This window comes from Anarhichas minor, unplaced genomic scaffold, assembly GCF_050575085.1.
Source record: "Anarhichas minor isolate MPS153535 unplaced genomic scaffold, ASM5057508v1 ptg000040l, whole genome shotgun sequence".
NCBI lineage: Eukaryota > Metazoa > Chordata > Actinopteri > Perciformes > Anarhichadidae > Anarhichas > Anarhichas minor.
In genome coordinates this window covers 12,888,486-13,176,081 of record NW_027466486.1, presented here as the reverse complement: position 1 = coordinate 13,176,081, position 287,596 = coordinate 12,888,486, and the positions used below count along the sequence as shown (strand labels likewise).

Genomic DNA, 287,596 nt, shown 5'->3' with positions numbered 1-287,596 from the left:
AAGATACGTCTGACCTCCTTTTTGGAGGCGATGCGCCGACATACACGCCTCTTAAAGCTTCCGCTTTGTCCCGACCCATCATGCAGTAGATGGTGATGATGATGAGGAGGAGGAGAAAGTATAGGCTCCCTGTCTGCGTGTGATTGGATAAATAGGTCTGTCGGGGCTCCAGTGAAAACTACTCCACTGTGAGGGAGTCCGCTTTGATGAAGAGACGTCCTCACCGCTAGCGTGAGAGGATTCGGCAAGGGAACACCTTGGTACCGCGCTGTAACAAGCACTAAACGGAAGTACCCCGCAGTTCACAATGTGCCGGTGTTGTTCCTCTAGCCTGGGGCGGCACAGTCAGCATCGTATGCATTTGTTAACATAACATTTTCCTTCAGAATCTAAGCCTGTGAACATACACCAATGTGTATTCACTTTAAATACACTGTAATGTATTCCTTTTGGAGAAAGAGGCAAATCAGATAAGTTGGAGGCAATTAAGTAATGGATTGTGCAAAAACTCTGCAAAGCAGTAAAGACTAGTGTGGCTGATGTTTTTCTAAATTCACTTTTGTTTGAAACATCTGCTATCAGCCGATCAAAATGGACCTTTGGCTGTCACAGCTTCACCAAAGTATTTTCCGATCCATAGAAGAGAAACGGCGGCTGCAGAATATGTTCACAAGCAGAAGCCAAAATGTCTGAGGGTGAAAGTGAAAAGCATATTTCAAGGCTGAAGTTCGGTGGCATCGGAGCGGACCGAGATTAATAGCATTTCAAGAGGGAACAAATGGTGCATTTTATGTGTTCCGATGAATATGTTACTGACATGAAGAGAAGATAAAGTGTCGACCGTCTCCTTCGAAAAACAAGATATTGAAGGAGGAGATCTCAGGACAGACAAAATATGTCTAAATTCAACATTGAATGCGATAGTGGGCGGCCAGATTTTGAAGCACCGCTTTCACTCTATTTGTGTTGACAAACGGAGCGCCTGATTTACAGAGTTAGCAGGTAATTAGACCGTCAGCTGCTGGAACTGCCTCCTATAGGTGCATTCTGTAAGTGAAGGAGTGAAGTTATAAAAGGTGCAGCTCTGTAGATTTACAGCATCTGCAATCAGCAAGCTCAGAAAAGAAACGGACATTTCCATGTTGAGGTCATTTGATTCAAAAACATTTACCGAGTCGCAATAAAACTTTCATCAAGGAAACTATTTTGGAGGCTTTTCGTATAAAAGTTTATATAGAAACTTTTAATGACACAATCCTTAATTCTGGAAGGTTTGGTAAGTAGGAGTCATCAAACAAACATTTATGAAAATAAAGAGATGGCATTACAGACTAGCAAAGAAAACAATTACTGTGATTATGGCAATCAGCTCGTTATTGCATGCGTGACATATCTGTCTGATGGATATGAAGATAACCTGCACCAGTTAGCTTAGCTTAGCACAAAGACTGGAAACAGCTAGCCGTGCTCCTCTCAAAGGAAACAAAATTCACCAGAACCTCATCACCAACATGTTATATCTCGTTAGGTTAATCCACACGAAATCCAAACTGTAAAGACGACAATTAGCTGTTTTACTGGGGTTTTCGGAACCGGTGGGAAGCTTCTAGTCATGGCCCGGTAGGAGAAGCAATGAAACCCCTCGTAAATCAAAGCACATTATCTTCTCATTATGACAGAAAGAAACCAAGTGGTGTTGAAATATTCCTTTAAATTTGTCGGGAACAGACTACATGCACACGCAAACACAGACTTCCAAACCTTGGGGTGTATAAAAAGGTCATAGCCATTTTATACGAGGTGACTTATCCACAGATGATGTCCCCCACTGATTTGAAAATTAATGGTTTAATGGAGGGAAGCTGGATTTGATCAAGATTGAACTTGTAGTTCCCCTTCGGATGAGCTCAGGAGGTCTGCATGGAAACATGTGATATGTTATCTTTTTATTAGCCTCGTTACTATTTATCTATTAATCCTCACTAATTTATCACATCACGTGTCCCCCCTCCCCCCCACTAGAGGAAAATCTTTGGCCGTCCTCCATTTTGGGGCCTAATCTTAATTAGAAACCGCTGTAGGGGAGGTTGGGATATGAGAGAAATAGAGAGGGGCGGGGGGTGAAAGAGAAAAGAGACAGACACAGGGATGACAACATAATAGATCAAAATATGAGAATATCCATTGAAACCAGACAAGCAGCAAATCACTCACACTCCGCTTCTCTCTATTCTCAATCACTCTGTTCTTCAGCAGCGCAGCCGCGTCCTGGACTGCATAACACATTTTATAGGCGGAGGCGCGTTAGTGTACGTGTGTAAAAGGACAAGGCGAAAGGTCATCCAGTCACTAAAGGTCATGGAGGAAAGCCACGCTTCACGATACGATGGGGGCTTGCGCCGGGGCGAACCCGATTAGCTGCTGAATGCTCGGGACAGACAGCAACGTAAACAGATATTAGAGCGGGTGGAGGGACCCCCAGCACGTCAGCATCACACCAAGGGGAAGGGTGGTGGCCCCCGACACCACGACGGCTACAGAGGCCTGGAATGTCAGTATGTGGTTTGGGCTGACATCGGTCCTACAGCCGAACCAGCATTCATTTGACTCTTGATGACATCACACACCAGCAGTAAATTCCTAACACAGACAAAAAACGTAAATATTTGTTGACAACCTTGCCACAAAAACACACCGGCCAGCATGCTAACGTTACGGTAAACATTTTTTAAGGGCTGTGCATGTAAGCAACAAAGCAACATTGGCAATTTGGAAAAAGAATCCGGCGCTCTGTGAACGGTGAGGGTGGATCAAAGTTATGTGGCCAGAAAACCCAAACTATGAGCTGAAAGACATTGAAAGGCTCCAAAGATCTGAAGGGTACTTCAGAGTCGAGTGAATATTCTTTGTCGGCACACAAGTGACATCTTTCACATATATTATATATATATGTCAATATAGAGAAATGAGAAAGATAACTTAATACAATGTTTTAGCTGCTCTAATCAAGAAGGGGAATCGGATTTTAGTCTGAATGAGTCTGCAGGAACGACAACAACATTAAGAGTGACTGGTATAAATAAGTCAACTATCTTTCCAATGAATGAGAACACCACTTACAATCATTGTAACTGAACACATCAAAGACGGAGACAGCAGTAGCCTCAGAGAGCTTAGAAGACTTATGATGTATGATATGATTCAATCACCAGCTTCAGGGCTTCTAAATCTGTAATACGTGCAATGACACCTGCTTCACCTTGAGGTGCTCCTAACCCAAACCTTATCATTTTATTAGGATGGCTTTCACTGGTTTTAGTACCGCTGAGATTTCTCCACCCTGAGGACAATAAATTAATTCAGGAATTTGGCACGACACCCTGTGTCCACTTACTGTTTAATGACATGTGTGTCACATACAGTTCCCGAGAGAAAGGCAGCTTTAGAGCAAACATCAGACACATAGAAACGAGCCGTTTAGTATCGCGCAGCCTCAACGTGACTGTGAGTGTAATAATGTGTGTCTGTGTGTGTGTGTGTGTGTGTTAAGTAGGGTTCTCCTCAATCTTCTGTTTCATATTACCCCCGGACCTTTATGAGATCACGCCTGAGCCGCGCCACATTTACGATCGTGACGGACAGACTCTGTTGGGCGAGAAAGAAAACAGCATTTTAAGATCCGTGTTTTGAAATCAAACTATTATTCCAGCATACGAGCTACAGCTCAGCTTAACGGCCACCGACGTTCTACCCCGCTCCTTTAATGGAGGAGAATTCCCGGGCTGGCTAACGGCGGACCCCGCCTTGGCCCCCGGCGAACGCGCGTCCGCGCCAGCTTGTGTCGGCCGCCATCTGCTTTGAATCGTGAGCAGTTTGAGGCAGGGCCCGTGGTCAGTGGGGAGAGACTTGGGTCTCATCTGGAATTAATAGGTGCTAAGAGGAAACTGAGCCGTCCTGAAAAGTGCCTGAGGGCCAGAAATGGTCAGTGAGGGGGAGGGCGGAGCGGAAACGGAGGGGTCACTTTTATAACTCTGATATTACTGTATGAGGTATTAAAAGGGAATTCCTCTTGAGTCTGCATCGCAAGTATTGGTAATCAACTGTATTGTCAGCTTAGATAACTTCTCTCTGTATGTGCATTATTGCCCTCCGCTCGTCTCATTAACAAAGAGCTCACTGCAGGAAAAACAATATCGCTGCTACGATGGAGTGAATGCCCCCCCCCCGAAATTAATTTGCAGTCTGGTTTGTAAAATAGATTCACAGTTTAATAGCTGGAATAAACACTCTCCTCTTCCACTCAACAGCAACTTATCTACAGCTCTGTGCCAACTAAATGTACTCTTTAATGGCCATTGCTTGGGAAATAAACAAATAAGCATCGGGGGACGGGGACGGCCTCGTCAGAGGGGTACAGCATTCATCAGTCGTGAAAAAGTTCTTCTCCATTAGTCAGCATTACCCCCGACGCCTCAGCTGAGTCCACAGAGTAATGGCCCGTAGATACAGCCCATTCGCAGTCATTAACAAAGGCAGCTCACGCAGGACCGTAGGCACAGCACCTCACTCGGTGGCTGGTGGTGTGCCACGGAGACAGGCTAGGCTCCTCGTCACGTCGTATGAGAGGCTTCCATTCACCCTTTGTGTGGCACGGGCCCAGACTTATGTGATCAGATTGTGGATTTAAAACAGTGGACATGAAAGTGTGTACACACCACACATCCACCCACGTAGATGGATGGGTGCTGCAGGAGGAGGTCACTGTTGTTTCAGAGGCTCCACTCCATCGGGCAGGGAGCTCCGCCGCTACCGCGGCTGCTGCTGGGACAGAGGAAGTAAACATTCCTGACAGGTCAAAGGGCAAACGCCTCGCTTCCTGCATGACGGGGATTGGAGGAAGGTTGAAGGGGAAGGCGGTCGGTGGGGTGGAGGGGTATTTGGCACAGCTGCGACCGTGTCCCCGTCTTTCTTCCGCTCTTCTCCACCCATCCTGCCTTCCTCCCTCGTCTTCCTCCTGCCCGGAAAAATGAGCTGGGCTGACCCGAAGGGTTTCGGGTACTGTGAGTATCCTCTTTCTGCCTTCCGATCAATCAATCATTTTTTCTCCGGCTCGTTCTCCAGGACTGCGGGTCCCCCTCGTCGAACTCCCAGGCCCTGGGAGTCCGACTGCGTTGCGGTTTCTCACAGGGCCTCCCGGTGCCGTCCAATCCCCGGTGAGCTGCTGCGGATGGAGGTGATTTACTGGCGGCCCCTGTGTTTGTTTTCCCTTCCCCTGCTGTTGGTTCTGCTAAGCACCCTGCTTAGCTACTTAGCTGCCTAGGGGTGCCTTTGTGTGTGTGTGTGTGTGTGTGTGTGTGTGTGTGTGTGTGTGTGTGTGTGTGTGTGTGTGTGTGAGAATGTGTATACGTTTCAAAGGTCTCCCACCCATGAGAGAGCCCGTGGGTATATACGCCTTATTCGCAATAAACCTAAGCGTTGGCGTTTCCAAAGTGGTCAAAGTGGGAGGCATTCACGTTTTTATTGAAATGGCCTGTTCTAATAGAGGACCCATGAAGCGTGACTGATTTGATTTCGGTGACAAAGCTGGCTCGCAAACTCCAACGGCAGACCCGAGGCTGCGGCACACTGTCAGCCACAGAGCGCCAGTGGTCTATCAGGAGTGCTAATGTCATCATTTGACACACGCTGCACTAAAAAGGCTTCCTGAGCAGGTGGCGAGGGCTTGGCCTCCATCGAGGGGAGCGTATACACACACACACACACACACACACACATACACACACAGACATTGGCATGACTGTAAGCGCTCTATCTATCACACGGAGAGAAACAAAGCCACCGCTGTCATTACCCAGTGTTCATCTAATTGGCCACGTAGCCGGAGGAGAGGGGCCGCGAGGTCACGCCGACTCTCTCTCAGGACGGCCATTACTCGCTCAGTTAAGCCTGGCGCCGCGTGGAGTGGCCCGGGAAGGTTGCGGATACACTTGTCACCGAGACAGCCTAATTAGAATCAGCCGTCCAGCGCATGACCCCCCCCCCCGACACCACCTGAGAGGCAGAGCTCAGGCCCGCCTGTTCCCTCCGGACGCCTCATCGGGAATTAACCGTCCTTAAAAGGATCTGCCGTCTCTCGCTCTGCCTTATTGATGTTCAGTGCTGTTGAAATGTGATTAAAGGATTCTTAATGATGCAGCACTGACATATTTGGTATCCCTTTTTAATAAGTCATCACCGACAGGTCATTATTGAGTGTGACGGACAGGAAGTGAGGATTTTTCTGTCCTACACTGGACTGTTGGGTCAGACGAATCACGACATTTGAAGACTAACCGTTCTTTGACATTTTGCAGAGGAAACGATTCATCAATAAATCCAAAAGATTAAACCCAGATTAATGAATAATAATAACAATAGGTCCAGTTCTAACGGGTCCTTTCTTTTCTCGCTTCATAAGCCATCGGACACACAGTTCAAATGTTAATCAATCAGTAATAAGGGATTCTTTCCACTGCGATGATCAATCAGATCTGCAGTTTAATTAATAATTAATTAAACAGAAATGTAAATAATACTAACATTAATGGTAATTACATTTAAATTGAGATTGAAGGTTCTATTTCCATTAAATTTGACCTGTTTTGTCAACATGGAGAAGTCCTTAAAATGTTCAGAAAAATGGGAATTCTAACCGGGCCATCTGCTAATGAAGATCATGTAATGTGACCAAAAGCTCCAGAACAGCTACTAATGGACAAAGTGGTGAGATTGTTTAGCCAATTCATTAAAGCATTCCTCTGAGGAAAAGGCCCATCTTATCGTCATAAGCCTGGATGTCCTCTTTTTTGGATATCAGAATATCCTAACATGGCATAAGTGTAATCTTTTCCTGGTTTGTAAGTGATGTAATTTTCTGAACTTTTTTTGCCTTTACCCACTTGGTCATTTTATCCACAATATATCCATGCCACTCTACAATATTGTTGCATACCGATATCGAGGCATTTGGTGGATGAGTCACAGGAAGTAGGGGCCGGGCCCTGGCACCCGGTCATCTTTGTGTAAACGACAACAACGTGCACTTACATGCCAGCATGTTCAGATGTGTAAATATCAGTGTATATGTTACTGGTTAAGAGTAAATGAAGATGGCACACATCTCAAATTGAAAAGTTTCAGGTTCACCTGAAAAAAAGCAGTTTTATTGTTATTATTTCTTTGGAATGATGCAGTGGCAAGTCTAAATCCTCTCCCAAATCATAGCACAATATGTGAAAAGTCTCTGTGCAAAGTATGACTTTGATAAAGTGAAGCAGAACAAAATTAGAGAGGTTTTAGTACAGAGAGGTCAGGCGAGGTCACCAAAACGGTCATTTTGGAACCAGCTGTTCCATTGTAATTTTATATACTATATAACTATATATTTCACTTGTTTTATTACTAATAGTGTTCAATCTATCCAAATACAGCAGTTTGGCATCATTTTGAGAGCTAGAATCCTCTATGAGCCCATTTTGTGTCTGTGATCCATGGAGCTGCCTCGTCTGCCTGCAGTTTCTCTGTGTCCATGTAGACCTAACTCAGCAGCCCATTGGTCGATTTCAGTCAATGAACCCTCCTTTATTATTGATAAAGCGGTTTGTGGTTCTGGTGCTTGTTTGCTCATAGCTCTGTAATGGTTTCACGGAGAGACATTTTGAAGATATCTCTGGAATCTGTGTCGAATTATCTTGCTTTCTGATATATTGGTTGTCCGTGTTAGCTTTTAGCTTTGTGTTGTTAGCTCAGACCGGAGTGCGTAGACGGCGGGCTCATGGCGAAAAATACGTGATATTGTGGTAAATCTTCTAGTTGAAATATTAGAAGTAGAATTGTGTTTGGAGCATGTAAAAATGGCTTGCAGGATATTGTTGCCCAGACTGTTTTCTTTAACTGAGTATATAACATGTGTGTAACATTCATTTTATTTGTTCCTGAGAAGTGAATTGTACGACACTTGTACGCTAAACTTTTTCGATGGAACCCCAAATGGTCTTTGCTCGGGTTTAAGAAGTTTTAAGACCTGCACTGTAATTGTTTTTCATGCTTCCTCATTCATTTGTCACCAATTTACATCCACAGTGGAAAAAACCAAAACACTCTGCGACTTCATGGGGACATTCAAGGTCTCACCTCCTCCGCAGTCATCATCACTGGCCTCTTCTAAAGAGAGGAAGCACAGGTGGCGGACACACAGAAACGTGTCACTTAGTTTGTGTTCTACCCACGAAACAGATACTCGCACTGAATTCGACGCAGAGGTCAAAAGGTCCGCTGTGCCGCGCAGAGACAAACATCGAGGTAAACATGGGAAAAGACGAAGAGGAGAGTCGTTCCTGCTCTCCTCTGCTTCCCACCCCTCTGATTCTGTTGCTGCGTATCTGGGGGGGGGGGTTGCTCTCTTCTTTTTTTTGCTTTTTGCGCCTGTCTGCTCCACAGATGCTGCTCTGCTTGATGTGACGTGACTTTTAGCACCGAAGAAGAGGGGGAAAAAAGAAGAGAAAGGCTTTAAGACGATTATTATGATTATTAGATTGAAATATGTGGATGAAGGGGGGGGGAGACATTTAATTCTTAAACATAAAGAGCTGTGGGCTGAAGCTGGAGGTGCGTTTAATTAATCTCCCCTTCTGTTATTGATGAGCCTGTCAAGGCCACTCTTCATCAGGCTGTGAGGCAAGAGGCGGGAGGGATCGAGGGGAGAAAAGGATGGCGGGGTGAGGTGAGGCGACGGGTTCGACTCCAGGTCTTTCCGAGCCTTAGAGCGGTTTCCACCCAAATAGAGACGAGACGGGACAGAGGAGTGAAAGCCAGACTGAGAGCCAGACGAAGAAGATGGAGGGAGAGGAGGAGCGAGATTAAAATGAGAAAATAATAATCGCGTTGAGGGATTTTGAAAATAACGGAAAGATCTGATGTGGCAGCCACCGCTCAGCCCCGGGCATCTCAAGCGTGTAATACTTTATGGATTTCTTTCAACACGTGCCATTTCTTCTTATGTGCAAAAGTCATTCAGACGCACCTCCACAAGCTGGGGATCCTGGGCTTACATCCCTCCGATTTGCTGCCGTCTGGAGGTTCACATTCAAGCCAAGTGTGTGACTCCACCGCAGCTCGCCACAGAAAACTGACTCATCCCTCCAGCCAGTTGGCTCGTCCTGGATGACCGAGAGGAGCGGCGGTCCGGCAATCTGCCTGTCGGATTCAAACATGACCGTGATTATTTCTCCCCAGCGCAATCCAATTCTGTGGCGTGCGAATGGGAAATATGTGACCTATTTTTTGCTTTTTTTGCTTTTGTTTTACCCCCCCCCCCCCCCCCCCCCCAGATACATCTCTCTCCTCCCTGCCCTCTCTCCATCTTCTTTAGCTTGATATTTAGGTCACGCGGGGACAGGGTTTTCCAAGCAGAGGCCAGAGAGCTTACTGTCCACTTGCTCCCCAGCCCCCGATATGTAATTGAAAACATACAAATGGATTAGCTGGAGAGAGTTCAATTCTGGGGGGGGGGGGTTAGGGTTAGCGGCCGGTTGATTCGGACCCTCTAATACCCGAGGGGGGAAGGAAGGGCGGGGGGTGGGATGATGGAGAGATCCAGGGATTTAGGTTCTTGTGGGACCAGAATTAAAAATCAACAGGCCCACAGAGGAAGACATGCAAACACGCATACCTGCTAATATATTATGATCCGTACACGCGCGCGCGCGCCCGCCCGCCCGCACGCACGCACGCACACACACACACACACACACACACACACACACACACACACACACACACACACACACACACACACACACACACACACACACACACGCCTCTGCTGATGTGTTGCTCAGTGCGCCACAGTTGGCTTGGAGATGGTTGTAAAAGCACTGACAACATGACCTTCTCCCTGACTGATGATGGTCAAGAGGGTCATTACTATGAGCTATCGGCTCGGCTGTCTGCGGGCGTTAAACTGTGGTTATGCGTGGATGCAGGCGCTTTTTAGGATTTCCTGATTTCCTGAGATCGATGGCGATAGTGTCTCAAGGAAAAAAAAACAAAGGCCCGACAACGTGTGTGTTTTATTGAAGTTGCACTCCGGAAAAAAGGGAACAAAAATATGCCAATAGGAGTGAAAAACACAAGGTGCAGGAGAGGATGGCGCTGTGGGGAGATGAGAGGGCAGAAGATGAGAGGAGGGAAGGAGGAGAGGAATACAAATGAGAGGAGAGGAAGAGGGGGGTGAAGAGGGGAGAGAGAGAGAGAGAGGAGACGAGGGGGTGGAGGAAAGAGGGAGAGGAGACGACAAAGAGGAGAATACATAGTGAAAGAGAGAGAGAGAGAGCGGCGTACTCAGCGAAGCAGCAGTCTCTGTGACTTGCCAGCGCATCCGTGACCTAGATTCTCTGCTTCTCCCTGGACCCCTCTCCCTCATCAATGTTTGATTACGCCTCCATCAATAGCAGTATTTAAACCAAACGCTTTTTACATTACAATTTGGATGCAGAGAGGAAAACAAAAAGAGAAGAAAAAAAAATCCCATCCATTTGAGGTGGAGGGAAAATAGAGGAGAAATTGATTTGACAATTCTCACCTCAGTGGAGAGGCAATTCTCTTAAGACCAGACGGCGCTGATTGGTGAAAAGTTGAGCTGTCACACACACACACACACACACACACACACACACACACACACACACACACACACACGCACACACAGAAATGAGCTCGTCTCACACGCAGCCAGAGAAAGACAACGCTTCACCTCCACTCACGCGTGCGCATGTCCCCACTGCTGTTAATAAATAAAATATAATAAACAAATAAAAGAAACCACCAGCAGAACAGACTGGTGAACTGGAAGGAAAATCAATTAAAAGAGTTTAAAATGTTCAACTTGGATATCGTCTCACGCACCGTTCAACCATCTTCCTCATCAAGGTGTGGCTACCATCACCAGCCCCCCCCCCCTCCCCCCATCTCCCAACACCCCTGCATCCACAGAAGACCAAGACACATCTCGGTGCATCAGCCGTCGCCATGGCCACTGATAAACCTCTGTCAGTGTTGCTATGGTAACCATTCTGGGAAGTTAAGCTGACTGCCACGAGAAAGATAGAGAAGAGCCGCAGACACCAGACAACAAAATGGCGGCAAGATTAAAAAACGGACGACTCTGGACTGAGCCACATTTATCAGGCCACACAACAAAGGATGCTGGGAAAGCACAAACACACAAGTTATTTCTCTCTCTTTAACTCGCCCGCCTACTTTTTTTTTTTCACACATGGATATGTGCATGGATACATAAACATGCACACCACACACACACACACACACACACACACACACACACACACACACACACACACACACACACACACACACACACACACACACATACATACATGCAGCAGCAGTTAATCCCATTCCAGTAACCAGAGAGAACTGGTTCAGATTCAGTAATCTCCAAAAAGCCCAGTTTTTGGAAGCTGTGCGACATCCGGCTTCAAGTAGAACAAGCCAGACTGCCAGATCGTCGGCCATCACGGCCCTGTTTTTTAAAATCGCCTGTTCAAAAAGAGGAGGAAGAGCAGCAACACAGTTTTACAAAAGCAAACAGAACCCGGACAAAATCAAAAGTGAGACGAGGTACTCAAAGATACGTGTTCATGAGGTGAGTTAATAACTTTGCAGACACATTTTCCGTGTGGCTCGTTTACTCACTTGTCCTTTAATCATTATTAAAATGCCCAGTTGGGATCCAATCCACGTTTTTGGACCTTGAAAAAAAAAGAATTCTTACATCAAAACAGTTTACAAAGCCTTTCCCTAGTGCCCCCCCCCCCCCTCCCTTCCCCCTCCAGCTCTCTGGTGGAGGCCTCGTCCCCTCATCACCATAGTCTGGCTCGCTCCGACCAAATCATTCCATCTACCCCCTGCACCACAGTTGCCACGGAAACGCTGTGTGAGTGTGTTTGTCTATGTGTGTGTGTGTGTGTATGCGGTACTGCTGGGGGATTGGTTGCCGGGGGCTAGATGCTTTCCAATCAAACCTGTTACTGGGGGTGTGGGAGCCCCCCTCCATGAGAAACAGGGCGAGAGTGGAGGAGAGAGGGTGCTGCCTGCTGGGGGCCGACTGTGTCATCGTGTTACCGTGATGTTTGGACAGCGCGGTGCACAGCATTAGGACGGGTAGAACCACTTTCATGGGGGAAAGTGCATCTTTGTTTTATCAGAGATAATTCAAATGGGAGATTTGTTTTTGGTTTTGTTCTGTGTTACCCAGCATGCAGCATTGATCCAGTTCGCAGGCTGGCACAGGTGTTGTGCATATCACTACAAGATTTACCGCATTGTATCAAAGCCGAAATGTGAGATTCACAAATAGATTAGGGTTAGGTATCATTCATAATTTCATCAGTATCATCACAGTGTCAGTCAGTTTAATAACGCGGTACCGTGATGCTGCTACAAGCCGAATACAGACATTAAATAATTGAGTTTCTTTGCATGTGCGCACCACTTCAGCTTCAGTCACAGCACGACATGACAGCACGTCTGATGTTTGATGTTGTCACGACCACAGCAGACGATCCACCGGTGTGTCCGCTGCTCGACAGTCCGACAGCTTCCTGTCTCTGCCTCCAACGACGACCTCGGAGGCAAGCGGTGCCGAGCTGCGACGGGACACGGCCTGGCAGAACCGTTCTCCAGCTGTTCTCCAACTGTTCCTGTGTCCCGGCTGTCAGAGACACACAGGGCCCAACGAGAGGACAAGCAGAGCGAGCCGCTTCAAGCTGCGCAGATTGAGGTTTTGCGGTGGTTGCCCGCTGGCAAAACGAATGCACCTGAACAATCCCGATGAGTGCATTGTGACGATTTAACAGGGAAGTCATTCATACCTGTAGCCTGGTAATTAGACCGAACTTCCATTTTGTTTCACGTCATTATTCATTTAGAAGCTGTGTCATCATAACCAAAAAGTAGAGTTAAAGACGCTTGTCCTCCCCAAGTTATAACAAAACATTTGCAGTTAAAGTGACTGTGAGGAACTTTCAACTGGTTATGAGACAGTATAAAGTTAATACTGATGCCTCTGTATGACCGACAAAAGTAAGCGAGACCACCAGCGAGTAGATTAGCTCATTCTATACAGTTGCAGAGTTTAGCGCCCGGCAGCAGCGTCTCCTCCTCAGGCCAGGAGCTGAGCCGACTCCACGCTGCTGGAGGCCCGGGCCGTATCGCTGGGCCCCCTGGAGGGAAGGAAGGCAGAAGGAGAACCAGAACCAGGACTGTCGGACCCTGCTGCAGTAAAATGAGAGGTTTTCTAAAAGAGACTCTGGTGCCCGGAAACACTACCACTTGCGTCCACAGGGGCCCGCCGAAATCTACACAAAATGAAAGTTTCTCGTAGTAGCTTTAAGTGCAGTACTTGAGTAAACGTACTTCAACCACTACGAGTAATAACGGCTTGTTTACTTCCACCTGTTCGTCTGTAAGTCAACTAACAACAACCCGCACAGCTGTTTTGATCCCATTTGTGCTTTCTGCCATATTGTATTCTATTCATTTTTAATGAAGCTTGCAGAGGATGACTTGCCCATTCTTAATACGGTCTACAAAGCTCGGATTGGTCGGACAAAGGAAACTTCAGACATATTTAGATCACTTAAAAGAACGTACTGGAGAAGAAGAAGGGAATCGTGTCACAACAACTGATGCCCACATGAGCGCTTTCTTTTCATAGCCCATGACCTGGTGGTGGCTCCGTGTCTTGTCCTCCCATTACGTCTGCCATCCCAGTTCCTTGAATTCAGCTATTTCTGGCAGTTTATTTCTTATCTGGGATGTCCGTTATCATCATATGATGTGTGGTGCTTTTTTTTTTTACGGCTATAACGCGTGCATCCTGTGTGACAATGTGGAGCTTGTGATGTTGGCCCTGGGGCCGAGCATCGGAAGGGCCCTGCAGGAGAAACTGTATGATGTCTGATTAACAGAGAGTCTTTAAGACTAAGAGGAACTGAGCGGCTCTGGTCTAACTTTGTCCCCGTGGGCCATTAACTAAGACTGAATCCATCGATGTCTGTCTCTTTCTCTTAGTGTACCTCTTCCTTCCTTATCTGATCCAGTCACTGTACCAGGAGATCTGCAGCCATCAATCCCCGCCTGTCTCCGTTTCCGTCTTCCCCCTTCTCTCTTTGTCTCTCGACTCGCAGTCTCCGTCAGGCCTGCTGCCTTCAGATACCATATCTTCTCTTAATCTACTCCTGAATTACAGCAGAGCCAGCGTCCCAGAGGAGCGCTTTAGATTGCTTGCAGAGGAGAACGGGATAAAGAGAGAGAAATTGAGAGAACGAGGTTCAGATAAAGATGCCACTTGCAACAAAAGATGTCTTAATGAGATGATTTATGTCTCGCAGAAGAACAAAAAAGGACTTCATTGATCCTCGAGTCAGCGAGGGGAAAATTCACTAAATTACCAAATGGCCCAGGAGAGATTTGTGAGGAGAAAAAGAAAGCGAGAGATTGATAAACGCATCGCATTTCCACTTTGGATTCATGTGCAAACCTGAAAGCCGCCCGTGATCCAACTGATCGATGCACGACATACAACGCACGACTAACACATTTCAATCTCCATCGTCGCCAGTGCGAGATGACGCATGAGATAATTGCATTGTTTCCAGGCATGTAGTCGGTTCGCTCCGTCATGATCAGACACCCGGCACCGTCTCTCGCTCTCCTGACATTCAGGAAAACAATGATGTTGCCAGGAGCAACCAGAGGGAGGACGGCAGTGACGCTCGGTGGCACCTCAACTTGTTATCCCCGGAATCAAACGTGTCTATATTTACAACACCCACTCTGGCATGGAGGACTCTTCAGTCAGCTCTGGTGCATCAGAGAGCGATGATAGAAAATACAAAAAAAATCAACAACCACTTCACCGATCTTCATAGTAAAAACAAAAACCAAACAGTGGGTTGATGGAATAAAAAAAAACAGTCTATTTGCCGCTAAGCGAAGTCCAATAGTGCTAATCGAAGTGCTTTGACAGCTGAGTTTTGGGGAAGCAGAGACACCAGCGTGTCACTACCTTTTTCCCTCAGGACCTGAGGTCAGGGTGTCAAGTGTCTGTCCGCTACGTGCGAGTCGCGGCGTGTTGAAACGGAGGCAGCGCTTGTCATAGCAGGGCGCCCACGCCAATAACCGCGGCTATACGGGTGGCACATTGGCGAGCTTTAAATCCCTGGGCGGCGACAAGTGCAATAAGTTGGACCCCAGGGAAGTGGCAGCAGTGATACATGTCCATCACAAATGTCGCCGTCGTGGCAGGAGAAGAGGCCGGGACGTTCCTCAAGTGTTGTTGATGTTGTCGCGGGGCCACTGAACGAGGGCTGCGTGTTGGCAGGAATCTGGCGATATACGTGTGATGATACATGGGTTACGACTCAATATACTGCGATATAATGAGATATATGAACGTAAAGTAGTGGTTCCCGACCGTGTTTTCCTTTTGAATGTGATCAGAACAGTGGGATCTGCATACATCACACTCCCTGCTACATGCAACCCCGTAGCACTGCTTTTTGTGCAATCTGAGCCCCTGTCTGCCACAAATCTGTGCATGTGAAATTAGAAACCGATGGTGATTTTGAGAGTCAATACAGTATAGAGTGTTACAGTCATTCCTCCGTTCTTCAATATACTTCAGCTCTGGCTTGGCGCTGTGTCTCTCAGGGCCCACAGTGGCCAGCAAGCGCCATATGGCCCTTTGCTCTGAGCCAGGGAGTCAAGGAACACCAAATAAATTCTACGCACTGAAGGATTTAATCACAGGGCCTCTATCGCACTAAAGCCGGCGAAAAAAATGTGCCGCTTTCTTACAGTTTCCCAGGCCCAGACAGCTGTCTCTGCTCCACACACGTGGACACTTCACATACTGTTTATGTTAAATATATATACACCCAAATGTCCAGAGGGTTACACGAGACTAGACAAATGTCTTTATATGTCTAATAGCAATATATTCCAATGCACTCTCAACGCAAAGCTGTTGCTCAAAAATGTATTCTAACGTACAGGGAAATACTGCAATAGCATAATATTTGTTTTGTGCTTGGACATTTGTTCGGCTCCTGTTTGTGCACCCAGGAGGTTTTGTGACTTTCGTCATCTGAACCACTTTATCCGCTGGCAGTGTGCATACACACTGTGAGTGAAACCAGCGGTGTCTACGAACACACAAAAAAGGAGTATGGAGAGGAGGAACCAATACACGGTCTGCCAGTAGACTCATCAATCACTCTCAGGTAATATTATATAAGGACTAACTCATTTATGACACAGCGAGCTCCTGTCTGGGCGGTGTTAGTCAGTTTAAATGCAAATACCAACATGATCAGTACATGCATGTTTTACGAGGTGGATAGAGTACTAGAATATTGTACTCAAGTAAAACTAAGTAAAAGTTTAAAAAAATGTACTTAAGTAAAAGTAAAAAGCTGGGTGGGCTTGATACTCTTAAATTAAAGAGGCTACAAAATAGACTGCATTAAATGTCAACATCAAGAGTACTCTACAGTCAGTGAGCTAATTATCAATTATATCAGTGTAGCCTCTCATGAATAAACCAGACAAGAGACAGAACTTTACAAGTCAACAACAATGATTGGCAACTAACCAAACGAGCTGTGGACACCACGGCGCCTGAAACTTCCGGAATCAACAGTAGAATAAACACCACCAAAGCAAACAGCGTGGACATGTCAACAACATGAACTCCACAGCGGCTGCAGCCGCGGATAACACAAATATTACGGCAAAGGAGAGGCTGCGCTGTTTTTACACCCCGCAACACACGCATACGCAATTAGCTATGTAACATTGCTTTAACAATGCCGAGGTACACTAATGTTTATTAGAACCACAGCCCACGTGAGGATTCATTTGATTGTGCTTGAAATGTCAGCCCTCTTATTACATCCATGTGCAAACCAACAAAAAAAATACTTTTTTACAGTCGGCGAACGAGAGTAAATTCATTACCCCTGGTTTGACCTCATGTTTGCCAGTGAAACACACATGTGCACTAACAAACATCTGATGATGCAACTTTTGTGTAGATGTGGTGTTTAATTAAAGGTGGTATTGTGTAAAAGTCAAAAAGGTAGAAAAGCGGGCCCTATGTGTAGCAAAGTGAAAAGTTCGGGGAAGGAGCCGGATGGGTGTGTAGTAAGTGTAAAACGAAATCTTATTAGTGTGGACGTAGCCTCGGACTTTCACACAAGATACCATCCGGTCAAAGACCTGGTATGTGACTGGTCCTACACCTTTTAATTAACCCTAACCATCATCTTTCCCTGACCTTAACACTAACCATACCTCAACCAGAATTCGTTTGCCATGCACAACCGTTTCCTGACCTTTTTCATACCTAATAAATATTCACATATTTGGAATATAAATATTCCAAAAGGAGAGAATGTTAAAAACATTGACACTGTGCATAAAAACACGTAATTCTGGGTTTCGCAGAATTACGCCCCCCCCTTCCATAACATAACATGACATAACATCGATCGTTTCCCACTTAGACCATGATTTGCAACTTGTGTCAGATCACAGGGGAGCTGTGCTGGAAGGTGCAGATGGTATTCCTTCTCCTCTGGCAGGCAGAACAGGCCAGAAATTGAATAAGAAATTCTGACAGAGTTGGGTCAGAGCACGTCCAGCGTAATCCAACCCAGTGTTGTTTTTTTTATTGCATCACGTAATTACTCCCATCCTCCCTAAAGAGAGCTGGGGCCAAGGCAGCTGTGGCTTGGAGGATGGATAGATGGATAGATACATGGATGGATACATGGATACTGTAGATAGATAGATCCAGACTCATAGGGTAACAGTTGGTCAGGGGCCATTGTTTAGAGATCTGGGACCGAGGGAGTTGGACGAGTGGAGTATGGAGAGATTGAAGGTGGGGTTAATCGGCAGTCTTCCTGAGCACATCGGAGAGGACCTATTACTCACAGTTGATAAAGCCGTCCAAGCCGCCGTCTGCACTCTCTCCGTGGACCGTCCCACCCGCTCATCCCAGCTGCGCAAATCAGCCCACGAGCCAAGAGAGGACCCGGGGTGCGGTGGGCCTGTTGAGAATACAGTAACACTAACGATATGAGACGGTTTAGCTCGAGTCTCCCCGATACGTTATTATTCTTTCCGTTTCGTCGAAACAGCCCCGGGTACAAATCACGTTAACTAAACGATACTTGGTCTGATGCTTGTGGATGTGCGGGGCCAACACCGATCAACTGGTTTGTAAAGAGGAAAATCGTGCATCCCAGGGCTCACGAATATGACCAGTGGACATCACACACATTGTCTCTCTCCTCAGCACCCGGAAAAAACAAACCAAAGGTCATCGGAGCTAATCAGCTGCACCATTCCAGACACCTTCGTTCAGTAATGAGATCATGGAGATTCCTGGTGAAGAATGCCACGCTCAGTCAAGGCTGTTGTGAGGCGGGCTGAACGTGGTCCGTGGGCGGAGGAACACAGGTTGAACTAGAGACATGTGGACAGCTGGCTAATGTAATGGCAGCCCAAGTGACTGCGAGCCTGGACTCCTTTATTCACCCAGCTCGAGGCTGGTAGCATGGATAAGTACAGGGTCGCTCCCCACACCACATCAAACACAATAAGGACAGCTCTTTTCATTCAGAGACAGAGAGATAAGAGTCCTCTTTTCATCATCTGTTTCTGCGGAGGGAAGGGATGATGGAGAGACAAAGGAGGAGGAGGAGGGATATGAAAAGTGATGGAAAAGGCAAATGCAGATACATTTCTCAGGGTTGTCGTCACGATGGTCACGGATGAGCACATGCCAGGTGGCGAGCAGTGAAAGTGGAAATAGGGGAGAACAGAAATTCAAATGCAGAACAAATGGGAACTTTTCCTTTACGAGCACATCATTCCATTTTTTTTTTTTGGTGTAGCTTTATCCAAGATCCCACATTTCGATCCTGTGGCCTCGAGTGGCTCAGACCCTCCGCTGCATGTAAACACTTCCATGTGTGTAAAGCATGTCAAGCAGTGGACCCCATACGCAACCACAATTCTCTAATGCGTGAACGTCCAACAAAACATCTGTGATGATTCACAATCCGAGTCATTTGTGCGCGCAGCATTGCACACATGGGGATGGATGGTTTGTAAGTGAGGAGATAGAGAAAGAGAGCGGTGGAGCAAAGGGGAGGGGGGGTGGGGTGGTGGGGGGGGTACGTGTTGGAATGAAAACTGTCTTGTCGACAAAAGTGAAATATCTGAGGCTTGGCCAGGGACCAGAGTTCGGGGGTGGGGGAGGTTTATTGTGATACTCTGCATTGGAGCTCCGGCGCTCCCTCTTTACTCTGGAGCGTCGCATGGTCGGGGATGTGAGGCCTCGGCAATTTAAAGGCTTCACTAAAGAACACTTTGATTCTCGACTGGTGGAAGTGACGCTGAGGAAGGGAGCGAGGAGGAAGGATGCAGTTTGATCCGGTGGGAAGGCCGCTCATGAGCAGGCGGTAGCCTTGAGTGACAGGTTGGTGAACGGGACCTGGGAACATTCAGGGCCCTCATGATAACAGCTCATTTAGACTGCATTCGCAACAAGAATACCCCAAAAATACGGTCTTCAGAGTGGATTATCATCGCCTCTAATCCTCTTTGTTATCACTTATTTTACAGTAAATGTCATTGCAGCGGATTTACACAATAGAGGTATTGCCATTAACCTGTATTCTTGTTTTTTGTAAGACAACGTAACGATCATAAAAACAGTGAATTTGGTTAAATACGGTAAAGAGGATCGTTGAGAGCAAGAGCGGACAGAAAGGAGGTTTGACCTGGTGACACAGAAGACAAAAAAATGATTGTAATGTTTTCCGATTAGGGGTTTTAGTGTGGGCAAACATCTTTGTTAGTGCAGACACATGCGTTTTCTGACTCTGGGTCTGCCACAGTACATCTTTGTTGGGCATGTTACGGGGCCCTTGTTTATCCATGCGGCCCCAAAGAATCTTCTCCCCGTTCAGTGCCTCCTTGCTGCGTGATGGATTGAGACCGTCGTAAATAATCAACTCATTTTCAGTTCATCTTCAAGAAAATACGTTGTGCTTTAAAGAGAGTTCTGAATTGACTTCAAAGCTCAGATTTGGGTTGTTAGCTATTAATACCAGTCCATGATAATTTGAGCAAAAAGAGATAGAGTCTGAGTAGAACTGGTGGTGTGAGAGGCTGAGATACCAGTCAAAAAAAACAAACAGATCCATGAGCATGTCTCCATGTAGAACTTGTAAATGGAACACAGAATCAGAGAGTTGGGCTTTTGACATCGATGCGTATACTTTCTGTGGGAGTCAGCAGTCGTTTAGAGGAACTGCACCTTTAAGCACTTCTCAACTGGCTGCAGTATTGTAACGTTTGATTGGTGTGAATACGATTGCACTTCACTTGTTTATCATTTATTAAACTCACCGATGAAACACTCATGAATCCCCGAGGCGAGGTGAAAAAAAATGTGCACTTCAAGCAAAGAGGTGGAAAAATCAGAACGCAGACATATTTCATGAGAGTGATTGATGGTCCGTGTTTTTTGTGTGTGAACATGTGTATGTGTGTGAGTGCCCATGTGGGAGGACTGATAATGAGTCTGTCGTGTGTGTGTGTGTGTGTGTGTGTGTGTGTGTGTGATGGTTTTGGTATGTGAGGTGTTTGTAGGGAGGAGAGTTCACAAGCTCCTGGCTCCCACCACTCTTTGTTTTTCTCCCTGACTTTATCTGCCTCCATGAAATCTCATGGAGATTTGAGGGGAACGTGGAGAAATTCCATCCTCGTCGGCGAAATACGACACAAAAATATTACGGTTCATGTGCACATCCGGAACGCAAGGGTGCGTTCAATACCCGCCTCACCTAAATCTCCAATGCAGCAAGTAAGTAACACTTAAAGCATGATTGCACAGTCCATCTGGGATGTAATGTGGTTTCACTCGGAGCAGAGATTCCCAACCAGGTGTACTGGTTCCCCAGGAGGATGTGTTGGTGTAAATAACCACACTGGAGACAGCAGCAGGTGTAGTTCCTTATAAATGTCTTCTGCAGTTGCCAGGGGGTTCGCATGAGATTGTGGAGTAGCTCTAATAATTAAAAAAAAATAGAAATGATGACTTGATTTAAAGTATATATAAACAGTGAGTCATCAATAACACCTGAACACACACACACACACACACACACATGTCCTGCAAGTTTGTGAACATAGTTGAAACAGATTCAAATAATCAGTACTGTAGAAAATAGTTAGCTAAAGGAATTGATAAAAAGTTAAAATTGTTAGCTAAAGTAATGGATAGTTAGCTAAAAGATTGGATATATGGTTGAGATAATTGGCTAAAGTAACAGATAAATTGTTCAAATAGTTAGTAATGTTTAAGTGGTTAAAATAGGTAGAATATTGGATTAATGGTTGAAATAGTTTGCTGAAAAGGAATGCATAAATGATTAGTAGTATGAATGCAAACTTAACCACAACAAGTACTGTATGAAAAAGAGATTTTCACAACTATATTAACATGAGTCCAATAATAAGCTATCCCGTTAAAATGAATTGGAACGAACACATTTGTAACATGACTGATTGGGTCAATACGGGGTAGCATACTTGAGCTGTGGGGAATATCTGAGAACCTACGACCCTCCCACCATATCAAATCCCCCGTCTCCACCCTACACGCATATATATGAACATGCGAACAATACACTCACGCCAGAACGTACTCGTAGCAGATATTTACTTTCCTCCGGTCCACCGCTTTTTGTTTCTTGGTGGAACATTTCCACAATTCAATCAGACATGCAGGTGGGCTGCAAGGGGGTGGAGAAAGAGAGTGACAGGAAAATGCAAAAAGAAAGGTTGTGTTTCACGCCGCCATCCATCATTTTTACTGTTGGGGTTGCAGACTTTGGGTTTTGCACGTTTTGGCAGCGTGCGGTGGTGTGTGTGTGTGTGTGTGTGTGTCACAGTGTGTGCTAGGGGAGTGTGCACTTTTAAGACAAACTGGTCCGATGAAAGAGGAGCCCTCGGCCTTGCAGTGGCCCCCATCATCCATCTGGTGATGTCACTTGCGAGTGTGTGCGTCGGTGAGAGCGTGTGTGTGTGTATGCGTGTGTGCCTGCGTCTGTCTGTTGGTGTGTGGAGTCTCAGCCAAGTGACCCCGCAGTAAGTCCTTTGGGAAGTAATGGAGGGGGGGGGGGGGGGGTGAATATGGGTTGTCAGGTGGAAGGATGAGGCTGCAGCTCTCTTCGGTCGTCCGTGCACCTCTTAAGTGTGTGAATATTGTAGTATGGAGCACTTGTCAAAGCCAGACCCGACCCATGCTCAGCGGGGAACCAGAAACCTCTCGGTACATGGCAGCAAGAAAGGAGAGCGAAGAAAAAGAGTGGAGGAGACATTCAGGGGCCCAGAGTGCCAGAGGTATCATTACCTTTCCATTTCACTTGATGAAACCCATTTGGCTGGATTAGTTTCACACTCTCAATGGGACCCCGAGGTGAAGGCAGCCTCCTATCAGGACTAGCGGGTTGCAGACAGCCTGGTGATGAAGAGGAAGAAGAACCTCTGTGCACTGGCTCCGCCTTTCTCCACAACAAAGAGAAACGCAGCTTGTTTCTGCAGATTAACAGAGGCGGGGCTTCATGCTTGGCAGGCGACAGGCGCGCGCACGCGTGTGTGTGTGTGTGTGTTCATGTTTTGACGAGAGAAAGTGTATCTGGACAGAGAGTCAGCCAAGTTGCCAGTCTGAATGAGAATGAAGGACGGTGATTGGACGGTGATTAGTTGTTTTTTTTAGCACTGAGTGAGCGGGAGATTGCACGCGCACGTGAGTGCACGTACGAATGTGTGTGACTGCATGTGTTTGTGTTCACACCTGTGGGCCCTGTCTTCTTTGCTCCTGATTATCTGCAGCATAAATCAACGGTGGGTGCGTTGCCATGGCAGCCAGTGGTGGGCCCGGGTGCTGGCGATGGTAGCGGGAGAGCGCCAGAGCTCTTTCATTAACCTTTAAAGGACTATTTATTTTAGTAGCAGCGCTATGAATATAGATTTGTCAATTTGTAAAAGGAAATGAGCAGGTAATAAAAAGTCTGAGGGCCCTGCTCAGGTCTCTCTCTGTCGCTCTGCCCGGTCTTTAGCCACACTAGCCTCTCGGCTCTCGGCATTGACGGTCTGTTGGATAGTTGGCCGTTCCACCACTTTGGTCCAGAGTGGAATCTCTCAACAACTATTGGATGCATTACCATGAAATTTGATACAGACGTCCATGGTCCCCCTCAGGATTAATTCTAACAACTTTGGTGATGCACTGACTTTTTTGCCTGGCACCATCATCAGCTCAAATTTTGAATTGTGCCAATACTTCGGCTTATGACTAGATATCTACAAAATTATTCTTCCCATCAGATTTGGCTGTACTTTGTGTTTCGTGCCAATCTAAGAAATATTAAAGCACCACTGTGCTTATGTACCGCCTCATACTGCTGCTGGCATGGCTGCAGACTCTCAGTCGTGTACTGAAACCATCCGCTGCTTGTTCAGTGTTCCCTCAGTAAGCTGATGGCAAAGACTTTGGGGACGAGTACTACAAATCTTCTGACCATCCTACAACCTGCCTGGTCACAAACAGGTTGAGAGACTTGTCTTATGAGGTGCTTGGTTACATACAGCTGCATGTGAAATCTTTACATGTAGAATTCCTTCAGACTGAACATCTGCTCAGCCATGGACAGAGGCCAGTTAACCACCACTGCATAATGTGCTGTCAAGGAGAAAAATCGTAGGGAAAAAACAGCCCTATAAAACACACCTGAGGTTCATCATTGAACCTGTAAAACTGGTCAAATGGATTACCGTAAAACTAATAGTAGACATAACATATGCCCTGGGCTGCTTGCAGAGTTTATTTTCTTATACGCACGTATACGATTCTCCTGTCTGGGAAGGACGTCACCGGGAACGGACAAGAAGTCGACGTTTGGAGCAGCAGCAGCAGCAGCAGCAGCAGCAGCAGCAGAACCCTTTGGCTGCCATTGGCTGGTCAAAAAGCAGTAAGTGAAGCCTCTGTAACCACTGGTAATTCAATTGTGCCACATGACTTCTTGGTGAGTAATCCACAAATGGGCACTCAGTGAAAGCAGCATGGCATCCAGGCCTAATGAGCCGGAGGCAGAGGGGAGGAGTCGGGAGATAGGGGCATGAGAGGGGTGGGGGGGGGGGGGGGGTGATGTGTGGAGAGCACAGAGAGGGGGCAAATGAGGGACTGTGATGCAGTACAGGCTGCAAGTGCAGAAAAGAATGTGAAGGAGGGATGAGAAGTAAGAAAAAAAAAAGACAGATGATTCACATGTGGCCTGTGGAAGGAACGGCTTCAGCGGCCAGAGTACAAAAGCGAGACAAAGAACTAAATAAAACACTTTCATGATGAAACTCTGGTGCTGTTTTTAATGGGTGTGATGCAACAAATTGCCGTTGAAACTCCGAGCAAATGAGACTCACCCGGCATGAGACGATAACTGACGAAAAGCCCCCGCACGCACACACACGGCCGCAGCCATGTGTGGGGGCTGTAAATCTCTGAGTGCGATGGTCACGGCTGTGTAGATCTGGATTGTTTCAAGCTAAGTTAAGAAAGTCCCGGCCAAGAGATGAAACTCCCTCCTTCGTGGTTCCTCTCTCCAGGCACATTGAGACCTAGACAATGAATGAAAGTTTCAATGAATGTTCTTAATTGTTTTTAAATCTCCTTTTCTTTTGCCTTATTTTTTGATGCTTTTAATGGTTTTATGTGAAGCACTTTGAATTACCTTGTTGTTGAAATGTGCTATACAAATAAACTTGCCTTGCCTTGCCTAGACTACTCTCATTCATACAGCGTAGAGCGGAAACACAGATATGGGTCGTGGAGCACCGTGGGTTGATGTTGTTGACTACTTCATATTGGCTCAATATTATTGATTCTGAAACTCATCAAAGGAGACAGAGACAAGTGACGGCAGTAACTTTAACATTGACGGGATTTTCCCAGTGACGGTTCTCGCAAATCTCATTTTTTGATTGCTCCAGGGCTGTAAGAAGCAATATACAGGAGGGCAGGGAGGGCTAATTTGTACCCACTGTTACACGAAAATGTGAGACTCCAGGAGGAGAGGAAAGAAAGGCACAGTTTCCATAGTAACGGTTTTCAGACTAAGTGGTTATCTTCGCTCGCTCTCAGTTTTTCTGTTGATTTGCTCTCTCTCTCTTTTTTCCGTTTCTCTCACAGTTTCCTCTCTTCTTCTTCTTCTTTTTTTTTTTTTTTTTTGGGAATAAATCAACCGCCAGCGAGTTTAGTAAATAAGCAGCGCGAAGGACGGAGCTGGGCTGCATTCATTAAGAGATAAAGAGAGGACATGAGAGGAGGATCAGGATTCACACAAATACGCGCAAAAGACAAAAATCAACGGAATCAACACAAACAGAGATGCACAAAAATCACGGAATTAAACAAATGAATAAAATTCCTAATCCAGACACACACCTGGAAATATGCTTTCAGTGGCACAAATACAGAGGTGCGACACGGCACAACTCGATCTAGACACGTAGCGGCACAACTATTCCTGCCCTATATTTCATATTTAATCTGCCGTGCTGGAGGATTTCTTGGCCCAGTGCGCAGCGTAATCTTGTCGAGGGGCAGATGGCACACTCGCAGTGTCAATCGGATCCTCTGGATTGGGACGGTGGAGGTGAAGAGTTCTCCAGGGGCCGCCGTGCAGGCCCGCCACGCCAGGGTCAGTAGGTTCGGCTGACCATCGGAAGCATCGGAAGCAGACAGTCACCTTTTTCTTCCCCAGACGCCCAGACCTGCTAATGCCTTTGAGCAGAGGGGTCGACATTGGACACAATTTCAGGCTAGGATTAGGATTAGCCCAGGAGCCGATGTAACAGGCCTGTCTTGTTCCCTTTTCCTTAAACATACACACACACCTCATGGATTCTCCCTATCTCTTTTACACACATTTACGCTGCTGTTTATGCAACTCGCTGGCAGCCCGAGGATGCAGTTTCCACTCCAGACAAAAAAGGAGGTGAAGTCTTGGTTGCCACTTGCCAACATCGTGTGCCAACTGAGGAGTCCTTGTCATGAGAAAGGACACATGCACATGCTAAATGCTAAAAATCAGCATGTTCACACGCCAATGTCTAGTGTGTGTAACGTTCAACCATCTTGGTTTAGCAATGCTAACATTTGCTTCTTGGCACTGAACACAAAGTTCAGCTGAGGCTAATGGGAATGCCGTAGACATTTGGTCATAAACAAAAGTGATGAATGCTTTGAAATTTTGGCAACCAGCGGCGGACTACAGGAGATTTACTGGTCCCAAGTCAGGGATAGTCAAGTAGATCACACAAATGAGCTACGACACGGACCAACCGAACGACACGGCCATCCCCGGCAAAACGGAGCGTGTAGAGGAGTAGAGAATGGTAACTTTAAAATATTGAAAATGGGCAGAGAAATCACAACCCTGGTCGATAAACTACTACGCTTAGCGCGACAGAGTTCCGCACCAGACCCTTCGCCTCTTCTCTCCTCTGCAGAATGCTGCAGTTTACAAGGCAGATTTATTAAACAGGCCAGCCAGTGCAGTGACAGGCTCATTTGCATGGCCGCAGACAAGTTCAACTTGGCTCAGCCTCGCCTCTCCTCCTCCACCACCACCAAAAACAATCTCACCTTCAATTACCAGACATCAGATGAGATGAGGGAGTGTGCGATCCTCCTGATAGACCATGGGAGGGAGGGAGAGAGACATGCGGAGAGAGATGAATGGCTCCGCCGGCGTCCCGGAGCACTGGAGAAGAATGAGAATAAATGAATGAATGGGACTGTAATGAAAAGAGGGGGGGGCGGTGGCGGGGCGAAGGGGGAACAGGACATTCAGAGTGGTCGGTCTAGCTGTTAAAAGAATTGGAAAAGAGGACAAAATGAGCAAAAGCTGAGTCCCAGGCTGAGGCCCGTACAACACTGTGTGTCTGTTGGGCTCAACGAGGGGGTTTTGAAGAATTCTGAGAACTTTTAGAGGAGTTTTTAAAGTCCTACCCCGCTGTGAAATAACTCGCACATCGAGCCAAGGAATGTGCTGAAGAATTTAAAAGCAAATCTGAAGGTGATATGGAAGCAGGTTTAAAGACCACGTCAATAACTGCTGTTTGCTGAAGCAGGGGACACGCGAGAGGACATTATGACGAATCCAATCTGTAAAGATTGGAAAGGACACACTTCAGTTCCTGCTGCGTGATTTTATTCAGCGGCTTGGCTCCGTCCAACCGTTGCAAAGTTCCCCTACCAGCGCCTCGCACTACATCTCGATTGTTTAAAAGTTGTGTTGTGAGGCAGTGTTCCACGGCCCCGGCAGCAGGGACTTCCGTAAGCCTTTGAACAGATCCAGGCTAGCTGGTTCTGTTTCCGGGCCCTTATGCTAAGCTAACAGGCTGCGGCTTCATATTGACCGTACAAATGCGAGGCTGCTGTCAATCTTCTCATCTAACTCTGAGGCCAGGAAGCTAAAGAGCCTACATCCCAAAGTATCAAATCATTAATGGAAGTCTCAGCACGACCAACCCATAATCAGGTTTAAAACGCAAAACCACATGCTAACGTCGCTCCTGTTCAGACTGAACACAAATGTTAGTGTGTGAAAGCTTCACAGAAGAACAGATACTCACTTTTCCATATGATTGCACAGAAAGAAAGAGACAGAATCGAGGGAGAGACAGAGGGGGACGTACAGAATAGAGAGGGTTTGCTCGGCTAAACATTTGCTTTGGCAGGCCCAGAAGTGGAGGGGCGGCGTTCTGCTAGTCCCCTGACAAGCATCCAGAGGAGCCCCTCTGTCTTGACCATAAATCTGAAAGGAGTGGGAGTTATCATACTTTCCCCCTCCCCGGCTAAACCCCGCATTCCTCCCAGACACCGCTTCGTACAAACAAAGTGGCCTGTTCCCACCGCTCGACATTGGGAAAGGCGATGGTTTGTCATGGAAAAATCCCGAGGCATCTCAAGAGTCCTTCAGAAGTTGTTTTCTTTCTTTTTTTTTTTGCTCTCTCCCCCCCTCACAAGGCTCAGCAATGGATCAGCACTCTCTCTCTATGTGGCAGGGAGGAAACTAAGTTGGACATGTAGTTCACACATAGATGTCAGTCCGGATCAGACAAAGAGTAAAACTAAACGTCTAAATGCACTGTGAAGAGAAGTGAGAGAAATACACAGAGCTAATTCAGACAGAGAATTCACACCCGGCAGAAAAGCCCAAAGATGCAGGGATGCGCACACACACAGACACACATATATATATGAAATGAGTGTGCATTGGGGGGGCAAGTCGTTATAGAAAACCCTGGTAACACATTGCAGGAGTCTGCTTCCTCCCTCAAAGGGAGCCTTTTGTCATGACTGAAAGGCAGAGGGGTTACAGGGTTTCTCCCTTCAGGGTGCCGACAATAATGCTCGCTCTCAGGACAATGACCTCATTCTGACTCTCTCTGTGTGCACGCATACGTATGTATGTGCGTTTGGGAGACACTGGGACAGGACGCTGTACGTATGCATGATGGAGCGTGGATGGTGAAGAGAGAGAAAGTCAAGAGAAGCAGAAAGAGAAGCAGGAAGTGGTCGGTCGAGGATGGATTATGAGGGAATGGGGGGGGGGGGGGGGGGGGAATAGATCCTCAGGAGGAAAGTATCCCCCCCTTCTCCCCATTGTCTGTCCAAGGTGGAATGATCTGTCGATGACATTGGTAAGAGCCGGAGGTAATGTAAAGCGCACACACGCAGCCAGGCCCAGGGAGCGGTGGGCTCCAACCGGAAATTCCTTTACAGCCTTTCTGCTGACTAAGGCCTCCGAGTGGGAACAGAGTAAGAAAGAATGTAATGTATACGGTGTGCGTGTGTGTGTGTGTGTGTGTGTGTTATTAGGGGTCCAGTTGGGCCGGCATATGCATAAGCCATTACCACAGAGGTGTGAGGGGTGTCGTTTTCAGAATAAAAGAGCGGTAACATCATTCAACAAATAAGCAGGTAAAGTGTCATTGCAGCCACAAACACACAGCTGAAGAGTCAAAATATTTATGGCCCAAAGATGATGAATTTCATTCGCCCACGTTGCCAATTAATCCTTTTTTTCTCTAGAAATATAACCACTAGCATACTTGAAGGAGCTCAAAGGTTCAAGGTTCTGTTTATTTGTGAGACATTGTGAGAGGGAGATTGGCGCCTCATTTGAGTTCTCCTCCGTCCTGGTGCTATGTTGGTCTTGACATTGGTGCGGGAGACTGATGCTCACGCGTCCCCTTGTCTGTTTCATCATACTCATCAAACCCCCCACTACGACCACACCCACTCGGTATCATCATGTGTGTACAACAGTGAGGGGGGTGGGGAAAGAGAGAGAGAAGCCATCTTTACAGGCAGCATCCATGTTGCAGAGCCAGCGCGCTGCACAGGTGTCCCTCCACAGTGACCTACATCAGCCCATCTGAGGACACCACGGACGTTTCATGGACCGCCTCGCTGCTTCTCCTCAGGCATCCAGAGGAGAAGCAGTTTAGAGAGAGAGATTCTGTGCTAAAAAAAAAAATGTTTTTAATTGCAGCGATGATATGATTAATGCGGCTGGTGATGAACATAGTGGTATGTCAGAACATGTGAACACGTCTGCTGCGGCTGAGAGAAAAGGAGTGGCAGGCTGTGACTGGGGCGGGTCGATATGGAGCGACAGCGCCATCAAGTGAATCTCTTCTTGTACTGCAGGTACACAGGTTTCATATTGGAACATGCACAGACACTGCTTCCATTTTTATACCGTCCCAAAACTTGAGATTGAAAATCTTGCATTTGAAATTTATTTAAACCTATTAAAAGATACCGACTATGTCAAGCGGACTTTTGGAGAAGCGTGTCTAAAAGGATGCACAAGACATCTAGAAATATGTCCGTTTAATGGAACCATGTTGGGTTTGAATATTTCCCTCAAAGTAAACGATCCCTCAGTGGATGGACCGCTATACAACCTGATGCAGGGTACTGTACACATGAGGGGAAATAGCTTTGCAGTGAAAGCGTTACAATGACTTACATTGTATCTGGTCACCCAACGCACTACTCAAAGTGCAAAAGAACACAGAGGGACAAAATTCTAAAACTAATAATTCTATAATTTAAATTCCTTGTATTAATGAAAGTAAAGTCCCCCCCCCCCCCACAGAGAGCTATATGATTCATGATGGGGGTCACAGACAGCAATAAAACTCCTCTGTAGCATCACCTTAGGGTAAATAAAGGTACCGCTTCAGTGATCCTTTATTGAAGTTTTGACCAAACCGAGCTGTGAGGAACCTTTACTTTTTATTGTGAAATTCCACTTTTTGAGTGTGATAGAGCTGCTCTTTCTACGCATTAGCTCAGCGGTTAGTTGGTGTAAACAGCAAATAGTTTTGGTGTGAGTGGTGATTTCCTGTAATTGAAGATCCTCAGCACCACTAATTATGTTTTCGTAGCCCAGTCTGGTTTAAACAGACCCGTCTGGTTTTTCCTGCTTTAGCAGCAACAAGGTCATAAACACAACAATACACGACACTACGCCCACTAGCCATGAATCCTTTAATGACAATGATCATTTGAAAAAAATTATAGTGAAATACTCGACTTGAAAAAAAAGAAAGAAAGACCTCGACAGCAGATTTGAAAACAGATGAGTGCAGAACAGCTGTGGTGAGTCCAACGAGTGAATCAGAAGGAAACACACAGCCGAGAATCATAGACATGCAACACAAGAACCTGAAGAACAGCCAATGTCTTTACCAGAAAACATACAACTCAACAGCAACCATCTGCACAATGTTCTGCATGGTGTTGCACAGACATGCAATCCGAAGCACATTATACAATAATTAAGCGTGTATTTTAGTATAAATATTACATCTCTAGGATTATTTTTGTCTCGCCTTACGTTACAGATGATGGAGAGGGAAATGCGGAGAAGCATGGAGCGTGCTCTCGTCGCTCCTCGGCCTACTGGAACCGCCTGCTGAGCCACTTTGTTCCAAAACACGGTGCCGACAGAGCAACTTTCAGATTTGTCGCATTTTCCTAAATCACATGCTGGCGTCCACGTCAAGCCAAAGAATCCGGCACCGCGACACCGGGAGCGCTTTGAATTCTCCTCGTTTAGCGCACGTACGCCCTCTCTCTCTCTCTTTACCAAGTCAGAACTAATGAATTCCCACGACCCAAATAAGACAAACAACTCATTCGAAAAGTGACACCGGAGTTACAGCCTGCAAGAAGCTCATATATTCAAACGACTCACATGACATGACAGAGAGAGGGGAGAGAACCAACAACGACATGTTAGCTGGTTGTGCAACTGACTTGTAACAAACAAAAAAAACATTTGGATAACTATCACACTGCGGCGTGTTTTACAAGGCCATACATCTAGAGTTGGGAGTGAATCCAAAATGAAAAGTGCTCTGTGAACGAAGGCCAAAATATACATATATATATTTGTTTTTTTCATTTTGAAGATTCTCTTGCATAATAAAGATGAGCAAGAAAGAGCGGGGGCACAGGTAGAATTAAATCAATCGATCATCATCGTTCAAAAAAAAAAAAAAAATCATTTGGGAAGTCCATCTCAGGAAGATGACAAGCAGCGTTATACAGTAGTTTCTGGCTATTCTGCAGCTCGCCGTTACGTCATCGCCCAACTAGCAATGCACTTGCGACATACGTTATGTATATAATGGCATAAAGAAAAAGGGGAACCAGCTCCTCCCCCGCTGCAGTGATACCTTTCACATTCTGACTTGTCACTGTGTGTCCTTAAGGTTTACAAAAAAAGAAAAAAAAAAGGTAGTGACTAGTGTCGTATGCTCTCTAAGTCAGAAGTTACTCCAAGAAATAGCCAAGAGCCGTTACCCTCGCTAGAGGCCTATCTGCGCTAAACTGACAGAGCAGGGTAATTCTTATTGCCGTGGTCTTCCAGTTGCTCTTTTCAACAGGTTCGCCAATATGGTCCAAACCCGCCGGAAAATCCCCTACTGACGATCATGACATGGTGACAGTGTGGACAAAGAGTTTAAAACACGTTAAGCATGGCCCGTCTGCCGAGAACTAGCTTTAATGGCGGAACAGAGTTCATGTTGCGGTGGCTCTCATTCCCAGTTCTCCCAGTCTTCGTCCATCTGGTAAAAAAAAAATAAAAGATTTGGGTTAGGGTTAGTAAAACGTTCTCAATTATTCATATATTAAAGTGGAAACCCCGCTTATAGTGATCGCGCTTACAGTGATCAACCACTTATATGGACAGATCATTGCTAAACAAATGCCGTTTGAACTATTTGCTGATAGTAATCAAGTGGTCAAGGCACGATGAGCGGTTTCCACTGTAACGGTAGTAAATGTGACGGCACTAACCTCTCCAGAAGCTTCTATTTTAGAGAGTGCCATTTGGACTTCTTCTTCCGTCATGTCCAGGTCAAAGTCTTTCTCCCAGTCCTCACTCACATCGGTGCTGGACCCTGGAGGAGACGGAAGGACACATTTGGAACTCTGTGTGACCTCGACGCTAAGCCTGTTTAGTGGCAACCTCACAACCACATCACTGAACGTAATCCTGTCTGGATTTATGCTTCCTCACTGGAACAGTAGGAATCTCACTGCCAACTGTAAAAAAAAACTCAAGTCATCTCACCTTTCTTGCCATTGTTAGAGGGCGTAGACTTCCCGCTGTCGGAGTTGAGCTCGAACACTCTCAGGTCCTGCGGCCCCTCCTCCTTCGCCGCTTCTGGTTTAATGGTAGGGGGGGCAGAAGGCCGCACTGACGCCCCGTCAACAGTGACCTCTGGCTGGGTTACAGCTTTCACCTGCGCTCCGAGAGGCGAGTCACTCTTTCGGGGCCTCTGCTCCTCTCGCGTCTTGTCCACGGCGTCTTCCAAGCTGGCTTCTGTCAGTTTCTCGGCGAGCTCCCCGGCGACGGGCTCCCGCCGCGCCGACACCTGCGTCGGCAGGCTGCCGCTGTCGCTGCTGACTGAGAGGGCGGCGTCACGCTCTTCGGCGGGAGACAGGACGGGGCTCAGTAGAGCCGTTCCTAAGGGGGCGGTCGGGTTGGCGGGAAGCCGGGTTGAGCCGCTGAGTCGAGATGATGACGTAGCGCCGAGGAAATCATCTGACAGGAGCAGCATGAACACCAGAGAGGCAGTGTGAGTGACAGGTGTTTTAAAAGTGAATCTGACTATTTGAAATGTTAAAACTGAAGACAGCATACCTTCCTCCTCCTCCTCCTCCCAGCCAAGGGTCTCCGTGTGCGTCGTCTGTTCTGCCCTCTGCTTCAGTGCCACTCTCCGTGCCTCCTCCTAGAAAACACAATCAGAGGGAAATTTTTATGTTTGTTCTTAAATTCTGTGCCACCTCTATGTTGTCGACTACAAGAAGATAAGTTAATTCTCCTTGTTAACACCTTGTTGTTACGTTGCTGTGGTACTAGATTGCGGATACAAATGTATTGCAATACTGATTGCCCAGGCACAGCGGGCATGTGGAGCCACCAGCAGTGACTCAGGACTTCCAGCATGTTTCAGCCAGCAGGTGGCGCCCAAGACAATCATTTAAAGCTGATGGAAAAAGACACTTTCTGCAGTTCAGAACGCACCACAAAAAATAGCACAATTACCTGGTCCAACTGGAAGACTCGGTAGAAATACCTCTGCCAGAATTCTGAATGTGCTACAGCTGCCGGCACCTGTGAATAAAACAAGACAAAATCTTGTTCACTGCACCGCCAATTCCTGATGACATCTCGTTCTTTTTGCGTTTGACAGCACTCACTGTAGGTCAGGTTGGATAAAAGACGTAAGGTAATGCAGTGGTTCCAAACAAAACTGGAGTCTGTGCTCCTTAATAGTAAGTGAAGAGAGAATACGCACCATTTTGGTGTAAAGGGATCGTATAGAGGGAGTGTTGACCAAAAGCTCGGAGACTTCTCCCTTCTTGTCTTCCAAACTGAATCTGGACAGCCAGTTGTCAAACTGCTCCGGGGGACCTGGACAAAAATAACTTCTCATTAAAATATATTCAAGAGATACTAAAGGCTAAATATTATTATCTTATCCATCTTACAGCTAGCCCACCTTGCAATCATCACATTATGAATGAAATTGTGGGTCACCACACAAATCTAGCAAACTAACGATGGTGAAAATAAAATGTGTACATATATGTGTCACAGCAGCAAAATCAAGTACAAAATCAGATGCATAGTACAGAGAGTAAGAACTCTAAAGAACCAGCATAGAAACACGACAAAATTAAATAGCTTCCTTTAAACACAATATAACTAAACACCAGTCTGACATGCTGGTGGAGATCTTGTCTACCTCACTGTGTGCTGTCTTACCATCAGGCTCATTGCAGTATGTAGCAGGGTCAGCTTGCAAACTGTAGAGACGGGCCTGCAGGACAAACAAATGCTTAGTCGTGGTTGTTTCGTCTCAGCATGCACATCATGTGTTTTCACAGTCCTGCAGCCTCTTATGACAAAACATAAGACAACTAAATCTGTCCTGAATCAACACTTTGTTCAAGGAGATTAACCACGTTTTCCATTTGGTTATTTACAAGAGCCCCCTGCACAGAGATCTAGTTATCTCTGCTGTTTCATCATTCAGAAACTCCATGTTTGTGACACAGTGAACTTATTAACAGGTGACTCTCAAGTCAGTTTTTCAGCTAAAAACAAAAGGACAAGTAGACCCACCTTACAACTGTCGTAGATTTCTGTCGTTCCCGACGCCGTTGCCACCAATGTGATTACATCACAGTCGATGGTTTTATCGGGCGGTGGAGCAAGCGTGTCTGTTATCACCCCTAAGAAACTAGAGAGGCTCTTCTTCACCTTTTCTGAGGTCTCAGAGGAGCCTTCCACCTGGAAAGCAGCATAAATACGGTATTTAGCGTCGAAAAACCTCATTCACACAGGAGACATGCATATGTCTATAACAAGGTGAAGGCTGCAACTTACCGCAAGCTTATTCCGGACAGCCGTGGCCGTAGCCACAATCGAGCAGGTTGTGTCATGTTGCACCACAGTGGAGAACTCCGTCAGGTCTCGCTTGATGAATTCGAAGGCCTCAGTCGACTGCAGAAGAGAGTAAAATGATCAACTTTATCATATCGATTAACAAATACTTATGTGTATGTACATGAAAACATAACATTCAAATAACACAAAGAGTTCAACGCCGCTCACGCCAGGAATACACAGAAAACATACGACATAAATATAAAAACTTGAAGAGAAGCAGTAAACATTACTGTTTATCAAAGAGGTACGATTAACATCAGGTGTGTCAGCAGAACAACAACCTTCAGGCTCTGTGAATGAGTCATCCCACATGTTTTAAAATGTCTTACAGGAACATCAAAGCTCAAATCTCTTAGAACAAGAGATGCTCCTGAGAACAGCTGTAACTCTCTTGATTGTCTGTTTATGCTAACATATAGTTAGCTAGCACAATTTAAATATAGTATTTTAGCAACCTTAATAAAAGGGTGCAACCAGGTTTTATTTACAGTAGGTAAAGTTCAAATAAATAAAGAAATGAAGTAAACCACTGCAGTTTGACTTTGTCATTTATAATGGTGCATCGATATCTAACCTTTCATGACAACTATGTGGTTAATGTGTGTTGTTCACTAAAGACTGACTGTTGTCTTGTGAATCTACTGAAGAAGTGGTTACTGTTGAACTATTCCTCAGAGCAACATCAGACAAATGACACAGCAACACGTACTACTTTCAATGCTGTGGATGACTGTGTTTACGTTGATTACCTTATCTTTGACGGCCTGGAAGCTCTCCTGAAGCCAGCCTCCCCACCAGCCTTCTCTGTGAACACACAGACGTTCAGTAACCAAAACAGCAGCGAAAACATTTCCATATTAACAACCCTTCAACGGCACGACCGTTGTACATTTACCAAATGCTCAAAACGGTTCATCAATAAAGTGACTTCACAGTTATAGACAGCTGGCTGCTGCCTTTCTCTAACATTAATGTTAGCTATGTCTGGCTAACGTACACAAACATAGCCTAGCAAGCTAAACAAGTTAGCTACTGTCAGCTAGCAGCGCCGTGCAAAAAGAATGTGTCGAAGTAAGTCACGAGTGTGATTAATAAGGCTGAACATAAATGCCAGCTGTGAAAACAGATATAATATATATATACAGTCCACTCTTTGCTACTGCGTAATTTCAGCTGCTCCGCACTGGCTAACAGCTAACCAGGCTATGCTAACGCTAGCCAGGCTATGTTTTGGTAAACAAATGCACTTCCTGAACCGATTCCGTGAGTTGTAAAGCACAGCGTTGAAACAAACCAACGACACACACTCATATTCGATACATAACACAATAACGAACACAATGTGTACACGATGACGGTGCTCTCTGCTATATTATATTTAAAACCCTAAAGTAATTTGCGAGTTCACTCTCACCCTTCAGCCATCTTCACACGATGACATCACCAGTATTTACTGAACTCTAACCCCGGTTGCATGGCTTTGAAAAAAGGACACACGTGATACAATATGACTTCCCATCTACGATGCACAGACAATCATATTCACATATACAGAGATAAATCGAAAGAAATCGCTGTTTTAAATTGTCGTCTTTTACAGTTTGTAGCCAGCAAAATGTTTTACAGTATTTGCGCTATCTATGGTGGCTGCAGAGGACCAGATTAGACGGCAACGCCAAAGACTGAGTGGCAAAGGATACTGTAGTTTGGGAAGCACTGTGTGGGCTACATGGACTTAAAATAATAAGATGACTTTCAGTTGTTCTCTATTGTTTTCATGTATTGTTCGAAGCAAGAGGTAACCAACCTTTGCATGTGACTTCATACTGTTTACGTGGTCAGAAGTTTTGTACCTCTGCATAATAAACCAGAAACATATTTGCTTACAGGAACAAGATTAATCTGCACTCAGTGTAGGCACTACACTCAGAAAACTTTGCTCTTCTTGTAATAGTTGTGTGTAAAGAACTGTGTGAAAGGTCATCATAGGTTAAGTAAATGCATCTGGAACCACCATCGCCCGGTTGGCAGAAGTGCATCGGAACAAAGAAGGACAACCATCAGCACAATGCCTCCACGAGGGAGGCTAACAATTTAAGCAAATTCAAGTTATTTTCTTTTAATCAAACCTCATTTAACCAATAAACTGCATACGAAACCAAAGAAATGAATCCAGACCAAACCTCTCCTTCTCGAGCCATTACTTTGGCTAATCAGTGTTTAGCTATTCCAACATGAATCCCCTCATCAATCTCTCTGCTCTCAGTATGTGCATGTGGATGTGCATATTGCATATGCGTGGGTCGACCTCTAGCGTCTGTGCTTTCCCCTCATCAGTATTCTGGGTGAAAAGGGGGCTGTAGGCTTTTCCCGAGCACAAGATGAGAAAGAACAGGCAACAAGCCCCTGGAAGTGTGTTCTCCCTTAATTGAAGTCCCCCCTCATCCAGACGCTGCACAATGTGTGCGTATGTCCCTCAATATGTCTCCCCTGTGCAGCCCCTCAATCCTCTTAATTGGGTCTTTCAGTCCTCTAATTAACTCTGTCAATGCAGGTTGTGCTGAGCCAAGTTGGGACAAGTACTCCTCTATTGATCAGTATCTGAAGCAGTTAACTTACCCAGCTGTCTACATGGCTGTGGTGTGTGTGTGTGTGTGTGTGTGTGTGTGTGTGTGTGTGTGTGTGTGTGTGTGTGTGTGTGTGTGTGTGTGTGTGGTGTTTGCATGACATTTAATGCACATAAGGGTAAATGTGTAGTATCATCCCTCGTGTTGTTAAAAACTTCTGTGTATATCGTTATGGAAATTCCTCTTCTTCAGCTGATCAGCAGTTATGTAGATTTAGCTTGTCCAATTCATATGAGATTTTAGATTCGTTAATATGACATGTTCGTGAAGAAAATGTACTCTTTGTACTATTTTTTAGTTGTCCTTTATTCAGGTAATCTCATTGAGCTTCGGGGTCTCATTCTCAAGAGAGACCTGGTTATGGTTGGTTATGAACTGTAACTCTTCTGTGTCCTGTAAGTATTAATTTAATTCCTTCCATTTATTATGGTTAACATGGAACACTAAATGCAGAGGTGGAAAGAAAAGCATTGTTCCTAAACACAGTTTAAGACATTTGCTTCCATTTTATTCAACTTTATACTTGTACTTCATTTTATTTTAGTGGCAGAAAATATGCGTTTTTCTCATAAAAAGTAAAAAAAAACCTGCCAGCATATTTCCAATGCAAATGATCTTATTTGCATTTTCTACAATCATTTCTGTTTCATAATTGTAGTGCCATAACCTGCCTTTTTCTCTCTTGTTTCAAGAAAATAAGTTAATAAGAAGCAGGTTGAAATATTGTTGCTGCACTGCAAAATAAGTTTTTAATTATCGACACAAATGCAGATGTTAAACTGGCCAACATTTAATAAAGTAGTGAAAACCTCCACTCCGCTCTACTTTTACTTAGATAAAGGATGTGAATGCTGCTAAAAGTACAATTGTCTGTATTGCTTCGTTTAATTCTCAGAGGTAATTGTGCACAACATTATGACACTAACCAGAGCTGCCAATGCTGGTTAGCGTATGCTAAAGAGCACCACGATGACAGCAGTGGCCGACCATAATGGCACACAGAGGACCTGTCCATATTGTATGATTTAAGAAGCATATCCATTACACACCACACACATCACACCCACACCCACACACATGCTCCAGACCGCTGATGCCACACCGTGGGTTAACACCATCTGGTGCTGATCAGGAAACACCAGCTTTGCACAAGTCAGTGTCTCTAATTATCTACCTAGAGCAAAGGGAGGCCGATCCCCACTAATCTCCACAATGTGTTCTGCTTCCCATTCCCACCTGTGCCCAAGTAAAAGAGGTGGGGGTGGGGGGGGCCTTGTGGGAGGACCCGGGGTCACTGTGTCAAGGGACCGGGGACCAGGTGACGCCGCGACGCCCGGTCCCCACGACAGAAGCTCCGCTGCTTGGTTTGGCTGGCAGCTGCCTCCCCCCACTGAGACGTCCCACAGCTGACAATCCCCAAGTACTGACAGGGGCTCTTTTCAGTGTCAATAGCCTCATATATTAGAGCTAACCGCCTTTGTGGCGAGTGAGAGTGTCAGGCCTTTTGGCCCGACAGCGCTTGTTACCATGATGAAATGTAGATTGAATGGAGGGGGTCTGTGTCTCAGGCACGAGAGCTTGGACTCTCCCGGCCTTTGTGTCCCACGCATGGCCATTGTTCAAACCCATTCAGTGGCTCTCAGGGAGGAGGTGGTGGGGTGGGAGGGAGGTGGGTGAGAATGAGTTACATCTCTTCATCTCTCCCCTGATCTCCAACTCATCTGTCAGCCGTGGGAGGATAAGCATGTATTTTACACGCTTGATTTGTTGCTAAGTGAGGGCCGGCCATTGTCGGGTTGTTTGACTGAATCATGTTCATGGCAATCAATGTGTATAATACTTGTGTTTGTGGTTCAGCGGATTCATCATTGTTATGAATCAGCTACTTGATTTTTAAGACAAACGCAGCATTGTTTGATTGTACATGCCTGTTGATAGTATGTGGAAATATTTGCTACAAGTTAAAGAAGAAAATCCTCTGTGCTTTTATAGAAACTTTTTTTTTTTTTTTTAGACTGACCTCATTATGTCCTCAACTTTAAATTTGCCTTTTGTGTAGCCTATATCCATGTTCTTATGAGACAGAGACAAATCGCTGGCCTAGAGTAAAGGACATGGCTATGTCCCTCGCCAGCGTCAGACAAAAGTGACGCGCCTTCCTGGCGCCTGTGTCGTCCTTTCATCTCCTACTCCCTGTTGAGGTGAAGATGGATGGTCCCCTGGCTCAAGAACACCACATTCAGCCTCTGTGCTGGCACATTGTCTCGTCCTTCTGTCCCCCTTTAGCTCTTTAGAGGTTAGTCTGTCCAAAGCTGGTTAGCAACCACTGACACCCTTTCCTAAATATCCATTTTTCCACTGCCCTCCTGTTCTCTCAAGCACCAATAAAAACCCCTTCTGTTTAGTTAAAGAAGATGCGGCTGTATTGTTCTGATAAAGGTGCTTTGTTTTTGTCAGTGTGTGTCGAAAACCCTTCCAGGGAAGTATCCGCCTTGTAAAAAAGAAATAGTACCTGGCAGACATTGTTTGTTTTTTACAAGTATTCAGCCAAAACTAACAACAAAAAAAAAAAATTGCAGTCAGGGGAAAAAAAATTACACATTCACGAAAAGAAGAAGGCAAACAAGAGTTCTTATTATGACAACATTTTAATTTAGGAAAATAGAAATCCTGCAATACAATAGGACACACCAGTTCCATTTCTGACAACGTTTCATCACCACAGATATCAGATAAATTACAGTATTTGCTACTCTGGTAAAAATCCTGTGTGTATTTAGAATATGTCTGTATAAACAATGCGGAAAAAATAGCAGCAGTTTGCATGGCAGAAGATATATATACACAATATATACAAGCTCTGGCACCAGCCATCGTTTTAGCAGTTCCTTTAAACAATCTTCTGTGAGCTGCTTGGCTCATTGCGTCGATCCAAACAGCAGAGGTCCGTTTTTTAGAGAGTCCTGCTCACTTGATCATAGACAGGCTGTGTAATGTGGAGTTGGTGGTGGGCAAAGGCTGGCAGAGCGAGCAGGGACAGGGCATGCCGGGGAAGTGCCTGTAGGTGCTGGCCAGGTGGAGCGGGTCCTTCAGAAGGCCCTGGACCGACGCGTGAAACCCCAGGAAGGCGGCGGACGGAGGGGAGTGCAGGGCTTGTGCTGCGGCGGGACAAGGTGCGTGATGCTGCAGGCCTGAGGGCGTGCTGGCCACCAGCGAGTGCAGAGACTGCGCCAGGGGATGCAGAGGGAGGTGGGCAGCAGGGGCTGCAGGGGTAATAGCGGGGTGGGCAGCGGTGCGGCTCTGGATGGCTGCGCCGCCTCCGTAGATGTCCCCCACCAACTTTTTCATCTCCTCCAAGGAGCTGGACAGCATGAGGATGTAGTTGCGAGCCAACATCAGGGTGGAGATCTTGGACAGCTTGCGGACGGACGGCCCTTGAGCGTAGGGCATGACCTCTCTCAGGCTGTCCATGGCCTGGTTCAGATCGTGCATCCTTTTCCTCTCCCGACTGTTGACTTTCAGCCGCAGGTCTTGTCCCTCGTTGTTGTTGACCTCTGACCTGCTCTTGGTCTTACCGCCCCCACTGCAGCGCTCCGTCCTGCCCTGGCCGGCCTCGTCGTCGTCATCTGCTCTGTTTTCTTGGCAGTACGTCTGGAACATCTTGTTGGAGAAGAAGCTCCCGGCGGAGTCGTCCACCACCAGGTCTGGGGATGAGGAGCGGCTGCAAATGGAGCCAGAGTCGGAATCCATCTCGGTTGAAGCGGGGTAATGTGGGGGCCACAAATGGTCCAAAAATACTGCCCTGAATGCTGGGAGCTTGAGTTTAAAATTCTACAGATGCTTCCCAGTTCTTTGCTTACCAAGCTGTTCTAGTTCCCTGTAGTGTCACCACAGTCTCACTCCTCTCAGAGTTTGTGCTGATCAGTGTGTCCACAGGAGTGAGTCCGTCTAAACTGTCACCCTCTGGGCCCACTGGGGTGTATTTATACCGCCGGCTTAACAAAGGAACAATAAAGCTGCATAATGAGACACTTAGAGCCACAGCCAATTGCAGAAGGGACACACTTTCACCCCCCCCCCCCCCCCCCCCCCCCCCCCCCCCTCCACCCTCACACCTCCTTCCTGCAGCCCCCACTTCACCTTCCCACACCCACGTTTAACTCCCCAAACCCTGACGAACCCCCTACACATTAACCAAAACAGTTGGATGTTAAGTTGTACACCCGGGAGTTAACCGCTATGTTAAAACATCCATTAAAGACAGCGGTGCATGTTGTACAGTGCTTCAAATTGGATCAAAAGTTCAATTCAGCGAGTAGGCAGAGTATTCATTGTATTTCTTGTTATTATAATAATACAGACAAGGTTAATGTAATCATCCTGATCCGGAATGAATAGAAATGTGTTCCCCTAAGCTGCAATAACAATAATAATTTACCAAGACAGACATTCAAAGTGACGCAAAAGCGAGAGTGTGAGTGTGATACTGAAGAGTGAAAAAGGACCACATTTCTGTTGCCCTGTTCCATAACACCAGATGTATGATGCCTTCAAGGCCTTATTTACATATGGTATCCACGAGACACCACGGGGAAAGGTATGAAGCACCATATGAGGCGCTTAAACATGTAAAGAGCAGCGTTAATGGCAGACTAGGTACAATTCAACCAGGAGCTCAAGACAAAAGAGGTCAGATAAATTTGACTTGGCTCCCCAAACAGTCTGCGAAATCACATCACTATCACTGGAAGGGGGTCCTTCAGATGGGGAGGAGGTAGTTAAAAAGATACTAAAGAGTGGGCCCGGCATTGTCTTGCCCTAATTCAACCGTAAAGCCACTAGCACTTTCTCAGGTTTGGGCAACACTTGCTCTTTCTTTCTCTTGTTGAAACAAACAGCGGCTGTCAGGAAAACCAGACAAACTTTAAAGGAACTGCATCTCAGATGGAGATATATGTACGTTCATGACATATAAATTCCTAGCGGGCTTGAAGTCTAGCATGCATCTGTTGTCTGATCTTGTGGCTGCATCAAGCTGACTGTTCAGCAGCTCTCTTTCTGTGGTGTTTTCACCGCTCGGGCTCAGGAATTTCCTGCCGCCGTCTGCCAAGAAAAGCCTCCAGTCAGGCAGCGTTAGAGGGCCAAATACAATAATACTCATGTGTTTCACCATCCGTGGTTGCAAAAGAGATTTGCAAAACGACATTCCACCTCGGATGCAGCATTGATTCTTGCCTGGAGCATAATCACGGCAGAGCGAACAGCAAGGTTGTGTTCAGTTCAAATGGCAGGAACATTTTGGAGGCGTCATAAGTGTTTCCATCGTCTCTCGGCTCATCTGAGGAACTATTTGCTTTCGCCTTTCTTGGTGCACAGTAGGACGCCCTGGTTTATATTTACCCAACAGCAGTAGATGTCCTCCTCCAGCTTCATCAGTTGTTCTGTGGAGTAGATTTCAAGTTTCCATTGACTCACACGTATGCGTTTCCATACTCAAAACCACCATACACATTTTGCCTTCATCAGGGTCATGTGATTGATAAATCACCATAGATACCATGTATACAAAACAACATGATCAACGCTTTCTTTAAAGAAATAGGAGCAAAAATACACACTTTTCAATATAAGAACACAAATTCTGTGTTTTGTTTCGAAACACAATATACTCAAATCCCTTCCATCACTTCATGTATATAAAGAAAAACCCAAAATAACTTCAAAGTCAGTCTGCGTTTGACCATAACACGTCCATCCATGATATATATTTCCAATTGTTCTCAATCAAATTCTGTTATCCGAGCACAAATGTATTCAAAAGAGCAGTTTGTTCCTACATGCGACTGCCACAACGAGGTCTGTGGATTATCCTGAGTGACCGAGTTAATGATTTCTGGAAACAGACATTGCTGTTGAGTTTTTCAAATGTTTTTACAAGCCAAGTGCCAAATAGTCCCATCATATTGGAGAGAAAGCAAACATGCCTATGGCAGAAATCTCCAAAACTAGGCTACTCACACCAAAACAAACTAGATTTATTTAAAAAAAAGCACTACAGGCAAGACAAAGAATATGGATTTTGGATTTTGGGGAAAAGTGTCCTCTCAACGTGTCCAGTTTAGAAATCCAGATTGCCTCCCTCACAAGGAACAATCTCTTTAAATCTTCCTGTTTGACAAGCATATATTCTCAATTCTCATATATCTAAGGGAAGATACTTGATGATTCATGAAATCTATTTATTTATTTTTTACTTTCTTTGATGAACTTGCATTGAAGCTCACACTGGTCTGCCCCTTGATGTGTGGGCACTCTCAAAGTAAGCTCAAACACCGACACACACAGACCCAAAGAAAGTTAGGAGTGTGGATCAAGAGGGCCCTCAGGACCCCCCACCACTGCTCCATCGGGGGGCCCTGCAGGGTGCTTTGGCTCAGCCAACATTCAGTGATACTATAATTGGGGAACCTTGAGAACCAACTTGGGCCATTTATATGGAGCATATGGATTTTCCCATCGTTAGGCTCCGAGCCAACATGGCTGCTGGACTCTCCTCTGCTAATTGGGTCAGGTCCTAATTAACTGCGTTGGACACAAAGAGTCCAGATTTCATTCTTTCCCAGTTCCTTTCAGAGCTTTTAGTGGCTGGTTCTGTGCCACAGCCTTCATTATGCTCTCCACACTCCAAAGACGAGAAAACAATCAATAATGTTTATTTAATGTTCCTAATGAATTATCTATGAATTCAGGAAAAATGGGCCAAGGCTGCTCATTGACTGTGCACAAAGTTAGATTAGTGAGATTGTCACTCATATGGACTGATGGGGATACAGAACATCAATGAGAAATAGCTAAGGCCAGTTGTGTGTTAGTAAAAGAACAATCTCTATGAACACACATATGGACCAGCGTTAGGGGCTCCAGCTGAGTGAAGGGAGTGTACTCAGTCCTTCTCCTGCTCCATTACTATATGCATACGCCAGATAAATCCCATTCTCCTGCTCATTCTTATTCTTATTCATGTGTTTACAGAGGCAACGGGCCACACAGAGAGACACAAGGATCTCAGAGCTTTTCATTCTACAAATGAAAGCGTAGCCACCCTCCATGTTTCCACATAATCCTTCAATTTTTAACCCTGCATCAGAGTGTTTGACTTTCTTCTCGGGATGCCACCTTTCAGGACCCTTCATCCAATTCAAGAGCCTTCTTTTTTCTTTTTTTTTGTTTAGGGATTTAGAGACCCCCTTTCTGCTGCCTCACTGGGTGCACTCCAATGAAAGCGCTCAGGTGACCAGAAAATGAGGGCATTATCACAGTCGTATGCTTGTAGTGACAGAGGATCAGGCCAGATTAGGGCCTATCATGGCTCAATAAAGCGCTAGGCTGAAGAGCAAACCTGTGCTGTGTACCGTGCAGCTTTCCATCTCTCTCTGCTGGTCATTGTTTAACGGGATCAGTGGCTAGATATTCAGTACACACACTGGGCTTTAATCCGGACATGTGGTCGGGAGCAGACCCCATAGGGGACGCGTAGCAGCCTTTGTTTACCACCATTTTTCCTCAATGTCGCTCTGATATCGAGGCTCTGAGATCAAGATCATAGCAGGAGGAGTAATGAGCTAGAGCAGACATGTGGAATCGGTTTGGTTTTGCGTCATCTGTGGATCTAAACGTTTCCCTTGTGAGTGCGGTATCTGGGGGAGAGCGATATAAAATTGTTTCACAAAGTGTCCGAACGGGCCGACAAGTGTTTCTGAGAACAGGGAGTGCTGCCCTTTGTTATCTCTCACCGCTTGGACAAACTAGCTCGGTGATTTATACATTTACACTGCCTGAAACAATTGCATTATCTCGGCCACAACACAAAAAAAAGGGCACAAAGGCGCGATGAAAATCCCCTAGGATGTTTATGAGTCACTAAAGAGTCCAATAACTTTCCCCTTCATCTTTAAGCGGCCGCGGAGGGTCGCATGCTGTGTAGGGCCGCAGGGCGAGGGGAGTCATGAGGGGGATGCAGGCCCGGGGAAGAGATGCTGATTATGGCTAGGATAAAAGGAATCCAGGCCTTCTCCTCTGGAGCTGAATGGGGCTCGGTCAGCAGGCTGTCCCATACACTGGCCTGCTCCATGCTGCTAGAACTTCATAAATTACCCCACAATTACCCCGGGGGGACACCGAGGGAGGAAAGACAGGCGAGAGGGGGAGAGAGAGTGAAAGGGGAAAAAGCAGAACCGGTTGCCGAGCAGACCGTCATCAGGAGGTGCAGGGCCCGGGTCCAGATGTTGGCCTTCAGGTTGCCGGGATCCAAGTGATGGTAGCCTCCTGAAGACTGTCACTACTAAATGGGAAAGATTGAAACACTATCTATAACATGGTCTTCCTCTGAGAACGGTACCCAATAAAATGTCTCGTATTGAGAACATTGCTTTTTACTTCAGCTGACATTATTCATGATAATACTGTAAAACAGACATTACATTAATTAGAATGCTGACTTTCTGTTCTTCTTTAACACAACATGCATCATGTGTTTAGCAAAGGTGAACATATGGTGGATCCATTTACACACTCAGAATTCGGACACAATCAAACAGAATAAATACATTTAATGCACTATTTGGTAAATAGGCAGTGATTTCAGACACAGCCAGGCACAGGTCTGGTTTTCTTAATGATAAATAATTATTAGGAAGTAAGTGGTTACTGTGTGATGAGTGTCAACAACTGACTTAAAGAAAAGAAAAAGTATATTTATGACGACTTGAAAGTATTTTACATCCCGCATACAAGTACCGGCTGCTTTAAAAGTTTGATCCACCCGAATCCAGCAAAAACAGTTCCATCCACGCATGTAGTTTTGGTTTTATTTGTCCAAGTTTTGACATTTTTCCCTGCTCCTCTATACAATGAAGGTAAATGGAATTTCTTTCTAGAAACAATGTTGTGTGTTACATGTACATAACTGTTATTTACCATATTCACAATGACTGCTTGAAGATAGGTCTGTGAGATGTCCAGAGAACTGGGGGCACAGTTTCTGGAAAGATAAGTGGCTGCTGAACTTTCTTTATGTTCTTTTTTTTTTTTTTTGAGAAGACATCATCGAGAAAAAAAATGTCTATTCACCTCTATTACATTGAGGTTTGTGTCAAATGAAACCAAGCCCATCTGCATGGATAGATACCACTAGAGGCAAGTAAGAAAATAATGTTTTCTTTTGGGTGAACTGTCCCTTTAAACTGATGCCATCTAGCTTGTTTAACAAATCAACAGCACAATGATATGGATTTGGTGAATTACAAGAAAGGGCAATTGAACATGCGTAAGGATGAGTGTAGGAATCTGTATAGCTGTGGTAGATTAAGAAAAGGATGAAAACAGTTACTTGGCAAAACCCAATTAATCAAAAAGTCACACACAAAGATGCACACACTTACACACACAACACAAACACACACACACAAAGTGTATCTGTTCAGCATTGTGCCGGTCACACTTTTGAACAGTTGGCCGCTCACTGGTGCGTGGGGGCGGCTTTGTGTCGGCGGCCTGCCGACTTCTGCCGCTCTGCTCGCCCCCCACCCCCCCACCCCGTCTCCTCCATCCCCCCCGTCTCCGTGTCATCCAGCCTGATAAAACAGGGGACCTGCTCGCCCAATAATCTCCCTCCCTGAAACACAGGCACGACTCCTGCCTTTCATCAGCACCATTGTTTCAGTCTGTTACCTCCACATGTGCTCCTTCGCCACGGCAACACATGCACACACACACACACCATCCCCCCCCCCGCCCAACTCCCCCCCTCCCTCGTCTCCGTCCCATCTGTGGATAGGCCTGCCATGTGTCCATTCATGAGGGCGCCGGCGGCAACGCCACTGTATGTGGATAGTACATGATGCCGTCGTCTATTGTGTGGGGCTCAGTCCTCAGCTACTTGCCGCTGACCCCGGGGGTCACCGCGCACAATAACCTGAGTGTTGGTGGCCACTGGCTATCCTCATTGGCCCGTGATTGACGAGCTGATCGATGGTCGGTGAGAGTGTGTGCGCGCCCACGTGTGTTTGGGCTGTATACAGCCACTGAATCAAGCGTGTCTGTTTTTTAAGTAACGGTCTTTTGAAGGCACCAGACTTGTTAGTGACACACAATTGACTTCTTTGTCTTTTGGCTTGATGTAGTGAAATGAATAAGTGCAATTTAGCTCAATGGGCACACTCCTTGTTGTGGACGTTGAAACCGTGACAGTGGGGTTTATTGCTGGGATATTCAGTTTTTTACTCTTATCTCTGTGTAGCCATGTGTATCTTATTCGACTGAAGTCTAAGTGCAAAAACTGAATTTGAGAACATCCACTTTGAATTCTACCATATCCCTTCAGTCATTTTCATCTCATCATCTTTCTGTCCCCGTCTTGCTCTTTTGCTATCTTTCCCCCTGCCTCTTTCTTTCTTTCTTTCTTTCTTTCATGGCACCAACATACACACACACACACACACACACACACACACACACACACACACACCCTCCACCAGTCTGGGGCTCAGGTGGGCGATTATGGACGCACATTAAACCTTAATTGACATATGGCTGGATCTGAATACTGATGAGGAGATCTGCTCCTGTGGCACATCATCACCATCATCCAGCGGTCGACATGGCTGAAACATGCACAGCACGGCTACTGCCGATGTGGGACTGTGTCCCGTAGAAGGAGACGCACAAAAGGAAAACACTCACAAAAATACGAAGCACAAACTCCGAAATGGCTGCTTTGCTAATACAAATCAGGCCATGACCCTGTGGTTTATAGACCTGTTCTTTAACTATGTGGAAGGAAGAAGGGGGACAGTGTTCTTGACCTGATACTGATGTCGTTGTCTAAAGATGTTTCATATTCATATTCCAAGTGTCCTAAAACAGTATACTCACATGCCCATGTAGAGGTATTGGTCGCTGTAATGGTTCCTTATCAGGACATGCTTCCCACAGACATCCAACATCCACTTCCTGTGAAATAATACATTTCAGAGTTTATTCAAAAAGACTCCAGCAATCGGATTTAGTCTCATCAACAAGATATGCTCAAAAGTTGCTGTGTTTCTTTTTTGTGCAATATTCTCTCTTTGTGTTGCGATATGAAACATGTAGCGAAACAAGAGGGCACAAGTCTCATTTTAGCTTTTGAATACAATCCTTTCTCCCATGTCCCCCATTGGAATACCATTAGAAAGGGATCTGTGTGAACAGGAGGAACAATTACAGTCTCTCAACACATCTGTACTGTTTTAAGACGATCATGGAAAAATTGGAACCTATCATTTAAAACAAATACAGTGAGTCTCTACATTTAATAAACAATTAAAAATGCAAACATACCTTTACCTTAGTCACAATCATTTAATATACTTTACCATCTTGGAGTTTTGTATTATTAGTGCTGCTTGTTCTATTAACTTTCCCACATTGTAGTTACACTGTTTGTTATTTATGTGTTTGCTGACGCTCTGTAAAGCACTTTGTAACCCTTTTTTTTCGGAGCACCTATGTAGTTATAAAGTGTAGTTGTATAACTGCCATCATTACCCTTTTGTTATTTTACTCTGCATGTCCTAAGAGAACTGTGGTGACTCCTAGGTTGCTAATATGAAATGTTATGCAATGGTGTTGCATAATGTTATAAATGACTGGGCCAATCATTTGTGTAGCACTTTTTTCAAACACAGAGGTTATTCAGAGGGATTTGTATGAAGCAAGGAAGTGCATGAGAACAGTTTCAAAAAGAATACAAATATAAATAAATCGAAATGCTTTCTTAACATTTCGACAAATAAATACAAATGGACACAAATAATGAATTACCAGTAAAAGTAATATTTAATATTATTCTCTTCATAACAAATAAACTTAGTGATGGTTTTACTTCACTCCTTTAGTGCATCACAACATCTGAATGAGATCTGACTGCTGACACTCTCAATACTGATGCACTGACAGGGAAAACCCAGCAGCGATCAGCAGTCCTCATCAGCACCTACTGACATATGGACTTATTACCAGTTCTTCATGAAAAGCGAGAGCAAGCCACTCGACTGTGAAAGGGAAAGTGCACTGCCTCAGAGCAAAGAACAACAACCCCGTCTCTCAGATGCCACTGCAGTCCGCCGTCATATGTCTGCGTGGCCTCTCAGTGGCATCAGAGCTGAATGTAGGTTTAGAGCACCTTTGTCATTGACATCATTCTTTGTCTCACTTTTCCTGTCTCGGAGAGACTGACCCTGCCCTGCTGAGCGCAGCATTAAATATCAATACATGTTTACGGGGGCCCGTAAATACTCGGCACAGGGAAGAAGCGGTGAAAGAGGGAACCATGTGCGTGAAGACGGAAAATGGGGCGGCGGAAGAAAAGGAGGAAGAGAAAAGGCTGCGAAAACAGCTGTTGCAGCTGTTGTTAATTGGGATTCTGTCTGACAACTTAGACCATGTTAAGTTTCAGAACCTATTATGGAGCACATCTTTAATTTTCAGCGAGCGTTAATGAATGCAGTTATTTATGTTTGCCAATGTGCACCGGCGCTAAAGAGTACAAAGCATCCTTTCTAAGTTTTCACTCTGCTTCATTTTCCAAGTAATCTATTATTCATGATGCGTTGATTCCTAAAAAGATTTAAGGATCCCAGGGTAATGAAGCGCTGTGGACTTAAAGGCAGGGTACGCATCGTTTCAACAAAAGCTCCCGTAAAAGTACAGCTCTAGTGACTGCTCGGCAGTATATTTGGGGGTGGGGGGACAGTGGGCAGGAGGGGGTGCGCCCCAGCTCCGGCCTTTAAAAGATTAACCCCGAGCCCACAAAAGGCACAGGGGGCTACGGGGCCAGGCAGGGACCGTGAGTGGGCCGCTCACTGGTTAAACATTGGCCGTCTTGGGATCTCCCGTCATTGTCTAGTTAGCACTCCTACCCGGGCCCCCGTTAGCATCGCAGACGCATATCTTGGCAGCAGGAGCGAGCCGATACAAAAGGCTGTCGGTGCCCGAAAGGCAGAGATGGAGATGTATGGGTTCAGGGTGGGGTACACGCCACGTGGGGCCCGTGGTCGTAAAGCCCTAAGCGGGACAGATTGGACAGCAGAGCCCCCCCTCCCTCCTTTTAGGCCTCCTCTCTCTGTGTGTTTCTGTGCTCCGACAGTGATAAACGGGACACACGGCCTTCCAGAACAACAAACTGACTCTGCCTCATTTACCCAATGTGGGCGAGGGCAGGCATAAAGGAGGTGCCATCCCATTAGAGCCTGGGCTCAATGCTGCCGGGGCTGAGGCATAGAGCAAGGGGGGCGGGGTCATTTCACTAGTGCAGAGGGCCACTCGACCAGGGGGGCCCCCACCCCAACCAGGAGGGGACCGCTCTGCTGTTTTGTTTTCTCAAAAAAGTGTCATAAAAAACTCTCCTTAATTGGTGCTCCATAAAATTAGCATCTCCAAGCTGATTAGATTTCCTCTCTCCTCAGTTACCATTGTGCCTCTCAGTGACCCCATCCCTGCCATTCAACTTCAGTCCTTTCACAACTTTATTGGGCATCAGAGAAAGAGGAAACTCATGTAAGATTTTGCCCTTTGCCCTTCACTTCTCCTCCTCCTATTCCAGTTAACCAAGTCTATCGTCCTTCTGAAACAATCGCCCTCTGCTCGGAAGAGCAAACTCATGATAATACATTGAATGTTGTTCTGCTAAACTGGCCAGAAGGGATGCCTTCAGTGTCATTTCACCTTCTGGCTTGGAATCCGTGCCTCACTTTCAGTGGGAACTATTTTTTTTTTTTTGTTTATTTACGGTGCGAGACACATTCCTTTTTGTCTTCCCCCTAAACCTAACTTCAGCAGCAACTATTTGAATAACCATGGGGGCTAGAGTGACCGATTTAAAACACGTCTAAATAGATTAACCACACTTCCTGAATGTAGAGCCATTGTGTCTTGAGAAACGTAGCAAAAAAAGTTTTCCCCCTCAGCAAAACCCTGTTTATAGACATGTCTGAGCGGCACAGACTGAAATATAATCCCATTAACTTTGAATGGCAAGTCTCTCACTCCGTTGCATAATGTGTCTCGCACGGCATGGATAATCACCATCTCAGTGGAAATGGCGGTGAGATAAAGGGATTTGTGATGCCTTGACATCTTTATGGATGGTGTAATATAGTTGGTGGGACCATAAGCTCCCCCAGAACAGTTTGGGCCGATCTGAAATGTCACCCTGCGTGAGTGATGCATGACGAGATAACCTCATCACGGATCGTTATCTCCGTTTACCGGCTGCATCGGCGTTGTGCGTTTTGCTTGATATGGAGACAAAGTTGGTCTTAAAGAGGTAAGTTTAGGAACAATAATCAGCAGTCAGCATATTTCGTATTGAAGGATTAACACACTAGAACAAAAAAAAACGTCTAGTTTTCAGAAAAATTATAGAAGAGAATATTCAAATCAGATGGATTATTTCACTGTGCGCTCACTCGCAGTAAAGTGGGTTGATTTCTGACATCATCATTATCCAAACACAGTTTTTTGACAGTAATATTAACTAATTTCAGATCTAAACCAAGCTGACACACATTCTATAATAAATGCACTCTCATTCATCAGAGGCCCTCTAGCAAGGGCAGATTTTCTCACCATAAAGAACTGTACAACGAGAGTCAGGTAGCTCAGAGTGTGAGCTGTATGTCAGGCAGCAGTGGGAGGGACACATGATGTTGTTAGGGAGGTGGTGGTGGCGGTGGTGGGGGGGGGGGTCATTGATATACGCATACCACGGGGAAAGTGAGGGTTAAAGAGTGGGAACGTACCACGACATTGTGATGCAAAGGGCACGGGAGGGTTAAACCAGGTTCTACTCGGCCCCCCGACCCGGGATCCCTTTGATGCCACGGCCTCCAGGACGTGGGCCTCCGAGGGGGCTCAGTGTGGCGCGGCCCTGGGACCAGACCACTGCCACGGAGTCAGCGGGATTCGGGGACGGGCCTTTGTCCCACAAAGAAAATGTACGTGGCTTTGGGCGGGGCCGGGGCAAAGGTCACACACAGGGAGCATGGGGAGAGAGGGGTGGGATCAAAACAAACACATCATATCACTTTCTCAGCAACCGGTTGGTTACATGACGCATTGACGCCCCGACTCTCTGGTCTTTGTTTATTTTTTACACACAAAAGAATAACAAAAAAACTGTTTCGCTTGTGGAAGCTGTTACTCCACTGCACATGCTGTGGCATCGCAGCAGTGAAGTCCTTCTGGGAAGAGAAGACCCTCTGCAGGTAGACTTAAGAGGAATCTCCCCGTGTGTCCTGATGGATGTCGGTTGGAGTCGAGAGAGTTCACAGAGAATTACTGCACACCTACAAGTTCCCTTTATTTGAATTGGCGTTTGGTGTTAGTCTTCACCCTCCACATATTTTTACATTTATGTCCTTAAATACAGAGTTCTGCTGCTATCTGTGCTCAGTGTATTGCTGTGTCCACCTGATCGCAGACCAACTATCCGCTAATTAAATTTGGCTTCTAAGAGAACTGGGGTATTTCTCACCAGATGACAGGCTGTCTTAAAGTTGGCAGGAAGTTATCAATTTTAATGATAATCACAAGAGCAGCGAGAGAGATATATGAGAGATCAGGTTAAAAACCTGTATCCCAACAGTAACCAAACCTACATCTGTACTTTGCTTTGTATGATTTTGTGACCACATTTGTTGCTACTACATAAAAATGTAGCTTCTTGAGTGCCATATTTTACTGTTCCCGCCCCTTCCACTTTTGTACTGTGTGCACATCGGTGTTATTCTCAGCTAACTAAAACATATGTCTTTGACTTTCAGTGGCAATCACAGTGATTAACCCCTCAGACAGGATTGCAGGAACACATTTGTAGGAGTTAATGCGCCCACTAGTGGTTGCACTCATACAAGTCACCGTTTTGCCAGCCAGAGAGCGAGACACAGGACAGGACACTCCAGCCCTAATTTAACTCTTTAATGAACCAGCAAGTGAAACAACACAGTGAGGGTGGGTGAGAAAATATGATATTTCATTCACAGGGTCATATTATTGACAAGCTTATCAAGATCTCACATCTAATGCAAATCTTAATTAGAATTATGTACACATACGTCATTTTCTAATACATGATAACAACAGAGAATCAGCCTATGATTTCATTTTCTTTTCTTTTTTATCAGCTGCAATAAATTATGTTCACTTTTCAATTTCCGGATTTGACCACGCACACACACACACACACACACACACACACACACACACACACACACACACACACACACACACACACACAAAAGCCCTCTCTGTGCTATGCCAAAGGCGAAGGCGTTCATTTTACATGTGCGTATTTGAACCACTCATTTCCACTGTTGCCATGAATAATGCAGTGGAGACGGCTGATGAGGCACATTTGGTTGTCAAGTTGAGAGGCAGGCGCACGGTTACATAAGAGCCCCGTGGCTGAGGATGCCTGACAAGCCCGCCTTTGAAGAAAGCACCCCCGCCCACCTCCACCTCCCGCTGGGCTTCACCGTGATCCTCGGAGGGCCTGCACTCACCGCCTTGGCCGGGCCGTGCAGGAACGTTGAGAGAAAGTGTTCAATTCAGTATCATTCTGATGCTAAATGATCCCAGAGAGCTTCGTTTCATTTACAAGCTTGAAACTTTTGCCTGGGTGGTGCTTTGATTGTTTCTGCTTTTAAATGAAGCCCAGTTTTCAATTCAACTAAATGATCACATGGTTGTTTAGAGGATGATGAAACATTACAAGACGCAGGCTCTTTCTCTCTCTGAGAATTCACTCATTTGAGATTCACATTACCTCTCTCCACTCATATCCGCACAGTGAATATATGCCTTTCTTTATATTTAACAGCATCGGTGTGTTTCGAGGAGTGGCCCAGACCGAGGTCGACACGTGCCTCTTCAATCATTTATAGGAGTTAATGGAGAGAGCGAGGGAACGCAGCAAAAGCCTGCTCCCGCGAGAGACCCGCAGGCACTAGGAAATTACAAATCAGCAGCACTATCAACCATGCTGCCAGAAGGGAAGAGCGGTGAACTTCGCTGGCCGTACGACCTGCTTCCCATACGATCAAAGGAAAAAAAACAAAAGGCCGAACCTCCTGTTTGTGCACCAACAGGCCCGCAGCAGCACTTTTCAGGTGCTAAACTCTCATTTCTGATGAAGGAGCACTGGCAGAAAAGTCTTCCCTCGGGGTTATCCGTCTGTCCTCACAGAGCGAACGTTATGCAATTGCAAACTTTCTGCCACTTTTAGTTTTAGAATGTAGGTGACATTTCAAAAAGTCCTTCAGAAAGGACACAGAGATCATCTACTGAGCTTCAGGTAATTCCCATCCTCTTTCATTTTCCTTCCACTAAAATATCACTTGGTTCAAAAAAAAAGAAAACAAGGCCTTAATATGACCATTAAGTGTGGCACATCCCCGAGGAAATCCATCCCATTCTTCCCGATGAGAGCAGAAGAGGATTATGGAATCCCACTCATATTTGGCAGATAAATTGTCATATTATCACCTCCCATTGCTCTCTAAATCTACCGCTCTAAAGCTACTCAACTTTGAGGAGAGGAAAGGAGACGGCAGCGGCATCATGGGGGCAGGGGAAGCGTCTTTCTCGTAATTTAATTCTGCTGCTACTTTATCCTGTGAATAAAAGAGATGAAGAGGAGGAGAGGAAGCGCTCGAGGGGCTCACGGTTGTGTTAACTTTGTCCTTCCTTTTACCGCCTTTCATGCTAAATGACGAAAGCTCGGAGTCAACAAGGATGTCAGGATCACAGCTATGGTAGCTGTGATACACAGGAATGTAGATCTGACTTAGATCATGGGCAAGGCATATTATCAAAATGTTGACCATTTCGTTTACGCAAGCACTTAAAAAAAGCCATTCAAATCCTCACACACACACACACACACACAGACAGAAGATACATCGCTTTATCCAAATTTCACCTGCGTCTGATGAAATTATAAAGTATATGAGGTTCAAACAAGGACGAGGAAGGTAGAACAGAGACTTTTTCACTTTTAGTATCAGTCATCACGCCCTGACCTTAACCAATCTGGGTCCTGGCAACAAACAGCCTGACAGAAAAGGTAAGCTCCTGATTAATGATATTTCTCAGCGATCTCGTGCCTCCATCGGCTCCCTCGCCCCCGGCTCAGCAATGTCACCGTGACTTTGCAGAAGCTCTCTCCTACTCCGGCACCATCTATTTTATGGTGCGTTTACGGGCAAACAAACATTACGCGCCGTTTTCAGTGACCTCAGGGGTGCTGGAGGGAGGGAGAGAGCGAGAGCGAGAGAGAGAGAGAGAGAGAGCGAGAGGTTGGAGGTTAAGTATAGCGCCTGAGTGAGTTAATTGGACTTCACAAGAGTAATTTCATCTTGTGTGTGTGTGTGTGCATGTTTCGTTAACATACAGGCTTGTTCAGGGCTAATGGCGTGCAATAAACCACATGTCAAATATCTATCTTGTACTGACCCCAGTTACTGACAGGGGGAGCTGTGGACCTCCTTCCCAGAACGAGAGGAAGAGGTTGGCTGTCCATACCAAGCATCTCACTGTGGGTGGGGGGGGTTAAATCTCCTTAAACACCCAGCAGTGCCGGAAAGCGGTTTGTGTGTGTGTGTGTGTGTGTGTGTGTGTGTGTGGGGGGGGGGGGGGGGGGGCATCCCTCGAGGCTATTTCACCTCTGCAGTGTGTCACAGAGGGAGAGGAGATGGAGTTGTCAGCATCCCCGTGAGAACCAAAGACATGGCACAGTATGTGGAGAACACAGAAATAAGAAAAAAATGATAAGAAAAAAATGTTTTCAGTAACCATAACGATGTGGCCGGCTGTGTTTCTCAACAGGATTAGGATGGACAAGCGGGAAAATAAAAACATTCCCACAATTATATTTATGTCTTCTTTTCTAATCTTCCTAGGCTATTCACGTTTCGTATCGGCCACCGTGGTTCTCCTACACGCTTGGTGAACGGGAGACGTTTTAGTTGGTTGCAATCTGCAACCTCATTGCTGGATGCCACCTAATCCTACACACTGCACCTTTAATTGGGGCATGTTAGCCTAGCTTAGCATTAAGGCTGTAAGCAGGGGGAAACACCGAGCATAACTCTTGGCAAGAAAGCCAATAAGGTTACTCGTACTTCCCAAAATGTTGAGCTATTGCTTGAAGTAGAATCAACGCCTCTCTGAAACAGTTTCAACAACAAGTGAACATAAAAAACCCTCATGAAGGTAGGGTTAACTGTAGTGCTGTAGTATTAGGCGTCATTAGTTTGTGCCAGAAGCTTTTCAACCTGCATAGCTATTAGTGAAGGCTAAGTTGAGCTTCATTGGCTTCATATGAGCCTGAATTCCTGCACAGAAAAGCTTTAAAAGTGGGTTCAGCCTCCCTGGTGTGAGGTACTCGCAGTGCCTGCGATGCCTCTTGGCATTGTCACGTACGTTTCCTGGCTTAACACCGGGCCATACAATCTCATAAAAATCCACCTCACGTTCACTCCACCGTAACGCTCCTAACTGCCAAACAGTGGCGGGCCGTGTATTTTATACCTGGGTCTTCAGTGCTGTCCTACTACAGTTGAACCACCTCCTAATAACCTCATTATGACGCCACAGCTACGGGTTATTATTTGTTTCGTGTAAAAACCGCACATATGTTATATTCACATAACACTGCAACATTTGACAAGTGAAATAAAATGTTACCTGAAGCTCAACACCTATGAGGGCTACAAATACACAAACTGCAGAGTGCAGATACATGAATACACACAAAACTATAAAGGATGCAGGTCTGTCACTATGACGCAGCATGACGGGATGCTTCGTCATTAACGGGCAATGCATACAGTCAAAATCAATGTAATTAACACAATGACAAGAACAAACTCACAAGAACCAGTCACATATGTTTATATGACAACAAAGCAGGTAGAATAACACAAAACCCAAATAACACAATTCAACAGGCCTCTGCACATTCCAGCAAAACTGCAGCACTAAAACATGCATTCCGCCACACATTCAAGAGCACCATTCAAATGTTATTCACATCAGAGGGAACAATATTAACCATATCATAAAAACGACACCATAGGAACATTAACACAGTAGTAAGGCTACTGCAGATGTAAAACTAAAGCAGTTCACTTACCAAAGCTGCTGTTCACTATTTAAAGACAAAACCCATCCTCCTTTCTTTGATTACAAAGAGTTCAATGACACGGTTGTACAGTTCATCCGATTCATGGACGCCAGTGTTGACAGTCGAGCCTCCCCAGTTGTACTCCTTGAATATGTTTTAATGCGTTTGAGGGCTGAAAATGTCAGCTCGACAGAGGCAGTAGATAGTGGGATTGTCACCGCCAAACATGCGAAAACGCTAAAAATGTAATACAGTAAGACAGTAGCTATGCAATGAGAAAATAAGCTAATGGGAAAAAATATTTAGAATATATGTAGTTTATTTATGAAAAATAATAAAATTATAAAATAGCTATAACTTTGTGATTCTGTCTAGGCCAGCAAAGGCTCTGACGGCCCACCACTGCGACACAGTAACTGAAAGGACGACAGAGAGAACATTTTGGGTAGAACTGATTTAAATCCAATAAATTTCACTGAAATATTGATCATTTCAGGGTGAAAGTAGCAATCGGGAGGAGTGGAGGAAATCAGAAGAGAGTTTTTTAGATTCACCAGAGAAAAGAGTGGAGATGGAGCAGTCGTAATGTCGGGTGTCAGCTTGAGTTAGGGCGGTCATGTGCCGATTCCAGTGGCCTCGAGCCAGCAGGCAGAAAAAGAAACACTCTGTTCTTCTTTCATCTTCTGCTGTTTTGGCTCAGTAACTGTGGAAACCCTTAACTGTAAATCATGGTCTTTTTGACCGTTTATTCTACCCTTTAACTGTCGAAATGCCCATTATTTACACTCTATGTCTTACAGTAGGTCACATGAGAACATCTTTTTTGATTAATGTTAAAAAAAAGGCATGGGATCAGATCACACACCAGTGAATGAGCTCCAGGCTTTGAATACAACTGAGCTGCTACTGCTCACATCAAAGCTATACGGCCTCTGGGTGTACTGTGATGTATGATCTAAACGTGTTGGTGTCAGATAGCTGGGAGCTATTGTGCATATATAACACACTCTCAATGCACTCTCAATGCATGATACCGACTCCTCCAGGGAGCAGAGACTCAGTGGGGAGCAGAAACAGAAAGCATCAGTTCACCTTATATAGGAGCACATCTTTGTTTCTGATGTACAGCTACGAGTGCGTCTTACATATGGGTCTTTTTTATATAAGTGTTTTTTCTCCTTTTTTCCTTTGCTAAGATAAGATGGAGCTAAGGAGATTTTTTTGTACGTCAAAGAGCTTTCTTTGCATAGTAAAATTAGTAAATACATACATTTAATATACCAATTAATATATAGCTAAACCTAACAGACAAATACATAAAAATGCATGAAATGAGAGTAAAATATATTTAAAAAACACTATTTATTTATTAATTATTCCTATCTTACAGTGTATATACCTGTATATTCAATGTAGAAATAGGAATAGAAGCAGTACGTTGAGTATGAGGTATATGATGATTTGGGCTGTTACTCAAAGAGACAAAAACATTACTTGGTCTATAAGCTTTAGAAAATGAAATAAATCTCGTGTGCACGTTAGATCAACACGTCAGTATGTGTAACTTCGACTGTGTCACTGTCGGCAAACCGCAGCTCTGTTGTAGAGCAGCTTAACTCTCTCAACAGCACTGTCAAGACTGTGATATTGCTCAACGTTCAGGTGAAAGTCCACAAAAGTTTAACTTAATAAACTAACTCTATGCAGAATACTCGCACAAATTTATTTTGCCTCCTCGAGCGAATCCTCCGATTGTGCCGATTCCATTGGAGTGACTGGATTTTGCCAATTTGCCGATTTTGATTTGCATTTTTTAATCCTGGAGCTCCCAGAGAAAAACCTGAACAAAACACTGACCATCACCGAATGATAAAACACCTGCAGCATGAGACCGCATGACCAGAGCCTCCTCAGGAAGTGTTTGCGACTCAGCAAGCATTTACTGTATGACAAATACAACATACGAAATAGCTGAAGGCCAAATTAAATCCAGACCTCCCACATGAACGCCATGAACGTGAGCTAAAACATCATTGCACAGGTTCGATTAAGAAGGGTAATAGTCCTCTGGGGCGGAGCTCCTGAGCTTTGTAATGTGTCCCAGGAGGAAGTCTGCTTGAATGTGTCAGGATGTGCAGTGCATATGATATGTCGCGGCAGAGTGTTCAGATTCAAGGCTGCGGTGCTGAAATAGTCTGTGATAGAAGATTACTGGGGATTACTGAGAAATACTAGGATTTGTTGAACAACACTGAGCTTGCGGGCTGCCAAAGGAATACTTCATGGTCTTTGCAGATTTAACAGAATAGGTTTTATTTCTTCTAATGCGGGAAATGAATCTCCTCGAGGCAGCTAACTGTTTGGTTCAGATGGGAGGCAGTCCAAACCGCTTCAAAGGGTTTCTGGCACAGAAACCCACTTAATATACATTACACACATTACTGTTGAATATAAGGGCCACAGCGGTGTTACTGCGGAGAAATCTACGAAGGTATAGGCAGAGGTGTAGAAGAGTGGGAGGAGGTGAGAAACCCTGTGGAGAAATCACACAGAGCTAAACAGCAGAATATTACGAGAGAGATTGAATTAATTCGATAAATCAGCGTTGCAGGCGGTGTTGACGTCTAGGATGACAAAGAAACCTTGACGGTTTGTTTCTGCAAAGGAGGTGACACATCCCAACCAAGCCTCAGACAAGAAATCTGAACATTTCGCGAGGGGGAAATATTCCCTTTTCTTTATATTTCTCTTCTACAACACACACCAGATGAAAATGGGGAAAAGTTACAGCACCGGTGTTGAAAATATAGTAAAAAACAAGTTTCAAAGCTGAATTTATCACAGCTGTATGAGAGACATCGCAAATAGGATGCTAATTAGATGGTTGTTAACCCCTAATTGTTTGTTTTCCCAAATTAAGTGCATCTGGATTAGGAACGCTGAACCTGGGAATCATTGAAGTCTTTTGTCAGTCCGGGGACATTCTAAGGAATGACAACCAGCTAACCGGGCTCTGTAAGCGGAGGTGATAACGGACACGTTATCGGTGGACTCGTGCTATGGGCCAATGTCTGCTGGGTGCAAACGTCTCGCTGGGGTGATGAGAGGGAGAGCGGAGGTATCCACGGGAGAAGGTGGGCGTGATGGGTTCCCCGGGGAGCGCTGTGGAGGAGGCGAAGTTGAGCTTAATGTCTCCACTGTGAGAGAGAGCGAGATTCAAAAACCCACCGAGAAAAAGGATCAGGGGAAATACAAGCGGTGCAGAAGACACACATTACTCCCTGCTTAACATTTTAATAACTTAAATGCTAAACATAAAAAGATAATTCTATGCTTCACTGGTCTTTGCAGGATAAAAATAGTCACTAACACCGTGAGACACTAAAACCATTAAGTGCTGACATGAATGCATAGTTATAGGCAGCCAGGTTGAGACAGGTATAATTGCTGTCCTGAAGCTAAATATCTTAATACATTTGTGTTAACACATTTTTTTTTTTTTTCAGGCTCCAAGCGACAATTTCTTGGATTCGTTAAAGTTGCTGTGTTAATTAACCTCCGCCGTGGAGGTTATATTCTCAGTTTGGATTGTCGGTGTGTTTGTCCGTTTGTCAGCAGAATTGCGGAAAAAGGGTGTAGCATGGGCCACAGAAGGACCCATTCAATTTTAGATCGCGGATCTGAATCACGGGGCGGACACAGGCATTATCTTTCACATATGGAATCGTAAATACGCACACATTTTGATGTAATTTGAATAGTTTTGGAAATAAATCCAGCCATATATAGGGGTTGTGCTTGCAGATTTTCACATGTTGGAAGACTGGAATATTGGTCTCGGCCGAAGATTTAGCTGGGAAATAGTTCACCATGTTCAGAAGCTAGCCGCTAACTTTATCTGTCTGCCATTTTGCTGCCCGGCAGTTAGCCTGGGATTTATCAGGGCCTTCTTGCTGCAACCAAAAAAAAGTTGCAGGCCGTACAACCAAAACAGTAAGCTAAAAGATGTTAAAGCGAGCTGAGTGCAACTCCAATCCCAGTGGATTCATCACTATGACGACTTTTACATGAAACACAGCTGTTTGATTGTTAATCTAACATTATTGACTAGTGCAGCTTTAAATAAACACTGCGTGGGGGGGGGGGGTCCGCTATATTAAGTGCCATCCCAAACCAATTAGCAGAGCGTGGAAGTGAGATGCAGACTTAACCATCTGCCCTTTCTAAACCTGTGCAATGCCGTTTTGTGTTGGTCATGGAACACGCTCAGTACAAATGTAGTTCCGTGTGACTCCCCATACAAGCATTTGCTTAACTGCTCAAACTGGGATAGACATTCAATACTGTCATACAGACATTAACAACTTAAAGTAAATGCATTGTATTTAGGTAAAGTGTGTATATTTAAGGACTGTTGCAAGAACCAAGCAGCTCATAACCAGAGTTAAAAACGAAGGTGTAGGGGGCGGGACACGGTCAGCAGTCTCCTGGGTGAAAGTCCCCCACACACACACACACTGCCCTTTTGTTATCTCCTGTGTCTCGGGTCCGGGTCGGGTCTAATTGGCTGCTGTGTGTGTGGCTGCCAACGTTCTCTGGAGCCCAGAGAGGTCAGCCAAGTCTGGGTTTATTAATGCCAGAGCCACCGCCACACTCCCTCAAGGATCTGTTCACTCTCCTTCCATCTACAGCTCGCTCTGTCTTTCTTTGTCTTTCTTTCTTTCTGTCCCTGACTGGACATGCAGGCAGAGAGATAAGCACCAAGCAGCCATTCTTAACAGCATGCAATTGTCACGCATACAATCTGAAACAAACAACAAGCATGTGTCCTATACTCGGAGTAGTTCCAGTGTGATGTTTGGATCCTGATCCTTTGACCTACCTCATTAAACCACATCTAAGCAAACGACATGTCCGATACGACACGATACGACACGATACGACATGTCCTATTATTACTCTTCTCATTTTTAGAGATGGCTTTGGAGGGAGTCCCAGAGGCTCCACACTTTTCCCACCATCTCTCACCGATGGGCTTCTGGTGATGGATGAGGTGAGCCCGATTCAAAGGCAGAGAAAACAAAGCTTTCATTAGACAACGTAACCATCTCCAGAGTCCCTCTTTCTCAGACTAACTACACCCAACCACCAGCGCCTTTTAGATGCAATCAATGCTCTGCAGCCACCTCTGCACTTTCACACACCGAACATCGAGTCAATTTCCAGGACTCGTCTGCGAGGAGGAAAGGAAGGAGACTCTTTAAGCTTCAGTAGCTGCTCACCCGTTCCGTTCCTACGACCGGCTATTCTTGGCATCAATAGTGTAAAAGAAATGCAGCGGAGAGAGGGGGAGACGGGGGTGATGTGAAACCTAACCTAAGCTACATTGCCAGTGATTATTGATTGACAAGATGTCCCCTTGGGGATGCCATCAAGATATCAGAGAGGAAGGGAGGGATTTAACTGCAAAGCAAACATAACTGCCTGTAAATCTGAGGTGGGCGAGGGGTGCCCTCGAGTGCTTATACTGTACTGCTGTAAAGGGCAGGCTTGTGCGTGTGACCGAGGTTATGTCGTTAAATTATGGTGGTTGTGACAGATGCATTGAGGCTCTTTTTACTGGTCAGACCCATTGCTGGCAACGCATTTAATCAGTGACACATTCACAACCAAGGACTCCGTCTGTCCACACGGGGCTCCGTGTAATGACCTGATCATAGACGAGACACCTCGCAGCACAATTACACACTTGACACACGGCAATAACTCAGAAGCATGGCGTCTTTAGCCCCAGAGCCGTAAACAATGTCCAATAAACTTCAGAGATACACACACCGGGACGATCAAAGTGTTGTAAAAAAAAAACACACCCGTTCGACTGCCACAATGAAGAGCAATGCACGGCTGCTGTTTGATGAAATGTGAGGCATCGCGTTTAGCGATAATAAAATAAATCTTTGCAGTGCATTTACAAACATCTGCAGCCATTGGGGTTGTACAGCATGTTTATGTGATAAAGTGTGTCGTAGAACAGAATATAGGTCACCCCTGTGGACACACATAAATGTGTCCATTTCAGTACTTGCTTGAGAAAAGAGATGTATACTTGTGTTGTACTAAAATACTGGACACTTTAAACAAACGCGTAGTAAATCAATAGATTGCTGCACTGTAGATGCACATGGATATGCCGGTTTGCAGAAACAAACATATGTTCCATGAATATGTTTCACATCAGCCTCACATAACACTTGAATAGCATTGTGAATTTTGTTTTTCCTCAATGTCACAAATGTAAAGTCACGGGACGCGAACGGCGGCCTCCTGAGTGAAAGTCCAGTGCTTGCTGACCCATTCACCATCGCTCCCACCCACCCTGATTGGACTTCCTCGTTTGGTACTCATGATTGTACCTCTTAACATTCAATAACGGTCGCTTGTTGTACTTGTACTTGCTCTGACGGATGAAAAAACGTCAACATTTGACGTATCTGTAGTTTGCAGAAAGGTACATTGACAACATTCATTCCTTTACCACTTGGTTGCACCAGCTGGTCCTCAATCTATTTCAAAGTTTGTGAAATGACTTTGTTAAAAAATGTTAAAGGGGCCACTTGTACTGATAAACCTACAAATAATTATCAGCTGGATCTGAAACATTCATCAGGTGGACATAAGCCTGACTCCAAATGAGTAACGATGCTCTGTAACTGCTGGATATTACATCATTTACTCTTCAATCTAAATGGGCCATGTAGTTACAGTAGCTGACAGTTGCACCTGGTAGTTACGGAGTGCGACCCTTTTTTATTTAGTGATGTAAATCTACTTTCCGTAACTTATCTTCTTGTAGGCGGAGTTTGACAAGCTGGTGCAACTGGTTCCTGGTTCCCAGGAGATGGTTTCAAATTCTCTGTGTGGGCATAATTTAAGAAAAGCGTTCTCTCAACTATTTAGTTGCACTTTTCATACTGCAATATGTTTCACAGCTCTCCCTTTTTTTTCTGGTGCATGAACTCTTGTGGTTGTTGGATGTGAGCAGCTGGTAGAGCGTTAGACTGATGAAAGAGGGATGACAGCGGGCGGGATGGGAGATGGAGGCGAAGTGGAGAGCAGGAGAGGGGGGGGGGTATCAAACGCTAGTCTAATGAGCCATCTGTAGTGGCAGCCCTGTGGAGGCTACTCTGACCTGCTTACTTCAAAAATTGCAAGATGACACCCACCACCATGTATCCCATTCTTGGGTTTCTTACATGGTACAGTGCATTATGTCGGGACAATAATGTTGTTCTATTATAGACAACAACAGAAATATCAGTTCCTTCATGCGGTGAATGTTATTAGCTGGTATGAGCCATTAACATAAAATAATAATTTGTCTCAGCTGGGAGCTTTGGTGATACACAAAAGGAATATGAGTCTGTGAATTAAATACTGCGGGTCTTTAGAGAGTCCATCTAACTTAGACATTTTCTTCAATTAAACGAACAGTGTGTACAGGAGATCTACTGGCTGAAATGTAATATAATATTAATAAGTATGTTTTCTTTAGTTTATAATCACCTGAAAAGAAGAATTGTTGCGTTGTCGTTATCTTAGCCAGCCGCCAAGTTTCTACAGTAACTCAGAACGGACAAAAACAATTTCCAAAAACACACGAGGGACGTCGTTGTTTTTGGTCACCGGGGTCAGAAAACAAAACGTGGGGAAACCTCTGTTGGTCTCGAGGAGCTGCAGCACTTATTTCTGCACAAACTGCAACCAGTCGGCCACCGCAGTTCTCCAACAAGCTTGGCACACCGGAGAAATTGCAATCTGCCACCTCACCACACAGGATCTTCAAGGCAATTACGTCTCTTCTATTCGATTAAGAACTTCCTGTTGCCAAAATTTTGAGAAATAAAAAAATCTTTCTCAAGGTATGTGGGTAGGTAATAGCGGGTAATCTGGTGTTTGGACGTACCTTAAATGAATGCAAATAAAAAAGGGCTCATCGTTGTTTCTGAATGGGTCCATCGCTGTAAAAACTGCCATTCCACTCCCTCACATAGGCCTTCATAGTACATCCATCAGCGTAAGTGAGACAGACTTACAACCCACTGCCAAAGAATCATTCCTCCATTACGGTCTTAGAATCACCGTTGAGGATACAGAACTGACAGAACGTGATATAGACGGACAGACAATTGATTCTAAGTACACCTAGGGGGCCCAGAGTTGTAGGCAATCATGACGGTGTGAGCTTCAGGGACTGACATGTAGGTCACTGACTCCATGCGCATGAGGGCAGCGGGTTCACGTTAAATGGTCCAATTTGATCCCTAAGCGCCAGTCCAGAGATTGTGGTTAAAGATAAGTGTAATTTTACTGCATTGCACAATAGCACTTTACCGATGAACCGATGAAGAAGAACCACCGATTCATCTCTTTAAATATCGACTCAGTCAGCCCCACTTTCATGGAAACATGGTCGTCAGCCATGCCTGCTGTGCATGTAGGCTATGGAGGCAGAAGTAAGCGCCTTCTCACAGCGAGGTGTGACGAATAGAACGAAGCTGAGGAGGCAAACGTCGGCCTCTGCGCTGATGCAGAGCTGAACACTCAATGGAATCATCGTGCTTGACGTCCACCAAGAGCAGCCAGCAAGTCACATTATCAATGCTGAGGTTGAACAATCCGGTGCTATTGTCCATCCAAAGGCTGAATACCATTTGGAAATGGAGGGGATTGCTTAATGGAGGGGAGTCTTTTCTCCTTTCCTTTTTTGGCCAGCGACAGAAAGAGAGAGGGAGGAGCGGGTGAGCTGGAGGCTAAGGAGTCGATTTGTCAATCGGAGTGCTGAATGGACGCCTCATCGATTGTGGAATTGTGATGATTACAGGGTCCGATTTAGACCCTGTCTCCTTAATCACGGACGTCCATACAGCTCAAATGGCTGGGAATTTATCCAACATGACTCTGTCGCACATTAATAAACAGGGAAGCGCACACGCATCCCCTGGAGGGAATGTGCGCGAGGAGGGGATGCACTCTGTCCTGCCGAGTGCCGACGTTGCTTCTTGCATCCGAAAAGGCAATCCAAGCCCGTAGCGCTGAATGACAGCAGACAATGAGGGACATTTAAAGCTGGCTAAAAGGCAATCGTGTATGTTTTTAATCAGGCCATGTCTGAACGTCCACTGTGCTGTGCGGCTGTCGTGGCCCTGGCAGCGCATCATCGGGGTCAGTAGGACCTCTGAGTTGGTTTAAGATTAAGATGATTGACGGGTCAGAGCACCCAAACCCTCTCACACTTTTAACACAGGCCTCACGGTTAAACACACGTTCATTTTTTAAACAGCCTCCACACAAATGAATTACCTCGACCGTCAAACACTTCCTGAAAAGAGATGAAGGAGGTACCAAAGTGGAGTGCGTTGAAAAAACGCATTGCTATTCATAGTTTTTGTCCCGTCCAGTAATTACGCTCCAGAGCGCTCCTCGAAAAAAAACGAGCCTGTGTAAAGAGCTTCTCCATGTTTCAAACAAAGAAAAAAAAGCAAACAGCGTTGATTCACCACGGGCCACAAAGTAATTAAGGCTCAAACATTAATAACTCTGGCGAGAGGGAGAAATTAAATGCAACACAGAGAGGATTTATTTCCCCATTCCAACTTCTATGGCGAATCTTATTTAATCTTTTTCACGCCGGTGTCTATTTTGAAAACTGCTCTCTTTCTCTCACTCTCTCTGTGTTTCTCATTTCCTCCCTCATTCAGTATGAAAAGCCCCAAACATTCCTGATCGATAACGTGCCAGCGGAAAAAAACAAATTGTTTTCCACTTCAACCTGCAGTTCCTTCGCTCAGATCGATGGATTTCAATTCCAGCAGCAAAGCATCTTTGTCCGAGGCTGTACCGCTCCCACAGTGGGGGCAACGGCGCTAGAATATGATCTTCATCTAGATAAATGGCCACAAACATGATATACAGCTCCACACTGTACTCCCCTGTGTTAGAGGAATGCCTGAGGGTAAATGAACCGGCCATCCACGCAAACGTCCCTTCCTCACCGTTCCAGCTGAAGCACCTTTATTACTGCTGCTGGTGTGTGAGTGTCTTTTAGGAATAACGCCGGTGGCTGAGCTCCATTGTTGCTCCACACAGAACGTGGGAGTCGGTTTATTATTTTGGGGAGCCTTGAACTTGGAGTCCTTCCAACACAGGGTACCGTTAGTGTTTCCTGTGCCGAGGCTGGCAGCGATCAGAGGCGGGGTGAGAGGCTGGCTGGGGGAAATGGAGGGGTGGCTCGGAGAGGTAATGGGTGCTGACTTACAGAAAATGATGAAGGAAGGACAACATTAGCTGGCAGAAGGTTCTGGGACTGGGGCCAGCTTGATCGGATCAGACACGCTTTCACACCAACATAGGGCTGGTGCAGGTGAACCTGTGGACGTTTCGTGCACGATTTACATCCAGTGTTAATGTTCAGAGCCAATGCAGGGAGTAGCATGATGCATACCAAGGCGTCTCTTTCCTTTTTATTAACTGTGATTCCCTCACTTTAACTAAGTGTTTTAGTTACCGCCCCAATATTTTACCTGCCATAACAATCTTTCCCTAACCTTAACCGTGGGCTGATATTGAACAAAGGGCATATTTTAAAAAACGGTGGCATTGGACATGATCCGGTTTTGCAGAATCATCTGATATCAGCCTTCTTGTCTGGCAATTGGGCTGCATTCACAGGCCGGCACTAGTTTTCTGGAGGTGTCTCAAAATATAGCTTGCGAGCTGCTGCACTGACGCCTTGTTAGTGCTGTGTGTGAGCCAATTTCAAAATATGGATAAACAAGAGCAGGCTTCTAATTTTAAAGATAATATTCACTGTTCTGTTTTTTTTTTGCTTACTTTGATTTCTTTGTGTCTAGATGCTTGTACTGTGATGAATTTAATGCTGCTATAATCAATGTTAACAGTGGATCAAATGACTGTATGTCGGTTCTCCAGCTTGCAGTTTCATGGTTTTGATTCAGTCTCACCACCAAAAGACAGACATACATATATAAGTTAAACTTTACAACATAAAAGTCCACGTTCACACACATGCAGACACGCATGTATTTATGAGTGTGTCAATCAAACAAGAGCTATAGTCACATTTAAGTGTGCACATGCTCATCCTGACGGAGTTGTACTTTACTGAGGTAACATGGTGAAAGGTACACTACGGAAAACACATACAGTACACAGCAGCACATTTATCAACAACAGACAAATGTCATCAAATTTGCCCACTGGTTCATTGGTTCCTAAATTTGCAGCGATGATCACATACTAAAGTTTAAATCCCGTTTAAGGTCCTGCGAGGTGCCAAGTAGGCCACACAGAACCGTTTGCTGACTGTAGCTTCACATTGAACAAACAGATATTTTGTCCCAAACTTCCCAAACTGTTGATCTCGTCCTTTAGGCTTCAGCTCTTCTGTGAGCTATAGCAGATCTAGTTGAAGCTATAACATATTATCTTGCGGTCAAAATGACTGCAGCCACTGCAACTGCAAAGCTGCACAAAACTCTGAGAATCTTGTGCTGGAGGATGAAATACTTTTTTATTACAGTTCCACAGTTTAGTTTGAATAAAGACATTTCACAGCAAGAAGAGCAGCTAGGTGGAAGATTTAAGAAATTCAAGAAATTCAATTGCAATTGAATTATCTTTGAAACATGCCGACATCTCTGTGTGACTTCCATCCGCAGCAGCATTTTCCTTCGGGCAGTGGCCACACCACACCACGACCTTCCTCTGGACTGCAATTAAATAAAGCTGGGCAGATCCATGAGCCCTGATGAAATCATTAAACCTGCTCTCCTCTAATTGCTGATACGTCATTAGGCTTTGCCAGCTAAATGCTGCAGACATTACAGCTGGCTGGTGTGAGCAGGCGAGAGGAAAGCCAGCGATGGTTAGGAGCAGGCCGGTGAATGTCCGTGACAATCCACGCCTCACGGATATCCATTCATAATAGCTAACCCCGTGGGTGCCATTTTGATTTGTAGTCAAAGCCATTCCAAATTCACAAGTGAAGTTATTATTCCTCTCCATCGACCCATTCCCCCCGGTGTGTGGCACCCATCAATAAGGGACCACCCGTCAGGTCTCCATCTGGCCCGGTGGCCTTTAGACGTGGTGAGGAGGAGGCTCGTCCATCAGTGACAAAACGCCTCACTGTCACCTGCCACTCCTCAGCTGGGGACTCAGGTGGGGCCGGTTAAGTGGCATTTCCATAGTAAAACACTCACAGGAATTCAAGTGTATTTACCCACCATCTCAAGTGTCCTCATGTGTCTTAGAGTAAGATTGGGAAAAGGAGTTGCAACTCAGAGAGACTACTCTCTCAAAGAAATGACACAGGAGGGAGCTTCCAGTCTTCCTTATACTAACGTTTCATCTTTGCTCACTCTGAAATTGCATCCATAAAGTTCTTAGCTTTGTCTTGGCCGTCACCTTTTGAAGTGGAAGAGATGGAGGTACCTAGAACAAAGCTGCCTGCTTCTACTTCTAATTCCCTCTCCTTCTTCTTTGTCTGTAAAAGGGTTGCAATTCAGGCATGGCTCTGTCTGAAATACCTCATAAACTACTAGAGGAATAGCCATAAAAATGTTGTACAGATTGACGTACATATCCAACTGATGTTCGCACCTTATGGACCTCGTCTTTTTCTCCACGGGCACTTCAGCCAACTGTCACTCAAGCCAACCTCATTTCCGACTTCTTTCCCCATTCCCAAGACACTGTGTCACGTGCCTCCTCTCTCTCGTCTCCTCTCGTCTCCGGCCTTATCCATCTGTCCCATGAATCATTTTAAGTGTGTGAGAATAGTCGGTGCCCCCCCCCCCCTCGTGTAATCCCTCCAGTGAATGGAAAAGTGTTAATCCCGCCATTGTGCCACATGAATCGCACGGGGAATTGTAGCCGCCGTCACATGCTCAGCCCTGTGTTTCTTATCTCACAGTTGGTTTGGGTGTGACACCTGTTATATAAATATATTTGCACTGATTTATTTGAAAGACACAGCTTGTAGGTTCAGGGTAATGTAGCTGATAAACGTTCTTCATTGATCTTTATCAGGCACATTAGATGATTTGAATTTCTTCTTCTGACTCCTGATCATCTGTTTTTTTTCCTGAAATACCCACAGCGCATATCATCAAATCTCCCCTCCAGCTTTACAACAGCAGTAATCCACTGTTGCGATACGTATGATGCAGGAGAGGGAAAGGAACGACAGACAGACCCAAATGATTTCTTTGGTTTGAGCAGCTTTTCAGAGAAAACTCAGTTTTACAAAGAATTGCTAATTACTCCTCCTCATGGGTGAATCACACCTTCAGTCAGAAAACAGCACAAACAGCACAGCGCTTCTGACGGCATTCAGATTGCAGAGGAGCAGCTCTGCTCTGTAGTACAAAGTGAGGGCTGAGGCTCCTTCTGCTTAGCATGACTCCCTACTGTACACCATATTTCCCCCCGAAAATAGCTGATTTGCAAGTGAAAAACACATAAGGGCGCACGTTTTTAGTCCTGTAGAGTAAGCCTTTATCTCTGCTAGTTAGCGGTTCTGGGAGCAATCACACTAAACTTTTTTTTTTTTGGTCCTCTAATGTAATGTCATACTGTAGCATCATTATAACCACACTAACAAAGACATAGCTGCGGTTCTCTTCATTTAAAAACAGCAACCACAGAATATGGATGTTGCTCACTTTGAGGTTTAGAGAATTTCAAAATGCAGCTGTTTTTCAGTCAAGTGAAGCATGATGCATTAAAAAGTAAGATTGTGATTGTTCTTCAGCTACAGGAGTTGCTGTCATCCTGCTAAGCGGGACTTTTAGGCATATTTGACGTTTTTTATTTTTTGTTTCTTTGTTGACAGGCTTACTAAAAGCTGCTTTTGCTGTGCTAACACCTCACTTTCTAATTGATGTATTTCACAGACGGTCAGACTTTTACAGAATAGTTAGAGAAGAGTTGAAGTTTCGTTTAATGCCGGATAAACAAAAAACCAAAACCGTGTGGCTCTTCTGAGAGCTGCAATTCCCATAAGAACTAAATGAAAATATGGTCCAGGCTGTTGTTATTGTACCCGTTTATGATGGTGTTTTGCTGTCAGCATCAGTTTACTGCTAACCTTGATGGGATTGACCTGACCTATAGCATCAGCTGTTACATATAGGACTTTAACTACAAAGCTAATAAAGACTTAAGAATTATTAGTGTCATCTACACACACAGGGTGTGTGAGCGGCTTTGCTTAGCAATCTGTTTAGGAAAGCCATGCATGTTCTCCGTTACTCTACCTACACTGTGTGCATGCTTGGTGGTTAGCGCTCTGTGCTGGGCTGTGTGCTGCTCGGGGCTACCAGATGGAGAAAGTCCTGTACCAGTCTGCCTGCTAATGAGCGCAGAGTAGCCAGAAGACACTGGCAGATGTTACATTGATAGGGAACTTCCGAAAAATAGCACTTTTTTGGGATGCACTTCACTTTAACCTCCTCGCGCAGCCAGACAACACTGTAACACTTTCGCTGCAAGTGTGTGTCACATTGATAAGAAATGTATTGATTGTAGGTTCATTTTGCTCAACATGGTGGGAGAATCTGATATTCAGCAGGGCAAAGGTTTCAATCTGCGATGCATCAAACCGCCGCGTTAAAGTGTTAATATTCAGCACACAAAACTTTATCCTTTTACATCACACACTGTCCACACACTATCTGCAATTTGCCAAACTGCCCTCTTACCTCCTTCAGAATGGAATCCCCCCCACTGTGGGATTAGATGTCGCTCCCGCTCATAAATCATTTGCTTTATCATTTCTCCAGCTTCAATAAAACTCTAAATGGAAATGCACCACCAGCATCACCGGAGCTCACTTTACAAGAATAACCACATAAATCAAGTTTGTTTAAAAAAAAAAAAACGAGCGTCATAACGGGCCATCAAGTTCTGGCATCAAGTTATGTGGCCTGCAGACGATCAGAAACACACACACACACACGAGAGGAGACAGCTAGTTTTCCTGCTCCAACCTAACTGGCTTCCTTCTGGCATCTGTCCGTACGAAAGTGAGTTATCTACTGGGAGCTCAATCAGAGAGACAACATGGCTACAGGGAAAGTGTTACAAGTCTGACAATGTTGCTGTGTGTCTGTGTGTGTGTGTGTGTGTGTAGAAGAGAGAGAACAGGAGGGACTATATTTAGAGACACAATCTGGTAGGAGGTTGGGCAGGATGCGAGGTGGACTGGGGTTATATAAATGATTAATATGCTCGATCATAACATTAAAACTGTGCTGTAAGTAATATTCTTCAAGACCACTTCTCCTCGACTCTCTCATTAAAATGGCGATACATCTCACTGAGAAGCACCTCAGTTGTATTCATACATTTCATGATTCTATATGGACCTTTCTGAGCAGAATAAAAGAAATGAGTCAGTCTGCCACGCGGCATCGCCGTCCTATCAAAGTTCGGCTTTCCGCTGCTCCCCTGTGCCGTGAAGACAACAAAGAAAAAGACACCAAGTGCATCCAAGCTGGCAAGACAACACTGAACCGATGCCACGTGGGTCATTCTTTCTTGTTTATGATGAGCCCCCCAGTGAAGTACTTCTTTGACGTGGCCCTCACTACGGTTCAATCCCGGTAGTGGCCCTCTCGGTGGCCGGCAGCGCTCTCTCTCAGCTACAGAGACAGAAAAAAAGAGGTTGCGCCAGGCTAAGCCCGTTTGGCTGCCAAATTCCACTCTGCGATTGTGTTCCTCATCATTCACACAGTAGTCAGAGTAGAGTGCACTACGGTATATTCTGGCAGAGACGTTGACGGGTTGACAGCCCGGCACACTATTTCAGCACCGTGCCTTTCAGTCCTCCTCAGTGGGCTCGACTGAATGACAGATTGATCGCCTGCCCGATGGATGTCATATCCGCACTGTACGTTGTTTATGGCCGATATTAGACGGAGATGTACTTTGTGACGGCTAAGAGCAGCGCTTGGTATCCATCACCATGCTAATGAGTGCTTTATTGAGCTTGGACACATTAAATAAGAAGCACTTCATCTGTGCTCTGATCGATCTGATCAAACTGAGATACTTCACTTTCTTAATTGCTTCAGCACTCCTCGTACTTATTTGCATATTTGTGAAGGGCATTTCTTCACCCAATGTAGAGGGAGTGTGCAGTGAAGTAACAGGGTTTAAATATATTGCCGCTGCAGGTATTTCGATTAAAGGCCCGCCGCCAAAGAGAAAGTCCAATCAGTGGAATACATGTGAGCGAAGTGCAGTCTATCACACTGGTTTAAAGTTCTATTTTAGAGATTTGTTCTTTAAGTCTCTCTTTTTAGGAGGTTTGTGCTACATGTGATGTATTTTTGTGTAGTGGCAGCTACACACACAGACACGCACACACATCTCACGGTCGGCTCGGCCTGTTAGTAATCATATGTGTTGCAGGTTGCTCAAGCTGGCCTCTCACCAGCTTTCTGCACAGCTTTCTACAGCATGGTGTTCATTTAATAAATGATTGTCCCATTTAGAGTAATATATACGATAATGCAGGGTGTGCTTTGGGGCGTGGCTACCTTGTGATTGACAGGTTGCTAGCAGGGCGTTGTCCGGTCTGGGAGTAGTCCGTGTTTTCGTCTTGGAACTTAAACCCTTTCACGGTGCGTTTTCAGTTCTTAAAAATGTATAGTAGCATTTGGTGGACGGAAAATGTCTTCACTTCTCGTCGTCGTGTCACTTCTGGTGGCAAAAAAAGTAGGATGGGGATGACCAAAAAACACTTAAAAACTTCAACTTCTTATATACAGCCTGTAATTACAACCCAATACCTGTAAAAGTACTGACAATCCCATCATCATCAGCTGTACTCTGTGTTTAGTGCTAGTTAGGAAATGTTAAATGCTAAATTAAGATGGTGAAAATGGCAATTACCTGCTAAACTCAAGCCGAGATGAGAACTTCGAAGTTCTGGCAAGCTCACTTCTTTCTAACTCCACACCCACGCTTTCTTTTTCATTTTCAGACCCAACCGTCTGAAAGCCATTTTAAACAATGTATCAGACTTCACACAGCTCCCTCTGGAGCCACAAAAGGCTTCATAGAGCTTTTTTCTCATATGCAGCTTATCACCAATCATACCAGACCAAAGAAGTCAAACGAACATAAAAAGGCAACACAAACAGTGAAACATTACGGTCTCTCTTCCAGACAGAAAGCACTCCAAAAGCTACGAGGTGCTCCGCTATGCACATCTGGCAAATGTTTTCATGCAATATGAAAATGACTGCAGCTTGCAGGTGCAGCTCTTCTTCTTTGATTCTTTATAATCTGCACATTCATCTTTTCCAATGTTCTTTTTTCCCTTTCCTCTTCACCCCATATTGCTAACCTTATAGCCGTTCCACTGCATGCGTCGGTCCTTTCAGCGCTGATGAAGCTGTATGCGGGTGTCACTACACTTCTGGCTAGGCTGCACAGAGTGAATCTCACTTCACTGACCCGACCAGTCAGGTTCATCTCACACACCCCTCGTCTCTAGCCCTCTTTTTGTTCATCCCTTTCGCGGCCGCCATCATCATCGTCATCAGTGGCCTATACGTGTCACTTCAAGAACACCTCCTGTCCTCTCATTTTTCACTGTCGCCCACCGTCTGCGTGCATCCATCACTGTCTGCGGCCCTTCGTCTGTCTCCCTCTTCGAGTGCACTGCTATCCTCCTTTTGGAGAATCTAAATCTGTGTGTTATGTCCATTGTCCACTGAAACTTGTTTACTCGTTTACTCATTTGTTCTCCTTTTTCTTTGGAAAATATTCAATTGTTAAGGCTTCAATCCTTCCGGTCTTTCTCAGTTTCGACACACACACACACACAACTTACCGCTCTAAATACAAAGAGAATTTATTGTATGAGCGTGCATGTGTGTGTGTGTGTGTGTGTGTGTGTGTGTGTTCATGGCGTAACATCAGAGAGGAGAGGCTGGAGCAGAGCTCCGAGGCTCTATCAGCATGCAGCAGGCAGGTCTTTGTCAGCCCCATGCTGAATGATGTCTAATAGGAATAACCTGCGAGACACAAAGACAATGAGTGAGGAAGAAGAGGACAGAAAGAGACTGACGGAGGGAGAGACGGAGAAACAAAGAGAGGATGATTTGAGTTTACAGTGCAGAGGGAAGTGTTTACATATTTGGCCTCACAGTGTATGAAAGCCAGGGTGTAGGGGGTTGAGGACACACTGTCTGCTGGTAATGAACAACAGTATAATATATGAGTATATCGAACAACCTCACAGTCTGGTGAGGATCGTGTTCTGTGTTTTTAGCAATGCGTTTAACACCATCCAGCCTCTCCTGCTGGTAGGCAAACCGAGGGATCCAAGGCTCATTCTATGGATTAATGATTTCCTCCAGAATTGCACCCAGCAGGTTAGATTCAACACAGCTATTTCCTCCCCTTAGTTCACAAATACTGTGTCTCGTCTCCCGTACTGTGAACCGGTGAGTGTCGAGCTTCAGTCTCCACTCACACCTGTCACTGTGTTTTGCGGAAGAGGAAACTTCATTAAATGGTGTTCTGACACTTTCCTTGAGGTCAACGTGACTCGGGAGGAACAATCTCCATACACACGAGCGTTTCATCCCCATTTTAGAATAAAAACATTCACGCTAACACGCATGAAAACTCATATCACATGACCATTCATGTACCCTGGGCGTGCGCCTGCCGGTGTAAAACGGGAAGCAGATTGTCTACTCTGCAGTTTGTTGCTTGGTTACAGAGAATACTACGGAGTATTATTGTACTTCCTACACATAACGGTCTTGTTGTTTGATCTTAGAAATTTGGTGAATTAATCGTGTCTCCTTGGTTGTGCTGTCGTCTGTTCTCACATTCGTAGCTCTGCGTACTGGAGGGCAGCATTTATGCTTTTGTTTGTTTACAGTTTCTTTGTGAACTTCACAATAGTTGTGCAGAACAAAATAAGCATCGATGTTTTATGTCCATCGTCCTACTCAACGCCGCAAACGGCTGCCTTCAAACGTCCGCTCTGTAGGGCCGATAACGCCGCTGATCACTCCGCTCACAAAGTGATCAAATACTAGCTTGCCTCCTGCGCATGAAGGTAATAGTATAAAATAGAGAATTTAACCGCACAACAGCTGCTCCTAGAAAGCAAGGCCAGCAACACCTGTTATGATCCATGTTGAGGTAGTTGCTCGGGAATCAAGGCTGATGTTGTTCGTTTTCTACCGGAAAAGTGTCACCTGATAGTGGCGTGACAAATCAGATCAGGACACTTTGTGACGGAGAAGACCGAATCAAGTAGTGAACGTGGATGTCTGTAATCGTGATCGAAGGTCTCCGTTTACCCGTTGAAAGAGTTAACACTTACAGAACTCTGAATAGCTCATACTACTACTACTAGTAGCCTACTACTGTGCAATTGTGACCAGCTGAAGTTCAATGAAGGATGAACAACAAGGTGTTAGAGAGTGTAGGTGTGTGAAAGTGACCCGTTACATCAGAGGCTGGACCGAGGGGGCGTTTGGAGGGAGAGAGCCTTTCGATTAGAGGCCGACGTTTAACTCACACTCTGTGCATTGGTGCTTTGCCCGCTGTAGCTCCCCAGTGGGCTGGCTTCCTTAAGTACCCAAATGCTCCTCTCTCCCTTCACTACACTACACACACACACACACACACATACACACACACAAAACACACGCTGGTTTTGCCGGTATGCAACAGAAGGAAGGAGAAAAGTGAGGAGAGGAAAAGAAGATGAAAGACACATGCGGTAATGTCAAGAGATAAATCACGTTTAATCGCTCCGAGGAAGCCATCCGAGACGTGTCATTAGAAACGAGTTCCAACGGCGTACCTCGGCTCAGCCGTTTGATTGATTTCACACAGATTCAAAGTCCTGATGGCACACATCTGACTTTTTGTACCTTCATGTCTGCCTAAACAGGGCGAGCGCACCGCAGAGGATTGCTCCGCGGCTCGACAGCCGTGAAAAGATCAGAGTCCCTTCGGCTCACAAGCCGGTTCCTGTGTGACTATCATAGACAAATACAAAAACATACAAGCCAACCACGAGGAAATCTCTCCCCGCAGACATAAACACCGGTGCTTCGCGGTCCATTTAACTGAGAGAGGCACTGAGTGGCAGGTGAGAGGGATGAGTGGGGCGGGATGAGTATTCACTCAATTTACTGACCTGCGACACAACGCATAGTTAGAACTCTTACAGCTTCTTTTCTGTCTAACGAGTTTTTTATTTTCGCCCTTTGTGTGTGTGTGTGTGTGTGTGTGTGTGTGTGTGTGTGTGTGTGTCATGCAAAGGATATTGCTTTTTAGTGTCTTTAATCTCTAAGATGTGAAATTCATGTGGCGGGTTGCAAGACAATTAATGATAAAATGGAACAAGTCTGTGTGTTTGCATGTGTTCATCCATTTGAGCAGGAATGCAGAAGCAGCAACAGAAGCTATAGATGACGTCAATGTCAGACATATATCGTCTATGTGCATGGTAGTGTGTGTGTGTGTGTGTGTGTGTGTGTGTGTGTGTGTGTGTGTGTGTGTGTGTGTGTGTGTGTGGAGGCTAAACAATGCTACCGCTCAGAGTATTAATGTCTCAGATGGAAAAGAGGAGGGGGTGAAGCGAGAAGGCAGACGGCGTGAAAAGGGCAGCAGCATCCTTGCAGCGTCTTACAACAGCAGGGCAAAGAGAGCAAGACACACACACACACACACACACACACACACACACACACACACGCACACACACACCAACCAGTGGGAGGGCAGTGTTGCTATGAATTTATTATTTTTGTGAAGCACGTCAGATCAGCAGGAAGACAAAGCATGATTTTTGAGAGAGGCACTGCAGAACACAACAGCCGATGCACTATTTCAGGAGGCAAATGAGCGCTGCGGTGTGTCAGCAATTGTGTTCCTCAAGTCAGTGAGTCCGCCCACACAAGCTTACAGTGCAGCATGGAGGGTGCTGTTCTATTCTACTCTTGTTATCATTAGTGTTTAGTCCTCCTGTGTGAGCCCCCCTCCCAGTCTTCTTTGCTAATCCTCAGCTTATTTGTGTGTGTGTGTGTGTGTGTGTGTGTGTGTGTGTGTGTGTGTGTGTGTGTGTGTGTGTGTATGTATCAGTAGTAATTTTATTTTACTCACCAAGTTAACTGCGGGGAACACAGTGACATCGCTACAAAAAGAGTCAGAAGAAGCTCAAGTGGTTGTAATCGAAACCGACAGCTTGGCCTGATGATCTAAATCACTTTGAAGGTATAGAACTTAGTCAGTTTTTTGTGGGCTGCCTGGATCAGATTTCGTGTGCGGGCCTTAAAGATATTTTAAATCAAATTTGATAGCCCTAATGCACCACTACATTGAGTACGGTAGGTCAAAGTTGAACACATGTGATGAATGTCTTTCAGCGAACAGTTTGGTCAATCATTTGACTGTTTGGCTTCGTTTTCTTCTTACTGTGTGACTTTTGGATGACAACAAAGTTAATTAGTTTGTGTGTGTGTGCGTGTGTGCGTGTGTGTGTGTGTGTGTGTGTGTGTGTGTCAGAGGGAGGGTCAGTGACGTCAGTAGATGTGACACTCCCATCAGTGCCAAGGAGGATACAGTGCCCTCTCACCTGTCACAAACCACTGAGAAGCTTGTTAAATGTACGCTTTCATCATGTCTTCCTCTTTTTCCTGTACACACACACACACACACACACACACACACATGCACACACACACAAATAACACCTTCACCGCTCTTCCTGCTCTATGAATATTCATAATATAGCTGAAGGTGATGTCAGCCTTTTTTTTCTCCTTTTCTTTTTTCTTTTCCAGCAGCTGCAGTAGTTTTCCTGAGTGCTTTCTTGGAGCGCTGGAACTTCAGTGATACTGCAGATCAAGAGTCGGAGAGGCAGAAACCAGATGCAGAAGCATGCCATTTCATCTCAGGTGAACTGTGCACACTTTGAGCTTTGAGAAGAGTTCGTCGCAGCTTTGATGAACATTAGAGCGGGGGGGGATTTGCAAATGCCGATTTTTGTTGGGATGTTAGATCGTCGTCAGCGGCGAGCATAAGCAGAACACGGTTCTCCCTTCACAAAGTGAGGGGTTTTACTCATTGACAGTTCAGCTCTCACATGCCCACAGAGATTTAAGGGAACTTCAATCACTGTAATTTGAGAACAGTAAGTTCTACTCCTAAAGAGCTGTAAAACAAAAATGTAAAAAAAAATATAGAATGAAAGCTGATTAAAAGCACCTGTGTATTTTAACAGTCATCTGAGCTTATGCTGCAGTTAAAACCAATAAAACGTTCACATCCACCATTACACAGACAACACACAATTAAAAAAGGAATGGTTTCCTATTTTTTTACTTGCTTATCCACAGCAGGTAGGTCGTTTCCCTCACTTCCCAAAGCAAACAGTAACTCTTCCCCATTAAAGTAAAGATTACAGTCTTGATGAATAGGTGCTGCAGCAGGAGTCAGAGAGCTTTATCCCAAATGAGGCCGGCAACAGCCTCTTTCGCAATTGTGCTCTGTGATGCAAAACGCGGCCAATTAGACTGACCGCTCCGCCAAGGGAAGAAAACTCTCTCTCTATTCACTGTAACTATTCCGCCAAATCAAAACACTCGGCACGAGCTGAACCGGAGAGCAGGCGCCTGTGACACTCATCACCCAACTCAAACAGCCTCCACTCTGCTTTTATCGTCCACTCGTAGGGTTAGTTAAAAGCAGAAGTGCTGACCGTGGTGCTGAATCCAGTGGCTGTCTCATTCATGGGTTGATTCACGGCGGTCATTATTTGAGCGGACGGCCTCGTTGGCTGCGTGAACGGTCCCGATTGGCACACGCGCTCTAAATCTCACTGGCTCATATAAGCAACCGCATAAAGACTGCAAGATGGTATCAGAGAGTCATTTTCACAAAAGATTACGAAACAAACAAAAAAAGGGAGATAGGCTGGACATGAATAGATAAAACAGTGGCGAAAGGCAAAGATGATGAAAGAGAGAATACAAAGGAGGGAAGACTAAACCCAAATAAAAGTCAGAGAGATAAGATGTTCTTGTGGTCAAAGGGGAGGGACTGTATCTCATTATTGAGCCTGTGCTTCTTGGGACTCAGTCAAACACAGAGGAAGTGGAGGTTGGGCCGATGCCTGTAATTCCATCCTCCTGCCTTCAGTGACTTACAATCTTCTGGCCTTCACCCTCGTTCAGCCGAGTGCACAGCAGCTGGCGCAGGAGAGCTGACACAAGCACAGTTACGCACATTTACACTACTGTGTATAAAACAAACTGGGATAAACTGCCAGGCACAATGTGAGCCAAATGCAGGCTCTGGCAGAACAATAGCCTTTGTAAAAAAGATATTGGCATCGGCATGCATGTTGACAGCTATGCAAAAAGGAATTGCAACTTTACAATATTTGATTTGTTATTCATCCTTATTATTATTTATTATTCACACTTACAACAATTCAAATGGCATTTATTGCTGAACATTTTATTTTGCTGCCCTCATAGATAATAAAGTTTATTGTTCTCATTGTAAAATACCTGGAGACATATTAATCACAAGAAATATTTAGACTGTATGACTTTTCAATGAATAGGTTTTTACATCAGAAATAGATTGTTATTTGCAGTAGTCATGTCAGTCTCAACTTCAACAATGGGTATTTCAACAATGAGCTCTAATCACAACCACTTCATTGACCCTTTCAGCCCACCCCCCTTGGTTACTGGTGCTAGGACAAGGACTATAACGCCATTGATATTGGAAACGGTGGCAGATTCAACACGCAAAATTCCATTTCATGTTTTTTATTTTACACAGAACTTAACAAAATCGTGATTCTCATCGTAGCCAATCACCAGAAACCTGACAAACTGCACTGTAGTAATCCATCACTGCCAGCCTGTGCTTTTGTATAATCCAACAGGCGTGTGCTGTCCCACGTCTCAACAAAGCATGTTGACGGATAAAATTGCCCTTCATCAAATAGTCGGAATCACCAAAGCAACAAACGAGAGCAATTTGCCTCAGCAGATGGCACGTTGTCAGAGTGAGGCGCTCACTTGTTGCCCGTCAGAGGTGGCTGTGCTCTCTGCTTCCGTCGAAATTAATTTAGTTTTAATTTCCGGTCCCTTTAAAAGCCTCATCTTCCGTGTTCTTCCATAAGAAGCTTTGAGTCAGTGAGCTGCTGCCAGGTCAGATTTCCCTCCCAATTTCAGACTTGAGCGTGTCTTCCCACGAAGCTACAAATTAACTCTGAAATCTGTGAGCGCTGTAATGGGATTATGAGCAGGAACTCAATCATACCAGGAGCCACGGTTGCTCCACCTGTGAGCACAGCCAACACATATTCGCTCCTCCTGGTGTGTCAACAGTGGGTGTCAATCAACATCTTCAAGACTGAAAAGGAGGGGAGAAAGTAGAGGTGTTTGTTTTGGTTTTGTTACTTGAATTATCATTCTTGTCTTCCTCTCGCAGGTTTAATCACACCTTACCCTGCCGTCAGAGCTCAGAATTTGTTGCGTCTCGTCTCTCTGGGCCTCAGTCCCAATCCTATCAAGCCGAAACAGGAATGAAGACCCCCTCGCTTCAGACTCCCTCCATCCCCGCTTCCAACCCGTACCAATCTCAAAAAAAAAAATCAAAAAAAAATCCCCTCTTGGTCCTGGTCTTTACCTCTGAGCAACCTGCCAGAGCTCATAATCCAAACTCATTCTGAAAGGCAGAAAAGTCCCGGTAAGCTCTCATGTGGCGTGTAAAATATTCATGCCGTGGTGTTCCAGTTGCTGTTTCATTCTGTGTTTGAGTAAAAAATAAAAAATGTTATTGTGCAGGTTGTGGATTTTAGCAGCTGTTTTGGCTTTTTTTATAATCCTCTGTGGCCGTGGTGCTTGGTCAGATGGAGTTCTTACTTTGTGACAATAAGTGATAATGGCTGAGCTCCATGCCTCAGCAATTTCAAATTAAATGCATAACAGAATGTCTGAATTGTCTCAAATAACCATGGGCTAATGCCCCCCGGGCTGCCACGTATGTAGGATTCTTTGTTTTGTATCCACTAAAAATGTATTTATGGACCATAATGGAGGATCAGGGTTGAGGTTAATTGCTGACCTTTGAACAAACACCTCATCATTTGGTCGCGGTGGCAGCAGCAGACTAAGCAAAACACCCGAGACGTTTTTAAACTCATTCCTGTGCTGCAGACAGGAGTGTATATGTAGCAAACACATAAGAGATTAAGTACTTCACCTGTTTATTCCTGGTAACGTTAGTGTGGATACAGCATACAGGTTATAGAATACATAATTCAACAGATTGTTAAATTATTATATATTAAAAATCCAAATAGTGACATTGTTTTTATGTCAATTTATTCTGAGGAGGTAACGGTGTATTTTCGGTCTGTTCAAACAGATAGTTCTAATGTATGCATTTACTAAAAAGGAGTTTTATGCATTACCATATTAATTTAAAAAACGTGGTGTAACAGGTTCCTTGCTACCCGGTGGGTCTTGTGAGCACAATGACGCCAGCACACAGTTGAGTGACGGTTTCAAATGTTCTTTATTGTCATATAATCTGACTGGGCTTGGCCGTGTGCTCTCCTGCCTTGCCTCCGAGCACACGCCGCGGGAGTTTGCAGTGATCTCCCGTCCTGCTGTACCACTGCCCCCCGCCTCCGTCCCTACTGGTGATTAAATACAGCCGAGAGTGAGACAATCAGGATCCGTTTCAGCTGCGCCTAATTAAGTCTCTTCCTGGCACCGTTCCCTGAACCACTCCCACACTCCGTCCCCTCCACAGCTGAGCCCACCCACGCCCGCCACCACACGTGGTAGTCAGTCACAATAGTTTCCTAAGCTTATCTATTTTGTCTGTACTGGGCCACTTTTCTTTAGCAGTGTAAGGAGCGCTTGCTGACAGATGGTTAAAAAAACATTGAATTACCACAAATGCTGCACCAAATCAACCGTCACCGTTTGCTTTTGCATCGGGCGTCCCGACACATCACCACCCTGACAGGTGTGACCCAGGCCTTTCTGTCATAGCAGTGAGCTGCACAGTCAGAGCTTCCTACAGTCAGAGCTCCCTACAGTCAGAGCTTATACAGTCAGAGCTCCCTACAGTCAGAGCTTATACAGTCAGAGCTTCCTACAGTCAGAGCTCCCTACAGTCAGAGCTTCCTACAGTCAGAGCTCCCTACAGTCAGAGCTTCCTACAGTCAAAGCTTCCTACAGTCAGAGCTCCCTACAGTCAAAGCTTCCTACAGTCAGAGCTCCCTACAGTCAGAGCTCCCTACAGTCAGACCTCCCTACAGTCAGCGTTGGCATAAGGGACACTTCAAAGAGCTGGGGAAGCTGAGCGTAACCTCCAGAACTTAACCAGCCCTCTGCCCTTCTTGAAAAGTGATTACAGGGACCATACAAATCCTTCTCCCTCACCAAACACAAACACCAGCACACACACATACACACACGCTGAGATAAACAACGTCCCGCTCCGCTGGGTTGAGGCTCGCAGCAACATGGATGAACTAGAATGTCCATAAAGACATCAGATGTATTGCAGATTTTCTGCTTGATCTGCGTTTAATGTAGAAGACTGTAAAGTATCAGTGAGGAATTTCCAGAAGCAAATTACTCGCTTGGGCTAAGTCCTTTATGTGTTTGCTGAGTGCTGAAGTTAAAAGACCATTAACATTCAGTTGGCCCGGGACTCTGAGAGATCCCTGAGAGTTCCCCTTTGGTGTGGAAACTGTTGACAGTTCAGAGGGTTGTCGTTGTGATGCCTGGGCTTGAAATGAATGAAGTACATCTGCCTTAGGTGTGTGTGTGTGTGTGTGTGTGTGTGTGTGTGTGTGCTCCTCTACCCTGCAACATATTTTCTATTTGCTTCATATGCATTGCTGAAATGGAAACACATTGTTGATGCTCACAGACGTTTGTGTTGAAAATGAACATGACCCGTTATTTCAAACAGGCAGGAGTGATCTCAAAGCTCGCTTGCAGAAATTGTAGAGCATGAGCAGATTAACACTCAGCCACCAAAGGGTCTTTCATTTAAATTTAGCGGTTTGTCAAGGATCATGTTTATGAATGCAAACTTATAAATGGACAGTCAGAATCCTGTATTTTGGAACAAAAAAAACCCTCAACCCCCAGGTTTGGGTTCCTGTTCTCATTTGTGAACCTTTGTGTGTTTCTTACCAGCGCTAGTGTCTGAAAGATATCAGATAAAACTCTCCATTTCTCTGAAACACGCGGTGAACGCGGTGACATTGCTGAAAACTAGTCAGATAGGGCAAGAAACATGAGCGGTAAGACGATAACACAAGTTATAAAGACGGCAGTTACGTCTTAAAGATTTTAAAGACAGCGTGGCATGAAGCTAAGAGATCCAAGCACAAAAGAGGAAGAGAGGGGACGAAGGATGCCCGAACCAGTGAGGGGGCGGCGACCGGGCGAGTCTTGGCGCCAACAATAATGTTCACTTTTTATTTTTCTCTGAATCGCGCCCAAATGGTTCTGGAGAATGTACAATATGTGAAGCAAAAAGTTTAGCAAAATGATATGGGTGTAACACTGAGGGCCTCATTGAAGGGCAACACTTAGCATAACTACTGTAGCTCACAATAAAACAACACGAGTATCGTGACAATGTTCCAAGCGCATTAGTACGAAAAGGGAAAGAATTAGGTACTTGCGTTGCACTGGAGCAGCCTGTGTCCATTTCCTGCCACTTTATTCCTCCACATTTCAAGGGAAAACATTGTACTTTTTACTAGGGACGGACCGATCCCACTTTTTCAGTCCCGATACACGAACTATGAGCATCAGCTGATACCGACTACCGATCCGATACCAGCGTTTAATTAATAAGCTGTATGCCTCTCTGTGTAGAAGACACTCTCATTCAACAGCAAGCTTGATTCAAACATTGCTCTCCTGACTTTGTAAAACAAAAAATGTAAAAAAAAGTAAATATATAGATTTACTGAATTGCCATTTAAAATAATGGTATCCGACAGCATATCGGCCTATTGTCACCGATACCCGATCTGGCTATTTCAGTCAGTATCATCTTCAACGTCTTTATTTACTTTTAAAATATTTTACATATAATACATATGATCAGTATATAAAATATGATCCAGTGGTACAAATTCAAATTACTAAAATTATAAGAAACTGTCAAAAGCAGCTCCACCTCGACCAAATACATCGATTATACATCTCAGCAATAGTAACCTAATACAAGTATAACCCAACAAGGACATTTTTATACATTGAGCACACATGTATTTTTTGATACTTGCAGTATTGTGTTGCTGAAACATGCTTTTATTAGTGCAGGATTTTTACCTGTAAAAAGGAGTATTTTTACACCAGTACTGTAACTCAAGTAAAGGATGTGAATACTTCCCCCACCACCGCTGCTGCTGCAGCTTGTGGATACATTATGGCGGTGATAGAGGTGGTTTGTACAGGACAAACTCTCTTACTCTCCCTTTCTCTCCCTCTCACACACACACTTACACACACACTCAGATGGAGGGAGAGAGCAGCAGTAGCCTACAGGAGAGCGAAACATGCAAAAAAAAACAAAGCAGCCCCAATAACCCCTCCACCTCCACCACCACCACCACCAGTGTTCCTCAGAAGCACGTCAGAGGCATCCGGCTATGAATCGAGGCACACAGCGGGGTGAAGCAAACACTTCTTGGGGACACAGCTAGGGGACAGTGCTGGTCTCTCCTGACTCGGGGACTGACACTCCCCCCCACACTCAAACACACACACACACACACATATTATCCCGGGATGCTTCAAGTGCACAGCGCGCTGCAGGGAAACCATCAGGTACTGTATGCAGACTTTATCCACTTCCTCACTCGCTTCATCATGCGCTCTCTGTGCTTCTGAAACAATGGGACAACTAAGGGGAGGGGGGTCAACTCAGCGGCGAAGTCAAGTGCATGTTTGTTTTGGAAGTGGAGAGGGGGGGGGGGGGGAGAAAAACGGTTGCAAGCAGCGCCACAGAGACTTTTTGCGTGGGCCAGTGTATGCATATTTAGCGGATGAGTGGGCAGCAATAATTCAGAGTACGGGCTCACCAAGTGGGCAAGTAAAGCAGGAGGGTGAGAGAGACAAAGAGACAGTAGCCGATCAAGGGGGGGGGGGCTTTTTGTTTTTATTGGTGACAAGTTTGCATTGGACCAGCTGGACTGGCTGAGTTTTGTTTCTGGTGGCCGGCCTCTGGGGAAAGTCAGCCATAACAATGGAACAATAGGACAACAATGGGATCAGTGTGGCAGGCCTGTAAGTATAGAAAATCCACAAAGTTTCATTATTCCACTTTTTCCGACATTTATCTATAATTTATTGAGGACGGCTGTCCTGAACGTCCTGCCGCCTCCCTCTTCTCCCTGTCTGTCTGTCTGTCACCGTGAAGGAGTCAGTGTGGCAGGCAGGGACGGTCCAGACGCTCATATAGACAAAGCCAGCACGTTTCACTCGGTCTGCAGCAGCCGAGCAAGCGCTCCGGCACCACCTCCAGCATCACCACCACCACCACCAGCAGCATCATCATCAGCAGATCGGGGAGTTTTTTTGGGGGGGGGGGGGAGCACAGCTGGAGGACCGAAGACGCATGTGAACAGCGGACAGGCTCGAGAACAGTCGACAGGTTATATGACTCACTGGCTGGTTGCCGGTCGCCGTCCGTGGCTCCGTTGGCACATGCGAGGCATTTGAATGCGCGGAGGTGACGCCTGGAGCGCTGTTCGAGGTGTTGAAAAGCCGCCCGACATACCGGTCGCTGTCCCCCTTTGCCTTTTCCTCCCCCCCCCCCGCGTCTCCACCACCCCAGTCGAGACGATACGCATGAACTGACGAGAACGCCGAGCGGCGCCACAACGGCACACCGGCGTTTATAACGCAGCGTCCCCGGCTGTAAATGGGACCACACGTCGTGCAAGCGTTAGAAAGATGGAGAGATTTGTCCCCCTGCTCGTCCTCAGCTGTCTCTGCGTCCCTCGAGCAACAGCGGGTAAGTTTCTGGTCATGTGCATTTGGACGGACGATGTTTTCCGTGCATTTTGGAGCAGCGGCTCACAGAGTGGGATTTGTATTATCATTATTAAAAAAAAAGGTAACCATGGAGGGATTACAGAGTGTGGAAAATACCGCCGTCTCATACGGAGCTGGATTTTTACAGGCTTTAGATTGCAACCGATATTGTTGTGAGACGTTGCGTAGTCTGATGTGTCTGTGGTAAATGAAGGCTATAGCTGTGTTCGCCGGCATTTCCGTGTTTGTCATCTAAAAAAAGGAATCAAATATCATTTGAGCATTCACACCTGAGGGAGCGCCATGGCAGCACAGACAGCTGTCAGGTGGATTGATTGATCAAGTGAGTGGGGCTGAAATGACCTGTAACAAACTATGTTATTGTCTGCCTCAAAGCAGTGTGTGTGTGTGTGTGTGTGTGTGCGCGCGCGCGCGTAGGTGTGTGTGTGTGTGTGCGTGTGTGTGCGTGTCTGATGTTAGCCAAGCTGACCTTTGAATCTCATTTCAGGCAGGTACCATAATCTGCCACACACACACACACACACACACACACACACACACACACACACACACACACACAGGCTCAATGTGGACCAGAGCTTCTTTGTCAACGTGAATAATTGAATATTGTATGAACATTTGTTGACCACGGATCAATATGAGACGTTTAGTCCACACTGTAACGAACTGCCGCTGGCCATTGGAAACACATGATTGGATTAGGAGCCACATGGTCCTCTCACATCGATCCATAACGCCACTAATGCATGCTGTGCCTGACTGCGCGTTTGTGTGTGTGCTGATGTCAAATACTGTATGAGTGCATCTATAAAAACGTGCTTTTTACAGCACAGACTACACACACACACACACACACACACACACTCACACTTTGACCACTCACTGCGATGGCGTGCCTCACTTCCCTCCTGCCATCAAAAATGCAACTCTGGTTTGCTCGGCATCCTCTCACTGGCGTTGGATCACTGTGCTGCTCTTCTCTCTTGCGCACGCACACACACACACACGCACGCACACACATCCACTTTAGCCCCTTAGCATTTTTACTGGTAAGCTGTAAACTGATGTCAGTTGCTATATTTCGATGTAGGCAGCACTTGAGAAGAATACAATTTTGTTTTCTTTCATTCAAGCAAGACCGTCTTGTTTTTAAAAAGGTGTAAAAACATTTTTTGCACCTTCTAGTTTTTCTATTGGCAACACTTTATTTTAACTGCCCGTATTTAACACTTCATAAATGTTTCGTAACACACTAACCGTAAGCTTAGATTGCTTTGTTATATCCATTTGTGTTTGTTACTCCTCTTTTGAAATATCCGTAACTGATGAATACCCAGTTAAGTAATGCTTGATAACGCCGTACAACATAGCTATAAACATACACAATGACATAAGATTGCACATACGAATAAATCCTTAGTGAGTTCAAATTAATAACAAACATGTACGAATGATTCATTTACTTAATTCCAACTGTTATATGATGTTATCGAATCTGTTTGTACACCAGTTATAGATGTGTTATTAGTAGAGTTACAATTAGAGACACACATTATTAAACACTTAAAATGTCAGCTTACATGCGTGTGTTTTAAGACTATGAGCAGCATTTACACACTTAATTAATAGATTATATCAAAGTATTAACTTATCACCTTTAATCATTGATGATTTGAACAATATTACAAGGACACTAGTATAGTGAAAACACAATAAAAAGGTTAAAACAACAAACGGTACATGATTCACCACCAAAGTCAACGACAGCTCTGTGGCCAAGTGTCGACAGAAGAACTCGCTTCAGCTCAGAATACAAAGAACCAGGTTGCATCAGTCGTCATGTGCTCACTGGTTTACAGTGATGTCTTTAAATGTCGACTTCGCCTAAAAGGTCCATTCTGGAGCTTTAGCTCCAATCAAATGATCTTCATCAAGCAAACCCAGACGAGATGTCCAGATAAGAGAGGGCCCCATTTGAAATCCGACAGTCAACAGACTGTCCAATGACAGTTATACACCTATTCTAGGTTGAGTACATGTTTATATTTATATATATATTCTACATAGCTACACTTAAACGGATATAGATTTGAGATTCTTTTTTAGTTGGCTAAAATAACGTTTCGCTGCTTCCCCCGTAAATACCTCATAGAACCCCATATAAAGTAATCAGAATTATCCCTTTAAGTCTTTGTCCCTTTTGACTAATAAAGACACAGTGGTGTCGAAACGTTGGTCTGTTTGCGCTATTAAAAGCTGCAAATCAATTAGTGTGCTCCAGTCCCTGTTGTTTGCCAAAGAATAAAAAGTCCTTAAAGTGCTAAAATGGAGATATAACCATTGAGCATTCCATGACAGCAGAGCAAACTTCATCTGCTTCATCTCAGGCCTTTTTTTGGAGTTGTGTCAACTGCTGTTTCAATAGTAAATGATGGCCTGACTGCTCTCCTTCTGGATTCACAATTCAAGTCGATTCGAGATTATTTTAGGACTCCGTCAGACACCTCCGCCAGGACAAGCGGGCCAAATCGATGTCGAGGCGGAGAGGACTGGCAGGCGCCATAAAATGTACACTACGATGGCGTCTTTACTGTGTCTGTGTTTACAGTGACTCGTAAACAGCCCGTTGATCCGGGGGAAAGGAAGGTAATGTTGCCATTTAAAATGTAAATCGACTCTCTAACACATTCACATAAATGAGGCCATAAATCCTCACAGGCAGATTTCCTCGGGCCTTAAAACAGAGTTTGGAGACAGAAAAAAAAAAAACAGAATCAATGAATCAATCATCAAACTGAACAGTGATGCAAACGGTGGAAAGGCTCCAGGCTGTTTGAGAAGGGCTCATAATAATGAGAGGAGGAATCGCAAGTCTTTCAAGAGCTCAGAGGTTATCTATTATGCTGTAAAATATAGGAACGCTTTGGCAACCACCTGCAAGGCGATAAATTAGCTGGGAGTAGCAGTATATTACGTGTCAAGCGCTGAGCGATGTAGCCGCCTTCAGAGAAGAGTTAGAGGCCACAGCTGGGAGAGGCAACGTTTGTAAAAAAGACCCATCTTCACCAAATTACCATCAAATAAGAAACAAGAGTTAAATCTCTGAGTGGACAGCCAGTCAGTCAAAGAGATGCAGAGGCAGCTATTTATCACACACACACACACACACACGGTTGTTTATCAAACGCACTTGTTTTCGCCTTAAGGATTGTTCTGCAGACGGAACACGGTCCATTATTCATTTAAAAAGAAAAACAGCCTTCGGTCTCTCGTGTTAGTGTTTCCAGATGGCAGTTTTTATTTATTTTTATATCACATGCGTGAAATGAGACGAGTGTCAGTGTCGCAGGCTGGGCGGTATGGAGAAAATCAAACATCAGAAGTTGCCCATTGGTACTTTTAAATATTTACACTATGAGACTTTTGATGAATAATCAGCAGTAATGTGGATAGAACGACTAAGTGGGTATAGAGGCAATTGAGAGGACAGTTAGAGTTCAGAAGATGACATCACTTTACTGTAATACAGCCTTTAAAACCAGGAAAAGACAATAATTATGCCAAATTACTTCATCCAAAATCTAAGTCTATATTTCATATCACGATGAATGTAATATCGACATATATCGCAGCACTAGTCAGACAATAAGCACACAGTCTGCAGGACACTGAAACGATGATGTCGTTAGCTTTAGTGTGCACTACTGTGAAACTACAGCGGTGTCTTGTGATGTATTTCTAATCCTCCAAATGCAGCGCTGCTGCCCTGATTTTATTCAAATGGGAGTCCTTTAGACCTGGGGCAGCCTCCTGATTGGAGGGAATCATTACTATTCCCTCTGAATCTGTACTTTAACAGGGCAACGAGAGGATGGGAGGTGTGTGTATGTGTGTGTGCGCATGTAAGAGATGCGGGGGATGCAAAAATTGTGTGTAAGTGATTATCTGTTCATTAGTTTCCCTCTAGTCAATTGTGCGAACACAATTAGCTATTTGTCATTATTCGCTGTTTGTAATCTTGTTCACAAGTTTTTTTTTTTTAAAGCAGTCAACTGCATGTTTAGTTTTTTTAAGCTTATCACAGTGCACCGCATAGTCACAGCCTTTTCTTCTTACTAACATGTTGCATCAGATTTGAGATTAGGGAAATACCTTATCATGTTGCAATTGCATGCAACAAGAACTCCGGCGTGTTTGGTGACTTTCGTAACCTTCTATTATCGTGTCATCCCAAGACACCGCAAAATCATACAAGCCACATCCAAATGGCTGCTTATACATTTTAAAATAAAACAATAAGTTAAAGATATAAAGAAACTTTAGAAGATCAGATTTTCAAAATCCACAAATCTCTGGAAGAATATGCACTGTGACAACAGTCCATCTTGGTTTCTTTTCAGACGAAGTTAGGGAACTAAAGAAATTCAAAGACGTCAAAATTGAGCAATCGTCTGCACGCCAGAATATTTGAGGGCTTTGTCGAGCCATTTCATGAGAAATGGACACTCTTAAATCACCATCGTTTGTACCACACAACAGAAGACTATTAGTCACTTTCCACTTCTCCCAAATCACACGATCTGAACATCTTTTATTCAACCTCAGAAACCAGAGGAAGAATATCAGTTCACAGCGGTGCAACTTAAGACATTTGGCTTCTAGATAGGATGTAACATATGATTCAGGGCTATACTTTTATGCATCTCTGTACTTCATTTTAGTATTTGTCTTCAAACTTGAACAAGCCACAGGGCTGCATGCATACAGGTATTTAGGCAAGTGTAGATCTGTGTGTAAATACAGACCGAGCAAAGCAAAGATTAAGCCACAACTAACTCATGAACTTAATCTTCTTCTTCACCCTGTTGCGTTTTAATTGTCACCTGACAAGCTGAATTTAAAGAACCGAGATGAGAGTGCATTTCTATAATGTCCTGTCAGAGTCCTCTTACATAAGTGCCAGTACTGCTGAGTGTCAGCCACTTATTCGCTTCAAAGAGCCTCTTAGAGAGCTCGCCATTGGCTGGAGGGCTCATATGTTATGTTCTTAAGCTTTCAGATCTGCTGGCAAGGATTAAGAACAAACAACAGGAAACACAAAGAAAAAAAGAAAATAAATCAGATTTCAATCTTTTTCATTTTGATTTAATTTGACTTGGAAGCTTTTCTTTAACTATGCAACCAGGGTTTATTTTTATTTTTTGCCTAAAATGGAATGAAACAGACGCTAGAGGACAGATTGGTGCGATCATCTGGACGCCGGGCCTGTGGGAGAAGGAGCTGATGATGCCAAAAGACTGACGCGGCTGCCGCAGTCTGTCGTCTGTCCAGTGACTGAATGTGTGCAGGTGGAGGGAGGGGCATGTGAAAGGCGTCACAGACTCATTCATGGTTGCAGGAGTGTCTTCTGGGATTTTTTTTGTCCCGATGCCTCATTTGTCAAAGCATTTCTAAAACAAGTTTTAAATGTGGGCGTAGGGATTTGTCCGCACAATCAAGAAAATTGGTATTAATCAAATGCGAGTACTCTATGGCATGTTATATATCCAGACAATCTGGCTGCATAAAAATAAACTCTGGGCCCTGTTCAGAAACAGGCCCTCTTATGATTATTAAAAACCGCTCCAGTTGGTTTGATAAAAGGCATAAAGAACGTTGATGACCTTTACAGTAGCAGTATATTTCTTTTGCTGAGCTTTCTACTCGGTTCGGCCTACCCTTACCCTTTCAAATCAAACATTTTGGACAAAAGCAGTTTCCTCACTTCCCCTATCGCCCCGTGAGTCACCAACAGACATCTTTTAAACTCTGAATTCACAGCGAAAAAACTCTCATCAGTCACAGTAGATGGATTATAAAAGGGTTTTACAGCGTATCAAACTTGAGAAAATCAGATTATTCCAGTAAGGCTCCCTGAAAACCTTTAACAAGACACGGAGTCCCTTTTCTACATAGCAACTTGAGGGTTCTGCCTGACCCTGAAGACAGCTGAGAGGAAAACAAAGACGAAAAAAACATCCAATACAGACAGTTGAGATATTAGCGTCTCGAAAGCGCATGCGTGAAAGCCTTCCCAGCATGCACTGGAGCAAAGGATTTATCGACACTCATTTTATGTGGGTTCCTGCATCGTTATTGTATCTTACATCGTGTTCTACAACAATTCCACTAATGCCACATGTCATGTATTAGCAAATAGAGTTAGTTAGATATAAATACTGTAAGGAAACTGTATGGGGAGAGGTAAAGAAATTGCTAGATTACAAATGGTATTGATTTCAATTTGCTTCTTAATTGCTGCATTTGTTTTCAACAGTTGAACAGAAAATATACCCGTCTTAGTGAAATCAATTTAAATCAATGCTGCTGAATGTCATTATTAATGCTGATCTGCCATGGTTTCATGGTTGACATAGAGTTGGTTTATGAATCTGATATTTGGGAATTGCTCTGCCCATGATTACACATGTGGACCACTGGGGGTTTGTTGCTATGCATGGCCAGGAGTGGATCTAAATGTATGCGCATAGTAAAGCACAAGAAGAAATTGATAAATTCAAAGCTTAGATTTGAGCATGGGGGTGGGGTAGTCTTCGTGGGAATACTTGCTGGAGAGAGACACGGATGGACAGACAGAGACGGGAGGGAGTGCAAGCGTTGGAGCCTCATGAGAGAAAGACGAGCCCAGAGAAAGAGAGAGACGGAGAGAACGCTGGCAGCAACAGGAGAGCGTGAAACATGGAGGAATCAGAGAGAGCATTATTCACATTCTCCCCTTTCAAGCCGGGGGCTCCTTTAGCGTCGTCGGACCTCCATCTCAACTCAAATAATCAACCTCACAGTACTCCTTTGGCTTTTTGAATTAGCTGGCCTGCATTCTCTCTGCACACAATGCTGCATCGATTTTCATACCTTGCCTTTTGACATTTAATTAGAGAAAAGCGCGCGTGTGTGTTTGTGTGTGTCCATCTGATGGAAAGAGGGGGAGAAAGATTCTGTTTAGCAATCCCACCCTCCGCACGTCAGCATATCCCGTGGCCCAGCGGGGCTTGGAAATTCATTTTCTATGAGTAAATAACTCATTTCTCTACAGAACGGACAAAAAGACCCGTAGGTGTGATTATCCGATAGTGCCGTGTGAGCAGACTCACGGAGAACGCACATGCGGCCTTCCCCGCTCGCACAAACAGGCCCTCTGTTGCCGGTAAAGGTCGACATCCCGAATCAATCCTAAATTAAAATCCATAAGGAGACAATAATCCAGCCTCAGAGCAGTTCTTCCATTTTGAATCTGTCTACATTGTGAACCAGCTTATCGGCAGCCAGTGTGAGAGTAACATGAGGCTAATCGATAGCAGCAAAAGGAAAGTGAGACAAAAACAGCTAGTATGTGTGTGTGTGTGTGCGTGTGTGTGTGTGTGTGTGTAAGGGAGAGGTTGAGTACAGAGTGTCCATTACAGGCTGAAAAAAAAAAAAAGGCGTTGAGGTCAATAGAGGATGAAATAGGTGGATGTCCTCTGAGAAGGAGGTGGTGAAAAAGCTCTCGTATGAAACACATGGCGGGAGAAAAAAGAAGGAGAAAAGAGGACTTTCATAGAGGAACAGTCTTTTGTGGTTTACGCAACATATCAAGCAGTCCCATGAAAATGAAGTGGGACGGGTTTTGAAACAGTAGGCGGCCTCTGATCATTTTCCCATAATGCCTTTTTCATTACAGCGTTACAGTGTGGCGCCGATGCGTGCATGCAAATTAGCACTTCCGCATTATTCACCAGATGTTGTCGCCTGTAAATGAGACACATTAGCGCCTTGTGTTTGTGTCATACTGTTCTCCTAACTTCTGTATACGAGTGAGTGTGTGTGTGTGTGTATCCACAAGGACGCCGCCACGTGTCAAGGTCTCCTCTGACACACGCAAGGGCAAACTCCAGATCGGCACAAAAAAAACCTCCTGATGGCTCTATCATGGCACATTATGGATGAGGGGGAGCCGCGGCCCTGCCGGCTGCATGTGCGCTTAACCCCTCAAGAGAACAGTACGACCGCAACTCGCACAAGCCCCGAGACTCAATGGCATGTTAGCGGGAAGAAACGAGTGGCAAGCAGTTGTAATCCCCCCCCCAGCGCCGTCGTTAGCAGCGGCAGCGCGAGACCACGCAGCATTAATCAACGTGGGCTGATTTATAGTCGATAAGTCTCCTGTGGCGTCGCGCTTTCTAGCCGCTATGGCCGCGGCACAACCTTTTAATGTTTTCCTCCTTCCTTCAAATGCACCATAATAACCCCCACCTGCTGCTTATTACTACACCTTCCATACAAAGTGACTGTTTACTTACCGTTAGCTGTGAAATGAGCTAAAGTGGTTTAAGGTGCTAAAAGTGAGTTAGTAGCTGCGCGGTGATCCCCAACGGGATTCAAATGAAGGAGCAGGAAGTAACGAACGCCCGAGGCGTGTGCCTATGCTTCTGAAACGCCAGATAGGCTGGTGGAATGTGATGTAGCCAACGGGCAGTTTTTCATGTTAGGTCACAAGCCCACGGACTAACTCATTAGCATCCCGGGGAGCCGAGGCCAGCCCGGAGGCCTGACTCAGAGAAATGCATCTCCAAGTGTTGCAGAGATGTAATAAGGTGGTACAAATATCTCCCAGCAGGGGCGGGCGGAGGCTGGAGCACCGCCCCGGTAGCTTTCAGGATCTCTCAGTCTCAAAGCGCCTTCTGTCTGCTCAGGTGTCGCACCGAATCAGACCGTTGCAGCCGACTGTGGGTCACAAGAGTGTAGTGCAGCTGAGCAGGTTGCACTCGCAGACTGTGCACAGGCAAAGATTTCCAAAGTCCCCACAGTGGAGGCATGTGGGTAGGCAACTTCTCCAAACTCACAATCAAATAGGTCTTTTTCACAGCGGAGGTTTTTGACTCGTCAAAGTTGGAAAAGCATAGGTGTTACAAATAACATCGATAGCTCTGTTCTGTTCAAGTGTCCGAGTAAGCCGAAGGAGCTTCATTTCATTCAGCCGTCATTCATTTTTATCATTTACACAACTACTTTTAAAACTGAATAGCTTTATTTTAAATTGATTACGCTCCAATTAAAGACAATATGAACTGAACAGGGCCGAATGGTGAACTTTGCCTTTCCAACCTCACCTTCAAAACTTTAAGAACTTTATTACTTCCGTTGAAAATGATGCTTACATAGTGTATAATCCCAAATCGATACACAGCAAACCTGACGTGTGCCCACAGCTCAATCCTGCCCTGGTGGGTTAATCCGTCCCCGCCTTAACCCCATTATCCCTGGTATTAGCGTAAGATCGGTCTACGGGATATCTGGGTAATGACATCTGATCACAGGCCTTTGCACTTACAACTCATATGAAGTGTCCCTGTTACCTCGATGCTGCCCACGTCGTGATTAGATCTCAATATGCAAAGTATGTAGGCGGAGCTGGCCGTCAACAAACAATGGGACGTCCTGCAGATGTGTTCCGAATGGCGTTCGCCTTCCGCCATGCATTTACACCGAGCGTTAACGTGCGTTTTCCAGAAACAGATCACATGTTAAAAAAACAAGTGTAAATGTGGTCCCTTAAACAAGATGATTGTTCCAGAGACCGGTTTGAGAACTTAAGTGAAAATGACATTCCACAAACTGGTAAAGTTAAAACAAGCTATTTGTTCTTTATAGCACCATATGATACCACCCGTCTAAAAGCAGTGAACACAGAACAAACAGAGGAGAAAAGGAAGGAGAGATGGCAGCCGGCCTGGAGGAGGAGTGGGAGGAGGGATCCTGTCTTTCTGAGGTCAGAGAGATGAGGAGAACGTTCATTAAATTATGATAGGCTTCATGGACCAGGACGGTTCACCTTGTTTGTTTGTGTGTGTGTGTGTGTGTGTGTGTGTGTGTGTGTGTCTCTCCTTGACTGTATACAGTCACTCCCGGTGTGTTCTCTAATGAACAGGGATATTAAGGAGCTGTCAACCCTTCACACTCCTCAGCATGGGATGGTCAACTAGCTGTCACTCTGATCATCATCATGGGCTTACAAAGACACGCGCACACACACACACACACACACAAACTAGGGACATCGGTCATGGCTCAAAGTCACCCCCATCTCTCAGCGTGAGGCAGCCTGTGTGCCACCGTGATGAGCGAGAGTTTATGAAGACATCTGTCTGGTGTTTCATTAGAGCGGACTCTCGTGCCATGTGGATATTTAAGGGCTGCGGTCACGGCCGTCGTCCGCTCTCGTTGTCCCTTGGCGTAGGGCGAGGAGACGGACAAAGACAGACAAAAAGGGAACCGGTGGGACGTGAGGACACTCAAAGAGAAGGGTTCACTTTGTTTATTTCCCACCTTGTCACAATCTCCTGCAGTCGCAAGAATTCAAGGATAATTTATTGTCATTATGCAACACAGGGATGCAGAAAGAAAAAAAATATATATATATATGTTGTCATATTTTATTACCATTGTCTCCTTTATCGAGGAGACTTGTGAAAAACTCCAATTGAAAAACTCACACTTGCGCACACACCCTAACCCATATCTGTTTTTTTACGACAAAATAATCTAGATATTGCATTCAAATATCAAAATGAATACCCGATAGTGAAAGAAATAATAGCAGCCCTACCGCGGCTGTCTGCCTTGTGTGCACTGTATGACGGGAGTCACAGAACGTCACTTTCATTTATTAAAAAATGAAATATAAAGTTTGGTCAAGCTGAACGAGGAATAATTCAACAACAACTGTAATGATGGCAGAGAACTCGACCGCAGAGAGTGTGACACCGTGTCCTAACAGGAAGCGTTACTATATGTCATGTCAACAAACAATGTACATATCAGCTGTGCGCTCCAGATCAGACGTATCTTCAGACGCTGTAGTTATTACACAGAAAACACATGGTCGTTGGATCTTGCAATATTTACTGGAAATGACGTACAATATTGCCAACAGCAAATAGGAAACTTTCAGGCGATCTCCTTTCAGCCAGCTGCCAGCTTATTCAGGACTGAGGGAGTCCTCCTTTCAACTTCACCAATCAGCTGTTCCTCGTCCATTGTGGCACTTTCAAAAGGTTATTTCTGTATAACTTTAACCTGGTATTCTTAAAGTCACGGAGGATCGAGAAATACTTCAAACATTTTAGTAAAAAGTGTATATTTGTACAAGTTTAGCATAATGTTACATTTTGTCTTTGTCTGTTTACATTATTGCAATCAGTTGATACGACTTTTTTCAAATATATAAAAACTTTCATGTCATAATTTACCACTCCGCACTTAATTGCGCATAGCGGACTGGAGTAGACCCTGCAATTAGCCGCCCTACGTACTGAACCGAGAATAAAAATTTAATTGAATCATGAAATACTGAAAGATTCACACCCCTATTAAAGAGACAGGCGCTAAAACTAAGCGTTTCAGCCAGAGGATGAATAAAGGTATATTCAGATAGACAGTATGAGAAAAATAATGATTTTTTTTGGACATTTAAGTATGTAAACATGTTCTAGAAGAAACCCAAAATACAAGTATGAAAATGAAAATGAGCACGATATGTTTCCTTTAATCGAAGCGTCTCAGACAGATCAAGGTATGTCCTCCAGGTGAGACTTGAAGACACAATAATTCACTTATACAACAGGCAATCAGAGATACATACAATAAAAGGAAGGAGCAAACAAAAGAAGTGCTCCACTCTACTTCATTATTCAAAAGTTGCAAACTTCAATGGAAACATCATTATTCTAAGATCATCCAGTGGGAAAGGAAGTTCAAATTTCAAAAGGGCTTTGCAGCAGGCTGCTCCATTTTAAGAAGCAAAGAGAAAGTACTCTCACTAATATCAGGATTATACAGCACAGGCTTTATTAAAAGCTAACCGGCTCTGTGCTAAAGTGTAGGATTCAAAAGACATGAAGTGTAGCGGGTTTGCCACTTTTAAAGGAGGAGGGGTGCCAGACAGTCAGAGTCTCGTCTGACAAATAGCCTTATAACAGCTCAGTCAAACCACACAAAACAATAAAGCAAATACAATTTGTACTATACAATGATATATATATATATATATATCAGTTTCACCGCGGTCGGCTACAAGGACGCAGACTTCGTTACGTGGTCTGATGCCTTCACAGACTCCCACACGCCGCGGCTCGGAGACGCACTTCTAGATCACCGTGGTCGGTTTGTTTTGAAGTGGTGTGATTGGATCATTGGAAAGATTGTGGGCAGCCATTGTGAAGCGTTGACAGGTGGGAAGTGACGGCTGTCCTCTCGGGTAGAGTCTCATGGGTGAGACTGATCTCAGGTGATTAATGGGATCAGAGATGGGTAGAGTGACGCCAGACTGCTTCTACCATCCCTCCGGAAGATACAGTTTTATATTCATGTAGTCAACAGCTCTCATGGTTAACGTCAAAATCAGCTGACATTTGTTTTCCCCCTCAGCCCATCTTTTTTCTTCACAGCCTAGTGGAGCCGTTTGAAGACTTGCACTAAAATTGAAGATCAGTGAACATGTCTTCTGTGGCTCTGCAGGAGCTTTACGGAGCCTTTGTCGAGCCCCCAATCTCAGGCAGGAGAGCCTGTGTTACAAAACGTACCTATTAAGCTGAATTATGGGGGAGTGTGGGATCCTGTGTGTATTTTTGAGCTTGACTCATACCACCAGTGATTTCACACCCAACCTGTAGGGTGCCGTCAGTTTGTGTTTGCACATTTGGCTCAATTATTTTAGGCTGGTTTGTGCTCTCTGTGTTCACTAAGCCTGCTGAGTAATGAAAGTAAAGTAACATGTAATGTGACGCATTACTGTCGCTGCTGAGTAACTAGTAAAGTAATGTCATCAGTTGAATCGGACCCGAACAAAAAGACAAGAATGTGTTTTTATTTGTCCTTTGGTGCGGACTAAATAAACCAAACTATAACGTTCAGCGGCAGGCGGGCGGAGACGTAACACAGGGGCCCTCTGGGATACGGTGCGATGTCTCTGAATGTACATTACAGTGTCAGCGTGCATGCAAGTGCTACAGCGGCCCATCATCCTGCAATTACCAGCTGTGTGATTTGTACCCGTCAAAGGGCAAATGAGCGTTAACCTACTCAATAAACCATTCACTGCATTTGGTGAGCTGAAATAGATTTACATCCCCGTCGATGACACAGGAGCGGCATCGCTGAGAGTGACCGCTTCTCCTCGTCCCTATTCATCTCTCTCGCCTCTGCTTCACATTACAAATATCAATCAACCCCAAAAAGGCCTCTGCGACTCAGAAGACTTGGTGTCCGCTAGCCTGGCTCTGTCCACAGGTAACAAAATCCCCCTACCGGCACCTCTGGAGCTCACTAATCCCCCAATTATGTCTTGTTTGGTAAAAGCACACGAAAGCTACTTGAGCTATCAGGACAGAGCCAGGCTAGCTGTTTAGCGTAGAGGCACGAGAGTGGTATGAATCGATACCTTGTCATCTAACTGCGAGAAAGCAAATTTGAGTGCGTATACATAAAATAAGCGTTGCATATCAAATTAAAATCCATAAAACTGAATAATAACGAATGTCTAATTGAGAACGTCCTCATTTGGAAGATATCTGAACTTGTTTGGACACTCTTCTCAGGCACCTTAGTTGGTCACAAATCCTAATTTATACAGAGCATCCTCAAATCAACAGGTTCCATTGAGTGACTGATTATTCCCTTGCCTTTCTTTTAGAAATTCATTAGGCAGCAGTTCAGAGCTCTACCCACTCACAGTGTTAATGAAGTGTAATGAGCCCCTCAGGCCTCTAAACCAAAAGCAAGAGTAGACTTTGGCAGTCATGACTGATTACATTTACACGATGATCCCTCTCTAGCACCACGGTGCATACCGTCATGCTTTCGTGTCACAATAGATGGAGATTGTCACACCTGTACTGCAAGGCAATGATCTTGGTGTACCGTTCTCTCCATTATGTCTGACAAGGTGTGTGCTGTGCAGTCTGGAGCAACACGTAATACAGTAATTACAGAGACTTATTTTGCCGCAGCTGAAGCCACCAAAGTTCACGCGTCATGAACACACACACACACACACAATCTCACACTTAATCATTTCACCAAACCAAGTCATTATTGTCAAATCTTGCAGCCTGTGACCCCGCTGTTTCAAGTTAATCCTACTTGTTTTCCCGCTCTGATGCAGAACTTCACAAAATATTGAAACAGGTCAGTGGACACACTTTAATGAGGACTTCTTGTCAATGGAAAGACTTTCATTCAGTTCAACTATGAACACATTGTTTTAATGAGAAAGAGTTTTATTCCGGAATCATAATTATTGTTTGGTCATGCAACATGTTGTGTTTTGTCTGGAATCAAAATGCTATTTCTTAGTTTGAAATACTGCAGTAATGTCCACCTGGGTTTTAGGGGGAGTAACCCAAGCGTAGAATTGGGAGCTTTTCCCATTAAAGTTTTTTAGTGTTTGAATATCTGTAGCCATTAGGTTAGCTCATACAGACAGACAGAGAGACAGAATATGATAAATCCAGGGTGCAGTACGGACAGATTTCATTATTTCTCCCTGGCACAGTTATGGTTGGTTGACCTCTTATTGGTTCATGGTCTAGTTGACTTGGGCTGCTCTGTCTTCGTCATTAAAACTGTGGTATTAGAAGTCCGTGCAATACTGAAAAGGAACGTTTTGAATGACTGAAACGTGTGTGCTGAGTGCCAAACAGATAAAAGCCTGCCGGCTACACTTAGGCAGAGCAGCCCTCTGAGCTAATTGCTTATGTCACCATGGAAACGCACTGACGATGAAGAACATACTGAGCAGGTTCACAATATTCCCCATCTCAGTTTAGCCAACATTAGCTCCCTCTGCCTAAACACAAAGTGCAGCCGGGGCTGATGGGAAGCTCTGCAGGTCTTTGGTCATAAACCAAAAAGGTATTGGACACATTGAACTTTTGTCCTGCTGGTAATGAGGAAATATCTGAGCAATCCATCCAATAGTTGGTGAGACGTTTTACTCAAAACCACAAATATCGACCCTCATGATGGTGCGAGAGGGCAAGGATTCATCCTCTGGCCACAATGAATGTCTGCACAAACATTTCATGGCAATCCATCCGATCCATTTCCAAACTTGTTCAAACAGAATTGAAACTCTTAAAACTTAATTTCAACCCTTTCACATACATCCAGTCTGCAGTGTCTGAGGCATTGTTTTGTCCTCCTCTACTCGTTGGCCATTTCTGCGAGCGATAGGACTTCTCATTTGCTTCATACCGCAGAAGATAAAACAGGCTTTCATTTCTCTCTCTCTCTTTCTCTCTCCCTCTGTTTGCAGATAGCTTGTCGCCTCCTGTCAATGTGACCATCAAAGCGGTGAAAGCGAACTCTGCTGTGGTGACATGGGACATCCCCGAGGGAGACCCCGTTATTGGCTTTGCCATTACACAGCAGGTGAGCAGCTCACACGCAGCACAGACTGGATATACATGTAAATGTGCTGACAACAGGATGGATAAAGAACACAAACACACACACTAATTGAATTAATCACTGGCTGTTGCTGCTGCCATGTGCATTTCTCATTACCGTGTCGCTCCCTTGCTCAGAGTCAGAGTGCATTATGGGAATTATCACAGGCAATGGATCCTGTCGGACTGCCTGGGTGCTCTCTGACAACAGCAGACGCTGACAGCTCTGTGACGTGGGTGAAATGTGAGATTATATGCTGCCATCGTGCGCACATAAACACATAAACACACAAACTCACTCACGCACGCACACGCATTACTCAGGTTCACACATAAGGACAGACATTAAACGCATTGCTTTACAAGCATGACTGTACAAACACAAACACACACATGTACACAGCAGCTGGGAGTGACGTGACGTGATTCAGGAGGACAGCTTCAGGGGCAGTGTGGGTCATAGAGGCGTGTGTGCAGAGGAAGTAGAGATGCTGTCGAGGTGAACTGTGATGTTCCGAAGGTGCAAACAACACTCAACGTTGTGCTCTTTCCAGAAATGCAACTTAAGTATCAGCAGGAATATACTACTGCCTATATTGTGATTGTTGCTGATACATTATACAGGTTTTTTTTTGTTCTTCTTCTAGGAACCTGACCTGCACTGTTGCAATACTTGCATGCTGTCTGTCTGAATTTGTAGATTTGACTACAGCGATGAGGAGATCGATGCCGCTTTTGCGTGAAAAACACGAAGCTGCATTCAGCACATGAATGCACCTCGCTCTTTTCCCCTACTCCATGCTAAGCTAAGCTAACCGACCCCTGGCTCCAGCTCCATATTCACCGTACAGACACGAAAGTGGTTTCAATCTCTCCATCTGTCACGCGGCAAGATAGTCAAATAAATGTAATTTCCTAAAATATTGAACTAGCGCTGTACAACAGCAGCATTGCTCTCAGAGTTCAAATATGGTAATATACTTTTTATTGAACCAGGACTACTCTCTGTTCTCCTGGTGCTGCCCTAAACACTTTCCCGAACATAAGTTTTGCCATAATGTCACACCAGAAGGCCTCTTGAACACTCCTCCTGATTGTGTGAATATAAAGTCAAACCATAACCCTCTCAATAGTGGGTGGTGCCCTTTTTCTTTCACCACTGCCCCCTCAGTGAGTCAATGCCCACCACTGTTGTAGAGCGATGACAGCACACAAAACACATGTCCCCCTGCTGTGAACAACGTTCACCGTCCTCTCCCGTGTCCCACTCCCAACAGAAGAAAGACGTGCGCATGCTGCGATTCATCCAGGAAGTCAACACCACCACGCGCTCCTGTGCATTATGGGACTTGGAGGAAGAGACAGACTACATCGTGCATGTCCAGTCCATCAGCATGTCTGGGACGAGCCCGCTGAGCGAACCCCTGCGCTTCCGAACGCCGAAGGAGGCCGAGACTCAGGCCTCTAAGAGTAAAGGTAAAGTGGCACCAAGACAAAACACACACACACAGATGCTCAGTCATCCAACATATCCACACTTCCTCGCTCTGTTTCTGTCCTTCTCAAGACAGCGAGGGCAGAGGGGACTCGGCCTTTTGACAATAGCTTGACTGATTTTGTCTAAAGACCAACATAAATCAATAGACACGCAAAGCGTGAAATGAAATTTCACAACAGAGTGCTCCTGAAGCTCGCCCCATGCAGACCGTAACTCGGGAAAAAAAGCTGAAGAGGGGTGGGGGGGGGGTCCATCTATTCTTCCTCTCATTTAACACTCATCTCTCGTGTGATACTTCCCAGGGCGTGTGGAGCCAGAGAGAACTTCTGTTATGGCGGCCAGTGGGCTAATCCACATCAATGTATCACATTCGATAAGACCATCATATGTTTGTTGCGTCGCTGTTCTGTGAGATCCACGCATCTCTAAAAAGTCCACTTTTCATGGGCTCAGGAAACCCTGTTTTCAGCTTTGCGACAATGCATATTCAAGGTGATCCAAGAGGCTTTTGAAACAATTGATTTAGCTTCAGAAGTAGGAACAAATAAAGGAACACATCATCCTTCAGATTACCAGAAACACTCAATACAACATATCTGGAGATACAGTACGTGGTTTCCACTCAACAGTAAGAGGAGGAAAAAATGTAATCTGACAAAAGTGACAAAAGCCATCAGACAAATGTAGCGCAGTAAAAAGTACAATATTAACCTTTGAGACGTAGCTGAGCAGAAAGTAGCATCAAAATGCAAGTTAAGTCCAAGTACCTTGAATTTGTAGTGCAGTACTAGAGTAAATGTCCTTAATAACATTCCACCACCGAGATTTTGTTATCTTTAGTTAGACCCAGTCTAGCTGCTTCCGGTCTTTATGCTAAGCTACGTTAGCCAGCTCCTGGCAGTGGCTGCATATTTACCCTACAAACATTAGAGTGGCAGCAATCGAAATAAGTGCATTTCCCAAAACGTTAAATTATTCCTTTAAAGTGAGCAAGTCATCGCTGCGACCCAGAGGGAGCCATTCCAGTGTTTAAAAAATGAGCAGATGCCTCTGAGAGACTGTTACAGGAAACAGCACTCTGCCTCAGTTCACTCATCCGTTTCCCAAAAATGTAAGATTTCCACATATTGGCAGGCACACACACACACACACACACACACACACACACACACACAGCGAGTGAAAGTCCCTATCCACTGCAAAGAGATTTCCCCGCTCCCCCACACGTTTCCCACCATGCACACGTTTTCACAAAGCAAGTGTCCACAGAGAGCAGGCCTGTGATTCATCATCCCTCGCTCCTACAAAACAACAACAACTTCACAGCTTAGCGCTGCACATCCCTCTCTGTCTCATTTGCGCCGCCTGCTCAAGGATGTCTGTTTAATTAGGTGAGCCACGTTGGAACAGCGGAACCTTTTGATGACAGATGAGCAGATGTTCCTCGTGTCAACATTTTGTAAATCAGTGAAAAATCAAGTGTCATTAGAAGTGAGGATCCACGACACGCCGTCAAAACGAGTGTTCATTTCCCCGTAAGAGCGAGATGGGGATTTGTTCAAATCTGCCAGGACATGTTGGGCTTTTATACTGAAGGGCTTCATTTTTGCATGATTTTCTTTCCAGCCGGTACAAATTACATCACCTGCTCATCATTCGGCACATTGACGACAAGAAAAGTGTTAAATGGTTACTGGAAAGGATTGGTGCACACAATGAGGCAAAAAGAGAAAACTATGAAGGAAGTTTGTCTTTTCAGAGCAGATGATTGTCAGAGAGAGAATCTGTCAGTACAGATGGTCGTCCATTGTTCCGATATGACAGGCGAACGTCTCTCGAAGAAAAGGGAAGTTTCCAACATCCTCGCTCGACTGCTCGGCCCTTGTGTTCTGCCATATCATCACATTCACAGATAGTGAATGACAGAGAGGAGAAGAAAGGGATAAAGTGGTAGTCAGTAGTAATAGACAATTAAAGCCTACTATGTGTGTTTTTGTACAAATGTACACTCTCTGGACAACCAGACACACTAACATGGTGAATCAAAAGGGTCATCGGTCTCCTCAGATCTAATAAACGTAGAACTTTCTCCTCCTAGCCCACAGGAAAACTTCCCCAAAAACAAGGATGGGGCAAAAGCAAAATTTTTAAAACAGGGCTGCAATAAAATACTGTGAGATATCTCCCCAGACAGCATCCCTCCTCAGCTCTGCTACGTTCCATAGGATGAACAAAACTACTCTCCTTTTACACTTTATGGCGACTGAAGCAGAAGCAGCCACATAAAAGAGGAGGGAAGAATCCTATATGACTTTGGTGCCTTAAAGGAAAAAGCTCAAGGTTTTGGTGAATACACCCATGCCCTTTTATTCCTGGAGTGAGATGAGAGGAGGGATCTGTGCGTTCAGTCAGGACATGTGTAGCCTAGCTTAGCATAAAGACTGGAAACTCCAGCAGGGTCTTACTGTAGCTACCACCGAACACACAGACATTATGTCCTCAGTGTCGTTTTCTGGGACTGTGGGGATCTGAAGTGCAGTAAATATATATTGAAATGTAAAGTGCCACATCAAAAGACAGATGCTAATGTCTTTAAATGGGCCAAAGAATTCATTCCTGGTGGAATGTAGAGAAACTTTGGGACATGCAGCTTTCTTTTTTTTTACAGAAATCAAATATTAACATAACATATAAGACAAGCTGAATTTATTAAACATGGCAAAACATCCAAATTAAAAGAAAGACTTTACAGAAAGGTCGAGCCCAAACAAAACTACCTCATTTAAAGATGCAGTTTACGTCATGGAGGTCACAATTGGCCAAATTGTTGCTATAGTTCTATTGATTTGATCCAATGACATGACTAAAGCTTTACGATGTCATGATGACAAAACAGAATGTCGGTCCATCCATGGTTATAGTGATCTCCATCTGTAGGAGCGTTGGGTTTAAGTACGAAAAACTAAATATCAGATTATAAAAAGTGACAAAACAGCAACTCTCGAGCTCAAATCTTAAAAGTGAATTAAACTCTGAAGCTGTTAAAACAAACAACCTTGTCTAGCGATTGGTCATTGTGCATCAGAGGTGTTTACAGCTGACCGGTTTTCCCCAGTGAGGCCGGCTGGCAGCAGCGTCAGGCGACACGGGCTGTTGTGCTTTGATTAGTTAATACTGGGCAACAGAGGCCAATCGATCCGCAGGATGGCTTGTTGCTAAAAAATCTACTGGAGCGTGGGGTTCCTGCCACACTGGGCCCTCCAAAATGTCACATACTGCATCGCACAAAAGGACAGGAGAGCTCCCTACGCTGCCCCTGACTTCCAACACACTGTGCAAGAAAAAGTTCCTACGAGTCGTTGCCTTGCCCGATATATTCCTGCCGACGTCTGCAGGCAGACTGCTGCAAGCACAGAAAAAAACACGAGCTACTCCTTTTGATATTTATCCCGATGGTCATACGACTTCAAAGACCATGGTGGGATTTAATTGAGGCTGCGGAGAATTGATCCCGAGTGCTGTGATTAACTCTTTTCATTGCTTTATCCCTCCATCGCGCTCTAGTACGAAGGATCCCCAGTGGCCTGGATGAAGCCTTGACTATATTCCCTTCATGTTCTGCCTCTCTGTGATCTTTTGACTCCGTCGGGCGCTCACAGAATCAGTGCTATAAGCGATCACATCTCTATAGCCGCTCATGCAGGCCGTGTGTCTGGCTGTGTTTATTCAGTTCAAGATGCCCGGCTGTATGAAGTCAGCCTTTTTTGAAAATCCCGACTTTCCTGCTGTAACCCCCGTGCGCTTCAGCTCCCTGCCATTTACGTTGCTGCACCTGCAATTTAACACATAATAGGGAGAGGTGAAGACTGGCTGACATAAGAGCCAGCATTCCTTATGGATGGAGAGAGTCTAGACGGAGATCTGAGCATTCAGGGAATGAGACAGCCGTGAAACCCTTGAGGACCGTGTGAGGGAGTTCAATATCCTAAAAGAAAGAGAGCAGACCTCGTACTGCAACTGTCTCAAATAGAGTATGTCAATGAAACCCCAAGCGGATAAAAATGACTGCGAAACATAGTTCAATCGGGTCTGTTCCTGTTCCATATGTGCGATGAGAACTAAAGTGAGGTAAAGTGCCTTACTAAATGATCCCATTCTCTCCACATGGGATTGGTTATTACCAATACCACAGCAGAAGCAAAGTCAATAACTGCGAATGGTCAAAGGTTAAAGAATTCATCGACTTATGACGCTATGAAAGTTGTAAGAGCAGTTCCTAAAATACTGAAGCTGATGAAGGGCGCTGCTTGCAGATATCCCTGCCGAGACACGAGACAGTACTTGTTATGTGATCAGATATCAATAGAAGGTGCAGTGACAAAGTCAATGATCTAATTAAAAATATGACCATGAAGTAGTTTGTAAGCCTGACCTTATAACATTAAGCTTATGTTCTTACAGTCTTTAGTCTTTGCCAGGATGTAACAAGTTCTCAGTAGAAGAGAGAATTTGAATGAAATCGTCAACTGAAACTTGTTCAAAAAACTTTTCTTGGCCGCCGGAAGCTTTGTTTTTGTTCACTTCCATATTGTGCGCGCGTGTTGTTTACGGTCACATCTCACCTCTGTAATCGAAGTTTCATCCAATCAGCCTGCAAACAGGCCTGAGATCAAATCCACACGTGACTATGAAGACATGTCCACATCTGACCGCGTCCTTCAGTCATATTGTCTGGTAGACGTTTGTCTCCAGTCTTATCAACAGCGGGGCTGCACGTCTTTTTGCAACAGTTTGACACAGAGTCTCAACTGCAGCTTCATGTCGATCATTACTGTCGATCATATGTTATATGCTTAAGGCCGAAATAAAATAAGAATTTGTGCTGAGAAAAAGTTACGGCATGCACCCCATGTCTCTAAGCCAAAGGAACAACTCCATAACCCCAACCCCTTTTCTGACCACCCTCCTTCAATAATGATTGTCGTTCAGTCCCGTAAGAAAGAAAAGAAATGGACATCAGGAGTTGTTTACCGCTTGATGGCTGAATGTTGAATCAGCTGTGTCACAAATTCCAACCCTCTTGGTTGATGCAAAGCGGTTACATCGTGCACGGGCCTCCGTGTGCTCGCTCTGTGATAGAGCAACCTGGTAATTCTTATTACAAGAGAGCAGTGCGGCATAAACACGGGGATGCTGACTTATTTGCCTCCAAGCTCAGCGTGCTTGAAGTGTCAGTCATTAGACTCAGTGAGAATAAACAGGAAACTATTTTGCTGATATGTTGGAAGCATTTTGCTGTTCAAAGCCAATTAACTCCTCGTCTTCCTCGCCTCAAGACTAGGAAACATTAGCACCTCGATGCGGAATATAACAGGCTGCCATGATGCAAAAAAACATTATGACAGGCAACTGAGTGTGAAAGGGGAATCATCCAAACTTCAGGTCATGTTGGCAACATCAAGAGAAAATTGAATTTTAAAGGTTGCTGTTAATGAGGGGCTCTGACCCCGTTCTTCTACAGTGAGGCAGTATGATGGGACATTTGAATGAACATAAGTGTGACTGCAGCAAATCATTCAATGATAAATCATGATAATAATTGCTCATTTCTCCACTGTGTTTCAGTCATAATGCAGAATTTGACTTTTTAAGTCAATCATAACCCGTTCCCACCAACAATCAGTTAAACATGTCGCCCCTTGACTCCTCCAGACGAAGTTACGATGGAAGAAGTGGGCCAGACCACCCAGCTGAGGGCGGGGGAGCTCATCATCATCGTGGTGGTGCTCATCATGTGGGCAGGTGAGGACCAAACCAGGATCACACCGCTTTCGCACGCAGTGTTTTCTGTCGTGATCCCGCTCGAAAGGACCAGAAAATACAAAAAGCATGAGCGTTCATTTGTGTTTGACCTCCTCTCCTCTCCCCCTCTCCTCTATCCTCCTCTCTCCTCCTCTCCTCTCCTCTCCTCTCCTCTCCTCTCCCCCTCTCCTCTCCTCTCCTCTCTCCTCCTCTCCTCTCCTCCTCTCCTCTCCTCTCCTCTCCTCTCCCCCTCTCCTCTCCTCTCCTCTCCTCTCCTCTCCTCTCCTCAGGTGTGATCGCTCTCTTCTGTCGCCAGTACGACATAATCAAAGACAACGAGCCCAACAACAACAAGGACAAAGCCAAAAACTCCTCCGAGTGCAGCACTCCTGAGCATCCGACGGGGGGGCTGTTGCGCAGTAAGGTATAACCCCCCCACCCCCCCTCTCCTCCTCCCTCCCGCCGGGCAGGTGAATGATCCCGGCCACTAATTTCTTTTCATCCACCGACACTTCATGCACAATCATAGCGTCGACCTCGGCTTTAACAGTGCTTCCACATGACACCATCATGTGCATGACTTTGCAACATTCAGATAACAAACACACACGTCTTGGCTTCTTATCAATGCACAGAGGCCCATATCATAATATTAATTTCCAGTGCAGAAAACAAATCTTTCTCCCTCTCGCTCTCTTGCTGCAAACATCAGTAAAACCACCGCGTACAGAGGCATCCTCATGCTCATTGAAGAAGCTCATTGATTGTTTGATTCCTGTGAGTCCTCCAGCCTCTCTCTCAGACCTGTCATCTTCCTCTCCTCTCCCCCCGCAGTTCCCCAAGAACAACAACAACAACAGGATGCCATCCGTCAACATCATTGAGGTGTGACTGCCAGGACGCCTTCTCTTTACCCCAAAAGTCCTTGTGTAATCACGAACAAGCGGTTCCCCCCTTTTAAAGCCCATCCGCTTGTCAGGATGAGGCCGGGACTCGTGGGCCCTCTCGGCGACCGCTTGCTCAGCTTTGGCACGGGGCCTGAGGCTGCATGACTCCGGAGGGTCGGGCAACGGCCCAGCCGGAGCCGCCCTGAGAGTGGAGTCCGCGGCGTAGAGTTCAGAGGCCGCGCCGTGCTCAATAACTGCTGTACCACGGGGGGGGGGGGGGGGGGGGGGGGGGCAGCGGAGATTAGGCTCCGGCAGTGGGGAGACTGCAGATAAACCAACCCCCAACCAGAGGGACCAAAGCCCATAAACGGAGCTAGAGACATTTTCATCCCCCCTCCCCTCTGACCTTCGGTCAGCGCATTATCAACACACCCACAGACATGTCCCGTCACTGCGTGGCTCTGAGATGCATCCACTTGGTCGAAATTGTCCGCTGTACCTCTTCCACACCTTATTTCCTTCATAAAAAGTGTATTATTGAATTATTTTCTTTTAATTCTAACAAGGTGCCACCAGAGCAGTCCTGTTGTTATGGTGTCCTATTTCATTTATTTTTTCAGGCAGAAACTCCTGTGGGAAATGTTTTCATTCTAGTGCGCTCATCCCCCCCCCCCCCCCCCAATCCCCCCTCAGGGAATCCAGACGCCACCTGGCTAATTTCGGGAGCCATTTCTTCGATGTGCTGCGATGACGTCAGAGCTGAGTCACCCAGACAGAAGACACGGAGCGCATAATAAAAGGCCTCTTTGATCTGAACACGTACCGACAGTGACGGCCATCTTGGTCACATCTGCTTTTGTCCTCTAACTTCTCTCATGCTTTTGTTATAGATTTGTGAACTGTTACATTCCACGTCCAGGATCAGCCCTTTAGTATTCCCGTGTGTCTTTCTCTTTGAGGGTGGTGAGTTTCAAAGCGTGATGTGATAACCGAGGGAGTGGACTTTAAAAAGGGGGGCCGGACTCTATGGACGTCTATGGAGAAGTGGCCTCTACAGAGATCCCCTTATATCAGCAATAACAGCCTTCAGTGAAGCGCGGAAGCAAGGACTCAAAACTCGGTAGCCTGTTTCGTCCAAAACTCAACCTCCCAGCATGCAATGTTCAGACAGGTGCACATCGAATGTGAGGGGATGGAACCTGAGCCTCGCCTGCAGGTGATCCCTCTCCTGAACTTTCAGAGCAAAGTCTGTCAGCGCTGTTGTATGAACTGATGGAGAGCATGGACAAAATAATAAATAAAAACTTTTCATGGGCCCAACATTCAACTTCCTTATGACATCATGAACTCATGTCACCAAGACAGAAGGGCTTCTATGAAGACTTTTTCACAAATCAAAGTCAACGTTTGAGTTGAAACTCCAAGCTGAGGAGACTAATAAGGATAACTGTCGCCATACGGTACTGCTCCCTGGATCCCCCCCGCCCCAGGAAAGCTAATGATGTATTTGAGAGCTGATTCAAACTCAGTAGTACTGCCTTAAAAACAATTATATGTTATGATTTACTGAATAAGATGGAAGGCCCTGTGTCTCACATTTGTGTCATACTCATTAGCTTTAACATAATATTCAAATGTGTGCAAAGTAAAAGTGAAAGGAAGACATTACGGACGACATGCAGACAAGGTAAGTTTGAACATCTGGAAGAAAAGGCTGACATTGAATGTGTAAATACATTTTATATTTCATTCTTTTTGGTGGCGTCAGCTTAGAGAGCCTTTAATGAAATAGGACTCATGTGGAAAATGTATAGAAGTCCTGATGTAAAAGGGTACTGCTACTGTTGAAAATGTAGGCGACTTGTTTTTGTTAATACACTGCTGTTAAAGTCCTTTTTTTCTCATAGCACTCCTCTACTGTTCTATTTCTATTACGTTATGTCATCGCACTGTCCGTGTGCAATAGGAAAAAAAAGACTATTTTTGATGAGGAAAACGATGAAAAGCGCCGGGACACTTTAAATAAGCATCCAAACATAATGGAGAGCCTTTCAGCGGCTGTATTGGCAGAACGATAAACACGTCAGCAGCTCTTTCTCTGAACCGGCTCTCTCGTTCTGGCAGGTCACTTATTGTAAACTCAGAACAATACGTGTGTGCGCACACACACACACAGCACAGGTCACTATAGGCTGGAGTGTGGCGGAAGAGAGGTGGCCGGTAAAGGTTGTTCAGAGATGATAAGAGTGGGAAAGCTCCAAACTGGGGCTCTTCCGATGAGCACCGTGTCATGTTAGAGACAGGAGCCGGTTTAAAGTCACAGATTGGGAACGAGGGGATCAGCACCAAACCGGAAACTTCTGCAGCTGAAGGTTGCACACACGTTTAAAGCCCCCTTGAGGCAAATTTGTGATTTATAATATTGGGTTAGATAAATAAAATTGACTTAAAAACCAAAAACTGCTTCGACTCCAAATGATGGTACACTCCACTATGTTGTCCCTGTAAATATATTATTCCCACTACCAATCTAAATGCAGAACTATTGTCTGCATCCACTTTAGTGGCAGGTTATTGTCCAGCTATAATGTTAAAAACTCGTTCATTCACTATCTTGCAGAGTGTATCTTCCCATCAAATTAATCAAATAAGTGTATTTTCCAAAATGTTCAACTCGTTCCTTTAAGGGTCACAGCTTCTACATTCCAGCATTGTGTTTGACACACATATGATAATCCAACAACCTCCGTTTGGTGGGGAACAGCTGTGGAACATAATTCGACATCACACAGACGCGGGTTTGATATTGTTAATATAACCTCTTTGTCAAAGTCACATTCCTTTAACATGGAATTAAGCTGATCATAAAATTCACATTTGGACGATGGTGGTCTGTAGAGACATAAGAGTAAGAGACATTTGAGATGATGATGTTATTGTGCAATGTCAGAAATATGAGCAGGAAAGAGGGCAGCTGATTGGAGACCTCGGCAAGATGAAGGTACGGTTGGATATAGTGGATATATTCTGCAAAAGAAGTCAAGAAGTGAGTGTTATCAAGTATTATTTCAATATCTTAGATGAATTAATATTATTAAGAAAATATGATATATATTTTAGTTTTTTGTTTTGTTATGTTTTGTTTCTTTTTTCTTTTCTTTTCTTTGAATTTTTAAATAAGTACTAGACATCCTGATCCACACTCCATACCAGTTGGTGGCGGTAATGCACCAATTCATTGTTTGCCAACCGCCAATAAACCTCAAAAAAGAAAGAAAGAAAGTGATTGTCTGCCCCGCCCCTGATTGAATCCTCCTGTGTCTAATCACCTGCACCTCCCTAGTGTATTTAAACCCTGTGTGTCCCTTGTGTCAGTGTCGGTTCGTCTGTTGTGTGACTTGCTCTGCTGAGGTATTTAATGCTATGTTCCCTGGTTTGTGCCTTGCTCTGCACTTTCATGTATGTATCCCTCTTGTTTGTTTTCTAATTACCTTTTGGGGTTTTGCCCTTTCCTTGGATTTATTTATTGTAACACAATTTTGGACTCTCCTGCTCTGCAAGATTTGTTTTGGACAATTTTTTGTCTTATTAGAATCGCAGTCAAATGTTATTCTAATCCCGTGTCTCTCTGCGTTTGGGTCCATCCCCTGCTACTCTTCTTGCTTAAACCCTGACAGTTGGAGGGGGTCTTGAGGAAATTAAAAATAAAAACTTATAGAAATTATTTATATTAATTATATCTTCAATGCGACTCCTCCAGGTGAGCTTTTGGTCGTATTCCGGCTTATGTTGAGATACTGTGTTTGCTGAAAGTGTTCAGCGACTAATGATAATATTGTGCCAACAGTGACAACACCCTCTCTGAAGCCTCTATAAGAAAGCAGCCTGTCTCGATCAACTCCAACACAACAACCCTCATCCTGCTCCTGTGACAGACATCAACATGCTTCTGTTCCTCTTCTTGTTTGGTCTGGCTCTGGGTGCTGTGCCTCCTCCTGATGACCATAAAATGAGTCTACAGAGGGTCGGCTGTCCCTTGTTCTGGTACAGCTTCAACGGCCGCTGCTACAAGTACGTCGCCTCAGACATGACCTGGGCTGATGCAGAGATCCACTGTGTCGGAGAGGGAGCCAACCTGGTGTCAATCCACAGTCTGCCGGAACAGAAGTTTGTCAAATTCCTGATCAAGAACTTTGACCCTGCTGAGGCGTGGACCTGGATCGGACTCAGTGACATCCACAAAGAAGGAACATGGATGTGGTCTGATGGGTCTTCAGCCAGCTTTGTCTTTTGGCATACAGGACAACCAACCAACTTTAAAGGACGTGAGGACTGTGTTCACACAAACTTTGGCAGAGAAATTAAATGGAATGATTTACCATGTTCTCATAGATTACAATTTGTTTGTGCATCTCGCACAACTTGTCCTTAGTAACTAAAAAGGTTATGTTTGATTGAACTCTGACTTTCCACCTGTTCCTTTGTTATTATGCATAAAGCCTGAACAATAAAGATGCAGAAGATTGCACAGAAGTATTTTCATTAATCTTCCTTCTCATGTTTGACACTAACACGGGTCATTTAAATGGTGGGTCAAAGGAAATATGTATAAACATTTGGAATACATTTGTTTTATTGTTCCTTCCTCATTTAGCAAAATAGGAATCTAACTGACAATATGGGTAGAAAAGATCCTTTTCTTATAACTCAATCATGAATACAAGGGATTGTTTGATGGTGAACGTCTTGGTGGTATCAAGAGTTTAGAGCTTTCCTCCAAAGTAAATCTCAGGGCAAAAATCAAAGGGAATGACAACTGCTTTCTTGATCTATGATCAATCACTTGTCCATTGAGCTAAGTGCCTGTGTCATGGAGGGATACGTCTATAAAGTTTCTGTTTTAGCTCCGGCCCATTGTTTGATACTAGGATAATCTTTATAAGCATTATTCCATCAATAACTCTATAGAAAAACGAACACCAGAGGTCTCCTGAAGGTGCAGAGTTAAACAACTATTGATGAATATTTATTGCTCGTCTTTTCATTTTGGATTTCAGGTTAATATTTATCCAAATGCTGCTCATGCCCATTTCTCATTAGACTGTATTTCTGTTCGAATAGATGATAATTCTACAGTTTACTGTTATGATTCTATATATTTCTCAGTAAGAAATGCATCATTGAGTCCTGCAGCATAGATCAGTGGTTTGTTTAGGGATCACTGCATTTTCTTTCTTTACCACAGAATAGAATGTCCTTAAAATAGGTAAAATGATCACTGAGGGAGTATCGGTGTACACAGGGGAAATGCTGGCAATAATGTTAGCACTACAGTGGATAGAGGACACAAGACCATTGAGGGCAATCATTTGTTCAGATTCAAGTTCATTAGCCAGCTGATGGAACAGCCATTCAGAAAGTAGACCAGACATCCTTATAGAACTACAACAAACAAACAGAATTCAAATGATGGGTCCGACAGTCATATTCCTATGGGTACCAGCACATATTGGGGTCAAAGTAAATGTAATGGCAGATAAAGCTGCAAAAGAGGCCACAAAAAAACCTGCACTAATGTTGCAGTCAGCTTCAGTAAATCAGAAACAAAAAGTATCATTAAACAGAGGTTGAAGGAAAGGTGGAAGAAGACGGGAAAGGACGATGGTTTTACCGAGTTCAGAGGAAAGTGGGAGAAATGAGATGTGCAGGAAGGAACAGGAGAGAGGAAACGGTAATATCAGGCTTAGATTTGGACACACTGGCCTAAACAGTATGCTTCAAAAAATAGGTAAACAGGAAAATGCGACTATTGTTGGCAAGAGGAAACAATAGAACATGTTATTGTGCAATGTCAGAAATATGAGCAGGAAAGAGGGCAGCTGATTGGAGACCTCGGCAAGATGAAGGTACGGTTGGATATAGTGGATATATTCTGCAAAAGAAGTCAAGAAGTGAGTGTTATCAAGTATTATACCGTGGCTCACTGGGTTAAGAGGGCTGTTTGGTAAACGGTTAACGGTTCGATCCTTGACTGGGACGTGTCACGTGTCGAAGTGTCCCTGAGCAAGACTCTGAACCCCTAACGGCTCCCCGGGCGCCTGTCATTGGCAGCCCACTGCTCCCTATATACAGGGATGGGTCAAATGCAGAGACAGATTTCCCCTTCCGGGATCAATATAGTAAAAAAATATATACAGGTGCTGGTCATATAATTAGAATATCATCAAAAAGTTGATTTATTTCACTAATTCCATTCAAAAAGTGAAACTTGTCTATTATATTCATTCATTACACACAGACTGATATATTTCAAATGTTTATTCCTTTTAATTTTGATGATTATAACTGACAACTAAGGAAAATCCCAAATTCAGTATCTCAGAAAATTAGAATATTACTTAAGACCAATACAAAGAAAGGATTTTTAGAAATCTTGGCCAACTGAAAAGTATGAGGATGTACAGCACTCAATACTTAGTTGGGGCTCCTTTTGCCTGAATTACTGCAGCAATGCGGCGTGGCATGGAGTCGATCAGTCTGTGGCACTGCTCAGGTGTTATGAGAGCCCAGGTTGCTCTGATAGTGGCCTTCAGCTCTTCTGCATTGTCGGGTCTGGCATTTCGCATCATCCTCTTCACAATACCCCATAGATTTTCTATGGGGTTAAGGTCAGGCGAGTTTGCTGGCCAATTAAGAACAGGGATACCATGGTCCTTAAACCGGGTACTGGTTGCTTTGGCACTGTGTGCAGGTGCCAAGTCCTGTTGGAAAATGAAATCTGCATCTCCATAAAGTTGGTCAGCAGCAGGAAGCATGAAGTGCTCTAAAACTTCCTGGTATACGGCTGCGTTGACCTTGGACCTCAGAAAACACAGTGGACCAACACCAGCAGATGACATGGCACCCCAAACCATCACTGACTGTGGAAACTTTACACTGGACCTCATGCAACGTGGATTGTGTGTCTCTCCTCTCTTCCTCCAGACTCTGGGACCCTGATTTCCAAAGGAAATGCAAAATTTACTTTCATCAGAGAACATAACTTTGGACCACTCAGCAGCAGTCCAGTCCTTTTTGTCTTTAGCCCAGGCGAGACGCTTCTGACACTGTCTGTTGTTCAAGAGTGGCTTGACACAAGGAATGCCACAGCTGAAACCCATGTCTTGCATACGTCTGTGCGTAGTGGTTCTTGAAGCACTGACTCCAGCTGCAGTCCACTCTTTCTGAATCTCCCCCACATTTTTGAATCGGTTTTGTTTCACAATCCTCTCCAGGGCGCGGTTATCCCTATTGCTTGTACACTTTTTTCTACCACATCTTTTCCTTCCCTTCGCCTCTTTATTAATGTACTTGGACACAGAGCTCTGTGAACAGCCAGCCTCTTTTGCAATGACCTTTTGTGTCTTGCCCTCCTTGTGCAAGGTGTCAATGGTCGACTTTTGCACAACTGTCAAGTCAGCAGTCTTCCCCATGATTGTGTAGCCTACAGAACTAGACTGAGAGACCATTTAAAGGCCTTTGCAGGTGTTTTGAGTTAATTAGCTGATTAGAGTGTGGCACCAGGTGTCTTCAATATTGAACCTTTTCACAATATTCTAATTTTCTGAGATACTGAATTTGGGATTTTCCTTAGTTGTCAGTTATAATCATCAAAATTAAAAGAAATAAACATTTGAAATATATCAGTCTGTGTGTAATGAATGAATATAATAGACAAGTTTCACTTTTTGAATGGAATTAGTGAAATAAATCAACTTTTTGATGATATTCTAATTATATGACCAGCACCTGTATATATATTTTAGTTTTTTGTTTTGTTATGTTTTGTTTCTTTTTTCTTTTCTTTTCTTTGAATTTTTAAATAAGTACTAGACATCCTGATCCACACTCCATACCAGTTGGTGGCGGTAATGCACCAATTCATTGTTTGCCTACCGCCAATAAACCTCAAAAAAGAAAGAAAGAAAGTGATTGTCTGCCCCGCCCCTGATTGAATCCTCCTGTGTCTAATCACCTACACCTCCCTAGTGTATTTAAACCCTGTGTGTCCCTTGTGTCAGTGTCGGTTCATCTGTTGTGTGACCTGCTCTGCTGAGGTATTTAATGGTATGTTCCCTGGTTTGGGCCTTGCTCTGCACTTTCATGTATGTATCCCTCTTGTTTGTTTTCTAATGACCTTTTTGGGGTTTTGCCCTTTCCTTGGATTTCTTTATTGTAACACATTTTTGGACTCTCCTGCTCTGCAAGTTTTGTTTTGGACAATTTTTTGTTTTATTAAAATCACAGTCAAATGTTGTTCTAATCCCGTGTCTCTCTGTGTTTGGGTCCATCCCCTGCTACTCTTCTTGCTTAAACCCTGACAGTTGGAGGGGGTCTTGAGGAAATTAAAAATAAAAACTTATAGAAATTATTTATATTAATTATATCTTCAATGCGACTCCTCCAGGTGAGCTTTTGGTCGTATTCCGGCTTATGTTGAGATACTGTGTTTGCTGAAAGTGTTCAGCGACTAATGATAATATTGTGCCAACAGTGACAACACCCTCTCTGAAGCCTCTATAAGAAAGCAGCCTGTCTCGATCAACTCCAACACAACAACCCTCATCCTGCTCCTGCGACAGACATCAACATGCTTCTGTTCCTCTTCTTGTTTGGTCTGGCTCTGGGTGCTGTGCCTCCTCCTGATGACCATAAAATGAGTCTACAGAGGGTCGGCTGTCCCTTGTTCTGGTACAGCTTCAACGGCCGCTGCTACAAGTACGTCGCCTCAGACATGACCTGGGCTGATGCAGAGATCCACTGTGTCGGAGAGGGAGCCAACCTGGTGTCAATCCACAGTCTGCCGGAACAGAAGTTTGTCAAATTCCTGATCAAGAACTTTGACCCTGCTGAGGCGTGGACCTGGATCGGACTCAGTGACATCCACAAAGAAGGAACATGGCTGTGGTCTGATGGGTCTTCAGCCAGCTTTGTCTTTTGGCATACAGGACAACCAACCAACTTTAAAGGACGTGAGGACTGTGTTCACACAAACTTTGGCAGAGAAATTAAATGGAATGATTTACCATGTTCTCATAGATTACAATTTGTTTGTGCATCTCGCACAACTTGTCCTTAGTAACTAAAAAGGTTATGTTTGATTGAACTCTGACTTTCCACCTGTTCCTTTGTTATTATGCATAAAGCCTGAACAATAAAGATGCAGAAGATTGCACAGAAGTATTTTCATTAATCTTCATTCACGTTTGACACTAACGCAGGTCATTTAAATGGTGGGTAAAAGGAAATATTTATAAATATTTTTTTTACCTCATTTAGCAAAATGGGAATCTAACTGACAATTATGGGTAGGAAAGATCCTTTTCTTATAACTCAATCACGAATACAAGGGATTGTTTGATGGTGAACGTCTCAACAACATGGAGCACAAACACCCAGACTCCTTGCTCATTGTTCTTGGACTTCAACAGAGCAAAGAACTGCCTAAATACAGACAGCATATTAAGTGTAGCACCAGGGACAAAAACACACTGGACCACTGCTACACTGTCATAAAGGATGCATATCGCTCAGTACCCCGTGCAGCTTTGGGACTCTCTGATCATTGTCCGGTCCATCTTCTCCCGACCTACAGGCAGAAATTAAAATCGACAAAGCCTGTGGTCAAGACTATGAGGAGATGGACCAACAAGGTAAACCTGGAGCTACAGTCCTGCTTTGCCTGCACTAATTGGAGTGTTTTCGAGGCTGCTGCTACAGACCTGGATGGGCTCACTGACACTGACATCATACATCAGTTTTTGTGAGGACATGTGTGTGGCGAAAAAAACCTTCTGCACATTCAACAATAAACCCCGGTTTACTGAAAAACTCAGGCAGCTTCGTCGGGCCAAGGAGGAGGCCTACATGAGTAGGGACAGGATCCTTTACCAGGCCAGAAACACATTGACGAGGGAGATCAAGGTAGCAAAGAGGAGCTACACTGAAAAGCTGGAGAAAAACTTTTCAGCCAACGACCCCTCGTCAGTTTGGAGAGGCCTGGAAGTACTCACCAACTACAGGAGACCATCCCCCCCCAACCCACCCCACTGAGGCCAATCACCAACTGGCTGACGACCTGAATGTTTTTTACTGCAGGTTTGATAAGCCCACTTTCACCCCCCCCCCCCACCCCCCCACCTGCCCCATCATCATCAAGCAACCATCTACACCCCCTGCCTCCTCCTCACCTCTCCCAACCGACCCCCCACCGGCACTGAGGATCTGCGAAGAGGATGTGGGTCGTCTCTTCCACAGACAGAAGATCAGGAAGGCACCAGGCCCAGACGGTGTGTCCCCCTCCTGCCTGAAAGTCTGTGCTGACCAGCTGGCCCCCATCTTCACGCAGATCTTCAACCGATCACTGGAGCTGTGTGAAGTCCCCTCATGCTTCTGTGGAGAATTTCAGTATTAAAAGCATTATTAGTAGGATTTAATAACACTCCTAGTGGTGAGTAGAAGTGTCACAATAATAAATATGTTAGTCACAATATATTTCCATATGGAATGTATTAAAGGTTTACAATATTCTTACTTATAGAGGATATTATATGTTACAGTATATCAACACATTGAATGTATTAAATCATAGAAGTATAGTCACTGTAGGTATTAAAACACTAAGAATAGTCTTGAGGGTCAGATAGGGATTCTGAGTGAGGTGTCAGACATGCAGCAGCAAATGGAGGCGACCTCATCGATGGAGGATGGGGCCAGTGGGACGGTCAAATGCCAAGCTGACCAGCAGGACAGAGAGGAGGAGTTCAAGATGTTTTGCGAGGAGCCAAGATGTTTTGCTAAGGGATCGATAATGGGAGGGGGCAGAATTCAAATGAAGCCAATCACTAATCGCCACGGAGGGTCATTCACACGTTTTAGGACAGTTCGGACACTTTCCGACTGTCAGGGGATATAAAAGACAACGTTCGAGAGAGCATTCCTCAGACCACTTCCGCTCTCGTTTTTCAGAACCTGGACTGGCCAGACCAGTGAGTGAGGTGCGTGCATGTGGTCTCTGCTCTCGAGAACATTACTATTGATAGTTAATTCAGTTTGTAAGTGAACTTTGTGTAGTACATTAAATATTGTTTTAATTTTGGACCGGGTCCAGCTCATTCTTCTGATGCGCGTGCGCAGTAAGAAGCTCGCAGCAGAAGAGTACCTGCGGCCTGCAAGCTCCTTCATCCTTTGTTCTAACCCTAACACTTCAAACGCTCCACGATCATCCCGGTTCCCAAGAAATCCTCCATCACAGGATTAAATGACTACAGGCCCGTCGCCCTGACGTCTGTGGTCATGAAATCCTTTGACAAACTGGTGTTGACCCATCTGAAGGACATCACAGGACCCCTGCTGGACCCCCTGCAGTTTGCCTACCGTGCAAACAGGTCGGTGGATGATGCAGTCAGTATGGGACTGCACCACATGCTGCAACACCTCGACTCCCCAGGGACATATGCAAGGGTTCTGTTTGTGGACTTCAGCTCTGCGTTCAACACCATCATCCCGGCAATACTCCAACCCAAACTCTCCCAGCTCACTGTGCCAGCCTCCACCTGTCAGTGGATCACAAACTTCCTGACTGACAGGACGCAGCAGGTGAGGCTGGGAAAAATCACATCCAGCACCCGGACTATCAGCACTGGCGCCCCCCAGGGGTGTGTGCTCTCCCCACTGCTCTTCTCCCTCTACACCAATGACTGCACCTCAGAGGACCCGTCTGTTAAACTCCTGAAGTTCGCAGACGACACAACGGTCATCTGCCTCATCAGGGACGGTGATGAGTCTGCGTACAGACGGGAGGTTGAACAGCTTTTCCTTTGGTGTGATCAGAACAACCTGGAGCTAAACAAGCTCAAAACTGTGGAGATGACAGTGGACTTCAGGAGGAGCCCCCCAACACTGTTGAGTATGGTGAGGGGGTCACCATACTCAACAGCACTGTGTCCGCTGTGGACACCTTCAAGTTTCTGGGATCCACAATCTCCCAGGACCTGAAGTGGGCTCCCAACATCAACACCATCAGGAAAAAGGCCCAGCAGAGGTTGTACTTCCTGCGACAGCTCAGGAAGTTCAACCTGCCTCAGGAGCTGCTGATCCTGTTTTACTCAGCCATCATCCAGTCTGTTCTCTGTTCCTCTATTACTGTGTGGTTTGGATCGGCCACCAATCAGGACAGGAACAGACTGCAACGGATTGTCAGGTCTGCAGAGAGAATCATTGGTTCCAGCCTGCCCTCCATCCTGGACTTGTACACCTCCAGAGTCAGGAAACGGGCTGGAAAGATCACTGCAGACCCATCACACCCTGGACACAAGCTGTTCCAACTCCTCCCCTCTGGTAGGCTCTACAGGGCTCTGTACGCCAAAACCACGAGACACATGAACAGCTTCTTTCCGCTGGCCGTCACTCTGATGAAGAATAAATAAGTAATATTGCACTACTACCTCTGTTTGCACTATTGTATTATACATATATATATATATATATTTTGGGATATATTTATACTTATATTGTATATAGCTGTTAAATGTCCTTGTTTTTTCTTATATTTCTCTTGTTTATTGTATATATTTCATGTGTGTGTATGTACGATGAGGGTAATGTGTAACCGGAGGCAAATTCCATGTATGCGCACGCATACATGGCCAATTAAGCAGATTCTGATTCTGATTCTGATTCTGCAAAAGAACTCAAGAAGTGAGTGTTATCAAGTATTATTTCAATATCTTAGATGAATTAATATTATTAAGAAAATATGATATATATTTTAGTTTTTTGTTTTGTTATGTTTTGTTTTGTTTCTTTTTTCTTTTCTTTTCTTTGAATTTTTAAATAAGTACTAGACATCCTGATCCACACTCCATACCAGTTGGTGGCGGTAATCCACCAATTCATTGTTTGCCTACCGCCAATAAACCTCAAAAAAGAAAGAAAGAAAGTGATTGTCTGCCCCGCCCCTGATTGAATCCTCCTGTTTTTATTGTTTTTATTTTTAATTTCACACAACAGATGAACCGACACTGACACAAGGGACACACAGGGTTTAAATACACTAGGGAGGTGCAGGTGATTAGACACAGGAGGATTCAATCAGGGGCGGGGCAGACAATCACTTTCTTTCTTTCTTTTTTGAGGTTTATTGGCGGTAGGCAAACAATGAATTGGTGCATTACCGCCACCAACTGGTATGGAGTGTGGATCAGGATGTCTAGTACTAATTTAAAAATTCAAAGAAAAGAAAAGAAAAAAGAAACAAAACATAACAAAACAAAAAACTAAAATATATATACTGTATATATTTTTTTACTATATTGATCCCGGAAGGGGAAATCTGTCTCTGCATTTGACCCATCCCTGTATATAGGGAGCAGTGGGCTGCCAATGACAGGCGCCCGGGGAGCCGTTAGGGGTTCAGAGTCTTGCTCAGGGACACTTCGACACGTGACACGTCCCAGTCAAGGATCGAACCGTTAACCGTTTACCAAACAGCCCTCTTAACCCAGTGAGCCACGGTATAATACTTGATAACACTCACTTCTTGACTTCTTTTGCAGAATATATCCACTATATCCAACCGTACCTTCATCTTGCCGAGGTCTCCAATCAGCTGCCCTCTTTCCTGCTCATATTTCTGACATTGCACAATAACATGTTCTATTGTTTCCTCTTGCCAACAATAGTCGCATTTTCCTGTTTACCTATGTTTTGAAGCATACTGTTTAGGCCAGTGTGTCCAAATCTAAGCCTGATATTACCGTTTCCTCTCTCCTGTTCCTTCCTGCACATCTCATTTCTCCCACTTTCCTCTGAACTCGGTAAAACCATCGTCCTTTCCCGTCTTCTTCCACCTTTCCTTCAACCTCTGTTTAATGATACTTTTTGTTTCTGATTTACTGAAGCTGACTGCAACATTAGTGCAGGTTTTTTTGTGGCCTCTTTTGCAGCTTTATCTGCCATTACATTTACTTTGACCCCAATATGTGCTGGTACCCATAGGAATATGACTGTTGTTAGGTTCAAGGAACCTCTAGACTGTGGGGAAACCTCATGTAATCCAGCCGCTTACACAAAGAGAACCGGTTTCAATTATAAACAAAGCATTTAATACATCTCATGCTTTACAGTTACACCGAATATGACCTGCTCACCCCAAAAAACGTTACCACCCACCCAGTGGTACAGGAGCAAGAGGCCGGAATTTCTTTATCCCCCGCCTTACATAGTTCAAAAAACCTCCCATAATGTCCGTAGTTCCTATTGGCTAAATCCAGTTGGCTCCTCCTCCTCGCAGGACCCTCGCACGGGTATGACCTGTAATTGCCTGTCTAGAAATCTATCTGTCCCTTACTCCCAACATACTATTCTTTACAGTTTAAAACATTCAATGACTGTCTTTTATGGCTTAACACTTCTATGGTAAACATTCTATATAAAGATAAGGATTTGCAACTTTTGGCAAAAACCTTCACAAGTTTCACAAGCATAGAGCTAAAGGTGCTACAAATTCTACTAAGATACACTTCTAACTACAAATCACTTGTAACTACAAATTCTAAAACACTTCTACAATTATGAATCTTCTAATTATGTATTCCAAGACACTTCTAATTATGATTTCTTATTTATGAATCATTAAACACTTCTATTATAATTTCCTAAAACATAGTTCTAAACCCAAATTTCCTACAACTCCCCCCTACTCCGCTGTTCACAGCGGATTAAATAATACCTTGGAAATCACAATCCCCCTCAGCAATTCGAGGTTGAGTTTACCTATCTAAACAATAGCAAACAACAGTTCAAGTATTTTTCATCATCCACCCCTAACTGATCACCCTACGCTTGCCTCTCTACACACAATAACAGTCGATTCCGGTTGAAGTCCTCTGGTGTCCAGGTGGTGGGGCTGTAGATGGTGGAGGTGGGAATGGTCCTGCATCGAGTCTCCAGGCTCCATCCTGAGGGCTAGAGAAAAATTTCTGAGAAGCCTTGTCTGCTCTTTTTACACTTGACAAAATTACATTTCTTAATTATTGCACCCTGAAATCCCATTATAACCCAATAAAACAAAAACAATCCTCAAAATAATCAAACAAAACAATCAGTCTATTTTCCAAATTTCCAGTATCTCACCGGATGTGTTTAGAAGTCCATCTGGGCCTAATCAGGTCCTTCAGGATCTCAGTGAAGATGTTCAGGAGCTGCTTGTGAAGTCCTGCTATGGCATCGATGGTGGCCTCAACTGAACAGTGGCCATCAGAAGTCGACACGTAACTGATTGCCCCTCCTACCAGTCGGTGACTGGATTATCGACACCAGAGTTCTCTGCTAGCTCTTGGCTGAGCGTCGTCAATCCGGCCAGCGCCTTGGTCACCGACCCATCAGAAACTGTGTTATTTGGAACGAAAGTACCACAGGCGGATCCAAACTCCGCCCCTCTCAGCTAAAATCATATCTAATGCTATTCTGCAAGGTCATTAAACTAGTCTTCGCTAGCTGTGCATGCAGTCCTGATATGGCGTCCCTGGTGAAGTTTACAAAACGCTGTTGATTATAGTAAATGTAATTGATCCAATTGACATTTTTATTGAATGACACCCTTCGAGAGAAAACAGATTCTAAACCTGCAGCTATTTGATTGCTGGCTTTAAATTCATTAGACACCCCCCTTGGTACCCCTATGTCATCTATGTATCTTGGCTATAAAATGAACCTCCCATGGTCCAGTCCCCCCTATTGGTCAGTACCACTTACACCTGTGGACCCCATCCACAGCCAGCTGCCTGGTGATACAATAGGCAACTGCTTTCTCCTGTCAGCGGATGCCTCTGTGTTCTCCACCTGTGAAAACAAAACTTGACTCATGTTAGTTAGCGCCCTTGTATATTCTATTGGTCGGCACCGCCCCATGGTCCTGGTGGCAGCATGGGCATCTGTCGCTGTGGGGGTCTCATGAAGGGAGGTGGTCCTGCCAGACCTGGTCTTGAGTACTGCTGATGTGGTGGGTATGGAGCCCATTGTGGTGGTGTTCTGGACTGTCTTCCGCTTCTTTCATGTGGGCAATCTCTCACCCAATGACCTTCACTTCCGCACACATGGCACTCCCCTCTACCTACAGGTCTTCCATACCCCCTTTCTGCCGAATTTAATGTAAACATTATGCAGCCTAGGAGTATTCAATAAACTCTCAACTGAACATTTTTACCATAACAGTTAACGTGACTTACAAACAGTTTATTGCACCGTCCAACCTTGAAACGTATCTCAACACTGCTAGAACGCAGACTAGACACACGTATTATTGGACTTATTGTCCTGTTTTATTCAACCTTAAGTCCTCTGGTTTAACACGCTATTTAACTTTACCAGACCCGAAGATATTCATGAAAACCCACGGGAGTTTGACTCGACCAGTTAAGGCATCACTACTTCAGTCCGCCCAGCTCCACTAAATGCTTGTTATTCTACTTCTCTTAATTGCCCACACGATGTCTATTTTAATACACGGCAAAGGTCCGACGAGTGGGTCCCCGAGCGTCGGTGTCCCATGTAACAATGGATCCCCGGCCTCAGAAGCTAACCACCGCTAGCCTTAGCACTCCTAAACAGTAAGCCGATTTCGACCCGGGAATGCGAAAACCGGACCACTAAAAGCCGCCACTTAAAGACTCTCCCGGCCACACATCTCCAGTTACGCCGATCCCAACAAACTGTTTTTAAACAGTTAGCCTGCTGACCCAGTAGTACACAAGCTAGGCCAGAGAGACTCCCAGTCCGTGCACACTAGTACCGCCGAGCAGACTAACCACTTTTTAATTCCAATGTGGCAATTTTCCTTTTTATTACAGTGCTCGTAATATTAACCCTTAATCACAGCACTCGTAATATTCACCCTTATAGTCAGTACCCTTAATTCATTCTGCAGTATGTTTCACAATGTCAATATACATTACTCAGTTTGGAAATGTTACCCATAGCATCAACACATGCTACTTAGCGTCATGCGTCTCCCCTCGTGGTCAGCCTCTGGGCACAAATCACGGCCATTTCCGGCTAAAATTCCTATTTCTACCTAAACAGATTTCATTAAACGGCTCTGCGTACCTTTTGTTCGTGGCCACTCCAAAAATTTCCGTGATTCATGACCACAAGCTTGCACGAAACCAGTCGAAGAGGTCCTGCCGCGGTCGCCATGTTGTTAGGTTCAAGGAACCTCTAGACTGTGGGGAAACCTCATGTAATCCAGCCGCTTACACAAAGAGAACCGGTTTCAATTATAAACAAAGCATTTAATACATCTCATGCTTTACAGTTACACCGAATATGACCTGCTCACCCCAAAAAACGTTACCACCCACCCATTGGTACAGGAGCAAGAGGCCGGAATTTCTTTATCCCCCGCCTTACATAGTTCAAAAAACCTCCCATAATGTCCGTAGTTCCTATTGGCTAAATCCAGTTGGCTCCTCCTCCTCGCAGGACCCTCGCACGGGTATGACCTGTAATTGCCTGTCTAGAAATCTATCTGTCCCTTACTCCCAACATACTATTCTTTACAGTTTAAAACATTCAATGACTGTCTTTTATGGCTTAACACTTCTATGGTAAACATTCTATATAAAGATAAAGATTTGCAACTTTTGGCAAAAACCTTCACAAGTTTCACAAGCATAGAGCTAAAGGTGCTACAAATTCTACTAAGATACACTTCTAACTACAAATCACTTGTAACTACAAATTCTAAAACACTTCTACAATTATGAATCTTCTAATTATGTATTCCAAGACACTTCTAATTATGATTTCTTATTTATGAATCATTAAACACTTCTATTATAATTTCCTAAAACATAGTTCTAAACCCAAATTTCCTACACTGTCGGACCCATCATTTGAATTCTGTTTGTTTGTTGTAGTTCTATAAGGATGTCTGGTCTACTTTCTGAATGGCTGTTCCATCAGCTAGCTAATGAACTTGAATCTGAACAAATGATTGCCCTCAATGGTCTTGTGTCCTCTATCCACTGTAGTGCTAACATTATTGCCAGCATTTCCCCTGTGTACACCGATACTCCCTCAGTGATCATTTTACCTATTTTAAGGACATTCTATTCTGTGGTAAAGAAAGAAAATGCAGTGATCCCTAAACAAACCACTGATCTATGCTGCAGGACTCAATGATGCATTTCTTACTGAGAAATATATAGAATCATAACAGTAAACTGTAGAATCATCATCTATTCGAACAGAAATACAGTCTAATGAGAAATGGGCATGAGGAGCATTTGGATAAATATTAACCTGAAATCCAAAATGAAAAGACGAGCAATAAATATTCATCAATAGTTGTTGAACTCTGCACCTTCGGGAGACCTCTGGTTTTCGTTTTTCTATAGAGTTATTGATGGAATAATGCTTATAAAGATTATCCTAGTATCAAACAATGGGCCGGAGCTAAAACAGAAACTTTATAGACGTATCCCTCCATGACACAGGCACTTAGCTCAATGGACAAGTGATTGATCATAGATCAAGGAAGCAGTTGTCATTCCCTTTGATTTTTGCCCTGAGATTTACTTTGGAGGAAAGCTCTAAACTCTTGATACCACCAAGACATTCACCATCAAACAATCCCTTGTATTCATGATTGAGTTATAAGAAAAGGATCTTTTCTACCCATATTGTCAGTTAGATTCCTATTTTGCTAAATGAGGAAGGAACAATAAAACAAATGTATTCCAAATGTTTATACACATTTCCTTTGACCCACCATTTAAATGACCCGTGTTAGTGTCAAACATGAGAAGGAAGATTAATGAAAATACTTCTGTGCAATCTTCTGCATCTTTATTGTTCAGGCTTTATGCATAATAACAGAGGAACAGGTGGAAAGTCAGAGTTCAATCAAACATAACCTTTTTAGTTACTAAGGACAAGTTGTGCGAGATGCACAAACAAATTGTAATCTATGAGAACATGGTAAATCATTCCATTTAATTTCTCTGCCAAAGTTTGTGTGAACACAGTCCTCACGTCCTTTAAAGTTGGTTGGTTGTCCTGTATGCCAAAAGACAAAGCTGGCTGAAGACCCATCAGACCACATCCATGTTCCTTCTTTGTGGATGTCACTGAGTCCGATCCAGGTCCACGCCTCAGCAGGGTCAAAGTTCTTGATCAGGAATTTGACAAACTTCTGTTCCGGCAGACTGTGGATTGACACCAGGTTGGCTCCCTCTCCGACACAGTGGATCTCTGCATCAGCCCAGGTCATGTCTGAGGCGACGTACTTGTAGCAGCGGCCGTTGAAGCTGTACCAGAACAAGGGACAGCCGACCCTCTGTAGACTCATTTTATGGTCATCAGGAGGAGGCACAGCACCCAGAGCCAGACCAAACAAGAAGAGGAACAGAAGCATGTTGATGTCTGTCGCAGGAGCAGGATGAGGGTTGTTGTTGATCGAGACAGGCTGCTTTCTTATAGAGGCTTCAGAGAGGGTGTTGTCACTGTTGGCACAATATTATCATTAGTCGCTGAACACTTTCAGCAAACACAGTATCTCAACATAAGCCGGAATACGACCAAAAGCTCACCTGGAGGAGTCGCATTGAAGATATAATTAATGTAAATAATTTCTATAAGTTTTTATTTTTAATTTCCTCAAGACCCCCTCCAACTGTCAGGGTTTAAGCAAGAAGAGTAGCAGGGGATGGACCCAAACGCAGAGAGACACGGGATTAGAACAACATTTGACTGTGATTTTAATAAAACAAAAAAATTGTCCAAAACAAAACTTGCAGAGCAGGAGAGTCCAAAAATGTGTTACAATAAAGAAATCCAAGGAAAGGGTAAAACCCCAAAAAGGTAATTAGAAAACAAACAAGAGGGATACATACATGAAAGTGCAGAGCAAGGCCCAAACCAGGGAACATACCATTAAATACCTCAGCAGAGCAGGTCACACAACAGATGAACCGACACTGACACAAGGGACACACAGGGTTTAAATACACTAGGGAGGTGCAGGTGATTAGACACAGGAGGATTCAATCAGGGGCGGGGCAGACAATCACTTTCTTTCTTTCTTTTTTGAGGTTTATTGGCGGTAGGCAAACAATGAATTGGTGCATTACCGCCACCAACTGGTATGGAGTGTGGATCAGGATGTCTAGTACTTATTTAAAAATTCAAAGAAAAGAAAAGAAAAAAGAAACAAAACAAAACATAACAAAACAAAAAACTAAAATATATATCATATTTTCTTAATAATATTAATTCATCTAAGATATTGAAATAATACTTGATAACACTCACTTCTTGAGTTCTTTTGCAGAATCAGAATCAGAATCAGAATCTGCTTAATTGGCCATGTATGCGTGCGCATACATGGAATTTGCCTCCGGTTACACATTACCCTCATCGTACATACACACACATGAAATATATACAATAAACAAGAGAAATATAAGAAAAAACAAGGACATTTAACAGCTATATACAATATAAGTATAAATATATCCCAAAATATATATATATATATATATGTATAATACAATAGTGCAAACAGAGGTAGTAGTGCAATATTACTTATTTATTCTTCATCAGAGTGACGGCCAGCGGAAAGAAGCTGTTCATGTGTCTCGTGGTTTTGGCGTACAGAGCCCTGTAGAGCCTACCAGAGGGGAGGAGTTGGAACAGCTTGTGTCCAGGGTGTGATGGGTCTGCAGTGATCTTTCCAGCCCGTTTCCTGACTCTGGAGGTGTACAAGTCCAGGATGGAGGGCAGGCTGGAACCAATGATTCTCTCTGCAGACCTGACAATCCGTTGCAGTCTGTTCCTGTCCTGATTGGTGGCCGATCCAAACCACACAGTAATAGAGGAACAGAGAACAGACTGGATGATGGCTGAGTAAAACAGGATCAGCAGCTCCTGAGGCAGGTTGAACTTCCTGAGCTGTCGCAGGAAGTACAACCTCTGCTGGGCCTTTTTCCTGATGGTGTTGATGTTGGGAGCCCACTTCAGGTCCTGGGAGATTGTGGATCCCAGAAACTTGAAGGTGTCCACAGCGGACACAGTGCTGTTGAGTATGGTGACCCCCTCACCATACTCAACAGTGTTGGGGGGCTCCTCCTGAAGTCCACTGTCATCTCCACAGTTTTGAGCTTGTTTAGCTCCAGGTTGTTCTGATCACACCAAAGGAAAAGCTGTTCAACCTCCCGTCTGTACGCAGACTCATCACCGTCCCTGATGAGGCAGATGACCGTTGTGTCGTCTGCGAACTTCAGGAGTTTAACAGACGGGTCCTCTGAGGTGCAGTCATTGGTGTAGAGGGAGAAGAGCAGTGGGGAGAGCACACACCCCTGGGGGGCGCCAGTGCTGATAGTCCGGGTGCTGGATGTGATTTTTCCCAGCCTCACCTGCTGCGTCCTGTCAGTCAGGAAGTTTGTGATCCACTGACAGGTGGAGGCTGGCACAGTGAGCTGGGAGAGTTTGGGTTGGAGTATTGCCGGGATGATGGTGTTGAACGCAGAGCTGAAGTCCACAAACAGAACCCTTGCATATGTCCCTGGGGAGTCGAGGTGTTGCAGCATGTGGTGCAGTCCCATACTGACTGCATCATCCACCGACCTGTTTGCACGGTAGGCAAACTGCAGGGGGTCCAGCAGGGGTCCTGTGATGTCCTTCAGATGGGTCAACACCAGTTTGTCAAAGGATTTCATGACCATAGACGTCAGGGCGACGGGCCTGTAGTCATTTAATCCTGTGATGGAGGATTTCTTGGGAACCGGGATGATCGTGGAGCGTTTGAAGCATGAGGGGACTTCACACAGCTCCAGTGATCGGTTGAAGATCTGCGTGAAGATGGGGGCCAGCTGGTCAGCACAGACTTTCAGGCAGGAGGGGGACACACCGTCTGGGCCTGGTGCCTTCCTGATCTTCTGTCTGTGGAAGAGACAACCCACATCCTCTTCGCAGATCCTCAGTGCCGGTGGGGGGTCGGTTGGGAGAGGTGAGGAGGAGGCAGGGGGTGTAGATGGTTGCTTGATGATGATGGGGCAGGTGGGGGGGGTGAAAGTGGGCTTATCAAACCTGCAGTAAAAAACATTCAGGTCGTCAGCCAGTTGGTGATTGGCCTCAGTGGGGTGGGTTGGGGGGGGATGGTCTCCTGTAGTTGGTGAGTACTTCCAGGCCTCTCCAAACTGACGAGGGGTCGTTGGCTGAAAAGTTTTTCTCCAGCTTTTCAGTGTAGCTCCTCTTTGCTACCTTGATCTCCCTCGTCAATGTGTTTCTGGCCTGGTAAAGGATCCTGTCCCCACTCATGTAGGCCTCCTCCTTGGCCCGACGAAGCTGCCTGAGTTTTTCAGTAAACCGGGGTTTATTGTTGTTGAATGTGCAGAAGGTTTTTTTCGCCACACACATGTCCTCACAAAAACTGATGTATGATGTCAGTGTCAGTGAGCCCATCCAGGTCTGTAGCAGCAGCCTCGAAAACACGCCAATTAGTGCAGGCAAAGCAGGACTGTAGCTCCAGGTTCACCTTGTTGGTCCATCTCCTCATAGTCTTGACCACAGGCTTTGTCGATTTTAATTTCTGCCTGTAGGTCGGGAGAAGATGGACCGGACAATGATCAGAGAGTCCCAAAGCTGCACGGGGGTACTGAGCGATATGCATCCTTTATGACAGTGTAGCAGTGGTCCAGTGTGTTTTTGTCCCTGGTGCTACACTTAATATGCTGTCTGTATTTAGGCAGTTCTTTGCTCTGTTGAAGTCCAAGAACAATGAGCAAGGAGTCTGGGTGTTTGTGCTCCATGTTGTTGAGACGTTCACCATCAAACAATCCCTTGTATTCGTGATTGAGTTATAAGAAACGGATCTTTCCTACCCATAATTGTCAGTTAGATTCCCATTTTGCTAAATGAGATAAAAAAAATTCATAAATATTTCCTTTTACCCACCATTTAAATGACCTGCGTTAGTGTCAAACATGAATGAAGATTAATGAAAATACTTCTGTGCAATCTTCTGCATCTTTATTGTTCAGGCTTTATGCATAATAACAGAGGAACAGGTGGAAAGTCAGAGTTCAATCAAACATAACCTTTTTAGTTACTAAGGACAAGTTGTGCGAGATGCACAAACAAATTGTAATCTATGAGAACATGGTAAATCATTCCATTTAATTTCTCTGCCAAAGTTTGTGTGAACACAGTCCTCACGTCCTTTAAAGTTGGTTGGTTGTCCTGTATGCCAAAAGACAAAGCTGGCTGAAGACCCATCAGACCACAGCCATGTTCCTTCTTTGTGGATGTCACTGAGTCCGATCCAGGTCCACGCCTCAGCAGGGTCAAAGTTCTTGATCAGGAATTTGACAAACTTCTGTTCCGGCAGACTGTGGATTGACACCAGGTTGGCTCCCTCTCCGACACAGTGGATCTCTGCATCAGCCCAGGTCATGTCTGAGGCGACGTACTTGTAGCAGCGGCCGTTGAAGCTGTACCAGAACAAGGGACAGCCGACCCTCTGTAGACTCATTTTATGGTCATCAGGAGGAGGCACAGCACCCAGAGCCAGACCAAACAAGAAGAGGAACAGAAGCATGTTGATGTCTGTCGCAGGAGCAGGATGAGGGTTGTTGTGTTGGAGTTGATCGAGACAGGCTGCTTTCTTATAGAGGCTTCAGAGAGGGTGTTGTCACTGTTGGCACAATATTATCATTAGTCGCTGAACACTTTCAGCAAACACAGTATCTCAACATAAGCCGGAATACGACCAAAAGCTCACCTGGAGGAGTCGCATTGAAGATATAATTAATATAAATAATTTCTATACGTTTTTATTTTTAATTTCCTCAAGACCCCCTCCAACTGTCAGGGTTTAAGCAAGAAGAGTAGCAGGGGATGGACCCAAACGCAGAGAGACACGGGATTAGAACAACATTTGACTGTGATTTTAATAAAACAAAAAATTGTCCAAAACAAAACTTGCAGAGCAGGAGAGTCCAAAAATGTGTTACAATAAAGAAATCCAAGGAAAGGGTAAAACCCCAAAAAGGTCATTAGAAAACAAACAAGAGGGATACATACATGAAAGTGCAGAGCAAGGCGCAAACCAGGGAACATACCATTAAATACCTCAGCAGAGCAGGTCACACAACAGATGAACCGACACTGACACAAGGGACACACAGGGTTTAAATACACTAGGGAGGTGCAGGTGATTAGACACAGGAGGATTCAATCAGGGGCGGGGCAGACAATCACTTTCTTTCTTTCTTTTTTGAGGTTTATTGGCGGTAGGCAAACAATGAATTGGTGCATTACCGCCACCAACTGGTATGGAGTGTGGATCAGGATGTCTAGTACTTATTTAAAAATTCAAAGAAAAGAAAAGAAAAAAGAAACAAAACATAACAAAACAAAAAACTAAAATATATATACAGGTGCTGGTCATATAATTAGAATATCATCAAAAAGTTGATTTATTTCACTAATTCCATTCAAAAAGTGAAACTTGTCTATTATATTCATTCATTACACACAGACTGATATATTTCAAATGTTTATTTCTTTTAATTTTGATGATTATAACTGACAACTAAGGAAAATCCCAAATTCAGTATCTCAGAAAATTAGAATATTGTGAAAAGGTTCAATATTGAAGACACCTGGTGCCACACTCTAATCAGCTAATTAACTCAAAACACCTGCAAAGGCCTTTAAATGGTCTCTCAGTCTAGTTCTGTAGGCTACACAATCATGGGGAAGACTGCTGACTTGACAGTTGTGCAAAAGTCGACCATTGACACCTTGCACAAGGAGGGCAAGACACAAAAGGTCATTGCAAAAGAGGCTGGCTGTTCACAGAGCTCTGTGTCCAAGTACATTAATAAAGAGGCGAAGGGAAGGAAAAGATGTGGTAGAAAAAAGTGTACAAGCAATAGGGATAACCGCGCCCTGGAGAGGATTGTGAAACAAAACCGATTCAAAAATGTGGGGGAGATTCAGAAAGAGTGGACTGCAGCTGGAGTCAGTGCTTCAAGAACCACTACGCACAGACGTATGCAAGACATGGGTTTCAGCTGTGGCATTCCTTGTGTCAAGCCACTCTTGAACAACAGACAGCGTCAGAAGCGTCTCGCCTGGGCTAAAGACAAAAAGGACTGGACTGCTGCTGAGTGGTCCAAAGTTATGTTCTCTGATGAAAGTAAATTTTGCATTTCCTTTGGAAATCAGGGTCCCAGAGTCTGGAGGAAGAGAGGAGAGACACACAATCCACGTTGCTTGAGGTCCAGTGTAAAGTTTCCACAGTCAGTGATGGTTTGGGGTGCCATGTCATCTGCTGGTGTTGGTCCACTGTGTTTTCTGAGGTCCAAGGTCAACGCAGCCGTATACCAGGAAGTTTTAGAGCACTTCATGCTTCCTGCTGCTGACCAACTTTATGGAGATGCAGATTTCATTTTCCAACAGGACTTGGCACCTGCACACAGTGCCAAAGCAACCAGTACCCGGTTTAAGGACCATGGTATCCCTGTTCTTAATTGGCCAGCAAACTCGCCTGACCTTAACCCCATAGAAAATCTATGGGGTATTGTGAAGAGGATGATGCGAAATGCCAGACCCAACAATGCAGAAGAGCTGAAGGCCACTATCAGAGCAACCTGGGCTCTCATAACACCTGAGCAGTGCCACAGACTGATCGACTCCATGCCACGCCGCATTGCTGCAGTAATTCAGGCAAAAGGAGCCCCAACTAAGTATTGAGTGCTGTACATCCTCATACTTTTCAGTTGGCCAAGATTTCTAAAAATCCTTTCTTTGTATTGGTCTTAAGTAATATTCTAATTTTCTGAGATACTGAATTTGGGATTTTCCTTAGTTGTCAGTTATAATCATCAAAATTAAAAGGAATAAACATTTGAAATATATCAGTCTGTGTGTAATGAATGAATATAATAGACAAGTTTCACTTTTTGAATGGAATTAGTGAAATAAATCAACTTTTTGATGATATTCTAATTATATGACCAGCACCTGTATATATTTTTTTACTATATTGATCCCGGAAGGGGAAATCTGTCTCTGCATTTGACCCATCCCTGTATATAGGGAGCAGTGGGCTGCCAATGACAGGCGCCCGGGGAGCCGTTAGGGGTTCAGAGTCTTGCTCAGGGACACTTCGACACGTGACACGTCCCAGTCAAGGATCGAACCGTTAACCGTTTACCAAACAGCCCTCTTAACCCAGTGAGCCACGGTATAATACTTGATAACACTCACTTCTTGACTTCTTTTGCAGAATATATCCACTATATCCAACCGTACCTTCATCTTGCCGAGGTCTCCAATCAGCTGCCCTCTTTCCTGCTCATATTTCTGACATTGCACAATAACATGTTCTATTGTTTCCTCTTGCCAACAATAGTCGCATTTTCCTGTTTACCTATGTTTTGAAGCATACTGTTTAGGCCAGTGTGTCCAAATCTAAGCCTGATATTACCGTTTCCTCTCTCCTGTTCCTTCCTGCACATCTCATTTCTCCCACTTTCCTCTGAACTCGGTAAAACCATCGTCCTTTCCCGTCTTCTTCCACCTTTCCTTCAACCTCTGTTTAATGATACTTTTTGTTTCTGATTTACTGAAGCTGACTGCAACATTAGTGCAGGTTTTTTTGTGGCCTCTTTTGCAGCTTTATCTGCCATTACATTTACTTTGACCCCAATATGTGCTGGTACCCATAGGAATATGACTGTTGTTAGGTTCAAGGAACCTCTAGACTGTGGGGAAACCTCATGTAATCCAGCCGCTTACACAAAGAGAACCGGTTTCAATTATAAACAAAGCATTTAATACATCTCATGCTTTACAGTTACACCGAATATGACCTGCTCACCCCAAAAAACGTTACCACCCACCCAGTGGTACAGGAGCAAGAGGCCGGAATTTCTTTATCCCCCGCCTTACATAGTTCAAAAAACCTCCCATAATGTCCGTAGTTCCTATTGGCTAAATCCAGTTGGCTCCTCCTCCTCGCAGGACCCTCGCACGGGTATGACCTGTAATTGCCTGTCTAGAAATCTATCTGTCCCTTACTCCCAACATACTATTCTTTACAGTTTAAAACATTCAATGACTGTCTTTTATGGCTTAACACTTCTATGGTAAACATTCTATATAAAGATAAGGATTTGCAACTTTTGGCAAAAACCTTCACAAGTTTCACAAGCATAGAGCTAAAGGTGCTACAAATTCTACTAAGATACACTTCTAACTACAAATCACTTGTAACTACAAATTCTAAAACACTTCTACAATTATGAATCTTCTAATTATGTATTCCAAGACACTTCTAATTATGATTTCTTATTTATGAATCATTAAACACTTCTATTATAATTTCCTAAAACATAGTTCTAAACCCAAATTTCCTACAACTCCCCCCTACTCCGCTGTTCACAGCGGATTAAATAATACCTTGGAAATCACAATCCCCCTCAGCAATTCGAGGTTGAGTTTACCTATCTAAACAATAGCAAACAACAGTTCAAGTATTTTTCATCATCCACCCCTAACTGATCACCCTACGCTTGCCTCTCTACACACAATAACAGTCGATTCCGGTTGAAGTCCTCTGGTGTCCAGGTGGTGGGGCTGTAGATGGTGGAGGTGGGAATGGTCCTGCATCGAGTCTCCAGGCTCCATCCTGAGGGCTAGAGAAAAATTTCTGAGAAGCCTTGTCTGCTCTTTTTACACTTGACAAAATTACATTTCTTAATTATTGCACCCTGAAATCCCATTATAACCCAATAAAACAAAAACAATCCTCAAAATAATCAAACAAAACAATCAGTCTATTTTCCAAATTTCCAGTATCTCACCGGATGTGTTTAGAAGTCCATCTGGGCCTAATCAGGTCCTTCAGGATCTCAGTGAAGATGTTCAGGAGCTGCTTGTGAAGTCCTGCTATGGCATCGATGGTGGCCTCAACTGAACAGTGGCCATCAGAAGTCGACACGTAACTGATTGCCCCTCCTACCAGTCGGTGACTGGATTATCGACACCAGAGTTCTCTGCTAGCTCTTGGCTGAGCGTCGTCAATCCGGCCAGCGCCTTGGTCACCGACCCATCAGAAACTGTGTTATTTGGAACGAAAGTACCACAGGCGGATCCAAACTCCGCCCCTCTCAGCTAAAATCATATCTAATGCTATTCTGCAAGGTCATTAAACTAGTCTTCGCTAGCTGTGCATGCAGTCCTGATATGGCGTCCCTGGTGAAGTTTACAAAACGCTGTTGATTATAGTAAATGTAATTGATCCAATTGACATTTTTATTGAATGACACCCTTCGAGAGAAAACAGATTCTAAACCTGCAGCTATTTGATTGCTGGCTTTAAATTCATTAGACACCCCCCTTGGTACCCCTATGTCATCTATGTATCTTGGCTATAAAATGAACCTCCCATGGTCCAGTCCCCCCTATTGGTCAGTACCACTTACACCTGTGGACCCCATCCACAGCCAGCTGCCTGGTGATACAATAGGCAACTGCTTTCTCCTGTCAGCGGATGCCTCTGTGTTCTCCACCTGTGAAAACAAAACTTGACTCATGTTAGTTAGCGCCCTTGTATATTCTATTGGTCGGCACCGCCCCATGGTCCTGGTGGCAGCATGGGCATCTGTCGCTGTGGGGGTCTCATGAAGGGAGGTGGTCCTGCCAGACCTGGTCTTGAGTACTGCTGATGTGGTGGGTATGGAGCCCATTGTGGTGGTGTTCTGGACTGTCTTCCGCTTCTTTCATGTGGGCAATCTCTCACCCAATGACCTTCACTTCCGCACACATGGCACTCCCCTCTACCTACAGGTCTTCCATACCCCCTTTCTGCCGAATTTAATGTAAACATTATGCAGCCTAGGAGTATTCAATAAACTCTCAACTGAACATTTTTACCATAACAGTTAACGTGACTTACAAACAGTTTATTGCACCGTCCAACCTTGAAACGTATCTCAACACTGCTAGAACGCAGACTAGACACACGTATTATTGGACTTATTGTCCTGTTTTATTCAACCTTAAGTCCTCTGGTTTAACACGCTATTTAACTTTACCAGACCCGAAGATATTCATGAAAACCCACGGGAGTTTGACTCGACCAGTTAAGGCATCACTACTTCAGTCCGCCCAGCTCCACTAAATGCTTGTTATTCTACTTCTCTTAATTGCCCACACGATGTCTATTTTAATACACGGCAAAGGTCCGACGAGTGGGTCCCCGAGCGTCGGTGTCCCATGTAACAATGGATCCCCGGCCTCAGAAGCTAACCACCGCTAGCCTTAGCACTCCTAAACAGTAAGCCGATTTCGACCCGGGAATGCGAAAACCGGACCACTAAAAGCCGCCACTTAAAGACTCTCCCGGCCACACATCTCCAGTTACGCCGATCCCAACAAACTGTTTTTAAACAGTTAGCCTGCTGACCCAGTAGTACACAAGCTAGGCCAGAGAGACTCCCAGTCCGTGCACACTAGTACCGCCGAGCAGACTAACCACTTTTTAATTCCAATGTGGCAATTTTCCTTTTTATTACAGTGCTCGTAATATTAACCCTTAATCACAGCACTCGTAATATTCACCCTTATAGTCAGTACCCTTAATTCATTCTGCAGTATGTTTCACAATGTCAATATACATTACTCAGTTTGGAAATGTTACCCATAGCATCAACACATGCTACTTAGCGTCATGCGTCTCCCCTCGTGGTCAGCCTCTGGGCACAAATCACGGCCATTTCCGGCTAAAATTCCTATTTCTACCTAAACAGATTTCATTAAACGGCTCTGCGTACCTTTTGTTCGTGGCCACTCCAAAAATTTCCGTGATTCATGACCACAAGCTTGCACGAAACCAGTCGAAGAGGTCCTGCCGCGGTCGCCATGTTGTTAGGTTCAAGGAACCTCTAGACTGTGGGGAAACCTCATGTAATCCAGCCGCTTACACAAAGAGAACCGGTTTCAATTATAAACAAAGCATTTAATACATCTCATGCTTTACAGTTACACCGAATATGACCTGCTCACCCCAAAAAACGTTACCACCCACCCATTGGTACAGGAGCAAGAGGCCGGAATTTCTTTATCCCCCGCCTTACATAGTTCAAAAAACCTCCCATAATGTCCGTAGTTCCTATTGGCTAAATCCAGTTGGCTCCTCCTCCTCGCAGGACCCTCGCACGGGTATGACCTGTAATTGCCTGTCTAGAAATCTATCTGTCCCTTACTCCCAACATACTATTCTTTACAGTTTAAAACATTCAATGACTGTCTTTTATGGCTTAACACTTCTATGGTAAACATTCTATATAAAGATAAAGATTTGCAACTTTTGGCAAAAACCTTCACAAGTTTCACAAGCATAGAGCTAAAGGTGCTACAAATTCTACTAAGATACACTTCTAACTACAAATCACTTGTAACTACAAATTCTAAAACACTTCTACAATTATGAATCTTCTAATTATGTATTCCAAGACACTTCTAATTATGATTTCTTATTTATGAATCATTAAACACTTCTATTATAATTTCCTAAAACATAGTTCTAAACCCAAATTTCCTACACTGTCGGACCCATCATTTGAATTCTGTTTGTTTGTTGTAGTTCTATAAGGATGTCTGGTCTACTTTCTGAATGGCTGTTCCATCAGCTAGCTAATGAACTTGAATCTGAACAAATGATTGCCCTCAATGGTCTTGTGTCCTCTATCCACTGTAGTGCTAACATTATTGCCAGCATTTCCCCTGTGTACACCGATACTCCCTCAGTGATCATTTTACCTATTTTAAGGACATTCTATTCTGTGGTAAAGAAAGAAAATGCAGTGATCCCTAAACAAACCACTGATCTATGCTGCAGGACTCAATGATGCATTTCTTACTGAGAAATATATAGAATCATAACAGTAAACTGTAGAATCATCATCTATTCGAACAGAAATACAGTCTAATGAGAAATGGGCATGAGGAGCATTTGGATAAATATTAACCTGAAATCCAAAATGAAAAGACGAGCAATAAATATTCATCAATAGTTGTTGAACTCTGCACCTTCGGGAGACCTCTGGTTTTCGTTTTTCTATAGAGTTATTGATGGAATAATGCTTATAAAGATTATCCTAGTATCAAACAATGGGCCGGAGCTAAAACAGAAACTTTATAGACGTATCCCTCCATGACACAGGCACTTAGCTCAATGGACAAGTGATTGATCATAGATCAAGGAAGCAGTTGTCATTCCCTTTGATTTTTGCCCTGAGATTTACTTTGGAGGAAAGCTCTAAACTCTTGATACCACCAAGACATTCACCATCAAACAATCCCTTGTATTCATGATTGAGTTATAAGAAAAGGATCTTTTCTACCCATATTGTCAGTTAGATTCCTATTTTGCTAAATGAGGAAGGAACAATAAAACAAATGTATTCCAAATGTTTATACACATTTCCTTTGACCCACCATTTAAATGACCCGTGTTAGTGTCAAACATGAGAAGGAAGATTAATGAAAATACTTCTGTGCAATCTTCTGCATCTTTATTGTTCAGGCTTTATGCATAATAACAGAGGAACAGGTGGAAAGTCAGAGTTCAATCAAACATAACCTTTTTAGTTACTAAGGACAAGTTGTGCGAGATGCACAAACAAATTGTAATCTATGAGAACATGGTAAATCATTCCATTTAATTTCTCTGCCAAAGTTTGTGTGAACACAGTCCTCACGTCCTTTAAAGTTGGTTGGTTGTCCTGTATGCCAAAAGACAAAGCTGGCTGAAGACCCATCAGACCACATCCATGTTCCTTCTTTGTGGATGTCACTGAGTCCGATCCAGGTCCACGCCTCAGCAGGGTCAAAGTTCTTGATCAGGAATTTGACAAACTTCTGTTCCGGCAGACTGTGGATTGACACCAGGTTGGCTCCCTCTCCGACACAGTGGATCTCTGCATCAGCCCAGGTCATGTCTGAGGCGACGTACTTGTAGCAGCGGCCGTTGAAGCTGTACCAGAACAAGGGACAGCCGACCCTCTGTAGACTCATTTTATGGTCATCAGGAGGAGGCACAGCACCCAGAGCCAGACCAAACAAGAAGAGGAACAGAAGCATGTTGATGTCTGTCGCAGGAGCAGGATGAGGGTTGTTGTTGATCGAGACAGGCTGCTTTCTTATAGAGGCTTCAGAGAGGGTGTTGTCACTGTTGGCACAATATTATCATTAGTCGCTGAACACTTTCAGCAAACACAGTATCTCAACATAAGCCGGAATACGACCAAAAGCTCACCTGGAGGAGTCGCATTGAAGATATAATTAATGTAAATAATTTCTATAAGTTTTTATTTTTAATTTCCTCAAGACCCCCTCCAACTGTCAGGGTTTAAGCAAGAAGAGTAGCAGGGGATGGACCCAAACGCAGAGAGACACGGGATTAGAACAACATTTGACTGTGATTTTAATAAAACAAAAAAATTGTCCAAAACAAAACTTGCAGAGCAGGAGAGTCCAAAAATGTGTTACAATAAAGAAATCCAAGGAAAGGGTAAAACCCCAAAAAGGTAATTAGAAAACAAACAAGAGGGATACATACATGAAAGTGCAGAGCAAGGCCCAAACCAGGGAACATACCATTAAATACCTCAGCAGAGCAGGTCACACAACAGATGAACCGACACTGACACAAGGGACACACAGGGTTTAAATACACTAGGGAGGTGCAGGTGATTAGACACAGGAGGATTCAATCAGGGGCGGGGCAGACAATCACTTTCTTTCTTTCTTTTTTGAGGTTTATTGGCGGTAGGCAAACAATGAATTGGTGCATTACCGCCACCAACTGGTATGGAGTGTGGATCAGGATGTCTAGTACTTATTTAAAAATTCAAAGAAAAGAAAAGAAAAAAGAAACAAAACAAAACATAACAAAACAAAAAACTAAAATATATATCATATTTTCTTAATAATATTAATTCATCTAAGATATTGAAATAATACTTGATAACACTCACTTCTTGAGTTCTTTTGCAGAATCAGAATCAGAATCAGAATCTGCTTAATTGGCCATGTATGCGTGCGCATACATGGAATTTGCCTCCGGTTACACATTACCCTCATCGTACATACACACACATGAAATATATACAATAAACAAGAGAAATATAAGAAAAAACAAGGACATTTAACAGCTATATACAATATAAGTATAAATATATCCCAAAATATATATATATATATATATGTATAATACAATAGTGCAAACAGAGGTAGTAGTGCAATATTACTTATTTATTCTTCATCAGAGTGACGGCCAGCGGAAAGAAGCTGTTCATGTGTCTCGTGGTTTTGGCGTACAGAGCCCTGTAGAGCCTACCAGAGGGGAGGAGTTGGAACAGCTTGTGTCCAGGGTGTGATGGGTCTGCAGTGATCTTTCCAGCCCGTTTCCTGACTCTGGAGGTGTACAAGTCCAGGATGGAGGGCAGGCTGGAACCAATGATTCTCTCTGCAGACCTGACAATCCGTTGCAGTCTGTTCCTGTCCTGATTGGTGGCCGATCCAAACCACACAGTAATAGAGGAACAGAGAACAGACTGGATGATGGCTGAGTAAAACAGGATCAGCAGCTCCTGAGGCAGGTTGAACTTCCTGAGCTGTCGCAGGAAGTACAACCTCTGCTGGGCCTTTTTCCTGATGGTGTTGATGTTGGGAGCCCACTTCAGGTCCTGGGAGATTGTGGATCCCAGAAACTTGAAGGTGTCCACAGCGGACACAGTGCTGTTGAGTATGGTGACCCCCTCACCATACTCAACAGTGTTGGGGGGCTCCTCCTGAAGTCCACTGTCATCTCCACAGTTTTGAGCTTGTTTAGCTCCAGGTTGTTCTGATCACACCAAAGGAAAAGCTGTTCAACCTCCCGTCTGTACGCAGACTCATCACCGTCCCTGATGAGGCAGATGACCGTTGTGTCGTCTGCGAACTTCAGGAGTTTAACAGACGGGTCCTCTGAGGTGCAGTCATTGGTGTAGAGGGAGAAGAGCAGTGGGGAGAGCACACACCCCTGGGGGGCGCCAGTGCTGATAGTCCGGGTGCTGGATGTGATTTTTCCCAGCCTCACCTGCTGCGTCCTGTCAGTCAGGAAGTTTGTGATCCACTGACAGGTGGAGGCTGGCACAGTGAGCTGGGAGAGTTTGGGTTGGAGTATTGCCGGGATGATGGTGTTGAACGCAGAGCTGAAGTCCACAAACAGAACCCTTGCATATGTCCCTGGGGAGTCGAGGTGTTGCAGCATGTGGTGCAGTCCCATACTGACTGCATCATCCACCGACCTGTTTGCACGGTAGGCAAACTGCAGGGGGTCCAGCAGGGGTCCTGTGATGTCCTTCAGATGGGTCAACACCAGTTTGTCAAAGGATTTCATGACCATAGACGTCAGGGCGACGGGCCTGTAGTCATTTAATCCTGTGATGGAGGATTTCTTGGGAACCGGGATGATCGTGGAGCGTTTGAAGCATGAGGGGACTTCACACAGCTCCAGTGATCGGTTGAAGATCTGCGTGAAGATGGGGGCCAGCTGGTCAGCACAGACTTTCAGGCAGGAGGGGGACACACCGTCTGGGCCTGGTGCCTTCCTGATCTTCTGTCTGTGGAAGAGACAACCCACATCCTCTTCGCAGATCCTCAGTGCCGGTGGGGGGTCGGTTGGGAGAGGTGAGGAGGAGGCAGGGGGTGTAGATGGTTGCTTGATGATGATGGGGCAGGTGGGGGGGGTGAAAGTGGGCTTATCAAACCTGCAGTAAAAAACATTCAGGTCGTCAGCCAGTTGGTGATTGGCCTCAGTGGGGTGGGTTGGGGGGGGATGGTCTCCTGTAGTTGGTGAGTACTTCCAGGCCTCTCCAAACTGACGAGGGGTCGTTGGCTGAAAAGTTTTTCTCCAGCTTTTCAGTGTAGCTCCTCTTTGCTACCTTGATCTCCCTCGTCAATGTGTTTCTGGCCTGGTAAAGGATCCTGTCCCCACTCATGTAGGCCTCCTCCTTGGCCCGACGAAGCTGCCTGAGTTTTTCAGTAAACCGGGGTTTATTGTTGTTGAATGTGCAGAAGGTTTTTTTCGCCACACACATGTCCTCACAAAAACTGATGTATGATGTCAGTGTCAGTGAGCCCATCCAGGTCTGTAGCAGCAGCCTCGAAAACACGCCAATTAGTGCAGGCAAAGCAGGACTGTAGCTCCAGGTTCACCTTGTTGGTCCATCTCCTCATAGTCTTGACCACAGGCTGTGTCGATTTTAATTTCTGCCTGTAGGTCGGGAGAAGATGGACCGGACAATGATCAGAGAGTCCCAAAGCTGCACGGGGGTACTGAGCGATATGCATCCTTTATGACAGTGTAGCAGTGGTCCAGTGTGTTTTTGTCCCTGGTGCTACACTTAATATGCTGTCTGTATTTAGGCAGTTCTTTGCTCTGTTGAAGTCCAAGAACAATGAGCAAGGAGTCTGGGTGTTTGTGCTCCATGTTGTTGAGACGTTCACCATCAAACAATCCCTTGTATTCGTGATTGAGTTATAAGAAACGGATCTTTCCTACCCATAATTGTCAGTTAGATTCCCATTTTGCTAAATGAGATAAAAAAAATTCATAAATATTTCCTTTTACCCACCATTTAAATGACCTGCGTTAGTGTCAAACATGAATGAAGATTAATGAAAATACTTCTGTGCAATCTTCTGCATCTTTATTGTTCAGGCTTTATGCATAATAACAGAGGAACAGGTGGAAAGTCAGAGTTCAATCAAACATAACCTTTTTAGTTACTAAGGACAAGTTGTGCGAGATGCACAAACAAATTGTAATCTATGAGAACATGGTAAATCATTCCATTTAATTTCTCTGCCAAAGTTTGTGTGAACACAGTCCTCACGTCCTTTAAAGTTGGTTGGTTGTCCTGTATGCCAAAAGACAAAGCTGGCTGAAGACCCATCAGACCACATCCATGTTCCTTCTTTGTGGATGTCACTGAGTCCGATCCAGGTCCACGCCTCAGCAGGGTCAAAGTTCTTGATCAGGAATTTGACAAACTTCTGTTCCGGCAGACTGTGGATTGACACCAGGTTGGCTCCCTCTCCGACACAGTGGATCTCTGCATCAGCCCAGGTCATGTCTGAGGCGACGTACTTGTAGCAGCGGCCGTTGAAGCTGTACCAGAACAAGGGACAGCCGACCCTCTGTAGACTCATTTTATGGTCATCAGGAGGAGGCACAGCACCCAGAGCCAGACCAAACAAGAAGAGGAACAGAAGCATGTTGATGTCTGTCGCAGGAGCAGGATGAGGGTTGTTGTTGATCGAGACAGGCTGCTTTCTTATAGAGGCTTCAGAGAGGGTGTTGTCACTGTTGGCACAATATTATCATTAGTCGCTGAACACTTTCAGCAAACACAGTATCTCAACATAAGCCGGAATACGACCAAAAGCTCACCTGGAGGAGTCGCATTGAAGATATAATTAATGTAAATAATTTCTATAAGTTTTTATTTTTAATTTCCTCAAGACCCCCTCCAACTGTCAGGGTTTAAGCAAGAAGAGTAGCAGGGGATGGACCCAAACGCAGAGAGACACGGGATTAGAACAACATTTGACTGTGATTTTAATAAAACAAAAAAATTGTCCAAAACAAAACTTGCAGAGCAGGAGAGTCCAAAAATGTGTTACAATAAAGAAATCCAAGGAAAGGGTAAAACCCCAAAAAGGTAATTAGAAAACAAACAAGAGGGATACATACATGAAAGTGCAGAGCAAGGCCCAAACCAGGGAACATACCATTAAATACCTCAGCAGAGCAGGTCACACAACAGATGAACCGACACTGACACAAGGGACACACAGGGTTTAAATACACTAGGGAGGTGCAGGTGATTAGACACAGGAGGATTCAATCAGGGGCGGGGCAGACAATCACTTTCTTTCTTTCTTTTTTGAGGTTTATTGGCGGTAGGCAAACAATGAATTGGTGCATTACCGCCACCAACTGGTATGGAGTGTGGATCAGGATGTCTAGTACTTATTTAAAAATTCAAAGAAAAGAAAAGAAAAAAGAAACAAAACAAAACATAACAAAACAAAAAACTAAAATATATATCATATTTTCTTAATAATATTAATTCATCTAAGATATTGAAATAATACTTGATAACACTCACTTCTTGAGTTCTTTTGCAGAATCAGAATCAGAATCAGAATCTGCTTAATTGGCCATGTATGCGTGCGCATACATGGAATTTGCCTCCGGTTACACATTACCCTCATCGTACATACACACACATGAAATATATACAATAAACAAGAGAAATATAAGAAAAAACAAGGACATTTAACAGCTATATACAATATAAGTATAAATATATCCCAAAATATATATATATATATATATGTATAATACAATAGTGCAAACAGAGGTAGTAGTGCAATATTACTTATTTATTCTTCATCAGAGTGACGGCCAGCGGAAAGAAGCTGTTCATGTGTCTCGTGGTTTTGGCGTACAGAGCCCTGTAGAGCCTACCAGAGGGGAGGAGTTGGAACAGCTTGTGTCCAGGGTGTGATGGGTCTGCAGTGATCTTTCCAGCCCGTTTCCTGACTCTGGAGGTGTACAAGTCCAGGATGGAGGGCAGGCTGGAACCAATGATTCTCTCTGCAGACCTGACAATCCGTTGCAGTCTGTTCCTGTCCTGATTGGTGGCCGATCCAAACCACACAGTAATAGAGGAACAGAGAACAGACTGGATGATGGCTGAGTAAAACAGGATCAGCAGCTCCTGAGGCAGGTTGAACTTCCTGAGCTGTCGCAGGAAGTACAACCTCTGCTGGGCCTTTTTCCTGATGGTGTTGATGTTGGGAGCCCACTTCAGGTCCTGGGAGATTGTGGATCCCAGAAACTTGAAGGTGTCCACAGCGGACACAGTGCTGTTGAGTATGGTGACCCCCTCACCATACTCAACAGTGTTGGGGGGCTCCTCCTGAAGTCCACTGTCATCTCCACAGTTTTGAGCTTGTTTAGCTCCAGGTTGTTCTGATCACACCAAAGGAAAAGCTGTTCAACCTCCCGTCTGTACGCAGACTCATCACCGTCCCTGATGAGGCAGATGACCGTTGTGTCGTCTGCGAACTTCAGGAGTTTAACAGACGGGTCCTCTGAGGTGCAGTCATTGGTGTAGAGGGAGAAGAGCAGTGGGGAGAGCACACACCCCTGGGGGGCGCCAGTGCTGATAGTCCGGGTGCTGGATGTGATTTTTCCCAGCCTCACCTGCTGCGTCCTGTCAGTCAGGAAGTTTGTGATCCACTGACAGGTGGAGGCTGGCACAGTGAGCTGGGAGAGTTTGGGTTGGAGTATTGCCGGGATGATGGTGTTGAACGCAGAGCTGAAGTCCACAAACAGAACCCTTGCATATGTCCCTGGGGAGTCGAGGTGTTGCAGCATGTGGTGCAGTCCCATACTGACTGCATCATCCACCGACCTGTTTGCACGGTAGGCAAACTGCAGGGGGTCCAGCAGGGGTCCTGTGATGTCCTTCAGATGGGTCAACACCAGTTTGTCAAAGGATTTCATGACCATAGACGTCAGGGCGACGGGCCTGTAGTCATTTAATCCTGTGATGGAGGATTTCTTGGGAACCGGGATGATCGTGGAGCGTTTGAAGCATGAGGGGACTTCACACAGCTCCAGTGATCGGTTGAAGATCTGCGTGAAGATGGGGGCCAGCTGGTCAGCACAGACTTTCAGGCAGGAGGGGGACACACCGTCTGGGCCTGGTGCCTTCCTGATCTTCTGTCTGTGGAAGAGACAACCCACATCCTCTTCGCAGATCCTCAGTGCCGGTGGGGGGTCGGTTGGGAGAGGTGAGGAGGAGGCAGGGGGTGTAGATGGTTGCTTGATGATGATGGGGCAGGTGGGGGGGGTGAAAGTGGGCTTATCAAACCTGCAGTAAAAAACATTCAGGTCGTCAGCCAGTTGGTGATTGGCCTCAGTGGGGTGGGTTGGGGGGGGATGGTCTCCTGTAGTTGGTGAGTACTTCCAGGCCTCTCCAAACTGACGAGGGGTCGTTGGCTGAAAAGTTTTTCTCCAGCTTTTCAGTGTAGCTCCTCTTTGCTACCTTGATCTCCCTCGTCAATGTGTTTCTGGCCTGGTAAAGGATCCTGTCCCCACTCATGTAGGCCTCCTCCTTGGCCCGACGAAGCTGCCTGAGTTTTTCAGTAAACCGGGGTTTATTGTTGTTGAATGTGCAGAAGGTTTTTTTCGCCACACACATGTCCTCACAAAAACTGATGTATGATGTCAGTGTCAGTGAGCCCATCCAGGTCTGTAGCAGCAGCCTCGAAAACACGCCAATTAGTGCAGGCAAAGCAGGACTGTAGCTCCAGGTTCACCTTGTTGGTCCATCTCCTCATAGTCTTGACCACAGGCTTTGTCGATTTTAATTTCTGCCTGTAGGTCGGGAGAAGATGGACCGGACAATGATCAGAGAGTCCCAAAGCTGCACGGGGGTACTGAGCGATATGCATCCTTTATGACAGTGTAGCAGTGGTCCAGTGTGTTTTTGTCCCTGGTGCTACACTTAATATGCTGTCTGTATTTAGGCAGTTCTTTGCTCTGTTGAAGTCCAAGAACAATGAGCAAGGAGTCTGGGTGTTTGTGCTCCATGTTGTTGAGACGTTCACCATCAAACAATCCCTTGTATTCGTGATTGAGTTATAAGAAACGGATCTTTCCTACCCATAATTGTCAGTTAGATTCCCATTTTGCTAAATGAGATAAAAAAAATTCATAAATATTTCCTTTTACCCACCATTTAAATGACCTGCGTTAGTGTCAAACATGAATGAAGATTAATGAAAATACTTCTGTGCAATCTTCTGCATCTTTATTGTTCAGGCTTTATGCATAATAACAGAGGAACAGGTGGAAAGTCAGAGTTCAATCAAACATAACCTTTTTAGTTACTAAGGACAAGTTGTGCGAGATGCACAAACAAATTGTAATCTATGAGAACATGGTAAATCATTCCATTTAATTTCTCTGCCAAAGTTTGTGTGAACACAGTCCTCACGTCCTTTAAAGTTGGTTGGTTGTCCTGTATGCCAAAAGACAAAGCTGGCTGAAGACCCATCAGACCACAGCCATGTTCCTTCTTTGTGGATGTCACTGAGTCCGATCCAGGTCCACGCCTCAGCAGGGTCAAAGTTCTTGATCAGGAATTTGACAAACTTCTGTTCCGGCAGACTGTGGATTGACACCAGGTTGGCTCCCTCTCCGACACAGTGGATCTCTGCATCAGCCCAGGTCATGTCTGAGGCGACGTACTTGTAGCAGCGGCCGTTGAAGCTGTACCAGAACAAGGGACAGCCGACCCTCTGTAGACTCATTTTATGGTCATCAGGAGGAGGCACAGCACCCAGAGCCAGACCAAACAAGAAGAGGAACAGAAGCATGTTGATGTCTGTCGCAGGAGCAGGATGAGGGTTGTTGTGTTGGAGTTGATCGAGACAGGCTGCTTTCTTATAGAGGCTTCAGAGAGGGTGTTGTCACTGTTGGCACAATATTATCATTAGTCGCTGAACACTTTCAGCAAACACAGTATCTCAACATAAGCCGGAATACGACCAAAAGCTCACCTGGAGGAGTCGCATTGAAGATATAATTAATATAAATAATTTCTATACGTTTTTATTTTTAATTTCCTCAAGACCCCCTCCAACTGTCAGGGTTTAAGCAAGAAGAGTAGCAGGGGATGGACCCAAACGCAGAGAGACACGGGATTAGAACAACATTTGACTGTGATTTTAATAAAACAAAAAATTGTCCAAAACAAAACTTGCAGAGCAGGAGAGTCCAAAAATGTGTTACAATAAAGAAATCCAAGGAAAGGGTAAAACCCCAAAAAGGTCATTAGAAAACAAACAAGAGGGATACATACATGAAAGTGCAGAGCAAGGCGCAAACCAGGGAACATACCATTAAATACCTCAGCAGAGCAGGTCACACAACAGATGAACCGACACTGACACAAGGGACACACAGGGTTTAAATACACTAGGGAGGTGCAGGTGATTAGACACAGGAGGATTCAATCAGGGGCGGGGCAGACAATCACTTTCTTTCTTTCTTTTTTGAGGTTTATTGGCGGTAGGCAAACAATGAATTGGTGCATTACCGCCACCAACTGGTATGGAGTGTGGATCAGGATGTCTAGTACTTATTTAAAAATTCAAAGAAAAGAAAAGAAAAAAGAAACAAAACATAACAAAACAAAAAACTAAAATATATATACAGGTGCTGGTCATATAATTAGAATATCATCAAAAAGTTGATTTATTTCACTAATTCCATTCAAAAAGTGAAACTTGTCTATTATATTCATTCATTACACACAGACTGATATATTTCAAATGTTTATTTCTTTTAATTTTGATGATTATAACTGACAACTAAGGAAAATCCCAAATTCAGTATCTCAGAAAATTAGAATATTGTGAAAAGGTTCAATATTGAAGACACCTGGTGCCACACTCTAATCAGCTAATTAACTCAAAACACCTGCAAAGGCCTTTAAATGGTCTCTCAGTCTAGTTCTGTAGGCTACACAATCATGGGGAAGACTGCTGACTTGACAGTTGTGCAAAAGTCGACCATTGACACCTTGCACAAGGAGGGCAAGACACAAAAGGTCATTGCAAAAGAGGCTGGCTGTTCACAGAGCTCTGTGTCCAAGTACATTAATAAAGAGGCGAAGGGAAGGAAAAGATGTGGTAGAAAAAAGTGTACAAGCAATAGGGATAACCGCGCCCTGGAGAGGATTGTGAAACAAAACCGATTCAAAAATGTGGGGGAGATTCAGAAAGAGTGGACTGCAGCTGGAGTCAGTGCTTCAAGAACCACTACGCACAGACGTATGCAAGACATGGGTTTCAGCTGTGGCATTCCTTGTGTCAAGCCACTCTTGAACAACAGACAGCGTCAGAAGCGTCTCGCCTGGGCTAAAGACAAAAAGGACTGGACTGCTGCTGAGTGGTCCAAAGTTATGTTCTCTGATGAAAGTAAATTTTGCATTTCCTTTGGAAATCAGGGTCCCAGAGTCTGGAGGAAGAGAGGAGAGACACACAATCCACGTTGCATGAGGTCCAGTGTAAAGTTTCCACAGTCAGTGATGGTTTGGGGTGCCATGTCATCTGCTGGTGTTGGTCCACTGTGTTTTCTGAGGTCCAAGGTCAACGCAGCCGTATACCAGGAAGTTTTAGAGCACTTCATGCTTCCTGCTGCTGACCAACTTTATGGAGATGCAGATTTCATTTTCCAACAGGACTTGGCACCTGCACACAGTGCCAAAGCAACCAGTACCCGGTTTAAGGACCATGGTATCCCTGTTCTTAATTGGCCAGCAAACTCGCCTGACCTTAACCCCATAGAAAATCTATGGGGTATTGTGAAGAGGATGATGCGAAATGCCAGACCCAACAATGCAGAAGAGCTGAAGGCCACTATCAGAGCAACCTGGGCTCTCATAACACCTGAGCAGTGCCACAGACTGATCGACTCCATGCCACGCCGCATTGCTGCAGTAATTCAGGCAAAAGGAGCCCCAACTAAGTATTGAGTGCTGTACATCCTCATACTTTTCAGTTGGCCAAGATTTCTAAAAATCCTTTCTTTGTATTGGTCTTAAGTAATATTCTAATTTTCTGAGATACTGAATTTGGGATTTTCCTTAGTTGTCAGTTATAATCATCAAAATTAAAAGGAATAAACATTTGAAATATATCAGTCTGTGTGTAATGAATGAATATAATAGACAAGTTTCACTTTTTGAATGGAATTAGTGAAATAAATCAACTTTTTGATGATATTCTAATTATATGACCAGCACCTGTATATATATTTTTACTATATTGATCCCGGAAGGGGAAATCTGTCTCTGCATTTGACCCATCCCTGTATATAGGGAGCAGTGGGCTGCCAATGACAGGCGCCCGGGGAGCCGTTAGGGGTTCAGAGTCTTGCTCAGGGACACTTCGACACGTGACACGTCCCAGTCAAGGATCGAACCGTTAACCGTTTACCAAACAGCCCTCTTAACCCAGTGAGCCACGGTATAATACTTGATAACACTCACTTCTTGACTTCTTTTGCAGAATATATCCACTATATCCAACCGTACCTTCATCTTGCCGAGGTCTCCAATCAGCTGCCCTCTTTCCTGCTCATATTTCTGACATTGCACAATAACATGTTCTATTGTTTCCTCTTGCCAACAATAGTCGCATTTTCCTGTTTACCTATTTTTTGAAGCATACTGTTTAGGCCAGTGTGTCCAAATCTAAGCCTGATATTACCGTTTCCTCTCTCCTGTTCCTTCCTGCACATCTCATTTCTCCCACTTTCCTCTGAACTCGGTAAAACCATCGTCCTTTCCCGTCTTCTTCCACCTTTCCTTCAACCTCTGTTTAATGATACTTTTTGTTTCTGATTTACTGAAGCTGACTGCAACATTAGTGCAGGTTTTTTTGTGGCCTCTTTTGCAGCTTTATCTGCCATTACATTTACTTTGACCCCAATATGTGCTGGTACCCATAGGAATATGACTGTCGGACCCATCATTTGAATTCTGTTTGTTTGTTGTAGTTCTATAAGGATGTCTGGTCTACTTTCTGAATGGCTGTTCCATCAGCTGGCTAATGAACTTGAATCTGAACAAATGATTGCCCTCAATGGTCTTGTGTCCTCTATCCACTGTAGTGCTAACATTATTGCCAGCATTTCCCCTGTGTACACCGATACTCCCTCAGTGATCATTTTACCTATTTTAAGGACATTCTATTCTGTGGTAAAGAAAGAAAATGCAGTGATCCCTAAACAAACCACTGATCTATGCTGCAGGACTCAATGATGCATTTCTTACTGAGAAATATATAGAATCATAACAGTAAACTGTAGAATTATCATCTATTCGAACAGAAATACAGTCTAATGAGAAATGGGCATGAGGAGCATTTGGATAAATATTAACCTGAAATCCAAAATGAAAAGACGAGCAATAAATATTCATCAATAGTTGTTGAACTCTGCACCTTCGGGAGACCTCTGGTGTTCGTTTTTCTATAGAGTTATTGATGGAATAATGCTTATAAAGATTATCCTAGTATCAAACAATGGGCCGGAGCTAAAACAGAAACTTTATAGACGTATCCCTCCATGACACAGGCACTTAGCTCAATGGACAAGTGATTGATCATAGATCAAGAAAGCAGTTGTCATTCCCTTTGATTTTTGCCCTGAGATTTACTTTGGAGGAAAGCTCTAAACTCTTGATACCACCAAGACGTTCACCATCAAACAATCCCTTGTATTCATGATTGAGTTATAAGAAAAGGATCTTTTCTACCCATATTGTCAGTTAGATTCCTATTTTGCTAAATGAGGAAGGAACAATAAAACAAATGTATTCCAAATGTTTATACATATTTCCTTTGACCCACCATTTAAATGACCCGTGTTAGTGTCAAACATGAGAAGGAAGATTAATGAAAATACTTCTGTGCAATCTTCTGCATCTTTATTGTTCAGGCTTTATGCATAATAACAGAGGAACAGGTGGAAAGTCAGAGTTCAATCAAACATAACCTTTTTAGTTACTAAGGACAAGTTGTGCGAGATGCACAAACAAATTGTAATCTATGAGAACATGGTAAATCATTCCATTTAATTTCTCTGCCAAAGTTTGTGTGAACACAGTCCTCACGTCCTTTAAAGTTGGTTGGTTGTCCTGTATGCCAAAAGACAAAGCTGGCTGAAGACCCATCAGACCACATCCATGTTCCTTCTTTGTGGATGTCACTGAGTCCGATCCAGGTCCACGCCTCAGCAGGGTCAAAGTTCTTGATCAGGAATTTGACAAACTTCTGTTCCGGCAGACTGTGGATTGACACCAGGTTGGCTCCCTCTCCGACACAGTGGATCTCTGCATCAGCCCAGGTCATGTCTGAGGCGACGTACTTGTAGCAGCGGCCGTTGAAGCTGTACCAGAACAAGGGACAGCCGACCCTCTGTAGACTCATTTTATGGTCATCAGGAGGAGGCACAGCACCCAGAGCCAGACCAAACAAGAAGAGGAACAGAAGCATGTTGATGTCTGTCGCAGGAGCAGGATGAGGGTTGTTGTGTTGGAGTTGATCGAGACAGGCTGCTTTCTTATAGAGGCTTCAGAGAGGGTGTTGTCACTGTTGGCACAATATTATCATTAGTCGCTGAACACTTTCAGCAAACACAGTATCTCAACATAAGCCGGAATACGACCAAAAGCTCACCTGGAGGAGTCGCATTGAAGATATAATTAATGTAAATAATTTCTATAAGTTTTTATTTTTAATTTCCTCAAGACCCCCTCCAACTGTCAGGGTTTAAGCAAGAAGAGTAGCAGGGGATGGACCCAAACGCAGAGAGACACGGGATTAGAACAACATTTGACTGTGATTTTAATAAAACAAAAAAATTGTCCAAAACAAAACTTGCAGAGCAGGAGAGTCCAAAAATGTGTTACAATAAAGAAATCCAAGGAAAGGGTAAAACCCCAAAAAGGTAATTAGAAAACAAACAAGAGGGATACATACATGAAAGTGCAGAGCAAGGCCCAAACCAGGGAACATACCATTAAATACCTCAGCAGAGCAGGTCACACAACAGATGAACCGACACTGACACAAGGGACACACAGGGTTTAAATACACTAGGGAGGTGCAGGTGATTAGACACAGGAGGATTCAATCAGGGGCGGGGCAGACAATCACTTTCTTTCTTTCTTTTTTGAGGTTTATTGGCGGTAGGCAAACAATGAATTGGTGCATTACCGCCACCAACTGGTATGGAGTGTGGATCAGGATGTCTAGTACTTATTTAAAAATTCAAAGAAAAGAAAAGAAAAAAGAAACAAAACAAAACATAACAAAACAAAAAACTAAAATATATATCATATTTTCTTAATAATATTAATTCATCTAAGATATTGAAATAATACTTGATAACACTCACTTCTTGAGTTCTTTTGCAGAATCAGAATCAGAATCAGAATCTGCTTAATTGGCCATGTATGCGTGCGCATACATGGAATTTGCCTCCGGTTACACATTACCCTCATCGTACATACACACACATGAAATATATACAATAAACAAGAGAAATATAAGAAAAAACAAGGACATTTAACAGCTATATACAATATAAGTATAAATATATCCCAAAATATATATATATATATATATGTATAATACAATAGTGCAAACAGAGGTAGTAGTGCAATATTACTTATTTATTCTTCATCAGAGTGACGGCCAGCGGAAAGAAGCTGTTCATGTGTCTCGTGGTTTTGGCGTACAGAGCCCTGTAGAGCCTACCAGAGGGGAGGAGTTGGAACAGCTTGTGTCCAGGGTGTGATGGGTCTGCAGTGATCTTTCCAGCCCGTTTCCTGACTCTGGAGGTGTACAAGTCCAGGATGGAGGGCAGGCTGGAACCAATGATTCTCTCTGCAGACCTGACAATCCGTTGCAGTCTGTTCCTGTCCTGATTGGTGGCCGATCCAAACCACACAGTAATAGAGGAACAGAGAACAGACTGGATGATGGCTGAGTAAAACAGGATCAGCAGCTCCTGAGGCAGGTTGAACTTCCTGAGCTGTCGCAGGAAGTACAACCTCTGCTGGGCCTTTTTCCTGATGGTGTTGATGTTGGGAGCCCACTTCAGGTCCTGGGAGATTGTGGATCCCAGAAACTTGAAGGTGTCCACAGCGGACACAGTGCTGTTGAGTATGGTGACCCCCTCACCATACTCAACAGTGTTGGGGGGCTCCTCCTGAAGTCCACTGTCATCTCCACAGTTTTGAGCTTGTTTAGCTCCAGGTTGTTCTGATCACACCAAAGGAAAAGCTGTTCAACCTCCCGTCTGTACGCAGACTCATCACCGTCCCTGATGAGGCAGATGACCGTTGTGTCGTCTGCGAACTTCAGGAGTTTAACAGACGGGTCCTCTGAAGTGCAGTCATTGGTGTAGAGGGAGAAGAGCAGTGGGGAGAGCACACACCCCTGGGGGGCGCCAGTGCTGATAGTCCGGGTGCTGGATGTGATTTTTCCCAGCCTCACCTGCTGCGTCCTGTCAGTCAGGAAGTTTGTGATCCACTGACAGGTGGAGGCTGGCACAGTGAGCTGGGAGAGTTTGGGTTGGAGTATTGCCGGGATGATGGTGTTGAACGCAGAGCTGAAGTCCACAAACAGAACCCTTGCATATGTCCCTGGGGAGTCGAGGTGTTGCAGCATGTGGTGCAGTCCCATACTGACTGCATCATCCACCGACCTGTTTGCACGGTAGGCAAACTGCAGGGGGTCCAGCAGGGGTCCTGTGATGTCCTTCAGATTGGTCAACACCAGTTTGTCAAAGGATTTCATGACCATAGACGTCAGGGCGACGGGCCTGTAGTCATTTAATCCTGTGATGGAGGATTTCTTGGGAACCGGGATGATCGTGGAGCGTTTGAAGCATGAGGGGACTTCACACAGCTCCAGTGATCGGTTGAAGATCTGCGTGAAGATGGGGGCCAGCTGGTCAGCACAGACTTTCAGGCAGGAGGGGGACACACCGTCTGGGCCTGGTGCCTTCCTGATCTTCTGTCTGTGGAAGAGACAACCCACATCCTCTTCGCAGATCCTCAGTGCCGGTGGGGGGTCGGTTGGGAGAGGTGAGGAGGAGGCAGGGGGTGTAGATGGTTGCTTGATGATGATGGGGCAGGTGGGGGGGGTGAAAGTGGGCTTATCAAACCTGCAGTAAAAAACATTCAGGTCGTCAGCCAGTTGGTGATTGGCCTCAGTGGGGTGGGTTGGGGGGGGATGGTCTCCTGTAGTTGGTGAGTACTTCCAGGCCTCTCCAAACTGACGAGGGGTCGTTGGCTGAAAAGTTTTTCTCCAGCTTTTCAGTGTAGCTCCTCTTTGCTACCTTGATCTCCCTCGTCAATGTGTTTCTGGCCTGGTAAAGGATCCTGTCCCCACTCATGTAGGCCTCCTCCTTGGCCCGACGAAGCTGCCTGAGTTTTTCAGTAAACCGGGGTTTATTGTTGTTGAATGTGCAGAAGGTTTTTTTCACCACACACATGTCCTCACAAAAACTGATGTATGATGTCAGTGTCAGTGAGCCCATCCAGGTCTGTAGCAGCAGCCTCGAAAACACTCCAATTAGTGCAGGCAAAGCAGGACTGTAGCTCCAGGTTCACCTTGTTGGTCCATCTCCTCATAGTCTTGACCACAGGCTTTGTCGATTTTAATTTCTGCCTGTAGGTCGGGAGAAGATGGACCGGACAATGATCAGAGAGTCCCAAAGCTGCACGGGGTACTGAGCGATATGCATCCTTTATGACAGTGTAGCAGTGGTCCAGTGTGTTTTTGTCCCTGGTGCTACACTTAATATGCTGTCTGTATTTAGGCAGTTCTTTGCTCTGTTGAAGTCCAAGAACAATGAGCAAGGAGTCTGGGTGTTTGTGCTCCATGTTGTTGAGACGTTCACCATCAAACAATCCCTTGTATTCGTGATTGAGTTATAAGAAAAGGATCTTTCCTACCCATAATTGTCAGTTAGATTCCCATTTTGCTAAATGAGATAAAAAAAATATTTATAAATATTTCCTTTTACCCACCATTTAAATGACCTGCGTTAGTGTCAAACATGAATGAAGATTAATGAAAATACTTCTGTGCAATCTTCTGCATCTTTATTGTTCAGGCTTTATGCATAATAACAGAGGAACAGGTGGAAAGTCAGAGTTCAATCAAACATAACCTTTTTAGTTACTAAGGACAAGTTGTGCGAGATGCACAAACAAATTGTAATCTATGAGAACATGGTAAATCATTCCATTTAATTTCTCTGCCAAAGTTTGTGTGAACACAGTCCTCACGTCCTTTAAAGTTGGTTGGTTGTCCTGTATGCCAAAAGACAAAGCTGGCTGAAGACCCATCAGACCACAGCCATGTTCCTTCTTTGTGGATGTCACTGAGTCCGATCCAGGTCCACGCCTCAGCAGGGTCAAAGTTCTTGATCAGGAATTTGACAAACTTCTGTTCCGGCAGACTGTGGATTGACACCAGGTTGGCTCCCTCTCCGACACAGTGGATCTCTGCATCAGCCCAGGTCATGTCTGAGGCGACGTACTTGTAGCAGCGGCCGTTGAAGCTGTACCAGAACAAGGGACAGCCGACCCTCTGTAGACTCATTTTATGGTCATCAGGAGGAGGCACAGCACCCAGAGCCAGACCAAACAAGAAGAGGAACAGAAGCATGTTGATGTCTGTCGCAGGAGCAGGATGAGGGTTGTTGTGTTGGAGTTGATCGAGACAGGCTGCTTTCTTATAGAGGCTTCAGAGAGGGTGTTGTCACTGTTGGCACAATATTATCATTAGTCGCTGAACACTTTCAGCAAACACAGTATCTCAACATAAGCCGGAATACGACCAAAAGCTCACCTGGAGGAGTCGCATTGAAGATATAATTAATATAAATAATTTCTATACGTTTTTATTTTTAATTTCCTCAAGACCCCCTCCAACTGTCAGGGTTTAAGCAAGAAGAGTAGCAGGGGATGGACCCAAACGCAGAGAGACACGGGATTAGAACAACATTTGACTGTGATTTTAATAAAACAAAAAATTGTCCAAAACAAAACTTGCAGAGCAGGAGAGTCCAAAAATGTGTTACAATAAAGAAATCCAAGGAAAGGGTAAAACCCCAAAAAGGTCATTAGAAAACAAACAAGAGGGATACATACATGAAAGTGCAGAGCAAGGCGCAAACCAGGGAACATACCATTAAATACCTCAGCAGAGCAGGTCACACAACAGATGAACCGACACTGACACAAGGGACACACAGGGTTTAAATACACTAGGGAGGTGCAGGTGATTAGACACAGGAGGATTCAATCAGGGGCGGGGCAGACAATCACTTTCTTTCTTTCTTTTTTGAGGTTTATTGGCGGTAGGCAAACAATGAATTGGTGCATTACCGCCACCAACTGGTATGGAGTGTGGATCAGGATGTCTAGTACTTATTTAAAAATTCAAAGAAAAGAAAAGAAAAAAGAAACAAAACATAACAAAACAAAAAACAAAAATATATATACAGGTGCTGGTCATATAATTAGAATATCATCAAAAAGTTGATTTATTTCACTAATTCCATTCAAAAAGTGAAACTTGTCTATTATATTCATTCATTACACACAGACTGATATATTTCAAATGTTTATTTCTTTTAATTTTGATGATTATAACTGACAACTAAGGAAAATCCCAAATTCAGTATCTCAGAAAATTAGAATATTGTGAAAAGGTTCAATATTGAAGACACCTGGTGCCACACTCTAATCAGCTAATTAACTCAAAACACCTGCAAAGGCCTTTAAATGGTCTCTCAGTCTAGTTCTGTAGGCTACACAATCATGGGGAAGACTGCTGACTTGACAGTTGTGCAAAAGTCGACCATTGACACCTTGCACAAGGAGGGCAAGACACAAAAGGTCATTGCAAAAGAGGCTGGCTGTTCACAGAGCTCTGTGTCCAAGTACATTAATAAAGAGGCGAAGGGAAGGAAAAGATGTGGTAGAAAAAAGTGTACAAGCAATAGGGATAACCGCGCCCTGGAGAGGATTGTGAAACAAAACCGATTCAAAAATGTGGGGGAGATTCAGAAAGAGTGGACTGCAGCTGGAGTCAGTGCTTCAAGAACCACTACGCACAGACGTATGCAAGACATGGGTTTCAGCTGTGGCATTCCTTGTGTCAAGCCACTCTTGAACAACAGACAGCGTCAGAAGCGTCTCGCCTGGGCTAAAGACAAAAAGGACTGGACTGCTGCTGAGTGGTCCAAAGTTATGTTCTCTGATGAAAGTAAATTTTGCATTTCCTTTGGAAATCAGGGTCCCAGAGTCTGGAGGAAGAGAGGAGAGACACACAATCCACGTTGCTTGAGGTCCAGTGTAAAGTTTCCACAGTCAGTGATGGTTTGGGGTGCCATGTCATCTGCTGGTGTTGGTCCACTGTGTTTTCTGAGGTCCAAGGTCAACGCAGCCGTATACCAGGAAGTTTTAGAGCACTTCATGCTTCCTGCTGCTGACCAACTTTATGGAGATGCAGATTTCATTTTCCAACAGGACTTGGCACCTGCACACAGTGCCAAAGCAACCAGTACCCGGTTTAAGGACCATGGTATCCCTGTTCTTAATTGGCCAGCAAACTCGCCTGACCTTAACCCCATAGAAAATCTATGGGGTATTGTGAAGAGGATGATGCGAAATGCCAGACCCAACAATGCAGAAGAGCTGAAGGCCACTATCAGAGCAACCTGGGCTCTCATAACACCTGAGCAGTGCCACAGACTGATCGACTCCATGCCACGCCGCATTGCTGCAGTAATTCAGGCAAAAGGAGCCCCAACTAAGTATTGAGTGCTGTACATCCTCATACTTTTCAGTTGGCCAAGATTTCTAAAAATCCTTTCTTTGTATTGGTCTTAAGTAATATTCTAATTTTCTGAGATACTGAATTTGGGATTTTCCTTAGTTGTCAGTTATAATCATCAAAATTAAAAGGAATAAACATTTGAAATATATCAGTCTGTGTGTAATGAATGAATATAATAGACAAGTTTCACTTTTTGAATGGAATTAGTGAAATAAATCAACTTTTTGATGATATTCTAATTATATGACCAGCACCTGTATATATTTTTTTACTATATTGATCCCGGAAGGGGAAATCTGTCTCTGCATTTGACCCATCCCTGTATATAGGGAGCAGTGGGCTGCCAATGACAGGCGCCCGGGGAGCCGTTAGGGGTTCAGAGTCTTGCTCAGGGACACTTCGACACGTGACACGTCCCAGTCAAGGATCGAACCGTTAACCGTTTACCAAACAGCCCTCTTAACCCAGTGAGCCACGGTATAATACTTGATAACACTCACTTCTTGACTTCTTTTGCAGAATATATCCACTATATCCAACCGTACCTTCATCTTGCCGAGGTCTCCAATCAGCTGCCCTCTTTCCTGCTCATATTTCTGACATTGCACAATAACATGTTCTATTGTTTCCTCTTGCCAACAATAGTCGCATTTTCCTGTTTACCTATGTTTTGAAGCATACTGTTTAGGCCAGTGTGTCCAAATCTAAGCCTGATATTACCGTTTCCTCTCTCCTGTTCCTTCCTGCACATCTCATTTCTCCCACTTTCCTCTGAACTCGGTAAAACCATCGTCCTTTCCCGTCTTCTTCCACCTTTCCTTCAACCTCTGTTTAATGATACTTTTTGTTTCTGATTTACTGAAGCTGACTGCAACATTAGTGCAGGTTTTTTTGTGGCCTCTTTTGCAGCTTTATCTGCCATTACATTTACTTTGACCCCAATATGTGCTGGTACCCATAGGAATATGACTGTTGTTAGGTTCAAGGAACCTCTAGACTGTGGGGAAACCTCATGTAATCCAGCCGCTTACACAAAGAGAACCGGTTTCAATTATAAACAAAGCATTTAATACATCTCATGCTTTACAGTTACACCGAATATGACCTGCTCACCCCAAAAAACGTTACCACCCACCCAGTGGTACAGGAGCAAGAGGCCGGAATTTCTTTATCCCCCGCCTTACATATTTCAAAAAACCTCCCATAATGTCCGTAGTTCCTATTGGCTAAATCCAGTTGGCTCCTCCTCCTCGCAGGACCCTCGCACGGGTATGACCTGTAATTGCCTGTCTAGAAATCTATCTGTCCCTTACTCCCAACATATTATTCTTTACAGTTTAAAACATTCAATGACTGTCTTTTATGGCTTAACACTTCTATGGTAAACATTCTATATAAAGATAAAGATTTGCAACTTTTGGCAAAAACCTTCACAAGTTTCACAAGCATAGAGCTAAAGGTGCTACAAATTCTACTAAGATACACTTCTAACTACAAATCACTTGTAACTACAAATTCTAAAACACTTCTACAATTATGAATCTTCTAATTATGTATTCCAAGACACTTCTAATTATGATTTCTTATTTATGAATCATTAAACACTTCTATTATAATTTCCTAAAACATAGTTCTAAACCCAAATTTCCTACAACTCCCCCCTACTCCGCTGTTCACAGCGGATTAAATAATACCTTGGAAATCACAATCCCCCTCAGCAATTTGAGGTTGAGTTTACCTATCTAAACAATAGCAAACAACAGTTCAAGTATTTTTCATCATCCACCCCTAACTGATCACCCTACGCTTGCCTCTCTACACACAATAACAGTCGATTCCGGTTGAAGTCCTCTGGTGTCCAGGTGGTGGGGCTGTAGATGGTGGAGGTGGGAATGGTCCTGCATCGAGTCCAGGCTCCATCCTGAGGGCTAGAGAAAAATTTCTGAGAAGCCTTGTCTGCTCTTTTTACACTTGACAAAATTACATTTCTTAATTATTGCACCCTGAAATCCCATTATAACCCAATAAAACAAAAACAATCCTCAAAATAATCAAACAAAACAATCAGTCTATTTTCCAAATTTCCAGTATCTCACCGGATGTGTTTAGAAGTCCATCTGGGCCTAATCAGGTCCTTCAGGATCTCAGTGAAGATGTTCAGGAGCTGCTTGTGAAGTCCTGCTATGGCATCGATGGTGGCCTCAACTGAACAGTGGCCATCAGAAGTCGACACGTAACTGATTGCCCCTCCTACCAGTCGGTGACTGGATTATCGACACCAGAGTTCTCTGCTAGCTCTTGGCTGAGCGTCGTCAATCCGGCCAGCGCCTTGGTCACCGACCCATCAGAAACTGTGTTATTTGGAACGAAAGTACCACAGGCGGATCCAAACTCCGCCCCTCTCAGCTAAAATCATATCTAATGCTATTCTGCAAGGTCATTAAACTAGTCTTCGCTAGCTGTGCATGCAGTCCTGATATGGCGTCCCTGGTGAAGTTTACAAAACGCTGTTGATTATAGTAAATGTAATTGATCCAATTGACATTTTTATTGAATGACACCCTTCGAGAGAAAACAGATTCTAAACCTGCAGCTATTTGATTGCTGGCTTTAAATTCATTAGACACCCCCCTTGGTACCCCTATGTCATCTATGTATCTTGGCTATAAAATGAACCTCCCATGGTCCAGTCCCCCCTATTGGTCAGTACCACTTACACCTGTGGACCCCATCCACAGCCAGCTGCCTGGTGATACAATAGGCAACTGCTTTCTCCTGTCAGCGGATGCCTCTGTGTTCTCCACCTGTGAAAACAAAACTTGACTCATGTTAGTTAGCGCCCTTGTATATTCTATTGGTCGGCACCGCCCCATGGTCCTGGTGGCAGCATGGGCATCTGTCGCTGTGGGGGTCTCATGAAGGGAGGTGGTCCTGCCAGACCTGGTCTTGAGTACTGCTGATGTGGTGGGTATGGAGCCCATTGTGGTGGTGTTCTGGACTGTCTTCCGCTTCTTTCATGTGGGCAATCTCTCACCCAATGACCTTCACTTCCGCACACATGGCACTCCCCTCTACCTACAGGTCTTCCATACCCCCTTTCTGCCGAATTTAATGTAAACATTATGCAGCCTAGGAGTATTCAATAAACTCTCAACTGAACATTTTTACCATAACAGTTAACGTGACTTACAAACAGTTTATTGCACCGTCCAACCTTGAAACGTATCTCAACACTGCTAGAACGCAGACTAGACACACGTATTATTGGACTTATTGTCCTGTTTTATTCAACCTTAAGTCCTCTGGTTTAACACGCTATTTAACTTTACCAGACCCGAAGATATTCATGAAAACCCACGGGAGTTTGACTCGACCAGTTAAGGCATCACTACTTCAGTCCGCCCAGCTCCACTAAATGCTTGTTATTCTACTTCTCTTAATTGCCCACACGATGTCTATTTTAATACACGGCAAAGGTCCGACGAGTGGGTCCCCGAGCGTCGGTGTCCCATGTAACAATGGATCCCCGGCCTCAGAAGCTAACCACCGCTAGCCTTAGCACTCCTAAACAGTAAGCCGATTTCGACCCGGGAATGCGAAAACCGGACCACTAAAAGCCGCCACTTAAAGACTCTCCCGGCCACACATCTCCAGTTACGCCGATCCCAACAAACTGTTTTTAAACAGTTAGCCTGCTGACCCAGTAGTACACAAGCTAGGCCAGAGAGACTCCCAGTCCGTGCACACTAGTACCGCCGAGCAGACTAACCACTTTTTAATTCCAATGTGGCAATTTTCCTTTTTATTACAGTGCTCGTAATATTAACCCTTAATCACAGCACTCGTAATATTCACCCTTATAGTCAGTACCCTTAATTCATTCTGCAGTATGTTTCACAATGTCAATATACATTACTCAGTTTGGAAATGTTACCCATAGCATCAACACATGCTACTTAGCGTCATGCGTCTCCCCTCGTGGTCAGCCTCTGGGCACAAATCACGGCCATTTCCGGCTAAAATTCCTATTTCTACCTAAACAGATTTCATTAAACGGCTCTGCGTACCTTTTGTTCGTGGCCACTCCAAAAATTTCCGTGATTCATGACCACAAGCTTGCACGAAACCAGTCGAAGAGGTCCTGCCGCGGTCGCCATGTTGTTAGGTTCAAGGAACCTCTAGACTGTGGGGAAACCTCATGTAATCCAGCCGCTTACACAAAGAGAACCGGTTTCAATTATAAACAAAGCATTTAATACATCTCATGCTTTACAGTTACACCGAATATGACCTGCTCACCCCAAAAAACGTTACCACCCACCCATTGGTACAGGAGCAAGAGGCCGGAATTTCTTTATCCCCCGCCTTACATAGTTCAAAAAACCTCCCATAATGTCCGTAGTTCCTATTGGCTAAATCCAGTTGGCTCCTCCTCCTCGCAGGACCCTCGCACGGGTATGACCTGTAATTGCCTGTCTAGAAATCTATCTGTCCCTTACTCCCAACATACTATTCTTTACAGTTTAAAACATTCAATGACTGTCTTTTATGGCTTAACACTTCTATGGTAAACATTCTATATAAAGATAAAGATTTGCAACTTTTGGCAAAAACCTTCACAAGTTTCACAAGCATAGAGCTAAAGGTGCTACAAATTCTACTAAGATACACTTCTAACTACAAATCACTTGTAACTACAAATTCTAAAACACTTCTACAATTATGAATCTTCTAATTATGTATTCCAAGACACTTCTAATTATGATTTCTTATTTATGAATCATTAAACACTTCTATTATAATTTCCTAAAACATAGTTCTAAACCCAAATTTCCTACACTGTCGGACCCATCATTTGAATTCTGTTTGTTTGTTGTAGTTCTATAAGGATGTCTGGTCTACTTTCTGAATGGCTGTTCCATCAGCTAGCTAATGAACTTGAATCTGAACAAATGATTGCCCTCAATGGTCTTGTGTCCTCTATCCACTGTAGTGCTAACATTATTGCCAGCATTTCCCCTGTGTACACCGATACTCCCTCAGTGATCATTTTACCTATTTTAAGGACATTCTATTCTGTGGTAAAGAAAGAAAATGCAGTGATCCCTAAACAAACCACTGATCTATGCTGCAGGACTCAATGATGCATTTCTTACTGAGAAATATATAGAATCATAACAGTAAACTGTAGAATTATCATCTATTCGAACAGAAATACAGTCTAATGAGAAATGGGCATGAGGAGCATTTGGATAAATATTAACCTGAAATCCAAAATGAAAAGACGAGCAATAAATATTCATCAATAGTTGTTGAACTCTGCACCTTCGGGAGACCTCTGGTGTTCGTTTTTCTATAGAGTTATTGATGGAATAATGCTTATAAAGATTATCCTAGTATCAAACAATGGGCCGGAGTTAAAACAGAAACTTTATAGACGTATCCCTCCATGACACAGGCACTTAGCTCAATGGACAAGTGATTGATCATAGATCAAGAAAGCAGTTGTCATTCCCTTTGATTTTTGCCCTGAGATTTACTTTGGAGGAAAGCTCTAAACTCTTGATACCACCAAGACATTCACCATCAAACAATCCCTTGTATTCATGATTGAGTTATAAGAAAAGGATCTTTTCTACCCATATTGTCAGTTAGATTCCTATTTTGCTAAATGAGGAAGGAACACTAAAACAAATGTATTCCAAATGTTTATACATATTTCCTTTGACCCACCATTTAAATGACCCGTGTTAGTGTCAAACATGAGAAGGAAGATTAATGAAAATACTTCTGTGCAATCTTCTGCATCTTTATTGTTCAGGCTTTATGCATAATAACAGAGGAACAGGTGGAAAGTCAGAGTTCAATCAAACATAACCTTTTTAGTTACTAAGGACAAGTTGTGCGAGATGCACAAACAAATTGTAATCTATGAGAACATGGTAAATCATTCCATTTAATTTCTCTGCCAAAGTTTGTGTGAACACAGTCCTCACGTCCTTTAAAGTTGGTTGGTTGTCCTGTATGCCAAAAGACAAAGCTGGCTGAAGACCCATCAGACCACATCCATGTTCCTTCTTTGTGGATGTCACTGAGTCCGATCCAGGTCCACGCCTCAGCAGGGTCAAAGTTCTTGATCAGGAATTTGACAAACTTCTGTTCCGGCAGACTGTGGATTGACACCAGGTTGGCTCCCTCTCCGACACAGTGGATCTCTGCATCAGCCCAGGTCATGTCTGAGGCGACGTACTTGTAGCAGCGGCCGTTGAAGCTGTACCAGAACAAGGGACAGCCGACCCTCTGTACTCATTTTATGGTCATCAGGAGGAGGCACAGCACCCAGAGCCAGACCAAACAAGAAGAGGAACAGAAGCATGTTGATGTCTGTCGCAGGAGCAGGATGAGGGTTGTTGTGTTGGCGTTGATCGAGACAGGCTGCTTTCTTATAGAGGCTTCAGAGAGGGTGTTGTCACTGTTGGCACAATATTATCATTAGTCGCTGAACACTTTCAGCAAACACAGTATCTCAACATAAGCCGGAATACGACCAAAAGCTCACCTGGAGGAGTCGCATTGAAGATATAATTAATGTAAATAATTTCTATAAGTTTTTATTTTTAATTTCCTCAAGACCCCCTCCAACTGTCAGGGTTTAAGCAAGAAGAGTAGCAGGGGATGGACCCAAACGCAGAGAGACACGGGATTAGAACAACATTTGACTGTGATTTTAATAAAACAAAAAAATTGTCCAAAACAAAACTTGCAGAGCAGGAGAGTCCAAAAATGTGTTACAATAAAGAAATCCAAGGAAAGGGTAAAACCCCAAAAAGGTAATTAGAAAACAAACAAGAGGGATACATACATGAAAGTGCAGAGCAAGGCCCAAACCAGGGAACATACCATTAAATACCTCAGCAGAGCAAGTCACACAACAGATGAACCGACACTGACACAAGGGGACACACAGGGTTTAAATACACTAGGGAGGTGCAGGTGATTAGACACAGGAGGATTCAATCAGGGGCGGGGCAGACAATCACTTTCTTTCTTTCTTTTTTGAGGTTTATTGGCTGTAGGCAAACAATGAATTGGTGCATTACCGCCACCAACTGGTATGGAGTGTGGATCAGGATGTCTAGTACTTATTTAAAAATTCAAAGAAAAGAAAAGAAAAAAGAAACAAAACATAACAAAACAAAAAACTAAAATATATATCATATTTTCTTAATAATATTAATTCATCTAAGATATTGAAATAATACTTGATAACACTCACTTCTTGAGTTCTTTTGCAGAATCAGAATCAGAATCAGAATCTGCTTAATTGGCCATGTATGCGTGCGCATACATGGAATTTGCCTCCGGTTACACATTACCCTCATCGTACATACACACACATGAAATATATACAATAAACAAGAGAAATATAAGAAAAAACAAGGACATTTAACAGCTATATACAATATAAGTATAAATATATCCCAAAATATATATATATATATATGTATAATACAATAGTGCAAACAGAGGTAGTAGTGCAATATTACTTATTTATTCTTCATCAGAGTGACGGCCAGCGGAAAGAAGCTGTTCATGTGTCTCGTGGTTTTGGCGTACAGAGCCCTGTAGAGCCTACCAGAGGGGAGGAGTTGGAACAGCTTGTGTCCAGGGTGTGATGGGTCTGCAGTGATCTTTCCAGCCCGTTTCCTGACTCTGGAGGTGTACAAGTCCAGGATGGAGGGCAGGCTGGAACCAATGATTCTCTCTGCAGACCTGACAATCCGTTGCAGTCTGTTCCTGTCCTGATTGGTGGCCGATCCAAACCACACAGTAATAGAGGAACAGAGAACAGACTGGATGATGGCTGAGTAAAACAGGATCAGCAGCTCCTGAGGCAGGTTGAACTTCCTGAGCTGTCGCAGGAAGTACAACCTCTGCTGGGCCTTTTTCCTGATGGTGTTGATGTTGGGAGCCCACTTCAGGTCCTGGGAGATTGTGGATCCCAGAAACTTGAAGGTGTCCACAGCGGACACAGTGCTGTTGAGTATGGTGACCCCCTCACCATACTCAACAGTGTTGGGGGGCTCCTCCTGAAGTCCACTGTCATCTCCACAGTTTTGAGCTTGTTTAGCTCCAGGTTGTTCTGATCACACCAAAGGAAAAGCTGTTCAACCTCCCGTCTGTACGCAGACTCATCACCGTCCCTGATGAGGCAGATGACCGTTGTGTCGTCTGCGAACTTCAGGAGTTTAACAGACGGGTCCTCTGAGGTGCAGTCATTGGTGTAGAGGGAGAAGAGCAGTGGGGAGAGCACACACCCCTGGGGGGCGCCAGTGCTGATAGTCCGGGTGCTGGATGTGATTTTTCCCAGCCTCACCTGCTGCGTCCTGTCAGTCAGGAAGTTTGTGATCCACTGACAGGTGGAGGCTGGCACAGTGAGCTGGGAGAGTTTGGGTTGGAGTATTGCCGGGATGATGGTGTTGAACGCAGAGCTGAAGTCCACAAACAGAACCCTTGCATATGTCCCTGGGGAGTCGAGGTGTTGCAGCATGTGGTGCAGTCCCATACTGACTGCATCATCCACCGACCTGTTTGCACGGTAGGCAAACTGCAGGGGGTCCAGCAGGGGTCCTGTGATGTCCTTCAGATGGGTCAACACCAGTTTGTCAAAGGATTTCATGACCACAGACGTCAGGGCGACGGGCCTGTAGTCATTTAATCCTGTGATGGAGGATTTCTTGGGAACCGGGATGATCGTGGAGCGTTTGAAGTGTTAGGGTTAGAACAAAGGATGAAGGAGCTTGCAGGCCGCAGGTACTCTTCTGCTGCGAGCTTCTTACTGCGCACGCGCATCAGAAGAATGAGCTGGACCCGGTCCAAAATTAAAACAATATTTAATGTACTACACAAAGTTCACTTACAAACTGAATTAACTATCAATAGTAATGTTCTCGAGAGCAGAGACCACATGCACGCACCTCACTCACAGGTCTGGCCAGTCCAGGTTCTGAAAAACGAGAGCGGAAGTGGTCTGAGGAATGCTCTCTCGAACGTTGTCTTTTATATCCCCTGACAGTCGGAAAGTGTCCGAACTGTCCTAAAACGTGTGAATGACCCTCCGTGGCGATTAGTGATTGGCTTCATTTGAATTCTGCCCCCTCCCATTATCGATCCCTTAGCAAAACATCTTGGCTCCTCGCAAAACATCTTGAACTCCTCCTCTCTGTCCTGCTGGTCAGCTTGGCATTTGACCGTCCCACTGGCCCCATCCTCCATTGATGAGGTCGCCTCCATTTGCTGCTGCATGTCTGACACCTCACTCAGAATCACTATCTGACCCTCAAGACTATTCTTAGTGTTTTAATACCTACAGTGACTATACTTCTATGATTTAATACAGTCAATGTGTTGATATACTGTAACATATAATATCCTCTATAAGTAAGAATATTGTAAACCTTTAATACATTCCATATGGAAATATATTGTGACTAACATATTTATTATTGTGACACTTCTACTCACCACTAGGGGTGTTATTAAATCCTACTAATAATGCTTTTAATACTGAAATTCTCCACAGAAGCATGAGGGGACTTCACACAGCTCCAGTGATCGGTTGAAGATCTGCGTGAAGATGGGGGCCAGCTGGTCAGCACAGACTTTCAGGCAGGAGGGGGACACACCGTCTGGGCCTGGTGCCTTCCTGATCTTCTGTCTGTGGAAGAGACAACCCACATCCTCTTCGCAGATCCTCAGTGCCGGTGGGGGGTCGGTTGGGAGAGGTGAGGAGGAGGCAGGGGGTGTAGATGGTTGCTTGATGATGATGGGGCAGGTGGGGGGGTGAAAGTGGGCTTATCAAACCTGCAGTAAAAAACATTCAGGTCGTCAGCCAGTTGGTGATTGGCCTCAGTGGGGTGGGTTGGGGGGGGATGGTCTCCTGTAGTTGGTGAGTACTTCCAGGCCTCTCCAAACTGACGAGGGGTCGTTGGCTGAAAAGTTTTTCTCCAGCTTTTCAGTGTAGCTCCTCTTTGCTACCTTGATCTCCCTCGTCAATGTGTTTCTGGCCTGGTAAAGGATCCTGTCCCCACTCATGTAGGCCTCCTCCTTGGCCCGACGAAGCTGCCTGAGTTTTTCAGTAAACCGGGGTTTATTGTTGTTGAATGTGCAGAAGGTTTTTTTCGCCACACACATGTCCTCACAAAAACTGATGTATGATGTCAGTGTCAGTGAGCCCATCCAGGTCTGTAGCAGCAGCCTCGAAAACACTCCAATTAGTGCAGGCAAAGCAGGACTGTAGCTCCAGGTTCACCTTGTTGGTCCATCTCCTCATAGTCTTGACCACAGGCTTTGTCGATTTTAATTTCTGCCTGTAGGTCGGGAGAAGATGGACCGGACAATGATCAGAGAGTCCCAAAGCTGCACGGGGTACTGAGCGATATGCATCCTTTATGACAGTGTAGCAGTGGTCCAGTGTGTTTTTGTCCCTGGTGCTACACTTAATATGCTGTCTGTATTTAGGCAGTTCTTTGCTCTGTTGAAGTCCAAGAACAATGAGCAAGGAGTCTGGGTGTTTGTGCTCCATGTTGTTGAGACGTTCACCATCAAACAATCCCTTGTATTCGTGATTGAGTTATAAGAAAAGGATCTTTCCTACCCATAATTGTCAGTTAGATTCCCATTTTGCTAAATGAGATAAAAAAAATATTTATAAATATTTCCTTTTACCCACCATTTAAATGACCTGCGTTAGTGTCAAACATGAATGAAGATTAATGAAAATACTTCTGTGCAATCTTCTGCATCTTTATTGTTCAGGCTTTATGCATAATAACAGAGGAACAGGTGGAAAGTCAGAGTTCAATCAAACATAACCTTTTTAGTTACTAAGGACAAGTTGTGCGAGATGCACAAACAAATTGTAATCTATGAGAACATGGTAAATCATTCCATTTAATTTCTCTGCCAAAGTTTGTGTGAACACAGTCCTCACGTCCTTTAAAGTTGGTTGGTTGTCCTGTATGCCAAAAGACAAAGCTGGCTGAAGACCCATCAGACCACAGCCATGTTCCTTCTTTGTGGATGTCACTGAGTCCGATCCAGGTCCACGCCTCAGCAGGGTCAAAGTTCTTGATCAGGAATTTGACAAACTTCTGTTCCGGCAGACTGTGGATTGACACCAGGTTGGCTCCCTCTCCGACACAGTGGATCTCTGCATCAGCCCAGGTCATGTCTGAGGCGACGTACTTGTAGCAGCGGCCGTTGAAGCTGTACCAGAACAAGGGACAGCCGACCCTCTGTAGACTCATTTTATGGTCATCAGGAGGAGGCACAGCACCCAGAGCCAGACCAAACAAGAAGAGGAACAGAAGCATGTTGATGTCTGTCGCAGGAGCAGGATGAGGGTTGTTGTGTTGGAGTTGATCGAGACAGGCTGCTTTCTTATAGAGGCTTCAGAGAGGGTGTTGTCACTGTTGGCACAATATTATCATTAGTCGCTGAACACTTTCAGCAAACACAGTATCTCAACATAAGCCGGAATACGACCAAAAGCTCACCTGGAGGAGTCGCATTGAAGATATAATTAATATAAATAATTTCTATACGTTTTTATTTTTAATTTCCTCAAGACCCCCTCCAACTGTCAGGGTTTAAGCAAGAAGAGTAGCAGGGGATGGACCCAAACACAGAGAGACACGGGATTAGAACAACATTTGACTGTGATTTTAATAAAACAAAAAATTGTCCAAAACAAAACTTGCAGAGCAGGAGAGTCCAAAAATGTGTTACAATAAAGAAATCCAAGGAAAGGGTAAAACCCCAAAAAGGTCATTAGAAAACAAACAAGAGGGATACATACATGAAAGTGCAGAGCAAGGCGCAAACCAGGGAACATACCATTAAATACCTCAGCAGAGCAGGTCACACAACAGATGAACCGACACTGACACAAGGAACACACAGGGTTTAAATACACTAGGGAGGTGCAGGTGATTAGACACAGGAGGATTCAATCAGGGGCGGGGCAGACAATCACTTTCTTTCTTTCTTTTTTGAGGTTTATTGGCGGTAGGCAAACAATGAATTGGTGCATTACCGCCACCAACTGGTATGGAGTGTGGATCAGGATGTCGAGTACTTATTTAAAAATTCAAAGAAAAGAAAAGAAAAAAGAAACAAAACATAACAAAACAAAAAACTAAAATATATATACAGGTGCTGGTCATATAATTAGAATATCATCAAAAAGTTGATTTATTTCACTAATTCCATTCAAAAAGTGAAACTTGTCTATTATATTCATTCATTACACACAGACTGATATATTTCAAATGTTTATTTCTTTTAATTTTGATGATTATAACTGACAACTAAGGAAAATCCCAAATTCAGTATCTCAGAAAATTAGAATATTGTGAAAAGGTTCAATATTGAAGACACCTGGTGCCACACTCTAATCAGCTAATTAACTCAAAACACCTGCAAAGGCCTTTAAATGGTCTCTCAGTCTAGTTCTGTAGGCTACACAATCATGGGGAAGACTGCTGACTTGACAGTTGTGCAAAAGTCGACCATTGACACCTTGCACAAGGAGGGCAAGACACAAAAGGTCATTGCAAAAGAGGCTGGCTGTTCACAGAGCTCTGTGTCCAAGTACATTAATAAAGAGGCGAAGGGAAGGAAAAGATGTGGTAGAAAAAAGTGTACAAGCAATAGGGATAACCGCGCCCTGGAGAGGATTGTGAAACAAAACCGATTCAAAAATGTGGGGGAGATTCAGAAAGAGTGGACTGCAGCTGGAGTCAGTGCTTCAAGAACCACTACGCACAGACGTATGCAAGACATGGGTTTCAGCTGTGGCATTCCTTGTGTCAAGCCACTCTTGAACAACAGACAGCGTCAGAAGCGTCTCGCCTGGGCTAAAGACAAAAAGGACTGGACTGCTGCTGAGTGGTCCAAAGTTATGTTCTCTGATGAAAGTAAATTTTGCATTTCCTTTGGAAATCAGGGTCCCAGAGTCTGGAGGAAGAGAGGAGAGACACACAATCCACGTTGCTTGAGGTCCAGTGTAAAGTTTCCACAGTCAGTGATGGTTTGGGGTGCCATGTCATCTGCTGGTGTTGGTCCACTGTGTTTTCTGAGGTCCAAGGTCAACGCAGCCGTATACCAGGAAGTTTTAGAGCACTTCATGCTTCCTGCTGCTGACCAACTTTATGGAGATGCAGATTTCATTTTCCAACAGGACTTGGCACCTGCACACAGTGCCAAAGCAACCAGTACCCGGTTTAAGGACCATGGTATCCCTGTTCTTAATTGGCCAGCAAACTCGCCTGACCTTAACCCCATAGAAAATCTATGGGGTATTGTGAAGAGGATGATGCGAAATGCCAGACCCAACAATGCAGAAGAGCTGAAGGCCACTATCAGAGCAACCTGGGCTCTCATAACACCTGAGCAGTGCCACAGACTGATCGACTCCATGCCACGCCGCATTGCTGCAGTAATTCAGGCAAAAGGAGCCCCAACTAAGTATTGAGTGCTGTACATCCTCATACTTTTCAGTTGGCCAAGATTTCTAAAAATCCTTTCTTTGTATTGGTCTTAAGTAATATTCTAATTTTCTGAGATACTGAATTTGGGATTTTCCTTAGTTGTCAGTTATAATCATCAAAATTAAAAGGAATAAACATTTGAAATATATCAGTCTGTGTGTAATGAATGAATATAATAGACAAGTTTCACTTTTTGAATGGAATTAGTGAAATAAATCAACTTTTTGATGATATTCTAATTATATGACCAGCACCTGTATATATTTTTTTACTATATTGATCCCGGAAGGGGAAATCTGTCTCTGCATTTGACCCATCCCTGTATATAGGGAGCAGTGGGCTGCCAATGACAGGCGCCCGGGGAGCCGTTAGGGGTTCAGAGTCTTGCTCAGGGACACTTCGACACGTGACACGTCCCAGTCAAGGATCGAACCGTTAACCGTTTACCAAACAGCCCTCTTAACCCAGTGAGCCACGGTATAATACTTGATAACACTCACTTCTTGACTTCTTTTGCAGAATATATCCACTATATCCAACCGTACCTTCATCTTGCCGAGGTCTCCAATCAGCTGCCCTCTTTCCTGCTCATATTTCTGACATTGCACAATAACATGTTCTATTGTTTCCTCTTGCCAACAATAGTCGCATTTTCCTGTTTACCTATTTTTTGAAGCATACTGTTTAGGCCAGTGTGTCCAAATCTAAGCCTGATATTACCGTTTCCTCTCTCCTGTTCCTTCCTGCACATCTCATTTCTCCCACTTTCCTCTGAACTCGGTAAAACCATCGTCCTTTCCTGTCTTCTTCCCATTGCTTCTTCCACCTTTCCTTCAACCTCTGTTTAATGATACTTTTTGTTTCTGATTTACTGAAGCTGACTGCAACATTAGTGCAGGTTTTTTTGTGGCCTCTTTTGCAGCTTCATCTGACATTACATTTCCTTTGTCCCCAATATGTGCTGGTACCCATAGGAATATGACTGTCGGACCCATCATTTGAATTCTGTTTGTATTTCTATAAGGATGTCTGGTCTACTTTCTGAATGGCTGTTCCATCAGCTGGCTAATGAACTTGAATCTGAACAAATGATTGCCCTCAATGGTCTTGTGTCCTCTATAGACTACAACAATGGCTGGAAACTGAAACACGTTTCATCTTGGGTTCTTGAAATATAGGAATGAGATCAGCAAAGAAGCATGGTTTGGAAAAATGAGCTGCTTTATTACTGCTACCATGTTTATATTCACTGTGTGACGCCTACAGGAGTCATTGCTTAATGAGGGCTAGCATGGTTCAACTATCATGCACAAGTTTACACAACTTCAAATTAGGAAGAACATGGTGTATGCTTACTTGTGTATGCTTCAATAAAATAAAAACAATATCTAATATTTTCCACAAAAGTTTGTTTGATCTTAATTGTTAACAATTGCGTCAAGTGGTGACACTCCAAACTAAAACATGAGATTGCCCAAAAAGTCAGGGTGGTGAAATATGTTCTCTTCCGCAGAACCATAGACTGAATAATACATGTGGACCTCAGGCTGCAACTGTCCAGAGCTTCCTCCACCAAGAAAAGCATAGACCTACCGTTACTGGAGAGGAATGGAGTTTGTTTGGCCTGAGAAAGAGAATCCTCTGAAACATTGACCCAAACCACATGATTCCAAGCAACTACATTTACCGTCGAGTCAGCAGCTTGTGCAAGAAAACGTGGCTGAATTTGGAATGGCTTTGAATAACCAATGAGACTTAAATAGCAAAAACACAACAAATCACTTGGATCGGACTCAAGTCCCACATTAGATTATGTGCATCTATGCATCAACACGAGAGTAATAGCTGACTTGACCGCTTGGCTGAGCAGGCGGTGGGGGGGGGATTCTGTAGCCAGCGTGCACCACTTCCGTCTTGTTTTCCGTCGGTGCGCTCTTGTTTTGACAAAACCCAACACAGCCGCAGAAGAACAGTGAGGCGTGTCAGGTAAACACAAACGGCTTCTTCACTGCTGGGGGGGGGGGGGGGGGCCTGCACACGTGCCCTGCAGTCTGACACGGCATGTGTCACGAGGCCTTTACCGAGACCCGCACACCTCTGCCTATCTGTGCAGACAGGAGTATTTTAACAGCCTGCATTATTCAACAGATGGGACCTTTGCTGATAGGTTCCGTGTATGTGGGCTCCCCGGGGTCACGTCTGTCCGCCCGTACCTGTGCACGGCACTCAAAGCGCTGCGGAGAAAAACTGAGGGGATGACAACTGTAGTGTTGAACACGGCAGGCTTTATTATGAGTAGAACGCTTCCATCAGCAGCGCCGTCTGACACACTCAACGCCTGTGGCACTTACACGTTGCTTTTTGTTAAGTGTTACAGGGTTCAATGACACCTTCAGTGCAGATAACACAAAGGTCAGTTCACAAAAATAACTAAAAACATTTTTACAGTGTAACCTCTCGTGGTCCCGTTTTAGCTTCTTGCTCAGGTTTTCAAATAAGCGCAGAGACTTCTGCTGACCTCACAAAAAGGAGGCACAACGGAATTGTGTTTGTGGTCAGACATTAACTTTTGAAAAGGCAGACATCTTATTCCAAAAGGTAGAATAAAAGTAGTTACGCGTCCAGAGCTCTGTGGACTATCCAGATTAGTCGGGACACATATCTTACATTACAATTTAGGGTATGGTTGCAAAATGTTGATAAGATGAGGGTGAACTGACCTTAATAAACAATCACTTCCTGCTAACACCGTGCCAATGGGTGGGGCACAAATCAAACAATTGAAGCCTTCCCCCATATAAAACGCATTAAATCACATTATAAGTTGTGTTGACTGTCATGTCATAAAAAGCCGCAATCCAATATTTGTATCAGTTTCCTCGTCTTTGAGTTGTAAGTGAAGGGATGTTCATTTACATGACTCTCTAGAGGTTTGTATGCAGGGCTGGACGTAACATTCCCAGGATTACATAATACATTTACATAACAAATTACTTTAGACCAACTGGTTCTCCTCCAACATTTAGACTCAGCTTGACAAGTTCTACAAGGATGGACTACGTAACAGGAACACTTAATATAATGTAATCCAAATAGGCCTGCCAAATGTGTACATCACAAACAGATGTGAGGTTACAATAGAAATCAACAGGAACAGATGAGAGACGCGTCAGTGCAGGCCTGGACGGTTCTATTCACACACAGAGTAAACATGAATGGGGGAAACATTCGCACTCACAACAAAGGAAGTGGAACATTTCAAACAGTAGTACAAAAAACACATATTAAAACATGCATAGATTCAAATATAGTAAAAAAATGCAAGGCATTTAACATGCTTGAAACCCTTGAGTGCTTATTCCTAAGCATAATTTCCACAACATCAAAAACATGCATTCATTTTCTAATACGCGACATGCATAGTTGAAAGAAAAGAAACAGACAAAACAAAAACACACAGAGCACAGATTCAACTAAGAGAGAAGAACCGTGCAAACATGGATACCTGGTATAACATTAGATTGCGTCGCACCGAGTCCAGCATGTTGACCTCTTATGAGGTTTTAAGTGCAATCGGCTAACGAGATTGTCCACTCCCAATTTAGGAAAAATTACTCCTTTGGAAAAATGTTGGCACCTTGGCAAAGCGCTCGTGTTCTGGACAGCTCTGGGACTGCCATTCACCGAGGGTCATTCTTGGAATGACGTTTCCAAACCGTCTTTGGTAGTTCCTACAAGTGAGCACAGATCCAGAGACACATATTTCACGTGGGCTAAAACAGGTCTGCCTCAGGACTACTATCACATCCACACGTCTTCAGAACTACAAAAGAAACACAGCGAGAATGTTTGTACCTGCGTGTGAGGTCGGTGGGATGCTGCCACTGTCTTCCATCAGCGCCTGGTCTCTGGTCAGCCACGTGGTCCATCAAGGTCAGCAGCTCAGTCATGACGTCTTTAGGAAACACAAATGGCCTTTTTATCGATACCGTTTATATATATATATATATATTCACATTAATGTGTCATCAAAGCATTGCTGTGTAACATTCCTTTATAGGTCAGTATACCTTGAATGGACCCTTGATGCTCCTCCATGTGTCTTCTCACCGAGTGGACATACAGCTCTTCCTCACGTTTCCAGTCCCCCTCCCTGTCAAAGACCTCCGGCCTGAAAGAGACAATATCTCTATACAGGCCAAATTCAGCCATGCAAGACATGATCACGCTTCAGACAGCAATCTAACAAGTCTAGTGGAAACAAAACAATGCTCAAGTATGGGCATATTGACACAGAAAGACAGATAGGTAAAAAATATGAGACTATTATCAGGTATAGATGTAGATATCCTGACAGTCATTAAGCGAAAACTTGCACATTGTGTTTTACATGGTCCTGCTGCTCCCCCTAGAGAAGTGACAGAGGCTACTACAGTACCTCGTGGAGCATCTGTTCTCATCTGGGCTCGGCTTGTTAGGCTTGGTGGTCTGCTCCTGCAGAGGAGGTGCTGCTGCTTTGCTGCTGGAGGCCAGCTGACTGGGAACCACAACAACTGACTTCACCTTGAAAAAGCACAAGTGTGAACATGCTGTATTCACACTACATATTAGTACCAACTGAGCTCCCATGACTGCATGTGTACAGGACCACATCATCAGTGTCTCCTGGTGAACAGCTTACCTTGACTTGGAGCGGTAATGTCGTCTCATAACTGGTGTCTATAGTGTCTTCCTCTCCACCGAGTGTCGCTTGAAAGATGGACGACTCAAATATGGGGGAACCAATGTTCCATACCTCTTCAGCATCACCTTCTAAAGGCTCTACGTGAGAGTTATGAGACTCCAACGCTGGCCCACTTACAATAAGAGACGGATCATTTTGAAATGCGTTGCTACTTGGACCTTGGCAGCCCTCTACTTTGCCACAGGGATCGAGACACAAGATGCCTTCGACATCACAGTCGAAGGCAGATGAAAGATTTAAGAGGACCTTGTCACACCTCAAACTGTGTGCTACAGACTCCTCATCAACCCCCGGCTCTGCCGAGGACCCACATTCCACATGCTCTGAGTGGAGCTGGGAACCGGCACTCGCTCTTATTTCACTCTTAATAGTTTGTGTCTTATCTAAGGATGCAGGCGTCGAGATGGCACAAGGTGACACCGAGTCGTCTGATGCAGGAGGGCTGCAGTAGTCGACGAAACACCCCTGGTCTGGGGACAAATCCGTTGGACTAAAGGCCTTTTTGGCTGGAGTCTCATAACCATCACCAGAACTGGAATCCTGCAATTTTCTTTTATAGGAACACTTGTTTACAACTTCAAATTTAAAATTTATAAAAGGATTTGAGGACTTTCTCTGTTGGAGACTGGCTTCTTGCTCAGAAAAGATCATCCGTGAATATATAGACAGAGGTTTCAAGGGCCTTGCTAGATGAAGCCCATTGAACATTTCTTTTGTTGGAGATTTTGCTATTTTATCCATCTCTGTTGAAAAGAAGGTAAAAAAAACACACAGATATCAGATCATCAGTTAACTACCTTCAGATTATCATTCAGAAAATGAATAATCATGAATGGATCAAAGTAATACCATTTTTGAATTTTAATTATGAATTTAAATATTTCAAGGTCAATAAAAGCTCATGATCGAGTATTTATATAAAAACAAAAAAATATATTTTTTTTTTTCGTGAGAGTCATAAGTGGAAGCAATAATAAGTGAAAGACTAACATCAACCAAATCCCTAAAAACCTAAAAAAAAACAGTAATGACTCCACACACCTTCTACACTACTGGCTTCTTCAAAGACTCATTTTGGGCGGTCACGGTTTGCTCAAACCCACAAGAATGTATATCAAATTTAAATATAAACAAAGAGTAAATTGTTTCCAAAAAGACCAACTCAGTCAGGGTGACTTAAATGCACGAATATGAAGTTTGGCACACGTATTATTTCCATTTATGTAGCATCTTAAATGGCAGACTCCTCATAAATATAGTTAAACTTATTTCTAGGGTTTCAAAAACATCGGCTATCGTTAGCATAATGCTACAATGCTACATTACTAATGTTAAGAAGCTAACGTTACACACAATGTGCATGTTGCTCCACTACCGTTACATTTAGGGAAACCTTGTCATAATTTAAGAACAAAGTGAAAAGTGTCACAGATTAGCCGATTTGTCGATCAATAGTTAACATAAACTGTTAGCTGAATTATTTCCCTCTTTTTATAGCATGAAATTCGGAGGGAGCTAAAGCCCAAACTTTTAACTTTAGGCTTACAGGATGGAAGAATATAAGTTTCACTTAGTGAAGTTGGAAATTTGCATGTCTCTTTATGTTCAACTTCAGCTTTCTGTTCCACTATCATAACATCGACACTAAAGGCGGTGCCCCGCGGTGGAAGCACTGGGCGGGCATTAGCGCTAGCTAGCTAGCTAGCAGCTACATTCATTAAACTTCAGCGAGCTAGCTAGCTGGCTAGCGTTAGCTTCGTAAACGTTACAAAACATGTCGCGTACAATAGGTAAACTCTATCGCCAGCTAAAGGTAAGCGGGCGCCAGCCGACCAAATTGTGCATTAATGCTCTGCCATAAAGTGTATTAAAATAGACTCACCTGCTATCGAAAATTAGCCAACGGAAACCACCAACTACCTGCTGCTCACCACACAAGGTTCGCTCTCTCGGCCGCGCGCACTGGTGCATGACACAAGAACGTGCACGCGCGGGTTAAATTGAAGTTCAAAATTCTATCTAAAGTGTAGAAGGCCTACTGCATTGTTGTCATTTAATTTGTTGACGTTCGACTCTTTACTAGCAGCCTCTGGATTGACACAACTCTAATCTAAAAGGACGGCGGAAAAGCATTTAGCACTATATGAGTTTGAGATGGCATCTGTGTCTGAAACTGTGCTTATATTTATGATCCGAGGATAACGTCGTTTACTCAGTTCATTAAGGCAAAAAGACTGCATGCAAAGATCAACAGACACTTCAGGGGAGGGGTCTACTATTCCACCGCCAGCAGATGGCAGTGCAGCCTCTCACACTGCAATAAGAAGCTATCTCACACTCACTATATAAATTGATCTTCTGTTGCTCTACTATTAAAAGGGTCTAGGTTTTATCAAAGTTCACATAAATTACAAAAGGAACATATTCCCACTTACTCACCTGGGTTTTATTTCCTGGGGACTTGAGGTATCTGCAGACACCTCGATACAGTGGAGGCAAATGAAAACTGAGGTGATAACTGAAAGCTCCTATCTGGCTGGGTGAGCAGAAACTCCTAAAAAGTAACTTACGGTTCTGGTCAAAGAGTAATTCATAAAGCCTTTTAACTCCTAAGTCTGAGACACGCTGGTAGTCCAGAGGACTCCTAAGTCACTAACACTCATTATTCTACATTTCTACTAAAACAATTATAATTGAATGCACCATTACAGCTACGTGTGACACTTCATTGAGATTATTTATTCCTCTCACATTCTAACATCAGCAGTCCATCCGAGCTCTGCACTTCTATGAAAAGCCTCACAAAAGGCCGTCTCAGTGTGGTTCTCTAGTGTTTCTGGTACAGCTCAGTTTTATACCTCGACCTGCACCTGGTTTCTGGTGACAGAAGGTACACACAGTTGTTGCTCCCAGTCCACCTCTCTGTCAAGGATTACCGGCCTGGAACACAAAAACTAGTTAAACCACTCGAGTCCTGATTGAGTAAAGAACATAACCCACTTTAGAGAGGTGTGCATGAAACCATAAATAAATATCCAACCACCAAATCATTTGAAGTTAGCCAGGTTGCACCTGACAGTGGCTCATTGCCACGCTTGTTGGATTAGAAACATTTACCGCCACTCGACTAAGTAAGCTTGTAAAACATCCACAAAACTGGAAACTGATGTAAACATTATTTAAAAGACTCAAGTGAGCTTTATTGAACTCCCCAAATTAAAGTTAAACTATGCGTAACAGAGGTGAAAACTGATCATTCCTGTAATCACCACAACACTTTCAAACTACTGGGAGGTTTATCCTCTCAAACTTATATTGTGCATGTGTAAACATTGCAGTCATCTACTAAGGACACAGAAATGTAACATTAAATATGAAGTAGACTAAACACACTGTGATTTTTTTGATATTGCCAGATAAGCGGAGCCATAACATCCCCCCCCCTTTACTGAAGTCAAACGACATCTCCCACACAGCAGTGTGAGATACGTTAGGAGACAGGAGGAGATTATAGTGTCTACTACCCCCCGAAGGGATTTCCAACATTGCGCAAGTATTGTGAGTCAGGCCGCATAGCGGACGACTTGCACACTCTATGCAAATCTCTAGCACACAAACAGGAAGACGCACCAAATATGGCACATCAGATTCTCAACACAGAGGGTCATTATCTCTTATCCCAACAAAACATCACACAACCTAAACCCAGACCTCGCACAGACTTTGGCTCAGCATGTTGTTGATTTAAATGCCATCATGTTCTGGTATAAAAAAAAATTGAAAAGCCCAAATATGGTAATTTGGTACAATATGCTAGCTGGGGCCTTGTCAACATCCTGGCTACACAAAACAGTGGACAGGTTCAGTGAACCTTAAACTCCATTTGTTCACACATAAGAATAATCAACATTCCACAACTTGCTCCACGGGTTTATTTAACTATTTTAAATGAATAAAAGTGGCTTCACCTTCAATATGTTATGTCAGACAAGGGTTAAGAGAGACGCATACAGTCTGCCAAGATATCTGAAAATAGCCCACAGCAGTGAGGGTTTCATTCTTAAACAGGTTCACTAAACACTATTGTAGTGGCCATTTGTCGACTTCATCCAACTTAAACAAACAATACTCAAACGCCACTGATGCACCGTGGTCGGTATTTTTACGCAGCCAGAAGAGAGTGGATTGTCCATGCAGGATTCCGATTTTTGTGTTTATTGAATAAAGCAAATAAACGAACAAACAAACAAACTAACAAAACTCCTGTCGTGCTGTCTCTCCTGTGATGTGATATGCTGGTAAAAACTATACGCCCACCCCGGTGCATGCTGGTCCTATCCTTCTACTCATATATATAGCAACAGGTGCCCACAGTAATTACCCAAAAAACAATATAACTAAACAAATTACTATTAAAGAGAAAAATAATCTTAATATATAAAACATCTACAATAATTAAACAATACTACTTATAAATGAAATAACAAAATACAATATCAAATAAATAGCTCCAACAACTATGATTCACTAGGAGACATCCTCGGCATTGCACCCGGAGGCTTCTCTTTGACACTTTCTCACATCTCAATCACAAAAACACAAACAAGGAACAGAAGTCCTCCTGAAACCAGTGGGGTGATCTTGGCAGCCACTGCATTTTTATGTTGAGTCACTGACATAACTACATCCGACCACGCCTGTTTCAATCACACCATGTGAACGCTCGCACACCTCATCAGCTGTGTTTACAGAAAGTCACACCACTGATTAGAAATGCCTAGAAAGTAGTCACACACCACTTCCTCTGTCACTGGCTGAGCTTTAGTCACCAGATATGGAGATCACACCCTTGCTGTTACAGTTGATGACGACAACAATCAAAACAACTCCGGGCTTTCAAGAGGTAGCTTTTTTTAATGCAAAAAATGTGCCATGATTTGATGAATGATTCTATAATACAAATGTCATAAAGCAGACAGAGTAAACAAGGGGGGACTGTTTCATTATTTGATACGCGATTCCTCAGCCGGGACAGATGTCTCACTGCGGTTTACGGGGACAGACGTCTCACTGCGGTTTACGGGGAAAGACGTCTCACAGAGGTTTACGGGGACAGACGTTCATGAATAAAATATATACAATGACAGGACAACATCACCTCGCAATCCAATACAGCTACAGTAGATCGTCACTTTATCTCGCTCAAAAAACAAAATGTATTGGATAGAATTACATTGCACAAATGATTGTATCCAAAGTGTAATTACTATTATTTGTTCAATTTAAAACGTATATATATATATATATATTAGCATATCAATATTATAACTGTATTTTATATTTAGTGTGTTATGCAGTATGAACATTTTTAAGAATATATACAATATCTATATATCTACTGTATATATATACATATATACATATAGATATATATGTATATCTATATATATATAGTGGTTTATGCAGGCAAAAAGAGTAGATTGTCCATACAGGATTCAGATTGTCTTATTTATTTGGCAAATCAAATCAAAACAAGCAAACAAACAAACAGAACAAATAAAACTCCTGTCGCTGCCTCTCCTGTGCTGGTAAAAAAAAAACATAGGCCCACCCCAGTGCATGCTGGTCCTATACCTACCTACTCCTATATATAACCACAGGGGCTCACAGTGTTACCCAATGCATAAACAAACTAACTAACCCAAAGACTAAGTAACAAAACATAATTCAACTTAATGAATGACTATTAAAGAGAAAAAGCAATCTTCATACATCAAACAAACAATCTAACCTAAATAAGCAAACATCTAGAATAATTAAACAATACTACTTATGAATTTAATAACAAAATACAAACATCAAGCTTCTACTAACTTCCACAGCTTTGGTTCACGTTAAAAACAATATGTGGAACATGGCAGGACCTGAGGGAGGTTACTGCATTGCTACTTGGCTTTGGTCCTCAAAAGTGCACTTGAAGCAATGTGAGTCAGCCTGCTTTCTGATCATCTTATGATTTTTCCAGTTTAATTTACTGTCCAGATGGACCCCACGGTATTTATATGACTGGACAATTTCTATCTGCTGACCCGCAATTATCACTGGGGAGACCTCTTCCTTCTTCCTTCTGAAATCAACAACCAACTCTTTGATCTTTCCAGCATTTAGTTTTAAAGAATTTTCATCACACCAGCTGACAAAAGGTTCAACCTGATGAAGACAGAGACAAGGAAGAGATAGAATGAAGGACTGAGCACAGCTGGTCAGCACAGACACCATCAGGGCCTGCTGCCTTGTTAACCGTAAGGCACATGTGGAGAATATTAGGCCCTGTCCATACTACTCCGTATTTGCTACGTTTACACTGAGCGGCCACACTACGCCGGAGTTTTGGAGCACCCTAAACGGAGGAATCTGAAAACTCCGCCGAGGTTGGAGGTATTTGAGAACTCCGGGGTTGCGTTTGCGTGTGGACGGTCGTATACGGATGTGCTTAGAAAAAATTAGCCCACACCCGTGTTCGCTACTGGATTGGTTCTTGGCAACCATGACGTCTCCGTCCCTTATTCGTCACACTCACTATCACGTGACCCGTACCCGGAAGAAAACAAACTGGGCTACCAGCGATTCATTTCAACATGGATAACTAATTGCAAGCGTTGCTGCTAGCACAACAGCTAGCAGCAGCTAGCAGCTGTTGTGCAGTAAAAGTCTGCATTTCTGTGGAGGAAGCAGCTGTTATTGGAGTGATTAGCGAGCTGCGTGACCGGCATCAGCCCTATGGAGCAGCTCGTTGTTTTTAGATTCTAATGAGAAGACACGCTGCACTAACGTTTTACTTCTTCCGTTTGGTAGCCTTGAGAGACCTTAGTCTGTAAGTATGTATTTATGAAGCATGAAAAGATGTACGTAGATATATTCTATTCGCGTGTTTAGTATAACATTTGTGTTGTATTAAATGCTAATCGCGGTTAGCATTTCTCCATTGGCGGTAATGTTACAATTAGCTTAGAAGCTAGCTAGGCGGACATGATGTTCAGAGCTACTAGTGAGAACAGACATCAACAACACGGAGGAAACGAGTGAGAGACCACATTGATGGACCCATAATCTAGTAAACGTTTATGTGTAAGTGTTGAAGTTAAAGTAAATTTGGAGAGAGCGAGAGACCCGCAGCTCTGTAACTACGTCTGAAAAATAAAACTTCTAAAACTTTCCACGAACTGTGTCTGTTTGAGTTTATAGAGGGAGATTTTAGAGGAAGATCTTAAGTATCAAATACAACCTTTCATTATTAAAGACTACTTTATTACTCTGTCGTATTTTTTTTTTTTAACTAAGCAAGCAATCCACTTCCTGTTTACACCGTCACGCGCATGCCCAGTGTACGTTAATGGTCACGTGCTGTCCGCCTTCGAAGGCTGCCGTGTGGACGCAGATCAACTCGAGAATGATGCTGAAACTCCCGTGTGGACGGAGATCGTTTCTATTTGACAAATCTGCATCCAAGGAGAAACGGAGTAATGTGGACAGGGCCTCAGTGAGGTAGAATTATTTTACAGTTTTGGGTTGTGCTGCAGAAACACTGAGATAATCTAGTAACGAAAACACACTGCTACTAAAGGAATGTAGGGAAACACTGTTAAAAGCAAAGCATGGTATAGTGTGTCTTTCTACACTATCCCCGCTTCAGCTGGTCTTGTGTCACCGTTCTGCTTCTTCACAGGAGCGTAAATGCATCTGGGTCGTCTCCAGCTGAATATCCAATCAACAAAATTAGAGTATTATTCAAACATTGCCAGATCAATGCAATGCATTCCATTTATATACTGTGAATAAAAAATAAAAAATACTTGGAGATTTGATCTTTGAATCTGTACCTCAGATAGACACCAAGGAGCACCGCCAGCAGGACAATGACACCAGTAGCAGCACCAACAGTAGCACCAATCTCTGTCAGGAGAAAAGAGAGTTTGACAGTTAATATTCCAATTGTTCATTCATATACTCTATCGCGATAAATGGCATTTTCTTTTAGCTCACTACCATCCATGCATAATTGAGACAACAGGGAGCTATGTAGCCCTCTTACACTCACTAGACAATTTAAAGAGCATAAGCATTTAACTAAATGTAAAAATAAAAAAAATAAAAAAAGAATGTCTCACGCTTGGGCTGCAGCACACAAAGAGCGAGAGACTGAGTCGACAGCTGCTCGAGGATGTGATCTGATACACAGATTAAGATAATGTCCCTACCTTTTTCTTTCAGAGACTTCAGGAGGGCTAAAGTGCAGTTGGCTGTAAAAAGAAGACATCAGAACATCAGAACATCAGATACACTGACATACACATTTCTCTTCAAAATAAATGTATGAAAACATTCACAATTAATATCTCAGGTACAACTGGATGGGACAATCTGACACAAGGTAAGAACAAAATGTTTGCAATGTTAATAATTTAGAATACCCTTCACAGACGGACAGGGAAAGATACTCACACTCACAGAGAGCCTCGTGACCGACACCCTGGAGAAGAAACAAAAGGGACAAAACAGTGAGTTTATTAGTGTCAGAAAGACGACATTTTTAAATCAATATCTTCACCTCTATGTTTTTAGTAGCTTTGATGTCAGAGTTATCACAGCTTATCCGTGGTGTCGTTATCTGATTCCCAAGAGGCATTAAACCTAACTCTTCAATCTCCTAAACAAACAATATGATTTGAACTTTTTCCATCACTCATATTTTCGCATAATAACAGCTTATCTAATGAGCCCCACGGAGTGCAGTGGTACTTTTTCGCATGGTGAACGTGCAGTACCTCTGAGAGGCAGTTCCGACGGAAGGTGGTGTTGTTCAAGCATCCTGAGGTGATGAGATGGCTGATGCTGTAACTCACCACCACCTCAGGCTCACTATCAACGTGATTTGCAATCACGTGTTTCTAAAGTGAATATGGAGAGGAAAAAATGTAATAATAAACAACAAAAACCCTCAGGTACATGTCCAGACATGTCCGGACATGTGCAGACATGTCCGGAGGGCACAGTTTTATATTAATCCAAACAAGCTCAGCTATCACGCTGCAAGTAACTTACACCCAGTGCCCACGAGTACTCGCAGTCTGATCCATTCACATCTGTGATGCGAGAGTCGTCTGGGACGCTATACCGTGTTTGCTCAGGAACCAGTGAGTAAGACGAGGCGGTGCAACTAATGCTCCATGCACTTCCAAGCAGTAGAAAGCCATCTGGGGACAAATAGAAAAATACGTCACCAGAAGCAAGATTTGGTTACAAACTGCTGTTATATAGGTCTGTGTCTGCAAATAACTATGAAACTGACAATGCAAACATGCACAGAGAGTAGTCCTAACACTGCTGTTCAGAAAGATAAACATCATGAATCCCTTTGTAGTCCCTTTAATATCTAGTACACAGTAACAAAGTCCATTTTCTTTGTCACGTGCTGTAGTTTTTTTGCACCTTGTAAATCGCAAGTGTGCCGCATTACGTCAGAGTAGATCGTAGGGCGCGGAGTCATGTGTCGTCATTCTTCCGATTCCCTCTTTGTCAACTGTGAAAGTTATTTTCGCTTACTACGCGCGATGTAATCAGGTGAGTAACGGAAGTGATACGCGTCACTTTACGCAAGTGTGCACTTTACACAGCACACGTTAGTGTGTTTTTATTTCCTCATCTCAACAACACGGACCGAGATGTTTTCATTCATGGCCATTGTTATTAAAGAACTATATCTATTTTTAGAGCCTCGATATAAAATAGCTATTGACATGGTATGAATACACTATAAAGAGGCGACATACATAGAAAACACTTAGAATGCTACAAAGACTCAGTCCTCCACAGCGCAAAACAGCGCTAAATCATATGTCTCTGTATGACACGCTTCCTTTCGTTCCGATGAGATAAACTGAGTACATTAGATGTCACGGCTCTCTGATTCATACAGAGTGATGCAAACTTCAAATAGCTATTGAGTCAGAGGTCCTGAGTAAGCAGACACACTTTGAACACTCACGTCTTTGCTTTTTGCTGAGCAGGTTACAGGTTTTGGTTTCAAACAAATGAATCTTTAAAAAAATCAAAATAAATACTCACATGCAAAAAAACAGCAGCACGCAACGACACGCATCCTCACCGGTTACAGTTACATACCCATCTGAAAGCATGCTCAAGAAAACGCCGTAATTTAGGGGTTTCCTATTCCTTTTCACACCTTCAAAATAAAACGCATCAACGTTTATTTCACCTAAGGAAGGACAAGTGTTGTAGTTTGAGTATTACGAAATATAATAGCAGGTGGACTATCAACTTTTATAGAGTCGAACAAACAACCATTGATGACTGGTAGTATATTAATTAAATTGGATTGCGTTGCAGAGGTTTTGGAAGAGGATTAGATTTATCGAATAGTTTCGCAGCATTCAGAGAACGACTGTATCAGCAAGACAACATGTAACTAAAATGAACAGTTCTTTAAATGCACATAAACTACATTGTGCATCAAAAATCTGAGTGAAAGCACAGCCGTACCAGCTTGTTGGATTGTTTCAATCATTGACACATACACAGCAGCTTCAATGACTATAATTTCAAGCAAATTCCTGGTGTCCATACTAGTCTACAGCCCACTACATTATTTATCCTATTCCTATTTAAATAGTGTACTGAACTCGATTTCCTGTCCTTATTGTTTATGCTTTTATTTTGTTAAAACTAAAACCTGGAACTTCCGTACTGTAAATCAATCTACTGCCGATGCATGCTGATGCAAGAGGTGAGTAAGAAGGCAGGAATTGTTGTCACCATGTGATGGTGAAATGTTCCAAATGATGTTCAACGTAAGTGGAAAATGTCAAATATAGGGATATTATGAATATTAAAATGTCATTTGAGCTGATTTTACATCTAATTTTCTCAAAAACTGTACAGTCATATTTCATGACAATATTCATGTCCATAGTGAGAGGCGTCATGGGGTCATCATGAACATAACTCCAACGGAAATTTTAGCTAACCAATGAAGGGAATGTTTTTTTTAGAGATCAAAGGATCAAAGTTGATTATTAGGTAATATTATAATTTTCGAACCCTTTTTCAATTAAAGATTATACAGCAGTGTAATTTCAGATTTTATTGTTGTTATATTTCACTTAATGTACAAAATGACGTTGTTTTTGACTTGTTATATCAAATTGGACAAATTATTGATGAAATATAGGTCTATTTCGGGGCTTTTTGGCTATCAAAGCACCCGTACCGTAGCACCTTGAATAGACGAGCATTACATTTCAAGTGCCGGCTGACGTGACCGAGGTTCCGCGGATGACGGACCACATGACCGCAGTTGCGTGGGGACAGGACATGTGGATGGGGGTTGTGTGCATTGCTTTAACCTTTTAACTACTAGGCCTGTTTTTAGCCCCCTGCTCGGAAATTGCATACTCCTACTCCTTTGAGTACACTCAGCTGAACCACTAGTGGGTTTCCTGTTCACATGGTGAACCTGTTTAACCACTAATCTAAACTCTATGGTGAACTGTCTCTATTGACTGTAACAGACAGAAAGGGATGTCGGATGATCTAACCCCAACCCACAAGAAAAATATGCATCCTGTTGTTCACGCATTATTCTGCTGTTCACTGTTAATATATAATATATCTTGCTGACTTTGCTGCTACAAATCACACTATGTCACTCTTGTCTTTCTGTTTTAACCTGAACTGCTCTCGTATAGTTTCTGTTTCATTTATATTCTCATTTTTATCTTACCTGCTTATGTTGGATTTGCACCGTACAGTTAACCTGTTTATTTATGATCCATTGTGTATATTTTGTTTTTTGCACCTTAGTGATAATCTCAATTGTTTATACTTAGTTTTATTTGCCCTCCAGATAAGCACTTTAGATTAGCCACAGCTTGTCCAACTGATTAGTTTGTTTGTAAATGGCGTGCATCATTTTATCAGGACAATGTAGCATTATTATTAACTATCAAAGTCAAATCAAAGGCCCTATCAGAGTGAAAACCAAAACCTGCACACTTGAATCATAATATAAAATGACATTTACAGAGACAGAATATCTTATTTATATTGCCCAACACTGGTTATTACAAATACTTTAATTGCTTGTACCAGTTCACATTCTAGTTATCAAGCAGGGCTCGTAAAAAAGCTACTAATACTGAGGCCATGTCCACACTACTACGTTTCCATTTTAAAACGCATATGTTTTGCTACGTTTACACTGAGCGTCCACACCACGCCGGAGTTTTCTGAAAACTTTTTTGAAAACTCCGGAGTTACCTCTTCATGTGGATGCAGTAAACGCATAAGTTTGGAAACGATGACGCTCACACCCGCGTTCGCTATTTGATTGGTTCTTAGCAGTCACGACGTGTCCTTCCCTGATTCGTTATTGGAGCGATTAGCGAGCAGCATGACCATTGGTGTTATCAGACCTATGGAGCGGACGTCTGAAGTCACGGTTAGCGGCTTTGAGGAGGACGGACACAAAACGGAGGACTTTCCTTTTCTTATTATTGTTTATTTTGTTCTGCACAACCATTGTGAAGTCCACACACATAAACTATAAAGGAACAAAACATTGATTGCTCTCCAGCAGGACAGAGACTTCAGTCACCAGCAGAGCTACGAGTCAGAACAGACAACTGAAACTGAGTGGGAGACGTGTGCTGAAACGCCCCTGTTGACAGAAACTCTGTTTTAAGATGAAAACGTGGTTGTAGCGGCAATCTTCCCTCCGTCCGGTGACGTAGTCAGTAGCGCAACTAAAGGAGCATTTCAACATTGTTTTTACACAAATCACTGAACACATCTTATTAAGTCTAATATGGCTCTTACAGTGGTAGTGTGGATGTTTTGTTTACTCCCTGCAACTATATGACTACAGCTGAAATGTCACCAATATCACTGACACTTCTCATATTACTCTTTATACTGCCTGCATTCAATTTAAAGATCACCTCTAGATTATTATATTTTATTTAGTTATAAAAATAAAGGCTTGTTAATTATGAAGTACTTATGAATATCACTATGACTATTACAGTTGCTATTAACATTTCTAAATGATACTGCTGCTACTAGTAGAACCAGTTTGCTCTGCAGGGAAACTCACTTCAATGACTCAGTAATAGAAGCAACAGCCTTCAGGAGGGTCAACCCTCCCTCACCCTAACCCTTTGGCAATGTACCCTAATATGTGCTTCCTGTTGTTCACGATGTAGTGCGAACAGGTATGGGCCTTGAAGTTTATTTCACTCAACTGTCTCATCATACGTGACATAAACCAGTGAAGAATTCTTGCCGACACTTTCATAGGGCTGATTTGACAAACGGTGGTGTTGACGTGCCAAAAAACTATTACTGACCAGTTGCATATACATCATACATGCATATGCAATCAAGATTTATTCCCTAACTAGATCCTAATATCTATATGAGCATTCCCAGTGATGTGCCTCGGTACCCAGCTAGAAATATGTGATATTAATAAAGAAGACCTGTGAACTGCTGACCTCATGTGGCTGAACATCGTATCAAATACAAATCAAATGTATTGAAGCATGTTCAGTCATTACATTAACAGAATGCAGCGTGAGAAATCCAGTTGGAATGGATTATTGCCAGGAGTCACTGCAAGTCATTTTACTCAGTTATGAAGTCAATCCCATGTTTGTTTTCGTTTATTTTAGTAAAGTTTTCTGCTGGAGACCTTATTCCAATGACTGAGTAACAGAAGGACATGGCTTTTTAAATCATACAAATATTCTTTTTTATTAATGTTAGAATAATACAGATATAATGCTTTAATAACCCTTTGGCAATGTTCCATCCGAAAATATATATTTCCCTTGTTCACACACATCTTACAATCTAACACTGGCTTGTCATTTCTTACAATTCATTTAAGTTCAGTTAATATACTGAGATGTTATAATTTAGACATTGTTAGCTATAACATTAGATGTTACCTAACACATCTACTTCCCGAGGAGCGAGACGCTAAAGCGCAACAGCAACGTGTGGTTTGGACATCTGGCAGACAACCACACAATGGAAACTAGACATGTTGTTTTCACGCCTCACTGACAAATATGAAACATGACTCTTGTATCCTAAAGTCAGATAGGAAGTGCTATCTTAAGGTGTCATTAACTTTTTATTCATATGAATTATCCTCATTTGAGTTTCCTTCCCTTTCACGAGTTACGGTTTCTTTCCTTTTATTGACATAAGAGTGTTTTGGTCTCAGATATCAATATATTCTTTGCATATAATCTTGTATTATTTAGTGTCAATTCAATGACGATAACCTTAATGCGTTTTTCTTTCATTTATCAATATGTAATCATATGTGCTTCTGTGTGGACTAAATTGGAAAAGATAAGTAAAAAAGTGAACGTTGGGAGTAAACTGCAACTAAAGTTCAAGTTCAAGTTCGAGAGACATCCTGTTCAATAAAAGCCTTTGGGGGGGGGGGGGGGCTAGCAAGAAAGTGTGAACTTAAAGAACAAGTCAGTCATAAAAGATGAGACTACGTAAACTGCTTTATCCAATGATTAGTTGTCTACCAAGAGTGAAGATATTTTCAGACATGTATTTTTGGATTGGACATTTTATGGGTTTTAATTTTAAAACGTTTTTATATATATACTTTTAAATGATAATAAAACGGATGATTTATTTTCATTATTTTAGCCGATTGTTGTAAATGACTATAAAAGTAATAATTTGGAAAGAGTGTATTATGTTCCCTTTTGTTGCAAAACCAGCAAAATCATACTTAAATAAAATGAATGAGAAACAAAAAAGTACAACGTAATTACTCTAAGGATGCATACAGAGAACGGGTGGCTCCGGTGACTCAACTATAATCATAAAACTGATTTACGGAAGCTGACCTGTGGTAACAACAATGGGTGTTCTCAGGAAATGTGTCTCCGCCCGCTCAGCTCGGCAGCTTCTTGACGGTTGCCGAACTAGTGCCGCTCGCCTGCAACAGTTGTGGTACCTGACTGACGCGTGCCACTGAAGTGCCACTGACTGCCACAGAGGTGCCAGTGCCACAAGAAGGATCTCGGCCCTGCTCCATTTCTATGTCTCAAAGGGGTTTTCTGGTGGTCCAGAGGTTCACACCTTGATCTGTTGCTCATTCACACATCCGGGGACAGAGGGCACATGCAGCTGTTTACAACGCTTCTCGTCCACCTCTCTGTTCGGGATAACTGGCCAGGAACAGAACACGCGTTAATACAAATAGACTTAACTATACAAGCCATTGTAATCCTTCAGTCAGCACCATAGATTGACATGCCGTAGGACAGTGAATGTGAAACTATGCCCAAATAAATATGACCCAATCACTGGGGAACCTCCCCCCACAAAAGACAAGACCTCCACGGTATCTCTGATATGGTGTTACTGTGATATATTATTGCCTTATTTGGCTCATGGCACTTCTGATAGTAGTGCCAAGTAGTTAAAAAAACATCAATGAAGAAGTGTTTTACTTTACAAAGCAATACCAGCTGGCAACTGGCATTGAGCCTACAAGATCTGAGAGGCTTGTCAGTCGATGAGCTGATATCAGTAAGTGGTCCATGTCATAAGTAGGGAATGATTTCATTTTCTGTTGTTGAGAGACAGGAAGCAGACAGATCATTTATTTTGTTTCAAATCCAGGTCTACAGGAGTCCATTGAGAAACTGAACAGAGGATCACCAGCTGTCAGCCAAGCTGTAGCCAGTAGCGGTCCAGCTGAGGAGACATCAGGCCACCGACGGGTCACCTGATGAGGGTGCACCTGTCAGAGGGAAGAAGAGCCAGCCGAAGAATAAAAGAATGAAACTTTTTGAGCCGATGTCAATAAACAAATTCACTTTTTTCTTCCTGCACTTAACACCACGAGTGCCTGATTCATTCAATAACAACATAATAATAATACACAAACCTGAAACTCGGCATTTAAACAGCCACATAATGTATAACGCATTGAACACATTACTGAGATCACCAACAACAAATGAGCAGCCTGGGGTCACATCTGGTGGGACATCTGGAGAGAGCTGCTGTTCTTGCAGCACAAACAGAGTTGAGGATTTCAGAGAGTTTGTCAATGGCAGACGATGAAAGAAGAACAATGTATGTTTGAATTCTTCAGTAAAACCAAGGAGAATTTTTTTTTTTTCCACTGAAGGAGGAACATTTCCATTGAGACAGGGAACAGAAAATGTAGTGGGAATAATAGTATACGGGTATGGATCCTTTTAACTAGAGCTGCTACTAACAATTAAGTTTTCATTATCAATTAATCTGCCAATCACAGAGCAAAGCCCACGGGCATCAATCTCAAACATCCAACGGGAAAAGCAGCAAACCCTCACATTAGAGAAGAGAACCTTTCACATTTTACTGAAAAAAATAACTCATTTGATTGTTAGAGTACACTTGCTACAAAGTCAAAAGAGCAGCGTGTTGTTTTTAAGTGATGATCAAATGTTAAAATCTTTTCTGTCAGACATGCTGAATGGATTTTATGTGCCTTTAAAACTCGTCTTACACGGTGTTACTCCACCAGTGCCAAGCAGCTTCAGCTTTTTGACTAACTTACACACTAGTGGTGAGAGCTTCAAACCAAAAGTGTCCGCTTGATCCATTTCAGAACAGACTGAATGCCAACGGAGTGGCTGCATAAAGACTAAAGATGCATTAATAAATATCACACACACACAATTTTACTATTATTGAATTTTATGTAAATTAATGAATTAAATTAAATTCACACATAAACAAATGCCAAAAAAATAACACTGGGAACCCTTCCCCGGAAACAACAAAAAAAAAGTAAACTAGTCAATGCAACAATATAATTTAACATACAGTGGTATAGTGCCGATAAAACACATTCAAACCCTTGGACTTCATGTTGTAGTTTTTCAACTATGAATCACAGATGATAAATGCAACCAGCCGACATGGTCAGAGGAGAGACTGCCGTGTAAAACAAAACCACTCCAAGTTGCTGTCCTGTCCATGAGCCTGAGTGGGAGTTGGGACTTACAGTATTTGAGGTTTCAACCATTTCTGGGGGAAACAAAATGAATCCACTGTGACTCAAAGTTAAAACAATAAAACATGAAAAGAGTGAATAGAGGCACTGTAAGCTTGAATAATGATACTTGACATTAAATTCCCTTACATTAAATATGTGCTTTTAAAAGTGGATGAATGCTGAGTGCGAAAATAGATTTTGCATTAGAAAAAAAAAAAAAAAGGGGGGGGGGGGGGGGGGGATTGTCAATTTATTGTCATCCAGTCTTTGACCCAAACATACGCTCTTTTTTTTTTTAAAGCTTTTGTTGCCCAATCAAAGGCTGAATCCTTGACGCACATAGGTAGGAACTTTGTTTCGTCCAATACTGGAACTGGTGCCTTGGTGACCTTCAACCAGTGACCTTTCCCTCTAAACCAGTTACATCTCTAGGTAAATCAAATAGGAGAGAGCACCCTTGTTGAGCTTTACCTCACGTAACGACCTGTTCAAACCTCAACACATCATAGTTCTCATAGCTCACTGTGTACATTTATATAACACACACACACACACACACACACACACACACACACACACACACACACACACACACACACACACACACACACACACACACACACACACACACACACACACACACACACACACACACACACACACACACACACACACACACACACACACACACACACACACAAATGGGTAAACAGACTCAAAAAAAGGAAGTAATACACTGACTGTAACAAACATTAAATGACTGCATGTTTTTTTTTTTTTTTTTTTCCATAGAAAAGAGATTAATTGGTTTGTATTGCTTTGGCCTGTTCTGCACGCAGCCTGCTCTTGTTGTCCTTCTCTGGTCGAGGAGATGCAGAAGCATCAGAGGGCCACTGGACCGGACCACCGAGAGGTACGACAGCAGGGAGGAAGGTGGGGGAACCGTACTGATGTCTCAAACAATGTCTGTTTTTCCACCATTTCCCCCCTTCCTCCCCGTTTCGTCTTTCCCTCACGTTCCTTTAGAACGTGTCTTTCTGTGTGGTGAAGTCCATGTCCTCTTGGTCCCATTTGCCCGGGGACAGGCACTCTTCAGTGTTGAAGTCCTGAGGGTTTACCCCAATGTCCAGGACCTGGGGGTTAGTGCGAGACTCAGCGAGTCTGGAGGAACAGAGGAAAACAGACGTTTTATTAGCAGCTGCTACGATGAAACCGGAGCAGTGATCAAAAAATGTTGTGACTTATAATGAGAACTCATTACACTCAAAAAGCTTGTAAGTACAGTGTGTACACTAGGTATGGACATAAGCATGACTAATGAACACAGTGGCATGATTACTTTGCAGGAACATTCCCCTTTGTGAACTAATCATGGCAACCCAATATGACCCAACATTCAAAATGGCGATTCAAACACAAACGTGTCGGACCAACATGTATAGGCACACGGCATTTTCATTCATCCCGACATCTCTCATGTGCAAAGCCGGATGGATGTGAGGCGGAGACACATAAAAACACTTGTGATGAAGACGCGGACACAGCGGCACACATCACCAGGTTCTGTGGCAGTGAAGCCCAGGGATGGATCAAACTGTGGAGTGACGATGAGGAGTTGTTTTTCTAATTAAAGTCTTGTTAATGGTATGTGGCCTTAAAAAGAAAGTGTGAAAACTACTCGAGTCTTGATCGATCCGATATTCAGACAGATGAATGTTGACTAGGGAATGGAAGTCATTAGATCCAGTGAATGACGTCGTTACCTGAGTAGGATTCAAAGCTATCCAGACTGCGGCTAGGGGGGGGGGGGGGGGGGGGGTGCAAAGGAAACATCACAAGTCAGGCAACAATTTAACTGTTCTGAGTGAGTGGATACATTTATGTGGCCACGGTGCGGCTTTATGTCCAGCTCTTTAATGCTTTAACATAAGGCTGTGATATTGGGGTTTAACCATAACTAAGCACATCAAACTGGCGTTTTCCTCACTGTGATCAACAGGCACTTACGAGGCTACAGCATCTACTACAGTGGATCCAGCAGAGGGCAGTGCAGTCTCTTAAATAGCAATGAAAACGCTCTCGACACATGAATTATCTGCAGCTCATAGCCAAAAGTAAAGTGGACCAAAGTGCTCATCTAAGAGAATTTAAATGGCAGAATTAAAAGTGTGGTGTGGCAGTAAGGGAGCAGATGTTTCTCGTGTCGCCCATAACTCGCTGCCGGTTACATGATCACTATTTTGTGGGGAGGGAGAGGAGGCCCTGGTGCTTGTGATGTTTGATAGTACTTTGATCACATTTAAAAGTGCATAATCTGTCACTAGTAAAGCGTAAAGAATTAAAAAAGAAGCTCATAAAGCAGCTTTATATGGTGAATGTGTTACTCAAGCTTACAATAACTTACACCCTCTGATTGTGAATTCTCACACTAAACTGTATCCGACGCACGCCAACTGTCAGGTATCATCATTTGAACCATCATCCTGTAATATTCTCGTTCACATAATCATGAATTCTCCCCTCCCTTTTGTACCCCAACATTAACCAGTACAATCAGGTTCTCATGGTCAACCTGGACCCCCCCCCCCCCCCCTTCCAATTATAGAAATCTACATGTGGATGCTTCTGCGCTCAAGCTGGGAGCATCCTCATTAGTCGCAGAGCGGGAGATTAACGGCGTCAGGGTGTAATTACAGTGTGTGCAGACAAATATTCATCTGATAACGGGGCTGAAATGGCCTCTTAGCGCTTGATTAGAGAGGCTGAGGAGCCCGTTCTCCCTTTCACTAACACAAAAGGAGAGAATAAGAAGCCCACTGTCCAATTAGCAGCGCGGGTGAAAGGCAGGGCCAAAGGAAATGAACGCACTAATAACGTGTTTGAATGAGTCCAAAACAAACGGCTGTAAACTTCCACCTGAGAGCAGAACCACCGCATCTTATCGGACAGCGCGGCCCATTCGGACTAAATTGAAACATTAATCACAGTGGACTCCTCTCAGATTAGTTTGTTGACGGCGCAGACACAGTTTAAGGAATTCCAATCAGTGCCGACAATTGGACTTTCTTGTCAACCTTCAACCTGCAGATTATGAGACCTGATCTTTTTCCTCCCGCTTGTGCTTTTATTGAACTGTAACACTCAAAGGAGTACTACACTGCACAATAAGTTACTTTCCTGTGGGTCCGTGATATAAATACCAAGCAATGTGTCCCTTCAGCAGCACTCATTTGTAATCACAGGCTTTTGTAGCTCATACGGAGTCGGTGCGCGGGCCTGAGACGATGGTTAACGGAGCCCACAAAAGCAGCATGACTCGGGGCGGGTGTCGCCTTACGTCAGATCGCCTATAAACCGAGCGCGTACGCGCCGGGGCCGAACCGAGAAATAGGGAGAGGCTGAGTTTATTGCTGGAGCAGCCAAAACCCGCAGGGGGCTATTTCAAGAACAGCTGCCCGGGTGGCTGTTTAGCAGAGCCAAGGGGGCCTTTAGGGAAAACCCAAAATCCACACCGGTTCTCACCTTGAGAAAGCCTCGTCCAGACCGTCCTCCAACTCCTGCCACACAGAACACACAGGCATTGGTTAAAAATAAAGGTCACGTCTCAAGAGGTGATGGGTAAACAGTGCATATTCATTGCGGCGTTAATACGTTAACAATACATTTACTCACAGTCATCTCTAGCCTCACATGGTTCTAGGAGGTTTATCTGGGCTACTTGCAGCCCACACCCTCTCCAGCTATGTGACCATTTGATAAGTTCTGTTCAATAGGCTATTTGTCTGACAACTGCAGAATCCACTCCTTTGAATACCACAGGTACAGTACATCAGCAGGCACTTTGGCTAATTAATCAGTGTTTCCTGCCTGACGTTCTTCTCCTCCCATCTCATCAAGCCCGCCTCTTGTCTTACCCATACAGTATTGTTGTTCTCTGTTGCGTGATTATGCACCATAAAGGGGTCCGATTCCGTCTGCTTTGTTCCTGAGTGGACCAGCGCCACGTTGGCTCCCTCTGCCAAGTCCAGAAGTTCCCCTGTGGCGACCTCTGCAACACAAACACGTTGGAGAGATTTAAAGGAGGATTTTCCTCAAAAAAAACAACGTATAGACCCTGCCCTCTGAGAGTATTTTGCGGTGTGTGGGACGTTTCCGGGGATCAAGCTGTGTAAAAACGTAGCTCTAATGGAGCTCCCCGATGCAGCCATCTGTGGATTGTCACTTATGATGAGTGAGCATGGGGTAACCCCCTGACTTGCACGCCGAACCACGGTGACACCACCGATCTGTAATGGGATTGGCTTGTAATGGCCTTTCCCGATGATTAATGCGTGTCAATAATGTGCTTCAACACTAATTTCTGTCTCGTCTTTGAGACTAATGTTATCCCTAGAGAACAGCGAAAGCTCTACCAGCCCTCTATTGCTACCGCAACTGAACTTTTCTATGCTGAAAATAAACGTTTCCCCATTTCCTTTGTTCCTCAAAAGAGTAGCTGACATAGTCATCGCAAAATCCCAATTCCTTTCGACTTGTCCTCTCCGTCAACGCTGACTCAAAGGCATTTTGAGTATTCTGCTGTTATGAAGAAGGTAATATTGTGGGGCTGCCATTCACTGTGAGAGAGGGGGGGGGGGGAGGGATCAGGACTCATCTGGTGGTAATACTAAGCTAAGATAACAGCTACGGTGTTTGCTCCCAGAGCGTCACTTCCACCGTAACAAACACCCAGCTGGCACAATTAACTACAGCTACAACAATTCATCGATTGAAACAAAATGAAATGAGCAATTATTTTGATCACTGGTAAATTGATTCTGTCATCTCTTCAAGCTAAATGACACGTTTGAAACTGACAGATAAAGCAATAATGCTCGTTGCAGCACCACATTGAACCTCTTGAAGAGGAGAAGACTGAGAAAGGCTGATCATTATCAAGCGGGCACTAAGAAGTGACATTTGTATTTTGAAGCCACTGTGAGAGGCCTGGTCGCAGGGAGAAAGACAAGGCTATCATGTCTCATGAATATAGCCGACTCACCTCCGAACACACCACTGATCCCGAGAGCCCCTCTGACACAGCGGCGTGTCATTTGATCAGACCAAAGTGAAGGGTACAACCTTCCCCTCGCTCTAAAGCTCTGCTGTCCCCAATCGCTGCTTTAGGGCCGGCGCTGAAAACCTCTGGCAGGACAGAGAAATGCTCAGCCTGTTTCAAAAAGGCACTCAGAGGCTTCCAGCTCTGCTGTACAATTATGCCAATTTGCTTTACAGAAATACAGCGCGCTGGCAGCCCAATGACCCACCGAAAGGTCAGTGGGATGAAGTTGGTCCCCAAAAAAGCGCACACCGAGCCTATCGGTTGCCAGAATCTGTTTCCAAGTCCTGCTTTGTTGACACTTCTCACTAGGGATCATCCTTAAAACCCGTGTCGGCCATAAAAATGCAACACGTTCGGGGGGCCGCAGCCCCCAAATAAAGTGTCAGGACGGATTTAGAGAGATCTCTCTCTGGCTGGAGGCCACCTAGCTGGGTACTGGGGGAAGCTCAGCACAAAGCGGATGTTTTCAGAGTTGCCTGCTAAAAACTGAAACCTCCAGTACCAAATGGATCAGAGTGCGGCTGACGCTCACGGAGTGTGACAGGGAAGAGGCATGCACAGGATGAACAAAGAGAAGGCATCGTGAGGAATAAGTGTGCAGCCATTGTGCCACCGGCAACAGGATGCTCCTCATCTCATTGTCTCTTGGCTGTGGACAATACAGGGAGCTAATAATGCCTAAAGGTGGTTTGGCTCACTGGATGTCAACAGCATGTTTAGAAGCCATGACCCCCGTCTCGAGTCCTGGAATCTGAGTAAATCTGATTGAACAATGGGGGGGGGGGGGGGACGACGACACACGTAGGCCTCCTTCATGCTCTTTGTACAAACAGGACTGTAATTGTGCTTCCAGAGAGACACAGAATGTGGCTGTTTGTCCATGAACAGTTCTCAATTATGTGTTGTTTTTAATGGATCTACAACACAGCAATCGGGGGGGGGGGACGGGGACTTACTGTTTTCAAATTAAAATCATCATCGTCATACACCATCACCTACAAATGTAATTTGCTGATGATTGTAATGACACTAGTGAGAAACAATAACAGAGACCTGCAGCCTCACTGTAAGCAAAGCTTTGACAAGCGGCTGAACACTCTCCTCCCCCTCCCCCTCCCCCAGGCTACGATTACTGTGACAGAGAGGGTGAGGAGGACAGAGAGAGAGAGCGAGAGAGACGTGATGATGGGTGACATGACTCACCTCCTGCCTTCAGGCTGCCCAGGCTGGCCGAGCTGTCCGACTGGGAGTTGCTGGCTCCTTCTCCGTCTGAACCCGACTTCACTCGCTTCTCTTTCTCTGTGCGGGGAGGAGGGGGGGGGGGGGGGGGACAAAACAAGAGGAGTGAATTATGATTCAGGAGCTAGTAACCACGGGGTGAGTGACTAGAGGAGCGGTTTACTTTTCTCGCTGCCTGACAATGTCTCCCTAACCGAGCATATAATGAGTGTAAACAAATCAGCAGCAGTAAATTGGCAGATAAGGTGAAAGCCATTACTCAAGCCATCTGCCAGCCGAAACCTAGAGGGCCTGGGCCTCCACGATTGCAGCGCACATCCTTCGTACCGCAGTTAATGCAGTCGCTGCGGCATTTACATAGAGTGGGCATGGCATCTGGGTCAGATGGATAACAGGCTCTGCTCTCTCCAAACAGTCTCACCTGCGGAGAGGAAGGTTTCCCACAAAGTGCCGATTCACCACGGGCAGCCGGTAACAGCTCTCACTGGATTTGCTGCACAACGCCGCTCTCCTGAACTCAGTCTAGATTAAAGTAGTTACAGGAACCGTGTTTCTCAATTACTTTAGAATTGGAACTTTTCCTGTAACGTCACAGACCCTCGGGAAATGCACCGTAACAATGTGAACGCAGTGCAATGTAATGGTGCATCTTCTCCTTTCAAATAGTACAGCTGCATTACTATTTTAAATAGCCTGACTAAAAGAAATGATATAAGGCCCTATAAAAATATTTTACCTGTTGTAATAAAGTTAAGTCCTCCCTCACCGCGCGCATTACGAGGGCGCATAAGTGTCATCAAAGTTTAATTCATGACTTCCGATTATACTCATGCTATACTTGGTTCAGACGTAATCATCACTGTTGTGCAGCCGTTGTGCTCGTTAAAGACACATTGTGAGGATGTCCGTTTCTGCAGGGACAGCGCGTCTTCTTCCTGTGCATCGCGCACAAAGTCAGTCTCAAATATTATCGAGTTTCAACAAGTACTGTCCTCCACACAGAATATCTCCGCTTCAATGCCACCTCCAGGCAACCTCTGACAGGTTAGGACTCCTCTCGAGGAGAGATAGGAGTGATTTATTAGGTTATTAGGTATTTACTCCTGGTTCGAGAAGTATGAGAAAAAAAAGAAAAAAAAAGCATCACCCTGAGAAGTGATGTCCTGCTTTGAGACGCTTGATGAATACGGGTCCGGTCTACTCACTGTGCCTACTCGCTGAAATGTCACCGTGTCCCAGGATGTGAAGGTTAAGCGGATGCTCAAGCGAGACCCTCTGAACAAGTGTGAACTCCCTGCGGGGCCAAGACGCTGACTCACCGGAACTCAAGCTTTCAATACTGTGGCTACGGAGGATAATGTCCATTTCTGTCGAACAAGACTGACTGCAAGGAGGTTTTTTTCATTTCGTCATCATCCTTGATCTAAATATATAAATATATATATATATATCCCATTTCCCATGAGCCCAGGTAGCTTAGTGATGGCAGCGTTACAAAACTTTCCCATGGGCACCTGTTTTCCCCCTATTGCCTTTCCAGTGTGCAGCTTTCAGCCTGCTAAACACGGAAGCAACTTTAAAAAGATATGAGAGTTCAAAGCTAGCTGTAGTGTTTACAGTGAATATTCTATGAATACAGATTCATGAACAGGGATGGGAGCAGTAATATGCAGAGGAATGTGGGTCAGGAATGTGTGGTGGGCTCTGCAGAACCACTGTGGGTGGTGGAGAAGCAGAAGCAGAAAGCAACACACTAAACAGACATACAGCAGATACCCCCCTCTCTTCCTGCCCTGATCCTCCGGGGTCTTGTAACTTTAATGAAACAGACTCACAAGGATTTTTTTCTTTCACCCTACCTCCCCTTCTTCTTCTCTGCCACATAAGAGCACCGATAGTTCTTTTTGAAAAATAAGAATATTCTTCCTTTTCCCTCCATAACCTCCCACCAGCTACGCATCGGTTCCCCTCCATCAGCGCACTAGAAGAACTAGAAGAAAGCCGCTCGGCAAATTAAACGGCTTATTAGGAGAGGTGAAGAATGGTGAGCAAGCAAGACATGAGGGAAAAAAAGAGACTAAAAAGTAGGAGGTGAAAGAGTGAGTTGAATATTTAATCGTCTGCCTCCTCAAAGTTACAAACCTCCAAGTGAAGAGGCGTGAGGCAAGGAGCCCGTGGCCTTGATGTTGGGGGGGGGGGGGGGGCACATTAAAACATTCCCACACAACCCAAGAAGAGGGAGAATTGTGGAGTAAATAAAAAAAAAGAGGCTGCTTGAATTTTTCATACAGTGCAAGTGTGTGTGTGTGTGTGTGTGTGTGTCTCTCTAAAGGACTGAATAAATAAGCTTGCCTTCGCGTGAGACAGGATCAATGGCACTGACACCGAGCCTGTCAGGGGGTTGAGCTCCCACTGGCACACGCACACAATCATTTTGCTTTCTCTCTTACACACTCCACAACCCCGACACTCCTCTCTCCGCCCTGCCTTTCATGCTCCCTTGGCCTCTCTCCTCATCCCCCATCCCCCTCTTCTTCTTCACCCGGCTCCCTTCCCTATAATAAGCAGAAGCGAGTGCCGCGATGGGAGGAGGGAAGAGGGAAAAGAAAATAACCCGACGGGGGTGGGGTGGGGTTCAAGGTGCAAAACAAGACAAAACAGCAACAAAGGATAATCACCAAAAATTCAAAAGGGTGACAAACGTGTGGAGATGGAGAAGATTGTAGGGGGGGGGTGTGCGATGCAGAAATCCAACATTATGTGGCCGCTCATTTACTCTGGAGTCATACATGCAGTAAATTACACGCGTGTTCTGCTGAGCTGTGAGAAAGAATGCGTGTGACGCCACCCTTACACAGCACTTTGATTGCCTGCTGTGTCCAAGGTGGCGCCTGAACAAGCACCGTCTGCTCATCTCCTCAGCACAGGCTACTCTTTAAAAAGAGGTGGAATGAAAAGGAGAAAAGGAACATTGTTTTTTGCAGTAAAGATGAAATATATCCGGGGAAAATCCCAAGTCCTTTTCTCCCTGTAAAAGGTAACAGCGAAGATGTACCTCCGGTCTGCCCACCTCTGCCCCAGTGTAAGCTCAACTCCTCTCCACCCCTCCCCATGTCGATACCCAGATGAGTCTTTAACCATGACCGAGTTGTCTGTAATAACGAGGCGTCACTAAACTAACAAAAAAAAAAAAAAAAGGTCTCTGATTTATGAGTCATGATTTAACCGCTCTGGGGGGGAAACTGGTTCAATCAATGAGGCCATTCCTCTACTGTGTGTGTGTGTGTGTGTGTGTGTGTGTGTGTGTGTGTGTGTGTGTGTGTGTGAGAGGAGGACATCAGTGACTGGCAGGAACAATTCTCCACCATTTAACATGATCCCTAGAGGGTGTCAAGGCCATGACCAGGAAGAACTCAGGATTAAATACAGGACCATTGTTTGGCCATTAAGAAGGAAGGTACAGGGTGTGTACAGTAAATGGACAGAATAACAACAGCGGGGGGGGGGGGGAGAGAAGAGAGCGTTTTCACTCATCCGTCACACTCCCGTGCTCCCATGCGTACCTTCCTTGGCAGCCTGCCAGAATTCAAACGCCACTCTGAAAGCCTGGGCCACTGTTAGGGTGACCGCCTGGGCCTGTTGGAGGGAAGCAGAAGAGAGCGGCAGTGAGACAGCGGGAGGGTGTGAAAGAATGAGTAATACTCACACGCATCTCATGCACACGAGGGGAAACTCGCGGACGACGAGAAGCTGTGACCAGGATTTAAAAAAAAAAAAAAAAACAGGAAGTGACCGCCGACAGAAGTGGCACCTTTCACAGACACTTGAGCAGGAGGAAGAGAAGCCCGTGGGCTCCATGACGAAGTTGTTTATGTAACCGGGAAGATACGTGGCCTTTTGGCCAGAACTAAATTAGTGAGGGGAAGGAAAAGGAGGGTGCGGCTGCAAACCTCCAAGGGATGGAGAGAATGCCAGAGAGGGACGAGAGAGCCTCCCCGCCCTACATGTTCTCACTCCTCAACTTTCTCCTTAACTTAGTACTTTGACATTTGCATACATACAAGTAAAAATGGACGTGCAGTTGTTCTGAGGTCTCCTTGCAACTTCCTGCATGAAGTGCTTTCCACAGATTGCCAGCAGCAGAAGCTGAATGGATTACCTGAATGCAGAATCCTGCAGCGTAAAGAATCGGTTGCTCTACATTTGTAGCTACAGCCTGCAGCTTTATTCCACTATACATGTATGTACATGTAACCACTTCAAAATGAATAGTCCAAGATTTTGGCCAATTTGCTTATTTTCTTTCTTGCTAAGAATCAGTTGAACATATCACTCTGTCTGTATGCTAAATATGGAGCCACGGTCAGCAGCTGAATAGCTCAGTGATGCAATAATACTAGAAGCAGGAGGCAAGAGGTAGCGTGGCTATTTCCTTAGATGAGAAAACCACCGACCAGAACCTCTAAAGCTCACCAATAGACATGTTGAATCTTGTTTCTTTATTCTGTACAAAAAAATGAAACAAGTTGTGGTCTTATGAAGGGGATATATGCAGGAATATTCCTTGGCCAGGCCGGTAACTGTCTGAATAATCAATGATGATTTAGTTGACTTCGGACAGAGCTAGGCAACCTCTTTCCCATTACATCTTATATTTAGAATCAACGAGTATCGAACTCTTACAGAATGGGCGCATGTGAACTTCAAGTTATTCGAACAGTTTTGCACCACGTACTTGCACAGACTCCTTTACGTACCATTTTCCTCTTGGTGCAGAGGAAGGCATGACACTCCAGAGTCTCATTGTGCTGGCTCTGGACGATGTAGGCAAACACTTTGTCGTGCATCTTGTCCGCCGTGCAGTATGATATTCTGAGAAAGAAAAGAAAAGAAAGAAAAAACACAGATGCGGAAGCTTTAAAACTCCAAGACTTAATAGAATCATCACAGATCGAGTGGGGCCATCGTGCAACTTAATCTGCACTAAGCCCTTGAACTATATCAGCAATCTGATTAAACTGTCCAATCTAGCATTTCTCTAAACTGTGATAAAAAAAAAAAAAGGAAAAAAAATTAAATTCCTGCCAGTCTTGAAGCCAGCTGCACTCACAATCTCACAGCTCTGCACATGATCAAATATCAAATACACACCCCAGCTGTGTGCAGGTACAGAGCTGAACGGCGTCATGTATGTGAACTGAACACGTGTGCACACATCTGTGCCGTTTGGCCAATGGGATGGCGTTCCTTTCTGCTTCCTGTCATCACACTCCCCCTGCGTCCGCCTGCTTAACCACCATGGCGCACAGTTCTAAAGGACATATTTTGGATTGGGCCCGGTCCCTGTAAGGTACATGAAAAGACTCTTACAGACTGAGGTGTTCCTGTCTTGTTCTGGGAGGTCATCTACTGCACTGAGCTCTGCCTGAGGAAGGAATCAGTCTCGCTCGTCCGTCTCAGGTGCCGAGCAGAGATTGGAATTAGGCCGTAATGCTCCACAAATACGATTTTCTCCACTATCTGATCATCATGTTATTACCCCGATACCAAAGTGACGGGCTCACTGGCAATTTTGGGCAGCCAGACACAAAACGATGGAGCAAGGCAATAATGAATGTCTGCCATCTGTCCTTCCTTTCCACTCCGAGCATCATCGGCGCTGTGCTCAGACTTGTCTGTGGGAGAGCAACACGCTCGGTTAACTCGTGACTGAGGGATACGAGGTGTGGATATAATAAATGAATGAATAAAAGAGGGGGAGGAAAAGTTTGGAGAGGTTCAAGAACCGCAGCTGCAGTCTGCACAACACGAGATTTACGTGCAAATGTTTTGGGAGGTAGAGCGTCGGGGAAATAGGGTGTCTAGGCAAATCCATTTCTTTTATTGGCCGTCCATCTTCTCTGCAGATGTCCAGGGAGCAGAGCTGGAGAGACAACCAGCTGCTTTATGTCTCCACACCATCCCGAGGTCACAGCTGGACCCACCTCGCGGAGTCGGGCTTTTAATTGCTGTAGTATTTACCTTCCACTCTTCCACTGAGAGAATCCATTAATGCAGTTCAGTGAAATGTGCGATGAGGGGAAAGATACAGGTGCATAGCTGTGACAAACAGCTCTTGGAGGCCATTAAAGTACTTTCTGTATTTCTTTCCTCAGAGCCAAAACTCAGTCAAATCTGTACACACGGACAGGATACACATATTTTATATCATCTCTAAGGAGCAATTTGAATAAAGATTTTGATGATTAACTGATCATTCAAGTCTAAAATGCCAAAGATTCTCTGGTTCCCGCCATCTAAACTGTGACGATTAGGTAGAGCTACTGGATCAGCTAAACAGCTGTTGGTCAAGGCAAAACAATCAATTTGAACGAGGACTTAAAGGAACAGTGAGGGGCAACAAACATCAGATCAATCGTTAGCTGCTGACTGTCAGTGAATGTGATGTTGACCAGGTCTGTTCAGTTCCATCTCACTGTGTCTGGATGTAAGACACTTGTTGTTTGTCATTCTGCCTTCTCCCTCCTTCAACAGACTTTTGTGTGCAATGTTCCTCGGGTTACTTCTGAGACAACAGCCCAGCAGTGACGAGCCCAGGTCTTTAATATAGATCGATCCTGTATTCCTGAGAAATGAACTCCATCCCCATTATTCTAAGATGCACGGTCAGGAGGCGGTTGTTCAACTGTGTATACGCATAGACTTGTCCTCAATCTGCCAGCTTTCAGGGCCAAATTATTCAGCATAAGCATATTCATGCTCGGGAAACATGATGGAAAGTCCCATTTCTCCTTGATATGTAGACTCATGAATGTGGAATTTTAGAAAAAAGCGATTCAAGCTTGGATCATAAGCTCGAGGCCAATGGAGGCGAGGCAGCTTTCAGCGTGCAGGCTGTGGCAGGCAAGTGAGATCTGTAGGCATTTACTAGAGAGAACGTGTGTGTGCGTGTGTGTGTGTGTGTGAAGATCAGACTGTTGTAGTGCTCCCAAGAGAGTTGAGATTGATGAGACACACTGCCGATAGACAGAGTACTCTCTTCTCTTACACACACGCACAGAAACACATTACACCGCCTTAGAGTACCACACCTGCTCTTGTATCCATCCCGTAATGGATTAGAGCAAATAACTTTTATTTTATTGTGGACGATAAGGACAAGCTTAGGGTGAGAGTGTTTCATAACTGGGGCCGCCCGACTGAGTGAGGGACACGGAATGTGTTCCAGCCTAAAGAGGACTGACCTGTATATGGAGATGTTTTCTATCAGCTGGTTGGAGGCGCTGTCGTAAAGGATGATTCCTCGCGGGGAGACCGTTAACGTGACTTTCTGGAGTTTTTTCCCACTGGCTTTAGCCTGGAAGGAAGAGGAGGAGGAGAAAGAAAGGGTGGAGGCCACAAAGAGACAAGAGGGTATGTGAGTGAGACAGAGATAAGAAAGGAAAACCAGTGTGTCAATCAAACAAGTGTGTTTTTGTGTTTTTTTATTAAATCAGACCAGCCAATCCAGACTGTAGCTCAAAAGTAAATATAAAAACATTACTCCACACCAAGTGCATCTATGACGTAGTATGATCCCAGACAGCAGCCTAACATCCTTTTTAAGAGGGACACCGAGGGCAGCCAACAGATTAGGCCCAATCAGAGCCTCGGCCTTCCTCTCCACACATCACCGCGTCTCGAGTCCCACCATGCTGCCGCCGCTAACTTCATTATCCACTGAGCTGCCGGATACAATAACATGAAGCCATTTTCTGCCATGATAAAGCTGGCCGAGCCATGTACGGAGCAACAGTGTCTAAACTAATTTCATCCTCTTCTAAAATGTCAGCCGCACCTCGGGGTGGAAAGAAGGCAGCCAACCGGTCACTTTTCACCGAGGGCGTCATTCAGGTCACAAACGGGAGAAAACTACTGGATGACTGAGTGGTGGAGGAGGTGGTGATGTGGGGAAAGATATATGTGCTTGAGCAAAACTCATTTTCTGGGAGTAGTTTTCTGAATAGCAGTGCTTTGACAAGAGATTTTAGATGCTATTCCAGTTATATGTGTGTGTGTGTGTGTGTGTGTGTGTGTGTGTGTGTGTGTGTGTGTGTGTGTGTGTCTCTCACCGTGGCCACTATCCTCTTGACAGCAGCCGCAGACAGCTCCTCTCCTTTGGGCTGCTCCACCATGGTGACCCCCAGGTACTTGAGCTGGAACACCATGCCCTCCAGGAGGGTCTCCCTCGTGTCCGTCCAGTTCTCTGGAAGCTCTGCGGATGAGAAACGCGCATCGGTGACGCTTCTGCTCATCAGCGACAAACCCCCGCTGCTTGTTCTTGTACAGCGGGCTGAGAGACACTCTGTCAGCCAATGCGTCATGTCGTCTCAGCTGTATCAGACACAACAGCAGCCGAACCGAGTCCTCATTATGGGTGTGTGTGTGTGTGTGTGTGTGTGTGCGCAGCACATGCTTTTAGCTATTCCTCTTGGCAGGCTAGCAACAGCATGCACTCTAATGGAATGTTTACTCCACTGGCTAAAAGTTAATTACAAAATATGTTTAGTATGCTGTTAGTTAACATGGTGATCTGAGTTGTAGTACTGATAAACTGGACGGCATGGTAGAGTTTGCTATTATGTATGAAAATATTAAATAACTGACAATAAAGCCTTTAGATTGTTTTGTTTGGTTCATGATGTGAAAAGGGAGCAGGGTTTATGTCAAGGTTAGAAATTAGCAGCATCCACCAGCCACATAATTATGAATCCCACTGCTTTTTTTGGAAAGACCCGCTCTCTGTAGCTGGTTGAGGCAGAGGCAATTGCTCGAGGTTAGACATTGACCTCGAGTAGTTTGGGGACAGGACAGCTCAGAGCGTAGGGCGGGTCTTACCAAGAAGAGCTGGAGGCTTCATAGTGAGTTATTTCTTGACGCCATCTTTGTTTGAATTTGGCAACAGACTTGCAATGAGGTAAAAAAACAACAAAAAAAAAGGATTTTAAATCTTTTGTTAAATCGGGCAGCAAACTAAACATCTGTTATCCAAATGAGTCTTTAAGGACTCTGGACATTATTACACAACACTTGTTGCAGCTGCTTCACAACTAAAGTATTCAAGGGAATTATTGTGAAGCAGGGAGGGAGTGTTGCGCTATCGTCATCGCTGGTACATTACTGTAGTTTAGGTTTGCGAGGTGAATGTTTTTCACAGCTTTACACAGCTGACCTGGTTAGCTGAAGGGGTGCAGGTGCTTTTTTTTGCAATTCAACTCAAAACAACTACAGACTTTTCAATCACCACACAAAATGTAGCAGAAAAACAATCAGAACGTCTGTGGTGCTATTTGGAACGAACACGTCTTCATGGTTTTAAACTCGGTGTCAAATACAGGTTGAAGAGATATAACTGCTCCCTCACGACTGTCTGCCAGAACTCATTTACAATCCAAACCACTGCCGGCAAAGTCATTCATAAAAGATCATCTCCTCCGATGACACTTATTCAGGACTCAGTATTCTACATTTTGTCTTTAGAATGAAACTCCGGGGCTGTGGTTTTTGATTTCTTTTATCAGAGGAAAATCGCTTGGAGAGCTGCTCGAGGCGCTGTGCGTCTCTTCATATGATATTAGTATGGAGACAGCCGGGGGGGGGTCCCCAGAGATGGAGCAGTGAAAGAGAAAAAAGGAGAACAACTTGTGTAAACCGGCCTTCTTCCATATGACGCCAAATCATTAAGACCCGTGTTATAATTCCGCTGACAGTCCGCAATAGATCTGCAACAATCAGCTGCTTTCAAATCGGTGGGGTGGGGGGGGGGATTTTCAGAGTGAAAGTTCAGGCAAGTAGGCAACAAAACGCCTCTTCAGTATTCAGCCATTTGCTCCGACAATAAAGCCGCCAACTTCTCCTCACTCAGCTCATAACAGGTTTATGGACTTGCCACGATGAGGTGTGTGATAGTGAGTAGAGGGATCCATTGGTCTCCTCTAGAAGGATCAGAAAACACAGTAGACATGTGCTTTGTTGGAATAGTTCAATGAATAGTTCAGCCTTTTATGGTGCATATACTTATACTAAAGTCACTGAAAGAAAATTGTTATGATGGCTTAATAATTTAAGTAGTATTTTTAAGCAAAAAAGCCCCAAAAAATATGACTGGTTCCGGCTTCTCGAGTGTTAATATTTGCTGCTTTTCTTCGTCTTACGTGATAGTAAAGAAACTAAATATTGTGGGGTTTGAACTTATTGGACACTGAGAAATTGTGTTGGACATTTTTGTCTATTTTCTGAAAATTCATAGACTAAAATAAAAGATCGGCAGATGAATTGATAATGAAAAGTGTATTTGACCTGCAAACATTATATTGCTTTTAATGATGGATTATTATTGATTAGCATTTCCAGTCCAACAAAAAGTACAACAAAAGGCTTCAAGATGTTACAACCACACACGACTATCCATCAGCTTGACATCCAGTAGTCAGCCCAGTAAGTGAACTATTTTTAAAGTTATTTAACTTCATTTATACTTTGTGAACACCATCACTTGGCTGAGGATCCCATATCGTTCAGGGGACCACTTGGAAACTGTGAGGTTAACCTAGAATATTCCAAACCAAGCCAACGGTGAGTGGTTGTGGAGAAGGGCTCATCATCGTCTAAATGCAGCTCTAACCGAACCCATACTTAAGTAATGGGCGAGTCTGAAGTGAACACCCGCTCTGCGTTCAAGGTCTTTGAGCTCCTAAGTGTGGGCAACACATCAGGCTGACGTCCTGTGCTGACCCCGTGGTTGCATTAGTGCCTGGGTAAGTAGCACCCTCGCTGTAATATAACCTGCGGCGAGGAATCATTAGCTCCTGTTCACGGCCTAAATCAAGTCACCGAGCGGTCTACGAGTGTCCATTACGAAGTGTGGCCACTTAGGACTTTTGCAGACGGCTATGCAAATATGATGGAGGGGATGATGCCGGCTCAACCTCGGTTCACATTTGGAACCTTTAGTGCGAGCTCCTGTTTCTAAAAGCCGACTTGACTCCAGAAGGTTTTTCGGTGTTTACTAGAATCAACACTGCCAACAGGTCCGCTTCACTGGGTTTCAACAACATGTAAGAAGCGCTTTGAAAACGCTCCGATCGACTCGAGGCTTAGGAGAGACGTCTTTCACGTAACACACTCGTGCTGGTCCAGCGGAGGTATCAGAAGCAAGCCTCTGTGCCTCCACCGCCCATACTAATGCTCGCAGGAGGCAAGTCTCTGGGGAGGACCAGCAGCTCCCCCTGACTGCAGAGTCCTAGGAATCCCCCATCGCGAGACATCCTGAGGAGGCTACTGTAAGACCAGACAACGCAAATGATGGGATTTCTGCCTGAAATACACGAGGAGATGGCGATTATGCAAAGAAAAAGATGTTACCGAGCAATGAAACAGCTTTCTTTAAAAACAGTTCAAATGAGAAACTCATGAACCAGAGCTATTTTTAAACCCGGTGCATATACCCACAGTGCTGCTTTGTATGGAATAATAATCCAGTTTCATATTGGTCACATTTGCATTCACACAACCAATCGACCCCCCCCTCCACGGCGGCTCTCTGCAGCTGCGGTGCTGATTAGAGCAAACTTCAAAAGGCTTCTGGGCTACACTACGCTGTGGCTGGTCAGAGAGCGCCGCTCGCCCGGATGACACTGCCTGTAAATAAGCTGGAGAGAGCCGGGGGAGGGAGCACTGAGGTTTGCAGAGTGGGAGGGGATAGGATGGTGGGGGGGGGGGACTGCTTCCAAGTGTGAGGGGTTTGTTTAGCCAATTATCTTCAAAGTATAACGTGGATAATGAACTGGTGGGGGTCATTGGGTCTTGTTCTGGTCTTCACGGGGCCACGTGGCTACACACAGAGCCTCTGGAAGCTCACTCCCTCTAAAACACACAAACCCACTACATAAATATCGACCACGCCACAACAGACCAGAGAAATATGGAAGGAGACTCAGTGCACAGGAACAAATAGTGACGATGTGATGGGGGATTTAAAAAAAAAAAAAAGAATTCACCACTCCCAGCATCTGTCAACCTTGGATTAAGTCCCAGATGACACTAATCTCATCAGGGGGGGAAACTGGTCTAAATAAAGACTTTCTTACATAAAAGCCCCCCAGACAGAACTGTAACAATTGCCTTTGCTCTGTTGTTGGGCTTTAGTGTGTAAAAACACACTTGGGCCTTAAAGAAAACCCTGAAACACACCTCATATACAGGTTGTTCAGGGAGGCTTCAGGATATCAAATATTCATGAACATGTATGATGTTGAGGCTTACCGAGCCTCATCAAGGATGCTTTGAAGGCCGACTTGCCTTCAAAGCAAGACACTGGGAGAGTCGTGTTTCATGTTAACTACTAAACATAAGACATTATATCTCTGACCAGGAAAATAAGTCTCAAAGAGGTAGTTTTCTTCCTTTGGGTTTATGAAATGTTTGTGTTTTGGCTAGCTAGTTTTAATTGTCCACAATTTTGTAATGTGATAACAGTTAGTGTAGCAGCGTGCCGTCCTCAAAACCCGAGACAAAAGAACCATAGGCAGCGTAATCAGCCTGTAATCACACAGCCAGTGTGACGTCCACTCTGCCAGTCAGATTGAAACCTGCTTCCATCCTCTCAGCGCTCGGCTAGGAGAAGACGAGCGGAAACAAAAAGTACGTGCAGCTACTTCCTCGCTCTGCCGGTCACCTCACCTGAACTAGTGAAAGTCTACAAACCTTTAGAATATCTATATCACAAAGTCAACAAAGCAGACAGGTTAAATAAAACACCAACAGAAGAGGTCTAGCTCAGATGTTGCAATAAGAGCGAGGTCATTAAAGCGATCAAGTCTCTTTGCAAATAATGTGTCTGCTGGCACAATGGGTTTAACACACATTTCAAGTTCCTAAAAATCAGTGGTATTTAAATTGTATTACCACTTCAAGGACTGTAGTATGCACGTCAATACAAAAACTAATACTCAAAAACTAAAAAGGTACCGGAAGAGCGCAGAGCTCCGCAAAAGGCCAAGTCCATGCCTCATCTCGCAGTGAAACCAAAAGCAAAATAACTATTTGTGAATTCGACCCAAAATGTATCGGCTCCTTCCTTGGCTCATGCTACAAGCTTCCAAAAAGTTTCATGAAAATCGGGGGAGTCGTTCTTCTGTAATCCTGCTGACAAACAGACAAGAAGCCAAACCGGAAACAACCTCTTTGACGGTGGTAATTATTCAAAACTGGGCCTACTCCATAGTCAACCGTCTCCAGCCACGGCCACTACCGGCTATACAGTGTGCTACCAACAGTGTTCAACATCCAGGCAGGTTATCGGAGCTGCGTGCTTCAATGAACCTGTGAGCAGAACTCCAGACAGACCTCCACGGGTCACACCGGGCTGCCTTCATCAGACCGCTGTGGAAGAAAACGCGTCAGAAGAAAGGTCTCAGCCTCTTCCTTTAACATCCGATCATTTGAGTCGACGCAGAAGACTTTTCCATGAAGTTTTAATGAAGCTGAAACTACAGAAGCGGTGGCGCCCTTTTGATTGCAACCAGAGATCTGGAGATGCAAGATGGCACAGAGGTCTCGGGAAGTATATAATCAAGAGGGATTTGAGGGATGAGCCCGCGCAGCACCAAAGCATGACATGGGGTGGTGGAACACAGAGGAGATGAAGCAGGCGATTTGGACACGGGAGGGTCGCAGAGGCCAGCAACAGTAATGAGGAGAGAGGATCGAAAGGGAAGACGACAGACGGACATTCAGGGGGGGGGACAAGACGGGCGGAAGCTGCGAGGCGTTCACAAGTGAGGGGAAAAAGCAGATAAAAGAGGAAGTGAGGTGATCATGAAATATAGTTAAATACCAGGCATATGCAAATGTTGGCAGCGAGTCAACGTTCCCAACCATGAACTCACACAACAAATGTAATGGACAATTAGGGAGATGGAACAGTTTAATCGCCGTGGAAACAGTGGAAGTGCTGTGGGTACAGGCTGAATAAAGTACTCAGAGAGGGAGGTGTGCACAAATCACCACAGCACCATCAGTGCGATCTAGCTTCCTTCTTGCCAACGTTAACAGTTTTTCTCGGCTTGAAAATGAATGAAAATGCGTCTCTAAATAAAAGCCCAACAGAGGGAACGAGACAAATCAAGGATGAAGACGCTCTTCCTCGCAGTCAGCGAGACGTTCTTCGACCGAAAAACCAACTTGAAGGTGAGAAATGTGAGCAGGTGATGGGAGTTTGGTTTGGTCTCGAGACCTATGCGGTGATTAACTGTCACGTCACGCAGTAGGCGTCGATGTTCTAGCAGTAAATGCCTTTCACAGTCCTTGTTCTTGACATCAGATGATGTCAGCGAAGCTGTGACTACGAGTAAGCCACCACACCGTTGAAAGGTTACAGAAGTTACATATTCAGAGTCCGAACGAATGATTATATTTGGGATTCTAGGGAAGGTCGAGGGGAACTAGCAGCAGCGGTGGCCCAGCTTGATTTAACAAACAAGACACAAATCTCCAGCTCAAGCTCCAGCAGGCTCCACGAGTCGAGCCTGCTGCATCAACAATTTCCCCCTTTGTCGAGGTTTGAAAGGAATGTGGAGAATTTCAGTATTAAACGCATTATTAGTAGGATTAAATAACACCCCTAGTGGTGAGTAGAAGTGTCACAATAATAAATATGTTAGTTACAATATGTTTCCATATGGAATGTATTATGTTTATAATATCCTCACTTATAGAGGATATTATATGTTACAGTATATGAACTCATTGAATGTATTAAATCATAGAAGTATAGTCACTAAAGGTATTAAAACACTGTATGAATAGTTTTGAGGGTCAGTAAGGGATCATTTTGAGTGAGCCTTTTCAGAGGTGCAGCAGGGGGACGGACAACTGACCAGCAGGTCAGAGAGGAGGAGTTCAAGATGTTTGCCAGAAAGGATCGATCCAGGGAGGGGACAGGATTCAAATGGAGCCAATCACTGATCAACGGAGGATCATTCACATGTTTTAGGACAGTTCGGACACTTTCCGACTGTCAGGGGATATAAAAGACAACGTTCGAGAGAGCATTCCTCAGACCACTTCCGCTCTCGTTTTTCAGTACCTGAATTCAGACCTGTGAGTGAGGTGCGTGCATGTGGTCTCTGTTCTCAAGAACATTACTATTGATAGTTAATTCAGTTTGTAAGTGAACTTTGTGTAGTGCATTAAATATTGTTTTTAATTTTGAACCGGGTCCAGCTCATTCTTCTGATGCGCGTGCGCAGTAAGAAGCTCGCAGCAGAAGAGTACCTGCGGCCTGCAGGCTCTCTCATCCTTTGTTCTTAAAAACCTAACAGGAACCTCTGAGCATTGAGAGCTCTCCGCGTGGTGTCGCATTGGCTGACGCCAATGAGTGAGGGGTGAGAATCCTGGCGCCTACATCAGAGCCCTCTGGACCCCAAACTGTGAGTGACTGTGTCTGGCTGTGACACACTGCTGCCCACCTGCATACCTTCTCCTGAACTAGTCTAATGAATGCATCTGCTCCGGGGCTTCTGTTGTTCTAAAAACACATCTGGCCCGGGGAAAACCAAGCACCGACACTTGGCAAACTAACAGGGGCCTCCATTCTTGCTTTGGTTTCAAGATGTGCATCACTATGGGATGTTGGGAAAAGTTGTGTACTACAGCTGACCCTCATGTGGTCCTCTCAAGAGGATCAGTGTTTAACTAAGGAGCGGTAACAGTATCTGTTCTCCAGGGAAGCGTTGTGGGTTTATGTGCAATTCAGGGGATTGATACACATTTGGTGAGCTAGTATTTCCAGCAGCAGGACAGAATCAATACACTCTTAAACAAATCTCTTAACAATCTTTGTAAACAGAAGTGTCTAAAAGATCACTAGTTCCCATTATGGTACAGCTCAACTGCGACCAGTCACCAAAGCAAAGCGTGCTGATTTAAGGCCTCAGCTGACCTCGGACTGTGGTACAAGACACGTGCACAAAAAAGAAAAAGACCGATTCCAGCATTATTAGATTCCAATCAGGACACTTTGGGCTAATTTAGAAACTGCAGACTCAGATGAGGAAAGATGCCTGCAGGGATACACAGAGACACAGCACAAAGCTTGTTAAGAGAGCGCCTTGGACAACCTCTAACTATGCCGCGAAAAAGTTAAGTCACACATTTCTATTGCAGACCATTTTCTGTGGTTGAGTCTTGTGTAACTGTTGTGTTCTGTTGTGGTCGGTGCAGGTCAGAGATGAGCACCGTCATCACCATTTTTCGGGGAAAAACCGCTGAGATGGAGCATTGTTAAGAGGAGAGAGACTGAGTGGGGAGATCACCGTCTGTCCCTGCCTGGTACAAAAAGCCTGATCCGGTTCTATTGTTCCTCCTCTTAACGTCCGCTTCTGTGGAAAGGATACAGGAAATGTTTCACATATTATCGGGGAAAACCAGGTCAAAGGCTCTCTGTGTGAGGTACACAAACAGCAATCGATACAAATGACCACAGAGACATAAACTACAGGCCAGTTAGCTCAAGGAGAAATCGATACAAAGTAAGTAAGATGAACAGTCAGTGAGGATCCTTCATGTCCAGCAGCCTGTGACCTCTTTCCTCTCCTCTCCGTCCTTGTTTCATCTCATACACCAGCAGGCTTATGATATTCTTTAAAAACTATGTTGTAGAAGGACTAATGTCCCAATAACACAACGGAGGTGTTGCATGCTATCAGGATTTTGCGGTGGATAAGAGTCACGGTTTAAGTCATAACATTGAGACACATGTCTTTCGGTATTGGCTAAATGAGGCGAGGGAGAGGGAGGAGAGACGAGTAGTGCTGCCAGTCAGGGATTACGGCTGATGACCAGCTGAGGCCACAATGTACTCTCAGCAGGAGGCCGGGTTATGAAACTGATCCTAAAAAGCCACCCTAGCCGGGAGGAGCGAGATTCTGTTGCGACTGAAATGCGACAGGCAAATAGGGATGCAAATGGTTTGTCATATCTTCAGTCTATGCAAATTAGCCTGCACATAATTAATTAATTAATATATATATATATATATATATATATATAAAACGGACATGTTTCTTAACCTTAAACATTTCCATTTTGTAGCGGGTATTAGCAGCTCCGTGGCCCAGTGTCCAGTACAATTAAAAACGGCATAAAATGAAAAATAAATAAACCATTCGCTCGCCTTGACAGTTCGACTCCTTGTTTAGTCACATATTGCCCCAAGGGCAGAGGAGCATACTTCTTGTTGAACCAGTTTCGACACACAGGACGACCATAGATTTGCGCAATGGGCCCCTGAGATTTTGGAGATGCGTGTGTCACCTCCTCCGCAAATCTCTGCTCTGCCTTACTCCGATATTATTTTTCATGTGCCTCTTTGCACAGACACATTTCAACTTGTCATTGTGGTGACAAATGGACACACAGGTGAAGAAAGACAGTCAATGAGCAGTAATGGAATCTTCCATTCATAAAAATAACAACCCTCCCCTGCATTCCTAGGGAGTTTCAGGTGTGTCATGTGAGCTTCCATGAGACTCCACAACCTCTGATGGGACACGACGGGGATTGTTTGGACGTTTTGGTCTCACCAGTGTGTGTGTGTGTGTGTGTGTGTGTGTGTGTGTGTGTGTGTGTGTGTGTGTGTGTGTGTGGGAGGGAGGGGAGGAGAAGTTTCATCAGCCACTTTTGAGTTTCGTTCACATCTACTGACTAAACACCCAAAAGACCTCCATAAACTTCCACAGCTGCAGGAAAGGAATGCTGGAGGTGCCTAGCAATGTAGAGCCACGGCCTTAACATGCCCGCAGTAGAGTCTAGTGCTATTAACTCACTTGCTCAGAACAGATTTGTTACGACTTAGACGTCATAACATAACGAACATGAATGCTGTTTTCCTCCCTGCCTGAGGGTCGTGCTGTGTGTACATTGCGTCTGTGTTTTGATCTGCTGCGTTGCAGGTGATTGGACTGATTAGGCCGGATTTAAGGAAGGCCGGCGCTCTCTCTCTCTCTTTTCTCCTCCGGCTGTATGGCAGCAGCACTGGTCATTATTGGGAGTGGGAGAGAGAGAGAGGGAGACCCATCGTTATGCCTGGACCGGGCATAACAAGATTAAAAATAAAAAGGTTTTGTAATCGCTGGGGACACTGAATGACCAACAGCGTGACTTTGTCCCGGCTCAGATGGCCGTCTGAATATACGCAATTCTGATTTCTGTGCTTTCCTCCTTGCTGTAAAAGTCTCAGATGGCATTTGTTTCGCCACCAATATCTCTTCCTCCTGACAATGAGGCTGAAGAACTGAGAACTAGCACACCGGCCATATGTCTCCACATATGGCTGAAGGAGATTACATCAATTATATCTTACCGGGGAGGTGAACTGGTTAGCCGCCGTGCATCCTGCCCAGACTTCCCTTTTGGCTTCACAGAATGTCATAATCTTTCAAAAAGTAGTCCCTACTGTTAACAAGTGGGGCAAATAAAATATGTGATGTTCTGTCTATTTCCTTGAATAAAAAAACAATCTTATCGTAAAGTTGGTTTTCTACTTTAGTCTCAGCCATGAATGTGTATTTTTGGAGCGATTCATGCAGTTTACACCGAGAGAAAGAGTGTTTACTCTGAAATAACAACACACGGGAATAGAAGTACATTTCTCTAATCACAGGCAGCCGAATGCAGAGATGAAAGTAGATTACCTCACAAATTAATCATACTGCAATTTACCACTCAACTTGGCCTGTGCCAGTTACTGGTGTCACGATAACAATTCTGATCTTTAAAAGTATCCTATTTGTCCTGCCGTGTCAGCTGAAACAAGAGAAAGGCAAACACCCATTTCCCTGCAGGATTTAAAAGTTGTCCTCTAGGAGAAACAGTGACAGAGCATGATTGTGCAGTCCTATCCACACGTGACTCCACACACAGAAGCTTACAGATAGGGAAGATCTAAACAGGACAATAAAATCAGTGAGGGCTTTACAACTCCATAAAGGAGTCCTACTGGAAGCAAACTCCATTACAGCCTCGCGGTCCGCTTTTGGGTGACTTTGTGCAAGTGCAGCAGGGACTGGACAGTGCAGACCACATACACCGTCTATTCTTTAAAACAAAGGGAGGCTACTTTGGGTAAAAAAGCGACTTAAAGGCCTACTGAGGCTTTCATTAACAATTATGCCTTATAAATTACAGCTACAGATATATAATTTAGCACCAACCACGTCCGTCACTGCAGTGACACTATCTGAATAATGTTAAAATATGCAAATGAGTCAACAGCAACTAGCATCCACATCTGAGGTTGTAATGATGCAGACGCAATGGTTTAAGATCACACGCCGGTCATTCGCCGTCTGCATTGGGTGGACTGACATCCTCATATGTCGCTGCTTCCATATTGACAACCCCACAGAACAGACAGCTCCTTGACCGGGGACGTGGGAGGGAGCTGTCTCACTTCAATGCAGACAGGGATTTTCTGCCTCCCACACTTTTCAGACAGAGAAAAAAACAGGTCTTCATGACCTAAAAATATGGTTGATGTTTCATACCATTTACCCCCCCCCCCCCTTTAAAATGGGAACTATTCAGATGTCATGGGAGGGCAGCACACAGGAATATTTTGTTAAGCTCAGCAGACTGCCAAAAAACAACTGAGCCGTTTCAAAACCACACAGGAAATGACATCGCTGACACAATCTTGCTCGTGCAGACTCCAGCACAACACAACAAAAAAGCAACGAAAAACAAGGTGCTAACGTTGGCCTGCTTTACATATTAGACATGCAGGGATCATTAAAAGAGACATGGGCCAGTTTTATGAAAACAACGCTGGAGCCTGTTAGGATCGAACACTGACAGTGAGAGGGAATGAATGCAGAAGACTGGCTGCTTTGACGAGGCCAGGCCTACACACAGGAGAGAAAGAAAGACAACCTTACTGGAGACATGTCTCAAATTATGGACCCGTCTAAATCTACACATACAACCCAAACCAGAAGTCACACTATTAAAAGGAATTACTAGAAGTTGTACTGTATGTGGATACATCCCATGCAGAAAAGCAGGATCCACCAATTAAAGCAGAAGCTTAATGACACTACAAGACGAAACAAGTTGCCTTCTTACTCATGACTCTGCAGTTCACTGGTGCCAACTGAAACACAGCTAAGCCGACAATTATTATCGCACCAGATTGAAAAGAAAAAAAAGAGAAGATGAAGATGATCAGTTACTTGATTGTAGACAAAACAGGAAGTTCGAATGAATAAGCAATGTGTGTGTGTGTGTGTGCGTGCGTGCGAGAGAGACTGTTGCCACAGATTAAATGTAGAGTCATGATGAGGCTCACCAGCAGCCTGGGCTTCCAGCAGCAGGGATTGATTGGCCATTAGTCCTCAGTGACCACTGTCTGGTCGGACCATGCAGACCATGTGCATCACTCCCCCCAGAGAGGGGTGGACCAAAACAAAGCATTGATTGCACTGTGCACGTGTGACATCTCGATGCTCTATTGTCTATGAAATATAAAAGGAGGGGGGGGGGGGGGGGGTGGGGGGGGGGGAGGACATTCCCCCTTTGTGTAAAGCAAACATTAAAGGGTCTATAGGCAGCTCAGCCTGCATGTGACAGCCATGCTATCACAGTGAGATCAGCCTGTGGACCGTGCTCAGCCTCCTGGGGATGGTCGCACACATCGTGGTTGTAGCTCCAGGCATCATGTGAAATAAAACCTAACGTGACTTTACCAATAATTAAACCTCTTACTCGATGAACTATCGGCTCCCCCATAATATTCAGTCCCTGCAACCACTCCTCATACAGCCTCTCGTTTTCATTTTTTGTTTCACATAGTATATCGCCTAGCAACAGTGTGTTGCCAGGAAGACGAGCACTCGTCTTTTCATGCGTTTTGGCTCCAGTGACTCCCTCACTTCTTCATCACAGTATGTATATATATATTTTAGCTCCCCGCTGAGCCCCTCTTGCACGTTTCACCACCGTGTGAGCCAGAGTGACGTGGCAGAGGATTTCACTAACTTTTATCACGCTTTTGGTTCAGAGTGACTAAAAACCGAGAAACTCATTGGACTTGTTAGATATGCGGAGACGCAGTTTAGGAGCTGAACTTGTTTCTCTGTGCGCAACCAAAAAAGAAAAAAGAAAGAAGAAAAAGCCTCAACAGGAGTCAGTTTACGGGCTGCGTGGCGCTGCTGTCAGTTTGAGTGTCAAGTTGAAAACCATAACAAACCATTTGTGACTTAAAATACTCTCTAATGTTTAAATATTCGTGTTTCGAGTGAATGTGTCGACCAAGCACCCCCCCCCCCCCCCGCACACTGACAGCTATCCTGGCTCCTCAACAACTGTAGCTGACGTCCACAGCCGAGTTGTAAAGTAGCGCTAAGTAAACACCGGCTGTAATGTTAGCTCCTGGTCGAGGCTAGCTTGGCTCGGTTTAGCCAAGTTAGCCTCGATTTAGCCTAATTTAGCGGCAGCTATCGCCTTCACGGCAATGAACTGAACAGCTGAATACTCACTTTTATGTCTGCTCGCGGTCCACGACTGTTTGGCGATACTGGGGCTCCGTATAATTGCCCTTCCAGCGGATTTCAAAGCGTCCATATCGTAAATCCAAAAAGTGGGGCAAAGAGCCCGACGAGCGCCTGTTTCGTGTAGTGTCGAAACACTTCGCCTCCTTTAGAACAGCCCTCTCCCGTTCAAACTTTTTTTCTGCTGTCTTTTCCTCCCCTCCGCGCGGATAGCTTTCAGTCGATGGTAGATGATCATGTTCGTCCCCCTGGGCGGCGTTTTGTATGTAAATGAACCGGATAATGTGCGTGACGCCCGGTTGTGGAGTCACGCGAGTGAGGAGGTGGTTGTTGCAGCCCGAGCGGGCGGGTGCTGTTCCTGTTGAAACACGGCGCCGTTTTCACTCCCACCGGTGTCTTTTTCGAGACCGATGGTTTGTCAGTCACATCACGGGCTGCGGTTACACCTCTGATGTTTAATTCAGCCACACATGCTTCTCACCTTTCTACGAGCCTCGAGATCCGCCGTATATCCAGTGGAAATGTCAGCAGGCTAATGTCACGAGCAGAAATAGGTTAGAGGGCGGAAAAATACTTCATTTCAGTCCCCTCACCGTTTCAGGTAGATATAGCAGCTGAATTCAATGGTATGCATCATAATAATAAAAAACATATTTTGTTATTATGAATGATTTCGGTACGGTCATTCTCCACACTCATATTTATCGTCAGCAGGATGCTCTGATTTGGTCACATACTCACTTGATATTAATGTATGATTCCTATAGCCCCCCTATAGTGCTCTGACGGCCCATAAGAGAACAGCTGTAGGGGAGGAAAGGAAAAAAATGGAAGCCAAGGAGTCCCCGCTGGCCATGTGGAGGAAAAAGGGGTTTCCTGATGAAAGAAACATGAGGTCAGGGAGATCTGGACTGTCGACGAAGATGCCCCATTTCTCGAGTCCTGAAGAGGAAACCCTGCTTGGCAGTCAAGAGCAATTCATGTCACATTTATCTTTTTGTTGTTCATGATTCTAAATATAAACATCGAGCAAAAAGTTCGGAAATTAGTGTTTCGTAGATTATTTCTCTGTTGTAACAATGCTTCTTGGCAATGCATTTTATACCGTTGGAAAGCCTGTTTATTCACCTTTCAAACGGTGCCCCATTTGTAAGGATCGTGCATTTGTAGGATGAGCAGCACAGCTGAGTATGTGGGTTGCGCCCATGAAAAATTTGCCAAATCTTCTCTGCCAATGCCAAACAGCTTATTCTGCTGTTGCTATTACTCTTGTTTGGTGGATTGGATGATTGAAGTCTATCAGTAACAAGGAAGAAACAAGACATATTGGCAATTTTACAATTTATTCATTTAACAAACCGGAGCCTCAGTAGCGTGTGGAAGAACCATACACAGCCACAACAGCCTGGCACCTCCTCCTCATGCTGGTCACCAGCCTGCTCACACACTGCTGTGGGACGGCATTCCACTCCTCAAGCAGGATTTGTCGCAAGTCAACGTGGTTGTGTTGGTCACTCTGGCACGAACAGCTGGTCCCACAAGTGTTCACTTGGGTTGAGGTCAGGACTGCTGGCAGGCCATTCCATCCTCTCCACTCCCAAATTCTGGAGGTAGTCTCTGATAAACCCCGCTCTGTGGGGGCGAGCGTTGTCATCTTAGAGGATGGAGTTCGGTCCCAGAGTGTGGAGAAATGGGATTACCACTGGTTGCAGAATCTCATCTCGATATCTCTCTGCATTGAGATTGCCTCCAATGAAGAAAAGCCTCGTTTTTCCAGTGACGGAGATGCCGCCCCACACCATCACACTGCCTCCACCAAAAGGTGTTACTCTATCGGTGCAGCAATCAGCATAGCGTTCTCCCCGTCTTCTCCACACTTTGACCCTACGATCCAACTTCCTAAAACAGAATCTGGACTCATCGCTGATCATAACGTTCCTCCACATGTTCAGGTTCCAGTGCAGGTGTTGCCGACACCAGCGCAAACGGGCCTGGCGGTCAATAGCAACAGCAGAATAAGCTGTTTGGCATTGGCAGAGAAGATTTGGCAAATTTTTCATGGGCGCAACCCACATACTCAGCTGTGCTGCTCATCCCACAAATGCATGTTCCTTACAAATGGAGCACCGTTTGAAAGGTAAATAAACAGGCTTTCCAACGGTATAACATGTATTGCCAAGAAGCATTGTTACAACAGAGAAATAATCTACCAAACACTAATTTCCGAACTTTTTGTCCGATGTTTATGTTGGTCAAAAGGACCAGATACGGTCAACTAACAACGATTCTGATGGTTGACATTTTCTCAAGAGACCCAAATGACCCTTTATAGCCCCACTTTCTGTCACGAGTTTTGAGATGATGAAAAAACCTCAACCTCAATATTCACAGTAGCTTTAGTCTTATTTAGTAATTATTTGATAACATCTACATTTACATAATGTTGCTGCTGACTGTTGAAAGTTATTCTCGTGTTGAGACGACATTAAGCGCTTTGTTCAGTGATCCTCATCCTCAAACTAAGACATCAAAAGATATTATTTGTGTGTTGACACCGAAAACCTTTGTATTGTATCGGGTCAATTGTTAAAACATTAAAAAATGACACCAAGCTCAATTTCTATATTGAATTCCATTGAGCTTCCATCGTCACACACTAAATGAGTGACTCAGGAGAATGGCTTTTAAAAAATCTTGCACTTCCACATTTCTCAGATATACAAGAGTGCAACAAGGCTAATACGTCCCCAAGGACAAATCGGCAATCTGAAGCTCAGTTAGCAATTACATAGTATTGAGTTTATTCTGCAGAAACAATGCCTCCAAGGGAGACACATCACCGCATCAGGGTAGCAGTGTAAACCAAAGCACCCCTCTGTTCTCCAGCAGGTGCATTCCTTTTAAATCACTGCTTCTTTGTTTGCAGCCATGCTTCACTGAGAGGCTGGAGACAAAAGAGCGGAGTCTTCTGCGAGTAAATCTGCCAGTTACTTAAGCATGCAAGACATACCTCGCCTTTTACAGCAACAATACAGGTAATGGGCACAGGAGGTGTGTTTGGGAAGAAAGATCTACTGGAGGGGGGGAAGAGGGGCACCACTGCAACATTCAACAGAGATTATTCTTATGAAAGACAAAATACAAAGGATTTATTTATACATGAGGACAAGCACACGTCTATTCACCCACTTGGAAAGTCTTTGTCATGGTCCTTACGTTCACTGAGTAGTTCAAGAGGGCCATACCTGGAATCTCTCATTTCATGGCTTCTTCTCTCTACAAACAGCTGGATTTACTGTAGATTAGTGAGGTCTAATGGCATCGCCAGTACAGCTGTGCCAAATGCAGACTGCTAGAAAAAGACCTATTATAATCTGTTAATTCCACATGCTGGACTCTGCCAAACAGAGCGGTGCCAAATTATGACAAGGAGAGCGATAAACTATACCGAGGATCGAGTGTGAAACAGATTGATGGCCAAGCTCGGCACCGGTTGATGCAGAGAAAATGAAGTGAGGAGCTTCACCCATGGAGCGCATTTGGGGGAGAGTGGCCATGGGACAGAATGCTGAGGGAGCGAGGGCTTCGTTGAAAGGTCGCCGGCCTTGGCACGAGGATTCTTTATCTGCCTCCCAAAAAATGCCCATGGGCATTAGATGAATGAATTATCATTCCAATCAAAATGCATGGCAGCCCCAAAATGTGCTCCCATTTATTGGTTCCGCCACTGACTGAAATCCAAAGCCCAGAGGTCAGCATATAGCACAGAGTAATCATGTCCAGATCTGAAAAGTGGAGGAAGATGTGCTTAAATATTGTTATTTACATGGTGCACATTACTGACTTCGTTTACCAACGCGATGCTGCCGTGTGATTTAGTGGGAGTTCCACTGGTCACCGTGTTTTGACGAGCAGCGATTAGTGGCTCGCATGAACAAATTATTCATAAGTTCCTTTTGTCAGAGCTAAATGGGATTTTGTGGTCCTGAAAAGAGGGATTTAGTGGTTCTTGACAGAATTAAAAACCAGAGACTGTGTGGACAGATTATCTCTTCAAACCCAAATGACACGGATGAACACTGCCTCCTAGTGGCAACAGCTATAGTGCATCTGATTTACAATGCCAGGAAACCAGATAACCAATTATATGAACCTTTGTTTGGGCAAATTACACATCACAAATGATAACAGAACCCATATATATATATATTTACTTTGACTATATTAATGTAGTAGTCAGTCATTATAGAGAAATCACTCAGTTTCCTTTCAAACTGACATTACAACAAAATGAAACTGATGGGCTGATGGTGTTTGAGATGCCACACATGCTTTATGGGGCACTCCAGCATTTTAACTTTCATTAAGTTTAGTTACTTTTGACATTGATGAAAGAATGGTCATAATTGAAGCAACTGAGGCAGAGATAGTAGTCAAGCTCCAAAAACACTAGATCCTACACTTCCCATAATGCAACTCAATAGCCTCCTAACATCCCACTTCTTTTAAACGCCACAACTTCAGCTTGTGAAGCAGGCTTTGTGTTAAGCCAAAGCTGAACTAACCCTGATGACAAAAGTTTGGAAAGCAAATAAATGTAACTTAAAATAAACAACAAGCAGAGAAAAGTCAATTTGCAAGAAAAAAAATGTTTATTCCTTGTAAACCTCACAGAGCGAGAGCACAGCCAAGGTCAGACCTGGGGAGAAACAGAGCAGTGACTGTGGGCATATTAAAAAAACAACAAAAAAAAAAAAAAAACACTTCTCTATACTCTCAACAATCAGTTGAGCGAACAACTGACTAAACTGTCATTTTCACAACATTTTATTTTCTTCCCCAGGAACCAACGACAGCAATCTGAGCGAAAAGAATAGCGTCTCCATGTACAGTCGGTGAAAACCACGCGCACAACAATGACCATTTCAGATGAGGGTGAAACCACATCAGACTTTAGAGATTCTCTCCCTGCAGGAAAAATAACAATACCAGCAGAAACAGGAGGAAGGGAAGCTGCTTTAGAAACAGCCACCTCCCCCCAGACAGTTGCAAATACTGTAACGTTCACAAAAAGAAATGTGACTTTCTAGTCCCTTACTTTTAACTACACAGTCTACTACGAACAGGTGACCGCTTTCTCTACCTGCTTAACGGAAACTTTCATGAACTGATATTCAACTGGATATTTGACAAACACGTCAGCCAATGTACTTGCAGTACATTCTTGAACACTGTACTTAGAGAAAACCAGCATTCCCAGTCTTGGCACACAAACTGAAGAGGATTAATTAAATAAAATCATTTATCCGCTATATTAAAGTTGGCATTTTCCAAAAGCTTTGTTTACATTGCACAGTCCATCTTTACGTTTTTTCCCTTTCGAACAGCGAGTGTTTTCTACAGTGCAACTTTTAATTGGGGAATCAAAAACAATAAGGGGGGGGGGCAGCAGCTAAACCGAGGGATTTGGGGGTTTAACAGCAGCAGAGATGAGCTTCTGTGGGCGGACGTGTAAACAGCAGACTCTGTGGTGGGCAACATCATGTCGCCATACTGAACAGGCAAATAGGAGAACAATGAATCAAGTGCAGTCTACCGAATCCGTTAGTGTGACTTACTTAAAGGGGCAGCGCTGCCCTCACGTGGACACGATGGAGCAGCGGCTCTACCGGTGTGGACGCTAGTAGACAGCCCAAAAGCCAAATCAGCATCTGAAGGCAACTCTGTCCCACTTCACCAGGAGAGGTCAAATTCTGATCCTGTCCAGCTGAGCCAGATGTGTCACAACTAATTCATAAGGGTCGGGCCGTATCTCATTACTCACTTTATGTCCTCAACTCAAGGCACTGTGATCATGACAACCGATGAAAGACTATGCAGTGTACTGAGAAGCCGGTCCACCTGCATCTCTCTCTCACTCACACACACACACACACACACACACGCGCGCACACACACCTGTTACTGCACTCTTTCCTCAACTCAAAAACTCACTTCAGGACTGACTTTAGGAGCTGCTTGGGTTCATATCATTTAAGGTCTATGTTTCTGCTCATAACACAATATATTTTTCCAACTTGTTGCAATCAACACTTGAATCTTTAAAGAGTGAACAAATAGAACCACACAATACACTTTAAAAAAAACAAAAGATTTACCACCATACCTCAAAGCAGCTGAAATCAGGGTTCATTTGGTGCCTTAAAAAATAAATTACAACAGAACAAGGGGTGAGAGTCTGTGCCAGCTGTGCACTACATTCCTCAGGTTGTACAGATGTCGCCAGACTATTTTGGGAGAAAACAATCTGTCAAAGAAATTGAGCTACAAGTCAGGCTGCATGACGAAAGGAGAACTCGGTTTTCCAAGGTTTAGGAGGCAAAAATCAAGCTAAGATAAGAAGGAAGCTATTCCCCAGGTAACCGGCGGCAGGTGGATGCATTGGTGGTGGGGTGGGGTGGGGGGGGGAGAGCAACACCCTTGAGATGAAGATACATACCCGATTCTGTGAGGTTTCACTAGACACAGGGAGGGAAAAAAACAAAAAAATGCGACTTCCTAGTTGACATGTGATGTCCGTTTAAAGTTTTTTTTGTCTTTTGTTTTAACTACAACAAATACAGTCACAATACAACATCCTTCTGACCTGGCGAGGAGAAAAATAAAAAACCAGAGAGAGGAAAAAAACAACAACTTCTCAGCCGCAGACGTGCTGAGCAGATTGGAAGGTGGTGCGGCCTGCTGGGGGGGAAATAAAAATGACGGGGAGGATGGAGGCGGGACGAAGCGTTCACTTTTTGAGCGGCTGGTAGACGGAGGCGTTGGGGTCGAGGCCGGAGGGATTGGTGTCCATGAACTTGGAGGAGTAGTGGGGGGTCACGGGGCTCATGCTGCCGGTGTCGGCTGTGTAGGAGATGCTGGGCATGACGGCCATCACTTCGGCTATCTTCTGCTTCAGATCTTTTATCTCCTGGTCCTTCTGCAGGATCTGACCTGAATACAGACAACCAACGGGTCAGCATGAGCACGCCTACACATATTGAATAAATACGCCGAGCACGGCAACCAGACCGACCTTGAGCAATCTCCAGCTGTCTCTTGGCGTCTCCCAGCGCAGAGAAGAGGTCCAGTTTGATCCTGGTCTCTGCGCTCAGACTGTTCTCCAGGTGCTGGGTCTTGTCCTGCATGGCTGACAGCGCCGACATCAGCACCTCTGTGTCTTTTTCGTTCTCCTTATATTTATGAAGCTCCTGCGAGACGGAGAACAGATACAGTTAGGGTTCAGTCAGGAGGGGACTGTCCTGTGATTGGATGCTTTAGCAAAACTGGTGACAGAGCAAATGTGATTCATTGTCATAACTGAGGTGAACTACATTTCATTCAGTGCTGCATGAAGAACAAATGGTTCCTCTGGTACGACCTAGCTCTGTGGCACTAGCACTGGAACAGGGCTCATGATATAGATATACGCTTGTTGGATCTTTTTCTGCACCACTTCTGTCTTTTTGTGAATCTTTGTCACACCTTTTGAGAACTTGCTCACTAGCTATATTTGCGTGCAATGACTAAAGCAGAACTGGCAATGTACACAAGACACCGCGATAGGGTTCACATTTTAGGAACCCAAGCTTCCACGAATCGCTGAGCAGAAACAAAAAGCTTCTGAATAAATTGCTTGAAGTTTGAAATCCCGCGCTGTAACCCGGCTACTGCAGCTAGCATAACAGCATTACACGTGACCAAATGAACAAGACGAGTGCATTTAAACGCAAGAATACCGGAGAAACTTTACTGCGCTTGATGGTGACAGTTCAGATAAACACTTCAAATAATAATAAAATAAATAAAACCTTACCTGAACTTTCACTTCCAGCTCTCTGATCTGGTCCTCCTTTAGCTTGATATCCATTGTTAGTTTCTTACACTCTGTTTCTAATTCAGTGATTCTCCGCCGCAGCGTGTCTGTGCACTCCCCTCTGAAAAAACATATTGGATTTATTATAACAACAGATCATAACTTGAAAGAAACGAGCGACAAGTCAGCGGTGAAATGGTTATAGAAAGCTGCATGTCAGATGAGCCCCTACCTGGACACTGCTGCTAGTGCTACCGCTCTGGCTGCTGTGGCCTCTTCTAACTTCTTTCGCTTCTTTTCGTCTGCGAGCTGTTTCTCGGCGGTGCCTCGGGCCTCCTGCTCTGCTTTGAGCCTCTTCTCCAGTTGCCCCACGGCCTGTTTGTCCTTTTGCTTTGCCTGCACAGCATTATGGAGCCTGCAAGTGCACAGAAAACACACAAATAAACAAGGAGGAAACACTGCTCTCTCCCTACAGTCTTCATTCACGACAATAAGCCCCCCCCCCCCCCCCCCCAATGACCCAGTTATTAATGATCTAAAATCAAAAAAGGATCCTTTCTGTGACTTTGCTTTAACACAACGAATAGCGGCCCCGCTCACTTGTTCTGCAGCAGCTCGTTCTCCTGGCGCAGTTGGCCCAGCTCGGTGCGTATGGTGCGCTCAGCGCTGCCCAACGAGCCGATCTGGCTGCGCAGGTCCTGCTCAACCTGCCGGCTGGCCTGCAGGTCTGCCTTCAACTTCTTCACATCCTGCTCCAACCTGTCCCGGGTGGAAGAATGAACAGAGCACGATTTATATACTGGTGTTTCATATACACAGTACATCAACACATGTAGGCTGTCGTAGACTCATAAATCCAGATATTGTGGCCTAACGGTCCGCCCATGGATTACAGACATTTCTCAGACCACGGTAGCAAACAGCTGTCTCAGGAAAGCAGTCCCTGAATTATTAGTGCAGCCAAAGTATGGTCATATTCAAGCCACCCAGACGTATAAATAAAACAACGAAAACTACACATTTACTTTATGCTTCCGGGTGTTGCATAAATGGGGTTGGCCTTCATTCTGAATTGAAAGCGGGTTGAAGGAAGCTTCATAATAATTTCTATGTCCTACTCTGAAGGCAGAATATCATCAGTCCCAGTCAAACTTTGCATAACTCAAAGCATCGTTTCTAAGAGCCTTCATATTTCCTTTGACATTTAAAATGACCTGCCCCCCACCAAACCTACACTAAACACACTTTAACACTTGAAAGATGATCCGTTATTAAATCATAATTCTAATTTGTTTTTTTATCACTCAGCCCAATTAAATGCCAGCAGCAAGAGACCCTCTTAACAACCATCTGTTTGCAATACGCGTTTTCACAACTGAGGATGTCACAAACAGATTTCTAGTTTTGTGAGTGAAGAATAACATAAATATTCCCTTATAAAGAGTTTCAGGTAATGATAAGCCAGAGTAAAGCAGCAAGCGATGCAAACTAAACAACACGTATCATGGCTGGAAACTACTGCTAATAGATGAAAGGCTTTGAACTTTAGTATTCCTGTGTGTGCTGGAGAGGAGACGTTTTCCAAACCTTTTTATAGATATTATACTAAATACCATAGGGCTATAGGACACTACAAAACATCACAAGGAACCATCACAGGTCAGCTGTGATGCAGGCTGTGATTTCCTAATGCAGATCTCCTCAGCTCTCAAACATTTGGTACCAGGATCAAGGAAAAAAATGCCACCAGTGCATCTGCATTTGCTCTCTGAATAGTTGTTTTTAGTTAGTATAGTGCAGTCGTAATGAGCATGTGTCTGGATGAACACATCCGTGTCTGAGCGTGCACTTCTTACCTAACAAGTGCTTCCGGCTTGCTCAGCTGGTTGTTGGGGATGCAGTTGTCGGTGGGATCCCTGTGGGAGCCGCCCGTCGTCCCCTTCCCCACGGCCAGCTTGTGCTTCTTCTCGTTCTTCCCCGAGGAAGAGGAGGATGCCGGCGCGGAGGAGGGCACGCTGCCGTTGGTGGCGCTGTGGCCGCGGGGCGAGGAGTTGAGCGTCGCGGCGTTGCTGCTGGCGTTTTTGTAGTTTTTGGAGGAGGACGAGGACGAGGAGGAGCAAGAGGAATTGTTGTCCTCTTTGAGCAACAGGTTCTCTGTGCTGCCCAGCTCTGTGGTCAGTCTCTTGTTGTTCATATGGTTCTCCATATACTCCGTCTCTTGGAGTTTAGAGTCCACTGACGATGGCAGGATGCTGTTGTGCTGCTTTTTAGCCTCCCCGCCGCCGCCCTTTCCCTCTTTCCCTTTTTCCCTATACTCTAACTCCGGCAGTGCTGCCGATGTCTTTTTATTGGCTGGGGCGCCATTCTGTGACACTGGAGGTGTGTCTACTTCAGATATTCCTTTAGCTGCTGCTGCTGCTGCTGCTGCATGAATAACAGGGGGAAGTGAAGGAGATTTTCATTATTTATGAACCATGACTTTATGTAAGCAATGTGAGCAGCGACTGTGAGGAGTCACACGTTGGTTGGTTAAGTGCTGCTTGAGTGAAATGACCTGACTTTGCCTATTACTGCACAACAAAACCACACAGCTGCGTTGTATTTCAAGTGATCTTTTTTTCTGGTATTGGTTGGCTGGTGGAAAATCTTTTTGCCGGCTGCAATTTTGACAATCCTCCACTAACGTCTTGCTCTGCAAGCTCCATTCAAATCTTTGCCTAATCCCACCCAATGAGCAGAGCCTCCTGATCATTATGTGCGTGGTGTTTATTTAAACTGTGAGGCAGGTACACCTTCAACCACAGACTTTGGCTAGGGAGGCAAATGTGTATGCGAGTCTCACATTTCCTGACACACACATGTACTGTATGTGTGTTTGATTCTTACCGTCCTCTGCCTCTCGCTCTTGCCTCTGGAGCATCTGTTGCTCTGGAGGCAGGGCCTGCTGCAGAAGCTGCATGTAAAACTCATTCTCCTTCTGTACCTCCTTCTGCTTCCGAAGGCGCATCTTATAGCTCACGTAGCTCTTGAAGCCGAAGCCCAGCGTGACCACTGGGTAGCCAATGCTGCGGAGATGGACACAAGAAGTACACTCATAAGTGTACTGTTGGGTAGTGTGATCCCATCCCAGGATGGTCTCTAGTTATTGGGATGTTAACAGCTCAACTTCACAGTATAACACAGGTTAGCACAGACAAAATCAGCTTGAAGCTCTTCGGGGTTCATGTCTCTCATAGCCTAAACTGTAGAGGTGCTACTTTAAACCTCTTTCAGGATTGTTATTAAATATGTAGAGTCTTGGGGAGAATCCAAGTGAAACATCAGACCCGTTCCTACTTGTACCATAAGGCATATTTAAGTGCATGTATTCTTTAAGCTCCACCTGGTTTAAACAGAACAGTGGCTCACCAGTGTGCAGCAAAAGGACGACACAAGTCCACGTGGAAATTCTTCAGGTCTTTGAATCTGACGGCCGCCTCTATGTACACAAAGAGTATCCATAGAGACACGGTGGGGAGACAGACACCTCTCTCTGAAACAACAATGCAGGACAAAGATGTTAGGAATGGGCATTGAACATCACTAGGAGGACTACCTGAATTGTGTCCATTGCAATGAGAACCAAAAACTTGCAAAGTTGGAACCGAGTGCTTGGTCATTGTTTACTTATTCTTTCATAATCGCTTAAATCTTTGTTTTATGTTGTATTCAGGCAAAGTTCTTTAATGTCCGTCTGTGTTACAACAAGGCGCCTGAGCTCATCTTTGTGACAGAAAACATTTTGAGGAAATATAGACACAAATACAGCTGACTTAGCCCCAGTGAGCACCAGATGATGTGGCAACTAATTTCACATCATCCCACTCCCACATGCAAACAAACAGTCAATGCAAAGCACCTTATGAATGTTGATGCATAGAAATGAGCTGCTGGTCAATGGTTCTTTAAGGTGAATCACGGCAACTACCAAGAAAAGTTTTGTTTTACACAGAAGATCAGCCGTTTCTGGATGAAGGGATCCCTCAACACTCGTTCCCTCGTAATTCTTTGATTTACGCAGTACTAACAACGTCGGTGCCAGAGTATCTAGCGTGCAGCATTACACAGTACCAGTGTCACCGCAGTATTTATGTTTGTAGCATTCAGACTAATTGCTAATAAAGTCGTGTGCACCGCAGCGATTTTACTCACAAATACTACATGAAAACCAAGATCGTACTTGGAGATATATGCAGAGTATTAGAAGATTATTGCTTTGTTCTGCAGTTCTTTAACACTAGTTGACGTTATCTTACAAATGATGATAATTTCATCTGCTGCTCCACAGCTGACCACAAGTGTTGGTAGTTTGGCCCTCTCCTCTGCGCTAAAGACAGCAGACAGCGCTGAGTAAAGTTTAAGCAAAATTCAATTCAAAAAGGTGCGAGTTGGTTTATATCTTTTACAATTGAAAAGGTGCTTATGGAATAGTTATAGCTAACTAGTACACGCACAAATAACACTGCTGGTTTGAATTCTTATGATAAAGAGGATCTATAAGTGCAACGTAACGTGTGATATGAAGTGAAGTTAAAAGTGTGAGAGGCATCATTATACGTGAAATGATGCCGCTCACATAGTCTGGCTTTAATTCACCACCTCACCATCTGCATCGCCACTTTCCCGTGTCTCCAAAATGTTCATACGCACGAGTCAGCGTTTCCGTGCAGGTGCGCACATTCTCCCGTCAACTTTGTTTTTATGGACCATTACTTTTGCGTGGGAAGTGGCGCGCGCCTCTTTTAGGCCCTATTTTGTGCGTACAAGTGAGACCCCTGATGAACACAGACCTGTGTAGACCATCATTCTACACAAACCTTTAACTTCCCTACACCTTACTTGATTCTTTATGGACCCACCATTATCACTGAACACACTGGGTGGTGGGAACACAGACACTACCCCCATAGTCTCCTTGAATGCAATAAACAGCGAGAACATTTCCCCAGCAGGCTGTGGAGGGGTAAGAGATATTAATACTACAGTGAATATCACTGGGGAGTAAAGTTGGAGGGCTCAGAAAGCGACTGGGAACCACCGTGCTGCTCCCTCCCCCAACTGGCACTAGGATTTCCATCTGACACCTGGCCTTTGGTCAACGCAGGGGGATACTGCTAAATCAGACTGACAGCTAATCCGCAGAGTGCAGCTCACTTACACAACATGCAAAATTCTAAGAAGCAAGTCTATTTGTAAAAAAAACACAACACAATGTGCATGAGAACTGCACAACTCTTTTCACACCTGGTCTTCCCCCCGAAGCACAAAGTGGAAGAACAAAACCAAATAGTGCCAGTTCTAAGAAAGTGTGTGTGGTCTGTGACTTGAAAGAATTATCTATCTCAGCCCATCTTGTAAATACACAGACGGCTTCGTCCTTCCTTATTTTTTGAGTTGTTAAACAGAAATAATCTAGACACAAATGAGAGGAATGTTAAGAGCGGGTGCCCCGTTAATCACAGACATTATCCAGAGTTTATACCAACAAATATCAAGACACCTATACGTGGGAGGGCCTTACCTGTGTGCCAAACATACTGCACCCAGACATAAGTACTGGCAGCGAAGAATAGCCATTGCACTGGGATGAATAGGAGGCAAATGATGTCCGAGGTAAACGCCACACACACAAAGAATACTGAGAAGGCCTGTAGGAGAGAGGAGACGTGGTTATGATCATGATAAACCAGCAACATATGCAGCAAGGACAGATGTAGGTGCTTGAAACCTAAAACATTGTCTTAAAAAGAAAAAAGGAAACGCTTTAAGGCTAACAACAAGCCTTAAGATGTTAAGACGCCTGTTCACAGAAGGGCTGGCTACCAAATCTTAATCCGCTATAATGGGAGTGATCTCGTTCTGGGTGATGCAACTCTACGTTTCATTGTTGAATTATAGCACCATGAATGGTTCTGCGAATATTACATTATTGTTTCTCCTTTTCTGCATCGCTGTGAGACACAGACACACAAACACACACACGCCTACACAATGCATTTCAATGAGAACACGCTGTACAGCATCAACAATGGACCCACGGCAAAATTAAACAATGGTAGATTAACATTATCGTACAAAATTTAGATAACAGGAACACTCATAACTTGCAAGCCTGATCAAATCTGACAGATGACCTTGTTTGCTGCCTCACAGCATCAGAACTCTAAAGACTGACTGAAAGATAAAACATCTTTGAATCAAAGCTGACATATGTTAAGTTTATATCTGATACATAACGCTACAGCAATAAGTTATTTACATTTAGGTCGAAGCATTTCTACAGACGATGCAGTGAAACTACGGGTTCTGTAGTGTGAGAGACACTTCACTAATACTAATCACTTCACTTGTACTAATGTACTAATGTTTCCTTTCATCTCACCACACTGCTATCTAGCTACTGTTACCTGCTTCTTGGTCACATGACATTAAGAAATCAAGTTACTGCAGGAGGGCCACAATGACCTGGTTACTAAATTTCACATGTAAATGCAGAGACTGTGACAGCAACACTATGGTGCTGATAATCTAAGTCTGTCTGCACTTGCTTGTTTTAGTGCAATATCTAAAAGTTGAGTGGTGAACAGAAAAACAAAACAAAAAATGGCTATGCTCTTTTGTCACCTATAAGGAATCATAATAAATATAAGGACACAGCCACTCACCAGCCCCTGGTATCTAAAGGAGTCGTATACACTCCGGATGAAGAGCCAGAATGGCCAGAGGTACTCAAACCTGAACTCCAGTACAAAGTCTGCAAGTAGCACCAGTGCCCACACCACCAGGAACTTCAGGTACAGGAAGGTACTGAAAACGATAAACATTTGATGACACAAAATGTTTTGCTACTTTATATTGGCAATGATGATTTGTGTTAACAAGAATGGGAGTCATATTTAACAGTCAATATGTGGCAAACCATCAGTCAACACATCAAAAGAGATTCTGCTTTATTATAAATGTGTGTGCGTGTGAGAATCAAGTGAAGGTTGCATGTCTGGCACCTGTTGCTGCTGTTCAACAGATGAAATGCCTGTGTGCATTGCACTTATTATAAGTGGCTGATGTTATAAAATGCAACTGCATATATATATATATATATATATATATATATATATACAGAACATGTACGCAGAAATTTAAGACTTGAGAAGACATTCTGGAGGAGGTCCACGTACATAATGTGGCGTGTTCTTCTGTGATGATGCTTTGAACATTTGGACGTGGCAACCGTGCCAAACTACGGTATATACTTTTCTCAAGTGTTGTGGGCATTACATTTACTCACAGAATGTGTTCATTTATTGCTGCTTCTTTCCTAGTGTCACAATTCAAATTTGATATAATAGATACATTTGATCACAGTTGACATTTTTGTGACACAGTAGGGGTGTCCTTTGATCTCAAAGCATGGCCGTTTTGTGATGGGTCAGCTGCTCAATAATTCAAGTACTGCCCCACATCTTTACGTCTCTGGATGCCACGTGTGAGACTAGGTGCCTCTAATGTTTGGTCTATCAGATACATGGGATGTCACATAGAGCTAACTGTTCGGACCTGTCAGGTGTGGCTGTGAAGGACAACTAAGCAACTTTTAAGTTGTCTGAATAGCGAAACACGAGGTCTTCAGAAGTCAGACAAACTGTCTGCAGTCAACTCGTGTTTACAGTGAACGTTAGCATATGTTACGCCTTTACTGGATAGGTAAGGCGCAGGTGGTGAGGTGAGAAATAATCAGACATAGTTGGAGTTGTGCTAGCTAACATAAGTTACCCTAGCTAACAGGGAAGCTGCTAAGTTTGACACGGCTAGCAGGTGACAACTGACGTGAGCAGACGGTAGATAGTCAGTGTTGTTGAATAAGTGTCGAAGGACACCGTGCAGCTTATTATAAACAGTAACGTTGCTATGAAAGAGACCTTGTGACATGGTGCAAAACAGGCTGTTTTGGGGCCTAGCGCTACGACTAGCTTAACAGCTAACGTTACCTGCTTATGTACGAAAACAACCCGCTAGCATACACTATGCTACCACTAGAAGCTAGCTAGGCTAACAAGCTAGCTAGCGTTGGCAGTCCATTGATATCAGTAGTGACGTTAGGAAGCTTCACATTCTGCAGCTATCAAGCGGCAAACACCCCCATTCATTGCCCCCATTGTTGTCGTGAGGAGGACCCCTCCGTCGGGCTGCACATAAGTTACCTGCCGTATATACCCTCAGTGATTCGGTTCCGTTTTAACGGCCGTCGGAGTTTGCTGCAGTCCGCATTGCGCCGCTTCATCCTCCTCCCCTTGGCTTTGGCCTTCGAGTAACCACTGTAATCTTATCCAGTTTTCTTGTGTATACGGACAAATATAATAAATGAAGTGCCTGCGGTATATGTCGCTGTTATTATTTTCCCCCAGTGGAAACAAAGAAATAAATAAAGGACTCTATTCGGGAACCTCCTCTTTTTCTGTTAGCGCAGACTCAATAAGCCCAGACCGCGCTGTGTTTTACGTGCGTCCACTTGTCAGACGGCTGGTATATCCAATCAATTCTATCCGCCGAGGCCTATCTCTTTGACGGATCCAGAGATGAGCCATTGACGTTGCACCGTGGCCGGTCGCTCAGGTATCTTACACCAAAGAGAACAGAGGAGCGCGAGGGTGGGATGCTGTGTATGGAACGTCTCCCCGTAACCAAATCAGATTGTTGTGGACTAATCGGTCATCGCTGATTGACCAATGAGCTGATCGCGGAGGCGGGTTTTGTTCTTAGAGGTTTTTGCCTTCGGTTTATTATAGGCAGAAAATATGCAGTTTTTGGGACAAAATTCCCTTTGTGCGAGATACAAAACAGCCCTTCCAGCATACGAGGGTTATTTATATCAGTCCCTTTGTTTGTGGTTCATTGACAGACCTGCCCCAAGGCCTTGTGCGCCATCTATGTTTTGCAGCTTGAAATATGTGCGTGTAGTGCAGGCATGTCCAAAGTCCGGCCCGCGGGCCAATCACGGCCCGAGGTCAGATTTTATATGGCCCGCACCTTCTGTCTTAAAATGCATTATTTATGGCCCGCCAGCACATTCAAAACGGAATGAATAAATCATACAAATTCAACATGCAATTCCTCTTTTTACCTCATGGTGGCAGCACCACTCTGTAACTGTCTGGCTGTTTGAAATTGGCTCTGATCCTTGACCTGTCATGTTACGGCAAGTAAAAAAAGGAAAGTCGATAATGAGGGCCGCCGCTTCCAGGAGAGGTGGAGATCGCAATATTTTTTTCACCGAAAACCGAAACAACTGTGTCTGCCTAATTAGTCATGAGACTGTTGCCTTGTTTAAGGAATATAATGTAAAGAGACACTACGAGACCAAACATGCTAATGCTACAGCAAGCTATCAGAGCGACCGTGCTAGAAAAGTGAAGCACTCCAAGATAACTTGGCCACACAGCAGCGGTCCTTTTCACATGAAAACATCTTCAAAGTAAGCTACCAAGTGGCCATGGCAATTGATAAACATGACAAACCTTTTACGAATGGTGAGTTTATCAAAGACTGTGTTATGAAAATAGCAGAAAACATAATTGCCCCGAGAAGAAGACCGAGTTTGCTAATGTTTGCCTGGCTCGTAACACTGAAGAGCTATCATCAGATACTAAGAGACAACTTGATTTTTTTCGTGAGCCTGTTTCATGTGTGTTGAACTTAAATGTGAGACAACTTTTCATTACCCTCACTAAGTCATATTTAAGATTGTCTTGAGGTGAGAATATTGATCGGTTTCTATGTAATTAGCTTTTAGATAGCTTGTTCTTTGTGTTATCTGACTTTCAAGATGTGAAAGAAAGGCAGAATAGTTGTTGAGATGTGTTCATACATGAATGCTTACATTTGGTTACATTGCTATTTGCTGTCATTGAAAATAAAATGATTAAATAACAATGTATGTATAGGCTACTTGTATTGTTTAAAATAATGTCCGCAGGGACTGTTGGCCCTTGGCCATTTTCACATTATCAAATCTGGCCCTCTTTGAAAAAAGTTTGGACACCCCTGGTGTAGTGGAACGCGCGCAGGTGCGTTTGACTGAAAGTGTGGCTTGCAGTTGCCGTTGCTTTTTATGTGATGAACTTTGCCCCTAGATTTTTGTTTACCATTGCCTTCATGACCAAAACAGCGTGGCATTATAAATATATAAGATGAAGAGGGTTATTTTTAAAGATGTATGGCCGAATAGTGTATACAAATACAATTGACAACTACTGCTGTGCGATCTGTAGTATTTCATGTCCTACATATTTTGGAGCGTCAATTAGCCAATTAATGCTAATTCTCTCGATGTCGTCTATATACGGTACTATTATAGGCTAATAATGCTGCATTTTGGTCTGTTCCTCTTCTTGGAAACAACATTTTTAGTAGCAAAAATTACTTAAATTCAACATTCATACATAGTTATCTTTCATGACCTCAATCCATTTGTAATTTTTCTAAGGGGCTGCATTGTTTGCTGCCTGTCTGACATGACTAAAGCGTTTTTCTTTATGCATCAAAATCCATTTCACTAATGGCCAGTCATTGCCTGGGTCCAGCCCTTTGAATCAACCCACTCCACCGAGTTGTAACATGTTTACGATTCTGTCCGATATCAGGCAAGGCTTGTCAGTCAAAGACCAGTTCTTGCCAAGCAGCTGATAAATACGAAAAGATGTGCATGTGTTTAGGGTTGCGCCCTACTCTAAGCGCTGGGGCTTACACTTGCATCAGTTGGAAGAGCAGTGCGTATAGGGAATGTCTCCAATGGCTCCCCAGTACGCACCGAGTCTGCGATCCCGTCTGGCACCTTTGCTGCTTTTTCTGCAGATAGGCTTCATAGTCATATTTGCCGTTTACGTTGAGATCGAAAGCAATATAAAAGCGGATGGGACTACCTTCAGCAGCTTTTACGCAGGTAGGCCTAAGTAGTGAGTTTGGATGGGGAAGGGGTTGAAAGGTGAATAACCCATCAAGGAAACATCATTTGAAAACTATAGGTTCTTTAAAAAGCAAAAAAATGACTAGGACCCATGAGTATGGGGAGAGGCAGCAGTTGTTAGGCAGTGATAAGATCAAGCAGCTGCTGGTTCTTTAGGGTTGTCTATTGACAATTGGTTTCACTGAAACACAGCAGAAGTGACTATTGTATAGAACTGAATTGTGATTCAAGTATCTGAGAGTTTTTTTTGTAAAGCCTATACTATTTCCTTTCTTTTGCAGAGTTCCAGGATGTGAACGTGATGGTGATTCTAGGTTTCGGCTTCTTGTGCACTTTTCTAGTGCGATACAGTTACAGTGCCTCTGGATTCAACCTTCTTGTAGCTGTCATGGCCACCCAATGGGCTATCATACTCAATGGAATTGAATCCTGGTATTACAGAGGAAAGATCAGGGTAGATTTGAGAAGGTATGTCACCGGCTGAGGCAGTCATTTTCTCACTTTTTAAATTTGATGTCACACGTCTATTTGAGCAGAATACATTTGTCCCAGTATCTACAGCTTGTATAGTGAAATAAAATGGCACCTGATTGAACAGAGATGTATCAAACGACAACAATAAAATTCAGAAAATACTATAAATACACATTTCACAGATCTAATATTTAAGTCAATGTTTTGATATAGCTTAGTGGTTGCTGAGATGTGCGCAGCCTCGGCCCTTATTTCAATTGGAGCCGTGCAGGGGAAGACCAACCCTGTCCACCTCGTCCTCATCGCCCTGCTGGAGGTGTCAGGCTTTGTCCTGAATGAGTGGCTCCTCCAGACTCTGCTGAAGGTGATCTTTCAATCCTGTGTTTCACCTTTGCCTCAGTTTTTCAGGCCCTGTGCATTCCCTTCATACATAATGCAGCACGTAGACATTTGCTTATTTAAACACGAGTTCCTTGACATCCTGGAAAGCATCCATTGGAGACAGAGATGAGGACAAGGAAGTAGAAGATAATAGATCTGGGTTTGAGGTCTTGACCTTAATCGGTTGCACAGTGGGTACACCTGTTTTCTAACTCTAGGTCCCGGCAGTGAACAGCATCATGTTGCTTCACATCTTCGGGGCCTTCTTTGGACTCACGCTGACCTGGATCCTGTTTCGGAAAGGATCCCTGCAGCCTTTCGAAAAAGAGAAATTTGACCGCCACACAGGATTATTCTCCATGTTGGGTAAGGCGTAGGCTATGTTTTTCTGATGTTGCTGCTAGATTGGGTTTTTCTGTTGGATAGCGCAGCAAATGGGATTGTTCAACTGGAGAGTTCAAACCCTGCGTTAGTAAGAATCCACCTTGTCAACTAAGAATCTGAATCCAATGTTCTCCGTTCTCCAGGGTCTGTGTTTCTCTGGATGTTTTGGCCCAGTTTTAATTCAGTCCTTGTGGACAATCACAGTCCTGGGAGGAAGCTGGGGGCCGTGTGCAGCACCTACCTGGCCCTGGCTGTCAGTGCTGTAACAGCAGCTGCTGTGTCTGCGCTCTCCAGCCCTAAAGGAAAACTCAACCCGGTATTCTAACACTTGACGTGTTAACGCAACATCTTTCTCTTCCATGAACAGAGTCGTGATTACTTCATAATGGGGCGTATATCTCCTCTCCTCTGTCAGATCCATATGCAGTCATGCATCCTCGCTGGCGGTGTTGCTGTCGGGGTTTCCATGTCAGCGGTTCATCAGCCATGGGAAGCCATGACAATCGGATTCACTGCGGCTGTTGTATCAACCATTGGACTGAAATATCTCAAGGTGATGATCACCACCACCACGTACTCCTGAAGTAAGTCATCTGTACGTCACAGCTCATCATAAGATCTTGTTTTTCCAGACGCACATGCTGCTGGCATTCGAGTGCCATGACACCTGTGCTGTCCTGAGCACACACGGACTCCCTGGTCTACTGGGATGGCTGGCACATCTCCTGCTACAGATAAAAGCCAGCGACGATCACACAACGTAAGAACGCAACTCTCACTCAAATTGCATCGCAACACACACACAAAAGGATGCGACGCCCTGTGTAATTGGTGCTTTGTTTCGTAGGGCTATCCGGTTTGCTGTATTTCACATTTGTACTCTCCTGATCACCATCAGTCTAAGTCTGTCCATGGGAATCATTACAGGTAAGTCTTCTCTCTAGTAAGGTTTCCATTATTAACAGTCTGGCACAATCAAACCAGAAGACAGAAGGTCCATTCTTAATTAATCAGTCGCAACAGAATGCCATCAACAGTGAAATTTGACCCAACGCATGTCCTACTTTAGGTTTTCTGTGTTTTAGTGAAATGCAGAGGTCCCCTCTCTTTATAGTGCGTAACAATTTACAGGTTGACAACCACAGGGGTATCTACACTGTATTGTGCAGTAACTTGCCATTTGTAAGCTTTCCTCATTTCTTTTTATGTCATTGTTTAAAGGGCTCCTACTCAAGTGGAACTTCTGGAGACCGCCCCAAGACAAGAAATGTTTTGATGACCAGGCTTTCTGGGAGGTAGGCAATCAAGACTATCTTCTTAAAACAAATATCTATCTGCACCGAAATTATCAATTATTATCAAGAATGATACTAAACAGTAATGGACTTGATATTGTATTGTGCCATGCCATAAAATCCTAAATTAGCATTGTGCAAAAATATTTTCCTGTTTCATGCAGTTTCCCCATCTTGCCGTGAAGAAGTAAGAGGACGGAGAAAGAAGCGGATCCTGGAAGAACACACAATTTCTGGTGTTCATTCATGTCAGTGTACATCAGTTCATACAGTTTCTTACCCTCATGAAAAGTAGCTATTATGTTTTTATGAGTGAAAGACTGGGATACATAAAATAAAGAAATCTAGCCCAGAACTGTGGAAGCATGAATGCAAGACTCATTTTCTGCCCGGCATGTCTCTGTTTAATGCTGCCATGGTCGTCAGAAACTGACCTCATGGTTCGGATGTTACACAAGCAGGTGGGTGAATGTTATAATACAAATCTCCAGTACGTGTACAACAACCTAGAGTTGTCAAACCGTTGTCGACATGTCAGCAGTGTGAGCTAATTAACCGTCAACAATAAATCTGGATGACTGCAAAGCGCCAGAGCTGACTTATTGTTATTTCAGGAAACACACAAACACACTCTATATGGTTACATTCAGTAAATGCATACTGTATTATGAAATATTGCCCTCAAAGATATTTTGTAATAATTTATGATGTTTCCACTTAAAAAGACTGTTCAAATTAAAGGATGCTGTAAGAGTAAAGTATACCCAAAGGAAAAGTGGACAGTTCAGAGATGTAAAGCTTCCAAAATACATTTTGTTTTACAGAAATTATAATAACATGGCTACACATTTAAATATGTTGTGCCACATTTGAAAATATTCTTTTGAGGAAACTATGAAAACTTGTGCTTGGTTATGATCTAGCCAGTATAACAGCAAACAACATAAATTCAAAATGTTACATTGAAAGCTAAAAAGGGTGTTTGTATAAAGTGAATAACCACTAAAGCATCTCGTCTCATACGATATAGAAAGCAGTGTGTATAAACAGTGGACGTGAAGACACACAGAGTCCATTACTGCCACAGATCCTCTGTACGTCCAAACTTGAAGACCAAACTCCTAAAATCAGAGGACAAGAAGACAGTATGAGACAAATATGTCCACAAAACACCTTAGCTGACGTGTAAGCACGAGTTTGATGCTGAGGACCGATAACTTACCCAAAGAAAATGAACGCATTCTGGAAGAAAATGGCAATGCCCGGGTACACGACAGGCTTTTCTGCAAGAGACAACAGATTTACAGCTTTCAAAATGAGGCCGCATTTACATGTTGACAGAGCACCACATTTAGTAAATGAAGAGCTGTTCATAATTGGACTGTGCAGCATTTTGCTTGCTGTGTACAGTACATGTCAATGAAGTTACAGCATGACTGACTTACGAGGCACTACGAATCCTCCAAACAGAATCCACATAGAGGCGATGAGGGAGCCGAACGCCAGCATGAAGCCGAGGAAGAGCCACACTCGAGCGCCTGCAGAGCAGAGATAAGAAAGGGTGCGTTACTTTATTTGGGTTTGTACTTTACTGCATGTATGTCGTAGCGGTGGAACAAGAAAACGGTTTAAAATTAGGGCGCAAGTACTGTCGAAACCAGATGTGGCGGTATTAAAATACCCAGTGAGGAAAACATCAGTATAAATAGGAAAGTATGATACAGCAGTATAGAGAAGTTCATCATATCCTATCATACACACCCGTCTGTCCAATGCAGCCCTCGCTGTAGCTGTCTCCTCTCACTTGGCCATTTGAAACAGCGTTTACCCTGGATGTGTCCAATGAGATGATCAAAAAAAACAATAATTACAAAACATGTCCGAAGCTACTTTTACCCGCTTGGTTATGTTGACAGACCCCCATGGTAATAAGTGGGTACGATAAGTAGGCCTGTTCCTTAAGACAGTAACAAGGATTAAGCATATTATGAAGGCCTCAACTCACAAACTGGAGCCTCTAACGAGCGGTGACACAGCAATACGACCAAAACATTACCATCACCGGGTCCACTTACTTGGTGTTTCAGAAGCTCGACACTTAGGTCACATGACAGCAGCTATAGCGTCTCTGTGACAAATTGAGCGACTCCAGGAAAAAGAGGCCTCGAGATGTGGCTTACAGCTTAAGAAACACCAAATAACCGAAACTTGTGATGAGACCGTTTGGTCACACTGGAGAATCAAACATTTCCCGTGACAGAATCAGTGTGCAGAGAGTCGGTCTCACATGAGAAAGGCCACTGTAGCGATGACTCCACACGTGTGATAGGCATGATGGAACTGGCCTTCATCGGGATATTTCACCGCAGCGTCGATGATGATCCACCAGCCAGTGAAGAACTAGAACAAGATCACACAGTTAGCCCGAGGACTTCCACCGTTAGTAGGAACATGACTGTCAACAAATGTGTAAGAAATCTGCATCCTGGCCATTTAAATCAGGAACCCACAGCTCCCCATACAGTAAGAATTAGTAACTACAGGCAAACGCAGACCAGGAAGACAAATCAGTGTAGCCTGTGCTATGTGCATCTGCCTTTATAACTGACACCATCGGGGTACTACCAGAACTCCAGCGGCTACAGATGCAATGGTGTTTCTTCTTTCTCCCCAGTCCACATTGCACTCGCAGTCTCCGCACCGGATTCCGTCCAGGAAACCTGACATGACTCTGTGAAAGGGCGTCACGGTCAACAATGCGTGAAAACAACATCAAAAGCTCCTCTCGATATCACAAATGTTTATTATATATATATATATATATATATACATATATAAAACGGACTATTTCCATTCCCCCTCCACCTGACATCAACATTGTAAAAAGTGGGCTAACGTTTTATGTTTGTGCGCAATCTCTGTACTGTACGGATGATGCTCAATTACCTGGTTTATTTACCAACTATCTATACACTATAGCTCGATGACGTCTACGCTAGTCGACAATAAGGCTGTCGAAGTTTATAGTTGTAGACACAACATAACTTTACAGTAGCTAAAAACAGGGCCGTGTCGCCTCGTTGCATTCTTTTGTTCATCGCTTTGGCATTAGCAAACATTTCCTTGAAGGTTTCTTCTCGCTACGAAGTTGCTAGAAATAACAGCATAACTCCAAAGACACCAGCAGTACCGAGCTAAAACACACTCCCCGCCAGAACGACTGGGTTGTGACGTTAATGTCATTATTTTAAAGGATTTCCTACCTTTTGTTTTCGTTTTTCTGATGTGAAGCCCCCTCGATAAGTCCGACTTTGCTTCCGATAGAGCTGGGTCCTGCACATGCGCAGTTCACACACACTTGTTTGATGAAGGAACCACTGAGACGCCGTTGATATTGTTGCATTCAGGTGTTGTGAACAAAATGGGAATTTGTGCAACATTGCAAGCGAATGGACCACTCAAAAAGTAGCAGGCCTATTTGATGTGTAGGGATATCAATACGTTCAATTACTTGGATGTGAAAAAGACGTGACGTATAAATGAGCGCATGGGAGCGGGCAGTATCACCTCGTAGTTCATACTAACAATGATGAAACAGAAAACATGGCCTACTGTGCGCATTTTCTTCGGTGTAATGCATCAGTTTTCAGAATACAGTACTCAATATATGCGCTACCCTTCTGCTGATACACCCCTGGTGCTACCTATGTTACAACCAAATTATACAAAGCCGACTTCGTTGTTATCCCCCCAAAAAATTACAGCACACACGTTACTTACGGGTAACGCCTAAGTACGAGCTTAATTCTACTTCATGAAGGTAGCACTGCGGAAGAGCATTTTGTAGACGAGACAATGTCACAGGAATCGATACTGAAAATAATACAAGAGTAGGTTACATTTGTAACTAAATCATCACATATCTAAAACAATAAACAAATATAATAAAATAAATACTGAATAATAAAAAAATACTTAAATATTAGAGAGCGTGTGAGCATTTAACTTCCTTGAATACAGGCCTATTTACTTAATCTGTGTTTCAGTGGTGCTGGTGCAGAGCAGCTAAAAACTTGATTGAAACATGCTTTTTATTGAAAGTTTACACTTTATCTCAGAGGAAAGAAGTTGACACAATCAACAGAACATTCTCTTAGATCTGTTATTGATTGCTAAAACAACCTGTTGGTGTTCTTGAAGCCGTTTGCTGTATAATCCGATCTGAGACCCGTGCCTGGGACGTCATGTGTGAGTCACATGGAGCCTTCAAGCATGCTGCAGCCCCTTTCATAATTCACAAAATGTAAGGCCTGCAACTGCAAACAGGGTACTGGAGAAACCCCCCCCCCCCCGGGGCTGTAGCATCAATCAGCATCTACTTTACTTTATTGACGATCACATGAAGACATTCACAAACTAATAGATGGAATAAAAAGATATCAAGTAGCAAGTTAGTGGTCCACAAAAATGTGTTTAGCATCATGATTTGAAATCAGTATACAAAGAATTGTACAGCTACTTTATAGTTGATACATTTGAAAATGCCATACAAGCCAGTATAAATGAGTAAACAAGATGGCAATTGTCTTAAAAGACTCCAAGCAACTGCAAGGCTACAGATATGGACAGGAAGATGACACCAAATAATCCAATGTAGCCATAGGCACCATACATCCTCTTGGACGGATCTGGAATAAACCGGAAAACAGAACAATGCAAACTTTCACCAAAGCAGAATTATATGAAACAACAATGAATACTAAACTTGTTCACAAGCCAATAACCGACATTGAAATTAAAATGTTGTCGATAATACATTAAATGATTAAAAAAACACTTATCTTAAACAATTACCATAATTCAGACCTCAGCCAGGCTGTTTATTATATGTTGCACAATGCTATATTCTGTAAATGATTAAACAAAACTAGGCGAGGAGCAACAAAAATACTCTGGCAATCACTGTGATTACTAGCAGCGCTAGATTGAGTTTCAATCCTTAAAGTCCCCTACACTCAAACTGTATAACTTTGACCCATTATACTGCACACATTTATAGGCTACATATAAATAATATTGGTGGTCTGCATTTTCAATGCATTATGTCACTATAGAAATATTTGGGTAAGGCCTTTTGGCCTTCGTTAAGTCCTTTCACATTAACAGAATGTCAGTCTTACCTCCTGTGTAGTAGCCCCAGGCGTAGGAAAACCTGCTGGTCACCCAAATAGCCCCCAGCACCGATGCTGATAACTGAGATGATACACAAACAAAAAGAAAGAATTACAAACAGTTAGGGAAAATGCATGGGTGATCCAGTTTGAGGAAAAAAAAATGCTTCATCACTCTGACTCTGCTATCTGGAGAATTCATGCCAAAGATCAAGATCATGAGGATTGTTTGCCCCTCCCACAAATTTGACATAGCGTGAGGTTAGAATTATAGCAGCCTAAAATAATTGACTACCAAGCCCTGAATGGCGTGGCAAAAGATCCACACGCACAAAGTCATTCCGTGGCAATGCATGATTGAGTAGAAATGATACATACCGGGTAGACAAGAGCTGCAATGGTCTGGAAGACGAGCCACTGAGAGTACACCTCCAGCGTGTTCTGGTGCGCTCTCTGGATACAGTTGAATACCTGCTCCTTGTCACTGTACATTGTGGGATACTGCAAAGTAGAGCGAAGAGAAACAACACATTATATAATAGCTAGAAACGCAATTATGAGCGTTTATTATTAAGTTCGCGTGTACTTGTTTAAATGATTGTCCGCTAAAGTAAACTCAAACTACCTTGACGTCGTACTTCTTCCTGGCACCCCCGACTTTTACGGCCAAGTAGCCCAGCATAATCCAGCTGTAGAGGTAGGTGAATATGGCATAGCCAAAGTGGGACGGCAACACAGTCAAAATGTCCATCTCTGCTCGATAGGTTTGCGTTTCAAGTTGTCAGAAGTCGGCGGCCTGCACACAACACGATCTGTGACTTCTTATTCAAGCGGAGTGGAAGGAAAGACTTGGGCGCTGGAGGCAGGACGCAACCAAGTAAACAGGAGTCGAGGTTACATCAAATATCGCGAGATCGCTTACCCGCCCATGAGATAACCCATTTAAAGGGCAATGCCACCATAATAATACTAACAATACGTTTTTAGTTGCACGTGGGAAGTTCGCTGTTTGCTCATAATTATGTGGACTTATTGTTAATTGAATCGTATAAGACATAAACATATACTATCGCCAAAAAACATGATCAACATAACATTTTCATTTATACCTCACATTTTGTGGAGTGACCTTTCGCATGCATCACTGATATAAATTGACGCATTTGCAGGACATACTGCAGCTCTGGAAAAGACTCAACTACCCTCTGTACATACAGTATTTACACATGACGCTGCCTCATGTTGCGTCTCTGTGTGATGATGTTTCCTCATCTCACTCAGTTTGCCTTCAGAAGCTCTCCCTCTGCAATTGAGCAAAGACACATGACATGTTTTTTTTTTTATCACATGCTGGTTGAGATGCGGTATGTGTTTTTTAGTGTGTTTTACATGTCCTTTATCAACTCTCCATCATTCACCACTCCGCAGTGCTCGTCACACTCGGCTTTGCTGTAGAAGGGCGCGCACTGACCGACGGTGGGGTCAGAGGCCCAGATGGGTGGCTGACCTGTGCAGGGCTGGGCCTACTCTGGGGTCATCAGCACCCTTATAAGGTTATTCGCCACTTTGCTTCCGTTGTGAGTGTACTGAACCTCCTTGTTCGTGCCTCTCAATTTAACCCTCTTCCATTTGTTGATACAACAGTGACATCTTGTTGGAGACAGGACATCAGGCGCGTCACAGCGTTTCAGCTGAGTAATCTGTCTTTGACCAATAATCTACAACAAGAAACAACCTGTGCGCTTACTACGACATGAAAACAGACACATGTGAAGCTGAAACATTGATTGGTTTGGTCCAAGTATTAACAAATAGTTGTGTTTAATTTATGCAATGTCAACATTGTTTTTAAATCTTTGACAGGCAAATACAACTCTGAGCCTTTTCTTTTCAGGTCGTCAAACCTGAAAAGAAAACGTCAGCGGCCTCGCCTCTCATTTTACGCAAACGTTAACCGTTCTCCGCCCCGTCCCGGTAACACACCGACATCAAGTCAACTTCTGGAGTCTGATCCCGTGTTTAAACTGCAAATGTAACCGCAAAAAAAAATAAACAAGTGTGTAAGTAGTAATGCAATGCGGTGAAAAGTCCCTGTTGGTCGTTTTATTCTCCGACACCTTTGTTTGAGTCGGGAGTTTACCTTCCCCTCTGTCTGTGCGCCTCCTGAGATGCCAAACCTCCACCTCTCGGGAGCGAGCATGCCCAGAGCGGCGATCACGTGGTCAGCTGATGTGCTCGAACACATAATATGTCAAAAATTGAAGGCTTAATCCTGAACAATATATCATTTTAGCAACTCATAGGTTTTATGTGTAAAACTGAAAAATAACTAAAAGCTGCCAGTTAAATGTAGTGGAGTAAAAAGTAGCTACAATATTTCCACAATATAGGACTGGAAGTATAAAGTAGCTCAAAATGGAGATACTCAAGTAACGTAGAAGTGCACAAAAATTGTAGCCTACTTCAATTGTACTTTAATATCGAGAGTGAACATACTTCGTTACTTTCCAACCCTGATATTTCTTTACAAACATGGGTCTGTCGTCCACATGTAAGTTATATTCTTGATAAAAATGTGGATGTTTAAAGCAGTGATTAGCCTACCAACCGGAGGACAAGATAATAAAAGAATCCAGCATAAATAAACATACATGTCTGTTAGACAAAACTTTTTCAGACTTTTATCTAAGGTTTTGTTTCCTTTTTTTTAATGAAATATTGCATATTTTCTTCTTTGAGAGGCATCTAAAAGCTCTTTAAATTAAACAATCTCAGAGGGATTTATTTTTATTATTTAACTGCTCAAGTTCATTTCCACACTAAGGCTATTTCCTGTGATGAGGTGTCACACGTAAGCAACTACATGCTAAAAAGGTTGGGAACTATACATACAAAGCCTATAGTTTGCAATTTCTGTACTCCCCCACATTTAAAATCTACACTTGGACTTATGCCACTTACTTTAAACCTTTGAATAAGATAATGATTTGAGTTATGTAACTGTAGATATAACACAAAAGATCCCTTTCTGAATGATCTTTGATTAAAGACCAGGGCTAGTTGAACTTAAATGTTAGACAACTTTTCACCCTTACTAAGTCATATTTAGGATTGTCTTGAGGGGAAAATATTGATCCGTTTCTAGGTAATTAGCTTTTAGATAGCTTGTTCTTTATGTCATCTGACTTTCAAGATGTGAAAGAAAGGCAGAATAGTTGTTGAGATTTGTTCACACCTGAATGCTTACATTTGGTTACCTTGCTATTTGCTGTGTCATTGAAAATATAATTATTAAATAACAGTGTATTTATAGGCAACTTCTCTATCGTTTAAAATAATGTCCGCAGGGACTGTTGGCCCTTGGGCATTTTCACATGATCAAATCTGGCCCTCTTTGAAAAAAGTTTGGACACCCCTGGTTTAGAGAAAATAAATACATTAGAGACTTGGTGTGCGTGTCGGGTAACACCCCACCTTTAGCTATTAGAGACAGGTGATGTAGGTGCTGTTTCAGTGAATGTTGATAAAAATCCAAATCCATTGATAAGATGGTTTCACTTATAAATGTTTTAGCTGCTGAAGACCCAGGTATAAAATACACGGCCCGCCACTGATATAGTTTAAACCACTGGGCCAGTAGGATTATGAAGGTTAAAGGTCCGTACTGGTCTTATGAGAAAGAGGGGAAGTAGTAGGCCACGAGGAAAACAGGACAGCTGGGCTTGAAACCAGCACAGTGAATGTGAACTATCCAGTCCCTTCTGTAGACTCAACTACCCAGCAGCCCTCGGGGCTTTGCTAATACCGTTTGAGAAATTCAGAAGCACATTGTTCAACATGAGACTCATCAGTGTTTGATGGAGAATCTGAAAATTGTGTTTAAATGAATGCCAGTTACACCGAGAGTTTGATTCATTTGGTTTGAACCACAGCTAAGTGTTGTTTAATGCTACACTTCTATAAAATGATCCAAAGACCTTACAGTCTTATTTATTGGACAGTGTTGCTGCTGTTGTTAAAATGAGAAGAGTATTTCACAGCCTTGATAAATCTGTGCCCTTGAGGACTTTTTAGTGTTTATTCAATGAAATAGTGTTTAAACTCGGCCAGGACCCGGGCCCGGCCCGCCGCCCGGTCTGCATTGCACCCGACCCCGATGCTTGTCCTTGAGGCTGGTGGGTCCACAGGGTGGCTGCTCCATGTTGTTTCTTCGAGCTGAGCCCCATGGGCGAAGGCCCGGCCACGGCTGACGAGCTCCCCTCCTGGGTCTGGCTCCGGGAGGGTGCCCCGGTTTCCCTGGTCCGGGCGAGGTGGCTGAAGTCTGTGGGCTGCTATTCATCATTTTTGAACCGCTCTTAGTCTGGACTCTCCCCTGAGACCTGTTTGCCTTGGGAGACCCTACCAGGGTCCCCGGACAACATAGCTCCCAGGATCACTGAGCCACTCAAACTCCTCCACCACGTTAAGGTGGCGATTCGCGGAGGAGGTGTATGCGTGTGTGTGTGTGTGCGTGTATGTGTCTGTGTCTGTGTCTGTGTGTGTGTGTGTGTGTGTGTAGGGGGGGGGGGGGGGGGGGGGGGGGGGGGGGTAGGGGGGGGGGGTTCGGGGCGTGGGGTTATTTACTGCAAGGGTATTTCTACTTTATCTTGCTGATTATAACATACTTGACTAAGGTTTTGAATGCAGGACTTTTACTCGTCGTGGATTGTTTCATCAGTATGGTATTAGTACTTTTACTGCAGTGAAGGATCTGAATAATTTTTCATCCACTAATTACTTGTAAGTGAGTTTGGCAAACAGTTTATATACAAAGAGCGGTTAGGGTTAAGGCTCCAGATCCTTGACCGGATAAAGGATCTGGAGCCAGGGTTAAGAACCACTGTTTATATATTAACTGTTTGCCAAACTCACTTACAAGTAATTAGTGGATGAAAAATGATTCAGATCCTTCACTGCAGTAAAAGTACTAATACCATACTGATGAAACAATCCACGACGAGTAAAAGTCCTGCATTCAAAACCTTAGTCAAGTATGTTATAATCAGCAAGATGTACTTAAAAGTAACAGAAGTACCCGTGCAGTAAAATGTACTCCATCAGTGTTTTACTGTCTGATGTTTTGACAGTAGGGAGCCAGGCATTAGAAGAGTCCGAACCATTTTTTGTTCTTCTTCTGCATGTTGGTGATCTGGCTCTGAAGATCTTTTTCGGTGGCCTGGAGGTAAGACTTCTCCTGCTGCCAAAGAAGACGCTCGGTTTGTAAGAGATCTTCGGTCTTTTTCCGGGCTGCTTTGATGCTGTTTGTTTGGGGGTTCGGGGCGTGGGGTTATTTACTGCAAGGGTACTTCTACTGGGTAGGGTAGAAGTGGGGATGGGTGTAAAGATGAGAAAGGATGTTAATTCTCTGTTTTCTACTTCCTCTCCTCTTCTCCATCAATTTCTTTTCTGTCTTTTGCCTTTTCACTTCCTCCTTTTCTCTTTCCTCATTTTCTTTCCTCTCCTTCTGTCTTTTCAATTCCTCCTTTTCTCTCTTCTTGTTCTCATTCTTCTCCCTCTCTTCCTCCTCCTTCCTGTCCTTCAGGATCTTTTCCGCCTCCTTCCTGGCCTTCTTCTCCTCCTTCTTAAACTGCGCCTTCTCCTTGTCAGTTTGTTGGGCGAGCTCTTGAAGGCTGAGGTTATGTACCTGGAGGTCAGCGTTTTGCTGTGTCAGGAGCTTGATCTCTTCCTGCTTTTGGTTGCGCCACTCCTCCTCCATCTCTCTGCTCTGTCTCTGCAGCTCCTGCTCTCTCTGGAAGCTCTCCTCCTTTGCAGCAAGCTCGCATCTCATCCGATCTTCCAGAGCTGTGAGTTTTATTTTCCACTCCACCTCGCTCCGGATGAGCTCGCTGTCTTTCAGCGTAGCGTAGCTCTCCAGGATCAGGACGGTCTGCCTCACCTTCTTCTCCTCCTTCTTAAACTGCGCCTTCTCCTTGTCAGTTTGTTGGGCGAGCTCTTGAAGGCTGAGGTTATGTACCTGGAGGTCAGCGTTTTGCTGTGTCAGGAGCTTGATCTCTTCCTCCTTTTGGTTGCGCCACTCCGCCTCCATCTCTCTGCTCTGTCTCTGCAGCTCCTGCTCTCTCTGGAAGCTCTCCTCCTTTGCAGCAAGCTCGCATCTCATCCGATCTTCCAGAGACGTGAGTTTTATTTTCCACTCCGCCTCGCTCCGGATGAGCTTGCTGTCTTTCTGCGTGGTGTAGCTCTCCAGGTCCAGGATGGTCTGCCTCACCTTCTTGTCACAGTTCTCTTCCTGGGTTTTGAGCGCAGTGACATGCTCCTTCTCTCTTACAAGCAGCTTTGCGTCCAAGTCCATCACATTATTTTTGTTCAAGCCAAATATTACATGATGTGCCTTCGTCACACAGTTCTTTCTGAACTTGTTGTTCTCCTCTGTCGAGGACTCAACAACCTGGTTGAACTTGGCACTCCACTGGCTGTTGACCAACTGGATCTCATTCTGCTTTTCAAGCAGACTTTGATGAAGAGAATGGATAATTTTGTCCTTCCCTGTGACGTTCTTGTCCGCCTGCACCTCTTCAGCTGGGCTGTCCTGGTTTGGACTTTGACTCGGAGAGCTGATCACTTCCACCATCTCCTTCTCTCTGGTGTTCTTGTTCGCCTGTGCTATCTTCCTACGCTCTCTCTCTGCCCTGAGAGCCTTCATAATTTTTTGTCTCTCCTGCTCCCAACCGAGCTCTTTGGCGGCCATCAGCTCCTTCAAGGCAGCAATTTCTGACACCAGCTGGTTGTCTGGTTTTTCAGAGTCCAGTTGGGCTGTTGTCAGGTCCTGCAGCTGTCTGCTGAGAGTTTGCTGGTGTTCTTTGACCTGCACCTCTTCAGCTGGGCTGTCCTGGTTTGGAATTTGACTCGGAGAGCTGATCACTTCCACCATCTCTTTGGTTTTCTTGCCCGCCAGTGCTATCTTCCTACGCTCTCTCTCTGCCCTGAGAGCCTTCATCATCTTTTGTTTCTCCTGCTCCCAACTGAGCTCTTTGGCTGCCATCTGCTCCTTCAATGCAGCAATTTCTGACGCCAACTGGTTGATTGGTTTTTGAGTGTCCATTTGAGCTGTTCTCAGGTCCTGCATTATTATACAATGGTAATGCTCTATTGTTGTTTGAGTACTTGTGTGTACTAGTTGTGTTGTGGTTTGAGAAGTTGTCGTTCTGTTCATACAAGAAGTCTCTCTGGATGGATGTGAGATTATAACTAAGTTGTGTGTTGTGGTTTAAGAAGTTGTCGCTCTGTTCGCACAAGAGGTCTCTCTGAATGGATGTCAGATGATAACTCAGTTAAATACCTAAACTACATCAAAGGCAATACATACATCAAAGGCAGTCAATGCAAACATTCCGTAACATCACCATGGCGATTCATTCTGACAAACATTCCGCGACGTTAAAAAAAGGCGATAGAATGTCAATGACTGCAATGTTCCGAATTGTGGTCACATGACTACACTTGGTCACATGACTTCTCCAGACTAAAAAACCTGCAAAATAGAATTCGAAAAAGGGTTGCTTAGTTACAGAAAATATATTGTATTGTTTGTCTTCCTCTATAATCTTCCTCTATACTCAAAAAGACAAAGTTTTACTTTTCAAACTTAATTACAACGCTGCAGGCCATCTCTCTCTCTCTCTCTCACACACACACACACACACACACACACACACACACACACACACACACACACACACACACACACACACACATCAAATTTGCTTCAAAATGAACACTTACAAATCAAAGTTTACTCGATTATTATGGGTCAATAAATTTGGTCAACACACGTCTCTCACTCTGTTCACTAATTAATTGAGATACAAATAAAAAATAAATAAATAAAATAAATTTCTTCAGTAGCCTTGGAGAAGGATTAGCAGACAGTTATTATGGTTGTGATTATCTGCTCTCTAAAATAGTATTTCAGCAATTAAGGTGATTAGACAAATCGAGAACAATGAGAATAAATAATGATTACACAACGTTTTGGGGTAAATCACTCGTCTTGGAAGCTTTGTCATACTGTTGGAGAAATACATCACATCATGCAGAGTGACAGAAAGCCATTCTGTAGCAGGCATAATGTAGCAGAGAAGAGAATGGCAATGACTTCAGGTCACAGTGAGGTCATGAGGGGGTCGAGATAATTTTTCATCCTACGGATGGTCATCTTTCATCTCAAGGCTCCAGGTAAAGTTGACTTCTGCTCTGAGGTCACACTGCCATCATAACAAGCTTTTAATAAACTGAGCGTGAAGGTTCATTTTTAACAAAAACATCTTAACAAAAACAATTGTAGCTCAAGGTAGCTTTACTGGCTTTCTCCCGGGCATTAAACCGCATCTCACTGTCGTAATCAGCAAATTAAGTTTGCTCAGTTTGCCTCATGTGGCTGCAATATGACATGTCGGTCACATGATAACAGGTGTATATAGGGGGAGAATGTAACCTTCTGTCTCCTCCACTTCCCCTCGGCACTTGGTACTACAGGCAAGCTTCGGGGGAAAGGTCTAAGAGGAGCGGATGTTTGAAAATGGAGCATCCTTGGCCTAATCTCTAACTACTCAATGAATCGTGAAGCAGCCATGTAGGAAATTAAACAGGGAGGAACTACACATGTACTACATGTGGTACTGTCTTTACCACATACTGTAACAGCAGAGATCTGGAGTTGTTGAATGGTTTGTGGAAAGTACTGAACCTTGTGACAGGAAGTGACGGGACGATGCTCGTGGTCCATGGTTATTTAGCAACATCTTTCCTGGTCTTGTGCCTGGGTGGGATTCTCACTGCATTTCCTACCCACTGTAGTCCACTTTTACATTAGTAAATGGAGTTAAAGGAATACTCACCACTTTCATGTTCGTGTCATAAGTATTAAGCTAGAGTCAGGAGGTTACTAGCTTGTTTTATCAATTAAACTGATTACAGGAGCTCTATGCAAGTTTTAAAAAATGCCTACCATACTTTTTAAAGGAACTAAAAGCTTCCTTCAGCCCATTGTTGTCTGCATTCGCCTAACTTTACTTTAAATGTTATCAAACAAAGAAAGATGTTCTCCCCTCATCTTAACATGGTCCTAAATCGATACTAGAGTAATGTTTTATTAATTAAGTGGTACATGACTTGAAGCATCGGCCTTAATTTGGACTCTGGTCCCTGAGGGCGAGATGCAATGAGTTCCACAAAAGGTTCCTAGTCCCTGAGGAAGGTTCCTGCGTTTGAAAAAAGAGGCTCATCATGATTTTCCCAAATGATGTGCAGATTTTTAGGGCATTCTATCATTTCAAAATGTTTTTAAAATCGTGCATATAGCTGCTGTGAATGGGAATATATCTCTCCAAGGTTGGGGCATGAAGTTTGGGGTGAGCCCTGAATTCTTACAACGTCCGTCTCCGGCCACTGGACGTGAATTGCACACAGTTTGCATTCAAGACGCAGTTTTACGTTCACACAGTACGTGTGTGACGACAGAATACTCTCTCAAGTACAGCCAAGAGGTTTGACTGCATTCCCAACAAAGCAGGCAAGTCATTGCAAACGTGTCTTGTGGCAGCTCTTAATGCTGTTTGTTTTCTCATAGTTGTTTTTCTTATACATTTGTGCATTATAGCAGATCTTTTCAGACTACAGCCATATCCGCAGAATATGTTTCAAAACAGTGATTATGATTAAACTTACTGTACATCGTAATTCCTTTCTGATGAGGGGAAACTTCTGGAGAAGATGATCAGTTTTGTTGCACTACTTGTTTTTAGGTCGGCTGCCGGCTCTCTTGGGCCCCCTGCTGGTGATCGTGTGCGGTGGCAGCAGCATCGACATGGAGCAGCTGACCCTCCTCAAACACAAGCTGCAGGAAGAAATTTGTGCTTCTCCTAATATTGTGGTGTAATTTTTAAGTCACATGAAATATGAAAATACAATGAGATTTGTTAGAAAGAGAACACATTTATTAAGTTATTCATCATTGAGAGAGTTATTACATGTGAATGTGTTTTTAACGTGCTCAGCTCAATGAACTGTCAGAATTCAATGACTACATCTCCCCACATGGTGGTTCACTATTCAGAAATACACTGGCCGTCCACAGAGTCTCATACGGAACACTTATTTTTTTAAAGAGCACCTTACGTGAATTATTGATCAAAACAAAAGATTTATTTTTGAAATATAGAAAACTGCATAGAAAGCAAATCCATATATAACGACGATAAAGACTTATCTATAATTAATGTAAACTGGTATTCGCACTGGTAAATTCATCAGTTTGAATTCATAACTCAACATCTACTTTCTTCTAGAGCTTTCAGTCACATCACATGGCCTTCATCTGCAGATGGAGTTTTGTGGAGTTACTGTAAGATGTTCAGGGATGACAGACACTGCTGAATGACTGCAAAACTGAATATAAAGTCTGGTTTTATTTTGATATTGTTTTTCCGAGATTTGGACAAGATGCACATCTTCTATAACATTCTGCAGTAATACACCGTCACCTGGCTTGTTTATGGGGGCAAAAATACAACTTTCTGACCTTCTGTTCTTCTGTTTGAGCGATCGTTCTGCACTGGAGGTGTTTACCTTGAGGAATACTACCAACTGTAGTATTCCTCAAGCTTTTATACACTGAATGCTTAGAATATTAAAGAGCTTGAAATCTTCAAGCTCTCTCACTTGTTCCCCATTTCAAATCCATCCCGAGGGAAGGTCTTCCTAAAGCTCTGTACATCCTGTGTGTATAAATACATTTTCCATATCAGTAAAACAGCCCTTAACATGTAATGACCTTCATCAGAATCAGCTTTATTTGGCCAAACATGCGTGCACATACAAGGAATTTGACTCGGTTCGTTTGACATTTACAATATATTTACAAGTGTTAGGTTTATTCTGAGGTGCTTGTTGCTCAGCGATACCTTTGCTTGATTGGCAAGAGTACATCTCATGTCAAACAGGTGTTGTTAGTGCGTGTGTTGTCTCTCGGTGTTTCTAACGGTGGTGCTGAAAGGACAGCTCCGCTATTTCAACTGCATAACGTTTATTGAGACGGAGAGCAACTGAAACGTTACGTTTCTATCCGCTGGTTGTGTTTCTACTGTTAGTTAAACACACGCCAACTCTGGCTGCCGTCTGTTGTCGGCAGTGGTGTTGTCGCCTCGCTGCACGCTGCTACTTTACAACTTGGGTCAATGAGAGCAAACTTCACACAGATGGGCTTTGAGGTTTCATTCAGTGGGTGCAATAGTGCTTTGGGAAGCTCTATTTCAGCTTTGTAATATCCAAAGTACTGAGTTTAGCTCATGGTTACTGCGTAATAGATTATTTCCTGTGTATATAATGTTGTGTTTTAGCTTCTGTGATTTCAGACATGTGCTTGTACACCTTCCTCTGCTTATATAACTTTGCAGGTTTTAAGCAGCTTTGGTGTGTTTATTCAATCAGTTTAAACATCACGATGCTTGCAGCTGTGGAATACAACGCTTTGAATGTCAGTCGAAAGAGGACATGACAGCTCAATTACAAATGACCTGTTTAATAATATTAAAGAGTGGAAGCATTTTCACTTTTCAATCAGATTATGAAGCTGTGTTCTGAAAAATACTTCACTGCAGTCATTTCTGTGTTTCCCAAAATACATCAATGTCTGCGCTTGATCTGTTATATTGTCTGATTATATGATGGGCTTTAACATTTAGAATTTACTTTCACTTTCATTATTTCTTCATATGGAATGATGCCTTTATTTATAAGTGGGCAGTAGAGACAAGACATGAGAGGAAGGAGAGGTATGGAAACTGACACAACAAAGTTTCCCAGACAGAACTGAACGGGGAACGCTGTAATCACGGTATATAGCAGTGGTGGGCCGTCAGGGCAAGCAAGGCCTTCTCTGCTGGCCTAGACACTGACAGAATCCCAAAGTATAATTTAAACTACATGTATTATAAATATTTTTTCCCATCAGCTTATTATGTCATTGCATAGCTACTGTCTTCCTACAAGTACGCCAGCATTAACTTGTGACTTGATTGGTCAGTGGGCTAGTCTGACTGTTGTGAAACTAGCTAGTAGAACTCTGTAGTAGTAAGAGTTGAAGTTTACAGATATGTAAGAAGTTTTTATGTGACATTACATTTTTAGCATTTTGGCATGTTTGGCGGTGACAATCCCACTATCTACTGCCTCTGTCGAGCTGACATTTTCAGCCCTCAAACGCATTAAAACATATTCAAGGAGTACAACTGGGGAGGCTCGACTGTCATCGCTGTCGTCCATGAATCGAGAAGGACCTCTTGCTTGAACTTAACCGATGTACTTTACACCTGTGTCATTGAACTCTTTGTAATCAAAGAAAGGAGGATGGACTTTGTCTTTAAATAGTGAACAGCAGCTTTAATAAGTGAACTGCTTTAGTTTGTTTTGCATCTGCAGTAGCCTTACTACTGTGTTAATTTGTCTATGGTGTCGTTTTTATGATATGGTTAATATTGTTCCCTCTGATGTGAATAACATTTGAATGGTGCTCTTGAGTGTGTGGCGGAATGTGTGTTTTAGTGCTGCAGTTTTGCTGGAATGTGCAGAGGCCTGTTGAATTGTGTTATTTGGGTTTTGTGTTATTCTACCTGCTTTGTTGTCATATAAACATATGTGACTGGTTCTTGTGAGTTTGTTCTTGTCATTGTGTTAATTACATTGATTTTGACTGTATGCATTGCCCGTTAATGACGAAGCATCCCGTCATGCTGCGTCATAGTGACAGACCTGCATCCTTTATAGTTTTGTGTGTATTCATGTATCTGCACTCTGCAGTTTGTGTATTTGTAGCCCTCATAGGTGTTGAGCTTCAGGTAACATTTTATTTCACTTGTCAAATGTTGCAGTGTTATGTGAATATGCGCTTTTTACACGAACAAAAGAATAACCTGTAGCTGTGGTGTCATAATCAGGTTATTAGGAGGTGGTTCAACTGTAGTAGGACAGCACTGAAGACCCAGGTATAAAATACACGGCCCACCACTGATATAGTTTAAACCACTGGGCCAGTAGGATTATGAAGGTTAAAGGTCCGTACTGGTCTTATGAGAAAGAGGGGAAGTAGTAGGCCACGAGGAAAACAGGACAGCTGGGCTTGAAACCAGCACAGTGAATGTGAACTATCCAGTCCCTTCTGTAGACTCAACTACCCAGCAGCCCTCGGGGCTTTGCTAATACGGTTTGAGAAATTCAGAAGCACATTGTTCAACATGAGACTCATCAGTGTTTGATGGAGAATCTGAAAATTGTGTTTAAATGAATGCCAGTTACACCGAGAGTTTGATTCATTTGGTTTGAACCACAGCTAAGTGTTGTTTAATGCTACACTTCTATAAAATGATCCAAAGACCTTACAGTCTTATTTATTGGACAGTGTTGCTGCTGTTGTTAAAATGAGAAGAGTATTTCACAGCCTTGATAAATCTGTGCCCTTGAGGACTTTTTAGTGTTTATTCAATGAAATAGTGTTTAAACTCGGCCAGGACCCGGGCCCGGCCCGCCGCCCGGTCTGCATTGCACCCGACCCCGATGCTTGTCCTTGAGGCTGGTGGGTCCACAGGGTGGCTGCTCCATGTTGTTTCTTCGAGCTGAGCCCCATGGGCGAAGGCCCGGCCACGGCTGACGAGCTCCCCTCCTGGGTCTGGCTCCGGGAGGGTGCCCCGGTTTCCCTGGTCCGGGCGAGGTGGCTGAAGTCTGTGGGCTGCTATTCATCATTTTTGAACCGCTCTTAGTCTGGACTCTCCCCTGAGACCTGTTTGCCTTGGGAGACCCTACCAGGGTCCCCGGACAACATAGCTCCCAGGATCACTGAGCCACTCAAACTCCTCCACCACGTTAAGGTGGCGATTCGCGGAGGAGGTGTATGCGTGTGTGTGTGTGTGTGTGTATGTGTCTGTGTCTGTGTCTGTTTGTGTGTGTGTGTGCGTGTAGGGGGGGGGGGGGGGGGGGGGGTTAGGGGGTGGGGGGGGGGGGGGGGGGGGGGGGTAGGAGGGGGGGGTTCGGGGCGTGGGGTTATTTACTGCAAGGGTACTTCTACTTTATCTTGCTGATTATAACATACTTGACTAAGGTTTTGAATGCAGGACTTTTACTCATCGTGGATTGTTTCATCAGTATGGTATTAGTACTTTTACTGCAGTGAAGGATCTGAATAATTTTTCATCCACTAATTACTTGTAAGTGAGTTTGGCAAACAGTTTATATACAAAGAGCGGTTAGGGTTAAGGCTCCAGATCCTTGACCGGATAAAGGATCTGGAGCCAGGGTTAAGAACCACTGTTTATATATTAACTGTTTGCCAAACTCACTTACAAGTAATTAGTGGATGAAAAATGATTCAGATCCTTCACTGCAGTAAAAGTACTAATACCATACTGATGAAACAATCCACGACGAGTAAAAGTCCTGCATTCAAAACCTTAGTCAAGTATGTTATAATCAGCAAGATGTACTTAAAAGTAACAGAAGTACCCGTGCAGTAAAATGTACTCCATCAGTGTTTTACTGTCTGATGTTTTGACAGTAGGGAGCCAGGCATTAGAAGAGTCCGAACCATTTTTTGTTCTTCTTCTGCATGTTGGTGATCTGGCTCTGAAGATCTTTTTCGGTGGCCTGGAGGTAAGACTTCTCCTGCTGCCAAAGAAGACGCTCGGTTTGTAAGAGATCTTCGGTCTTTTTCCGGGCTGCTTTGATGCTGTTTGTTTGGGGGTTCGGGGCGTGGGGTTATTTACTGCAAGGGTACTTCTACTGGGTAGGGTAGAAGTGGGGATGGGTGTAAAGATGAGAAAGGATGTTAATTCTCTGTTTTCTACTTCCTCTCCTCTTCTCCATCAATTTCTTTTCTGTCTTTTGCCTTTTCACTTCCTCCTTTTCTTTCCTCTCCTTCTGTCTTTTCAATTCCTCCTTTTCTCTCTTCTTGTTCTCATTCTTCTCCCTCTCTTCCTCCTCCTTCCTGTCCTTCTTCAGGATCTTTTCCGCCTCCTTCCTGGCCTTCTTCTCCTCCTTCTTAAACTGCGCCTTCTCCTTGTCAGTTTGTTGGGCGAGCTCTTGAAGGCTGAGGTTATGTACCTGGAGGTCAGCGTTTTGCTGTGTCAGGAGCTTGATCTCTTCCTGCTTTTGGTTGCGCCACTCCTCCTCCATCTCTCTGCTCTGTCTCTGCAGCTCCTGCTCTCTCTGGAAGCTCTCCTCCTTTGCAGCAAGCTCGCATCTCATCCGATCTTCCAGAGCTGTGAGTTTTATTTTCCACTCCACCTCGCTCCGGATGAGCTCGCTGTCTTTCAGCGTAGCGTAGCTCTCCAGGATCAGGACGGTCTGCCTCACCTTCTTCTCCTCCTTCTTAAACTGCGCCTTCTCCTTGTCAGTTTGTTGGGCGAGCTCTTGAAGGCTGAGGTTATGTACCTGGAGGTCAGCGTTTTGCTGTGTCAGGAGCTTGATCTCTTCCTCCTTTTGGTTGCGCCACTCCGCCTCCATCTCTCTGCTCTGTCTCTGCAGCTCCTGCTCTCTCTGGAAGCTCTCCTCCTTTGCAGCAAGCTCGCATCTCATCCGATCTTCCAGAGACGTGAGTTTTATTTTCCACTCCGCCTCGCTCCGGATGAGCTTGCTGTCTTTCTGCGTGGTGTAGCTCTCCAGGTCCAGGACGGTCTGCCTCACCTTCTTGTCACAGTTCTCTTCCTGGGTTTTGAGCGCAGTGACATGCTCCATCTCTCTTTCAAGCAGCTTTGCGTCCAAGTCCATCACATTATTTTTGTTCAAGCCAAATATTACATGATGTGCCTTCGTCACACAGTTCTTTCTGAACTTGTTGTTCTCCTCTGTCGAGGACTCAACAACCTGGTTGAACTTGGCACTCCACTGGCTGTTGACCAACTGGATCTCATTCTGCTTTTCAAGCAGACTTTGATGAAGAGAATGGATAATTTTGTCCTTCCCTGTGACGTTCTTGTCCGCCTGCACGTCTTCAGCTGGGCTGTCCTGGTTTGGACTTTGACTCGGAGAGCTGATCACTTCCACCATCTCCTTCTCTCTGGTGTTCTTGTTCGCCTGTGCTATCTTCCTACGCTCTCTCTCTGCCCTGAGAGCCTTCATAATTTTTTGTCTCTCCTGCTCCCAACCGAGCTCTTTGGCGGCCATCAGCTCCTTCAAGGCAGCAATTTCTGACACCAGCTGGTTGTCTGGTTTTTCAGAGTCCAGTTGGGCTGTTGTCAGGTCCTGCAGCTGTCTGCTGAGAGTTTGCTGGTGTTCTTTGACCTGCACCTCTTCAGCTGGGCTGTCCTGGTTTGGAATTTGACTCGGAGAGCTGATCACTTCCACCATCTCTTTGGTTTTCTTGCCCGCCAGTGCTATCTTCCTACGCTCTCTCTCTGCCCTGAGAGCCTTCATCATCTTTTGTTTCTCCTGCTCCCAACTGAGCTCTTTGGCTGCCATCTGCTCCTTCAATGCAGCAATTTCTGACGCCAACTGGTTGATTGGTTTTTGAGTGTCCATTTGAGCTGTTCTCAGGTCCTGCATTATTATACAATGGTAATGCTCTATTGTTGTTTGAGTACTTGTGTGTACTAGTTGTGTTGTGGTTTGAGAAGTTGTCGTTCTGTTCATACAAGAAGTCTCTCTGGATGGATGTGAGATTATAACTAAGTTGTGTGTTGTGGTTTAAGAAGTTGTCGCTCTGTTCGCACAAGAGGTCTCTCTGAATGGATGTCAGATGATAACTCAGTTAAATACCTAAACTACATCAAAGGCAATACATACATCAAAGGCAGTCAATACAAGCATTCCGTAACATCACCATGGCGATTCATTCTGACAAACATTCCGCGACGTTAAAAAAAGGCGATAGAATGTCAATGACTGCAATGTTCCGAATTGTGGTCACATGACTACACTTGGTCACATGACTTCTCCAGACTAAAAAACCTGCAAAATAGAATTCGAAAAAGGGTTGCTTAGTTACAGAAAATATATTGTATTGTTTGTCTTCCTCTATAATCTTCCTCTATACTCAAAAAGACAAAGTTTTACTTTTCAAACTTAATTACAACGCTGCAGGCCATCTCTCTCTCTCTCTCTCACACACACACACACACACACACACACACACACACACACACACACACACACACATCAAATTTGCTTCAAAATGAACACTTACAAATCAAAGTTTACTCGATTATTATGGGTCAATAAATTTGGTCAACACACGTCTCTCACTCTGTTCACTAATTAATTGAGATACAAATAAAAAATAAATTAATAAAATAAATGTCTTCAGTAGCCTTGGAGAAGGATTAGCAGACAGTTATTATGGTTGTGATTATCTGCTCTCTAAAATAGTATTTCAGCAATTAAGGTGATTAGACAAATCGAGAACAATGAGAATAAATAATGATTACACAACGTTTTGGGGTAAATCACTCGTCTTGGAAGCTTTGTCATACTGTTGGAGAAATACATCACATCATGGAGAGTGACAGAAAGCCATTCTGTAGCAGGCATAATGTAGCAGAGAAGAGAATGGCAATGACTTCAGGTCACAGTGAGGTCATGAGGGGGTCGAGATAATTTTTCATCCTACGGATGGTCATCTTTCATCTCAAGGCTCCAGGTAAAGTTGACTTCTGCTCTGAGGTCACACTGCCATCATAACAAGCTTTTAATAAACTGAGCGTGAAGGTTCATTTTTAACAAAAACATCTTAACAAAAACAATTGTAGCTCAAGGTAGCTTTACTGGCTTTCTCCCGGGCATTAAACCGCATCTCACTGTCGTAATCAGCAAATTAAGTTTGCTCAGTTTGCATCATGTGGCTGCAATATGACATGTCGGTCACATGATAACAGGTGTATATAGGGGGAGAATGTAACCTTCTGTCTCCTCCACTTCCCCTCGGCACTTGGTACTACAGGCAAGCTTCGGGGGAAAGGTCTAAGAGGAGCGGATGTTTGAAAATGGAGCATCCTTGGCCTAATCTCTAACTACTCAATGAATCGTGAAGCAGCCATGTAGGAAATTAAACAGGGAGGAACTACACATGTACTACATGTGGTACTGTCTTTACCACATACTGTAACAGCAGAGATCTGGAGTTGTTGAATGGTTTGTGGAAAGTACTGAACCTTGTGACAGGAAGTGACGGGACGATGCTCGTGGTCCATGGTTATTTAGCAACATCTTTCCTGGTCTTGTGCCTGGGTGGGATTCTCACTGCATTTCCTACCCACTGTAGTCCACTTTTACATTAGTAAATGGAGTTAAAGGAATACTCACCACTTTCATGTTCGTGTCATAAGTATTAAGCTAGAGTCAGGAGGTTACTAGCTTGTTTTATCAATTAAACTGATTACAGGAGCTCTATGCAAGTTTTAAAAAATGCCTACCATACTTTTTAAAGGAACTAAAAGCTTCTTTCAGCCCATTGTTGTCTGCATTCGCCTAACTTTACTTTAAATGTTATCAAACAAAGAAAGATGTTCTCCCCTCATCTTAACATGGTCCTAAATCGATACTAGAGTAATGTTTTATTAATTAAGTGGTACATGACTTGAAGCATCGGCCTTAATTTGGACTCTGGTCCCTGAGGGCGAGATGCAATGAGTTCCACAAAAGGTTCCTAGTCCCTGAGGAAGGTTCCTGCGTTTGAAAAAAGAGGCTCATCATGATTTTCCCAAATGATGTGCAGATTTTTAGGGCATTCTATCATTTCAAAATGTTTTTAAAATCGTGCATATAGCTGCTGTGAATGGGAATACATCTCTCCAAGGTTGGGGCATGAAGTTTGGGGTGAGCCCTGAATTCTTACAACGTCCGTCTCCGGCCACTGGACGTGAATTGCACACAGTTTGCATTCAAGACGCAGTTTTACGTTCACACAGTACGTGTGTGACGACAGAATACTCTCTCAAGTACAGCCAAGAGGTTTGACTGCATTCCCAACAAAGCAGGCAAGTCATTGCAAACGTGTCTTGTGGCAGCTCTTAATGCTGTTTGTTTTCTCATAGTTGTTTTTCTTATACATTTGTGCATTATAGCAGATCTTTTCAGACTACAGCCATATCCGCAGAATATGTTTCAAAACAGTGATTATGATTAAACTTACTGTACATAGTAATTCCTTTCTGATGAGGGGAAACTTCTGGAGAAGATGATCAGTTTTGTTGCACTACTTGTTTTTAGGTCGGCTGCCGGCTCTCTTGGGCCCCCTGCTGGTGATCGTGTGCGGTGGCAGCAGCATCGACATGGAGCAGCTGACCCTCCTCAAACACAAGCTGCAGGAAGAAATTTGTGCTTCTCCTAATATTGTGGTGTAATTTTTAAGTCACATGAAATATGAAAATACAATGAGATTTGTTAGAAAGAGAACACATTTATTAAGTTATTCATCATTGAGAGAGTTATTACATGTGAATGTGTTTTTAACGTGCTCAGCTCAATGAACTGTCAGAATTCAATGACTACATCTCCCCACATGGTGGTTCACTATTCAGAAATACACTGGCCGTCCACAGAGTCTCATACGGAACACTTATTTTTTTAAAGAGCACCTTACGTGAATTATTGATCAAAACAAAAGATTTATTTTTGAAATATAGAAAACTGCATAGAAAGCAAATCCATATATAACGACGATAAAGACTTATCTATAATTAATGTAAACTGGTATTCGCACTGGTAAATTCATCAGTTTGAATTCATAACTCAACATCTACTTTCTTCTAGAGCTTTCAGTCACATCACATGGCCTTCATCTGCAGATGGAGTTTTGTGGAGTTACTGTAAGATGTTCAGGGATGACAGACACTGCTGAATGACTGCAAAACTGAATATAAAGTCTGGTTTTATTTTGATATTGTTTTTCCGAGATTTGGACAAGATGCACATCTTCTATAACATTCTGCAGTAATACACCGTCACCTGGCTTGTTTATGGGGGCAAAAATACAACTTTCTGACCTTCTGTTCTTCTGTTTGAGCGATCGTTCTGCACTGGAGGTGTTTACCTTGAGGAATACTACCAACTGTAGTATTCCTCAAGCTTTTATACACTGAATGCTTAGAATATTAAAGAGCTTGAAATCCATCATCTCTCACTTGTTCCCCATTTCAAATCCATCCCGAGGGAAGGTCTTCCTAAAGCTCTGTACATCCTGTGTGTATAAATACATTATACACAGTAGCCTTACTACTGTGTTAATGTTTCTATGGTGTCGTTTTTATGATATGGTTAATATTGTTCCCTCTGATGTGAATAACATTTGAATGGTGCTCTTGAATGTGTGGCGGAATGCATGTTTTAGTGCTGCAGTTTTGCTGGAATGTGCAGAAGCCTGTTGAATTGTGTTATTTGGGTTTTATGTTATTCTACCTGCTTTGTTGTCATATAAACATATGTGACTGGTTCTTGTGAGTTTGTTCTTGTCATTGTGTTAATTACATTGATTTTGACTGTATGCATTGCCCGTTAATGACGAAGCATCCCGTCATGCTGCGTCATAGTGACAGACCTGCATCCTTTATAGTTTTGTGTGTATTCATGTATCTGCACTCTGCAGTTTGTGTATTTGTAGCCCTCATAGGTGTTGAGCTTCAGGTAACATTTTATTTCACTTGTCAAATGTTGCAGTGTTATGTGAATATGCGCTTTTTACACGAACAAAAAGAATAACCTGTAGCTGTGGTGTCATAATCAGGTTATTAGGAGGTGGTTCAACTGTAGTAGGACAGCACTGAAGACCCAGGTATAAAATACACGGCCCGCCACTGATATAGTTTAAACCACTGGGCCAGTAGGATTATGAAGGTTAAAGGTCTGTACTGGTCTTATGAGAAAGAGGGGAAGTAGTAGGCCACGAGGAAAACAGGACAGCTGGGCTTGAAACCAGCACAGTGAATGTGAACTATCCAGTCCCTTCTGTAAACTCAACTACCCAGCAGCCCTCGGGGCTTTGCTAATACCGTTTGAGAAATTCAGAAGCACATTGTTCAACATGAGACTCATCAGTGTTTGATGGAGAATCTGAAAATTGTGTTTAAATGAATGCCAGTTACACCGAGAGTTTGATTCATTTGGTTTGAACCACAGCTAAGTGTTGTTTAATGCTACACTTCTATAAAATGATCCAAAGACCTTACAGTCTTATTTATTGGACAGTGTTGCTGACATTTTACCATTGGATAGAGGTATTGAAAACAAATCTGATCTCAGCATTTTCAGTGTTATCTTATCGTAATGGACTTTATGCTATTTTAAAAGTCACCACGAGACACAACAACAAGAACAGGACCACGTGACTGGAATTTTCCAGAGACTACCGTTGCTCCACCCACCGGCCAACCCGCGTTTCTTCATACGAGTAAAGGCCACGGTCGGATCAACTTCCAGGAAGAGACAACGATCGCGCGTTCGCTAATATTCAGCTACAAACCAACATATTTATATCACTTTGAGCTATATTCGTGAGTAATCGTCTCGTTATACGTTTTTAAGAGGGACTATTTTGTTCTAACGTTGGCTTTATAGCGTTTACGTCGACGTTATCGGAACAAAGGCTTCAAGCTACCGTCGGCCTGGTAAGACTTATGACGTCAGCTAGCATGGCTAACTGTTTTGCCAAACTAGCACGAGTTAACGTGTCGTGTATCTTCTGTTTGTGAATATATATATATATATATATGTAGTGTCCTGTAATGTTTAGGTTTAGGTTATGTCGATCTTTTTTTCATGAAAGGCGAACGGACTGCATACGGCGTCTTTTGGAGCGATAACAGATGTTAGCTCGAGCTAGTTAAGCTAGCTTTGGCTAGTAGGCCGCTTTCAGCCCTTGCTCTACTTGTTGTGCAACACTAGCTGTAGGCTTTAACATAGACTGTGTAACTTACGTACTTTGTAATATGACCAGTACATTAATGGTTTACAAATTGTTGTAAACAGTTAGTTTTTTTTAATTATTTTTTTAAGTACTTATGTCTCATTTCAGCTTGTGGCAGAAAATACAACAATGACCAAAGGAGAAGACTCCCACTCGGAGATTGCCCACGTTCGTCAGAGTGACGGCATCAATGTCATCTTTGACCAGAAAAGCCCCGCTGGCTCCCGTTCACGGTCCAAAAGCAGCGGCGGCAGCGGACGCTCCTCCAGCTCTGGTCGCCACAGGGGGCGCAACGGCCACAAGGGAGGTCACCGGTCTCATTCGTCTTCGTCCAGAAGCCGGTCCTCCTCTCGCCGCCGGTCCCGCTCTCACCCCCGCTGCCACAGACCTTCCTCCCGCTGTCGCTGTGATAACCATCGCAGGCACGGCCGTGGCTGCGGATCCCCACCGCGGCGCCACAGGGCCCATCACGGCTCACCCTCGGCCTCCAGGCATCGACGCAACAGGTCCCGCACCAAGCCATCCAGCCGGAGGAGCCGACACAGGACTGCCGTGAGCAGGTTTTCCCAGTCCCCGCCCAGGAACCACAGAAGCAGCTCAGGGTCCGGATCGTCGGAGCATTCTGTCAACTTGAGTTGTGATGGTGAGTTGAATTGATGAGGGAAATAGGCATTACTCTGGCAAAAATTATGAATTTTACTAGTGATTTAAACTTGTTTTTTGTGTGTTCCCCAGATAAAGGAAAACACATCAAGGCTGCGAAGGCCAATGCTACCACCACCGTCGTAGTAGTGGAGAAGCTCGAACTTCCTGAGATTGTGAAACCAATCCTGTCCGAGCCAGCGGAGGAGTCCAAACAGGTTTTGCCAGAGACAAGATGGGTGAGACAAGACCCTGAAAAGACTCTGTCAGAGGTGGGTGTCTGAGAGTGACTGTCAGCTTCACATTGAACACAATACACGCTTAAAATCAGGCTGTCTCACAGATTACTATTAAACGCACAGAAGTTTTCCCCCCATCTAGGACTACATGTAAATACAAGGTAAGGTGTGTTGAGAATTTTATTGATTTAATAATGGAAGTTGATCTTAGCTGTCACGTAATTTGATCAAAGTTACACTTTGCCTGATCTACTCTTATCGTTGTTGCAATGTCTACAGGTGTCTATTGATTAGCTTTATGCTGTGTTGAATTTCCTGTCTTGTGTTAACCTCTGGACCCCTGAGGGAATATACATACTCTCTGTATTTATTCCTGTCTTCATAGATAACATGACAGTGGTCTCCTTGACTCATCGGCACCTGGGATTAAAGGGCTGTCATGTGACTTAGGTGACAACAATACGTGTTTGCGTGAAAGTTTATCTGATAACCCTTGCAATGTTCACAAAGTCATACGTTAACTGGAGGTTTGCAATCAGGCAAGCGCATGCAGATTATCAGACATGATGCACACAGTCAATACAAATGCTAATTCCCTCACATAGATGCTTCATGAGCAATTCAGACGTTGTATTACACTGACTCCACTTGATAGGCAGTAGAATTTTGACATTTCCAATGTATTTCTGCTTGAAGTTGAAATGGGTCGTTGTTATTTAGCAGAATCCTTCACTCGCTGATGGAGCAAAGGCGTGTGGACTGCATTATAGTGACTATCCCTGTCAAGAGAGCTAAAAACAGACGAAGAACTCCTCTCCGTGTGCCAAAGATAAGTTGGTTCACCAGCTGTGTGCTGAGGGCTGGGAAACCTACGTCGCCATCATTCTGCCACTGTAGACAGAGAAGACATCCTTTCTTACTATGATACTTTTCTTTTCTTTTTGCATTTTCTTGTTTTATTCTGTTTCTATGTCTACTTTTTAAATGGTGGAGCCAAGTCTTTGACAGCAGTGGGATGGGGGGGGGGGGGGGGTGTTAGTGTTGAAACTAACACTTAAATAATTCACTATACAATGAAGTGCTTTGCAATATTATCAGTGGGAACTATAATTTATCTGTAAGAGCATAACAAACTGAAAGCACACAGCATCAGTTCTACATGTATATCTCACTAGGTCTGCTTTTCTTTGTCTTTTTTGAAACAGAGCGATGAGGAGTCTGATGATATGTTCAGCCCAAGGACGTCCCCAAAAAGGAAAACCATCTCTTTCAGCATTAATGTAAGTGACCTAAATAGCAGCTTATTCATGATTTGTTTAATCCTGTTGATGTTAAGAGCCAAACACTGCTTTACATCAAGCCGACAATACATCGATGTGTCCTAACGTCGTCTTCTCTCCTACTCTTGTCCCGGTAGAACTCCGTGGTAAAACCAACAGCGGCAGCTCCATCCGGTGCTAAGGTAACTTCCAGAATGGACAGCTATGAAAGCAGGAAGCCGTATGGCCACTGGAAGCCAGTCAAATCAGGCCACGCCTCCAGGGCACGCAAACACGCGCTCGCCGGGTCACCCTAGTGTGGCAGAGTACATGGACGCTGTGAATACTATAACTACTTTGTACATATGTTTGACAATTTCATGGCAGAAGCTTTATTGCAGATGAAAAAGTTATGTGAGAAGAAGTGAAGAATTCGATCAGGTTGGATTATTTGGTTTGTTTTTCCCTTTTGTTGTATATTGTGCTTCAATAAAGATATTTATTTGATAAAAAGTATTTCTGTCTTATTAGTCTCAGTACCTGCATCTTGAGCCTTGAATAAGTATTTAGGGAAACGCTTTAATGGGAAGTTATTGGGGCTTCAGAGTCAAACACTGACTAAAATACATTAGACATACAAATTAGATTTTAACTAATAGTAACGAGGTTGATTGTCCATATAGGATTACGCCGTACTACTTACCAGTTACTAGAGTAAAGTTATGGTATGCTTGGATATTCCAGTGGGGTAAATAATGATGGGTACATAAACAATTCTGTGCAACGTACTTGGTACGTGATATCTTGATTTAAAAATGTAAATAATTAAATAAATCCTGGCCAACTTCCATTTTGGTGCTTTAACTTCAGGTTCCTGGTGTTGTCCATGCTTGCTCACTGTCACTCATTGGAACACTAGAATAGAGCGGAGCCGTCATTAGTGTTAGTAGTCCTAACACCTGTGTTTTCCTACCATGAGTCAAAATGTCTGCCGTGAGAAAGGCCTGGGATTGAGTAAAAGGCAACAAAAGAGAGCATTTATAAACGGGTACACAGAGATTGGGCAGTTAAAGACAATCAAGTGACACATCTGCCTCATTGCAAAAATACACAGAATGTGTTTCCTGGCCTTCTCTTACCAGCTAAAACTTCTGCCACGTTTCTTAGGTTTCTGATCCTACTCTCCAGCCTGAGTGCTTGTGAATGGATCGAAATCAACTTGCATTCTTTATGATGACCACACGGTGTCAGTATTATCACATTTTCTATTTGTTTCTCGCGTGTATAACTATCGTTAGGGATGGGTCATGCTTTAGACCGAGGTTGATGTGTGAATCACCCCCAACATCTTTGATTTAAATATGAACGAAGTGATACAAAATGGCAGCTCTTGCCTGGTTTAAATGGAAGACATTTTTGACCTGTCACAGTAGTGAAAGCACAGGTATTAAATAAACATAACGATGCCCGAGTTCCATTTAGCTGTGGGCTCCTGATATAGTGCATCGTTGTGCTCACTGGGTCGCTTGAACGCCACAGAGCAGTTAAAGTTATTAGTAACACCTGTGCTTTTCCTACTATTGTACATCTGCTGTGTATTACACCTGCAACCATGTGGCAATCTATCACAGCTGCACTCACTAAACAGTGTTTCTTGGTTTGCTGATGGGACTCAGTTGCTGGTGATTGATGTTAGGTGATCATCTGTCTGCTAACACATGATTTGTACATGTTCCTCCTTGAGTAACTCGATATATCCTGCTGTTGTGGCTGCTGTGCTACTTACCCTAAAGCGTGTGTGTGTGTGTGTGTGTATTGAAATTGACTGGTTCTCGGCCCGTGTTTAAAATACTGTATTATTGCCAGAAGGTAATTTATCTATTGAAGAGGAGATAACTGTCTATTAAGTGGGTAGTAAATTTGAACGTCAAGGCTGATATTTAGATGCATGTTAAAATCTGTTGTAATAAAAAGGTAAAAATCACAGTTTTAATTACTCCTGACTCCCAGACTGTCTGTCTCCTGCTGTAAACTGACCTGTGATCCTGATTAATTACCTTGACGGGAGATAAGACTTGCAAAAACACAAGGCAGTGAGTGTTAGTGGGACTGGAGCAGAGGGTGGGGCACCGTTTATTTGATACACTTGTTATTCATCCAGACATTTTCCTCTGCTTGCTGGCCTTAAATCATACCCATTTTGCATCACGAGGAACACTTTAAACAGGCGGTTGGCCTTGAAAGAATCAAAGGTGTCAGATTTTTCTCTGAGACACCACAGTGAATTTATGCAGTGTTGTTCCTCGTACGAGTCCCAGCCAACATCCCACCGGCTAATCAGATAAGACTACAGAAATATAATCATGCATCTGAACGTTTAATCCACTCCCTTAAGTGCTCTAGAGCAGTCAGGTATCAAAGCAATCACCCGAAGCCCTCCCCCACCCTTCATCAGTGAAACATAAACAACTTGTGTCATGGCGTCTTTGCACACCATCCTTTAAATCCCATACATGTATTGTGGGGTTCAACTCTATTGATTCATTCAGATTAGATGGAACAGATCGTTATAAATATGTATACAATGGTATGTTTGAGTCGGTGTGACTACACAAACCAGTGTTTGGTGTGTCTGTGCAGGGGGGGGGGCTAATGCCTCTAGACTCACACCGACAGAAGTTGAGGCATGGGAACCTGTTGTCCGTTATCTCTTCTCCAGTCACAAGGCTTTCCTGCTCATGTCGCAGCTTGGGGCAAGTTAGTTAGACTGAGATGTAGACGATAATGAAGAAATTGAATTGCTCAATTGTTGGTCTTCGTCTCTCTGTGCACCTAGAAGCATGCTTTTGGCTGGCATCTCCGGCTAAACGCGCCCCGAGGTTTGATGGTACTCGACGGTAGTTCATTCTCACGCTCACAACGTCTCCCATCATGAGACCGCACGCACTCAGCCCACAGAAACACAAACAAGTGTGCAAGATAACTGGAAGTGGTTTATTTAAAAAGAAAGGATAAAAATAATCACAACAGTTGTTTTAACTTTGAGTATTGTACAAAGGACACCACACATCTTACAGATAACCTCAGCATCATATAATAAAGTCAGACTACCGCTTTACAACACGGAGTCCATTTTTAGCATTTTAATACGCGTGTTCTAGTTATGCAGCAAGTAAAGAGAAGAAAAAAAAAAAGCATCCAAGTCTCCTGAATGAAGACAAAACTGCACAAGAACATGTCCGCTGAGGTGATGGACCCTCTAGACAGCTGTGCCTCTCTCCAAGTTTTGTTTGATCTCGGCTGTGTATTTGCCGTAGAAGCGCTCCGCCTTCTTGTTGAACTTGGCGTTCCTCTCGTTGATGTAGTCGATGTCTGCGTCGTCGTTGTAGGCCCTGCGTCGGCTGTACTTGGCCCGCTTCTCTATCCTGACAATCGCAAATAAAAGCAGCTTAGGGAGGACTTCATAAACGGCATATCCAATGACAATAATTGGCTACAGGCAATAATTCGAGGGTGTGCATTTAAATTTGGCAAACAGAGAAGCGACGGAAAACCTAAAACGCATGTTTAGTCGGAGGAAAATACTGTCAATTTGTGAGGTCCCAGTCTTGATTCGATGTGTCTTCAAAGCATTGTTATGCGTCATACCCTGGCAACTGAACCCTTGTCTAATGCCCCACAGTCGCATCTCTAACACAAGCCTCAGACTGTCTCAAATATAGAACAGCTCAGGGGGAAAAACAGGGTAACAAAGGGGTGAGAGGGGACAAAAACCTGGAAGAACTAAACAGTCTGAAGCAGCAGTCAGTTAAATGTGAGGGAGAGTGAAGGTATGGTAGCTCTCATAAAGGTTTACCAAACCTTGTACCCACACCCACGTACACTATGGTATGGACCATCAGTTTGACATAAGGCCCCGGTCTGATCAGGAGCTGTGCCCCCACTAGGACCCTGAGAAGCACTCTGTATGAGGGGCGGGTTTCTTCAGCTCAGATAGGCCCCGGTTCACACAAAACACCCCCCCCCTCTTCCTGAACTGGCAAAGAGGTCACAAAGTCACAGTTTATTGTGAGTGAGATAATCTCATATTTCCAGACTTCACACTACGTTTGTGGTGCACCAGTGCCGGAAAAAGGCCTCAATGTACCCACTGTCTTTCTGAAGTCAATTTTTTGGGGGTGGAGGTGTTAGAATTGCTTGAAGGAATACTTCACCACCAAAGTGAGCATTTTTATATCAATTAAAAGTTAACACTGAGCAAATAAAAAACGTCTCACGCTTGCGCGGACACGCTAGTCGACCGTGAGACTCCAATGTGTTTCAGATATTACGGTTTTAGTGAAGATGCGCATGTTTTTGAAGTACTGAGCATGCGACAGGACAAGACTTCTCTCTGTTCCCTGTGGAGGCATGTGAGAAAAATGAAGTTCTCCTCAAGAACTCAAGGGGACACTGGGCGAGTAATTGATACACAAATGGTCATTTTGGGGGTGAAGTATTCCTTTAAGCCAATCATAATTAAACTAATGACCTGCATTATTTACAGTATTTTGACAAAGTTGTCCATCATTAGCATTCAGCTTGTTAGCCTGGTGGAGCGCTTCTTGTTAGAGCCACACCAGTCTGCCCAGTGAGACCAACATACTTCATGGGCAGGCTGAGTGAGATGAAGTGAAAGCGAGGGTCAGGAGAGGATACGACATCTCTGGTTTACTAGCTGTCCTCTCGAGTGTGACTTACTGTTTCTCAACATCTTCCACCATGCGGTCAATGCCGTCCTTTGTGGGGACATGGGTGCCGTGGATCAGGCTGTTGGACGTGGGGTGGAAGTCCTCACCGCTGTGGAGCAGCAGCAAAGGAATTAGACACGCACAACCAGAGATAATCACAATTTGAACATACTTAAAAGCGACTTCTCTATTCCATCATTGTGATGATGGTCATCCCAATGAAAAGGAGATAATGTGGCCGCGGGGGGGGGAAATGTGTATGTGCATCCTTCACAGCTCTGCATGATCAACAGTCTTTTGAGGGTGAATAACCTGCAGGCGACAAACGCTTCTTCAAACTTGCGTTGCACTTTAAAAATTCTTTAAATTACTTCGGGGTGTGTTTCAAAACTGACCCCGGGGCAAACGAGGGGGTACACGACTTCACATATAGAAAATGCTTTGTTCACATGTGACGGGTGAAGCCTGAGAGTTTTACGACAAAATGTTACAATTCATTTCACTTGACGAGAGATTTCACAGCTACGGTCGTAATAGCAGAGACGTCATCCTCCTCATGGCCCCGTTAGTGGGACTGCACAAAAAAATAGTAATGCCAGATTTATTCCCACGTTGAGCCGCCCGTCTATCTGGATAAAGAGCACAAATACAGTACGGGTCACTCACCAATCCTCCCTCTGCTTCTCATAGCTTTCCATGTCTGGTCTGATTTGCCGGGTGAGCCTCTGGTACTGTCGGAATTGGGCCTCAGCATAACCTGCAGTCCATTGTGTGAGACGGAGAGCAATACAAAAATTGAATAATAATTACCGGAACAAACAGCAAGCAGGCACAGCAACACATCCCGCGGCTGGTTCTCTACGACTCCCTTCCTCTCTCTCGAGGCCCCTCTGGTGATAATTTTCTCCCCACAGGTTTTAATTCAGAGGTTTTGATGCAACAGATGGAAGTCATATTTATGAGACACAGCAAGTCTTTTTTTTTTTTTTTTTTTTTTCTGCAGGAGATTAAATTCGAAGCAGTTCAACAAAGATTAAGATCCCAAGAGGTCCTTACATGCAACCAGTATTGCCCTGTACACTGCTGCTACATAGGACTTAGGCAGCAGCACTTCCCTGTTTGGTGGAAGTGGGGAAACATGCCATGGCACAGCAGAACCCACGGTGAACCGCTTGTTTCCTCAAGAGTCAACTGTATTAAATTACAATTTACTAAATGAGTAGACTGAGGTTCTGTGGCGTCGTGCCTAAAATAAAGCAGTTTGATTCAATCGCCGTTTGCTTCCAAGTTACTTCCTGACGCCACGATAACATTCCAGCGTCAATACAATCAGTGACAACCACTTCAGTGTGTTAAACAATGATTCTATTAGGTGTGAAAGGGACAAATGATTGATCAAGATACGTGTAATTAGTTTAGATTTATTTTCAAACGGCCACAGTCTTTAGTCTGTACTTTGAGCTTTATTATTTCATACAGCTGTTTATTTGTTTAAGTGAATATCAGGTTGGCATCCTTTTGGTTCCTTCTACCAACAAAAGTTAGTTGCAAAACAATGTGGTGCTGGTTACTCCCTTTGGAAAAGATGTTAAAAACCTCAATGAGATTATCCCGGCTAAATCTCACATTCTGCTACAGTGAACCGTGATATTTTGAGTGGCCAGTTATGGCTGGTCATGATCGAGGACCTCTCGTGGTTGCGGTAACTCACACTTTCTCAAAACACCTTTTATTGTCTGAACTACCAGTGTACACACTGCCGAGTGCATCGCTGCCACTCAGCAGCTGCTTGGCTAGTTTAAATATTGTTTTTGACAGGATTGTATGAAGTGTATTACACATGACTTTGAGCTGATTGTCTGCGTACATTGGCGCTTGTTTTTAAATATAAATGCATTTTGCAACACCATTCACACGTTATGACAAGTATCGTATAAGTGCAACCAAAGAGTACGCTGCACACAACTTATGTGCGTCTTCACTGGCGTCCCCGCCACCAACCTGCAAATCCTGTGTCTGGGTTCTTCTTCCTTTTCTTCCTCTCCCACCGCTCTGCATCTTCAGCGGTGATTTCAAGCAGTTTCACTCTGTGATAGTCCTCCCCTTTGTCAGCACATTCCTGAAAGAAAAACATGGTTATGTTACGTATGTATAAATGATTCGATATTTCATGAGTAAACTGCCCCTCTGCTGAGTTTGTGGCAGTATTCAAGATGTACTGGTGGTGATGTTTTGAATCGTTATCATTCTCTTAGGAGAAAGCAGTGACAAAAGATATGCTCTGAATATATGCATCCCAAGAGCGCCATAGGGATTATAGGGGTGTATTAAATTAAAGGCAGGGTGTCAACTAAATATCTTGCACAGTGATTTATGTGCTACCACAGCACGTGGCCTCAGTCAGTGCTAATTTACTTAATCAAAACATTTTAATCCAAAAAGCACCCCTCCTCTTGAGCAAACTACACCGATCCTTAGAAATAATGTTATGGTACTTCAGCTTCATCACAAGCATGTCAATGTGAAGAGAGAAATGACATCTTAGATGACTTCTGATCGGGGACATCTCGTCATTCTGAATATGCACAGTACTATAGAGTTTGTAAGTACTTGAATACTTAAGAGACTTAAATACTTTTTTCTTTTCGTCTTCAGCGAGCTCCCACTCCAGTCTGGCTTTCTTAGCCTCCCAGTTAGTCGGGAGCTTCAGTCTCTTGTCCTCCTCCACGACCTCCTGGTGGTTGAGCTTACGTGCTTCATTCTGCAACGGGAAAACAACACGCGATGACACGTTGTGCACGTAAATAAACACCCAGCCATGTAATGACGTAAGAGTTGGCCTCGATAACGTAAATGTGACTTAATTAAAACTCGTAACTCACCCGTTTGAAATGTAACTCTCGGAATTTCCGAAGTCTCGATTCCCTCTTCTCGGAGGGATGAGTTTCATTCTGCTCCCCCTCTTCTGTGGCTGTAGCAGACTCCTGAAGATACCGACGGTGAACGTTATCGTTATCTTTGTACAATACATTATAAAACCAGACTGTCTATCGACCGAGTGTCGACTCTAACAGACAAGATGGTGACGCGCTAGCGTTAGTTAGCAGTCGCTAGCATCGGTTAGCTTAGCACCACAACGCGAGATTGTAAACAACAAGTGAGGAACAGAAACACGCTCTCCGACGGCAACATGACACATCGCCCGTAAAGGAATTATATTATTGGACTGTAATTTGATACAATATAAAACAAATTGGGTAATTTGACATTAAAATGGAGAAGTTACGAACCTCAATACAGGACGCCATTGTTGCACTGCACGGAGGATGAAACAGGAAGTGTGACGTTCACACCGGATATTACGCGGAACATAAACATTTTAGACTTTATTATTCGGTCAGAAAATATTTAAACAGAAATATAAAATGTGCGAGAGGGCTCCATTTCTTTCAATAAAAATTACCGCATCGATTTTTTTTCAAGCAGCTTTCTGCAATGTGGATTTAAATCACAGTAACAAAAGTCCTTTCTACAACCTTACTGGATTTTTGCCCAATAAGATAACCTTCATTTTTCTTCATATTCTCTCCCCCCCCCCCTCTTTTATATACACACCCACATATATTTATTTATATATATATATATATACCAATGATGTCTTGGTTGACTAAGACCTGTAGTCGATAAGTCGTTTTTTATGCTGTTTCATGCTGAATGACTTTTTTACAGAACTGTCAATTAAATCAACCAATCGATAAGTCAATTTCTTTGGTTATCGACAACTTTTTGTATGACATTGTGCAAAGTTCAAGAAGCTGACTCTTTGTGTTTTACTCTAGCTAAGAAATTTGAAATATGCGTCAGTGGTGTGTCTAAAGGAGTCTATCACAAAAATGAAATGTACTGGTATAACTAAGTGTGTAACTAAGTAAGCATGCCCATGGTCTCCTCAGTAACGATGGACAATTAAGAAAATTCTGTCATGTGAAAGATGTTTTTACATCATTCTTCTCTAAAAGAGCTGGAGGCCTTTTCTGGTTAAACAGATGGTATTTTGTCATTTCCCACAAGTCCAACAGATGTTCTCTATCTTATTTAGAGTTTTCAGGCTTGGAAATAATGATAATAACAAAAACAATATTATTAATAATAGTAATTATACTAATATGAATATCAACTACTGTTATTATTATTATCAACAATAATTGCATATTTTTTTTTAGCCCAAGGACACTTGAAAAGACATAAGAAACAACAACATCACAACAACATTAAAAAAAAAAGTATAGGACAGAAAGTGTTGTCTGGAGTTATCTGAAAACTGGCAACCCTGAACCAGTATCATGTCATCAGAGCCAAGTTATTAGACATAAAATCAATATCAAACCTGTAACATCACCACAAGAAACTCTTACTTCAATTATCTGCGTTAATGTAATGATCTTTTCATCATAGCGCCGCGGCAAAAGGAATTGCCAGGCATCATGAATCCTGCAGAAATTCTTTGTATATAATTTTAAACTGGGACTTCTTGCTTTCCTTTGAAGTTCGAAATTCATTGAAAAATACTGCTAGACTAATGGAAACTGGCACGATGCACACTGACCGAAATTATGAATATGACTGGAGGTTATACAGTGAGAGCCATGAAAGGTCAAGCACAAAGTCATCAGTGTGCCACACAGAGAGTCCGTTCAGACTCCCCTTAAACTCAATTGTTACGGCTGTTTATGCTGTAGAGAAATAGAAACTGTAGGAAATTTGGGTTTAGAACTATGTTTTAGGAAATTATAATAGAAGTGTTTAATGATTAATAAATAAGAAATCATAATTAGAAGTGTCTTGGAATACATACTTAGAAGATTCATAATTGTAGAAGTGTTTTAGAATTTGTAGTTACAAGTGATTTGTAGTTAGAAGTGTATCTTAGAATTTGTAGCACCTTTAGCTCTATGCTTGTGAAACGTGTGAAGGTTTTTGCCAAAAGTTGCAAATCTTTATCTTTATATAGAATGTTTACCATAGAAGTGTTAAGCCATAAAAGACAGTCATTGAATGTTTTAAACTGTAAAGAATAGTATGTTGGGAGTAAGGGACAGATATATTTCTAGACAGGCAATTACAGGTCATACCCGTGCGAGGGTCCTGCGAGGAGGAGGAGCCAACTGGATTTAGCCAATAGGAACTACGGACATTATGGGAGGTTTTTTGAACTATGTAAGGCGGCGGATAAAGAAATTCCGGCCTCTTGCTCCTGTACCACTGAGTGGGTGGTAACGACTATTGGGGTGAGCAGGTCATATTCGGTG

General features: G+C 44.0%; 20 protein-coding genes and 1 pseudogene across 23 annotated transcripts; 5 read left to right on the top strand and 16 right to left on the bottom strand.

Annotated features, from left to right (window-relative positions):
* Window positions 1-30,761: 30,761 nt before the first annotated feature.
* bsdc1 (BSD domain containing 1) lies at window positions 30,762-36,776 on the bottom strand. The gene is made up of 11 exons (XM_076107815.1): window positions 36,673-36,776; window positions 36,008-36,062; window positions 35,196-35,312; window positions 34,932-35,099; window positions 34,572-34,626; window positions 34,102-34,217; window positions 33,849-33,917; window positions 33,444-33,531; window positions 32,871-33,344; window positions 32,594-32,697; window positions 30,762-32,361 (listed from the first exon to the last, which is right to left on the bottom strand). The coding sequence occupies exons 1-11, from the start codon at window positions 36,681-36,683 to the stop codon at window positions 32,332-32,334; spliced, it is 1,287 nt and encodes a 428-aa protein (XP_075963930.1). The 5' UTR covers window positions 36,684-36,776; the 3' UTR covers window positions 30,762-32,331.
* Window positions 36,777-40,852: 4,076 nt separating this feature from the next.
* Window positions 40,853-41,635, bottom strand: olig4 (oligodendrocyte transcription factor 4). Its single transcript, XM_076108665.1, has one exon. The coding sequence runs from the start codon at window positions 41,633-41,635 to the stop codon at window positions 40,853-40,855; it is 783 nt and encodes a 260-aa protein (XP_075964780.1).
* A 12,759-nt stretch (window positions 41,636-54,394) lies between these two features.
* Window positions 54,395-111,976, top strand: LOC142968312 (fibronectin type III domain-containing protein 5b-like). The gene is made up of 6 exons (XM_076108128.1): window positions 54,395-54,522; window positions 103,609-103,768; window positions 105,063-105,261; window positions 110,996-111,085; window positions 111,376-111,509; window positions 111,920-111,976. The coding sequence occupies exons 1-6, from the start codon at window positions 54,395-54,397 to the stop codon at window positions 111,974-111,976; spliced, it is 768 nt and encodes a 255-aa protein (XP_075964243.1).
* Window positions 111,977-115,915: 3,939 nt separating this feature from the next.
* On the top strand, window positions 115,916-116,404 carry LOC142968599 (lactose-binding lectin l-2-like). Its single transcript, XM_076108549.1, has one exon. It carries the CDS (start codon window positions 115,916-115,918, stop codon window positions 116,402-116,404), a length of 489 nt encoding a protein of 162 aa, XP_075964664.1.
* Window positions 116,405-119,207: 2,803 nt separating this feature from the next.
* On the top strand, window positions 119,208-121,090 carry LOC142968529 (lactose-binding lectin l-2-like). The gene has a single exon (XM_076108429.1). The coding sequence runs from the start codon at window positions 120,602-120,604 to the stop codon at window positions 121,088-121,090; it is 489 nt and encodes a 162-aa protein (XP_075964544.1). The 5' UTR covers window positions 119,208-120,601.
* Window positions 121,091-130,827: 9,737 nt separating this feature from the next.
* On the bottom strand, window positions 130,828-132,835 carry LOC142968426 (lactose-binding lectin l-2-like). Its single transcript, XM_076108280.1, has one exon. It carries the CDS (start codon window positions 131,426-131,428, stop codon window positions 130,940-130,942), a length of 489 nt encoding a protein of 162 aa, XP_075964395.1. The 5' UTR covers window positions 131,429-132,835; the 3' UTR covers window positions 130,828-130,939.
* Window positions 132,836-135,060: 2,225 nt separating this feature from the next.
* Window positions 135,061-136,999, bottom strand: LOC142968431 (lactose-binding lectin l-2-like). Its single transcript, XM_076108284.1, has one exon. The coding sequence runs from the start codon at window positions 135,608-135,610 to the stop codon at window positions 135,122-135,124; it is 489 nt and encodes a 162-aa protein (XP_075964399.1). The 5' UTR covers window positions 135,611-136,999; the 3' UTR covers window positions 135,061-135,121.
* Window positions 137,000-143,567: 6,568 nt separating this feature from the next.
* On the bottom strand, window positions 143,568-145,575 carry LOC142968419 (lactose-binding lectin l-2-like). The gene has a single exon (XM_076108274.1). The coding sequence runs from the start codon at window positions 144,166-144,168 to the stop codon at window positions 143,680-143,682; it is 489 nt and encodes a 162-aa protein (XP_075964389.1). The 5' UTR covers window positions 144,169-145,575; the 3' UTR covers window positions 143,568-143,679.
* A 2,227-nt stretch (window positions 145,576-147,802) lies between these two features.
* Window positions 147,803-149,757, bottom strand: LOC142968420 (lactose-binding lectin l-2-like). Its single transcript, XM_076108275.1, has one exon. It carries the CDS (start codon window positions 148,348-148,350, stop codon window positions 147,862-147,864), a length of 489 nt encoding a protein of 162 aa, XP_075964390.1. The 5' UTR covers window positions 148,351-149,757; the 3' UTR covers window positions 147,803-147,861.
* Window positions 149,758-151,982: 2,225 nt separating this feature from the next.
* LOC142968454 (lactose-binding lectin l-2-like) lies at window positions 151,983-153,921 on the bottom strand. Its single transcript, XM_076108318.1, has one exon. The coding sequence runs from the start codon at window positions 152,530-152,532 to the stop codon at window positions 152,044-152,046; it is 489 nt and encodes a 162-aa protein (XP_075964433.1). The 5' UTR covers window positions 152,533-153,921; the 3' UTR covers window positions 151,983-152,043.
* A 2,696-nt stretch (window positions 153,922-156,617) lies between these two features.
* Window positions 156,618-158,633, bottom strand: LOC142968408 (lactose-binding lectin l-2-like). The gene has a single exon (XM_076108263.1). The coding sequence runs from the start codon at window positions 157,216-157,218 to the stop codon at window positions 156,730-156,732; it is 489 nt and encodes a 162-aa protein (XP_075964378.1). The 5' UTR covers window positions 157,219-158,633; the 3' UTR covers window positions 156,618-156,729.
* A 2,226-nt stretch (window positions 158,634-160,859) lies between these two features.
* LOC142968416 (lactose-binding lectin l-2-like) lies at window positions 160,860-163,539 on the bottom strand. Its single transcript, XM_076108272.1, has one exon. The coding sequence runs from the start codon at window positions 161,407-161,409 to the stop codon at window positions 160,921-160,923; it is 489 nt and encodes a 162-aa protein (XP_075964387.1). The 5' UTR covers window positions 161,410-163,539; the 3' UTR covers window positions 160,860-160,920.
* Window positions 163,540-169,364: 5,825 nt separating this feature from the next.
* LOC142968724 (lactose-binding lectin l-2-like) lies at window positions 169,365-169,963 on the bottom strand (annotated as a pseudogene).
* A 4,449-nt stretch (window positions 169,964-174,412) lies between these two features.
* On the bottom strand, window positions 174,413-175,171 carry LOC142968451 (lactose-binding lectin l-2-like). Its single transcript, XM_076108314.1, has one exon. It carries the CDS (start codon window positions 174,960-174,962, stop codon window positions 174,474-174,476), a length of 489 nt encoding a protein of 162 aa, XP_075964429.1. The 5' UTR covers window positions 174,963-175,171; the 3' UTR covers window positions 174,413-174,473.
* Window positions 175,172-198,672: 23,501 nt separating this feature from the next.
* ldlrap1b (low density lipoprotein receptor adaptor protein 1b) lies at window positions 198,673-227,196 on the bottom strand. 2 transcript variants are annotated; one of them, XM_076107996.1, is made up of 9 exons: window positions 226,907-227,196; window positions 213,443-213,585; window positions 212,576-212,688; window positions 210,089-210,203; window positions 208,895-208,967; window positions 205,296-205,391; window positions 202,945-203,039; window positions 202,514-202,548; window positions 198,673-200,152 (listed from the first exon to the last, which is right to left on the bottom strand). In XM_076107996.1, exons 1-9 carry the CDS (start codon window positions 226,989-226,991, stop codon window positions 200,014-200,016), a joined length of 894 nt encoding a protein of 297 aa, XP_075964111.1. In that variant the 5' UTR covers window positions 226,992-227,196; the 3' UTR covers window positions 198,673-200,013. The 2 variants fall into 2 exon arrangements, with proteins under 2 accessions (XP_075964111.1, XP_075964110.1); XM_076107995.1 differs by having other exon boundaries at window positions 202,906-203,039; window positions 226,907-227,193.
* Window positions 227,197-231,547: 4,351 nt separating this feature from the next.
* Window positions 231,548-243,420, bottom strand: maco1b (macoilin 1b). 3 transcript variants are annotated; one of them, XR_012959039.1, is made up of 12 exons: window positions 243,014-243,418; window positions 241,478-241,619; window positions 240,334-240,460; window positions 238,182-238,305; window positions 237,660-237,838; window positions 236,630-237,197; window positions 235,374-235,532; window positions 235,006-235,188; window positions 234,774-234,894; window positions 233,994-234,168; window positions 233,418-233,911; window positions 231,548-233,118 (listed from the first exon to the last, which is right to left on the bottom strand). XR_012959039.1 is itself a non-coding variant. In XM_076108304.1 (11 exons), the coding sequence occupies exons 1-11, from the start codon at window positions 243,091-243,093 to the stop codon at window positions 233,709-233,711; spliced, it is 2,058 nt and encodes a 685-aa protein (XP_075964419.1). In that variant the 5' UTR covers window positions 243,094-243,420; the 3' UTR covers window positions 231,548-233,708. The 3 variants fall into 3 exon arrangements, 2 of the variants coding, with proteins under 2 accessions (XP_075964419.1, XP_075964417.1); XM_076108304.1 differs by having other exon boundaries at window positions 231,548-233,911; window positions 236,630-237,194; window positions 243,014-243,420; XM_076108302.1 differs by having other exon boundaries at window positions 231,548-233,911.
* Window positions 243,421-245,508: 2,088 nt separating this feature from the next.
* rhd (Rh blood group, D antigen) lies at window positions 245,509-248,664 on the top strand. Its single transcript, XM_076108305.1, has 10 exons — window positions 245,509-245,751; window positions 246,057-246,243; window positions 246,463-246,613; window positions 246,849-246,996; window positions 247,158-247,330; window positions 247,430-247,567; window positions 247,647-247,774; window positions 247,862-247,941; window positions 248,236-248,309; window positions 248,474-248,664. The coding sequence occupies exons 1-10, from the start codon at window positions 245,592-245,594 to the stop codon at window positions 248,498-248,500; spliced, it is 1,266 nt and encodes a 421-aa protein (XP_075964420.1). The 5' UTR covers window positions 245,509-245,591; the 3' UTR covers window positions 248,501-248,664.
* A 574-nt stretch (window positions 248,665-249,238) lies between these two features.
* On the bottom strand, window positions 249,239-251,728 carry tmem50a (transmembrane protein 50A). Its single transcript, XM_076108306.1, has 7 exons — window positions 251,573-251,728; window positions 250,935-251,040; window positions 250,597-250,709; window positions 250,071-250,138; window positions 249,755-249,847; window positions 249,532-249,592; window positions 249,239-249,430 (listed from the first exon to the last, which is right to left on the bottom strand). The coding sequence occupies exons 1-7, from the start codon at window positions 251,710-251,712 to the stop codon at window positions 249,385-249,387; spliced, it is 627 nt and encodes a 208-aa protein (XP_075964421.1). The 5' UTR covers window positions 251,713-251,728; the 3' UTR covers window positions 249,239-249,384.
* A 654-nt stretch (window positions 251,729-252,382) lies between these two features.
* On the bottom strand, window positions 252,383-254,343 carry mgst3b (microsomal glutathione S-transferase 3b). Its single transcript, XM_076108307.1, has 4 exons — window positions 254,106-254,343; window positions 253,859-253,981; window positions 253,490-253,562; window positions 252,383-252,997 (listed from the first exon to the last, which is right to left on the bottom strand). The coding sequence occupies exons 1-4, from the start codon at window positions 254,229-254,231 to the stop codon at window positions 252,897-252,899; spliced, it is 423 nt and encodes a 140-aa protein (XP_075964422.1). The 5' UTR covers window positions 254,232-254,343; the 3' UTR covers window positions 252,383-252,896.
* Window positions 254,344-274,885: 20,542 nt separating this feature from the next.
* rsrp1 (arginine/serine-rich protein 1) lies at window positions 274,886-278,070 on the top strand. Its single transcript, XM_076107766.1, has 5 exons — window positions 274,886-275,118; window positions 275,526-276,060; window positions 276,153-276,331; window positions 277,504-277,578; window positions 277,716-278,070. The coding sequence occupies exons 2-5, from the start codon at window positions 275,547-275,549 to the stop codon at window positions 277,872-277,874; spliced, it is 927 nt and encodes a 308-aa protein (XP_075963881.1). The 5' UTR covers window positions 274,886-275,118; window positions 275,526-275,546; the 3' UTR covers window positions 277,875-278,070.
* A 2,462-nt stretch (window positions 278,071-280,532) lies between these two features.
* Window positions 280,533-285,663, bottom strand: syf2 (SYF2 pre-mRNA-splicing factor). Its single transcript, XM_076107920.1, has 7 exons — window positions 285,578-285,663; window positions 285,170-285,271; window positions 284,923-285,048; window positions 284,289-284,406; window positions 282,954-283,044; window positions 282,298-282,396; window positions 280,533-280,982 (listed from the first exon to the last, which is right to left on the bottom strand). Exons 1-7 carry the CDS (start codon window positions 285,593-285,595, stop codon window positions 280,817-280,819), a joined length of 720 nt encoding a protein of 239 aa, XP_075964035.1. The 5' UTR covers window positions 285,596-285,663; the 3' UTR covers window positions 280,533-280,816.
* Between the last annotated feature and the right edge of the window lie 1,933 nt (window positions 285,664-287,596).

Excerpts from the sequence above, each read along its gene's own strand:
- bsdc1 (XM_076107815.1), bottom strand. Across the intron at positions 34,218-34,571 it reads ATACTGCAATGAGCCTGATG|GTCCCCCGGAGCAGTTTGAC; the intron begins GTAAGACAGCAC and ends ATTTTTGTCCAG. Across the intron at positions 32,362-32,593 it reads AAATAGAAGCTTCTGGAGAG|ATGGACGAAGACTGGGAGAA; the intron begins GTTAGTGCCGTC and ends TTTTTTTACCAG.
- olig4 (XM_076108665.1), bottom strand. The coding sequence starts at position 41,635 with ATGGATTCCGACTCTGGCTCCATTTGCAGCCGCTCCTCATCCCCAGAC.
- LOC142968312 (XM_076108128.1), top strand. The coding sequence starts at position 54,395 with ATGCCTGACAAGCCCGCCTTTGAAGAAAGCACCCCCGCCCACCTCCAC. Across the intron at positions 111,086-111,375 it reads GGTGCTCATCATGTGGGCAG|GTGTGATCGCTCTCTTCTGT; the intron begins GTGAGGACCAAA and ends TCCTCTCCTCAG. Across the intron at positions 111,510-111,919 it reads GGGGGCTGTTGCGCAGTAAG|TTCCCCAAGAACAACAACAA; the intron begins GTATAACCCCCC and ends CTCCCCCCGCAG.
- LOC142968599 (XM_076108549.1), top strand. The coding sequence starts at position 115,916 with ATGCTTCTGTTCCTCTTCTTGTTTGGTCTGGCTCTGGGTGCTGTGCCT.
- LOC142968529 (XM_076108429.1), top strand. The coding sequence starts at position 120,602 with ATGCTTCTGTTCCTCTTCTTGTTTGGTCTGGCTCTGGGTGCTGTGCCT.
- LOC142968426 (XM_076108280.1), bottom strand. The coding sequence starts at position 131,428 with ATGCTTCTGTTCCTCTTCTTGTTTGGTCTGGCTCTGGGTGCTGTGCCT.
- LOC142968431 (XM_076108284.1), bottom strand. The coding sequence starts at position 135,610 with ATGCTTCTGTTCCTCTTCTTGTTTGGTCTGGCTCTGGGTGCTGTGCCT.
- LOC142968419 (XM_076108274.1), bottom strand. The coding sequence starts at position 144,168 with ATGCTTCTGTTCCTCTTCTTGTTTGGTCTGGCTCTGGGTGCTGTGCCT.
- LOC142968420 (XM_076108275.1), bottom strand. The coding sequence starts at position 148,350 with ATGCTTCTGTTCCTCTTCTTGTTTGGTCTGGCTCTGGGTGCTGTGCCT.
- LOC142968454 (XM_076108318.1), bottom strand. The coding sequence starts at position 152,532 with ATGCTTCTGTTCCTCTTCTTGTTTGGTCTGGCTCTGGGTGCTGTGCCT.
- LOC142968408 (XM_076108263.1), bottom strand. The coding sequence starts at position 157,218 with ATGCTTCTGTTCCTCTTCTTGTTTGGTCTGGCTCTGGGTGCTGTGCCT.
- LOC142968416 (XM_076108272.1), bottom strand. The coding sequence starts at position 161,409 with ATGCTTCTGTTCCTCTTCTTGTTTGGTCTGGCTCTGGGTGCTGTGCCT.
- LOC142968451 (XM_076108314.1), bottom strand. The coding sequence starts at position 174,962 with ATGCTTCTGTTCCTCTTCTTGTTTGGTCTGGCTCTGGGTGCTGTGCCT.
- ldlrap1b (XM_076107995.1), bottom strand. The coding sequence starts at position 226,991 with ATGGACGCTTTGAAATCCGCTGGAAGGGCAATTATACGGAGCCCCAGT. Across the intron at positions 208,968-210,088 it reads TCTGCACCAAGAGGAAAATG|GCCCAGGCGGTCACCCTAAC; the intron begins GTACGTAAAGGA and ends TCCCTCCAACAG. Across the intron at positions 203,040-205,295 it reads GGGCAGCCTGAAGGCAGGAG|AGGTCGCCACAGGGGAACTT; the intron begins GTGAGTCATGTC and ends TTTGTGTTGCAG.
- maco1b (XM_076108302.1), bottom strand. The coding sequence starts at position 243,093 with ATGAAGCGGCGCAATGCGGACTGCAGCAAACTCCGACGGCCGTTAAAA. Across the intron at positions 237,839-238,181 it reads CGTCCTTTTGCTGCACACTG|CATTGGCTACCCAGTGGTCA; the intron begins GTGAGCCACTGT and ends CCATCTCCGCAG. Across the intron at positions 233,912-233,993 it reads ACAGCTGGAGATTGCTCAAG|GTCAGATCCTGCAGAAGGAC; the intron begins GTCGGTCTGGTT and ends GTCTGTATTCAG.
- rhd (XM_076108305.1), top strand. The coding sequence starts at position 245,592 with ATGTCTCCAATGGCTCCCCAGTACGCACCGAGTCTGCGATCCCGTCTG. Across the intron at positions 245,752-246,056 it reads CTTCAGCAGCTTTTACGCAG|AGTTCCAGGATGTGAACGTG; the intron begins GTAGGCCTAAGT and ends TTTCTTTTGCAG. Across the intron at positions 247,331-247,429 it reads CTAAAGGAAAACTCAACCCG|ATCCATATGCAGTCATGCAT; the intron begins GTATTCTAACAC and ends CTCCTCTGTCAG.
- tmem50a (XM_076108306.1), bottom strand. The coding sequence starts at position 251,712 with ATGCAACAATATCAACGGCGTCTCAGTGGTTCCTTCATCAAACAAGTG. Across the intron at positions 250,139-250,596 it reads GCTACAGTGGCCTTTCTCAT|GGTAAACGCTGTTTCAAATG; the intron begins GTGAGACCGACT and ends GGACACATCCAG. Across the intron at positions 249,848-250,070 it reads GGGCTGCATTGGACAGACGG|GCGCTCGAGTGTGGCTCTTC; the intron begins GTGTGTATGATA and ends TCTGCTCTGCAG.
- mgst3b (XM_076108307.1), bottom strand. The coding sequence starts at position 254,231 with ATGGACATTTTGACTGTGTTGCCGTCCCACTTTGGCTATGCCATATTC. Across the intron at positions 253,982-254,105 it reads GGAAGAAGTACGACGTCAAG|TATCCCACAATGTACAGTGA; the intron begins GTAGTTTGAGTT and ends TCTACTTTGCAG. Across the intron at positions 252,998-253,489 it reads CTGGGGCTACTACACAGGAG|ATCCGTCCAAGAGGATGTAT; the intron begins GTAAGACTGACA and ends GGTTTATTCCAG.
- rsrp1 (XM_076107766.1), top strand. The coding sequence starts at position 275,547 with ATGACCAAAGGAGAAGACTCCCACTCGGAGATTGCCCACGTTCGTCAG. Across the intron at positions 276,061-276,152 it reads TGTCAACTTGAGTTGTGATG|ATAAAGGAAAACACATCAAG; the intron begins GTGAGTTGAATT and ends TGTGTTCCCCAG. Across the intron at positions 276,332-277,503 it reads CTGAAAAGACTCTGTCAGAG|AGCGATGAGGAGTCTGATGA; the intron begins GTGGGTGTCTGA and ends TTTTTGAAACAG.
- syf2 (XM_076107920.1), bottom strand. Across the intron at positions 284,407-284,922 it reads CTGAAGACGAAAAGAAAAAA|GAATGTGCTGACAAAGGGGA; the intron begins GTATTTAAGTCT and ends TTTTTCTTTCAG. Across the intron at positions 280,983-282,297 it reads GTGGAAGATGTTGAGAAACA|GATAGAGAAGCGGGCCAAGT; the intron begins GTAAGTCACACT and ends TGCGATTGTCAG.